The sequence below is a fragment of the Nerophis lumbriciformis genome, linkage group LG38, assembly GCF_033978685.3.
Source record: "Nerophis lumbriciformis linkage group LG38, RoL_Nlum_v2.1, whole genome shotgun sequence".
In the NCBI taxonomy this organism is placed as follows: domain Eukaryota; kingdom Metazoa; phylum Chordata; class Actinopteri; order Syngnathiformes; family Syngnathidae; genus Nerophis; species Nerophis lumbriciformis.
Window position 1 is genome coordinate 2,085,992 of NC_084585.2, and position 288,358 is coordinate 2,374,349.

At 40.3% G+C, this 288,358-nt stretch overlaps 7 protein-coding genes across 14 annotated transcripts in view; 4 read left to right on the plus strand and 3 right to left on the minus strand.

Moving 5' to 3' along the window:
* rhobtb3 (Rho related BTB domain containing 3) overlaps positions 1–61,391 on the minus strand; it is a 118,213-nt gene extending 56,822 nt beyond the window's left edge. The window contains exons 1-5 of the mRNA XM_061932249.2: positions 61,056–61,391; positions 54,047–54,278; positions 30,811–31,003; positions 18,802–18,959; positions 14,857–14,965 (exon numbers count right to left, since the gene is read on the minus strand). Coding sequence (XP_061788233.2) covers positions 14,857–14,965; positions 18,802–18,959; positions 30,811–31,003; positions 54,047–54,278; positions 61,056–61,057 — 694 coding nt within the window. The 5' untranslated portion in view covers positions 61,058–61,391. The remainder of the gene's footprint in view (positions 1–14,856; positions 14,966–18,801; positions 18,960–30,810; positions 31,004–54,046; positions 54,279–61,055) is intronic.
* The window catches only part of nudt2 (nudix (nucleoside diphosphate linked moiety X)-type motif 2), a 298,883-nt gene extending 186,698 nt beyond the window's left edge, over positions 1–112,185 (plus strand). For 2 of the 4 annotated variants that reach the window (XM_072912642.1, XM_072912643.1), the window contains exons 2-3: positions 108,163–108,289; positions 111,455–112,185. In XM_072912642.1, the coding sequence (XP_072768743.1) occupies positions 108,163–108,289; positions 111,455–111,765 (438 nt within the window). In that variant the 3' untranslated portion in view covers positions 111,766–112,185. Of the gene's footprint in view, positions 1–100,810; positions 100,902–108,162; positions 108,290–111,454 lie in introns of those variants that run through there. The other 2 variants (XM_061932246.1, XM_061932247.1) reach the window with 2 other exon arrangements.
* On the minus strand, positions 74,623–95,761 carry rfesd (Rieske (Fe-S) domain containing). The gene is made up of 4 exons (XM_061932702.1): positions 95,726–95,761; positions 81,209–81,366; positions 75,133–75,167; positions 74,623–75,062 (listed from the first exon to the last, which is right to left on the minus strand). The coding sequence occupies exons 2-4, from the start codon at positions 81,360–81,362 to the stop codon at positions 74,772–74,774; spliced, it is 480 nt and encodes a 159-aa protein (XP_061788686.1). The 5' UTR covers positions 81,363–81,366; positions 95,726–95,761; the 3' UTR covers positions 74,623–74,771.
* Positions 112,186–139,277: 27,092 nt separating the features above from the next.
* ube2r2 (ubiquitin-conjugating enzyme E2R 2) lies at positions 139,278–177,817 on the minus strand. Its single transcript, XM_061932385.2, has 6 exons — positions 177,248–177,817; positions 170,325–170,514; positions 151,845–151,931; positions 151,601–151,698; positions 145,674–145,808; positions 139,278–139,713 (listed from the first exon to the last, which is right to left on the minus strand). Exons 2-6 carry the CDS (start codon positions 170,499–170,501, stop codon positions 139,428–139,430), a joined length of 783 nt encoding a protein of 260 aa, XP_061788369.1. The 5' UTR covers positions 170,502–170,514; positions 177,248–177,817; the 3' UTR covers positions 139,278–139,427.
* ubap1 (ubiquitin associated protein 1) lies at positions 177,757–207,851 on the plus strand. Of its 2 annotated transcripts, none has more exons than XM_061932384.2 (7): positions 177,757–177,892; positions 198,611–198,659; positions 198,761–198,885; positions 199,599–200,402; positions 200,481–200,639; positions 202,779–202,880; positions 206,372–207,851. In XM_061932384.2, the coding sequence occupies exons 2-7, from the start codon at positions 198,620–198,622 to the stop codon at positions 206,510–206,512; spliced, it is 1,371 nt and encodes a 456-aa protein (XP_061788368.1). In that variant the 5' UTR covers positions 177,757–177,892; positions 198,611–198,619; the 3' UTR covers positions 206,513–207,851. The 2 variants fall into 2 exon arrangements, with proteins under 2 accessions (XP_061788368.1, XP_061788367.1); XM_061932383.1 differs by lacking the exon at positions 177,757–177,892 and adding an exon at positions 184,244–184,408.
* Positions 207,852–219,237: 11,386 nt separating this feature from the next.
* dcaf12 (DDB1 and CUL4 associated factor 12) lies at positions 219,238–240,346 on the plus strand. Its single transcript, XM_061932373.1, has 9 exons — positions 219,238–219,622; positions 224,426–224,713; positions 228,482–228,748; positions 229,054–229,114; positions 233,172–233,365; positions 233,475–233,540; positions 238,972–239,134; positions 239,221–239,399; positions 239,474–240,346. The coding sequence occupies exons 1-9, from the start codon at positions 219,563–219,565 to the stop codon at positions 239,630–239,632; spliced, it is 1,437 nt and encodes a 478-aa protein (XP_061788357.1). The 5' UTR covers positions 219,238–219,562; the 3' UTR covers positions 239,633–240,346.
* A 3,948-nt stretch (positions 240,347–244,294) lies between these two features.
* ubap2a (ubiquitin associated protein 2a) overlaps positions 244,295–288,358 on the plus strand; it is a 79,240-nt gene continuing 35,176 nt past the window's right edge. For 2 of the 4 annotated variants that reach the window (XM_061932378.1, XM_061932379.1), the window contains exons 1-14: positions 244,295–244,438; positions 253,854–253,991; positions 256,987–257,064; positions 267,224–267,334; positions 268,675–268,837; positions 272,992–273,078; positions 273,149–273,212; positions 273,285–273,382; positions 275,195–275,253; positions 275,362–275,432; positions 281,690–281,882; positions 281,967–282,240; positions 282,317–282,621; positions 285,810–286,036. In XM_061932378.1, the coding sequence (XP_061788362.1) occupies positions 253,899–253,991; positions 256,987–257,064; positions 267,224–267,334; positions 268,675–268,837; positions 272,992–273,078; positions 273,149–273,212; positions 273,285–273,382; positions 275,195–275,253; positions 275,362–275,432; positions 281,690–281,882; positions 281,967–282,240; positions 282,317–282,621; positions 285,810–286,036 (1,823 nt within the window). In that variant the 5' untranslated portion in view covers positions 244,295–244,438; positions 253,854–253,898. The remainder of the gene's footprint in view (positions 244,439–253,853; positions 253,992–256,986; positions 257,065–267,223; positions 267,335–268,674; positions 268,838–272,991; positions 273,079–273,148; positions 273,213–273,284; positions 273,383–275,194; positions 275,254–275,361; positions 275,433–281,689; positions 281,883–281,966; positions 282,241–282,316; positions 282,622–285,809; positions 286,037–288,358) is intronic. The other 2 variants (XM_061932380.1, XM_061932382.1) reach the window with 2 other exon arrangements.

Genomic DNA, 288,358 nt, shown 5'->3' on the forward strand with positions numbered 1-288,358 from the left:
GTGACCCTGGACGTGCGTCGGGCCCTTCTCGCGGATCGCCTCAGCTACGGCTCCCGGTGGGGCCCTCTCGGGGGAAGGGGCCTCGGTCCCGGACCCCGGCGAGGCGTCACTTCTCCGCTCCGTAAAAGTGTCCATCTCTTTTCTTTTTTTTTCTTCTGTTGTGGCATATGCAGCAGGTGCCTGCTCGTTTTTCGTATGTGGGTAACAACATTTAACTATGTATATATATTTACCAATTGGTTTAACTGCCACCCGCCTGAATCTATTTAAAATCTAATTTGTTTTAATTTCATCCGCCCGATCCGCGGATAATTCGCGGACTCCGCGGTTGTGCCCGCAAACCGCGCATCTCTACTACACACCGTAGGAGGATACAATAGCTCACAATGTAAACAAATGCCATGGGTGGATCTACACCTGACATCCACTGTAATGATACCAAGTACAAGAGCGTATCTAGTCGATACTACTATGATTACATCAATATTTTTTATAATTGTTCCTTTTTTTCTTAATTCATATATTTATAAAGTCAGTAAATATGTCCCTGGACACATGAGAACTTAAATTATGACCAATGTATGATCCTGTAACTACTTGGTATCAGATCCATACCTAAATGTGTGGTATCATCCAAAACTAATGTCAAGTATCAAAGAAGAGAAGAATAAGTGATTATTACATTTTAACAGAAGTGTAGATAGAACATGTTAAAACAGATATTAACAGTAAATGAACAAGTAGATTAATCATTCATTTTTACAGTTTGTCCCTCATAATGTGTAGAAAATAATAGGTGTATAAATGACACAATATGTTACTGCATACGACTAATTAGGAGTCTTTGTTTGTTTACTTACTGCTAAAAGACAAGTTGTCTAGTATGTTCACTATTTTATTTAAGGACTAAATGACAATAATAAACATATGTTTCATGTACACTAACATTTTTTGTTCAAATAAAGCCAATAATGACATTTTTTTGTGGTCCCCTTTATTTAGAAAAGTATCGCAATACATTTTGGTACCGGTACCAAAACATTGGTATTGGGACAACCCTTGAATAATGGATAGTTGGTCAATCAGAGTCCCATTAGGTCACCATTCATTCATTCATTATGTCTGCTCACATTTTGGTCCAAACCGAGCGTTCCCTACAACCACACCATAAGTAGATTGCTTTTTTGTGTTCTTGCAGGCCTTTTTGGCAGCATTTCAAACAGTCGGTCATTATGTCATATTTACAAGCATAGCAGCAAAGCGCAGGGATGAATATACGACTATTGAGACGGTGAAGATGTTTATTTCAATGCAACATGCTGCTTGAAATGTCATCACATTTAAACCATCCATCCATCCATCTTCTTCCGCTTATCCGAGGTCGGGTCGCGGGGGCAGCAGCCTAAGCAGGGAAGCCCAGACTTCCCTCTCCCCAGCCACTTCGTCCAGCTCTTCCTGTGGGACCCCGAGGCGTTCCCAGGCCAGCCGGGAGACATAGTCTTCCCAACGTCTCCTGGGTCTTCCCCGCGGCCTCCTACCGGTGGGACGTGCCCTAAACACCTCCCTAGGGAGGCGTTCGGGTGGCATCCTGACCAGATGCCTGAACCACCTCATCTGGCTCCTCTCCATGTGGAGGAGCAGCGGCTTTACTTTGAGCTCCCCCCGGATGACAGAGCTTCTCACCCTATCTCTAAGGGAGAGCCCCGCCACCCGGCGGAGGAAACTCATTTGGGCCGCTTGTACCCGTGATCTTGTCCTTTCGGTCATAACCCAAAGCTCATGACCATAGGTGAGGATGGGAACGTAGATCGACCGGTAAATTGAGAGCTTTGCCTTCCGGCTCAGCTCCTTCTTCACCACAACGGATCGATACAGCGTCCGCATTACTGAAGACGCCGCACCGATCCGCCTGTCGATCTCACCATCCACTCTTCCCCCACTCGTGAACAAGACTCCGAGGTACTTGAACTCCTCCACTTGGGGCAAGATCTCCTCCCCAACCCGGAGATGGCACTCCACCCTTTTCCGGGCGAGAACCATGGACTCGGACTTGGAGGTGCTGATTCTCATCCCAGTTGCTTCACACTCGGCTGCGAACCGATCCAGTGAGAGCTGAAGATCCTGGCCAGATGAAGCCATCAGGACCACATCATCTGCAAAAAGCAGAGACCTAATCCTGCAGCCACCAAACCAGATCCCCTCAACGCCTTGACTGCGCCTAGAAATTCTGTCCATAAAAGTTATGAACAGAATCAGTGACAAAGGGCAGCCTTGGCGGAGTCCAACCCTCACTGGAAACGTGTCCGACTTACTACCGGCAATGCGGACCAAGCTCTGACACTGATCATACAGGGAGCGGACCGCCACAATCAGACAGTCCGATACCCCATACTCTCTGAGCACTCCCCACAGGACTTCCCGAGGGACACGGTCGAATGCCTTCTCCAAGTCCACAAAGCACATGTAGACTGGTTGGGCAAACTCCCATGCACCCTCAAGGACCCTGCCCAGAGTATAGAGCTGGTCCACAGTTCCACGACCAGGACGAAAACCACACTGTTCCTCCTGAATCCGAGGTTCGACTATCCGGCGTAGCCTCCTCTCCAGTACACCTGAATAGACCTTACCGGGAAGTCTGAGGAGTGTGATCGTGGGATCAAATTTAAACTTGGGAGTGAAAATATAAATTTGGTATGGAGGAAGGACTGTCAACAAATTGGCGGGGAAGGCTTTCACTGCAGACGATGTCTCTCGCTTGCTTATTTGGAGGCGATGCTGCCTTCACTGTTGTCTTCAGGAAGTGTAAAAGCATGCTTGGAATTTGGTCATTGAGGGCTATTTCATTTTTAGTCATTATCCATCTGCTGGCATCGGTTTTGTAGTCATTCAGTTTTAGGCCTTCTTCTCTTCTTCCTCTTCATTCGAGAAGAGGCCTTTCATACACTGTTCCAGCTATACAGGTAAAAGCCAGTAAATTAGAATATTTTCAAAAACTTGATTTATTTCAGTAATTGCATTCAAAAGGTGTAACTTGTACATTATATTTATTCATTGCACACAGACTGATGCATTCAAATGTTTATTTCATTTAATTTTGATGATTTGAAGTGGCAACAAATGAAAATCCAAAATTCCGTGTGTCACAAAATGAGAATATTACTTAAGGCTAATACAAAAAAGGGATTTTTAGAAATGTTGGCCAACTGAAAAGTATGAAAATGAAAAATATGAGCATGTACAATACTCAATACTTGGTTGGAGCTCCTTTTGCCTCAATTACTGCGTTAATGCGGCGTGGCATGGAGTCGATGAGTTTCTGGCACTGCTCAGGTGTTATGAGAGCCCAGGTTGCTCTGATAGTGGCCTTCAACTCTTCTGCGTTTTTGGGTGGTCTGGCATTCTGCATCTTCCTTTTCACAATACCCCACAGATTTTCTATGGGGCTAAGGTCAGGGGAGTTGGCGGGCCAATTTAGAACAGAAATACCATGGTCCGTAAACCAGGCACGGATAGATTTTGCGCTGTGTGCAGGCGCCAAGTCCTGTTGGAACTTGAAATCTCCATCTCCATAGAGCAGGTCAGCAGCAGGAAGCATGAAGTGCTCTAAAACTTGCTGGTAGACGGCTGCGTTGACCCTGGATCTCAGGAAACAGAGTGGACCGACACCAGCAGATGACATGGCACCCCAAACCATCACTGATGGTGGAAACTTTACACTAGACTTCAGGCAACGTGGATCCTGTGCCTCTCCTGTCTTCCTCCAGACTCTGGTACCTCGATTTCCAAAGGAAATGCAAAATTTGCATGGTTGGGTGATGGTTTGGGGTGCCATGTCATCTGCTGGTGTCGGTCCACTCTGTTTCCTGAGATCCAGGGTCAACGCAGCCGTCTACCAGCAAGTTTTAGAGCACTTCATGCTTCCTGCTGCTGACCTGCTCTATGGAGATGGAGATTTCAAGTTCCAACAGGACTTGGCGCTTGCACACAGCGCAAAATCTACCCGTGCCTGGTTTACGGACCATGGTATTTCTGTTCTAAATTGGCCCGCCAACTCCCCTGACCTTAGCCCCATAGAAAGAAAATCTGTGGGGTATTGTGAAAAGGAAGATGCAGAATGCCAGACCCAAAAACGCAGAAGAGTTGAAGGCCACTATCAGAGCAACCTGGGCTCTCATAACACCTGAGCAGTGCCAGAAACGCATCGACTCCATGCCACGCCGCATTAACGCAGTAATTGAGGCAAAAGGAGCTCCAACCAAGTATTGAGTATTGTACATGCTCATATTTTTCATTTTCATACTTTTCAGTTGGCCAACATTTCTAAAAATCCCTTTTTTGTATTAGCCTTAAGTAATATTCTAATTTTGTGACACACGGAATTTTGGATTTTCATTTGTTGCCACTTCAAATCATCAAAATTAAATGAAATAAACATTTGAATGCATCAGTCTGTGTGCAATGAATAAATATAATGTACAAGTTACACCTTTTGAATGCAATTACTGAAATAAATCAAGTTTTTCAAAATATTCTAATTTACTGGCTTTTACCTGTAAAGTAGCGTAAAGTTCTAACTTATATCTGTCAGTAGACTCACTATGGATGCACTAAAAACTACCGGTATAGTGAGTTTACATTATTCACCCAAGGAACTTTAGTTATTAGAGAGTTCCGGGCGTTGTTGTTGCACTAGTGAGCCACGGATGAGGAGATGCTGCTCCGTTATTGATTGAAGTAAAGTGTGAATGTCATTAAAACAGTTAGCGCCATCTTTTGACACTTCTTCCACTCCCGTCCTTGCACGCTACACCGCTACAACAGGGAGAAGACGCTGTCCAAGTGGAGGCACGTAAATAAGAGCGCCCACAAAACGGTGCATCCTGAAGTGAAAGTGAGTTGAAGATGATGTGTAAAACATCATCTATGCAACATTTTGAGCAAAGAAGCACCATTACATGTTATGTAGACCACAAGGAAGTCTTTTACATTTAGAAAATAATCCTAATAATATGACTCCTTTAATGTGCCTTATAATCCAATGCACCTTTTGTATGAAAATAGACCTGACTAGACCCGCTCATCGGCAGTGCGCCTTATAATCCGGTGCGCCCTATGGTCGGAAAGATACGGTACTTCATTTACGTTCCGTAGCCCGTATAATAACCAAGCTGTAGCGACATTGTTATTGTAAGAGCAAACACCGAGGAACTCTTTTTCTAGCGTAGTAACACATCGGAGTACTACGGTATTAGCCGTAAAAGCTCGCTACTAAAAGAGATAAGCTAGCTTCTACGACAACACGAAACGCGTTTGAGTTTGTAATGCGCAACACTGTGATAGGACAGCAAAAACATGAACAATTATATTACAGTATCTGTGAAGTATTATTTCTTGCTAGCCAGACAGCGTACTGTTGTGATCGATATAAAGTGCGACTTCATGACACGGTTTGGTCCAGCTGGCCAGGGACGTTTTTTCCGGTTTATTTGAGTAAGCCTTCCATTTATGTCGAAATAGCATGGCTTTAAGTTCCACATTCTGCAGCTTCGAGTCACTTTCACCTCACTCTCTCGACTTCCCTCTGCTCCAACGTCTCACCCTTCCTTCGTGCTGGCTTCCTGAAGGAGTAGTTCATCCTCAGTATACTCAGCTTCAAAAGTATAAGGTTGTGAATCCTCATTGGTCCAAAAATAGTCATCTTCGTTGTTTGTTACCGAATCTGCCATGATTAAGAGACACTCACGCTTTTGTTTCTGGAAGTAGGAACACACATTTGTTGCCAGAAGTCGGAAGTGCACTACTATGGAAACGGACATAAATGCGCCCAGGAATTAGTTCTGGCAATTAAGGCTGAAACAACGCGTCGACGTAGTCGACGTCATCGGTTACGTAAATACGTCGACGCCGTTTTTGTGCGTCGGCGCGTCGCATATTTATGTCACTCTACTTTACTGTCATGGCGGAGCGCAAAGCAGACGATGCGAGCGAGGGGAAAAAAGCACGCCAAAAGTTGTCAAAAGTGTGGGAGTATTTCAATAAACGGCCTAATAATGTTGTTGTATGCACACTGTGTCGAGCGGAAATGGCCTATCATAGCAGCACAACGGCTATGAACGAACATTTGAAAAGAAAACCCCCGACAGCGTTCTTGCCATCACCATCAACAAGTCAATCGTCCGCGTGCGTATACGTTGTCATTATTACACAAAAACATGAATGTGTCATTTGTATCTGCGTTGTAAATTCATAAACTAAAGCACCGTTTCGCTCTGAGAGGCGCGTTTGGCGTGCCTGTTCAGTGTTTACAAAGACGCGCTCCTCTTTAACGCTGTGGAGAGGCGGCGGCGGCGAGCGAGCGGCGAGGCGGGGCGCGCCGGGAGCGACGCCGCAATCGTGCCCAGGTGCGCGATCCGCGCAGTTGGAAGAGAAAAGACTTTGTGTAAAATTAAAAGATTGTAAACCTGGCAAAGCCGTCTGGCGTTCAGTCTGTCGGTCCTGAAAGAACCCCACGGCACAAGACGTGTCACAAACGCTAACGTTAATTAGTTGTGCAAATACCTTTTACAACATTAACAGTTACATATACTATGTACAAACCAACAATTAACTTTCACTTTAATCATACTATCATTGTTGTGTTATTAAGCAAAATAAGCAATACTTTTACTTTTGTTGAAATGTTTACACTGTACACTTTTTTGTATTGGATGTTTAGCTTTATTTTTGCACATTTTAGCAAATAAGCAATACTTTTACTTTTGTTGAAATGTTTACACTTGTTACAGAATATTTCCGTTTTGCACTTTTTTGTATTGGATGTTTATCTTTATTTTTGCACATTTTAAAGCAAAATAAGCAATACTTTTACTTTTGAAATGCTTATACTATTCCAGAATATTAAGATTTGCACTGGATGTTTACTTTTATATTTGCACATTAAAAAGCAAATAAGCTACTTTTAATTTTGTTAAATGTTAAAAGTTTTAAATGTTTACATTGTTACAGAATATTTTGTCATGTTGTTGTCAATGTTGACTGAGTGGCCATACTTTTTTTTTTGTAAATAAAAGCCATGCCTTTTGAAAAAACTGGCCTACATTTATTTTTTCCTCTTCATTTTAAATTAAAAAAAAAATCGGTAAAAGGAAAAATAATCTATAGATTAATCGAAAAAAATAATCTATAGATTAACCGATTAATCGAAAAAATAATCTATAGATTAACCGATTAATCGAAAAAATAATCTATAGATTAATCGATAGAAAAATAATCGTTAGCTGCAGCCCTACTGGCAATGATTAGGATGAGCAAAATCCGGTAATACAATGGTGACTCCCATCTTCCAAGCATTTATCATCTTTGAAATAAAAGGTGTGTTATTGTCGCTCATAATGATTGGGAACAATAGGCAAAATTCCCCTTTAAAAGACTTTTCCAGCCTTTTCTCAGTTGTTTGAACATAAAGGCCTGGACGGCTCTTAACTTTTACATTTTAATTAAAAAAATAACGAAGTGATGGTTTTTGGTGGAGCCAAGAGACCCTGCCTGTAGATCACAGTCCTTTATAACATCAACACATTTGGGGATAAAATGACAGTTCAATTTAAAGCTGGATAGTCTGTCGTAAAATGTAGCTTTTTTTAAATTGCCGCAGCTGGCCCCAATAAAGCACTTTGATAGGCTAATCCACGCCTTTATCGTCTCTCAGATGGATGGATGTAATGTGCTTTGGCTTTGGGTTAGCTGGACCTGCATCGTACGTTGTCAGCTGGCGCAAAAATGCTGTTGCGCATCTTTCAACGGGCCAGGGTTTCCCCGATATTGCCAAGATACCCGTGGCCGTGGGGGCGTGGTCACCATGACATCATCGTGTAATTTGCTGTGATGATGCGATTTTCTTTAAAAAGGCTAAAAAAATGTATACTAGGGTTGTCCCCATACCAATATTTTAGTACCGGTATCAAAATGTATTTCGATACTTTTTTAAATAAAGGGGACCACAAAAAATGTCATTATTGTTTTTATTTGAACAAAAAATCTTAGGGTACATGAAACATATGTTTATTATTGTCATTTAGTCCTTAAATAAAATAGTGAACATTCTAGACAACTTGTCTTTTAGTAGTAAGTAAACAAACAAAGACTCTATATATATATATATATATATATATATATATATATATATATATATATATATATATATATATATATATATATATATATATATGTATGTGTGGGAAAAAAATCACAAGACTATTTCATCTCTACAGGCCTGTTTCATGAGGGGGGGTACCCTCAATCATCAGGAGATTTTAATGGGAGCATTCGCATACCATGGTTTATATAGGGCACAGAGTGGGTGGGTACAGGCTGGCGTAGGGGCGTGGTGATTGGCTCATGTGTTACCTAGGAGGTGTTTCCGTCTATGGCGGCATGCTGTTACAATTTCGCTGCGCTTGTTGAGGGATGACAGGTCTGGACGGTAAATAATAAACAGTTTCTCTTTCAAGCATAGGTTGCATCTTTTATTACCACTATTGTAAGGTGTGCTGGATGCAAGAATTTGCCATGTTATTGAATATTCAACATTATTGTCTTTGAGGTCCCAAATGTGTTTGCTGAGTTCTGTGGTATTTCGCAGGTTTTGGTTCCTGAAAGAAGCCTTGTGATTGTTCCATCTGGTTTTGAATTCTCCCTCGGTTAATCCTACATATGTGTCGGATGTGTTAATGTCCTTGCGTGTTACCTTAGATTGGTAGACAACTGATGTTTGTAAGCACCCCCCGTTGAGAGGGAAATCAGGTTTCTTTCGACAGTTACAGCCTTTGTTGGTTTTGGAGTCGCTCTGTCCGGGGGCCGACAGCTCATTTGCAATTGTTTTGTTGTGGTTTGAGATGATTTGTCGTATATTGTTCATGCAGCTGTAGCTCAATTTAATGTTGTTCTTGTTGAATACTTTTCTTAGGGTGTTGTCTTTGGGAAAGTGTTTGTCAATCAGATTGAGGAATTTGTGTCCAATGTTAGTTGAGACGTTTTTGCTGTATGGGGGGTTGTACCAGATGATGAAAATAGATGAAATAGTCTTGTGATTTTTTTTTTCCCACACATACATATATATATATATATACAAACCCTGTTTCCATATGAGTTGGGAAATTGTGTTAGATGTAAATATAAACGGAATACAATGATTTGCAAATCATTTTCAAGCCATATTCAGTTGAATATGCTACAAAGACAACATATTTGATGTTCAAACTCATAAACTTTTTTTTTTTTTTGCAAATAATAATTAACTTAGAATTTCATGGCTGCAACACGTGCCAAAGTAGTTGGGAAAGGGCATGTTCACCACTGTGTTACATGGCCTTTCCTTTTAACAACACTCAGTAAAGGTTTGGGAACTGAGGAGACACATTTTTGAAGCTTCTCAGGTGGAATTCTTTCCCATTCTTGCTTGATGTACAGCATAAGTTGTTCAACAGTCCGGGGGTAACACGTGGCTTGGCATTGTCTTGCTGAAATAAGCAGGGGCGTCCACGGTAACGTTGCTTGGATGGCAACATATGTTGCTCCAAAACCTGTATGTACCTATCAGCATTAATGGCGCCTTCACAGATGTGTAAGTTACCCATGTCTTTGGCACTAATGCACCCCCATACCATCACACATGCTGGCTTTTCAATTTTGCGCCTATAACAATCCGGATGGTTCTTTTCCTCTTTGGTCCGGAGGACACGACATCCACAGTTTCCAAAAACAATTTGAAATGTGGACTCGTCAGACCACAGAACACTTTTCCACTTTGTATCAGTCCATCTTAGATGAGCTCAGGCCCAGCGAAGCCGACGGCATTTCTGGGTGTTGTTGATAAACGGTTTTCGCCTTGCATAGGAGAGTTTTAACTTGCACTTACAGATGTAGCGACCAACTGTAGTTACTGACAGTGGGTTTCTGAAGTGTTCCTGAGCCCATGTGGTGATATTCTTTACACACTGATGTCGCTTGTTGATGCAGTACAGCCTGAGGGATCGAAGGTCACGGGCTTAGCTGCTTATGTGCAGTGATTTCTCCACATTCTCTGAACCCTTTGATGATATTACGAAGCGTAGATGGTGAAATCCCTAAATTCCTTGCAATAGCTGCTTGAGAAAGGATTTTCTTAAACTGTTCAACAATTTGCTCAGGCATTTGTTGACAAAGTGGTGACCCTCGCCCCATCCTTGTTTGTGAATGACTGAGCATTTCATGGAATCTACTTTTATACCCAATCATGGCACCCACCTGTTCCCAATTAGCCTGCACACCTGTGGGATGTTCCAAATAAGTGTTTGATGAGCATTCCTCAACTTTATCAGTATTTATTGCCACCTTTCCCAACTTCTTTGTCACGTGTTGCTGGCATCAAATTCTAAAGTTAATGATTATTTGCAAAAAAAAAAAAACGTTTATGAGTTTGAACATCAAATATGTTGTCTTTGTAGCATATTCAACTGAATATGGCTTGAAAATAATTTGCAAATCATTGTATTCCGTTTATATTTACATCTAACACAATTTCCCAACTCATATAGAAATGGGGTTTGTATATATATATATATATATATATATATATATATATATATATATATATATATATATATATATTCATACTGTAACGACCTGCTGGTGGTAATGTTTTATGTTCGTGTGGTTTTGATTTTGTGTTCATTGTTCCCACGATTGTGAACACACCGTGGATGAGGGAAATGTTGTCTGGGGAAGCACGGAGACATAAGAGGGAATACCTGTTGGAATTGGGCCGGTTTTTAGCAAAAGATTGGCAATAAAAGTTAAAAATAGTGTCAGACTTTTGACTTCTTCTGGAAGCTAAAACACATAATATTATTTTAATTAATTTTTTAAGTATTGAAATCTTATTTTTAAGGTGTGACGGCTTCAATTTTGCGTCATGATCTGTTACATTGAGGGGAAACCCTGTTCATGCACTCGAAAATATTAGCACATTTTCCTCATTTTAGCTTGTCCCCACAGCCAATACATTTTAGGATGAATTTTAAAACTATTTCATTTGTTTTTAAATCCCTTTATCACCTGGCCCCACCCTACCTCTCTGAGCTGCTGCACCCGCTCATTCAGGTCAGGCTTTTAATGTGCCAAAGACAAAACACAAGCTCAAAGGTGACCGTGTATTCACTTTTGTGGGCCCCCCACACCCCCAGTGGAAGTATTTATTTTTGAATATCAGACGTGCCTCTTCGCTGTCTGTTCCTAAATGTCTTTGTCAATATGACACTTTGTTAGTTATTTTCCTGTTTTCTGCATCATTTCCTGTCCCGGTGCTCGTAGTTTGGTTGGACTCCTTGTTCTGCTGCACCTTCTCTTTCTGTTTATTTTCCCGCCCGCACACCTGTTTTCTATTTCTCATCAAGTCTGCTCAGGTTCACCTGGATTACTGCCCTTTTGTCAGCGAGCATGTGTTACACTGCTGCCTTTTTATTTCTGCTGTGCTTGCTCTCTGCATAACCACTTACATTTTTTGAACTGCACGCCACCTTCTCATACCTGCCAACTTTTGAAATCAGAAAAACCTAGTAGCCAGGGTCCAGGGGCCGCAGGCCCCGGTAGGTCCAGGACAAAGTCCTGGTGGGGGGTTCAGGCTTCGCCCCCCGACGCAAAATGATTATTAGCATTCAGACAGGTTAAAATGTTGCTAAAACCATCACTTTTCTATCAGTCACAGTGACTTTTCAAAACAAAAATATTACAGCAAAAATCATATGGGTTGATTGACATGTTTATTCTGTAAGCTAACTTCAATAGTTTGAAATTATTTTGACAGTTAATGCCAGTTATCCTGTCAACCTTTCACAAGACTTCAATTTGTTCATTGAAAGTATAAACACTTTTTACAGTAAACAAATGGTAAAACAGTACTAAACAATTCCATTAAAAAAAAAATTGGTGTCATTATTAACTTTCTGTCCAAGCTTGTATAATCTACTGCCTTGTTCAATTGTAAAAAATATTCTGTGCCTAAAATTCACATTTCTATCACAATTATCATACTGTAAACATGGTAAGCTAACTTCATTAAAATTAATAGTCCTGTCAATAGCATGGAATTACAATTCAAATGTCGTTTTTTTGTAAGCCTTTCAAAAGAATTCAAAATATGAAAAATTAATGACAATTAATTGAAGCCATCAGACACTTGAAAAGTGGCACATCACATCTCTAATGTAATCATTTGAACTTTTCAACAGAAATAGCACTGCAAAAATATTAAGGACATACTTCTGTATTTTGGTAGTTATGCTGTCAACATTTAACAAGATTTCTTCAACTTGGACTTGAAAGCATAAATAGTATAAACACTTTTAACAGTATAACAGTACTAAACAATTCCAATAGATAACATTGGTGTCATTACCTTTTTGTTTGCTCAATTATTGCCTCCGTAAATAAAACTTCGGCATTTATCACATCCAAAGAATCTGTTTGGGCGACGAAAAACGTTGAAAGTTTTCCACTTGTATCGCTAGCAACGGCATTAGACTTGTGGTTTTTTGTCCCAACGTGGTCTTTTACATCGCTAATTCCTCCGTGTCCGATCGAAAAATCTTGTCTGCACAAGGTGCAATTCACGTAGTTTTCACCCTTTTTGGAACGGATAATTATTCCCGGATAGGCTTTTGAATATTCTTCACGGAATGACTGCAGTTTTCTTTTCGGTTTAAGACTCGTTTGCGATTTTTCTCCGGCTGATTCCATGATCGTTCGCTCGTTTGGAAACAATGGCAACTGGTGCCTCGTGCTTGGCAGCGGTGCTATAAATAGCCTCGCGCATGGCATTCGGAATGGCTCGATTACGGGAAGCAGTGTCGATTGTGATTGTTGTTACGCGATTTCGTGAATAAAACTTAAAAAAAATATTTTTTTTTAATTAATGAAAAACCGTATTTTTTATCACTGCAACCGTAACCCGGAATAGGTTGATGAAAACCGTACTAATTACGGGAAAACCGGAGTAGTTGGCAGGTATGGACTTATACTCAGGAGCGACTTATGTGTGAAATTATTAACAGATTATATCAAATAATATTATGTATCTAATTCACGTAAGAGACTAGACGTATAAGATTTCTTGGGATTTAGCGATTAGGAGTGACAGATTGTATAGCATGTTCTATATGTTATAGTTATTTGAATGACTCTTACCATAATATGTTACGTTAACATACCAGTTGGTTATTTATGCCTCATAAAACGTACACTTATTCAGCCTGTTGTTCACTATTCTTGATTTATTTTAAATTGCCTTTCAAATGTCTATTCTTGCTGTTGGCTTTTATCAAATACATTTCCCCCCAAAAATGCGACTTATACTCCAGTGCGACTAATATATGTTTTTTTCCTTCTTTACCGTATTTTCCGCACTATTAGCCGCACCTAAAAACCACAAATTTACTCAAAAGCTGACAGTGCGGCTTTTAACCCGGTGCGCTTTATATATGGATTAATATTAAGATTCATTTTCATAAAGTTTCGGTCTCGCAACTTCGGTAAACAGCCGCCATCTTTTTTCCTGGTAGAACAGGAAGCGCTTCTTCTTCTACGCAAGCAACCGCCAAGGTAAGCACCCGCCCCCATAGAACAGGAAGCGCTTCTTCTTCTACTGTAAGCAACCACCCGCCCGCGTAGAAGAAGAAAAAGCGCGCGGATATCACCGTACGTTTCATTTCCTTTGTGTGTTTACATCTGTAAAGACCACAAAATGGCTCCTACTAAGCGTCAGGGATCCGGTTCATGAAAAGACGCAATCTCTCCATCCGCACACGGATTACTATTTCACAGCAACTGATATTCCTGTGAACCGCACTGTGGATACAACGGGAGCACGTACGGTGAATATTCGCACCACAGGGAATGAGAAGTCATCCTTCACTGTGGTTCTAGCTTGCCATGCTAATGGCCAGAAACTTCCACCCATGGTGATATTCAAAAGGAAGACCTTGCCAAAAGAGACCTTTTCAGTCGGCGTCATCATAAAAGCTAACTCGAAGGGATGGATGAAGAAAAGATGAGCGAGTGGTTAAGGTAAGTTTAAGTTTACGCGAAGAGGCCGGGTGGCTTTTTTCACGCAGCTCTGTCCATGTTGATATACGTATGTTTGTGATTGCACATTTGCGTACATTTTGGGAGTGAACAGAGTTGTTAGAACGCTGGTTTTTAATATATTATTAAAGTTTGACTGACCTATCTGACTGTTTTTTTGACATTCCTTTAGCGCAGTTAGATGCGGCTTACAACACGGGGCGGCTTATAGGTGGACAAAGTTTTGAAATATGCCGTTCATTGAAGGCGCGGCTTATAACCCAGGGCGCCTTATGGTGCGGAAAATACGGTACTCTGACATGGCTTACCTGTGGGTAGCAATGTTTCATTCTACAGTCCCTGTCAAATAAATACATAAAAAATTAAAAAAAAGTTTTACTGTGTTGCGCTGAGGTCAAATTCCAACACTGATTAAATTAGTTTGGTGAAAGATAAGATTAATAATAAGTAATCCTGACTAATCCCACTATAACTGCCAATTGTTGTTGCTCTGTCTGGTGGTAAAAAACAGTCCAGACTCAAATTGATTTAAACATTAGCTAAGCAAAGTAGTCGACTTTACACTTTGTTTCCCGTCTAAGGAAAAGGAAATATTGATCTGGACCAAACCTTTTTTACTATCTATTAAGTTCCGCCGGACGGAAAAGGCAAACGCTCGATGAAAACATTAAAGGACAAAACTCAAATGCCACTTCCATGAAAACACAATCATAAATAGTTTTGAAATAGTCCACTGACCTGGTTGTTCCAAGTGAGGCGGACGGAGCTCGTTGATTTTATTTCCTCGCCTCTTCTCTGGCTTCTCTTTGACTTTGTGTTTCAGACACTGAATCATGAAGTACTCCAGCTGAACAGTACACAAGGAGAGACACACACTTTTTCAAAGACAAGGTACAAAAATAAGTGTTGTTACGTATCGGTGCTTTACTTAGGGAACAAATGGCCCCCATCAAAAGCTGTACTATCTTAAAAATGAATAAGCCTGAGGTGAGAAGCAACTCAACAGTGGTGTGTGTGTGTGTGTGTGTGTGTTCTTGTATTTCTAACCTTCTTGAGACATGAAGAAGGAAAAGTATCTTCCATATGAGGAGGTGTGAACAAGTGATGACATAAATCATGGTCCCAATAACATTGCATGTAATAGAGAATGTCTCATTTGCACCCCTGCTGGTGACATCTATCAAAATGAGGGTGGTCCCAAAAAGGAGGGATTTTTCTAATTGACTGTGTGTCGCTTTTAAAAGTGCTCCCCCTCTGGTCAACATATGAAATAACAAGTGTGTGTAAGAAATTGAAATGCTCCCCCTTTGGCCAAAATTAATTTAAATAAATAAAGAAATATGCATGTAGAGACATACTATAGTAACTTAAAGTAAATAATGAAGATTAAAAACCAATTACAAACCAAAAAAAATTAAATAAAATAACTAAAAGCTTACATGTTGTATATTTGCATAGTATGCATATTTTATTAATGTTATAAATACAAATCTTTATATATCTCGAAAGGGTGGTCCTAAAGAGGTAATGCATTTTTCAGAGTTCTCAAGAAGGTAACAAACACAAGAATGTGCGTGTGTGTGTGTGTGTGTGTAGTTGTGTTCTTGTATTTCTACCCTTCTTGAGACATGAAGAAGGAAAAGTATCTTCCATATGAGGAGGTGTGAACAAGTGATGACATAAATCAATAACATTGCATGTAATAGACAATGTCTCATTTGCACCCCTGCTGGTGACATCCATCAAATTGAGGGTGGTCCCAAAAAGGAGGGATTTTTCAAATGGACTGTGTGTCGCTTTTAAAAGTGCTCCCCCTCTGGTCAACATATGAAATAACATGTGTGTGTAAAAATTTTAAGTGCTCCCCCTCTGGTCAACATATGAAATAACAAGTGTGTGTAAGAAATTGAAATGCTCCCCCTTTGGTCAAAATTAATTTAAATAAATAAATAAATATGCATGTAGAGACATACTATAATAACTTAAAGTAAATAATGAAGATTAAAAACCAATTACAAACCAAAAAAAATAAAATAAAATAACTAAAAGCTTACCTTTTGTATATTTGCATAGTATGTATATATTATTAATGTTATAAATACAAATCTTTATATATCTAGAAAGGGTGGTCCTAAAGAGGTAATGCATTTTTCAGAGGTCTCATAAAGGTAACAAACACAAGAATGTGCGTGTGTGTGTGGGTGTGGGTGTGTTCTTGTATTTCTACCCTTCTTGAGACATGAAGAAGGAAAAGTATCTTCCATATGAGGAGGTGTGAACAAGTGATGACATAAATCATGGTCCCAATAACATTGCATGTAATAGACAATGTCTCATTTGCACCCCTGCTGGTGACATCTATCAAATTGAGGGTGGTCCCAAAGAGGAGGGATTTTTCTAATTGACTGTGTGTCGCTTTTAAAAGTGCTCCCCCTCTGGGCAACATATGAAATAACAAGTGTGTGTAAAAATTTGAAGTGCTCCCCCTCTGGCCAGTATATGTAATAACAGGTGTGTGTAAGAAATTGAAATGCTCCCCCTTTGGTCAAAATGTATTTAAATAAATAAATAAATATGTATATACCATACTTGCCAACCCTCCCGGATTTTCCGGACAAATTATCTCCCGAAAATCTCCCGAAATTCAGGCCGACTCCGGTCCGCGGTGTGCCTGCCCAATGACGTTATAACTGTAGAATGATGGAGGGCGAGTTCTTAGTTCCTTATGTGGGTTTATTGTTAGGCAGTTTCATTAACGTCCTCCCAGCGCGGTAACAACACACAACAACAGCAGTCATGTTTTGGTCTGCCGTAAAGCAGTTGGTCTGCCGTAAACAGCAATGTTGTGACACTCTTAAACAGGACAATACTGCCATCTAGTGCATTTGATGAAAGCACTTTTGTGCGTGCCACACAGCAATGCATCATCAGAGAGGACGTTCAGCATGGCTAGAAAAATAGTGACAGAGAATAGAACAAGGATGGACAATTCAACCCTTAACTCAACAAGTATATGTGTAAATAAATGAACACTGATATTCAAGTATTTCTTTTATATATATATATATATATATATATATATATATATATATATATATATATATATATATATATATATATATATATATATATGTCTTAATAAGGTTATCCAAAAAATAGTGCTCGATACCGTAGTAGAGCGCAATATATGTATGTGTGGGAAAAAAAATCACAAGACTATTTCATCTCTACAGGCCTGTTTCATGAGGGGGTTCCCTCAATCATCAGGAGATTTTAATGGGAGCATTCACATACCATGGTTTATATAGGGCACAGAGTGGGTGGGTACAGGCTGGTGTAGGGGCGTGGTGATTGGCTCATGTGTTACCTAGGAGGTGTTTCCGTCTGTGGCGGCATGCTGATACAATTTCGCTGCGCTTGTTGAGGGATGACAGGTCTGGACGGTAAATAATAAACAGTTTCTCTTTCAAGCATAGGTTGCATCTTTTATTACCACTATTGTAAGGTGTGCTGGATGCAAGAATTTGCCATGTTATTGAATATTCAACATTATTGTCTTTGAGGTCCCAAATGTGTTTGCTGAGTTCTGTGGTATTCCGCAGGTTTTGGTTCCTGAAAGAAGCCTTGTGATTGTTCCATCTGGTTTTAAACTCTCCCTCGGTTAATCCTACATATGTGTCGGATGTGTTAATGTCCTTGCGTGTTACCTTAGATTGGTAGACAACTGATGTTTGTAAGCACCCCCCGTTGAGAGGGCAATCAGGTTTCTTGCGGCAGTTACAGCCTTTGTTGGTTTTGGGGTCGCTCTGTCCGGGGGCCGACGGCTCATTTGCAATTGTTTTGTTGTGGTTTGAGATAATTTGTCGTATATTGTTCATACAGCTGTAGCTCAATTTAATGTTGTTCTTGTTGAATACTTTTCTTAGGCTGTTGCCTTTGGGAAAGTGTTTGTCAATCAGAGTGAGGAATTTGTGGCCAATGTTAGTTGAGACGTTTTTGCTGTATGGGGGGTTGTACCAGATGATGTTGTTTCGTTTTCTGTTCTTTTTTGGTTGGTTTCCTGGCGTGGGTTCATAGGTGAGGGTGAAATTGTATCCGCTTTCATCAAGGGCTTTTTGGTACGGGGGGGTTGCTTGGTCAAATTCAGCTTTGCTAGATGACAGCATCGATAGCCTTTTATTAATTCCGGTAGGTATTCTTTTCGTGGTGGTGGGTGGGTGGTTGCTGTCATGGTGCACGTATTGGAGTGTTGTGTTGGATTTCGTGAATGGTTGGTAGCTGTTATTTCTCAGGTTGAAAGTGACGTCGAGGAAGTTGACGGTTTGCTTGTTGGCTTCAATCGTGATCCGTAGGCCGTTCTCAAATAACTTAAGTAAACAATGAAGATTAAAAACCAATTACAAACAAAATAATTAAAATAAAATAACTAAAAGCTTACCTTTTGTATATTTGCATAGTATGTATATATTATTATTGTTATAAATACAAATCTTTATATATCTAGAAAGGGTGGTCCTAAAGAGGTAATGCATTTTTCAGTGGTCTCAAGAAGGTAACAAACACAAGAAAGTGCGTGTGTGTGTGTGTGAGTGTGTGTTTTTGTGTGTGTGAGTGCGTGTCAGTGCGTGTGTGTGTGTGTGTGTGTGTGTGTGTGTGTGTGTGTGTGTGTGTGTGTGTGTGTACCACGCTGCCAAAGTAGCGACCCACGAACACATGGTTGAGCGAGGGTAACTCCAGGTAGGTGGCCCCCAGGTCCCGGGACAGCTGCAGACCTTCACTGTGAGGCACACAGCTGCTCCAGTCAGACGCACACAGCGGACACGTACAGGGAGGTCCCTCGTCTGAGTGCAGGCATGACAATTCATTATTTCACAACAATTATTATTTATAACAATTATTAGAGCAGTCAAATGATTCCTTTTTTTAATCAAATTAATCACACTTTTAAATTTGGAATAATCACAGGTCATTACTCGCCTGTAGGGCTGCACGATTAATCGACATCGATTTGACTTTGAGGTTTTTTTCTTTCGTATGCGGAAATAGATCGGATACATACGCGATGTTGTCCTCGATGTGAACTCTCCCGCGCTCATGTCGCATTCATCCAACTAAAACGTCATCAAAGAGCGATAAGCTTCATAATCATTCGCCAAAATAGTCGGTTACAAAATGTATAGCTGACAACGGAGCAGAAAACAGGTGGAAATAAAATGTTTTAGGAACTCACGTGAAAGTTCCACCACTCCTGTCTCCGACTGCCCCCCCACAGACACGCTCCTCAAGCAGACATCGGAGCAACTTATCCCGTACATCTGCCAGAGACAAAATACTTGTCCGCTTCCTTCTTCATACCTGCCAACTACTCCGGTTTTCCCGTAATTAGTACGGTTTTCATCAACCTATTCCGGGTTACGGTTGCAGTGATAAAAAATACGGTTTTTCATTCATTAAAAAAAAAATTTTTTTTTAAATGCGCGAGGCTATTTATAGCACCGCTGCCAAGCACGAGGCACCAGTTGCCATTGTTTCCAAACGAGCGAACGATCATGGAATCAGCCGGAGAAAAATCGCAAACGAGTCTTAAACCGAAAAGAAAACTGCAGTCATTCCGTGAAGAATATTCAAAAGCCTATCCGGGGAATAATTATCCGTTCCAAAAAGGGTGAAAACTACGCGAATTGCACCTTGTGCAGACAAGATTTTTCCATCGGACACGGAGGAATTAGCGATGTAAAAGACCACGTTGGGACAAAAAAACACAAGTCTAATGCCGTTGCTAGCGATACAAGTGGAAAACTTTCAACGTTTTTCGGATTTTAGCCACAAAAAGGTAATGACACCAATGTTATCTATTGGAATTGTTTAGTACTGTTATACTGTTAAAAGTGTTTATACTATTTATGCTTTCAAGTCCAAGTTGAAGAAATCTTGTTAAATGTTGACAGCATAACTACCAAAATACAGAAGTATGTCCTTAATATTTTTGCAGTGCTATTTCTGTTGAAAAGTTCAAATGATTACATTAGAGATGTGATGTGCCACTTTTCAAGTGTCTGATGGCTTCAATTAATTTTCATTCATTTTTCATATTTTGAATTCTTTTGAAAGGCTTACAAAAAAACTACATTTGAATTGTAATTCCATGCTATTGACAGGACTATTAATTTTAATGAAGTTAGCTTACCATGTTTACAGTATGATAATTGTGATAGAAATGTGAATTTTAGGCACAGAATATTTTTTACAATTGAACAAGGCAGTAGATTATACAAGCTTGGACAGAAAGTTAATCATGACACCAATTTTTTTTTAATGGAATTGTTTAGTACTGTTTTACCATTTGTTTACTGTAAAAAGTGTTTATACTGTTTATACTTTCAATGAACAAATTGAAGTCTTGTGAAAGGTTGACAGGATAACTGGCATTAACTGTCAGAATAATTTCAAACTATTGAAGTTAGCTTACAGAATAAACATGTCAATCAACCCATATGATTTTTGCTGTAATATTTTTGTTTTGAAAAGTCACTGTGACTGATAGAAAAGTGATGGTTTTAGCAACATTTTAACCTGTCTGAATGCTAATAATCATTTTGCGTCGGGGGGGCGAAGCCTGAACCCCCCACCAGGACTTTGTCCTGGACCTACCGGGGCCTGCGGCCCCTGGACCCTGGCTACTAGGCTTTTCTGATTTCAAAAGTTGGCAGGTATGCTTCTTCATTCTCTAAACGCAATAATTTGGTTGAGAAAATGTTGACTTTCACAAATGAGCGAGTACTGAGACCGACTCAAGCTGAAGCCATTTGTGTTTCTGTAAACACTGAAGTGCGACGTCAGGTCAGGTTGCATTCACACAAGAAATCGCTTCCTTTTTTTTTTATAATGTGGATATAAAGGGATATAAACGTTTATGTCTCATTACTGTATAATTGTTTAATATTGGAAGGTAAACAACTTTGTTATCCTAATTAAATAAACCAAAATTAAAATGGACTCTCATTTCTGTAAGCAGAAATTTTACTTAAATAAATATTGAACAGTGTGGTTTTCGTCCTGGTCGTGGAACTGTGGACCAGCTCTATACTCTCGGCAGGGTCCTTGAGGGTGCATGGGAGTTTGCCCAACCAGTCTACATGTGCTTTGTGGACTTGGAGAAGGCATTCGACCGTGTACCCCGAGAAGTCCTGTGGGGAGTGCTCAGAGAGTATGGGGTAACGGACTGTCTTATTGTGGCAGTTCGCTCCCTGTATGATCAGTGTCAGAGCTTGGTCCGCATTGCCGGCAGTAAGTCGGACACGTTTCCAGTGAGGGTTGGACTCCGCCAAAGCTGCCCTTTGTCATCGATTCTGTTCATAACCTTTATGGACAGAATTTCTAGACGCAGTCAGGGCGTTGAGGGGATCTGGTTTGGTGGCTGCAGGATTAGGTCTCTGCTATTTGCAGATGATGTGGTCCTGATGGCTTCCTCTGGCCAAGATCTTCAGCTCTCGCTGGATCGGTTCGCAGCCGAGTGTGAAGCGACTGGGATGGGAATCAGCACCTCCAAGTCCGAGTCCATGGTTCTCGCCCGGAAAAGGGTGGAGTGCCATCTCCGGGTTGGGGAGGAGATCTTGCCCCAAGTGGAGGACTTCAAGTACCTCGGAGTCTTGTTCACGAGTGAGGGAAGAGTGGATCGTGAGATCGACAGGCGGATCGGTGCGGCGTCTTCAGTAATGCGGACGCTGTATCGATCCGTTGTGGTGAAGAAGGAGCTGAGCCGGAAGGCAAAGCTCTCGATTTACCGGTCGATCTACGTTCCCATCCTCACCTATGGTCAGGAGCTTTGGGTCATGACCGAAAGGACAAGATCACGGGTACAAGCGGCCCAAATGAGTTTCCTCCGCCGAGTGGCGGGGCTCTCCCTTAGAGATAGGGTGAGAAGCTCTGTCATTCGGGGGGAGCTCAAAGTAAAGCCGCTGCTCCTCCACATGGAGAGGAGCCAGATGAGGTGGTTCGGGCATCTGGTCAGGATGCCACCCGAACGCCTCCCTAGGAAGGTGTTTCGGGCACGTCCGACCGGTAGGAGGCCACGGGGAAGACCCAGGACACGCTGGGAAGACTATCTCTCCCGGCTGGCCTGGGAACGCCTCGGGATCCCCCGGGAGGAGCTGGACGAAGTGGCTGGGGAGAGGGAAGTCTGGGCTTCCCTGCTTAAGCTGCTGCCCCCGCGACCCGACCTCGGATAAGCGGAAGAAGATGGATGGATGGATGGATGGATAAATATTGAACATCTTAAAGTGCATTTTTCCCCAGTTGGAAGAACTAAGTTGGACGTTGTCTTTTGTTTTCTTGCCATCACGTGATCAGAGCATTCTCCCTCGTTTGTTTTTGTTGATGGGCTCATATTGCCAATCCCATTTTGGATTCCCACAACGGGACATTTGGCTGTGTGATCGTATTTTTTCCCTCCTAATTTTTGTTATATTGTTGTATGTGCTTCCTGTGTGCGTAAAGACAAAGATTGTGGACGACTGAAAAGAGGGCTCACTGCGTTCAGTTTATTCTACCATTAAATGTCCAAATTTACACTCCTGAGCGCGCTCTGAGGTCCGAGAGCCAGCTCCAGTTCGTGGTGCCCAAGACCAGACTTAATTCCAGGGGAGACAGGGCCTTCTCTGTGGTCGGCCCTAAGCTCTGGAACACTCTGACCCTCCATGTTCAAACTGCTCCTACAGTGGACTGTTTTAAGTCTCGTCTTAAGACCCACTTTTATTCTTTGGCTTCTAATACTATGTGAGTTGTGTTGTCCTCTGTGTTTTTTGGGGGTTTTTTTGTGGTTTTTTTTTTTTAATAAACTTTGATTTCTATTTACTGTTTTAATTGGTTTTTCCCTTTAAAATCGTTTTTAATCATATTTATTTTTATATTGTTTTTATATTGGTTCTATATGTATTTATTTTTTGTTTTTATTCAGTCATTGGTGGAGCTAAGGATAATATTTGATTATTGTTTTTAATATTGTTTTTAATATTGTTATGCAGCACTTTGGAAACATTTTTGTTGTTTAAATGTGCTATATAAATAAAGTGGATTGGATTGGATTGGATTAAATAAAAGTGTTCAGGTGCTGAGAGTGCTACACAGAGTGAGACGCCTTTCTCCCCGTATGAAGCGAGACACAAATAAACGTGAGGCTACACAAGTCTGATTGGCGAACATGTCTGTTGGTGACGGCAGACAACATTGGTTATTAAATTCTCTCCATGAGCTTCAAGAGGTAGTCACCTGAAATGGTTTTTGTCATGACTTGGTCTTGGGTGTGTGCTTTTCCGGGATGCAACGGAAAGTTGGCTCGGGCGAGACGGGAATGAAGGTACATGATTTATTAATTATTATCAAAAAAAAAGGAATAAATGAAAGCGTGCACAAACTATGAAATCAAAAGACTATAGCAAAAAGTACAAATGAAAAACACGCACAATGGCGGAGAACAAACTATGAAACCAAAAAGACTATAAACATGGAACAAAAACTTACTTGGCTTGGACAAAAATAGTTGCATGGAGAATGGACATGGAAAGAAGTATCAGGCATGGACAGAGCATAAATGTGGTGTGTGAATACGGGGATGTCGTCAGGACGAACAACAGAAAATGAAAAGCTTAAATAACACAGACATGATTAACGAAAACAGGTGCGTGACTCAAAACGTGAAACAGGTGCGTGATGTGACAGGTGAAAACTAATGGGTAATCATGCAAACAAGACAAGGGAGTGAAAAGACAGAAACTAAACAAAACATGACTTAAAACAAAACATGATTACACAGACATGACAGTTTTCACTTCACAGGTGTGCTTGAAGCTCATGGAGAGAATGCCAAGAGTGTGCAAAACAGTAATCAGAGCAAAGGGTGGCTATTTTGAAGAAACTAGAATATAAAACATGTTTTCGGTTATTTCACTTTTTTTTGTTAAATACATAACTCCTCATGTGTTCATTCATAGTTTTGATGTGACAATCTACAATGTAAATATTCCATCCATCCATCCATCTTCTTCCGCTTATCCGAGGTCGGGTCGCGGGGGCAGCAGCTTAAGCAGGGAAGCCCAGACTTCCCTCTCCCCAGCCACTTCGTCCAGCTCCTCCCGGGGGATCCCGAGGCGTTCCCAGGCCAGCCGGGAGACATAGTCTTCCCAGCGTGTCCTGGGTCTTCCCCGTGGCCTCCTACCGGTCGGACGTGCCCGAAACACCTTCCTAGGGAGGCGTTCGGGTGGCATCCTGACCAGATGCCCGAACCACCTCATCTGGCTCCTCTCCATGTGGAGGAGCAGCGGCTTTACTTTGAGCTCCCCCCGAATGACAGAGCTTCTCACCCTATCTCTAAGGGAGAGCCCCGCCACTCGGCGGAGGAAACTCATTTGGGCCGCTTGTACCCGTGATCTTGTCCTTTCGGTCATGACCCAAAGCTCATGACCATAGGTGAGGATGGGAACGTATATCGACCGGTAAATCGAGAGCTTTGCCTTCCGGCTCAGCTCCTTCTTCACTACAACGGATCGATACAGCGTCCGCATTACTGAAGATGCCGCACCGATCCGCCTGTCTATCTCACGATCCACTCTCCCCCCACTCGTGAACAAGACTCCGAGGTACTTGAACTCCTCCACTTGGGGCAAGATCTCCTCCCCAACCCGGAGATGGCACTCCACCCTTTTCCGGGAGAGAACCATGGACTTGGACTTGGAGGTGCTGATTCCCATCCCAGTCGCTTCACACTCGGCTGCGAACCGATCCAGTGAGAGCTGAAGATCTTGGCCGGAGGAAGCCATCAGGACCACATCATCTGCAAATAGCAGTGACCTAATCCTGCAGCCACCAAACCAGATCCCCTCAACGCCTTGACTGCGCCTAGAAATTCTGTCCATAAAGGTTATGAACAGAATCGGTGACAAAGGGCAGCCTTGGCGGAGTCCAACCCTCACTGGAAACGTGTCCGACTTACTGCCGGTAATGCGGACCAAGCTCTGGCACTGATCATACAGGGAGCGAACTGCCACAATAAGACAGTCCGTTACCCCATACTCTCTGAGCACTCCCCACAGGACTTCCCGGGGTACACGGTCGAATGCCTTCTCCAAGTCCACAAAGCACATGTAGACTGGTTGGGCAAACTCCCATGCACCCTCAAGGACCCTGCCGAGAGTATAGAGCTGGTCCACAGTTCCACGACCAGGACGAAAACCACACTGTTCCTCCTGAATCTGAGGTTCGACTATCCGGCGTAGCCTCCTCTCCAGTACACCTGAATAGACCTTACCGGGAAGGCTGAGGAGTGTGATCCCACGATAGTTGGAACACACCCTCCGGTTCCCCTTCTTAAAGAGAGGAACCACCACCCCGGTCTGCCAATCCAGAGGTACCGCCCCCGATGTCCACGCGATGTTGCAGAGTCTTGTCAACCAAGACAGCCCCACAACATCCAGAGCCTTAAGGAACTCCGGGCGGATCTCATCCACCCCCGGGGCCTTGCCACCGAGGAGCTTTTTAACTACCTCGGCAACCTCAGCCCCAGAAATAGGAGAGCCCACCACAGATTCCCCAGGCCCTGCTTCCTCATAGGAAGACTTGTATATGTTTTTTTCCTTTATTGTGCATTTTCGGCCGGTGCGACTTATACTCCGGAGCGACTTATACTCCGAAAAAGACGGTAACTACCGGCTCCCACCTACTGATGTGGAAGAATGTAACATGGTTACTCTGCTGAGCTCTAGACACAACAACGGCACATCATTTGCGGATTGTAATTACTGCTTTGCAAAAAAATATTTTTAACAAATAGGTGAAATGACATAATCTCCCACGGCACACCAGACTGTGCAGTGGTTGAAAAACACTGATCTAATGAATGAAGAAGACACTGATTTGCTATCATTTAAGAGGAGCTATGCTGAGCTACGTACACATGGGGAGCCAAGCGGCAGAATCAGACAGAAAATTAGTGGGATTATCTTGCAGGAGGAAAAGCGCCAGCAGAGAGAAAGAGAACAAAGAACAGAGGCAGAATGAATGAGCGGGACACAGCTAAGTGCTGAGGCATTTGATAAATCATACTGCTAATAACCTGCGGGCACTCAGCCAGAGCGACAGTGTGTGTGTGTGTGTGTGTGAGAGAAAATAAAAATGTGGGTGTATAAGCGTCTGTCAGGCTGTGACTTGGCACGCCAGTGTGGTGATTGCGTGCGCGCTGGCGTGCGTGTGCCCTTGGCTGAATCAGCGCGCTCGACGCCGGTTTAATGGCCGCTTTAATGCTCGTACTGCAGCACCGGGCGCCACAGCTGTGCCTTAAAGTCCAGCAGCGGGAAGCGCTCCCAGCTCAGCCGTGGCTCTCCGCAGTCACGTGGGGATAGTGTCAACACACTCACGGCAGCAGGCAGCAGGCAGAGAAATAAACCACCACAAACACAGCTCCCGGTGCAGCTCCACTTAAGTCTGCAACGCCGCTCTGACAGGATCTCAAAGAATGTCGAGCAGAAAAGCTAAAAATACAACTCTGTGCATTTCAGTGGCTTGTTTACACAGAGCGGAGTCAATGAGGGTCACGGCGTCTGCGAATATTCGCTCACTTGGCACGGTGGGAATGACACTCTCGTGAAAGCCGGCTCCATCAGCTGCAGCAGAAATGATTGAGTTTGTAATATCAGTCAAAGGTAACTAACACGTCACCTGCTGTAGGTCAGTGATGTGCCCATCGATACTGTAATATCACCCATACAGGATCTTTATGCTCTAATATGCATTCGCCAATCAAAATATCGATACTTTCAATACCGCCACCACCAATACTGAAAAGTCAAAGTCTGCAGGGGTCATGTTGAAAATGCTAAAAACAGATATCGTGTCAGCTTTGTATTTTCGGTGACTATAAGTATATTATTGTTAGTTAGATTGTCCTAATACACACCATCTATTTGACTTTTTTCTTACATTTTACTGTTGCATTTTTCCCCATATAAGAATAGAATAAAAAATATATAAAAATACCATGGTGTAATTGCATAACCCAATATGTCTGCCTATAGGAAAATATTAATGTTCAGTTACACATTCAACAGTTTATTATGATTATTGGATTTGTTCTAATCACTTCATAAATTAGTATTATTTCAGTTTTCATTTAACAAAGTAAACTTTGTTCATAATGTAGGTATATTTTATTTTTTATTTTGAGAGCCTCTAATATCTTAGTTTAGGAGTGTCTAAACATTTCCTACCAAGGGCCGCATATTGAAAAGTCAAGTGTGGGGGGGCTACTTTAATATGTATTTTAAATTTTTTCTTAAATGCTAAAAACATACACACACATACAGTATATATATATACACATATACATACACATTTATATAAATACATATATATACATATACATGTTTACATACATACACATATACATAGAAATATATATATATATATATACAGGTAAAAGCCAGTAAATTAGAATATTTTGAAAAACTTGATTTATTTCAGTAATTGCATTCAAAAGGTGTAACTTGTACATTATATTTATTCATTGCACACAGACTGATGCATTCAAATGTTTATTTCATTTAATTTTGATGATTTGAAGTGGCAACAAATGAAAATCCAAAATTCCGTGTGTCACAAAATTAGAATATTACTTAAGGCTAATACAAAAAAGGGATTTTTAGAAATGTTGGCCAACTGAAAAGTATGAAAATGAAAAATATGAGCATGTACAATACTCAATACTTGGTTGGAGCTCCTTTTGCCTCAATTACTGCGTTAATGCGGCGTGGCATGGAGTCGATGAGTTTCTGGCACTGCTCAGGTGTTATGAGAGCCCAGGTTGCTCTGATAGTGGCCTTCAACTCTTCTGCGTTTTTGGGTCTGGCATTCTGCATCTTCCTTTTCACAATACCCCACAGATTTTCTATGGGGCTAAGGTCAGGGGAGTTGGCGGGCCAATTTAGAACAGAAATACCATGGTCCGTAAACCAGGCACGGGTAGATTTTGCGCCAAGTCCTGTTGGAACTTGAAATCTCCATCTCCATAGAGCAGGTCAGCAGCAGGAAGCATGAAGTGCTCTAAAACTTGCTGGTAGACGGCTGTGTTGACCCTGGATCTCAGGAAACAGAGTGGACCGACACCAGCTGGACTGCTGCTGAGTGGTCCAAAGTCATGTTTTCTGACGAAAGCAAATTTTGCATTTCCTTTGGAAATCGAGGTCCCAGAGTCTGGAGGAAGACAGGAGAAGCACAGGATCCACGTTGCCTGAAGTCTAGTGTAAAGTTTCCACCATCAGTGATGGTTTGGGGTGCCATGTCATCTGCTGGTGTCGGTCCACTCTGTTTCCTGAGATCCAGGGTCAACGCAGCCATCTACCAGCAAGTTTTAGAGCACTTCATGCTTCCTGCTGCTGACCTGCTCTATGGAGATGGAGATTTCAAGTTCCAACAGGACTTGGCGCCTGCACACAGCGCAAAATCTACCCGTGCCTGGTTTACGGACCATGGTATTTCTGTTCTAAATTGGCCCGCCAACTCCCCTGACCTTAGCCCCATAGAAAATCTGTGGGGTATTGTGAAAAGGAAGATGCAGAATGCCAGACCCAAAAACGCAGAAGAGTTGAAGGCCACTATCAGAGCAACCTGGGCTCTCATAACACCTGAGCAGTGCCAGAAACTCATCGACTCCATGCCACGCCGCATTAACGCAGTAATTGAGACAAAAGGAGCTCCAACCAAGTATTGAGTATTGTACATGCTCATATTTTTCATTTTCATACTTTTCAGTTGGCCAACATTTCTAAAAATCCCTTTTTTGTATTAGCCTTAAGTAATATTCTAATTTTGTGACACACAGAATTTTGGATTTTCATTTGTTGCCACTTCAAATCATCAAAATTAAATGAAATAAACATTTGAATGCATCAGTCTGTGTGCAATGAATAAATATAATGTACAAGTTACACCTTTTGAATGCAATTACTGAAATAAATCAAGTTTTTCAAAATATTCTAATTTACTGGCTTTTACCTGTACATACATACATATATACCTACATACATATATATTAGGGCTGCAACTAACGATTCATTTGATAATCGATTAATCTGTCGATTATTACTTCGATCAATCGATTAATAATCGGATAAAGGAGACAAACTACATTTCTATCCTTTCCAGTATTTTATTGAAAAAAACCAGCATACTGGTGCCATGTTCTTTCAATTTGCCAAATAAAACAAGGAAAATGTTACAAAAATGCACACTTTTGACACCCCTGCTATAGATAATAACAAATTAAATCGTTAAATCTATGGATAAAAAGCGGAGCCTGACAACGCATGTGCGTTTAACACAACTCTCTCTCTCTCTCTGTCTCTGCCCCTCCCTCACCAATGCTGCTGCGCGCACAACTTATTGTGTTTTTAACCTTCTTAACCCTGAACGTACATTGAAAAGACACGCAACCCTAACTCAAAATGCCGGACATTTGAGGCATTTAAGAAACACCGCCCGACAGCCCCTCAAAAGAGGACATGTCCGGTGAAAAGAGGACGTATGGTCAGGACCGAGCTCCGTCGCTGCTAGCATGCCATCACCGGACATGTCCTCTTTTGCTAGCATGCTAGCAGCTAACGGGCTAGGATAGACTGACCATACGTCCTCTTTTCACCGGACATGTCCTCTTTTGCGGAGCTGTCAGGGCGGAGTCTCTTAAATGCCTCAAATGTCCGGCATTTTGAGTATTGTTTACTCAACGTGCGTTACGCTACTTAATATGTCCGTGTGGACACTCGTTCGGCACACCTCCGCACCGAAACGAAACCCCCGTACCGAAACGGTTCGATACAAATACACGTATCGTTACAACCCTATTATTTTGATTATTGTTTCTAAGCTGTTTGTAAATGTCGCAGTTTATAAATAAAAGTAAGGGGGGGGGGGGGGGGAAACGTAGCCTGTGCGCATGCGCATAGCATAGATCCAACGAATCGATGACTAAATTAACCGCCAACTATTTTTATAATCGATTTTAATCAATTTAATCGATTAGTTGTTGCAGCCCTAATACATATATATACATACATACATACATATATATATACATACATATATACATATATATATATATATACATACATATATACATGCATACATACATACATACATACATACACACATACATACATACATATATATGTGACTTAATATATTATTATTATTTGTTTAAAATGTTCAGCTTTTTCTCATTATATTCCGATTTTTTTCAAAAAATGTTTTACCTTTTACCCTATTTTTTTTTAGAAAGATATATTATTTGAAAATACACAATTTTACAGACACCTTAGGTATATTTGCACAATGTATCGGTATCGGATCGTTATGGCCAATACCAGCCTGAATTTTACTTGGTATCGGATCGGGGGAAAAAATCGGTGGTATGGCACATCACTACTGTAGACAATGTGTATATTGTATTGTCATTCAAAAGCACTTTAATGGCTTGCTCATCGGTCACATTTTCTTTTCAAGTCAAACCTGCAGTAAAATAGGAATATGCTAATTTATTTGAGGATGTGCTAGAGGCCACAAGGAGAACATACTCAGAAGGCTGACAAAGTCGATTTTTTTGCTGACATAAGCAGATTCAACAAAACTAAACAAAATAGCACTTATCCTCACCATTCAGCCGAGCGCCGACTGCAACCAGGATGACGGGCACGCCCCAGTGCCTCAAGAGTGGGCGGAGCCTCGGAGCGTAACCATTCCTGAGCTGTTGGAAGGTCAGCTTGTCCGTCACGGAATACTTAATGACCAGGATGTCCGCCTGCTCAAGAACTTTCCGCACGCTGGCCCACTCGCTGTCCAACAGGTCCTGGAGAGGAAGAAAGACACGTCCCCTCAATAGGTCTCATCTTAGTATGAATACAAGCCATAAAGCTGGGATGTTCAACCAAACTGTTTTGAGGGTCACTGCGGATTTCTCCCTTTATTTTGTATAATCCAGAGAACCAGCGTCTTTGATAGTAGACATTTGATGTCTGTCTAGTTTGTTAGAGTTACAGGAGCGCTTTGCTGCAGGACTTTCTTCAAAAAAGCTAGTCAAAGATCATTTATATGACAGCACTGTAGTGTTTTTAATCATCTCTCACAGGTTTGTTGAACTGAACTCGCAGGACTCCAGTTGAATAGCCCACATGATGAAAAAGAGAATGAAAAAGTAGAAGTGCCTCCTTAAAACTCATCTATTTACTCTTGCTTTTAAATAGACTTTTTTAGACCAGTTCTCCTTTCTGCCCCCCTCTCCTGCATGGAGAGGTTACCAGGTCGCTCTGCAGAGGTACCAGTCTGGAGAAGGCGCGAGTGGGGCTGGACAATATGGCTAAAAACTGTATCATACCTGCCAACTTTTGAAATCAGAAAAACCTAGTAGCCAGGGTCCAGGGGCCGCAGGCCCCGGTAGGTCCAGGACAAAGTCCTGGTGGGGGGTTCAGGCTTCGCCTCCCGACGCAAAATGATTATTAGCATTCAGACAGGTTAAAATGTTGCTAAAACCATCACTTTTCTATCAGTCACAGTGACTTTTCAAAACAAAAATATTACAGCAAAAATCATATGGGTTGACACTGAATAATGTTTGATGTTTTGGTTCGACCACATCCATATTTTTTGGCGATTTTCGAGTCGGGAAACATTTTCCGAAATAACTGTCCCATGTGATCAGCCAGTGCGATTGGAAGTCCATGCTCAATTATTGCCTGCGTAAAGAAAACTTCGGCATTCATCACATCCAAAGAATCTGTTTGGGCGACGAAAAACGTTGAAAGTTTTCCACTTGTATCGCTAGCAACGGCATTAGACTTGTGTTTTTTTGTCCCAACGTGGTCTTTTACATGGCTAATTCCTCCGTGTCCGATCGAAAAATCTTGTCTGCACAAGGTGCAATTCGCGTAGTTTTCACCCTTTTTGGAACGGATAATTATTCCCGGATAGGCTTTTGAATATTCTTCACGGAATGACTGCAGTTTTCTTTTCGGTTTAAGACTCGTTTGCCATTTTTCTCCGGCTGATTCCATGATCGTTCGCTCGTTTGGAAACAATGGCAACTGGTGCCTCGTGCTTGGCAGCGGTGCTATAAATAGCCTCGCGCATGGCATTCGGAATGGCTCGATAGGAAGTTACGGGAAGCAGTGTCGATTGTCATTGTTGTTACGTGATTTCGTGAATAAAACTTAAAAAAATATTTATTTTTTTTAATTAATGAAAAACCGTATTTTTTATCACTGCAACCGTAACCCGGAATAGGTTGATGAAAACCGTACTAATTACGGGAAAACCGGAGTAGTTGGCAGGTATGCTGTATCTCGATATACGTTTTTTATATTGATCAATAATTAGTGATATTTTTTATGACTTATTTAAGCCTGCCAATGAATACAGTAATACAATTTCCAACTTACCAAGGGTGCTATTTACCAGTGGAGAAGGTGTCTGGTAAAATAATTAAAGTAAATTTGAAGGTAGTTGCAATTTCCAGACACTAGATGGCAGTAGCATGTACGCTATTTAACACTGAGTAGTTTGGGAAGCTGCTCATTAAACCGACACGTTGCAAGAGTCAGGATGTTGCCGCACCATCTGCATTAAAACCAACCAAACTAAAGACAAATTTCTGTTATTGAGTTGACGTATCAATATATCACAGTTTCTCTTCTCACTCCATGCAGAGAATCCACAGCGAGGATCAAAAAATGGTAAATATTACCAAACTTCCAGAGCTTAACTTCCCGTGGTAAATTTCCGGAAAGTTTCCGGAAATTTACCGGAAACTCTCCACCAACGTTCCCTCTAAGGTGCGCGCCTGCGCAATTGCGCACTGCTCAAGCGTCCTCTGCGCACAGCAAATATATGCCGCGCACCAAATCAAACCCATCTGAATTCTAAACAAAATAAACACATTTATTGTGTGTAATTTTGCAATGCAACTCTGAGTGACAGTGACAACAAGCGGCCCTAACGGTGTTCGTCAACACCGTTCAATTGAACACTGTTCAATTATTGTAACGTCTATCGAGATGCTTCGAGGACAGGAATTGTATCGATCACTTTATTGAGCAAAACTGTTTATATTGGGCCATAACCACACCAAAAACATGAGTAAAACACTTCTATCTCGAAAAACTAGTCATTTTCTGCCGTATAAAGCAGGCCAAAAGCAACTTGTCATCTGTCACCAACACGCATACCACTAAGCCACTGGTGCGTTTATGGCCACACAAAAAGTCGGACAAGTCAAACACCACACAAAGTTACACTATGACTCCTCAGTCATACGTGTGCTTATTTTACTGTCATTTATTATTAATGTTAATTTATTGATATTAATCATGGAATGCTGTTACTAGAGAAAGTTACACACTTCATCCTATGCTTACATTTCATTGTGCAACATGAGGATGTTTAAATGTGATCTCTGAAAGGGGTACAAATGATTTCCAAAGCAGGACCCCCACCCAGACATATTGTACAATACTAATCCATAGCTTATGAAAAACAACATTTCTTTTATTTTCATTACAAGTGGGCCAAATCCCTAATATTACTAAATAATGTCATGAAAATGACTCCTCTCATTTGAGTGTTATTATAAAAGATTGGTTTGAGACAGGTGTGCTGCTGGTATTGCCAGGTGTGATGTTGCTCACATGTGCTCCACTCAATGCTCAGGGAGTTTTTGTGTTTGCTCACACACATGAACAATTAGAGGGAACATTGCTCTCCACCCCTTTGCAAACCTATTTACAATATTAACTATGAACAATAAAACACTGAATATTAACAACAAATGAACATCGCTCCTCTTTTACCTCTCAGACCAAGCAAAACATAAAAATGTAACAAACAGCAAAATATGACTGCAAAGTATAATAAACACCTACAATATGATTCATTATCACGTACAAATCTGCTTCCGCATCGGTTTCTGACACAGGCGTTTGGGGCTGGATGCTCTGAAAACAAACCCCGCCCACTCTGCTTTGTTCCTGGTCTGAGCTGCTGTGACCTAGATGACCCTAATAACTCCTATAACACTCAAAAGTGCAGATTTCAAAAATTGAAATACTTTCTATAGTTGAAGACTCACGGTCATTTAAAAACAGCACTGTACATCATAATGGCGGCGACAGTTTTGATGGTAAAGGTCTAAAAAAATAATGTAGAACGTCCGGTGGGCCGGATTGAAAGTCTTAATGGGCCGCATGTGGCCCGAGGGCCGTATTTTGCCCAGATCTGAGCTACAGCAACACCTCACAAAAATGTGCAACTACCAAAAAAGAGAGGACTTAAAAGAGTGCCTTGAGGAACGCCTCAGTCACGTAAATCCCAGGTTTGGACCCAAGTGTTCTATGTTTGCTAGCAGGGTTAAAATGTCAATGCAAGGATCTACCAATGCGTTTACAGTGGCCCAAGTTCTCTTACACAACAGTAAGGCTGAAACGACGCGTCGACGTAGTCGACGTCATCGGTTACGTAAATACGTCGACGCCATTTTTGTGCGTCGATGCGTCGCATATTTACGTCACACTACTGTCATGGCGGATCGCAAAGCAGACAGTGCGAGCGAGGGGGAAAAAGCACGGCAAAAGTCATCAAAAGTGTGGGAGTATTTCAATAAACGGCCTAATAATGTTGTTGTATGCACACTGTGTCGAGCGGAAATGGCCTATCATAGCAGCACAAATGCTATGAACGAACATTTGAAAAGAAAACCGACAGCGTTCTTGCCATCACCATCAACTAGTCAATCGTCCGCGTGAGTATACGTTGTCATCATTACACAAAAACATGAATGTGTCATTTGTATCTGCGTTGTAAATTCATAAACTAAAGCACCGTTTCGCTCTGAGAGGTGCGTTTGGCCTGCCTGTTCAGTGTTTACAAAGACGCGCTCCTCTTTAACGCTGTGGAGAGGCGGGGCCGGCGAGCGAGCGACGAGGTGGGGCGCGCCGGGAGCGACGCCGCAATCCGCGCACCTGGGCACGATCATCCAATCTCCTCTCGCTGAAGAAAAGGGGAGCAGCAGAGAGAGAGGGAAGAGAGACTGGAAGGAGCCAGAGTGAAGCTGACGTGGAGCGAGAGAGGAGGAGAGACAGAGACAGGGGACAACGAGCGAGCGAGGAAGAGGAGCTGAAAAGCGAGGAAAGAAAGAGAAAAGAGTTGGAAGAGAAAATACTTTGTGTAAAATTAAAAGATTGTAAACCTGGCAAAGCCGTCTGGCGTTCAGTCTGTCGGTCCTGAAAGAACCCCACGGCACAAGACGTGTCACAAACGCTAACGTTAATTAGTTGTGCAAATACCTTTTACAACATTAACAGTTACATATACTATGTACAAACCAACAATTAACTTTCACTTTAATCATACTATCATTGTTGTGTTATTAAGCAAAATAAGCAATACTTTTACTTTTGTTGAAATGTTTACACTGTTGTTACAGAATATTTCGTTTTGTACTTTTTTGTATTGGATGTTTATCATTATTTTTGCACATTTTAGCAAATAAGCAATACTTTTACTTTTGTTGAAATGTTTACACTGTTGTTACAGAATATTTCCATTTTGCACTTTTTGGTATTGGATGTTTATCTTTATTTTTGCACATTTTTAAGCAAAATAAGCAATACTTTTACTTTTGAAATGCTTATACTATTGCAGAATATTAAGATTTGCACTGGATGTTTCCTTTCATATTTGCACATTAAAAAGCAAATAAGCTACTTTTAATTTTGTTAAATGTTAAAAGTTTTAAATGTTTACATTGTTACAGAATATTTTGTCATGTTGTTGTCAATGTTGACTGAGTGGCCATACTTTTTTTTTTTGGTAAATAAAAGCCATGCCTTTTGAAAAAACTGGCCTACATTTATTTTTTCATCTTCATTTTAAATAAAAAAAAATAATCGGTAAAAGGAAAAATAATCTATAGATTAATCGAAAAAAATAATCTATAGATTAACCGATTAATCGGAAAAAAAAATCTATAGATTAATCGATAGAAAAATAATCGTTAACTGCAGCCTTACACAACAGGAACACTCTCGACTTTTTGGGAATTTTTTGCAAAAAAGTTTGTCTATCAAGTTTTGAACTGGACTCGGGCCTTTAAGGTGGCAATCCCCAGCCGGATTCGGCCCCCGGGCCACGAGTTGAATAGCTCTGTCCTGCAGTATGTGAGGCGAGCAGCCACCAATCAACTTGATTCTTCTCAAAGAGCAAGCAAATCCTGGAGAAGTCTTGAAAGTCATTTGAATAAAAACAAAGACGCTGGTTGGAGTGACAGCTCCACAATAGCGCACAAAAAAACATGTCTCTATTTCATATGCAGTTAGGAACAAAAGTCAATTTGTTCTTTTTTTAGTAAAGTGGGAACTGCAATCAACGCTTGGGAAGCAAGTGGCCATGGAATTAAAGCTGTTACAAGCAAGCAGTGTGCTAATAAGTAACTATATCAGTGTGGTGCGCCTTTTTATGGTGCTGGGATTACGTCCGCCAAGGTACGCTTTTTATCCTACTTTCTTTGTGAGCAGGGCTATGAAAAAAGACTTGCACAAAACATTTTAAATAAGATCGAGGAAACAAACGGGAATCATTTTTTGTGGCATATTTTTTTAACTTTGTAAGATTGAGTATTTTCCCTTTCGCTGAGAGTATTACATTTAAGCCATGAAATACAGACTGCCTTGAAAAAACCCTGCATATATCTAAGAAGGTTCTAAGCCATATTGGGATTGTTTAACCTTCTAAAAATGCTGTACTCCACAAGACCAGGTATCAGAATTTGTCGATGCATTCCCTACTGTTTTCTGAATTCAAACAGGAAAGCACCAACTTAAAGTGCTTTGAAGTAAGAGCTGTTTCTCGGCTAATTGTTATGTTTTAGGTTGCAGGCCTAAATTGAAGTTACAAACAGAGGTGGGTAGAGTAGCCAGAAATTGTACTCAAGTAAGAGTACTGTTACTTTAGAGATTTATTACTCAAGTAAAAGTAAGGTGTAGTCACCCAAATATTTACTTGAGTAAAAGTAAAAAGTATGTTGTGAAAAAACTACTCAAGTACTGAGTAACTGATGAGTAACATACACACTCATATATATATATATATATATATATATATATATATATATATATATATATATATACACACACATATATATATATATATATACCGTATTTTCCGCACTATTAGCCGCACCTAAAAATCACAAATTTACTCAAAAGCTGACAGTGCGGCTTTTAACCCGGTGCGCTTTATATATGGATTAATATTACGATTCATTTTCATAAAGTTTCGATCCCGCAACTTCGGTAAACAGCCGCCATCTTTTTTCCCGGTAGAACAGGAAGCGCTTCTTCTTCTACGCAAGCAACCGCCAAGGTAAGCACCCGCCCCCATAGAACAGGAAGCGCTTCTTCTTCTACTGTAAGCAACCACCCGCCCGCGTAGAAGAAGAAAAAGCGCGCGGATATACCGTACGTTTCATTTCCTTTGTGTGTTTACATCTGTAAAGACCACAAAATGGCTCCTACTAAGCGTCAGGGATCCGGTTCATGAAAAGACGCAATCTCTCCATCCGCACACGGATTACTATTTCACAGCAACTGATATTCCTGTGAACCGCACTGTGGATACAACGGGAGCACGTACGGTGAATATTCGCACCACAGGGAATGAGAAGTCATCCTTCACTGTGGTTCTAGCTTGCCATGCTAATGGCCAGAAACTTCCACCCATGGTGATATTCAAAAGGAAGACCTTGCCAAAAGAGACCTTTCCAGCCGGCGTCATCATAAAAGCTAACTCGAAGGGATGGATGAAGAAAAGATGAGCGAGTGGTTAAGGTAAGTTTAAGTTTACGCGAAGAGGCCGGGTGGCTTTTTTCACGCAGCTCTGTCCATGTTGATATACGTATGTTTGTGATTGCACATTTGCGTACATTTTGGGAGTGAACAGAGTTGTTAGAACGCTGGTTTTTAATATATTATTAAAGTTTGACTGACCTATCTGACTGTTTTTTTGACATTCCTTTAGCGCAGTTAGATGCGGCTTACAACACGGGGCGGCTTATAGGTGGACAAAGTTTTGAAATATGCCGTTCATTGAAGGCGCGGCTTTTAACCCAGGGCGCCTTATGGTGCGGAAAATACGGTATATATATATATATATATATATATATATATACACACACATATATATATGTATACATACATTGATATATACAGTATATAATTTATATTTATTTATTTTGCCGTTTTTGTTTACATGTTAAAGGTGTTTTAATGAATATACATGCATGTTTAACACATATATATTCCTTTCTTTCATGAAAACAAGAATATAAGTTGGTGTATTACCTGATTCTGATGACTTGCATTGATTGTAATCAGACAGTAGTGATGATAACGTCCACGTTTTCAAATGGAGGAGGAAAAAAGTTCCTCCTTTCTGTCTAATACCACATGAAAGTGGTTGGTTTTTGGCTTCTTATTTGTCCAGCTTCCATATTCGTTTTTATACACTTTACAAGAAATACATTGGCGGCAAACTCCGTAGCTTGCTAGCTTGCTAGCTTGTTTGCACTGGCTTTCGGAGACTCTTATTTTGAAAGCGTAGGCGTAGGCTTTTGACGGGATGTACGGTTAAAATAAAAAAGGGTCTTTTTTCCTTCACACTTTTGATTGATTGATTGGAACTTTTATTATTAGATTGCACAGTACAGTACATATTCCGTACGATTGACCACTAAATGGTAACACCCCAATACGTTTTTCAACTTGTTTAAGTCAGGTCATGTGACCGCCTGGCTCTGTTTGATTGGTCCAACGTCACCAGTGACTGCATCTGATTGGTGGAACGAAGTGAAACGTCACCAGTAAGGCAGGCACTTTGAAGGTCTGTCTGACAGACCAAAACAAACAAAGCGTGCATTAACAGATCGATAAAAATTAGTAGCGAGTAGCGAGCTGAATGTAGATAAAAGTAGCGGAGTAAAAGTAGCGTTTCTTCTCTATAAATATACTCAAGTAAAAGTAAAAGTATGTTGCATTAAAACTACTCTTAGAAGTACAATTTATCCCAAAAGTTACTCAAGTAGATGTAACGGAGTAAATGTAGCGCGTTACTACCCACCTCTGGTTACAAATAGCTAGAGGTTGACACACCATAGATTTCCAAGCATGGGAAGGAAGAATGTGAGTGTGAAGGACAGTGCTGAGAAGATATAGCGGGTGATCTTCATTGAATTAAAGAAAGAAATCATACAAAACACGACCAAGTGTGTAGTCCACTTGACGAAGCAGTACTAGGCTACGGTCACAATGCGGGGTGGGATGTCCAATTCAGATTTTTTTTGTCAAATCCGATTTTTTTTGTAGTCTTTTATATCAGTGGTCCCCAACCACCAGGCAGCAGCTGGGTACCAATCGATCCACGGACCGGTACCGGGCCAGACAAGAATTAAAAATAAATAAAATAAATACATTTTATTAAATCAACATAAAAAACACAAGATACACTTACAATTAGTACACCAACCCAAAAAAAACTCCCTCCCCCATTTACACTCATTCACACTCAATCGCACTGTTATTAATATTTCTGGTTCCTAAATTATATATCAATATGGATCATTACAGTCTGCAGGAATACAGTCCGTAAGCACACATGATTGTATTTTTTTATGACAAGAAACCCCCCCGTGGGACAAATATTCAAGTGTTGACCGGTCCGCAGTCACAAAAAGGTTGGGGACCACTGGTTTGTATTACAAAAAATGTCTAATGTAAACACACAATCTCCCAGCAGGCACAAATCAAATCAACTTTATTTATAAAGCACATTTAAAATTTACCACAGGGGTAGCCAAAGTGCTGTACAATGGACAGGTTAAAAGCTAAAACGAGTACCGAGCAAACACAACACAACACAAACAGAACACGATAAAAAATAAATAAATAAAATAGAATAAATAAAAACATAAAAATATAAAAACAGGTTCACAGCAGGTGTATTATGGGGCGCCATTGCAGGATGGATATCACTCAGTGTTAAAAGCCATGGAATAAAAGTATGTTTTTAAGAGAGATTTAAAAACAGGAAGAGAGGAGGCTTGTCTAACACTCAGGGGTAGGTCGTTCCAGAGCTTGGGAGCAGCAACGGCGAAAGCTCTGTCACCTCTAGCTCTGTCACAAGACATTGAAACAACGTTGAGAACTTGTTGAATTAGGACATGGCGTTGAGCAACTCAAACGTTGAAACAACATGCTTTTTGACGACGTTTAATCAATGTTGGGCCCTGACATTGATTTGACCATTGAAATTTGGTCACTTCCCAACTAATATACTACAACACAAATGCAACGTGGAAAAACATGCTTTTTGACAACGTTTAATCAATGTTTGATTCTGACGTTGATTTGATCATTGAATTTTGGTCATTTTACAACTAATATTTTACAACACAAATACAACGTGGAAACAACATACTTTTTGTCGAGGTTTAATCAATTTTGGACTCTGACGTTGATTTGACCATTGAAATTTGGTCATTTCCCAACCAACAAGGTGTATCCAACAGTAGACATCAACGTTGTCTCAATTTACAAATACAACTATTTTGCAAGGTTGTTTAGGAGTCAGTTTTAAGAAACACGAACGTATAATCAAGGTTGTATCAATGTCTTGTGCCTGCTGGGCTGACCCGCATGACGTCATAACGCAGTGGTTCTCAAACTTTTTTTGTCATCCCCCACTTTGGACAAGGGGGAGTTTTCAAGCCCCACCTGCCCCCATCGCCCCAACAGAGCGCTAATGCCAAGCTTTAACATTTTCAAATTTATTGAACATCAAGTTGTATACATTCAAACTCAATAACATAAAATAACATCAAGTTCAATAATAAATAAAATAACCGTGCAGCAAAAAAAGTGTTATAACTTGCATCAAGTTCAATAATAAATTAAAAAAACTGTTATAACTTGCATCAAGTTCAATAATAAATCAAAAAAAGTGTTATAACTTGCATCACGTTTAATAATAAATCAAAAAAAGTGTTATAACTTGCATCAAGTTCAATAATAAATCAAATAAAAGTGTTATAACTTGCATCAAGTTCAATAATAAATCAAAAAAAGTGTTATAACTTGCATCAAGTTCAATAATAAATCAAATAAAAGTGTTATAACTTGCATCAAGTTCAATAATAAATCAAAAAAAGTGTTATAACTTGCATCACGTTCAATAATAAATCAAAAAAGTGTTATAACTTGCATCAAGTTCAATAATAAATCAAATAACTTGCATCAAGTTCAATAATAAATCAAAAAAAGTGTTATAACTTGCATCAAGTTCAATAATAAATAAAACAAAAATGTTATAACTTGCATCAAGTTCAATAATAAATTTAAAAAAGTGTTATAACTTGCATCAAGTTCAATAATACATCAAATAACTTGCATCAAGTTCAATAATAAATAAAATAAAAGTGCCACTTTGCAATCTTTGCAAAAAAAAAAAGGAGGAGCTATGCATTTGGCAAGACAGGGCAAGTGACAGCACTTTTCCCCGGGAGAGCCACCTTGCTTGACTGTGAAACAGCACGGCTGTATGATCAGCTCCCATTTCCTCACACAGTGCAGAGAACAGTCGCGCTTTCAGTGGTCGTGTTTTGATCAAATTGACCGCGCTCACAACATCTGTTAAAACCTCATTGAGTTCGGGGCTGAGCTGCCTTGACGTGAGTGCTTCCCGGTGAATGACACAGTGTGTGCCCGTCACATTTTTGTTTCTCTGCAGGCGCTGGCTCTGGCTCGACGCCCTTTGAAGTGCGAGTCACAAAAGTATATATTTGTGTAATTGTGGTCCACACATTAGCCTGCTACCAGTGTATAGAAAATGAAAGTATAGTAAAAAAAAAATAATCTAAGAATATAATAATAAAAAAAAAAATTTAAAGTGAAATTTCCTCCCGTTCCTCGCGCCCCACCTGTCATGTCTCTATTCCCCACCAGTGGAGCGCGCCCCACACTTTGAGAAACGCTGTCATAACGTCTCAAGTGCTGTAGTGTGTAAGGAAGTAAACATGGCTTTAATTCTCGTCGGTCTCAGTCTTGGCGCATTTGTGGCAATTTAACGGATTTTGTGCAACATTTTCTGAGCTGAATTCCTGCGCGGAGAAGATTAAGAAGGAAGAGGGCGAGCATTTTGGCTCAGATTGCGGGAGATTTTACTTTCACGTCTGCTTTGAAGAGAGCGTCGGCAGAGACAGAAGTGGTGGAACTATGACGTGAGTTCCTAAAACATTATTTTTACCAGTTGTCTCCTATTTATTTTGTAACCGTCTATTTTGGCGAGGGATTAGGACGTTTATCGCTTTTTAAAGTCGTTCTGAGGCCAAATGTTTGGACACATCTTCTCATTCACAACACAACTGATGGTCCCAACCTCATTGATAAAGCAAGAAGTTCCACTAATCAACCCTGATACAGCACACCTGTGAAGTAAAAACTGTCCGAAGAATTGTATGTAAGTTATCACACAACTTGTTTTCCCATGAGTTCAGGTTGCCCTGCGAGAAGACAAAAGCTGTCTTTGATCTTATCAAGCAAAAAGGCCTACCACTTGTAAACCTCCACTGTGTGCGATGGGATGCGACGTGGAGGTGTCGGTTTCTTTGATCTATTGGACAGCCACAGGAAGACCTAATCATGACCTGAAATCTACAAAGCAGAGAGGGGGCAAACCTGACACCGCTCCAAGCACCTTTTCTTTGAACTGTTTATGACCGAGTGCAGCAGCTGTTTATGACCCCTCCCCTTAGAAGCAGCCGCAGCTATGTAATCAGAAAATGCCCAAATAAATGAGGAGGCGTGTGGAACCCTTTCCTCAGAGCGTGGGGCGACATTGTACGAGGGTGCAAGTGCACGCGCTCTCCTCATGAGCTAAATTGAATCCTGTCTTTGTTTGATTCCTTGCCTCTTGTCTTATTTAATAGATAGTTCGGTGTTTGAACCTGACAAAAAAAACATTTCAGGTGACTACCTCTTTAAGCTCATGGAGAGAATGCCAAGAGTGTGCAAAGCAGTAATCAGAGCAAAGGGTGGCTATTTTGAAGAAACTAGAATATAAAACATGTTTTCAGTTATTTCCCCTTTTTTTGTTAAGTACATAACTCCACGTGTTCATTCATAGTTTTGATGTGACAATCTACAATGTAAATAGTCATGAACATAAAGAAAACACATTGAATGAGGAGAAGGTGTGTCCAAACTTTTGGCCTGTACTGCGTATCCGATTCATATCCACATACTAAAGAGGTCTGGGTCGGATATGAAAAATTTGGAATTACATTGTTCACATTGACACTGACTCCCACCTCCAAAGACATGCACCTGGGGATAGGCCCCTCCCACCTCCAAAGACATGCACCTGGGGATAGGCCCCTCCCACCTCCAAAGACATGCACCTGGGGATAGGTTGATTGGCAACACTAAATTGGCCCTAGTGTGTGAATGTTGTCTGTCTATCTGTGTTGGCCCTGCGATGAGGTGGCGACTTGTCCAGGGTGTACCCCGCCTTCCGCCCGATTGTAGCTGAGCGACCCCGAGGGGAATAAGCGGTAGGAAATGGATGGATGGACATTGACATGAAAAAGTCCGATAAAGGTCACATATGGTTAAAAAAAAATCAGACTTGGCCTGCGGTTTGAAAGAGGGTATAACTGCTGGTCTGTACCATATGGAAGCAGAACGAGTCTAATCCTTATCAAATGTGTTTTTCTTTGAATAAAGGCAAGTTACAGGTTTAAATTGTGGTGTGTTTTGGGGGGTAAATCATTGATTTCAATTCATTTCAATGGGAAACGTTGGTTTGAGATACAAGTGGTCTGAGTTAAGAGCTCCATCCATTAGGGGCGATGGACAGCTGAGTAGTGCTTATACAGCTGCAGCCGGCCACCGTAGCTCCCACTCCCTCCCCTCTGTTGCAAGTTTTGTTGATTCTATGTAACTTGTTTATGTGTGCTATGGGTATGAGGTTTTTTCCTTGGCCTCATTCTAGTCTCCCTCCCTGGAGTCCAGCCTTTGACTGAATATCTTTTTTACCCCCCCCAACGTTTACCTATTTCTCACCTTTTTTTTTTGTAAGGGGCACCGGAAGTTGGCAGACCAGTCAGCGATCCTGTTCTGGCTCCCTGTAATGTTTGTATGATCTTAAATGGGATTGTGCTGAAAATATTACTTACCGTATTTTCCGCACTATTAGCCGCACCTAAAAACCACAAATTTACTCAAAAGCTGACAGTGCGCCTTATAACCCGGTGCGCTTTATATATGGATTAATATTAAGATTCATTTTCATAAAGTTTCGGTCTCGCAACTACGGTAAACAGCCGCCATCTTTTTTCCCCGTAGAAGAGGAAGTGCTTCTTCTTCTACGCAAGCAACCGCCAAGGTAAGCACCCGCCCCCATAGAACAGGAAGCGCTTCTTCTTCTACTGTAAGCAACCACCCGCCCGCGTAGAAGAAGAAGAAGCGCGCGGATATTACCGTACGTTTCATTTCCTTTGCGTGTTTACATCTGTAAAGACCACAAAATGGCTCCTACTAAGCGACAGGTTTCCGGTTCATGAAAAGACGCAATCTCTCCATCCGCACACGGACTACTATTTCACAGCAACTGCCTAAAGACTTTCAAGAAAAGCTGGCTACTTTCCGTGCATATTGTAAAAACAAGATAGCTGAAAAAAAGATCCGGCCAGAGAACATTATCAACATGGACGAGGTTCCACTGACTTTTGATATTCCTGTGAACCGCACTGTGGATACAACGGGAGCACGTACGGTGAATATTCGCACCACAGGGAATGAGAAGTCATCCTTCACTGTGGTTCTAGCTTGCCATGCTAATGGCCAGAAACTTCCACCCATGGTGATATTCAAAAGGAAGACCTTGCCAAAAGAGACCTTTCCAGCCGGCGTCATCATAAAAGCTAACTCGAAGGGATGGATGGATGAAGAAAAGATGAGCGAGTGGTTAAGGTAAGTTTACGCGAAGAGGCCGGGTGGCTTTTTTCACGCAGCTCCGTCCATGTTGATATACGACTCCATGCGCGCCCACATCACGCTGGTTTTTAATATATTATTAAAGTTTGACTGACCTATCTGACTGTTTTTTTGACATTCCTTTAGCGCAGTTAGATGCGGCTTATAACACGGGGCGGCTTATAGGTGGACAAAGTTTTGAAATATGCCGTTCATTGAAGGCGCGGCTTATAACCCAGGGCGCCTTATGGTGCGGAAAATACGGTAAGTACTTCTGATTCTGATTCTGATTAAGCCCGTAAATTGAGGTACTACTGTATATTAAATACTCTATTATGGGGTGTCCAAACAGGCCAAACGCCGCGTTTTTTTGCATACAGCAGCAACAGGAGTGAGGAGTTTAGCCCATACTGCCATATACAAGGTAGTGGAAAAGAAATCAGCACGTTCAATAGATGGCAACTTGTTAGTATTTTGAATAGAATAGAAGAATAGAATAGAATGGACTTTATTGTCATTATATTTGCATATAACGAGATTAAGGACTCCAATTTAAGGTGCGGTAGTGGGAACAAATATGGGGTAAAAATAAATTAAATTACACAACAGGTAATAAAGAAACACCTAACAATTGAAATAAACAGACTAATATCCAATAAAAATAATAAGCAATCCTGTACAATATACAAAACACTATAGAAATACAAAATACTGTACAATATACAGAACAAGTCAGGAGTACCGGAGTAATAAATAACAATGTCGGACGTATTGCACTCGAAGGGTAATATTGCACAGTAGGGTAATAGGGTAGGATATTGTATAGGGGTGAATTATTATTATAAGTTAAGAGTTCAAGATGGTGACAGCTCTGGGAAAGAAGCTCTCTCTGAGTCTGTTTGTTCTGGCTCTGATGCACCTATAGCGCCTGCCCAATGGTAGCAGGTGGAAGCCAGGGTGTGTGCTGTCCTTGGTGATGCTTTTTGCTCTGTTGAGGCAGCGGGAGTTGTGTCACGGGACATGCCACAAATGACTGTTTTAGCTTAAATATGTGTTAAATTAATTAAAGCCACCCTTTGCTAGGCCAAATTTAGCACCCCTGCTCTGTGACTTTTCTAAAGTCGCACAAAGTTCCCCAAAAAATGAATTAGGCTTAGCCATGAGACAAACAGGGTCTTCATCGTGTCACGTAAGAGCTCGATGTGAGCCTGGAAGGAAAGAAAGTAAAGCAGTAAACAGGTTCCTCTCCTGGCTGCTCACTACATCGTGGCTGAAAATAGCATAGGAAGAAAGAGCTTGGTCTTTATGTAAAGCACAGGTGTCAAACTCAAGGCCTGGAGGCAGGGCCGGCCCGTGGCATAGGCCGTATAGGCAAATGCTAAGGGCGCCACGCCAGTGCCACAAATGTTGGAGAAAAAAAAAAAAAAAAAAAGTTGGTACTATTATTTCTAAATACAAAAAATAATCCCACGTTAATTAAAATGCAAAGTAAAGCCTATTTAATAGAAATATTATTTGTTACAACATTACTCCCTAACCACCCCCCCCCCCCCCCCGCCCCTCCCCCCGCGCGGTGCGCCCCCTCCCTTCCCGTATCATGACTCTTTTTGGACGTCACCACATCAAAAAATCAACACAAGATGTCAAAACGGCCAAAACTGTCAGGTGCCCAGGGAAGAAAAAAGAGAAAAGAAGAGGAGGAGAAACAAAAAAAGACAGAGGTAGCAGGTCGGTAACGTTAGCCTACATGAAATTATTTGTCTGTTACAGAATGTGATAGTAGCTGGCTTTTTAGCATTAAGCTAATGTTACATGATTCGGCAATTGCTAATCAATAAATAGCTAGTTTTGTTTTAACGTCGGGTTAATATTGTTGGAGGGGGCTAAATTGTTATGGAAAATAATAATGTAACGTTAGGTAATTACAGTACTCCCACCTTACATTCCTCAGGGACATTTGTATTAGATCTTTTAAGCAGGTGTTTTTTGTTTACATTGTTTTTGCCTTCTGGTTAGCTAATGTTTGCCCTGCAGGTAATAGTCACTTTTCCACCCCTTTATATATTAGGTATAGTTGTAAGTAAAAAAAAAAAGGTCAAAGACAAAGCTATTCAGTTTCTTGTGAGTATCACTTCACTGCCGATGTGGGGGGGCGCCACCTAAAATCTTGCCTAGGGCGTCAGATTGGTGAGGGCCGGGCCTGCCTGGAGGCCAAATCTGGCCCGTCACATGATTTAAAGTGTCCCGCCACTTCATTTTATGTTTTATTTTACAGGGTCTCTGCAGGTTTCAACATGTCAAATTTAAGACTTTTTAAGACCATCTTGAAAATAATTTAAGACCATTTCACATTAATACGGATAAAAAATACAAGGACAAAGTCAAATCAGAGGTCCAGAATGAATTTTAAGTCATTCATTCACTGCTCTTTCACATTGTAAACCAAATGGTTCAATCAATCATTCAATGTTTATTTATATAGCCCTAAATCACAAGTGTCTCAAAGGGCTGCACAAGCCACAACAACATCCTCGGTTCAGATCCCACATCAGGGCAAGGAAAAACTCAACCCAATGGGACAATGAGAAACCTTGGGCGACCGGTGCAATGGACGTCAAGTTCGAATAACTAAATACACCAAGAGCTTCACTAGTGTAAACTCATTGTAAACTCATTGAAAAAAATATTAGCAAACATCGTGACAGCCAATTTTCAGATTTGCCATATAAGTGTTTTCTGTTTAAAAGGTGTTTTCATGTAACATCAACGTCAGCAATGGTAGAGGAAAGCACAACAATATATTGTCTGTGAAAGGGACAGTTAGCATCTGTGCTAAAGCTAAATGTACTACTGTATCTGCTAGAGATGCGCGGTTTGCGGGCACAACCGCGGAGTCCGCGGATTATCCGCGGATCGGGCGGATGAAATAAAAAAAAATTAGATTTTATCCGCGGGTCGGGTCGGGTCGGGTCGGGTCGGGCGGTTGAAATTAAAAAAAATTAGATTTTATCCGCGGGTCGGGTCGGGTCGGGCGGTTGAAATTTAAAAAAATTAGATTTTAAATAGATTCAGGCGGGTGGCAGTTAAACCAATTAGGAAATATATATACATAGTTAAATGTTGTTACCCACATACGAAAAACGAGCAGGCACCTGCAGCATATGCCACAACAGAAGGAAAAAAAAAAAAAAGAGATGGACACTTTTACGGAGCGGAAAAGGGATGCCTCGCCGGGGTCCGGGACCGAGGCCCCTTCCCCCGAGAGGGCCCCACCGGGAGCCGTAGCTGAGGCGATCCGCGAGAAGGGCCCGACGCACGTCCAGGGTCACCCACCGCACCGACAACCCGCCTCGTCCGCCTTCGCCGCGGCCGGCGTCACGCACAGCAGGTAAGCAGCTTACCTGCCCGCCACCCCCGTGGCCGGGGGCTCGTAACAGGGGTCACTCCGCGCGCTCCGCCCGCGCTGCTTACCTGCCCGCCACCCCTGTTGCCGGGGGTGCGTAACAGGGGTGCGTAACAGGGGTCACTCCGCGCGCAGTTCGCTCACGAAAGGGGTGGGGCTCACCCTGGTTGATATAGACAGCAGGACGGTGGCCATGGAAGTCGGAACCCGCTAAGGAGTGTGTAACAACCCACCTGCCGAATCAACTAGCCCTGAAAATGGATGGCGCTGGAGCGTCGGGCCCATACCCGGCCGTCGCCGGCAGCGAGACGCGCTTGGAGGTGCGCTCAGCGCGGCTCCCATATGATTGCGCACTGGTGTGCGTCTGGGTCGTGACAGCGTGGCACGCGAATGTCTGTGCTGCATTGGATCAGTCTCCTTTCTTTAACAGGCAAAAGCTTTATAACCTCACTAATGCCTTGCATCGTCTATATTAGATATATAACAACGGGCGGGTGCGGGCGGGTGCGGTTCTGATCAAATGTTACATCGGGTGGATGGCGGATGGTTGACGACTTTCTGATGCGGTTGCGGATGAAATAATTGCCTATCCGCGCATCTCTAGTATCTGCACAAAGTTGAGAAAAACAGTGTGAGAATTTTAGACATTTTAAGGCCTTAAATTCAAATTATTGGATTTAGGACTATTTTTGACTTTATAAACCCCGCAGATACCCTGTTTTAAGTCATATGCTGCGTTATGTTGTATCATTTATGTGGCCTGCAGAAAAAGGTTTATAATAAAGCGATGCACTTTCTGACAAAATGCATGTATTGTTTTTTTCAATTTTGACAGAAAAATGCACTGCATCCAATTGCATGTGATTATCTGATGCTGCAACAAGCAAAGCAATGTATCTATCGATCTGTTAGTAAAAAAGGGTTTCCGATGCAAAAAGTGTACCAAGGCTATTTTACATTTATATTTATAAATATTCACGGTTACATGCGGCCCTCTCAGGGCAGCCATAATTGCTATGTGGCACACCTGATAAAGAGACTTGTAGAAGAAGTCTTGCATTTTATTACATACACATTGCATTGCTTATATGCAGTGAGCTTCTTTTTAACACAGTTAAGAATGCAGCGGTTTATGTCGCCAGGTGACCTTGGCGTTGTTGGCGACTTGGCGTGACCTCAGGATGTAGAAACGAGAGGCGGCGTGCAGGTAAAATAATATTTCAATGATGAAAAATAAGGTAGCGCAAGCGTGGACGCAGCCAGGGTCCACCAGTCAGTCAAAAAAAGTCAACTAACAGTGTTTTTCAACCTTTTTTGAGCCAAAGCACATTTTTTGCAATGAAAAAATGCTGGAGGCACAACACCAGCAGAAATCTTTAAAAAACTAAACTCAGTTGACAGTAAAAAGTCGTTGTCGCAATTGTTGGATATGACTTTAAAGCATAACCAAGCATGCATCACTATAGCTCTTGTCTCAAAGTAGGTGTACTGTCACCACCTGTCACATCACACCATGACTTATTTGGACTTTTTTGCTGTTTTCCTGTGTGTAGTGTTTTCATTCTTGTCTTGCGCTCCTATTTTGGTGGCTTTTTCTCTTTTTTTGGTATTTTCCTGTAGCAGTTTCATGTCTTCCTTTGAGCGATATTTCCCACATCTACTTTGTTTTAGCAATCAAGAATATTTCACTTGTTTTTATCCTTCTTTGTGGGGACATTGTTGATTGTCATGTCATGTTCGGATGTACTTTGTGGACGCCGTCTTTGCTCCACAGTAAGTCTTTGCTGTTGTCCAGCATTCTGTTTTTGTTTACTTTGTAGCCAGTTCAGTTTTAGTTTCGTTCTGCATAGCCTTCCCTAAGCTTCAATGCCTTTTCTTAGCGGCACTCACCTTTTGTTTATTTTTGGTTTAAGCATTAGATACCTTTTTACCTGCACACTGCCTCCTGCTGTTTCCCACATCTACAAAGCAATTAGCAACCGGCTGCCACTGACTGATATGGAAGAGTATTACACGGTTACTCTGCCGAGCTCTAGACAGCACCGACACTCAACAACAACACATCATTTGCAGACTATAATTACTGCTTTGCAAAAAATATTTTTAAGCCAAATAGGTGAAATGACAATCTCCCACGGCACACCGGACTGTATGTCACGGCACACTAGTGTGCCACGGCACAGTGGTTGACAAACACTGAACTCACAGAACGCCAATAAGAGGCAAAACATTTCTAAGTATAGAACAACGTGAGGAACAAGAATACAATGAGCCAGTGCCATCTGTCTGAACAAAGCCACCTGATTAGCAACCTGGTACAGTTGTGTCTCCTAATTGCCAATAGAGAAACAAGAAAGGGAAACGGAGGTAAAATAACAGAGTGGAGACAAACAGGAAAAGAAATGAAAAAGAAGAGCACTGGACAGGAACTAAATACCCACACAATAAACCTTCTGTGGCTATTTAACCTGCAATTATGCATTTTAGTGTTGCAGTGGTAACTTTTCTTTAGATAAGAGCCGTCTCTGGGATAATTGTTATGCTTCAAGTTTGAGTTAGAAGCAATCCTCGCCATTAGTTGGCCTAGCAAATGCTCTACCATGAATTGTTTAACGTGGACCCCGACTTAAACAAGTTGAAAAACGTATTGGGGTGTTACCATTTAGTGGTCAATTGTACGGAATATGTACTGTACTGTGCAATCTACTAATAAAAGTTTCAATCAATCATTGTTCATAGTTAAGATTATAAATCCCACTTTCTTTACTTCAATGTACATTTTGAGTGTGCCATTCAGTAAAAAACTGTAAAATTCCATTCTGTTTTTTTGAGGTGGTCTGTCATAACTTTTTTAGAATTCAGTGTTCCTGAAAAAAGGAGCCAAACACACATACTGTACAGCAGAATGTGTATATATCATTTATACACACATACACATTGCCCCCCCCAGACACATTTATTCTCTTAATGTGGCCCCCGCGTCAAAATATTTGCCCAGCTTTGTTCTACTGTATGGTTTTATACAATATTTCTAATCTTAAAACAGGCATGTTCCAGTTATAATTGTGTCAAGAACAGATGCAGAAGCACATTTTTACAACAAATTTCTGCATAAAAGTGATAATATATCATATTGTAGTTGTTTATTACCCTTTGCATTCATATGTTGCTGTTTTTTACATTTTTGTTGTGTTTTGCTTGATCGTAAAAGATACACAACTAACGAGGAGCTGGTCTGAGAAGTAAAAGATTAGCGACGTTCATAAGTTGTTAATATTCAGTGTTTTATAGTTCATAGTTAATATTTGTGTATGGTGAGGATGGTGTTCTGCTGACCTCGACTGCAGATGTTGTGGATCGGTGGAGGGAATACTTTGAAGACCTCCTCAATCCCACCAACACGTCTTCCTATGAGGAAGCAGTGCCTGGGGAATCTGTGGTGGGCTCTTCTATTTCTGGGGCTGAGGTTGCTGAGGTAGTTAAAAAGCTCCTCGGTGGCAAGGCCCCGGGGGTAGATGAGATCCGCCCGGAGTTCCTTAAGGCTCTGGATGCTGTGGGGCTGTCTTGGTTGACAAGACTCTGCAGCATCGCGTGGACATCGGGGGCGGTACCTCTGGATTGGCAGACTGGGGTGGTGGTTCCTCTCTTTAAGAAGGGGAACCGGAGGGTGTGTTCTAACTATCGTGGCATCACACTCCTCAGCCTTCCCGGTAAGGTCTATTCAGGTGTACTGGAGAGGAGGCTACGCCGGATAGTCGAACCTCGGATTCAGGAGGAACAGTGTGGTTTTCGTCCTGGTCGTGGAACTGTGGACCAGCTCTATACTCTCGGCAGGGTCCTTGAGGGTGCATGGGAGTTTGCCCAACCAGTCTACATGTGTTTTGTGGACTTGGAGAAGGCATTCGACCGTGTCCCTCGGGAAGTCCTGTGGGGAGTGCTCAGAGAGTATGGGGTATCAGACTGTCTGATTGTGGCGGTCCGCTCCCTGTATGATCAGTGTCAGAGCTTGGTCCGCATTGCCGGCAGTAAGTCGGACACGTTTCCGGTGAGGGTTGGACTCCGCCAAGGCTGCCCTTTGTCACCCATTCTGTTCATAACTTTTATGGACAGAATTTCTAGGCGCAGTCAAGGCGTTGAGGGGATCTGGTTTGGTGGCTGCAGGATTAGGTCTCTGCTTTTTGCAGATGATGTGGTCCTGATGGCTTCATCTGGCCAGGATCTTCAGCTCTCGCTGGATCGGTTCGCAGCCGAGTGTGAAGCGACTGGGATGAGAATCAGCACCTCCAAGTCCGAGTCCATGGTTCTCACCCGGAAAAGGGTGGAATGCCATCTTCGGGTTGGGGGGGAGACCCTGCCCCAAGTGGAGGAGTTCAAGTACCTCGGAGTCTTGTTCACGAGTGAGGGAAGAGTGGATCGTGAGATCGACAGGCGGATCGGTGCGGCGTCTTCAGTAATGCGGACGCTGTATCGATCTGTTGTGGTGAAGAAGGAGCTGAGCCAGAAGGCAAAGCTCTCAATTTACCGGTCGATCTACGTTCCCATCCTCACCTATGGTCATGAGCTTTGGGTTATGACCGAAAGGACAAGATCACGGGTACAAGCGGCCGAAATGAGTTTCCTCCGCCGGGTGGCGGGGCTCTCCCTTAGAGATAGGGTGAGAAGCTCTGTCATCCGGGGGGAGCTCAAAGTAAAGCCGCTGCTCCTCCACATGGAGAGGAGCCAGATGAGGTGGTTCGGGCATCTGGTCAGGATGCCACCCGATCGCCTCCCTCGGGAGGTGTTTAGGGCACGTCCGACCGGTAGGAGGCCACGGGGAAGACCCAGGACACGCTGGGAAGACTATGTCTCTCGGCTGGCCTGGGAACGCCTCGGGATCCCCCGGGAGGAGCTGGACGAAGTGGCTGGGAAGAGGGAAGTCTGGGCTTCCCTGGTTAGGCTGCTGCCCCCGCGACCCGACCTCGTATAAGCGGAAGAAGATGGATGGATGGATAGTTAATATTGTAAATCAGTAAAAAACTAAAAATCCATTTCGTTTTTTTCCAGGTGGTCTGTCATAACGTTTTTAGAACTCTATTGGACATTGTGACTTTTGGTATTAGTGTTCCTGAAAAAAAGGGAGCCAAACACACATACTGTACAGCACATTTTTACAGCTAAATGTGTATATATCATTTATACACACATAGGCCACCCAGACACATTTTTATCTCTTAATGTGGCCCCCTGAGTCGAAATATTTTCTCAGCTCTGTTCTATTGTATGTATTGTTTTGTAAGATATTTCTAATCTAAAAAGGCATGTTGCATGTTATAATTGTGCTGTTTTTTGAAATAAATAAGTGTACGATGTTGATTTGAGACTCAAGTGTTTTGAGGTTGCGCCTCTCGATTATTACCCAAGTCCGAAAGAGATGGCTTACCCAGCTGGGACAGTCTTGGACCACCACAGTGACATCCCCGAAGACCTGCGAGGTGTACTCCATGAAGGCCGGGTTGTGGAGGCTACTCTCCAGATCACTGGGACCCACCAGGGCCCCGTGACCCAGGTAGCTCCACAGCAGCCCTCCTTGTAGCTGGCCCTGGCCCATGATCTCTTCCCCTTGGCCGACTCCGCCGGGACACTCGCTCCCCAGAGCCACGATGTGAATGGACCTGTGAGGCGTGAGCACAAGACGGTAGTGACCCAGAGGAGAGCACTTGAGGAACGGAAGGCGCCATTGACTCCTCATTCATGTTTACGGTGGAGCGACCGAGACACGAGAGGCTTGGCGGGGCCCCCTCGTTACACCTGACGTACAAATGTTTTATCTTGTCAAAATGGACATGGAAGCACAAAAGCAGAGCTAAGGAAAATAAGGACAAGATATACAGGTAAAAGCCAGTAAATTAGAATATTTTGAAAAACTTGATTTATTTCAGTAATTGCATTCAAAAGGTGTAACTTGTACATTATATTTATTCATTGCACACAGACTGATGCATTCAAATGTTTATTTCATTTAATTTTGATGATTTGAAGTGGCAACAAATGAAAATCCAAAATTCCGTGTGTCACAAAATTAGAATATTACTTAAGGCTAATACAAAAAAGGGATTTTTAGAAATGTTGGCCAACTGAAAAGTATGAAAATGAAAAATATGAGCATGTACAATACTCAATACTTGGTTGGAGCTCCTTTTGCCTCAATTACTGCGTTAATGCGGCGTGGCATGGAGTCGATGAGTTTCTGGCACTGCTCAGGTGTTATGAGAGCCCAGGTTGCTCTGATAGTGGCCTTCAACTCTTCTGCATTTTTGGGTCTGGCATTCTGCATCTTCCTTTTCACAATACCCCACAAATTTTCTATGGGGCTAAGGTCAGGGGAGTTGGCGGGCCAATTTAGAACAGAAATACCATGGTCCGTAAACCAGGCACGGGTAGATTTTGCGCTGTGTGCAGGCGCCAAGTCCTGTTGGAACTTGAAATCTCCATCTCCATAGAGCAGGTCAGCAGCAGGAAGCATGAAGTGCTCTAAAACTTGCTGGTAGACGGCTGCGTTGACCCTGGATCTCAGGAAACAGAGTGGACCGACACCAGCAGATGACATGGCACCCCAAACCATCACTGATGGTGGAAACTTTACACTAGACTTCAGGCAACGTGGATCCTGTGCCTCTCCTGTCTTCCTCCAGACTCTGGGACCTCGATTTCCAAAGGAAATGCAAAATTTGCATGGTTGGGTGATGGTTTGGGGTGCCATGTCATCTGCTGGTGTCGGTCCACTCTGTTTGCTGAGATCCAGGGTCAACGCAGCCGTCTACCAGCAAGTTTTAGAGCACTTCATGCTTCCTGCTGCTGACCTGCTCTATGGAGATGGAGATTTCAAGTTCCAACAGGACTTGGCGCCTGCACACAGCGCAAAATCTACCCGTGCCTGGTTTACGGACCATGGTATTTCTGTTCTAAATTGGCCCGCCAACTCCCCTGACCTTAGCCCCATAGAAAATCTGTGGGGTATTGTGAAAAGGAAGATGCAGAATGCCAGACCCAAAAACGCAGAAGAGTTGAAGGCCACTATCAGAGCAACCTGGGCTCTCATAACACCTGAGCAGTGCCAGAAACTCATCGACTCCATGCCACGCCGCATTAACGCAGTAATTGAGGCAAAAGGAGCTCCAACCAAGTATTGAGTATTGTACATGCTCATATTTTTCATTTTCATACTTTTCAGTTGGCCAACATTTCTAAAAATCCCTTTTTTGTATTAGCCTTAAGTAATATTCTAATTTTGTGACACACGGAATTTTGGATTTTCATTTGTTGCCACTTCAAATCATCAAAATTAAATGAAATAAACATTTGAATGCATCAGTCTGTGTGCAATGAATAAATATAATGTACAAGTTACACCTTTTGAATGCAATTACTGAAATAAATCAAGTTTTTCAAAATATTCTAATTTACTGGCTTTTACCTGTATTACATACCCAATTCTTCCCAAAATTAAAGAAATACAATTTAAAATTATTATTGGAATATACCCTTCAAAGGCTTTTTGAAACTTAAATTTATCATGGAGGTTGACGGCTGTTATACAGTATATGTGGAGCTGTAGAGGATGTCAATCATCTGTGTGTGGAATGTGAGAGTGCACATGTGTTTGTGTGATACCGTACATGTGTTTGTGTGATACTGTACATGTGTGTGTGATACTGTACATATGTGTGTGTGATACTGTACATGTGTTTGTGTGATGCTGTACATATGTGTGTGTGATACTGTACATGTGTTTGTGTGATACTGTACATATGTTTGTGGAATGTGAGAGTGTACATGTCTTTTGGGAGGAGATCAGAGATTGGCAAGGCAGTCACAGGGGTTAGTGCATGTGCCTCACAATACAAAGGTCCTGAGTTCGATCCCGGAGTGTGTGGAGTTTGCATGTTCTCCCCGTGACTGCGTGGGTTCCCTTTGGGTACTCCGGCTTCCTCCCACCTCCAAAGACATGCACCTAGGGATAGGTTGATTGGCTACACCAGGGGTCGGCAACCCGCGGCTCCGGAGCCGCATGCGGCTCTTTGATCACTCTGATGCGGCTCAGCAGCTTACTTGCTGAACCCCCCCAATTTTCCCGTGAGACTTCCGGATTTCGGTGCCTCTCGCAGAAAACTCCCGGGATTAATATTCACACTCTTATGGCTATAGTAAGGGCGTGCCATGATGGTACAACATTTGGCGCCCTCTACAATCTGCATTAACAGCGTGCCAGCCCAACACTTGTCATGCAATATACATTTTCTGCTTGCTCACGTAGGTGACAGCAAGGCATACTTGGTCAACAGCCACACAGGTTACACTGACGGTGGTCATACAAAACAACTTTAACACTCTTACTAATAATGCGCCACACTTTGAACCAAAACCAAACAAGAATGACAAACACATTTCGGGAGAACATCTGCACCTTAACACAACATAAACACAACAGAACAAACACCCAGAATCCCATGCAGCCCTGACTCTTCCGGGCTACATTATACACCACTGCTACCACCAAACCCCGCCCCCACCCCAACCCTGCTCCCTCACACATCAACCCCCCCCCCCCCCCCCCCCCCTTTCTGTGCGTCGGTTGAGGTGGGCGGGGTTTGGTGGGGGGGGGGGGGGGGGGGGGTGTATAATGTATCCCGAAAGAGTTAGGGCTGCATGGGATTCTGGGTATTTGTCCTGTTGTGTTTATGTTGTGTTACGGTGCAGATGTTCTCCCGAAATATGTTTGTCATTCTTGTTTGGTGTGCCTTCACAGTGTGGCGCATTATTAGTAAGAGTGTTAAAGTTTGTTTTTTTATACCGCCACCGTCAGTGTGACCTGTGTGGTTGTTGACCAAGTATGCCTTGCTGTCACCTACGTGAGCAAGCGGAAACACCATACAACGTGTGGCTGATCAGGCACGCTGGCTGCAGCGGGTGCTATATGCTGTACCATCACGGCACGCATGACGCTGACAAGCGCCATTCATTTAAAACCCGCGTACCGCACCAGCTTTCAAATACCACATAAAGGTGTGGGCAGCGTGTCTGAGACCCATGGTTTATACTAGTGATGGGTTGATGAGGCGTCATGAAGCGTTTCGACACATTGCAAAACTGTATTGATACTGTGTCGATACTGTGTCACTAAATACTGACATCTGCTGGACATTAAAAATCCCTACAGGCAACCTATGGACCGACTCAACTGACACTGATTTGATGCCCTAGTACAGGGGTCACCAACCTTTTTGAAACCAAAAACTACTTCTTGGGTACTGATTAATGCGAAGGGCTACCAGTTTGATACACGCTTAAATAAATAAATATATTGTCATTTGTAAGTTACACGTAAGTGTGATTTAAACAAGAATAGCTAAATAAATACATTTATATATATAAAAAAATGGGTATTTCTGTCTGTCATTCCGTCGTACATTTTTTTTTCCTTTTACGGAAGGTTTTTTGTAGAGAATAAATGATGAAAAAAACACTTAATTGTACGGTTTAAAAGAGGAGAAAACATGAAAAAAAATTAAAATACAATTTTGAAACATAGTTTATCTTCAATTTCGACTCTTTAAAATTCAAAATTCAACTGACAAAAAGAAGAGGAAAAACTAGCTAGTTTGAATCTTTTTGAAAAGATTAAAACAATAATTTATGGAACATCATTAGTAATTTTTCCTGATTAAGATACATTTTAGAATTTTGATGACATGTTTTAAATTGGTTAAAATCCAATCTGCACTTTGTTAGAATATTTATCAAATTGGACCAAGCTATATTTCTAACAAAGACAAATCAGTATTTCTTCTAGATTTTCCAGAACAAAAATTTTAAAAGAAATTAAAAATACTTTGAAATAAGATTTAAATTTGATTCTACAGATTTTCTAGATTTGCCAGAATAATTTTTTTGAATTTTAATCATAGTAAGTTTGAAGAAATATTTCACAAATATTCTTCGTCGAAAAAACAGAAACTAAAATTATTATTCTTTACAATAAATAAATAAAAAAAATTTACTTGAACATTGACTTAAATTGTCAGGAAAGAAGAGGCAGAAATTTAAAAGGTAAAAAGGTATATTTGTTTAAAAATCCTAAAATCATTTTTAAGGTTGTGTTTTTTCTCTAAAATTGTATTTCTAAAAGTAATAAGAAGCAAAGTAAAAAATAAATGAATGTATTTAAACAAGTGAAGACCCATCCATCCATCCATTTTCTACCGCTTATTCCAAGTGAAGACCAAGTCTTTAAAATATTTTCTTGGATTTTCAAATTCTATTTGAGTTTTGTCTCTTTTAGAATTAAAAATGTCGAGCAAAGCGAGACCAGCTTGCTAGTAAATAAATACAATTTAAAAAATAGAGGCAGCTCACTGGTAAGTGCTGCTCTTTGAGCTATTTTTAGAACAGGCCAGCGGGCGACTGATCTGGTCCTTACGGGCTACCTGGTGACCGCGGGCACCGCGTTGGTGACCCCTGCCCTAGTATATACAATAATATAAACCAAGTCATTGTATTTCATTTAGGATTATTACATATCTTCATTTAAATAAAAATATATTTTTATCTTTTTTAGATACAGTCAATAAATAATGTGAACATGTATCATAACATGGAAATCTAAGAGAACGTGTTGTGGATGATTGTGGACTGGGAATTGTTTTAATTTTATTTTTTTACACATTTTTATAAAAAAAAAAAAAAAAAGTTTTTCCGACGTATTACATTTTAGACGCTTTCTCTTCTTAGTTATTATTTCTCCGGCTGTAGAAAAGAGCCGCTCACAGGGCACAGAGGAGGCGACACAGTTGGCGTATCGGTCACGTGACCAAAACAGCTCATGATCGGTCACGTGACTTTCTAAAAGCGGTACGCGCACCGACACAGGGTTTTGCTCTATGAGCTCGACGCATGCGCCGATGCATCGGTGTTGCCGGACCCATCACTAGTTTATACATAGCACAAAGCAAAAAAAAAAATTGAATGCAGTGTTATTTCATTTAAAATTTCAAAAAAATTTTGCGGCTCCCATTGTTTTCTATAATTTGTGAAACTGGTCAAAATGGCTCTTTGACTGGCAAAGGTTGCCGACCCCTGGGCTACACTAAATGGTCCCTAGTGTGTGAATGTGAGTGTGAATGTTGTCGTTCTATCTGTGTTGGCCCTGTGATGAGGTGGTGACTTGTCCAGGGTGTACAAGTGTACACCCTGGACATAGAATCCAGCATCCCACACCCCCCGCGACCCTGAAAGGGACAAGCGGTAGACAATGGATGGATCAGAGATTGGCTGAGAGACAATGGTGTGCCCCAAGTGGAGGAGTTCAAGTACCTCGGAGTCTTGTTCACGAGTGAGGGAAGAGTGGATGGTGAGATCGACAGGCGGATCGGTGCGGCGTCTTCAGTAATGCGGACGCTGTATCGATCCGTTGTGGTGAAGAAGGAGCTGAGCCGGAAGGCAAAGCTCTCAATTTACCGGTCGATCTACGTTCCCATCCTCACCTATGGTCATGAGCTTTGGGTCATGACCGAAAGGACAAGATCACGGGTACAAGCGGCTGAAATGAGTTTCCTCCGCCGGGTGGCGGGGCTCTCCCTTAGAGATAGGGTGAGAAGCTCTGCCATCCGGGAGGAGCTCAAACTAAAGCCGCTGCTCCTCCACATGGAGAGGAGCCAGATGAGGTGGTTCGGGCATCTGGTCAGGATGCCACCCAAACGCCTCCCTAGGGAGGTGTTTAGGGCACGTCCGACCGGTAGGAGGCCGCGGGGAAAACCCAGGACACGTTGGGAAGACTATGTCTCCCGGCTGGCCTGGGAACGCCTCGGGGTCCCACAGGAAGAGCTGGACGAAGTGGCTGGGGAGAGGGAAGTCTGGGCTTCCCTGCTTAGGCTGCTGCCCCCGCGACCCGACCTCGGATAAGCGGAAGAAGATGGATGGATGGATGGACAATGGTGTGGAAATGTCCCCATTCTCTATAGAAGAGATCAAATTTGGTATTTTCATAAAGGACTGTAACACAGAAATGTTTGTCAACATTATTATGTTCCAGGCAAAATGTTTTATACATAAATGTTGATATATGAAAGTAAGGCCTACATTTTCTAATTGGCTTAATGGTGTACAATTATCAATCAAATCTTGGAGAATGATTAAGAGTACAAAAGCGTGATATCTTTGTTAAAAACATTTAAAGTGATTTAGGTAGCCCTTTTTGCCTTTTTTTTTGTATGTATTTATTTATTTTTTTCCTATTTTTTGGTATTGTTACTCTGTCAGTGTTTGCTTTTGTTTTCTTTCCTCGGTGTTGGAAGGGCCTTGACGTGTGTGTGATATGTTTGTTGTTCAATAAAAGATGAAAATGGCCATGTAAGCGTCCCTCTAATGACTTGTATCGGCAGACAACAACTTACATGGCGGTCACGTCACGGTGCTGTCCTTCCTCTACGCCACGGAGCGTGTCCTCCTCGCCGCGCGTGTGCCCGCCAGTCTGCGGCAGTCAGGCTCGCCTTTTTCCGCAGTCAGCCTGCCGCGGCTCCGCTCCGCCGTCAATGTCGCTCTCATCGGCGGCTGGTCGCCGTGGAGCCGGCTCGCGATAACTGGCGTCCCCGCCGCATCGTTACTCATTCACGGGAGCGGAGTTGGGACAAGTCGACGACCCCCGCGGCGCGTAAATTTGGCCAACAGCGACACCTAAATGTGATAAACACCGACAAGTCGGCAGCGGGGAAGAGACATCATCAAACACCGCTCACTACCCGCCGCGGGAGAACCACATTTGTGACGTAGCACCGTACAACTAAGTCTTATTGGCAACACGTCCCAGACAGAGGGGGGAGAGAGAGAGAGAGAGAGAGAGGGGGGGAGAGAGAGAGAGAGAGAGAGAGAGAAGGGGGGGAGAGGGAGAGAGAGAGAGAGAGAGAGAGAGAGAGAGAGAGAGAGAGAGAGAGAGAGAGAGAGAGAGAGAGAGAAGGGGGGGAGAGGGAGAGAGAGAGAGAGAGAGAGAGAGAGAGAGGGAGAGAGAGAGAGGGAGAGAGAGAGAGGGGGGGAGAGAGACAGAGAGAGAGAGAGGGAGAGAGAGAGAGAGAGAGAGAGAGAGAGAGAGAGAGAGAGAGAAGGGGGGGAGAGAGAGAGAGAGGGGGGGGGGGGGGGGGGAGAGAGAGAGAGAGAGGGGGGGGAGAGAAAGGGAGAGAGAGAGAGAGAGTAGAATGAAGCAAGAGTCTGACTCAGCAGGTATCTATCACGCACGTGCTGAACGTGCAGGCCTTTAGTTCAGTGATGGTTTCAACCAACTAACCAGACATGTCCAGGGTGTACCCCGCCTTCCGCCCCAATGCAACTGAGATAGGCTCCAGCACCCCCCCGCCACCCCGAAAAGGGACAAGCGGTAGGAAATGGATGGATGGATCTATGAATTGAGACAGAGAACCACACTGAATGACAACATTAAATGATAGAATAGAGTTTATTGTCATTATTACAGTGAACAGGTTCAAAGAACAACGAAATTGGAGCAGATCCCCTAAGGTGCATACTAGAGATGCGCGGATAGGCAATTATTTCATCCGCAACCGCATGACAAAAGTCGTCAACCATCCGCATCCACCCGAATTAACATTTAATCAACACCGCACCCGCCCGTTGTTATATATCTAAAATAGACGATGCAAGGCATTAGTGAGGTTATAAAGCTTTTGCCTGTTAAAGAAAGGAGACTGATCCAATGCAGCACAGACATTCGCGTGCCACGCTGTCACGACCCAGACGCACACCAGTGCGCAATCATATGGGAGCCGCGCTGAGCGCACCTCCAAGCGCGTGGAGGTGCGATGTCCCTCGCACCCGGGCTCGCGCCCGAGGCTTCAGCGCCATCCATTTTCAGGGCTAGTTGATTCGGCAGGTGGGTTGTTACACACTCCTTAGCGGGTTCCGACTTCCATGGCCACCGTCCTGCTGTCTATATCAACCAACACCTTTTCTGGGGTCTGATGAGCGTCGGCATCAGGCGCCTTAACCCGGCGTTCGGTTCATCCCGCAGCGCCAGTTCTGCTTGCCCCACCCCTTTCGTGAGCGCACTGCGCGCGGAGTGACCCCTGTTACGCGCCCCCGGCAACGGGGGTGGCGGGCAGGTAAGCTGCGCGGGCGGAGCGCGCGGAGTGACCCCTGTTACGAGCCCCCGGCCACGGGGGTGGCGGGCAGGTAAGCTGCTTACCTGCTGCGCGTGACGCCGGCCGCGGCGAAGGCGGACGAGGCGGGGTGTCGGTGCGGTGGGCGCGGTGGTGACCCTGGACGTGCGTCGGGCCCTTCTCGCGGATCGCCTCAGCTACGGCTCCCGGTGGGGCCCTCTCGGGGGAAGGGGCCTCGGTCCCGGACCCCAGCGAGGCGTCCCTTCTCCGCTCCGTAAAAGTGTCCATCTCTTTTTCTTTTTTTCTTCTGTTGTGGCATATGCTGCAGGTGCCTGCTCGTTTTTCGTATGTGGGTAACAACATTTAACTATGTATATATATTTACCAATTGGTTTAACTGCCACCTGCCTGAATCTATTTAAAATCTAATTGTTTTTTATTTCAACCGCCCGACCCGACCCGACCCGACCAGCGGATAAAATCTAATTTTTTAAAATTTCATCCGCCCGATCCGCGGATAATCCGCGGACTCCGCGGTTGTGCCCGCAAACCGCGCATCTCTAGTGCATACACAATCATTTAGTAATATAAATAATAAAATAAGATAAAAAGGAAGATATGTATCTATAGTAGCGGTGTAACGGTACACAAATTTCGGTTCGGTACGTACCTCGGTTTAGAGGTCACAATTCGGTTCATTTTCGATACAGTAAGAAAACAACAAAATATACATTTTTTGGTTATTTATTTACCAAATTTGTAAACAATGGCTTTATCATTTTAACATTGGGAACACTAAAATAATTCTGTCCACGTTAATCAACATTAAACTGCCTCAAGTTGTTGCTCAGATTAAATAAAATGACAAAACTGTTCTTCTACGTATAAAAAGTGCAACATTAAACAGTTTCAAGTCAACTCATCATGCTTCATTTATTACAGCATTTGGGAAACCTGTAGTTGATTTTTATGATGTAAATGTTATATTTGTATCAACATGTGATAGCAGGGACCCTGCCATTCAAAACTAGGCTGCTGCATTACTAATGATTCATGTAACTATAGCTGAAAAAATAGTACAATAGCAATAGGAGAGACTATTCATCCCTGAACACCATGGAGTTCATGTAGGCTTAATGATGCACTTACATTATTATATCAACTATCAGAGACAGAAACTCTTCCTTTAACATAATGTCCTTTTTTGCTGCTTCAACACAGCTCAATCAACACAGAAAAAGGTAAAGTGAAATAACAGACAGACAGGGCTTTGCTGTCCGTAACACACACACACACACACACACACACACACGCCGCAAAATGAGCTAACGTTACGCTAAAAGTGAATTAGCCTTCACCTCAAGCCAGGACTGCGAGCGAGCTGAGCTGCCTCTTATGTTTCCAGAAGGTCAACGGACCACATTAAATGAGATAGCGGACCACTTTAAATGATGTGACAGACCACATTAAATGATGTGACTGACCACATTAAATGATGTGACAGACCACATTAAATGATGTGACTGATCACATTAAATGAGATAGCGGACCACTTTAAATGATGTGACAGACCACATTAAATGAGATAGCGGACCACTTTAAATGATGTGACAGACCACATTAAATGAGATGGCGGACCACATTAACTGATGTGACAGACCACATTAAATGATGTGACAGACCACATTAAATGATGTGACTGACCACATTAAATGAGATAGCGGACCACTTTAAATGATGTGACAGACCACATTAAATGAGATGGCGGACCACATTAACTGATGTGACAGACCACATTAAATGATGTGACAGACCACATTAAATGATGTGACAGACCACATTAAATGATGTGACAGACCACATTAAATGATGTGACATACCACATTAAATGATGTGACAGACCACATTAAATGATGTGACAGACCACATTAAATGATGTGACAGACCACATTAAATGATGTGACAGACCACATTAAATGAGATGGCAGACCACATTAAATGATGTGACAGACCACATTAAATGATGTGACAGACCACATTAAATGAGATGGCAGACCACATTAAATGATGTGACAGACCACATTAAATGATGTGACAGACCACATTAAATGATGTGACAGACCACATTAAATGAGATGGCAGACCACATTAAATGATGTGACAGACCACATTAAATGAGATGGCAGACCACATTAAATGGTGTGACAGACCACATTAAATGATGTGACAGACCACATTGAATGATGTGACAAACCACATTAAATGAAGTGACAGACCACATTAAATGATGTGACAGACCACATTAAATGATGTGACAGACCACATTAAATGAGATGGCAGACCACATTAAATGATGTGACAGACCACATTAAATGATGTGACAGACCACATTAAATGATGTGACAGACCACATTAAATGAGATGGCAGACCACATTAAATGGTGTGACAGACCACATTAAATGATGTGACAGACCACATTGAATGATGTGACAAACCACATTAAATGATGTGACAGACCACATTAAATGATGTGACAGACCACATTAAATTATGTGACAGACCACATTGAATGATGTGACAAACCACATTAAATGATGTGACAGACCACATTAAATGATGTGACAGACCACATTAAATGATGTGACAGACCACATTAAATGATATGGCAGACCACATTAAATGATGTGACAGACCACATTAAATGATATGACAGACCACATTAAATGATGTGACAGACCACATTAAATGATGTGACAAACCACATTAAATGATGTGACAGACCACATTAACTGATGTGACAGACCATGTTAAATGATGTGACAGACCACATTAAATGATGTGACAGACCACATTAAATGATATGGCAGACCACATTAAATGATGTGACAGACCACATTAAATGATATGACAGACCACATTAAATGATGTGACAGACCACATTAAATGATGTGACAGACCACATTAAATGATGTGACAGACCACATTAAATGATGTGACAGACCACATTAAATGATGTGACAGACCACATTAAATGATGTGACGGACCACATTGAATGATGTGACAGACCACATTAAATGATGTGACAGACCACATTAAATGATGTGACAGACCACATTAAATGATGTGACAGACCACATTAAATGATGTGACAGACCACATTAAATGATGTGACAGACCACATTAAATGATGTGACAGACCACATTAAATGAGATGGCAGACCACATTAAATGATGTGACACACCACATTAAATGATGTGACAGACCACATTAAATGAGATGGCGCACTACAAAAAGTCAGTGTTCAAAAACAAGAAAAAAACAAACAAAAATGAGGGGTATTTTACTTGAACTAAACAAAATGATCTGCCAATAGAACAAGAACATTCGGCTTGTCAAGACTTTCCAAAACAAGTCAAATGAGCTAACCTCAATGAACCCAAAAATAGCTTCAAATAAGTATATTCTCACTAATAACAAGTGCACTTTTCTTGGTAGAAAAAAAAATATGAGACCTTTTTTCTCAATATGTTGAAAAATATTCTTAAATGAAGTACAGGTAAAAACCAGTAAATTAGAATATTTTGGAAAAACGTGATTTATTTCAGTAATTGCATTCAAAAGGTGTAACTTGTACATTATATTTATTCATTGCACACAGACTGATGCATTCAAATGTTTATTTCATTTCATTTTGATGATTTGAAGTGGCAACAAATGAAAATCCAAAATTCCGTGTGTCACAAAATTAGAATATTACTTAAGGCTAATACAAAAAAGGGATTTTTAGAAATGTTGGCCAACTGAAAAGTATGAAAATGAAAAATATGAGCATGTACAATACTCAATACTTGGTTGGAGCTCCTTTTGCCTCAATTACTGCGTTAATGCGGCGTGGCATGGAGTCGATGAGTTTCTGGCACTGCTCAGGTGTTATGAGAGCCCAGGTTGCTCTGATAGTGGCCTTCAACTCTTCTGCGTTTTTGGGTCTGGCATTCTGCATCTTCCTTTTCACAATACCCCACAGATTTTCTATGGGGCTAAGGTCAGGGGAGTTGGCGGGCCAATTTAGAACAGAAATACCATGGTCCGTAAACCAGGCACGGGTAGATTTTGCGCTGTGTGCAGGCGCCAAGTCCTGTTGGAACTTGAAATCTCCATCTCCATAGAGCAGGTCAGCAGCAGGAAGCATGAAGTGCTCTAAAACTTGCTGGTAGACGGCTGCGTTGACCCTGGATCTCAGGAAACAGAGTGGACCGACACCAGCAGATGACATGGCACCCCAAACCATCACCCAACCATGCAAATTTTGCATTTCCTTTGGAAATCGAGGTCCCAGAGTCTGGAGGAAGACAGGAGAGGCACAGGATCCACGTTGCCTGAAGTCTAGTGTAAAGTTTCCACCATCAGTGATGGTTTGGGGTGCCATGTCATCTGCTGGTGTCGGTCCACTCTGTTTCCTGAGATCCAGGGTCAACGCAGCCGTCTACCAGCAAGTTTTAGAGCACTTCATGCTTCCTGCTGCTGACCTGCTCTATGGAGATGGAGATTTCAAGTTCCAACAGGACTTGGCGCCTGCACACAGCGCAAAATCTACCCGTGCCTGGTTTACGGACCATGGTATTTCTGTTCTAAATTGGCCCGCCAACTCCCCTGACCTTAGCCCCATAGAAAATCTGTGGGGTATTGTGAAAAGGAAGATGCAGAATGCCAGACCCAAAAACGCAGAAGAGTTGAAGGCCACTATCAGAGCAACCTGGGCTCTCATAACACCTGAGCAGTGCCAGAAACTCATCGACTCCATGCCACGCCGCATTAACGCAGTAATTGAGGCAAAAGGAGCTCCAACCAAGTATTGAGTATTGTACATGCTCATATTTTTCATTTTCATACTTTTCAGTTGGCCAACATTTCTAAAAATCCTTTTTTTGTATTAGCCTTAAGTAATATTCTAATTTTGTGACACACGGAATTTTGGATTTTCATTTGTTGCCACTTCAAATCATCAAAATTAAATGAAATAAACATTTGAATGCATCAGTCTGTGTGCAATGAATAAATATAATGTACAAGTTACACCTTTTGAATGCAATTACTGAAATAAATCAAGTTTTTCAAAATATTCTAATTTACTGGCTTTTACCTGTAAATGCTAGTGGCATTATCTTGACATCATGATATGCAATAGGCAATACATTTCTTGAAACCAGCAAACTAATACTAAAAACTAGTTTATTTTTTCTCAACATATTAAGAACATTTCTCAATATGTAAAAAAATATTCTTAAATTAAGTACACGCTAGTGCCATTATCTTGACATAATGATATACGCTCGGCCTTACATTTCTTGAAACCAGCAAACTTATACTAAAAACTAGTTTATTTTTCTTAATGGAAAGGCAACAGTCAAGAATATATTTCTCATTATGTAGGATCATTTTCTTAAAATGCCACATGCTGTGGAATTCATAAATCATATTAATGCTTGCAATCAGTAATCCTGACTAACAGAACAGTAAATGACACTTGCTTGGATATGAATCCAATTTCTTTTCACCGCTTTATTATATCCACGGTGCATAGTAACAGAAAAAAATGACAATTATTGGCCATCATCGAAATGCTGAAAGACTGCATGAAAAAATCAGGAGAATGTGGAGCCCCCCTGGCACTTGGCTTTCTAAAAATGTTGCCCCTTAACAACACAGTTGAATAGCCCTGCTGTGAAGTCCAGGAATAAATGTCATACAACGTTTTTTTACCTGAAGGAGGCGAAGCATGGCCTCACTTGCATGCCCAGACTTCTTTGGTGGAGCAATAGGGGATGGAATGATGTCTTTATCATCGCAAACGCTTGCTTTACTGTAAAACAAAACAATTATTTTACAAACGTGTACATTCAGCTCGCTACTCGCTACTGATTTTTATCCATCTGTTAATGCACGCTTTGTTTGTTTTGGTTCGTCAGACAGACCTTCAAAGTAGGATCTATCGCATGCCTGCGTTTCACCAATCAAATGCAGTCACTGGTGACGTTTGACTCCGTTTCACCAATCAAACAGAGCCAGGCGGTCACGTGATTAACTGCACAAGCTTAAGCTTACATGAACTCAACGTCAAATTTGAGGAAGCACATGGCGGTAAGCAGGCCCGGCCCTAACCAATCTGGCGCCCTAGGCAAGATTTTAGGTGGCGCCCCCCCCACATCGGCAGTGAAGTGTATATACTCACAAGAACCCGAATAGCTTTGTCTTTGACCTTTTTTTTTTACTTACAACTATACCTAATATATAAAGGGGTGGAAAAGTGACTATTACCTGCAGGGCAAACATTAGCTAACCACAAGGCAATAACAACGTAAACAAAAAACACCTGCTTAAAAGATCTAATACAAATGCCCCTGAGGAATGTAAGGTGGGAGTACTGTAATTACCTAACGTTACATTATTATTTTCCATAACAATTTAGCCCCCTCCACAATATTAACCCGACGTTAAAACAGAACTAGCTATTTATTGATTAGCAATTGCCGAATCATGTAGCATTAGCTTAATGCTAAAAAGCCAGGTTACTATCACATTCTGTAACAGACAAATAATTTCATGTAGGCTAACGTTACCTACCTGCTACCTCTGTCTTTTCTCGTTTCTCCTCCTCTTCTTTTCTCTTTTTTCTTCCCTGGGCACCTGACAGTTTTGGCCGTTTTGACATCTTGTGTTGATTTTTTGATGTGGTGACGTCCAAAAAGAGTCATGATACGGGAAGGGAGGGGGCGCACCGTGCGGGGGGGTAATGTTGTAACAAATAATATTTCTATTAAATAGGCTTTACTTTGCATTTTAATTAACGTGGGATTATTTTTTTGTATTTAGAAATAATAGTACCAACTTTTTTTTTTTTTTTCTCCAACATTTGTGGCACTGGCGTGGCGCCCCCTGATGGACGGCGCCCTTAGCATTTGCCTATACGGCCTATGCCACGGACCGGCCCTGCCCACACCTATCAGTTTATGGTTTGCGTAAAGGCTAACTTGTTATTTTCCTTTGTAATCTCTGCCTACTGAGCCTATGGTGCTGTTAAGTTATTGTGGCTCAATTTGCTTTAATTTTTTTATGTCAATGTATTAATATTTAATATATCTATTTTTTTTTAGTTGCTTAAGAGATATTCCTGGCTCTGAATTTGCTCATTGCTATTTTTATGCTTTTGTGCATTATTTGTTGCCGTCATCATTAACCGAACAGGTTACTCATCAGTTACTCAGTACTTGAGTAGTTTTTTCACAACATACTTTTTACTTTTACTCAAGTTGTCATGATCCGTGATCCGGATCATGTTTTGTTTAGTTGACCCAATCGTGACACAAGTAAATATTTGAGTGACTACTCCTTACTTTTACTTGAGTAATAAATCTCTAAAGTAACAGTACTCTTACTTGAGTACAATTTCTGGCTACTCTACCCACCTCTGCACACAACTCTACCATGTCTGCAGATTCATGCTACACAAGCGTAGACAGAAGAATATCTTAGCATCTCCAAAGTGTGTTGCCTAGCAATATTGTGTCCGCGCTGCTTTCACACTGAGCAACATGTACAAACCCTGTTTCCATATGAGTTGGGAAATTGTGTTAGATGTAAATATAAACTGAATACAATGATTTTCAAATCCTTTTCAACACATATTCTATTGAATGCACCACAAAGACAACATATTTGATGTTCAAACTCATAAACTTTATTTTTTTGTTTTGCAAATAATAATTAATTTAGAATTTCATGGCTGCAACACGTGCCAAAGTAGTTGGGAAAGGGCATGTTCACCACTGTGTTACATGGCCTTTCCTTTTAACAACACTCAATAAACGATTGGGAACTGAGGAAACTAATTGTTGAAGCTTTGAAAGTGGAATTCTTTCCCATTCTTGTTTTATGTAGAGCTTCAGTCGTTCAACAGTCCGGGGTCTCCGCTGTCGTATTTTACGCTTCATAATGCGCCACACATTTTTGATGGGAGACAGGTCTGGACTGCAGGCGGGCCAGGAAAGTACCCGCACTCTTTTTTTACGAAGCCACGCTGTTGTAACACGTGCTGAATGTGGCTTGGCATTGTCTTGCTGAAATAAGCAGGGGCGTCCATGAAAAAGACTGCGCTTAGATGGCAGCATATGTTGCTCCAAAACCTGTATGTACCTTTCAGCATTAATGGTGCCTTCACAGATGTGTAAGTTACCCATGCCTTGGGCACTAATACACCCCCATACCATCACACATGCTGGCTTTTGAACTTTGCGTCGATAACAGTCTGGATGGTTCGCTTCCCCTTTGGTCCGGATGACACAATGTTGAATATTTCCAAAAACAATTTGAAATGTGGACTCGTCAGATCGCAGAACACTTTTCCACTTTGCATCAGTTCATCTTAGATGATTTCGGGCCCAGAGAAGCCGGCGGCGTTTCTGGGTGTTGTTGATAAATGGCTTTGGCTTTGCATAGTAGAGCTTTAACTTGCACTTACAGATGTAGCGACCAACTGTATATAGTGACAGTGGTTTTCTGAAGTGTTCCTGAGCACATGTGGTGATATCCTTTAGAGATTGATGTCGCTTTTTGATGCAGTGCCGTCTGAGGGATGGAAGGTCACGGTCATTCAATGTTGGTTTCCGGCCATGCCGCTTACGTGAAGTGATTTCTCCAGATTCTCTGAACATTTTGATGATATTATGGAGCGTAGATGTTGAAATCCCTACATTTCTTGCAATTGCACTTTGAGAAACGTTGTTCTTAAACTGTTTGACTATTTGCTCACGCAGTTGTGGACAAAGGGGTGTACCTAGCCCCATCCTTTCTTGTGAAAGACTGAGCATTTTTTGGGTAGCTGTTTTTATACCCAATCATGGCACCCACCTGTTCCCAATTAGCCTGCACACCTGTGGGATGTTCCAAATAAGTGTTTGATGAGCATTCCTCAACTTTATCGGTATTTATTGCCACCTTTCCCAACTTCTTTGTCACGTGTTGCTGCCATCAAATTCTAAAGTTAATGATTATTTGCAAAAAAAATATTTACATCCAACACAATTTCCCAACTCATATGGAAACGGGGTTTGTACATTAGCGGAGATCCTTAGCCTCACAAACAGCCTTCCTCTTGGCCAACCTCAACAGACCACGCCAACTGTCAATTTGACAACATAATTACATTTAAATATTTAACAAGCAATAACATTGCACTGGTGTTCGCCACACGCTCTCCGCAAGCTCTTGATTGGATTCCAAATGTCACATGAGCTGAATTGCAGTGCTTGAAGTTGTTTGCAGCTGAACACACACTTTGTTAATTGCAACACTTGACCGCGTCCTTGATTGTAGAAATGGTTGATTTAATGACGATACAGATGTTAACGAGGAGAATACGCTCCTTGATGACATCATCAATTTGGAGCCAATATCAAGCAGCGTAGGGAGTAACTCAATGCAGTAAGTAGTAATCTGCAATCAGCGCACCTGGACCTGATGAGAGGGAGCTGAATAAAGGACCAGTTGTCACGGCCAGGGCGCATTCCAATGCGTCCTCATCTGTGCGTCCTGACGAGCGCACCGCGGGCCACGCCCACATGCGCTCTCTCTCCGCTGACACCGCTCTCGGACACGCCCCTGCTCGCGCTGAGAGCAGCATGCCCACGCAGCTACAAGCCTGCAGACGATTTGCAATCTACACACCTGGAATTGATGAGGGCGAGCTGCTTAAAGGACCAGTGGACCCAGGGATCCTTGCGGGAACTTAGTTTTCTATGGTGTACCTACCCTCCGTCGCCTGGAAAGTGAGCTCTGTGCGTCTCACCTTTCCCCGGATCTCCCTCTGGACTTACTGCCTCCTTCGTTCCTCGACTCCTCGCTCGCCCCTGGATTCTGACGCCTCTCTCTCTCGCCCCGGATCACCTGCCTGCCCCATGGACTGCCTTGCTCACTCTCGTCAACACTTGGTAACACACACTTCAGTTAAATACTACACATAGTCTTACACCATACACACTCTTGGATCTAGTTCACACTCCATTTCCCTAGTTTATATTATTATCCATCCATCCATCCATCTTCTTCCGCTTATCCGAGGTCGGGTCGCGGGGGCAGCAGCCTAAGCAGGGAAGCCCAGACTTCCCTCTCCCCAGCCATTTCGTCCAGCTCTTCCTGTGGGACCCCGAGGCGTTCCCAGGCCAGCCGGGAGACATAGTCTTCCCAACGTGTCCTGGGTCTTCCCCGCGGCCTCCTACCGGTCGGACGTGCCCTAAACACCTCCCTAGGGAGGCGTTCGGGTGGCATCCTGACCAGATGCCCGAACCACCTCATCTGGCTCCTCTCGATGTGGAGGAGCAGCGGCTTTACTTTGAGCTCCCCCCGGATGGCAGAGCTTCTCACCCTATCTCTAAGGGAGAGCCCCGCCACCCGGCGGAGGAAACTCATTTCGGCCACTTGTACCCGTGATCTTGTCCTTTCGGTCATAACCCAAAGCTCATGACCATAAGTGAGGATGGGAACGTAGATCGACCGGTAAATCGAGAGCTTTGCCTTCCGGCTCAGCTCCTTCTTCACCACAACGGATCGATACAGCGTCCGCATTACTGAAGACGCCGCACCGATCCGCCTGTCGATCTCACGATCCACTCTTCCCTCACTCGTGAACAAGACTCCGAGGTACTTGAACTCCTCCACTTGGGGCAAGATCTCCTCCCCAACCCGGAGATGGCACTCCACCCTTTTCCGGGCGAGAACCATGGACTCGGACTTGGAGGTGCTGATTCTCATCCCAGTCGCTTCACACTCGGCTGCGAACCGATCCAGTGAGAGCTGAAGATCCTGGCCAGATGAAGGCATCAGGACCACATCATCTGCAAAAAGCAGAGACCTAATCCTTCAGCCACCAAACCAGATCCCCTCAACGCCTTGACTGCGCCTAGAAATTCTGTCCATAAAAGTTATGAACAGAATGGGTGACAAAGGGCAGCCTTGGCGGAGTCCAACCCTCACTGGAAACGTGTCCGACTTACTACCGGCAATGCGGACCAAGCTCTGACACTGATCATACAGGGAGCGGACAGCCACAATCAGACAGTCCGATACCCCATACTCTCTGAGCACTCCCCACAGGACCTCCCGAGGGACACGGTCAAATGCCTTCTCCAAGTCCACAAAGCACATGTAGACTGGTTGGGCAAACTCCCATGCACCCTCAAGGACCCTGCCGAGAGTATAGAGCTGGTCCACAGTTCCACGACCAGGACGAAAACCACACTGTTCCTCCTGAATCCGAGGTTCGACTATCCGGCGTAGCCTCCTCTCCAGTACACCTGAATATATATATATATATTATTAATGTTTTATTATTATATATACGGTCTATACATATAATAAATCTTTGAACAATACTGCCCTCTGGTGTCAGTTGCCGTCATCTTCCCCTCAGTAACCATAACACCAGTGGACCCAAGGATCCTGGCGGGAACTTAGTTTCTCAATGGTGTACCGTAAGCCTACTCTAGCTTGATGCTCTCTGTTTTCCCTCTGTGTCTGACTTCCTTGTTTGTCCTCCCTCAGTGCCCTCCCAAGTTTTGCCCTTGGTGATTCTTCCGTTGATTTCCCCTGTGGACTTTGGACTGTCTTCCTCGATCTTTGACCCTCGCCCGGACTTATCATAAGACTTTTCATTTTTTGCGGCTCCAGACAGATTTCTTTTTTGTATTTTTGATCCAATATTCAAACCCAACGTTTTTGGTTGCGGAACCCTGGTATAGACGAACTACACTCATTGGACAGTTTGTATTGAAATGTATGCAACATAATACAACAACTCCTCTTCACTTCTGGAGGTTTATAATGAACAGAACATGATCATATTTGGTAAAGCACACAGCTCCAACATGGGTATATACTAAAGGTCTAACATGCGCTACTGTACTTACAGTCTTTATGTAAACATAGCGCGACAGAAGTGTGCATCCTCCATTAGTGCGATGTCATCTTCTCAAGGGCCTCAGCTCTGGCCCTTTCCACTTTGCCCTCCTCTCCCTGGAAATAGTCCGAGTCGATCCACCCCGGCTCCCCAGACAGTTTTACGTAGACGTCCCCGTCGGTCTCCGTTACCGTGTGGACTCGCTGCTTCACTCCTTTGGAGAACCATCTGGGCCCGGGGGTTTTCTGGGTGGGGTCAGTGGCTTTGTAGAAACCTTCACCTTTGGCCAGGGAAATCTTGTACTTGTGGCGGGGACACACGATGCACAGCTTGCCATCGATGTCCTGCCATGTTGGAGAAGAGCGTCAACCAATGACTGGAGCGCATGCCTGATGTTGATGATGCAAACCTCACCTCGATGTCCCCGTTGTGCAGCATCCCACCAGCGTCTGTTGAAAGGAGTAAATAATCATCACTATATTGCAGAAGGCTCGGACTGATATCCTCTGGGAAGCGCTACAGGTGCATTAAAACCAAAACAAACAGGCTAAAGAACAGCTTCTTCCCCAGGGCCATAACCATCCTGAACGGACTGCCCCATTGTCCCTCATAACTGCCTTCTCTTCGGTGCAATAACCCATTCCACCAACCACCCTGTTTTTGTTTTGTTTTTTTTCATGTATATATTCATTTCACACCATATTCATTGCACTTCTACATTTTTTATATTTTTATATATTTGCACATTGTTTTTCTAGCATGCACACATCGCACTGTATGGAATGGCCTCAATCTCGTTACCTTGCGTAATGACAATAAAGCTGATTCTGATTCTGATTCTGAAAATGTTATCACCCTCTGGTCCTACTGCGGGGCCCTTCAAGCCCGTGTTCAGTTCAAAACTTGGGAGGCAAACATTTTTGCGGCCAATTCTTAAAAACAGTAGAGGTCTCTTGTTTATAGCACAGTGTTTTTCAACCTTTTTTGAGCCAAGGCACATGCTTTGCGTTGAAAAAATCCAGAGGCACACCACCAGCAGAAATCATTAAAAAAGGAAACTCGGTTGACAGTAAAAAGTCGTCGTCGCAATTGTTGGATGTGACTTTAAAGCATAACCAAGCATGCATGACTATAGCTCTTGTCTCAAAGTAGGTGTACTGTCACCACCTGTCACATCACACCACGACTTATTTGGACTTTTTTTTGCTGTTTTCCTGTGTGTAGTGTTTTACTTCTTGTCTTACACTCCTATTTTGGTGGCTTATCCTCTTTTTTTGGTATTTTCCTGTAGCAGTTTCATGTCTTCCTTTGAGCGATATTTCCCGCATCTACTTTGTTTTAGCAATCAAGAATATTTCAGTTGTTTTTATCCTTCTTTGTGGGGACATTGTTGATTGTCATGTTATGTTATGGTAAACTACCGGCCGGTGTCCCACCTTCCCTTTATTTCGAAAATCCTCGAAAAAATTGTCGCACAGCAGCTAAATGAACACTTAGTGTCTAACAATCTCTGTGAACCTTTTCAATCCGGTTTCAGGGCAAATCACTCTACGGAGACAGCCCTCGCAAAAATGACTAATGATCTACTGCTAACGATGGATTCTGATGCGTCATCTATGTTGCTGCTTCTTGATCTTAGCGCTGCTTTCCATACCGTCGATCATAATATTTTATTAGAGCGTATCAAAACACGTATTGGTATGTCAGACTTAGCTTTGTCGTGGTTTAACTCTTATCTTACTGACAGGATGCAATGCGTCTCCCATAATAATGTGACCTCGGACTATGTTAAGGTAACGTGCGGAGTTCCTCAGGGTTCGGTTCTTGGCCCTGCACTCTTTAGTATTTACATGCTGCCGCTAGGCGACATCATACGCAAATACGGTGTTAGCTTTCATTGTTATGCTGATGACAGCCAACTCTACATGCCCCTAAAGCTGACCAACACGCCGGATTGTAGTCAGCTGGAGGCGTGTCTTAATGAAATTAAACAATGGATGTCCGCTAACTTCTTGCAACTCAACGCCAAGAAAACGGAAATGCTGATTATCGGTCCTGCTAAACACCGACATTTATTTAATAATACCACCTTAACATTTGACAACCAAACAATTACACAAGGCGAATCAGTAAAGAATCTGGGTATTATCTTCCACCCAACTCTCTCCTTTGAGTCACACATTAAGAGTGTTACTAAAACGGCCTTCTTTCATCTCCGTAATATCGCTAAAATTCGTTCTATTTTATCCACTAGCGACGCTGAGATCATTATTCATGCGTTCGTTACGTCTCGTCTCGACTACTGTAACGTATTATTTTGGGGTCTCCCTATGTCTAGCATTAAAAGACTACAATTGGTACAAAATGCGGCTGCTAGACTTTTGACAAGAACAAGAAAGTTTGATCATATTACGCCTATACTGTACAAACCTTTATATACATATATACATACATATATACCTATACTGGCTCACCTGCACTGGCTTCCTGTGCACTTAAGATGTGACTTTAAGGTTTTACTACTTACGTATAAAATACTACACGGTCTAGCTCCGTCCTATCTTGTCGATTGCATTGTACCATATGTCCCGGCAAGAAATCTGCTTTCAAAGAACTCCGGCTTATTAGTGATTCCCAGAGCCCAAAAAAAGTCTGCGGGCTATAGAGCGTTTTCTATTGGGGCTCAATATTTTTTTTTTCAAAACTCAACAGTGCGCCTAATTTACGGAATAATTCTGGTTGTGCTTACCGACCACGAAACAATTTTATTTGGTACATGTTGCAATGATAAGTGTGACCAGTAGATGGCAGTCACACATAAGAGATACGTGTAGACTGCAATATGACGCTAGTAAACAACACCAAAACTTTAAATGTTCCATTGAAACTAAACAACATTACACACGGCACTCAAAAATCTGTCCAAATGTTTTAGTAGGACTTTGAAGCCTCATTGCTTGATGGATTGTCGGCGCATTACGGCAACCATAGTCAGAGATACAAGTATTAACGTGCTGTGTGTATAAGTACTGCAAAATGGCACCCATTAGCAGACATATTATTTGGCGTTTTGTTTCACAATATTATGCAAAAGCAACTTGTCTTACCTTCTGGTACCTGCTGATCTGTATTTGGGATCTACATAAGTCCTGAAAATTTGCGCACATTCACCTTTGTAGTCCGTGTCGACACCGTAGTCGATAAGCTTCTTATTTTTCTCTATCTTCTTGTTATGTGACATTCATCCTCCACTGTTGCCATTTCTAATATAAAGTAGTGTAAAGTTCTTACTTATATCTGTCAGTAAACTCACCATGAAAGCACTAAAACATACCGGTGTAGTGACTTTACATTATTCACCCAAGGAACTTTAGTTATTAGAGACACATTTCGGGCGTTGTTGTTGCACTACACTCTTAGAAATAAAAGTGCTATGTAGAACCATATATGGTTCTTCGGCTCGTCCTCATAGGAGAACCCTTTTTGGCTCCAGGTAGAACCTTTTTATAAAGGTTCCACCTGGAACCCTTTTGGAGGGTTCTACCTAGGACTGTGTGTGTAAGGTTCCACCCAGAACCCCCCATGAGAGGTTTTACAAAGAACCCACGCAGGGAGTTCCACTAAGAACCCTTTCGTATTTCAAGGGTTTCATCTAGAACCCACGCAGGGAGTTCCACTAAGAACCCTTTTGTATTTCAAGACTTTCATCTAGAACCCACGCAGGGAGTTCCACTAAGAAACCTTTGGTATTTCAAGGGTTTCATCTAGAACCCACACAGGGAGTTCCACTAAGAACCCTTTCGTTTGTCAAGGGTTTCATCTAGAACCTATGCAGGGAGTTCCACTAAGAACCCTTTCATGTTTGAAGGGTTTCATCTAGAACTCACACAGGGAGTTCCACAAAGAACTCTTTCATGTTTCAAGGGTTTCACCTAGATCTGACACAGGGGGTTCTAAAAACATCCCTTTTCAAAGGTTTTCACCGATAACCGTCTTGTCTTCTGAGGGTTCTATAAAGAACCATATTGTATTCTACAGATCAGTTTAGTTCATATTATATTGTGATCATTTATCATGTTGACATTGAACAAACATTCAAAACATTTGAATGAGAAAAACATTTATTTAAAGATAGGCACCATTATTGGCAAATGTTATCAGGAAGTATGTCCCTGGTGACACAGGATCTTACCCATGCTTTCAACAATCCCTGAAGAACTCTTTCTTCCAAAAACGGTTCTCTGGATCAAAATAGTTCTTACTGGAACCCTTAGTGTTAGTGAGAACCCTTTTAAAACCAATTATTCAGAAAAGGGGTTTTAAAGGGTTCTCTGGATCAAAATGGTTCTTACTGGAACCATTAGCGTTACCAAGAACCCTTGAAAAACCCTTTCTTCGGGAAAGGGTTTTTCAGAAGCAAATGGTTCCAGTTAGAACCTTGTAGAAAAACCCTTTTAGAACCCTTATTTCTAAGAGTGTAGTGAGCCACGGATGAGGAGATGCTGCTCCAGTTATTGATTGAAGTAAAGTGTGAATGTCAGTAAAACAGTTAGCGCCATCTTTTGACACTTCTTCCACTCCCGTCCTTGCACGCTACACCGCTACAACAAGGAGAAGACGCTGTCCAAGTGGAGGCACGTAAATAAGAGCGCCAGAGGTGGGTAGTAACGCGCTACATTTACTTCGTTACATCTACTTGAGTAACTTTTGGGATAAATTGTACTTCTAAGAGTAGTTTTAATGCAACATACTTTTACTTTTACTTGAGTATATTTATAGAGAAGAAACGCTACTTTTACTCCGCTACTTTTATCTACATTCAGCTCGCTACTCGCTACTAATTTTTATCGATCTGTTAATGCACGCTTTGTTTGTTTTGGTCTGTCAGACAGACCTTCATAGTGTCTGTGTTTCAACAAATGAAGTCACTGGTGACGTTCACTCCGTTCCACCAATCAGATGCAGTCACTGGTGACGTTGGACCAATCAAACAGAGCCAGGGGTCACATGACCTGACTTAAACAAGGGTGGGGTGTTACCATTTAGTGGTCAATTGTACGGAATATGTACTGTACTGTGCAATCTACTAATACAAGTTCCAATCAATCAATCAAAAGTGTGAAGGAAAAAAGACCATTTTTTATTTCAAAAGCCTAAAGACTGACTGCACAGTTCCTGTCTTCACAATAAAAGTGCCGCTCCATCGCGCCTGCGCTTTCAAAATAAGAGTCTCCGAAAGCCTGCGCAAACAAGCTAGCAAGCTACGGAGTTTGCCACCAATGTATTTCTTGTAAAGTGTATAAAAACGAATATGGAAGCTGGACATATAAGATGCCAAAAACCAACCACTTTCATGTGGTATTAGACAGAAAGGAGGAACTTTTTTTCTCCTCCATTTGAAAATGTGGACGTTATCAATTACAATCAATGCAAGTCATCAGAATCAGGTAATACACCAACTTATATTCTAGACTTCATGAAAGAAAGGAATCTATATGTGTTAAACATGCATGTAAATTCATTAAAACACTATTAACATGTAAACAAAAACGGCAAAAAATATATATATATAAATTATATACTGTATATATCAATGTATGTATATATATATATATATATATATATATATATATATATGTGTGTATATATATATGTATATATGTGTGTGTGTGTATATATATATATATATATATATATATATATATATATATATATATGATATGAGTGTGTATGTTACTCATCAGTTACTCAGTACTTGAGTAGTTTTTTTACAACATACTTTTTACTTTTACTCAAGTAAATATTTGGGTGACTACTCCTTACTTTTACTTGAGTAATAAATCTCTAAAGTAACAGTACTCTTACTTGAGTACAATTTCTGGCTACTCTACCCACCTCTGAAGAGCGCCCACAAAACTGAAGAGACTGTCAGAAAGCGACTTGAAGATGATGTGTAAAACATCATCTATGCAACATTTTGAGCAAAGAACCATCATTACATGTTATGTAGACCACAAGGAAGTCTTTTACATTTAGAAAATAATCATAATATGACTCCTTTAATGCGCCTTTTGTATGAAAATAGACCTGAATAGACCCGCTCATCGGCAGTGCGCCTTATAATCCGGTTCGCCCTATGGTCCGGAAAATACGATAATCGTTTGGAGTTCAGTTAAAAAAAAACTGTCAGAGACTCCAGAAAGAGAGCTGTCAAAGAGATGATCTTTGACTGGCATTGTTGCAGTAGGTCCTTCAAAACCACAGAGGGGTTCTGTCACTGTGACAAAATAAAAAGACCAAAGTCAGACGTCCGCTGTAGAGGACGCTGGTTCTCCACAATAAGATTTTGCCTTGTGGGCCACAGAACAATTGAGTTAATGGATGTGTGTTTGTACCGCTGAAGTGAAAGCAAGATGGCACAGGAATATCCGTTAATGTGCCAAATATTATCTGATTGTCGCTCAGAGCAGTTTGCACAAACACAACTCACGATAACAGTAAGAGTCCAGAGCATAGAAGCCTCCCTGGTGGTAGATGATCAGTACATCTCGACCTTCCAATGTTCTGAAAGTGCGCTTTGCTTCGATCAATTCTTCTTTCTTCCCCACCAAATGCTGCTCTCCTGCTGGCCCTTTCTGCTCCATAGCACTGTGGAATTCACCAAAGATGTTATTTCTGTCTTCAAGGGACATTTCTCCAAGTCCATGCCTATTTTTGCTTGCTATTCTCTCTAAAGCAGCGTTTCTCAAAGTGTGGGTCGCGCCCCACTGGTGGGGAATAGAGACATGGCAGGTGGGGCGCGAGGAACGGGAGGAAATTTCACTTTAAATTTTTTTTTTAATTATTATATTCTTAGATTATTTTTTTTACTATGCTTTCATTTTCTATACACACTGTAAATCACTTTGTGATTCTGTCTGTGAAATCCGCTATATAAATAAATGGAAATTACCGGTACTTATTTTTACTGTAGGCTTTAAATTTCTCGGTACGAGCAAAAGTTTGACAGACATAGCAACAGTAACTAATGGGGGCGGGGCTAAGCGGAACAAACTTTCGCGCGGATGGGTAGCAGGCTAATGTGTGGATCACAATTACACAAATATATACATTTGTGACTCGCACCTCAAAGGTCGTCGAGCCAGAGCCAGCCCCTGCAGAGAAACAAAAATGTGACGGGCACACACTGTGTCATTCACCGGGAAGCACTCGCTTCAAGGCAGCTCAGCCCCGAACTCAATGAGGTTTTAACAGATGTTGTGAGCGCGGTAAATTTGATCAAAACACGACCACTGAAAGTGCGACTGTTCTCTGCACTGTGTGAGGAAATGGGAGCTGATCATACAGCCGTGCTGTTTCACAGTGAAGCAAGGTGGCTCTCCTGGGGGAAAGTGCTGTCACTTGCCCTGTCTTGCCAAATGCATAGCTCCTCCTTTTTTTTTTTTGCAAAGATTGCACTGTGTGGCACTTTTATTGTATTTATTATTGAACTTGATGCAAGTTATTTGATTTATTATTGAACTTGATGCAAGTTATAACACTTTTTTTGATTTATTATTGAACTTGATTCAAGTTATAACACTTTTGTTTTATTTATTATTGAACTTGATGCAAGTTATAACACTTTTTTTTATTTATTATTGAACTTGATGCAAGTTATAACACTTTTTTTGATTTATTATTTAACTTGATGCAAGTTATAACACTTTTGTTTTATTTATTATTGAACTTGATGCAAGTTATAACACTTTTTTTGATTTATTATTGAACTTGATGCAAGTTATTTGATTTATTATTGAACTTGATGCAAGTTATAACACTTTTATTTGATTTATTATTGAACTTGATGCAAGTTATAACACCTTTTTTTTATTATTGAACTTGATGCAAGTTATAACACTTTTGTTTTATTTATTATTGAACTTGATGCAAGTTATAACACTTTTTTTGATTTATTATTGAACTTGATGCAAGTTATTTGATTTATTATTGAACTTGATGCAAGTTATAACACTTTTTTTGATTTATTATTGAACGTGATGCAAGTTATAACACTTTTTGATTTATTATTGAACTTGATGCAAGTTATAACACTTTTATTTGATTTATTATTGAACTTGATGCAAGTTATAACACTTTTTTTGATTTATTATTGAACATGATGCAAGTTATAACACTTTTTTTGATTTATTGTTGAACTTGATGCAAGTTATAACAGTTATTTTTATTTATTATTGAACTTGATGCAAGTTATAACACTTTTGTTTTATTTATTATTGAACTTGATGGAAGTTATTTTATTTATTATTGAACTTGATGCAAGTTATACCACAGCTGCACAGTTATTTTATTTATTATTGAACTTAATGTTATTTTATGTTATTGAGTTTGAATGTATACAACTTGATGTTCAATAAATTTGAAAATGTTAAAGCTTGGCATTAGCGCTCTGTTGGGGCGATGGGGGCAGGTGGGGCTTGAAAACTCCCCCTTGTCCAAAGTGGGGGATGACAAAAAAAAGTTTGAGAACCACTGCTCTAAAGAAACTGACATATTTGTCTTTTTTACAACCCTAAATCTGATAATACACATTTTAGGGTTGCCCTGATACCAATATTTCGGTACGGGTACCAAAATGTATTTCCATTCTTTTCGATACTTTTTTAAATAAAAGGGACCACAAAAAATAGCATTATTGTCTTTATTTGAACAACAAATGTTAGTGTACATGAAACATATGTTTATTATTGTCATTTAGTCCTTAAATAAAATGTTGAACATACTAGACAACTTGTCTTTGTCATGTCTGTGTAATCATGTGTTGTTTTAGTCACGTCATGTTTTGTTTTGTTTAGTTATAGGACTCTTTATTTTCTGGCTTTTCACTCCCTTGTCTTGTTTCCATGATTACCCCATTAGTTTCACCTGTCCCACGTTTGGACTCATTGTGCACTCTTGTTTGTCACCATAGCAACCATTAGTTTTCACCTGTCACGTCACGCACCTGTTTCACGTTTTGAGTCACGCACCTGCTTTCACTAATCATGTCCATAGTATTTAAGTTCATTCTTTTCAGTTTGTCGTTCTGACGACATCTCCACATTTATGCTTCTGTACACTCTTATGACCCTTGCTGCGCTTTTTCATGCCGTTTTTGTCCATGCCAAGTAAGTTTTGTTTATTATTGCCACAGTTAGTGTATTTTGTTGTTCATAGTTTTTGCCTTTGTGCAAGTGTTTGGTTTCATAGTTTGTTCTCCGCCATTGTGCGCGCTAGTGATGGGTTGATGAGGCGTCATGAAGCGTTTCGACACATTGCAAAACTGTATTGATACTGTGTCGATACTGTGTCACTAAATACTGACATCTGCTGGACATTAAAAATCCCTACAGGCAACCTATGGACCGACTCAACTGACACTGATTTGATGCCCTAGTACAGGGGTCACCAACCTTTTTGAAACCAAAAACTACTTCTTGGGTACTGATTAATGCGAAGGGCTACCAGTTTGATACACACTTAAATAAATAAATATATTGTCATTTGTAAGTTACACGTAAGTGTGATTTAAACAAAAATAGCTAAATAAATACATTTATATATATAAAAAAAATGGGTATTTCTGTCTGTCATTCCATTGTACATTTTTTTTCCCTTTTACGGAAGGTTTTTTGTAGAGAATAAATGATGAAAAAAAACACTTAATTGAACGGTTTAAAAGAGGAGAAAACAAGAAAAAATTTTAAATAAAATTTTGAAACATAGTTTATCTTCAATTTCGACTCTTTATAATTCAAAATTCAACCGACAAAAAGAAGAGAAAAACTAGCTTATTTGAATCTTTTTGAAAAAATTAAAAAAAGAATTTATGGAACATCATTAGTAATTTTTCTTGATTAAGATACATTTTAGAATTTTGATGACATGTTTTAAATTGGTTCAAATCCAATCTGCACTTTGTTAGAATATTTAACAAATTGGACCAAGCTATATTTCTAACAAAGACAAATCAGTATTTCTTCTAGATTTTCCAGAACAAAAATTTTAAAATAAATTCAAAATACTTTGAAATAAGATTTAAATTTGATTCTACAGATTTTCTAGATTTGCCAGAATAATTTTTTTGAATTTTAATCATAGTAAGTTTGAAGAAATATTTCACAAATATTCTTCGTCGAAAAAACAGAAGCTAAAATATTTATTATTTACAATAAAAAATAAATAAATTTACTTGAACATTGATTTAAATTGTCAGGAAAGAAGAGGAAGAAATTTAAAAGGCAAAAAGGTATATTTGTTTAAAAATCCTAAAATCATTTTTAAGGTTGTATTTTTTCTCTAAAATTGTATTTCTAAAAGTAATTAGAAGCAAAGTAAAAAAATAAATGAATTTATTTAAACAAGTGAAGACCCATCCATCCATCCATTTTCTACCGCTTATTCCAAGTGAAGACCAAGTCTTTAAAATATTTTCTTGGATTTTCAAATTCTATTTGAGTTTTGTCTCTTTTAGAATTAAAAATGTCGAGCAAAGCGAGACCAGCTTGCTAGTAAATAAATACAATTTAAAAAATGGAGGCAGCTCACTGGTAAGTGCTGCTCTTTGAGCTATTTTTAGAACAGGCTGATCTGGTCCTTACGGGCTACCTGGTGACCGCGGGCACCGCGTTGGTGACCCCTGCCCTAGTATATACAATAATATAAACCAAGTCATTGTATTTCATTTAGGATTATTTCACATCTTCATTTAAATAAAAATATATTTTTATCTTTTTTAGATACAGTCAATAAATAATGTGAACATGTATCATAACATGGAAATCTAAGAGAACGTGTTGTGGATGATTGTGGACTGGGAATTTTTTTAATTTTATTTTTTTACACATTTTTATAAAAAAAAAAAAAAAAAGTTTTTCCGACGTATTACATTTTAGACGATTTCTCTTCTTAGTTATTATTTCTCCGGCTGTAGAAAAGAGCCGCTCACAGGGCACAGAGGAGGCGTCAGTGTGACACAGTTGGCGTATCGGTCACGTGACCAAAACAGCTCATGATCGGTCACGTGACTTTCTAAAAGCGGTACGTGCACCGACACAGGGTTTTGCTCTATGAGCTCGACGCATGCGCCGATGCATCGGTGTTGCCGGACCCATCACTAGTGCGCGCCTTTTGTTTTACTTCCTTGTTTTGTATTTATAGTCTTTAAATAAAAAATGTACTCACATTCCCGTCTCGCCCGAGCCAATTTTCCGTTGCATCTCGGAAAAGCAAACACCCAAGACCATGTCCTGACAGTCTTTTAGTAGTAAGTAAACAAACAAAGACTCCTAATTAGTCGTATGCAGTAACATATTGTGTCATTTATACACCTATTATTTTCTACACATTATGAGGGACAAACTGTAAAAAGGGATTATTCATCTACTTGTTCATTTACTGTTAATATCTGCTTATTTTCTGTTTGAACATGTTCTATCTACACTTCTGTTCAAATGTAATAATCACTTATTCTTCTCTTCTTTGATACTTGACATTAGTTTTGGATGATACCACACATTTAGGTATGGATCCGATACCAAGTAGTTACAGGATCATACATTGGTCATATTCAAAGTCCTCATGTGTCCAGGGACATATTTACTGACTTTATAAACATAATATACATTTTTTAAAAAGGATAAAAGATTTTGTGACGATAAAAAATATTGATCTAATCATAGTAGTATCGACTATTGTACTTGGTATCATTACAGTGGATGCCAGGTGTAGATCCACCCATGGCGTTTGTTTACATTGTGACGGTGGTGAGCTATTGTATCCTCCTACGCTGTGTAGTGAAGCATGTTTAGCTATTCCTCGTCCTCCAGTGATAATGGTACTTGTAAGAAACTTACTTTATTTGTCGCCATGGAGGCGAGGATTAGTGATTTAGAAGTAGCTAAAACACTGTGGATGGATGTTAGCCATGTGTTAAAGCAGCTCTTCCTGAGGGTGTTTCAGTGTTATAACTTCACCTTTATCTTGACTTTTTACACCAAAATGCGTCCATTCTCCCTTTTCTGTCTACACACTGTGTCTGCTTGTAAGTACTCTGTGTGTGTGCGCTGCCCAACATGCTCCTCTGCTGGTAAAACCAGCAATGTCACCACGTAACGACGCGCCGTCATGTCCGTTAAAAAAAAGGGGCAGGGGATCGGTACTTTTTAGAGGTGGTATAGTACGGAATATGATTCATCAGTATCGCAGTTCTATACTAGTACCGGTATAGCGTCCAACCCTACAAACTAGACATAGAAACCTGAGCTGTGTGTGAAATAGTAACTGGCATGCTTTGAGTGGAGGATGTGTGAGCGACATGAAAGGACAAGTAGGCTAAAGCACATTAGCTGTCATCCTTCCACCCAGAAACTCAAACCCGACTTGTCTCCATGTGCAATCTTTGTGACAACATACTAAAAATATCTCCTCGCAGGACCCCCACAAGAATGAGTCACGGAGTGGAATAACGAGCACTTCGGTGCAGGCTGAGTAAACACGGTAGTAGCAGTGGAAGGAAGCCTCCAGCTCATTTATGGGATGCTTTCTATAGGATAAGGTCAGGGGGTCAGCAACCTGCGGCTCTTCGGTGCCGCCCTAGTGGAGCATTTTTGTATGTAGAACATAAAACACATATTCTGTGTTATATGCAGAGGTGGGTAGTAACGCGCTACATTTACTCCGTTACATCTACTTGAGTAACTTTTGGGATAAATTGTACTTCTAAGAGTAGTTTTAATGCAACTTACTTTTACTTTTACTTGAGTATATTTATAGAGAAGAAACGCTACTTTTACTCCGCTACTTTTATCTACATTCAGCTCGCTACTCGCTACTCATTTTTATCGATCTGTTAATGCACGCTTTGTTTGTTTTGGTCTGTCAGACAGACCTTCAAAGTGCCTGCCTTACTGGTGACGTTTCACTTCGTTCCACCAATCAGATGCAGTCACTGGTGACGTTGGACCAATCAAACAGAGCCAGGCGGTCACATGACCTGACTTAAACAAGTTGAAAAACTTATTGGGGTGTTACCATTTAGTGGTCAATTGTACGGAATATGTACTGTACTGTGCAATCTACTAATAAAAGTTCCAATCAATCAATCAAAAGTGTGAAGGAAAAAAGACACGTTTTTATTTCAACCGTACATCCCGTCAAAAGCCTAAAGACTGACTGCACAGTTCCTGTCTTCACAATAAAAGTGCCGCTCCATCGCGCCTGCGCTTACAAAATAAGAGTCTCCGAAAGCCAGCGCAAACAAGCTAGCAAGCTACGGAATTTGCCGCCAATGTATTTCTTGTAAAGTGTATAAAAACGAATATGGAAGCTGGACAAATAAAATGCCAAAAACCAACCACTTTCATGTGGTATTAGACGGAAAGGAGAAACTTTTCTTCTCCTCCATTTGAAAACGTGGACGTTATCATCACTACTGTCTGATTACAATCAATACAAGTCATCAGAATCAGACAATACACCAACTTATATTCTTGTCTTCATGAAAGAAAGGAATCTATATGTGTTAAACATGCATGTATATTCATTAAAACACCTTTAACATGTAAACAAAAACGGCAAAATAAATAATATAATATAATATAAATGTGTGTGTGTATATATATATATATATATATATATATATATATATATATATATATATATATATATATATATATATATATATATATATATACATATATATATATATATATATATATGTATATATATATATATATATATATATATATATATATATATATATATATACATATATGTCTTAATAAGGTTATCCAAAAAATAGTGCTCGATACCGTAGTAGAGCGCAATATATGTATGTGTGGGGAAAAAAATAAAATAAATAAAAAATAAAAAATAAAAATAAATAAAATAAAAATAAAAAATAAAAATAAAATAAATAAAAAAATAGTCTTGTGATTTTTTTCCCACACATACATATATATATATATACATATATATATAAATACATACATATATATATAAATATATATATATATATATATATATATATATATATATATATATATATATATATATATATATATATATATATATATATATATATATATATATATATATATATATATATATATATATATATATACATATATATATATATATATATGTGTGGGGGAAAAAAATCACAAGACTATTTCATCTCTACAGGCCTGTTTCATGAGGGGGGTACCCTCAATCGTCAGGAGATTTTAATGGGAGCATTCGCATACCATGGTTTATATAGGGCACAGAGTGGGTGGGTACAGGCTGGCCTAGGGGCGTGGTGATTGGTTCATGTGTTACCTAGGAGGTGTTTCCGTCTATGGCGGCATGCTGTTACAATTTCGCTGCGCTTGTTGAGGGATGACAGGTCTGGACGGTAGATAATAAACAGTTTCTCTTTCAAGCATAGGTTGCATCTTTTATTACCACTATTGTAAGGTGTGCTGGATGCAAGAATTTGCCATGTTATTGAATATTCAACATTATTGTCTTTGAGGTCCCAAATGTGTTTGCTGAGTTCTGTGGTATTTCGCAGGTTTTGGTTCCTGAAAGAAGCCTTGTGATTGTTCCATCTGGTTTTGAATTCACCCTCGGTTAATCCTACATATGTGTCGGATGTGTTAATGTCCTTGTATGCGAATGCTCCCATTAAAATCTCCTGACGATTGAGGGTACCCCCCTCATGAAACAGGCCTGTAGAGATGAAATAGTCTTGTGATTTTTTTTTCCCCACACATACATATATTGCGCTCTACTACGGTATCGAGCACTATTTTTTGGATAACCTTATTAAGACATATATATATATATATATATATATATATATATATATATATATATATATATATATATATATATATATATATATATATATATATATATATATATATATGATATGTGTGTGTATGTTACTCATCAGTTACTCAGTACTTGAGTAGTTTTTTCACAACATACTTTTTACTTTTACTCAAGTAAATATTTGGGTGACTACTCCTTACTTTTACTTGAGTAATAAATCTCTAAAGTAACAGTACTCTTACTTGAGTACAATTTCTGGCTACTCTACCCACCTCTGGTTATATGTGTTTTATGTTGCAACATTGCACCAAGTAAAATTCCTAGTTTGTGAATACGTTCTCAAACAATGGCAATAAAAACTCTTCTGATTCTAATTCTGATTTAAAAAAGGATTGAAAATGGAAAAAGTTGGGGGAAACTTTTTTTTTTTTTTTTTGCTTTTAGATGTTTTTTGTTTGAAGACAAACATGACACAAATGTTAGAACTACCACAGTTTAATATGTTTGTGTGTATGCTTCACTTATGGTCAACATCCTTTTGTCCTACTCATTTCGGCGGTTCTTGAACTCACCATAGTGTGGACTGGGACGCAACAGTTTGTTTACATGTCAAATTTTCCACGCCTCTGTCTCATTTTGTCCACCAAACGTTTTATGCTGTGCGTGAATGCACAAAGGTGAGCTTTGTTGATGTTATTGACTTGTTGGAGTGCTAATCAGGCATATTTGGTCAGTGCATGACTGCAAGCTAATCCATGCTAACATGCCATTTAGGCTAGCTGTATGTACATATTGCATCATCATGTCTCATTTGTAGCTATATTTGAGCTCATTTCATTTCCTTTACTTTTATCCTCTTTGTATATAATTTAGTTGTGCATGTCTCATGACACATTATCTGTATGTAATATTGGCTGCATGTCTGATAGTTGTTTGTGTGCCACGTTGTTCCAGACCACAGCAAAAGTTACCCAGCTTGCAAGGATAGTAAGAAATCCGTTAAAAGAAGACAGTTTCCTTTAAGTTGGACACACACATCTATACCTTTGGCCATTCTAAGACAGTCACTTCCAGGAGTTATCTCATCCTGTGAGAAGTTTTACTAATGTTTTCTTATGTTGTAAAAATGTCTAAAATAAATATTACATTTCAACATTTCTGTCGATGAAGATTTGCTTCAGACACATACACATTTTGATAGTAGGCTAATATAGACACTTTCATCATGTGTTGTCTTCATTATAACACTTATATAAGACTTTTAAAGTCATTTTGATAGTAGGCTAATATAGACACTTACATCATGTGTTGTCTTCATTATAACACTTATATAAGACTTTTAAAGTCATTTTGATAGTAGGCTAATATAGACACTTACATCATGTGTTGTCTTCATTATAACACTTATATAAGACTTTTAAAGTCATTTTGATAGTAGGCTAATATAGACACTTACATCATGTGTTGTCTTCATTATAACACTTATATAAGACTTTTAAAGCATACTTGCCAACCTTGAGACCTCCAATTTCGGGAGGTGGTGGGGGGGGCGTGGTTGGGGGCGTGGTTAAGAGGGGAGGAGTATATTGACAGCTAGAATTCACCAAGTCAAGTATTTCATACATATATACAGGTAAAAGCCAGTAAATTAGAATATTTTGAAAAACTTGATTTATTTCAGTAATTGCATTCAAAAGGTGTAACTTGTACATTATATTTATTCATTGCACACAGACTGATGCATTCAAATGTTTATTTCATTTAATTTTGATGATTTGAAGTGGCAACAAATGAAAATCCAAAATTCCGTGTGTCACAAAATTAGAATATTACTTAAGGCTAATACAAAAAAGGGATTTTTAGAAATGTTGGCCAACTGAAAAGTATGAAAATGAAAAATATGAGCATGTACAATACTCAATACTTGGTTGGAGCTCCTTTTGCCTCAATTACTGCGTTAATGCGGCGTGGCATGGAGTCGATGAGTTTCTGGCACTGCTCAGGTGTTATGAGAGCCCAGGTTGCTCTGATAGTGGCCTTCAACTCTTCTGCGTTTTTGGGTCTGGCATTCTGCATCTTCCTTTTCACAATAGCCCACAGATTTTCTATGGGGCTAAGGTCAGGGGAGTTGGCGGGCCAATTTAGAACAGAAATACCATGGTCCGTAAACCAGGCACGGGTAGATTTTGCGCTGTGTGCAGGCGCCAAGTCCTGTTGGAACTTGAAATCTCCATCTCCATAGAGCAGGTCAGCAGCAGGAAGCATGAAGTACTCTAAAACTTGCTGGTAGACGGCTGCGTTGACCCTGGATCTCAGGAAACAGAGTGGACCGACACCAGCAGATGACATGGCACCCCAAACCATCACCCAACCATGCAAATTTTGCATTTCCTTTGGAAATCGAGGTCCCAGAGTCTGGAGGAAGACAGGAGAGGCACAGGATCCACGTTGCCTGAAGTCTAGTGTAAAGTTTCCACCATCAGTGATGGTTTGGGGTGCCATGTCATCTGCTGGTGTCGGTCCACTCTGTTTCCTGAGATCCAGGGTCAACGCAGCCGTCTACCAGCAAGTTTTAGAGCACTTCATGCTTCCTGCTGCTGACCTGCTCTATGGAGATGGAGATTTCAAGTTCCAACAGGACTTGGCGCCTGCACACAGCGCAAAATCTACCCGTGCCTGGTTTACGGACCATGGTATTTCTGTTCTAAATTGGCCCGCCAACTCCCCTGACCTTAGCCCCATAGAAAATCTGTGGGCTATTGTGAAAAGGAAGATGCAGAATGCCAGACCCAAAAACGCAGAAGAGTTGAAGGCCACTATCAGAGCAACCTGGGCTCTCATAACACCTGAGCAGTGCCAGAAACTCATGGACTCCATGCCACGCCGCATTAACGCAGTAATTGAGGCAAAAGGAGCTCCAACCAAGTATTGAGTATTGTACATGCTCATATTTTTCATTTTCATACTTTTCAGTTGGCCAACATTTCTAAAAATCCCTTTTTTGTATTAGCCTTAAGTAATATTCTAATTTTGTGACACACGGAATTTTGGATTTTCATTTGTTGCCACTTCAAATCATCAAAATTAAATGAAATAAACATTTGAATGCATCAGTCTGTGTGCAATGAATAAATATAATGTACAAGTTACACCTTTTGAATGCAATTACTGAAATAAATCAAGTTTTTCAAAATATTCTAATTTACTGGCTTTTACCTGTATATATATATATATATATATATATATATATATATATATATATATACATCCTGAAAATATGCAAACAAAACTGTGTTTAGATAATTGATACTTCAAACTTGCATAAATAAATCTTAAGGAATATAACATAACTTGGCTTCTGAGAGCTTCAAAATGTAATGAATAAAATGCTAAAGTTGTTGATAAACAAGCAATTATTTTAATAATTAAATATGGTCATTTTAAATGAATTATTATGATAATTTAAAATTAATTATTATGATCATTTAAAATGTTTTATTTCAAATGTGTTTATTTTAATGCATAATTCTATGACTGGATGTAATAAAAAAAATACAAATAAAAATACAATTAATTTTGATGTTTTTAGCAAAATATAGTAAAAAAAAAAAAAAAAATTTTTTAATTAATAAATACATTTATTTTTAGGTAAGATAAACATAATTTAGATTTAGTTCTTGTCACCCTGTTGTCCTCCCGAAATCGGGAGATTTTCGGGAGAATATTTGCCCCGGGAGGTTTTCGGGAGAGGCGCCGAATTTCGGGAGTCTCCCGGAAAATTCGGGAGGGTTGGCAAGTATATTTTAAAGTCATTTTGATAGTAGGCTAATATAGACACTTACATCATGTGTTGCCTTCATTATAACACTTATATAAGACTTTTAAAGTCATTTTGATAGTAGGCTAATATAGACACTTACATCATGTGTTGTCTTCATTATAACACTTATATAAGACTTTTACAGTCATTTTGATAGTAGGCTAATATAGACACGTACATCATGTGTTGTCTTCATTATAACACTTATATAAGACTTTTAAAGTCATTTTGATAGTAGGCTAATATAGCTAATATAGACACTTACATCATGTGTTGTCTTCATTATAACACTTATATAAGACTTTTAAAGTCATTTTGATAGTAGGCTAATATAGACACTTACATCATGTGTTGCCTTCATTATAACACTTATATAAGACTTTTAAAGTCATTTTGATAGTAGGTTAATATAGACACTTACATCATGTGTTGCCTTCATTATAACACTTTTATAAGACTTTTAAAGTCATTTTGATAGTCGGCTAATATAGACACTTACATCATGTGTTGTCTTCATTATAACACTTATATAAGACTTTTAAAGTCATTTTGATAGTAGGCTAATATATCTAATATAGACACTTACATCATGTGTTGTCTTCATTATAACACTCATATAAGACTTTTAAAGTCATATTGATAGTAGGCTAATATAGACACTTACATAATGTGTTGTCTTTATTATAACACTTATATAAGACTTTTAAAGTCATTTTGATAGTAGGCTAATACATCTAATATAGACACTTACATCATGTGTTGTCTTCATTATAACACTTATATAAGACTTTTAAAGTCATTTTGATAGTAGGCTAATATAGACACTTACATCATGTGTTGTCTTCATTATAACACTTATATAAGACTTTTAAAGTCATTTTTGATAGTAGGCTAATATAGCTAATATAGACACTTACATCATGTGTTGTCTTCATTATAACACTTATATAAGACTTTTAAAGTCATTTTGATAGTAGGCTAATATAGACACTTACATCATGTGTTGTCTTCATTATAACACTTATATAAGACTTTTAAAGTCATTTTGATAGTAGGCTAATACAGACACTTACATCATGTGTTGTCTTCATTATAACACTTATATAAGACTTTTAAAGTCATTTTGATAGTAGGCTAATATAGACACTTACATCATGTGTTGTCTTCATTATAACACTTATATAAGACTTTTAAAGCATACTTGCCAACCTTGAGACCTCCAATTTCGGGAGGTGGTGGTGGGGGCGTGGTTGGGGGCGTGGTTAAGAGGGGAGGAGTATATTGACAGCTCGAATTCACCAAGTCAAGTATTTCATACATATATATATATATATATATATATATATATATATATATATATATATATATATATATATATATATACATCCTGAAAATATGCAAACAAAACTGTGTTTAGATAATTGATACTTCAAACTTGCATAAATAAATCTTAAGGAATATAACATAATTTGGCTTCTGAGAGCTTCAAAATGTAATGAATAAAATGCTAAAGTTGTTTATAAACAAGCAATTATTTTAATAATTAAATATGGTCATTTTAAATGAATTATTATGATAATTTAAAATTAATTATTATGATCATTTAAAATGTATTATTTCAAATGTGTTTATTTTAATGCATAATTCTATGACTGGATGTAATAAGGAGTCAGAAAAAATACAAATAAAAATACAATTAATTTTGATGTTTTTAGCAAAATATAGTAAAAAAAAAATTTTTTTTTTTTTTAAATTAATAAATACATTTATTTTTAGGTAAGATAAACATAATTTAGATTTAGTTCTTGTCACCCTGTTGTCCTCCCGTCAGGTCCGCATGGAGCTGGAGGGGGCGTGGCCTCCAGCTCCGGCTGAAAATCGGGAGATTTTCGGGAGAGGCGCCGAATTTCGGGAGTCTCCCGGAAAATTCGTGAGGGTTGGCAAGTATATTTTAAAGTCATTTTGATAGTAGGCTAATATAGGTAATATAGACACTTACATCATGTGTTGCCTTCATTATAACACTTATATAAGACTTTTAAAGTCATTTTGATAGTAGGCTAATATAGACACTTACATCATGTGTTGTCTTCATTATAACACTTATATAAGACTTTTAAAGTCATTTTGATAGTAGGCTAATATAGACACTTACATCATGTGTTGCCTTCATTATAACACTTATATAAGACTTTTCATTTTTTGCGGCTCCAGACTGATTAGTTTTTTGTATTTTTGGTTGCCCACCTCTGGGATAAGCGAAGGATGCATGATTTTTGGTCAATGCCTGCAAATGACACAATCCACTATGTCAAAATAAAAATGTTTTACCTTGAAGTTGAGTCGTCTCAGTGCGGCCCAGCCAATGTGTCGCTCTCAGCTGCACGCTGTGAGGGAATTTAAGGAGGCCTGCTGGTTGTTATCTGCACACACCAGAGCTTTTATTGACGTGACCGTGTTGCGCTCCTGTTTCCTACGTGCACAACAGATTTAGCTACCAAGATACTTGTTTTAGTTATTAACAAAACCAACAAGATGATTCGTATAATAATACGAACAGTTCCTAAAAAATATTTTAATTGACATTTTGACACAGTCCTCTCAGCCTAATCCTAGCAGGTCTGGGCTGTACTGTGGTGGAAATCCACCAAATACTCAGTCTTAATCACTTTGTACAGTACAGTAGGAAGCGGAATGATATGGCCCCATTCGTCACAGATGACCTGACACATGAAACGTGACGAATTGGGAAATATGGATATCATTTAATTTAATAAAAGGGACAAGCGGTAGAAAATGGATGGATGGATGGATGGATGGAAATCATTTGGAATAAGAACCTGCAATGAGGTGGCGACTTGTCCAGGGTGTACCCCGCCTTCCGCCTGATTGTAGCTGAGATAGGCTCCAGCGCCCCCCGCCATCCCAAAGGGAATAAGCGGTAGAAAATGGATGGATGGATGGATGGATGGATGGAATAAGAACATCAACCAAATCATTAAATAATTTCCTATATTGGCTCTGATTTAAATGATCCTTTGGTTTTTGTCCTTTATGCCCTCCTGTGCATACTTGCCAACCTTGAGAGCTCCGATTTCGGGGGGTGGGGGGTGGAGGGTGGGGGGCGTGGTTAAGAGGGGGGGAGTATATTGACAGCTAGAATTCACCAAGTCAAGTATTTCATACATACATATATATATATATATATATATATATATATATATATATATATATATATATATATATATATATATATATATATATATATATATATATATATATATATATATATGTATGTGTGGGGAAAAAAAATCACAAGACTATTTCATCTCTACAGGCCTGTTTCATGAGGGGGGTACCCTCAATCGTCAGGAGATTTTAATGGGAGCATTCGCATACCATGGTTTATATATGGCACAGAGTGGGTGGGTACAGGCTGGCCTAGGGGCGTGGTGATTGGTTCATGTGTTACCTAGGAGGTGTTTCCGTCTATGGCGGCATGTTGTTACAATTTCGCTGCGCTTGTTGAGGGATGACAGGTCTGGACGGTAGATAATAAACAGTTTCTCTTTCAAGCATAGGTTGCATCTTTTATTACCACTATTGTAAGGTGTGCTGGATGCAAGAATTTGCCATGATATTGAATATTCAACATTATTGTCTTTGAGGTCCCAAATGTGTTTGCTGAGTTCTGTGGTATTTCGCAGGTTTTTGTTCCTGAAAGAAGCCTTGTGATTGTTCCATCTGGTTTTGAACTCTCCCTCGGTTAATCCTACATATGTGTTGGATGTGTTAGCTCGCTAGCCTCAATCTGAACCTTGGTATTTACCGTGATGACGGACTGGCAGTGTGTCGCGCCTCGCCAAGGAGCAGCGAGAATACCAAGAAGCGCATATGCCAAATTTTCAAAGAGAACGGCCTACGGATCACGATTGAAGCCAACAAGCAAACCGTCAACTTCCTCGACGTCACTTTCAACCTGAGAAATAACAGCTACCGACCATTCACGAAATCCAACACAACACTCCAATACGTGCACCATGACAGCAACCACCCACCCACCACCACGAAAAGAATACCTACCGGAATTAATAAAAGGCTATCGATGCTGTCATCTAGCAAAGCTGAATTTGACCAAGCAACCCCTCCGTACCAAAAAGCCCTTGATGAAAGCGGATACAATTTCACCCTCACCTATGAACCCACGCCAGGAAACCAACCAAAAAAGAACAGAAAACGAAACAACATCATCTGGTACAACCCCCCATACAGCAAAAACGTCTCAACTAACATTGGCCACAAATTCCTCACTCTGATTGACAAACACTTTCCCAAAGACAACACCCTAAGAAAAGTATTCAACAAGAACAACATTAAATTGAGCTACAGCTGTATGAACAATATACGACAAATCATCTCAAACCACAACAAAACAATTGCAAATGAGCAGTCGGCCCCCGGACAGAGCGACCCCAAAACCAACAAAGGCTGTAACTGCCGCAAGAAACCTGATTGCCCTCTCAACGGGGGGTGCTTACAAACATCAGTTGTCTACCAATCTAAGGTAATACGCAAGGACATTAACACATCCGACACATATGTAGGATTAACCAAGGGAGAGTTTAAAACCAGATGGAACAATCACAAGGCTTCTTTCAGGAACCAAAACCTGCGAAATACCACAGAACTCAGCAAACACATTTGGGACCTCAAAGACAATAATGTTGAATATTCAATAACATGGCAAATTCTTGCATCCAGCACACCTTACAATAGTGGTAATAAAAGATGCAACCTATGCTTGAAAGAGAAACTGTTTATTATTTACCGTCCAGACCTGTCATCCCTCAACAAGCGCAGCGAAATTGTATCAGCATGCCGCCACAGACGGAAACACCTCCTAGGTAACACATGAGCCAATCACCACGCCCCTACGCCAGCCTGTACCCACCCACTCTGTGCCCTATATAAACCATGGTATGTGAATGCTCCCATTAAAATCTCCTGATGATTGAGGGAACCCCCTCATGAAACAGGCCTGTAGAGATGAAGTAGTCTTGTGATTTTTTCCCACACATACATATATATATATATATATATATATATATATATATATATATATATATATATACTTCAAACTTGCATAAATAAATCTTAAGGAATATAACATAACTTGGCTTCTGAGAGCTTCAAAATGTAATGAATAAAATGCTAAAGTTGTTTATAAACAAGCAATTATTTTAATAATTAAATATGGTCATTTTAAATGAATTATTATGATAATATAAAATTAATTATTTCAAATATGTTTATTTTAATTCTATGGCTGGATGTAATGAGGAGTCAGAAAAAAATACAAAAAAATACAATTAACTTTGATGTTTTTAGCAAAATATAGTAAAAATATATATTTATTTTTTTTTTAATTAATAAATGTATTTTAATTTAGGTAAGATAAACATAATATTACAATTTGTCTCTAGTCTGGATGATTTAGTTCTTGTCACCTTGTTGAAAAAAGGCTGTCCTCACTCAGGTCCGGCTGAAAATCGGGAGATTTTCGGGAGAATATTTGTCCCGGGAGGTTTTCGGGAGAGGCGGTGAATTTCGGGAGTCTCCCGGAAAATTCGGGAGGGTTGGCAAGTATGCTCCTGTGTCCAGGGACTTATTTCCTGAGTTTGTAAACAATGATAAAAACGACAAAATACTTCATTTTGGATGATAAAAAATATATATTTAACCACAGTAGTATTAACAATACACTGATCATTTACTTGGTATCGCTACTGTCGATATTTGTATCGACCTGCCCTCCTTTGTTTACACACATGGCTGGCCTTTTCTCGTATTTCCCAGAAGTTGTACAAAAAAGGTAAAGATGCTAGGCAATGGACTACTAGGAGCTCGCAGCTACACAACAGCTAAGCACACAATAGCACACAAGCTAGACATATGCAATAATTGTCCTTCGTTGAACATTATTGCTGTTTAAAATGCATTTGTCAATACAAACAAGTATTGAATAAATATAGCTTCATATTTTTTTACGCATACAAAGTCTCCAAAGCAGAAGTGCATTAGAAAGTAACCAGTAACAAAAGTGTTCGCATCATTCAACTTTCTGCGTCATGAGCTTAACTTCATGACTTATTTTGACCCCAGCACAAGTCCATTCCAGACGGTTAATAATTAGCATTGTCCTGATACCAATATTTTGGTAGCAGTACCAAAATGTATTTAGATACCTTTCCGTACTTTTCGATACTTTTATTAATGATGGGGACCCAAAAAAAAATGGCATTATTGGCTTTATTTGAACAAAACATCTTAGTGTACATGAAACATATGTTTATTATTGCAATTTAGTCCTTAAATAAAATAGTGAACATACTAGACAACTTGTCTTTTAGTAGTAAGTAAACAAACTTGCTTTTACTTTTTAGAGGCTGTATAGTACCGAATATTAGTATCGCGGTACTATACTAGTACCGGTTTGCCGTACAACCCCATTAATAATAAATAGGTTAGTGCTTTTCATCCCTACCATTGTTCTCTGTTTGAGTAATTTCACGTCATTAAACTTGTTATACCATTACACACTGACAAATAACACAAATATGTATGATTCTCGCTGATATTGTGTCGGATCTACATCTGTATCGACCAATACTCAAGGCTTCAATATCACTCGGTACTCTATTGGAAGTGAAAAACATTGCCCATTGTCACATTTTCACTTTGACCCTTGCAGGCAAAAGGCTTATAATAATAATAATAATGGATTAGATTTTATATAGCGCTTTTCTATTATTAGATACTTAAAGTGCTCACAGAGAAGTTTGGGCACTCTATGATTATTTAGTCGATAAAAAAGCAACATAAAAGTAAATTAATATTATAATAGTTATTATAAATAGTAGTCGAAGTCCATATCTATGGAAAATCAGGACATCAAACCACATTAATGTTCTTGTGGCGGGTCATTATGGTTGCCAGATGGGAAATGAAAAAATAACATACCAGTAGCTTAAAATTGTCGGGTGTTTTTAAGGAACGTTTTCGTACAAAAGAACCATCTGTTACAGTAAAACATTGAAGCAGAGTAAATCAGCTTTGTCTGCAGTTTTACATTTAAATGAATGAATAACTGTTGAAAAAAGTCCCTGTGGCAGAACACTGCCTCCACTTGGCTGTAAAGATCATTCCCAACATGCTGGACTATAACCATCCGTTCTGTTTGATAACTATTGTGTATGGAATGGGTCAAATTAAGGCACATTGTTGGGTTTTTGGTCATAGAGAGGGTAACGTTGCGGTGAAATCCAACACAAGACAGGGCTGTAACAGTCCTACGTCTGGCAACACTGTGTGGTACTAAGCGGAACTCTTTTTTTACGCTTCTCATTTCAGCCCGGACTCATTTGTCATCGTGCAACGGTGTTCTGCGTCTGCGCGCCGGTGAGAAACAAGCTACTAACAAAACAAGAAACACATCGTTAGTTAAACTGTAAGTTTCATTTTCCTTTTCTCCGGTCTCTCATAACTAATTACTCCTACATTTTAACTCGCTGGCGTGAATTAAAAGCATTGATTTAGTGCTCTATCTGTATTTTACGTTTAGCAAGTTCGCTAAAAGAACACTTGGTTAACTCAACCTGAAAGCTCTAATATGTTATTTTGTATTAGAATCAAACACATACTGCATTGTAAACATGTTTTAAAGGTTTGCCTTTTCATTAAACAACAACTAGTTGTCTTACAAGTTGTATCGTCGTAATGCAATTTGGCAATACTTTCATACAGGAATAGGGCAGGGCCGACATCCGGGCAACTGAGCTACATACGGGTTCTTCGAGCCATAGCAACCTGACTGGCGTTGAAAACAAACCGTCGTCATTATAAATGATAAATGGGTTGTACTCGTATAGCGCTTTTCTACCTTCAAGGTACTCAAAGCGCTTTGACACTACTTCCCAGAGGTGTGGACTCGAGTCACATGACTTGGACTCGAGTCAGACTCGAGTCATGAATTTGATGACTTTAGACTCGACTTGGGTTGTAAACTCACTGCTAAAGTTATAACGTTATTGCAAACACGGGAATCTGTTGCAGTTCACTACCTTATTCATACTTTTTGTTCAGTGATTTTTTTTAAGCAGGGTTACGTTAGTCAATATATCACACGTAACGTTAGACGGCGGTCAGCAGCACTGCGTATTTTAGCCACCTAAAAAAAGACAAAAATAGTCAAATAAAGGTCAGTTAAAATGTATACTATATTATGAATATGTGTACCGTTTTAGCTAGCTTTCTGACATACTGTTGGTTGTTTACCTCAGCGGTCCCCAACCACCGGGCCGCGGCCCGGTACTGGTCCGTGGATCGATTGGTATCGGGCCGCACAAGAAATAATTTTTTTTTTTTCTTTTTTTAATTAAATCAACATAAAAAACACAAGATACACTTACAAGTAGTGCACCAACCCAAAACAACTCTCTCCCCCCTTTTGTTCTGGGCATTGAACATGAAGACTCTTCCTTCACTGTTCCGAGTGGCCATGAGAGTCTTGGCAGTGCCTGCCTCCAGTGCTCCAGTGGAGCGAGTTTTCAGCCATGGTGGCATCATACTACGCCCCCATCGTGCACAAATGACTGACAGACTCTTGGCTAATTTGGTCTTTTGCAGATGCAATGCAGCATAGGGCCCTGACATATAAAAAGTACAACTTTTTTGTTATGTTCACGTATATGTCATGTTTTTTCAATGTTAACACTTTTGTACAAATAAGTACATTTGCACTTTATTTTTCAATGTGTTTGTTCTGTAAAGGAATGAGTTAATGTTTAAAATGACTGGTTAATAGTGCTATTATAAAGTGCAATGTCAGCACAATTTTCTTTCCTGCAATTTAAAATGCACTTGTTTTAATAAATAAATACAGCGTTTGAAAAGCATACACAATCTGTGTTAATATATTAGTCTGTGGTTAAAAGGACTTGAAAGGACTCGAAACTCAAAATGCAGGACTTAGGACTTGACTTGAGACTTTCCAGTCTTGACTTTGGACTTGACTCGGGGCTTGCCTGTCTTGACTCGGGACTTGACTCGGACTTGAGGGCAAAGACTTGAGACTTACTTGTGACTTGCAAAACAATGACTTGGTCCCACCTCTGCTAAAAGCCCACAGAGACGAGACAAATGGCTCGCAGCTTTACACCGGGAAAACGAGGACGGTTCTTACTGCAGTCCCCCAAAATCCCGGGTCGTGTGTTCGGATCACTTCGTTTCTGGTAAATATAAGGAACAAAAATCCACCTTCTTAACCACAACTTGGCTATACCGTCCATGCTAATGTTGAACCCGTTGAATTTTTACTGAATAACGTTCGACAGCTGAAGTTGTTGTTGTTGCACAACAATAACATACGGTATAAAGGCTATTTTCGAAAACCGGTTTCATTTAAATTTGCACTTAACGGTTGGGTTTTTAAAAACCAATAAACCCTATAATTTTCATGTTGCCATTTAATCAACTTTTCAAGACAGTCGTAAAATGCTGTCTGCAAGTCTCCTTTGTTGTAATCAAACATTACTTGTAGTTGTAGCCCTCAAATCTCTCAATATTTTTTCAAAAAGGAACAGTAATTCAGCAAATAATAAATCATAATACTGAATTTGAATGAGCTCTCTACAGATATAATAAATATACAGATACTGGTAGCCACCGTGTCATCCTTATTATCATTTATCAACATACCTTGGGTGATTTAACAATTTTTATGTGATTTATTCGTTATATAACAACCGAAGCTAACAACCGACCTGGTGCGCTTGTGAGGTAGACATAAAGATTTCCAAATTCCATGTCCGGCCATTGTGTAGGATTATCAGTCCACGCATCTGCTGGAAGGCGGTAAGGGCAGTCGTTTAATCCGACTACAGAACATTTTAACTCGTATCTTAACCTAGCCTCACTGGAAAGACTATTTACATAATCATACGCCATTTAGAACAGATTAAAATGCCGTGAAACCTCGTTAAATGCCTTTTCTGTCAATGCTGTGTTCGCTGTGAGCTGGTTTGTTTTCAACGAATTCAATATGGCGACCGGTTGCGAGGGGATTGGCAGGCGGAAGTGACGTAGGTCCGCCCGCGCCTATGGGCAAATGAAGGCCCAGGGGCCACATGGGGCCCGTTAATCTTTTCAATCTGGCCCGCCGGACATTTGATTAAATGATTGAAACTTTTATTAGTAGATTGCACAGTACAGTACATATTCCGTACACTTGACCACTAAATGGTCTAAGTTTTTCAACTTGTTTAAGTCGGGGTCCACGTTAATTCAATTCATGGTACAAATATATACTATCATCATAATACAGTCATCACACAAGTTCATCATCAGAGTATATACATTGAATTATTTACATTATTTACAATCCGGGGTGTGGGATGTGGAGGGGGGGTTAGGGTTGGTTGTTATCATCACTTCAGTCATCAACAATTATTGAAACAGTGTAGGTGTGACTTGGTAGGATATGTACAGCGAGCAGTGAACATAGTGAGATCAGAAAGCATAAGAACAAGTATATACATTTGATTATTTACAATCCGGGGAGGTGGGATGTGGAGGGGGGAGGGTGTTAGGCTAGGGTTTATTTGCCTGGAGGTGTTGTTTTAATGCAGTTTTGAAGGAGGATAGAGATGCACTTTCTTTTACACCTGTTGGGAGTGCATTCCATATTGATGTGGCATAGAAGGAGAATGAGTTAAGACCTTTGTTAGATGGGAATCTGGGTTTAACGTGGTTAGTGGAGCTCCCCCTGGTGTTGTGGTTATGGCGGTCATTTAGGTTAAGGAAGTAGTTTGACATGTACTTCGCATACCTGCCAACTACTCCGGTTTTCCCGTAATTAGTACGGTTTTCATCAACCTATTCCGGGTTACGGTTGCAGTGATAAAAAATACGACTTTTCATTAATTACATTTTTTTTTTTTTTTTTTAAGTTTTATTCACGAAATCGCGTAACAACAATGACAATCGACACTGCTTCCCGTAACTTCCTATCGAGCCATTCCGAATGCCATGCGCGAGGCTATTTATAGCACCGCTGCCAAGCACGAGGCACCTGTTGCCCATTGTTTTCAAACGAGCGAACGATCATGGAATCAACCGGAGAAAAATCGCAAACGAGTCTTAAACCGAAAAGAAAACTGCAGTCATTCCGTGAAGAATATTCAAAAGCCTATCCAGGAATAATTATCCGTTCCAAAAAGGGTGAAAACTACGCGAATTGCACCTTGTGCAGACAAGATTTTTCGATCGGACACGGAGGAATTAGCGATGTAAAAGACCACGTTGGGACAAAAAAACACAAGTCTAATGCCGTTGCTAAATTTGGATTTTAGCCACAAAAAGGTAATGACACCAATGTTATCTATTGGAATTGTTTAGTACTGTTATACTGTTAAAAGTGTTTATACTATTTATGCTTTCAAGTCCAAGTTGAAGAAATCTTGTTAAATGTTGACAGCATAACTACCAAAATACAGAAGTATGTCCTTAATATTTTTGCAGTGCTATTTCTGTTGAAAAGTTCAAATGATTACATTAGAGATGTGATGTGCCACTTTTCAAGTGTCTGATGGCTTCAATTAATTTTCATTCATTTTTCATATTTTGAATTATTTTGAAAGGCTTACAAAAAAACTACATTTGAATTGTAATTCCATGCTATTGACAGGACTATTAATTTTAATGAAGTTAGCTTACCATGTTTACAGTATGATAATTGTGATAGAAATGTGAATTTTAGGCACAGAATATTTTTTACAATTGAACAAGGCAGTAGATTATACAAGCTTGGACAGAAAGTTAATAATGACACCAATTTTTTTTTAATGGAATTGTTTAGTACTGTTTTACCATTTGTTTACTGTAAAAAGTGTTTATACTGTTTATACTTTCAATTAACAAATTGAAGTCTTGTGAAAGGTTGACAGGATAACTGGCATTAACTGTCAAAATAATTTCAAACTATTGAAGTTAGCTTACAGAATAAACATGTCAATCAACCCATATGATTTTTGCTGTAATATTTTTGTTTTGAAAAGTCACTGTGACTGATAGAAAAGTGATGGTTTTAGCAATATTTTAACCTGTCTGAATGCAATCAATCATTTTTATAGACTAGGCTCAGTGCAAGTTGTTTTACTCTGTCCTCCACCCTGAGCCAGCCCACTTTGGAGAAGTGGGTAGGAGTGAGGTGTGATCTGGGGTGGAGGTCTAGAAGTAATCTGACTAGCTTGTCCTGGGATGTTTGGAGTTTAGATTTGAGGGTTTTGGAGGTGCTAGGGTACCAGGAGGTGCATGCGTAATCGAAAAAATGTTGAATGAGAGTTCCCGCTAGAATCTTCATGGTGCTTTTGTTGACCAGAGAGGAGATTCCGTAGAGAAATCTTGTTCGTTGGTTGACCTATTTGATTCCCAAATATTTTTTTAGATGTTTAAGATGTAAAGTGTAGCTGCCATTATGATGTGCACTCATCTTTTCTAATGACCGTAAGTCTTCTACTATACTAAGTCTTTACATGCTTGGAATCTGCATGATATACTAGTTACTATGCTCATCTAATTAGTTACTATGGTAATCTAACTAGTTACTATGGTTGTATAATTAGTTACTATGGTCATCTAATTAGTTACTATGGTAATGTAATTAGTTACTATGGTCATGTAAGTCACAGCAGGTCAGACGAGGTACCAAGCAGTGTGGGTGGGGAGTGTTTCCACAGAGTGTTTCCAGAGTTAGAAATGTGGGTGTCAGGGACAGACGTGGAAGGAGATTTTCACAACAAAGTTTTAAAACTTAGTGATATGTCGCATATATCAGATTGTTGGTGGGGGGTTTTTACCCTTCGTGTTCATATTTCGCTGTTTGTTGCATTTTTGTTGCATTTCGCTTGATTGTAAAATATGTGGATGGAGAGGGGGTGTGACGTTCATATGATGTCAATATTCAGTGTTTTATCCTTCATAGTTAATATTGTAAATCCCACTTTCTTTATTTTCATGTACATTCTGGGTGTCTCGTTCAGTAAAAAAAATTTAAAATTCCATTCTGTTTTTTAAGGCGGTCTGTCATAATATTTACAGCATTCAATCAGACATTATTGTGAGGTTTTGTATTAGTGTTCCTAAAATATATATACCGGCCGCCAGACACATTTTTTCCTCAAAATTTGGGCCCCCGAGTGAAAATAATTGCCCAGGCCTGCTTTACAGTAACATAATTCTAGCTTTGTGCTTGCTAGTACTGTTAAGCATTTTAAAATATTTTGTTTACCATCTGATATTTGAAACTTGCAACTTGGGTTGCTTGAAATGTAAAATCAATACCTAATTAAAGCTGCAAGCAGCGATGGACGGGACCGACTTTGAGGGCTCATAAAATCCAAACCGGAGCAGTAATTAAAACTCTTTCATCAACTTTTAATCAGAAGGGTTCAATCTCTCTCCTGTGCTAATTTGAAGCCGACACGACAGAGGAGATAATGTTTGAAAAAAAGTGACTGTTTTTACACAACTTTTGTTTTGAAGGGGGAATTGCAAACTTCCTGTTGATTTTTGCTGGGGGTTGTCAATGTATGAAATATAGGTCTAAGTGAGACCTACGTAGAGGTTTTTGTTTCATGTCTCTATGACATTCCTACTGGGAGTTACAGGCAGTTTTGTCTGTGTTTTCTTCCTAGGGGGCGCTAGAGCGCAATTTTGAGTTTTGGGGTTTGGTTTTTTGATTAGATCGCAATTTTTGCCAGTCCTGATGTGTGTGTCCAATTTGGTGAGTTTTGAAGCATGTTAAGGGGGTCAAATTACAGCTCAAAGAGGCGGCGGTATAATAATAAAACGCTAGAAATACAATAGGGTCCTCTGTCCCAAAGGGACTCGGTCTCTAAATATATGTTTCTCTTGTATTTCTTCTTTTTTTCTAATCATAAAAAAACAAGACATAGGTTAACTTGGTTTCTGTCTTCGAAGATGGTTAAAATAAAAAAGTACATGTGTATGTTTGTTGTCATAACTCAACAATTATAACAGCAATTGGTGCGACTACAGGATAAATCAGCTAACTACTGTACTGCAAATGATCCTGAATTCTAGTGCTGACCCAAACTATGACGGTTAGGCCTTTTACAGGTCTGCAGGGTTTCATTAAAAAACTTTAAAAGCCATTAAATCAATTATGCGAAAATGAAGGCCTTAAATGGCAATAAAAACATGAAATACGATGTCCTGAGGCACTAAAACAAATTCCTACAATTGCAATTGGCAACAAAACACACCACTTTAGGATTTTTTTTGCCAACAAATGTTGAGTCCATTCTATTTTGATGTTTGTTTACCTATTCACCTTTTAATTACAATGGTTAAAAATACAAGAGTAATGAAAAATATGTTTATTGTGTTTTCAAATGGTTACTTGCATTATATAATTTATTATATATAATGATTTGGCCAAGAATAATGTAAACTTTTCAACTATTCCACATTATCATTGTCAAATTCTTACAATTGTGTCTGACAAATGTACGCTTTTGACTAAATATATCAAAGTGATCTGCACTAGGACATGGACATTACATTTGTTTAAAAATAAGTTGCATTATGAAGCAATAAATTAGATCTGCTAATACCTGCAGGTAGAAGTGTGGATCTTTAGTAAATATTCCCTTCCAAAGCCAACCCCTTTGTTCCCTCTCTCACACCAGATGGCGCTGCGTGCCTGTGGGTTCATCGTGTTTCGACGTCTGGCAAACTGTGCTTCGCCAGAAGACAACATCGAGTACCTCCTCTTGCAGACCTCCTACGGGCAGCACCACTGGACCCCACCTAAAGGTATAAAACTCTGCTTAACTCACAGGTGAGATCTGGCCCGCCACATCATTTCATCTGGCCCGCAAACACCTGGAAATGATACAGTGGGGCAAAAAAGTATTTAGTCAGCCACCGATTGTGCAAGTTCTCCCACTTAAAATGATGACAGAGGTCTGTAATTTTCATCATAGGTACACTTCAACTGTGAGAGACAGAATGTGGAAAAAAAATCCAAGAATTCACATTGTAGCAATTTTAAATAATTTATTTGTAAATTATGGTGGAAAATAAGTATTTGGTCACTTCAAACAAGGAAGATCTCTGGCTCTCACAGACCTGTAACTTCTTCTTTAAGAAGCTCTTCTGTCCTCCACTTGTTACCTGTATTAATGGCACCTGTTTGAACTGGTTATCTGTATAAAAGACACCTGTCCACAGCCTCAAACAGTCAGACTCCAAACTCCACTATGGCCAAGACCAAAGAGCTGTCGAAGGACACCAGGAAAAGAATTGTAGACCTGCACCAGACTGTGAAGAGTGAATCTACAATAGGCAAGCAGCTTGGTGTGAAAAAATCAACTGTGGGAGCAATTATCAGAAAATGGAAGACATACAAGACCACTGATAATCTCCCTCGATCTGGGGCTCCACGCAAGATCTCATCCCGTGGGGTCAAAATGATCATGAGAACGGTGAGCAAAAATCCCAGAACCACACGGGGGGACCTGGTGAATGACCTGCAGAGAGCTGGGACCAAAGTAACAAAGGTTACCATCAGTAACACACTACGCCGACAGGGAACCAAATCCTGCAGTGCCAGACGTGTCCCCCTGCTTAAGCCAGTGCATGTCCAGGCCCGTCTGAAGTTTGCCAGAGAGCACATGGATGATACAGCAGAGGATTGGGAGAATGTCATGTGGTCAGATGAAACCAAAATAGAACTTTTTGGTATAAACTCAACTCGTCGTGTTTGGAGGAAGAAGAATACTGAGTTGCATCCCAAGAACACCATACCTACTGTGAAGCATGGGGGTGGAAACATCATGCTTTGGGGCTGTTTTTCTGCGAAGGGGACAGGCCGACTGATCCGTGTTAAGGAAAGAATGAATGGAGCCATGTATCGTGAGATTTTGAGCCAAAACCTCCTTCCATCAGTGAGAGCTTTGAAGATGAAACGTGGCTGGGTCTTCCAGCATGGCAATGATCCCAAACACACTGCCCGGGCAACGAAGGAGTGGCTCCGTAAGAAGCATTTGAAAGTCCTGGAGTGGCCTAGCCAGTCTCCAGACCTTAACCCCATAGAAAATCTGTGGAGGGAGTTGAAATTCCGTATTGCTCGGCGACAGCCCCAAAACATCACTGCTCTCGAGAAGATCTGCATGGAGGAATGGGACAAAATACCAGCTACTGTGTGTGCAAACCTGGTAAAGACCTTTAGTAATCGTTTGACCTCTGTTATTGCCAACAAAGGTTATATTACAAAGTATTGAGTTGAATTTTTGTTATTGACCAAATACTTATTTTCCACCATAATTTACAAATAAATTCTTTAAAAATCCTACAATGTGAATTCCTGGATTTTTTTTCACATTCTGTCTCTCACAGTTGAAGTGTACCTATGATGAAAATTACAGACCTCTGTCATCATTTTAAGTGGGAGAACTTGCACAATCGTGGCTGACTAAATACTTTTTTGCCCCACTGTATGTGTCAATAAAGTACTTCATCTTTTCTCACCAAATGTAATGGATTTATTTCATTCAAACGCACAGCAGGGTGTACGTTTGACACCCTGCCGTAAATGGAAAGACGATACATTTGTTTTTACGGTAGAAAAACTGGCGACGAAGTTGCCAGAATAAAAAAATAACTTGTACATTTTTCCATGAACAATATAATGTTGTAAAAAAACAATGTCAATTTAATAGTACAATTCTGGCAACTAAGCTGCCAGCTTTTTCCGTAAACCCCCCGCCCCCAAAAACCCTGGTACTGTTTTTCCATTTACCGTAAAATAAACACTATATTTTACAGTTAAATTTTGTAAATGTAAATATTTTACTGTAAAATGGACAGTCTACCGTATTTTCCGCACCATAAGGCGCCCTGGGTTATAAGCCGCGCCTTCAATGAACGGCATATTTCAAAACTTTGTCCACCTATAAGCCGCCCCGTGTTATAAGCCGCATCTAACTGCGCTAAAGGAATGTCAAAAAAACAGTCAAATAGGTCAGTCAAACTTTAATAATATATTAAAACCAGCGTGATGTGGGCGCGCATGGAATCGTATATCAACATGGACGAAGCTGCGTGAAAAAAGCCACCCGGCCTCTTCGCGTAAACTTAAACTTACCTTAACCACTCGCTCATCTTTTCTTCATCCATCCCTTCGAGTTAGCTTTTATGATGACGCCGGCTGGAAAGGTCTCTTTTGGCAAGGTCTTCCTTTTGAATATCACCATGGGTGGAAGTTTCTGGCCAAGCTAGAACCACAGTGAAGGATGACTTCTCATTCCCTGTGGTGCGAATATTCACCGTACGTGCTCCCGTTGTATCCACAGTGCGGTTCACAGGAATATCAGTTGCTGTGAAATAGTAATCCGTGTGCGGATGGAGAGATTGCGTCTTTTCATGAACCGGATCCCTGTCGTTTAGTAGGAGCCATTTTGTGGTCTTTACAGATGTAAACACACAAAGGAAATGAAACGTACGGTAATATCCGCGCGCTTTTTCTTCTTCTACGCGGGCGGGTGGTTGCTTACAGTAGAAGAAGAAGCGCTTCCTGTTCTATGGGGGCGGGTGCTTACCTTGGCGGTTGCTTGCGTAGAAGAAGAAGCGCTTCCTGTTCTACCGGGAAAAAAGATGGCGGCTGTTTACCGTAGTTACGAGACCGAAACTTTATGAAAATGAATCTTAATATTTATCCATATATAAAGCGCACCGGGTTATAAGGCGCACTGTCAGCTTTTGAGAAAATGTGTGGTTTTTAGGTGCGCCTTATGGTGCGGAAAATACGGTACTTAAAACAATTTATATAATTAACAATGAAATCCAGAGGCAAATTCCTACATTACATCATACATGACTGCCATGTGGCCCTCCATGAAAACCAGTTTGACATCCCTGGCTTAGCTGATCCAACTATGAAACTGTTTTTTATTAAATGAAGAACCTGTTCACCATCAGGCCACGTGGACTCGGGTGAGGATGACCTCACCACAGCTCTCAGAGAGACCAAGGAGGAGGCGGGGCTTGGCGCTGAGGACCTTCAGGTGGTCGAAGGCTTTCTGAAGGAGCTGCATTATCAGGTGAGAGGTCGCCCCAAGGAGGTTCTGTACTGGCTGGCCGAGCTGAAAAACCCAGGCACCGAGGTCACTTTGTCCAGCGAGCATCAGAACTACCGCTGGGCCCCGCTGGAGGACGCCTGCGCTTATGCTCAGCACAAAGAGATGCAGGACGCTCTGAGAGCTGCACACAGACACTTAAACAAGAAGTGAGTGACACATGCTCAGTGCTGCAAACTTCTTCATGCAATTTGTGCCAAAGCCTGTGAACTCTCACCTCAATTATTATTCTGAAAATCAGAATTAGGCAAATATGATATAGTCTTAGAACAGGGGTGCCCAAAGTGCAACGTATTCTGAAAATAGGAAAAGATAAAAAGTGCAATGAAAGAGGTGTAATGTATCAAGCAAATGTTGCAATTGTGACTCTAAGAACAAAAGGCTGAAATGTAGGCTGTTTTTTTTTTTTTTACTTTAAAGTTGTCATTGCTCAAAAAATAATACAAACTTATAATCGATGGACAGATCTGAAGTTGATTTAGAGATTTCAGCATTGAGAGTAAAAATAATATACCGTATTTTCCGGACCATAGGGCGCTCCGGATTATAAGGCGCACTGCTGATGAGCGGGTCTAGTCATAAGGATTATAAGGCTCATTAAAGGGGTCATATTATTATTGTTTGTTTTTTTCTAAATGTAAAAGACTTCCTTGTGGTCTACATAACATGTAATGGTGGTTCTTTGCTCAAAATGTTGCATAGATGATGTTTTACACATCTTCTTCAAGTCACTTTCTGACAGTCTCTTCAGGATGCACCGTTTTGTGGGCGCTCTTATTTACGTGCCTCCACTTGGACAGCGTCTTCTCCCCCGTCATCTTTGTTGTAGCGTTGTAGCATGCAAGGACGGGAGTGGAAGAAGTGTCAAAAGATGGCGCCAACTGTTTTAATGACATTCACACTTTACTTCAATCAATAACGGAGCAGCATCTCCTCATCCGTGGCTCACTAGTGCAACAACAACGCCCGAAATGTGTCCCGTGACCAGAACTCTTTAATAACTAAAGTTCCTTGGGTGAATAATGTAAAGTCACTACACTGGTATGTTTTAGTGCTTTCATAGTGAGTTTACTGACAGATATAAGTAAGAACTTTACACTACTTTATATTACAAATGGCAACAGTGGAGGATGAATGTCACATAACAAGGAGATTGAGAAAAAGAAGAAGCTTATCGACTATGGAGTCGGCACGGACTACAAAGGCGGACTTGCGCATTTTCAGGACTTATGCAGATCCCAAATACAGATCAGCAGGTACCAGAAGTTAAGAAAAGTTGCTTTGGCATTATATTGTGAAACAAAACGCCAGATAATATGTCTTACCTTATACACACACCATAATAATACTCCTATGTTGAAGCCCAGTACAATCCATCAAGCGGTGTGGCTTCATAGCTTACCAAAGTCCTACTAAAACATTTTGATAGAATTTTGAGTGCCGTGTGTAATGTTCTATAGTCTCAATGGAACATATCAAATTTGGCGTTGTTTACTTGAGTCAGTCTACACGTATCTCTTATGTGTGACTGCCATCTACTGGTCACACTTATCATTTCACCATGTACCAAATAAAATAGCTTTGAGGTCGGTAAGCAAAACCAGAATTATGCCGTACATTAGGCGCACCGGGTTATCAGGCGCACTGTCGAGTTTTGAGGGGAAAAAAGGGATTTATGTGCGCCTTATAGTCCGAAAAATACACTTTCATGAGTGGGGGTCTTTTGGATCCTTGATATCCTCTTGTCATTGTTGAAAATAATAATGAATCAAAATCAATGTTGTTATGAATTATTTACCACTTTCATTACGTTGCATCAAATATTCCGTTTTGAAAAATGTTTTGGGGGAAATATTGCATATTTTGTGTTTTTGCCATAAAATAACTTGGGGAAAATGGCATACAACAAAACAAAACAAAAAACACCCACTTTATGGCAACAGATAGTCCTGAATTTGATATGTACATATTTAAGTGTTGGAAGTAAAACAAATGTTATAATGAGACTTATTTTGAACACTTTAATGACTGAGAGCCTTAACGTTCACCACAATTGAGGACAGCCCTAATGGTTACAATGCATGTTGTATTGGTTTTGAAAATGAAAACTCTCATAATGGCCCCCGCATGCTTTCATTGTTCAGTGTGCGGCCATCAGTGGAAACAATTTGGACACCCCTGTCTTAAAACGGTGCCTTCAAGGTGCTACCAACAACTGACAAAAATATTTTTTTTATAATTGCTGTTACTGTATTTCTGATTATTGATTACTGGACAACATCTCTGTTTTTAAATAGTCTCTGTTGTATGAAGTATGATTTCTCATTGCTCATATCCTTGCAATTATGATTGAAAATGAAATGGCAAATAAGTTCATGAGAAATAAAGGAATGTACTTTCAACCATAAAGTATTAAAATGACCATATTAGTTTATCTGTTTGCAGCTGTCAGTAATATGAATTATATTGGGGGAAATATAGTGTGTATTGCTGCAATAAGGAGATAAACAAAACGTTGAATCTGTCCACAAGAGGGAGACAAAAACAAGTAGAACATGCCACTGGTGTGTCACTCTTGTTAGACCTGCTCTTGTTAACTCTCCGTGGACTTTTTTTGTCCTTTCTATTCATTTCTGCTGTGTTTTTGCCAATCATTTTGTTGTTACTTCATTATATAGATGTTTTCTTGTTCATTTTTTTCTATTTCAATATCCAATTACCGTATTTTCCGCACCATAAGGCGCCCTGGGTTATAAGCCGCGCCTTCAATGAACGGCATATTTCAAAACTTTGTCCACCTATAAGCCGCCCCGTGTTGTAAGCCGCATCTAACTGCGCTAAAGGAATGTCAAAAAAACAGTCAGATAGGTCAGTCAAACTTTAATAATATATTAAAACCAGCGTGATGTGGGCGCGCATGGAGTCGTATATCAACATGGACAGAGCTGCGTGAAAAAAGCCACCCGGCCTCTTCGCGTAAACTTAAACTTACTTTAACCACTTGCTCATCTTTTCTTCATCCATCCCTTCGAGTTAGCTTTTATGATGACGCCGGCTGGAAAGGTCTCTTTTGGCAAGGTCTTCCTTTTGAATATCACCATGGGTGGAAGTTTCTGGCCATTAGCATGGCAAGCTAGAACCACAGTGAAGGATGACTTCTCATTCCCTGTGGTGCGAATATTCACCGTACGTGCTCCCGTTGTATCCACAGTGCGGTTCACAGGAATATCAGTTGCTGTGAAATAGTAATCCGTGTGCGGATGGAGAGATTGCGTCTTTTCATGAACCGGATACCTGTCGCTTAGTAGGAGCCATTTTGTGGTCTTTACAGATGTAAACACACAAAGGAAATGAAACGTACGGTTATTTCCGCGCGCTATTTCTTCTTCTACGCGGGCGGGTGGTTGCTTACAGTAGAAGAAGAAGCGCTTCCTGTTCTATGGGGGCGGGTGCTTACCTTGGCGGTTGCTTGCGTAGAAGAAGAAGCGCTTCCTGTTCTACCGGGAAAAAAGATGGCGGCTGTTTACCGAAGTTGCGAGACCGAAACTTTATGAAAATGAATCTTAATATTTATCCATATATAAAGCGCACCGGGTTATAAGGCGCACTGTCAGCTTTTGAGAAAATTTGTGGTTTTTAGGTGCGCCTTATAGTGCGGAAAATACGGTATTTCACATGCATTTACTCAATAACACAAATCCAAACAGGATAAATAACCATCATTATTTAAAGGGCATAAAACAATCAACTTCAGTCTTAAACTAAAATACCCAACATGTAATGTTGTTTTTGTTTGTTTTTTAAACCTTTGACGGCATTTCGATCAAATGATGTGTATATGTACATTTGCATAACAGTTATTTTACTGACTTGAACCTTTGACGTTATTTGATCAAAATAAAATAAAAAATGTGTCTTTGAAGATGAATCAAATTTAATTTGCATATAATGTGAACAAATAAACAATTGCAGGCCTCGAATTTTAACTTTTTAAGGTCAGGGCAAGTGTTGCCTCAAAGGAGGGCTCATATTTTAGGGCGACAAGGCAGGGGCTCCAAAGCGCATATATGTGAACATTTCTTATCACAGTTATTATTATCGCGGTAATCAGGCCCGGCCCTAACCAATCTGGCGCCCTAGGCAAGATTTTAGGTGGCGCCCCCCCCACATCAGTCTGTGTGCAATGAATAAATATAATGTACAAGTTACACCTTTTGAATGCAATTACTGAAATAAATCAAGTTTTTCAAAATATTCTAATTTACTGGCGTTTACCTGTATAATCAGCGGGCCAGCTTTAGTGTTAATTTGATATCACCTCAAGGGCCAAGTGAAATTACATGGCAGGCCAAATTTGGCCCGCGGGCCAGAGTTTGACACCCATACTTTAGGGGCTCCGTAGAAATCCTTTAACCGAATTTTTTTTTTTTTTTTTTAAACACACACATTCAAAATGTATATATTTACCTCCAAGTAGAAAGTTGAATGTGCATATGAAAGCAACACAAACATTATAAACAAAGTAATATGTCAGAAACAAAATAATACTATAAATGTGAAAAATTCGCAAGCTGGTATTTTATGGATATAAGACGTAACTGCACTTTTTGTCCATCCACTATGTGCCTCCCAAACGCCAGGTGGCGCTGTGCTCCTTTTGTCCTTTGAACCGCTTTCCTCTTCCGGTCGGCCTGTGACGTCACGTGAAAACAAAGCTAGCCGCTCAACAACAATGGACGCCGCGATGACCGAGGAGACCGCGCAGTACGTGTCGTGCGTGTTGTACGCGCTCATGATGCTCCACATTCGCTCCACCATGGCGCTGGTGACCATGGTGACCTTTCACAGCAGACAGCAGCAGAGAATGATCGTCGAGTGCGCCATGAACATGACTTCCGCCTCCAAGCAAACTTTAGCCAGCGTCCTCAGCAAGTCCTCGCGGAACTGCTGGATGCGCGTCAGGAGCAGAGAGTGGTGGGAGAGGGTCGTGTTGAAGGAATTCACCGACGCCCAATGGAGGGACACTTTTAGGATGTCGCGAACTTCCTTCCACAAGCTGTGCGGCTTGATGGAAGGAGTCCTGAGTCCGGAGGGCAAGACCGTCCGAGCGCCGATACCACTGCCGATGCGCGTCGCTATCGTCCTCTACAAGCTGGCCGGCTGCGCCAGGTACAAACTGGTCGCCAAGCAGTTCGGAGTCCACAAGTGCACCGTCATGAAGTTTGTCTACTCCTTCTGCAAGGGCATGACCTCCTCGGTCATACACGGCCTCATTACCGTGCCCACGGCGGAGGAGGCGATACGTATCGCGCATCGTTTCGAGCGGAAGTTCAACATTCCTCAGATCCTGGGCTGCATCGATGGCACGCACGTCCCGGTTTTACCTCCGAGCGACAGCTTCAAGGACTTTACCAACCGCAAAGGATGGCCTTCGTATGTGCTTCAAGCCGTGGTGGACGATACGTATCGGTAAGTCACACGTGTACGGTAGTACCTTAACTTACGTGGTGGACGATACGTATCGGTAAGTCACACATGTACGGTAGTACCTCAACTTACGTGGTGGATGATACGTATCGGTAAGTCACACTTGTACAGTAGTACCTCAACTTACGTGGTGGACGATACGTATCGGTAAGTCACACATGTACGGTAGTACCTCAACCTACGTGGTGGACGATACGTATCGGTAAGTCACACATGTACGGTAGTACCTCAACTTACGTGGTGGATGATACGTATCGGTAAGTCACACTTGTACAGTAGTACCTCAACTTACGTGGTGGACGATACGAATCGGTAAGTCACACATGTACAGTAGTACCTCAACTTACGTGGTGGACGATACGTATCGGTAAGTCACACGTGTACGGTAGTACCTCAACTTACGCGGTGGACGATACGTATCGGTAAGTCACACGTGTACGGTAGTACCTCAACTTACGCGGTGGACGATACGTATCGGTAAGTCACACGTGTACGGTAGTACCTTAACTTACGTGGTGGACGATACGTATCGGTAAGTCACACGTGTACGGTAGTACCTCAACTTACGCGGTGGACGATACGTATCGGTAAGTCACACATGTACGGTAGTACCTCAACTTACGAGGTTGACGTTACGTATCGGTAAGTCACACGTGTACGGTAGTACCTCAACTTACGTGGTGGACGATACGTATCGGTAAGTCACACATGTACGGTAGTACCTCAACTTACGTGGTGGACGATACGTATCGGTAAGTCACACGTGTACGGTAGTACTTCAACTTACGTAGTGGACGATACTTATCGGTAAGTCACACATGTACGGTAGTACTTCAACTTACGTGGTGGGCGATACGTATCGGTAAGTCACACATGTACAGTAGTACCTCAACTTACGTGGTGGACAATACGTATCGGTAAGTCACACTTGTACGGTAGTACCTCAACTTACGCGGTGGACGATACGTATCGGTAAGTCACACGTTTACGGTAGTACTTCAACTTACGTGGTGGACGATACGTATCGGTAAGTCATACGTGTACGGTAGTACCTCAACTTACGTGGTGGACGATACGTATCGGTATCACACGTATACGGTAGTACCTCAACTTACGTTGTGGACGATATGTATCGGTGAGTCACACATGTACGGTAGTACCTCAACTTACGTGGTGGACGATACGTATCGGTATCACACGTATACGGTGTACCTCAACTTACGTTGTGGACGATACATATCGGTAAGTCACACGTGTACGGTAGTACCTCAACTTACGTGGTGGACGATACATATCGGTAAGTCACACGTGTACAGTAGTACCTCAACTTACGTGGTGGACGATACGTATCGGTAAGTCACACATGTACGGTAGTACCTCAACTTACGTGGTGGACGATACGTATCGGTAAGTCACACATGTGCAGTAATACCTCAACTTACGCGGTGGACGATACGTATCGGTAAGTCACACATGTACAGTAGTACCTCAACTTACGCGGTGGATTATACGTATCGGTAAGTCACACATGTACAGTAGTACCTCAACTTACGTGGTGGACGATACGTATCGGTAAGTCACACATGTACGGTAGTACCTCAACTTACGTGGTGGATGATACGTATCGGTAAGTCACACGTGTACGGTAGTACCTCAACTTACGTGGTGGACGATACGTATCGGTAAGTCACACTTGTACAGTAGTACCTCAACTTACGAGCTTAATTGGGTCGGTGACGTAGCTCTATCAATCAATCAATCAAAGTTTATTTATATAGCCTTGAATCTCAAGTGTCTCAAAGGGCTGCACAAGCCACAATGTCATCCTGGGCTCAGGATCCTGGGCTTTACCATGAATTGATTAACAAGTTGAAAAACTTTTTGGGGTGTTACCATTTAGTGGTCAATTGTACGGAATATGTACTGTACTGTGCAATATACTAATAAAAGTTTCAATCAATCAATCAGATCCCACATCAGGGCAAGGAAAAACTCAAGCCAATGGGATACAATGAGAAACCTTGGAGGGGACCCCCTCACCCCACCAAAACACCATCGTTCTAACACGTATCTTAACATTTTAAAAAGAAAAACAATACAATGTACTAGTGTTGTCCCGATACCAATATTTTGGTACCGGTACCAACTTTTCGATACTTTTCTAATTAAAGGAGACCACAAAAAATGTAATTGTTGGCTTTATTTTAACAAAAAATCTTGCAGTTAAGTCCTTAAATAAAATGTTGAACATACTAGACAACTTGTCTTTTAGTAGTAAGTAAACAAACAAAGACTCCTAATTAGTCTGCAGTAACATATTGTGTCATTTATACACATTATTAAGTTAAAGTACCAATGATAGTCACACACACACACACACACACACACACTAGGTGTGGTGAAATTATTCTCTGCATTTGACCCACCCTTGATCACGCCCTGGGAGGTGAGGGGAGCAGTGAGCAGCAGCGCCCGGAAAATCATTTTTGGTGATTTAACCCCCAATTCCAACCCTTGATACTGAGTGCCAAGCAGGGAGGTAATGGCTCCCATTTGAGGGACAAACTGTAAAAATGGATTATTAATCTACTTGTTCATTTACTGTTAATATCTGCTTATTTTCTGTTTCAACATGTTCTATCTACACTTCTGTTAAAATGTAATAATCACTTATTCTTCTCTTCTTTGATACTTGACATTAGTTTTGGATGATACCACACATTTAGGTATCGAACTGATACCAAGTAGTTACAGGATCATACATTGGTCATATTCAAAGTCCTCATGTGTCCAGGGACGTATTTACGGACTTTATAAAGATAATATAAATTTTATATTTATATTTAGTAAAGATTTAGTGATGCTAAAAAATATCGATGTAATCATAGTAGTATCGACTAGATACGCTCCTCTACTTGGTATCATTACAGTGGATGTCAGGTGTAGAGCCACCCATGGCGTTTGTTTACATTGTGACGGCGGTGAGCTATTGTATCCTCCTACGGTGTGTAGTGAAGCATGTTTAGCTATTCCTCGTCCTCCAGTGATAATGCTACTTGTAAGAAACTTACTTTATTTGTCACCATGGAGGCCAGGATTAGTGATTTAGAAGTAGCTAAAACACTGTGGATGGCTGTTAGCTGCTAGCTAGCTAGCCATGTCTTAAAGCAGCTCTTCCTGAAGGTGTTTCAGTGTTATAACTTCACCTTTATCTTGACTTTTTACACCAAAATGCGTCCATTCTTCCTTTTCTGTCTACACACTGTGTCTGCTTGTAAGTACTCCGTGTGTGTGTGTGTGTGTGTGTGTGTGTGTGTGTGTGTGTGTGTGTGTGTGTGTGTGTGTGCACTGCCGAACATGCTCTTCTGCTCCTAAAACCAGCAATGTCATGACGTGGGGGACCGGTACTTTTTAGAGGCGGTATAGTACCGAATATGATTCATTAGTATACACATATTATATACTAGTACCGGTATACCATACAACTCTACAATGTAGTACTAGCAACTTCTTGAGTTTGATGAAGTAATGTATTAATTATGTACAGCATTTACCTTGGGGAATGGATTTCTCCGTCAAACACACCATCTGCTGCTTTTTCCATATTTTCATGGATACATGTCAGCTGTTTGGATATTATTGTAGCATTGTTGGCTGGTGTTACTCATCAGGCCAGCAGTGATGCACTCCAAATCATTCCGTTTGTGGACTTTGGTGCAAGCTGGCACTCACAGGATGACCACAGTTTCATACTGTGTTTTATGTCTATATCTTATTCTTTTCTTCATTGCAAATATCTGTGCAAAATTAACGGTACTATTTTGCGTGTATCGTTACTTGCAGGTTTTGGAACATCAACTGCAAGATGCCAGGAGGCGCACATGACGCAAAGGTCCTCAAACAATCAGCGTTATTTGCACTGGCACATCAGTTACCAAAGGTTAGTCAACAGGTGTTGATATTGGATTTATTGCATTAACTCGTGAGATTAATCGTGCAAAATCTTGCATGGATCATATACAGTACAGGCCAAACGTTTGGACACACCTCCTCATTCAATGTGTTTTCTTTATTTCCATGACTATTTACATTGTAGATTGTCACATCAAAACTATGAATGAACACATGTGGAGTTATGTACTTAACAAAAAAAAGGTGAAATAACATGTTTTATATTCTACTTTCTTCAAAATAGCCACCCTTTGCTCTGATTACTGCTTTGCACACTCTTGGCATTCTCTCCATGAGCTTCAAGAGGCAGTCACCTGAAATGGTTTTCACTTCACAGGTGTCATAGTTTTGATGTGACAATCTACAATGTAAACAGTCATGAAAATAAAGAAAACACATTGAAATGAGGAGGTGTGTCCAAACTTTTGGCCTGTACTGTAAAAAAAAATATATAAACAAAGTGTGGTTCATTTAAATAATACTAACATAAATTAACAGGAACAATTACAACAATCGTAATAAACACTGTTAAATATGTAACCTAACATTAATATTTTTGTACAGGAAGATTTTTTAACACACTTTTATGCAGTTACAGTCTTATTTTTATTCTATTCTTGCATGGGGGAAAAAGAGCAAAAAATAATCGGTATGTAATAAAAAAAAACCTCAAATGTTCCAACTAATAACTGTCGGAGGCAGATATTTACATATATCCGAATTTAAGTTGTACTTCTTTCATTTCTTAGTCATATTTGAAAACAGCTCGTGTTTTCCATTTCTTCTCTTGATGCTCTGTCAGCAAGTAAACTGTGTGTGTTAACCTTGAGTTCTTTGGAATGTATTATGACTAGGGAGACGTTGTGCTTGTATTATGGCTAGGGAGGGGGAAGGAAAGAGGGGGTTTTTGGCGTTGGGAAGACAGACCATTTTGGGAGGCGCAATAGAATGTTCTAGGGTTAGACTGGTCTCAAAATGTATATTGGCAAAGCTTTGAAAATATACAACAAAATACCTATTCTGTCTCTGGTGGTTTTTCAACTCAGCTTTAAGTGTCGTAAAGAGCTTGGGAGCGAATTGTGACTTGAATTCCCTGGGAGGAACAACTGGTCCAAAACGTCACCTATAATACAAATGTGACACAATATCTGTTTTTAGGGTTTATTCAATGAAAAAATGTCAAAAACGGCCCCCGCATACTTCGACTTTTCTTTTATGTACTTAACAAAAAAAGTGTGAAATAACTGAAAACATGTTTTATATTCTAGTTTCTTCAAAATAGCCACCCTTTGCTCTGATTACTGCTTTGCACACTCTTGGCATTCTCTCCATGAGCTTCAAGAGGCAGTCACCTGAAATGGTTTTCACTTCACAGGTGTCATAGTTTTGATGTGACAATCTACAATGTAAACAGTCATGAAAATGAAGAAAACACATTGAAATGAGAAGGTGTGTCCAAACTTTTGGCCTGTACTGTATTTAAAATATAAACAAAGTGTGGTTCATTTAAATAATACTAAAATAAATTAACAGGACAATTACAACAATCGTAATAAACACTGTTAAATATGTAACCTAACATTAATATTTTTGTACAGGAAGATTTTTTTAACACACTTTTATGCAGTTAGTCTTATTTTTATTCTATTCTTGCATGGGGGGAAAAGAGCAAAAAATAATCGGTATGTAATAAAAAAAAAACCTCAAATGTTCCAACTAATAACTGTCGGAGGCAGATATTTACATATATCCGAATTTAAGTTGTACTTCTTTCATTTCTTAGTCATATTTGAAAACAGCTCGTGTTTTCCATTTCTTCTCTTGATGCTCTGTCAGCAAGTAAACTGTGTGTGTTAACCTTGAGTTCTTTGGAATGTATTATGACTAGGGAGACGTTGTGCTTGTATTATGGCTAGGGAGGGGGAAGGAAAGAGGGTTTTTTGGCGTTGGGAAGACAGACCATTTTGGGAGGCGCAATAGAATGTTCTAGGGTTAGACTGGTCTCAAAATGTATATTGGCAAAGCTTTGAAAATATACAACAAAATACCTATTCTGTCTCTGGTGGTTTTTCAACTCAGCTTTAAGTGTCGTAAAGAGCTTGGGAGCGAATTGTGACTTGAATTCCCTGGGAGGAACAACTGGTCCAAAACGTCACCTATAATACAAATGTGACACAATATCTGTTTTTAGGGTTTATTCAATGAAAAAATGTCAAAAACGGCCCCCGCATACTTCGACTTTTCTTTTATGTACTTAACAAAAAAAGTGTGAAATAACTGAAAACATGTTTTATATTCTACTTTCTTCAAAATAGCCACCCTTTGCTCTGATTACTGCTTTGCACACTCTTGGCATTCTCTCCATGAGCTTCAAGAGGCAGTCACCTGAAATGGTTTTCACTTCACAGGTGTCATAGTTTTGATGTGACAATCTACAATGTAAATAGTCATGAAAATAAAGAAAACATTGAAATGAGGAGGTGTGTCCAAACTTTTGGCCATTACCGTATTTTACGCACTATTAGCCGCACCTAAAAACCACAAATTTACTCAAAAGCTGACAGTGCGGCTTATAACCCGGTGCGCTTTATATATGGATTAATATTAAGATTCATTTTCATAAAGTTTCGGTCTCGCAACTACGGTAAACAGCCGCCATCTTTTTTCCCCGTAGAAGAGGAAGTGCTTCTTCTTCTACGCAAGCAACCGCCAAGGTAAGCACCCGCCCCCATAGAACAGGAAGCGCTTCTTCTTCTACTGTAAGCAACCACCCGCCCGCGTAGAAGAAGAAGAAGCGCGCGGATATTACGTTTCATTTCCTTTGTGTGTTTACATCTGTAAAGACCACAAAATGGCTCCTACTAAGCGACAGGTTTCCGGTTCATGAAAAGACGCAATCTCTCCATCCGCACACGGACTACTATTTCACAGCAACTGCCTAAAGACTTTCAAGAAAAGCTGGCTACTTTCCGTGCATATTGTAAAAACAAGATAGCTGAAAAAAAGATCCGGCCAGAGAACATTATCAACATGGACGAGGTTCCACTGACTTTTGATATTCCTGTGAACCGCACTGTGGATACAACGGGAGCACGTACGGTGAATATTCGCACCACAGGGAATGAGAAGTCATCCTTCACTGTGGTTCTAGCTTGCCATGCTAATGGCCAGAAACTTCCACCCATGGTGATATTCAAAAGGAAGACCTTGCCAAAAGAGACCTTTCCAGCCGGCGTCATCATAAAAGCTAACTCGAAGGGATGGATGGATGAAGAAAAGATGAGCGAGTGGTTAAGGTAAGTTTACGCGAAGAGGCCGGGTGGCTTTTTTCACGCAGCTCCGTCCGTGTTGATATACGACTCCATGCGCGCCCACATCACGCTGGTTTTTAATATATTATTAAAGTTTGACTGACCTATCTGACTGTTTTTTTGACATTCCTTAAGCGCAGTTAGATGCGGCTTATAACACGGGGCGGCTTATAGGTGGACAAAGTTTTGAAATATGCCGTTCATTGAAGGCGCGGCTTATAACCCAGGGCGCCTTATGGTGCGGAAAATACGGTACATAGGTCTGGTGATAATGTTCCCCTTTAAAGTTCTGGGAACTCTGGATTTTCTTTAGTTTTAGTTTTAATAGGTCCACTTATTAAACAATTATTCGAAACAACATACTTTTTTTCTAATTGATTGATCGTTGCAGATCTAATATTTTTCCATATCCGTTTTTTTTTTTTTACACTTGATGGATCATGAAAAAAACCAAACCCTGGACTCTGTATAACACATAATTTTCTGTTTTTAGGAACCTCGAGAGATCAGCAAAACTCCCGTCAACCTTTTCCTCCTGGGTGATCCTGCCTACCCTCTTTTGGACTGGCTCATCAAGGGCTACATCCGTTCCCCAAATATGACTCCGGAACAGGAGTCCTTTAACGCTTACCTAAGTTCTGCCAGGACAACCGTGGAGATCGCCTTCGGCAGACTCAAATCCCGCTGGAAAGTCTTGCTCCAAAGAAGCGACTTTCACTACACGTTCACGCCCCACGTGGTGGCCACCTGTTGCGCCTTGCACAATTTTTGCGAAAGCGAAAACGAAACCATCAACCCGGCTTGGATAGACGAAGCGGCAGTTTTGGAACACGAGCTGCCCCAGCCTGGGATGCCTTCGTACCACGCAGCCGACTGTGCAGACGGTCAGACTGTGCGTCTGGCTTTAACGGAGTACTTGAAATCCAACTTTCCTCTGCGAAGGCACGAATAACCGTGTCTCAGTTCACACTGGCGAGGAATAAAGACATGAATGTTCCACATGTCTGGAGATTCTCAGTCATCCAGGTCATGGGAATCATACCAGTTCACCCAAAAGTTCTCTGCGAAGGCACGAATGACCATGTCTCAGTTCACACTCGCGAGGAATAAAGACATGTTGGATATGTCTGGAGATCATCCAGGTCATTGGAACCATACCAGTTCACCCAGAGGTTCTACCTTTTAGATGTGTAGTTTCCCCAATGAGCCCTGTGGAAGGTGTGGTCGCAATAGGTTCTATTCACCTGAGGTCACGTTCGGCTCATTAAATATGCGAGGCTTGAAGTGGTGGGCCAGCGAGAGATCTGGGAAAAATGCGCTAGGCTGGCACTGCCTATGAATGTTCTCATTCTACCAGGTCATTGTAACCTCAGGGCATTCAGTCGGTAGAAACTGGACTGTTTGGTTTCATTGGTCTATGAGCATGAACTGATGGAGCCTACTGAGGTATTGGCACCAGCCGCTAGACTAGACCTGACCAAACTAAGTCTAAGACTATATCTGACCAATCTAAGTCTATGAGCATAAACTGATGGAGCCTACTGAGGTATTGGCACCAGCCACTGGACTAGACCTGACCAATCTAAGTCTAAAACTAGATCTGATTATTCTAAGTCTATGAGCATAAACTGATGAAGCCTACTGAGGTATTGGCACCAGCCGCAAGACGACCTGACCAATCTAAGTCTAAGACTATATCTGACCAATCTAAGTCTATGAGCATGAGCTGATGAACCCTACTGAGGTATTGGCACCAGCCGCTAGACTAGATCTGACCAATCTAAGTCTCAGACTAGATCTGACCAATCTAAGTCTCAGAGTAGACCTGACCAATCTAAGTCTATGAGCATGAGCTGATGAACCCTACTGAGGTATTGGCACCAGCCGCTAGACTAGATCTGACCAATCTAAGTCTATGAGCATGAGCTGATTAACCCTACTGAGGTATTGGCACCAGCCGCTAGACTAGATCTGACCAATCTAAGTCTCAGACTAGATCTGACCAATCTAAGTCTATGAGCATGAGCTGATGAACCCTACTGAGGTATTGGCACCAGCCGCTAGACTAGATCTGACCAATCTAAGTCTAAGACTATATCTAACCAATCTAAGTCTCAGAGTAGACCTGACCAATCTAAGTCTAAGACTAGATCTGACCAATCTAAGTCTATGAGCATGAGCTGATGAACCCTACTGAGGTATTGGCACCAGCCGCTAGACTAGATCTGACCAATGTAAGTCTATGAGCATGAGCTGATTAACCCTACTGAGGTATTGGCACCAGCCGCTAGACTAGATCTGACCAATTTAAGTCTCAGACTAGATCTGACCAATCTAAGTCTATGAGCATGAGCTGATGAACCCTACTGAGGTATTGGCACCAGCCGCTAGACTAGATCTGACCAATCTAAGTCTAAGACTATATCTGACCAATCTAAGTCTCAGAGTAGACCTGACCAATCTAAGTCTAAGACTAGATCTGACCAATCTAAGTCTATGAGCATGAGCTGATGAACCCTACTGAGGTATTGGCACCAGCCGCTAGACTAGATCTGACCAATCTAAGTTTATGAGCATGAGCTGATGAACCCTACTGAGGTATTGGCACCAGCCGCTAGACTAGATCTGACCAATCTAAGTCTCAGACTAGACCTGACCAATCTAAGTCTCAGACTAGATCTGACCAATCTAAGTCTCAGAGTAGACCTGACCAATCTAAGTCTAAGACTAGATCTGACCAATCTAAGTCTCAGACTAGACCTGACCGATCTAAGTCTAAGACTAGATCTAAGTCTAAGACTAGATGTGACCAATCTAAGTCTATGATCATAAACTGATGAAGTCTAGTCAGATGAAGGGTGAAACGTCTCCTAAGACCAACCAAACAGTCCAGTTGTGATGGTTGAACGCCCTGAGACTAGACTCACGTTGTTCTAGGCTTTTGGAACCATTGAAAACGCAAAAAGGATCAAAGTTTTTTCAGAGTTCCTCGAAAGATCAATAAAAATATTCAACTATATTTGTTGAATGCTTGCTTCAGCTGCAGGTACCTGCTTTTCCTCTACTGTACCTCCACATGACTTTAGATAAAACTCTTACAAGTTTGGAGCAAATCAATAGAAATTGGAAAAAAACATTACTTTTTTTTTTTTTCTTACTTTGAAACATTCCAGCTAAATTGACAGAATTTTACTGTAAAATGTACAGGGTTTTACTATAGATGGAAAAACTGTACTGCTGTTTTTTACGGTACAATTCTCGCAACTGAGCGGCCCAAATTTAGGGTTGTTGTTTTTACGGTCTATTACTGTCAAAGGAAACTCAACTTTTTTTTTTTTTTACTGTAAAAAGCTGGCAGATCAGTTGCCGGAATTTTATCGTGAAAACTTTTTTCATTAAAACTGTAAAAACCCAGTAAATTTTACAATAACATTCTGGCGACCATTTCTTTACAGTAACATCAGTCAATTTTACAATACAATTCTGGCAACTCCGGTGCCAGTTCTTTACAATAAAAAAAAAAACTACTGTACCCCGGATAGTTAAAACAGTTTGGAGCAAAGAAATGGAATTGTAGAAACCGTACTACTGTTTTCTTTACCCTAAAAAACTTTCAGCTCAGTTACCAGAATTTTACTGTAAAATTTACAGACGTTTTTACAGGATTTTACTGTTAATGGAGAAACTGTACCAGTTTTTTTTATGGTCAAATTCTGGCAACTGAGCTGCTGGTTTTTGATTTTGTTTTACCAGAAAATCTATGGTTGTTGTTTTTACAGTATATTTTAAATGGAAAACACGTATTTTTACTGTAAAAAAAAATGGCAGATCAGTTGCCAGAATTTATTTCCATTTACAGTAATGTCAGTCAATTTTACAATACAATTCTGGCGACTCTGGTGCCAGTTCTTCATTATAAAACAAAAACCTACCGTACTCCGACATGACTTTAGATAAAACCGTTACCAATGATGAGCAAATAACTGTAGTGCATTCAAGTAACACACTTGAAAAAGTTGCTGGTTGACATTCTGACCATTTCTGTGCAAACACTGGCCTCTTTTTTAAAGGTGGTTTAAATTATGCAAGGGAGTAATAACGAGTGATTAATCAAATGAAAAGTACAGGATTGTACAATAGATGGAAAAACTTTGCGACTGTTTTTTTGCGGTAGTATTCTGGCAACTGAGCTGCCAATTTTTGTTCTTACAGTATTTTACTGTAAATGGAAAACACGGGTTTTATTTACTGTCAAAAACTGTCAAATCAGTTGCCAGAATTGTATTGCAAGAACTGTATTCATCTATACCAGGGGTGCTCACACTTTTTCTGCAGGCGAGCTACTTTTCAATTGATCAAGTCGTGGGGATCTACCTCATTCATATATATCATTTATATTTACTTATTTATGAAATATATGTTTTTGTTAACAAGTTAAAGGTGTTTAATGATAATACAAGCATGTTTAACACATATAGTTAATATTGTTAATACATTAAAGGTGTTTAATGATAATACAAGCATGTTTAATACATATAGTTAATATTGTTAACAAGTTAAAGGTGTTTAAAGATAATACAAGCATGTTTAACACAAATAGTTAATATTGTTAACAACTTAAAGGTGGTTAAAAATAATACAAGCATGTTTAACACAAATAGTTAATATTATTAACAACTTAAAGGTGGTTAAAGATAATACAAGCATGTTTAACACATATAGTTAATATTGTTAACAAGTTAAAGGTGGTTAAAGATAATACAAGCATGTTTAACACATATAGTTAATATTGTTAACAAGTTAAAGGTGTTTAAAGATAATACAAGCATGATTAACACATATAGTTAATATTGTTAATACATTAAAGGTGTTTAATGATAATACAAGTATGTTTAATACATATAGTTAATATTGTTAACAAGTTAAAGGTGTTTAAAGATAATGCAAGCATGTTTAATACATATAGTTAATATTGTTAACAAGTTAAAGGTGGTTAAAAATAATACAAGCATGTTTAACACAAATAGTTAATATTGTTAACTTAAAGGTGGTTAAAGATAATACAAGCATGTTTAACAAAAATAGTTAATATTGTTAACAACTTAAAGGTGGTTAAAGATAATACAAGCATGTTTAACACATATAGTTAATATTGTTAACAAGTTAAAGGTGTTTAAAGATAATACAAGCATGTTTAACACATATAGTTAATATTGTTAATAAGTTAAAGTGTTTAAAGATAATACAAGCATGTTTAACACATATACCGGTAGTTAATATTGTTAACAAGTTAAAGGTGTTTAAAGATAATACAAGCATGATTAACACATATAGTTAATATTGTTAATAAGTTAAAGGTGTTTAAAGATTATACAGGCATGTTTAACACATATAGATTCCTTTCTTTCATGAAGACAAGAATATAAGTTGGTGTATTACCTGATTGTGATGACTTGCATTGATTGGAATCAGACAGTAGTGCTAAAAACGTCCGTATTTTCGAATGGAGGAGAAAAAAAGGCCTCCTTTCTGTCCAATACCACATGAAAGTGGTTGGTTTTTGCCATCTTATTTGTCCAGCTTCCGTACTCCTTTGTATACACTTTACAAGAAATACATTGGCGGCAAACTCCGTAGCTTGCTAGCTTGTGCACGCAAGCTTCCTGAGACTCTTATTTTGGTAGCGCAGGCAGGATGAAGCAGAGCTTTTATTGTGCAACTGTGCAGTCGGTCTTTGGAGTTTTGACGACAGGCACGGCGCCAGAGTCTGTTGAAATAAAGTGTTTCTCGCCTTCCTGTCGGTAATTTTAACGATCTGGCAGCAGCCAGCGTCATCTCAGAAGACCCTCGGGTGCCGTGAATGTCAATCAAGTGACCAAAGTGACGTCATAGTGAAGATTTATGATCGCTCATTTTTAGGACTATTTTTTTAATGCCTGGCTGGTGATCGACTGACACACCCTCCGACATCGACCGGTAGATCGCGATCGACGTAATGAGCACCCCTGATCTATACTGTCATTTTTACGATAAAATTCTGCCGACTCAGTTGCCAGTTTTTTTACAGTAAAAAACAACTTTAGTACCCCGACATGACTTTAGATACAACTTACCAAGTTTTGAGCAAATAAATGGAAATGGAAAAACCGTACTACTGTTTTTTTATCTTAAAAAAACTTCCAGCTGAGTTGCCAGAATTGTAGAATTTACAAAGACTTTTACATGACTTTACTATAAAATGGAAAAACTGTACCAGATTTTTATGGAAAAATTCTGTCAGCTGAGCTGCCGGTTTTACGTCATAAAGTTGTTTTTACAGTATATTGGAAATGGAAAACAGTATTTTTTTTACTGTAAAAACTGGCAGATCCTTTGCCAGAATTTTATCGTAAAAAACTATTTTTATTTACAGTAAATTTTACAATACAATTCTGGCGACTCTGGTGCCAGTTCTTTACAGTAAAAACTACTGTACCCCGACATACCTTTTTAGATAAAAACTGTTACCAATGATGAGCAAATAACTGTAGTGCATTCAAGTAACACACTTGAAGTTTGTGGTCGACATTCTGACCATTTCTCTGCAAACACTGGCCTCTTTTTTTAAAGTGGTTCAAATTATGCAAGCAAGTAATCTGTAATTAATCTTGTGAATCCAAATTCAAAAGTGTAAATAATTAATGGTTAATCAGAAAAAGTGAGATCATCAGATTTAAAAGAAAATAATTTGACAGAACTAGTTATTGTTTAACATTTCTCACTCGGGGTGAATGAGATGTTTTTGTGTAAAAACCAGCATACTTGAAGAGAAAACCAAACAATTAACCAACATTCAGCCACTCAATTGTACAAACCCCGTTTCCATATGAGTTGGGAAATTGTGTTAGATGTAAATATAAACGGAATACAATGATTTGCAAATCATTTTCAAGCCATATTCAGTTGAATATGCTACAAAGACAACATATTTGATGTTCAAACTCATCAACTTTATTTTTTTTTGCAAACAATAATTAACTTAGAATTTCATGGCTGCAACACGTGACAAAGTAGTTGGGAAAGGGCATGTTCACCACTGTGTTACATCACCTTTTCTTTTAACAACACTCAATAAACGATTGGGAACTGAGGAAACTAATTGTTGAAGCTTTGAAAGTGGAATTCTTTCCCATTCTTGTTTTATGTAGAGCTTCAGTCGTTCAACAGTCCGGGGTCTCTGCTGTCGTATTTTACGCTTCATAATGCGCCACACATTTTCGATGGGAGACAGGTCTGGACTGCAGGCGGTCCATGGAAAGTACCCGCACTCTTTTTTTTTTTACGAAGCCACGATGATGTAACACGTGCTGAATGTGGCTTGGCATTGTCTTGCTGAAATAAGCAGGGGCGTCCATGAAAAAGACGGCGCTTAGATGGCAGCATATGTTGTTCCAAAAGCTGTATGTACCTTTCAGCATTAATGGTGCCTTCACAGATGTGTAAGTTACCCATGTCTTGGGCACTAATGCACCCCCATACCATCACACATGCTGCCTTTTGAACTTTGCGTGGATAACAGTCTGGATGGTTCGCTTCCCCTTTGGTCCGGATGACACGATGTTGGATATTTCCAAAAACAATTTGAAATGTGGACTCGTCAGACCACAAAACACTTTTCCACTTTGCATGAGTCCATCTTAGAGGATCTCGGGCCCAGAGAAGCCAGTGGCGTTTCTGGGTGTTGTTGATAAATGGCTTTGGCTTTGCATAGTAGAGCTTTAACTTGCACTTACAGATGTAGCGACTAACTGTATTTAGTGACAGTGGTTTTCTGAAGTGTTCCTGAGCCCATGTGGTGATATCCTTTAGAGATTGATGTCGCTTTTTGATACAGTGCCGTCTGAGGGATGGAAGGTCACGGTCATTCAATGTTGGTTTCCGGCCATGCCGCTTACGTGGAGTGATTTCTCCAGATTCTCTGAACCTTTTGATGATATTATGGAGCGTAGATGGTGAAATCCCTACATTTCTTGCAATTGCACTTTGAGAAACGTTGTTCTTAAACTGTTTGACTATTTGCTCACGCAGTTGTGAACAAAGTGGTGACCCTCGCCCCATCCTTTCTTGTGAAAGACTGAGCATTTTTTGGGAAGCTGTTTTTATAGCCAATCATGGCACCCACCTGTTCCCAATTAGCCTGCACACCTGTGGGATGTTCCAAATAAGTGTTTGATGAGCATTCCTCAACTTTATCAGTATTTATTGACACCTTTCCCAACTTCTTTGTCACGTGTTGCTGCCATCAAATTCTAAAGTTAATGATTATTTGCAAAATGTTTATGAGTTTGAACATCAAATATGTTGTCTTTGTAGCATATTCAACTGAATATGGCTTGAAAATGATTTGCAAATCATTGTATTCCGTTTATATTTACATCTAACACAATTTCTCAACTCATATGGAAATGGAGTTTGTATATTCTTAACAAACCAAAGCATTTTTCTCCTGATTCCATGAAATAATTGTTGTATTTCCATCTGGTTCATTAGCATACTGCTTTATTGATGAGTTCCAAACGTGACCACACCAACTGCTCCTCTCCACCCTTCCTGGAAAAAAACACCTTTTTCCACCACCTGCCGCCTTCACTCAAAGCTGTCTTGCAAAACAAAATCTAATGAAAGTCATTTTGTGTATCCGTAGAATTTTCAAAACAAAAAGGTGGAGAAAATAACGGAGAAACAAGGTACAGCATTTAACGTGTGACTTCCTCCAGAGAATTGTGTGGTGTTGGCTCAGGGGAAATGAAATCGCACTCTCAGCATAAACAACGCCAACGAATTTGTTGTCTTCATCCCTCGGAAGACAACCGACAAGTAAATGTTTGACTTCAGAACAAAAAGGAGATTGTCGGAGGACAGCGGTGATGGATCCATCAAAGACCGTCAAACACATTTCTGTGAAATTGGGAGGATGTTGACTTTATTACTGGCATGTGTCAAGAACTATTGCCTAAAGTCACTGGAACTAGATGGAGTCCATAGCCATGTCTGATCCTCATAGTCGTGTTTCTACCCAAGTGATGATGGTACAGATCCACATTCAACAGTCTTTCCTACAAAAAGTCCAGACCAAGTCCAGTCCAACAACTGGGGTTCATGATCCGCTTTGATTCTGTGTCAGTCAGTTCCCAACGCAAAGGACAAAACTTCTTTTGGTTTCATAATTCAAATGAAAACATGTCAAGAGTTTATTCAGCTTGTTGCTCCGCTTTCAAATGAAACGGTTCGGGTGTACTTTGACTTCCTTGGCATGCCCAGGTGACTCAATCATAGCTGTAGAAGACTACCGGGACTTGAAATGTCCTCGCAATCCAAACAACCAAACAAACCCAATGAAAGCCTCAGAAGACTACCGGTACTTGAAATGTCCTCACAATGCAAACAACTGAACAAACCCGATCAAGGCCTCAGAAGACTGCCGGTACTTAAATTGTCCTCACAATCCAAACAACCGAACAAACCTGATCACAGCCTCAGAAGACTACCGGTACTTAAAATGTTCTCGCAATGCAAACAACCGAACAAACCCAATCACAGCCTTTAGAAGAGTGCCGGTTCTTGAAATGTCCTCACAATCCAAACAACCGAACAAACACGATCACAGCTTTAGAAGACTACTGGTACCTAAAATGTCCTCGCAATGCAAACAACCGAACAAACCCAATCACAGTCTCAGAAGACTACCGCTACTAAAAATGTCCTCACAATCCAAACAACCGAACAAACCCAATCACAGCTTTAGAAGACTTGATATGTCCTCACAATCCAAACAACCAAACCAACCCAATCACAACCTCAGAAGACTACCAGTATTTAAAATGTCCTCACAATGCAAACAACCGAACAAACACGATCACAGCCTCAGAAGACTTGATATGTCCTCACAATCCAAACAACCAAACAAACCCAATCACAGCCTCAGAAGACTTGATATGTCCTCACAATCCAAACAACCAAACAAACCCAATCACAGCCTCAGAAGACTTGATATGTCCTCACAATCCAAACAACCAAACAAACCCAATCACAGCCTCAGAAGACTACCAGTATTTAAAATGTCCTCACAATGCAAACAACCGAACAAACACGATCACAGCTTTAGAAGACAACCGGTACTTAAAATGTCCTCACAATCCAAACAACCAAACAAACCCAATCAAAGCCTCAGAAGACTACCGGGACTTGAAATGTCCTCACAATCCAAACAACTGAACAAACCCAATCACAGCCTTAGAAGACTTGACATGTCCTCACAATCCAAACAACCGAACAAACCCAATCACAGCCTTTAGAAGAGTGCCGGTACTTGAAATGTCCTCACAATCCAAACAACCAAACAAACCCAATCACAGCCTCAGAAGACTACCAGTACTTAAAATGTCCTCACAATGCAAACAACCGAACAAACACGATCACAGCCTCAGAAGACTTGATATGTCCTCACAATCCAAACAACCAAACAAACCCAATCACAGCCTCAGAAGACTTGATATGTCCTCACAATCCAAACAACCAAACAAACCCAATCAAAGCCTCAGAAGACTACCGGTACTTAAAATGTCCTCACAATGCAAACAACCGAACAAACACGATCACACCTTTAGAAGACTACTGGTACTTGAAATGTCCTCACAATCCAAACAACCAAACAAACCTAATCACAGCCTTAGAAGACTACCGGTACTTATATTGTCCTCACAATCCAAACAACCGAACAAACCCAATCACAGCCTCAGAAGACTACCAGTACTTAAAATGTCCTCACAATCCAAACAACCGAACAAACCCAATCACAGCCTTAGAAAACTACCATTAGTTAAAATGTCCTCACAATCCAAACAACCCCAATCAAAGCCTCAGAAGACTACCAGTACTTAAAATGTCCTCACAATGCAAACAACCGAACAAACCCAATCACAGCCTCAGAAGACTACCGATATTTAAAATGTCCTCGCAATCCAAACAACCGAACAAACCCAAACACAGCCTCAGAATACTACCAGTACTTAAAATGTCCTCACAATCCAAACAACCAAACAAACCCAATCAAAGCCTCAGAAGACTACCGGTACTTAAAATGTCCTCACAATCCAAACAACCGGACAAACCCAATGAAAGCCTCAGAAGACTACCAGTACTTAAAATGTCCTCACAATCCAAACAACCAACCAAACCCGATCAAAGCCTCAGAAGACTACCAGTACTTAAAATGTCCTCACAATCCAAACAACCGAACAAACCCAATCACAGCCTTAGAAAACTACCGTTAGTTGAAATGTCCTCACAATCAAAACAAACAAACAAACCCAATCACAGCCTTAGAAGACTTGACATGTCCTCACAATCCAAACAACCCCGATCACAGCTTCAGAAGACTACCGGTATTTAAAATTTCCTCACAATGCAAACAACCGAACAAACACGATCACACCTTTAGAAGACTACTGGTACTTGAAATGTCCTCACAATCCAAACAACCAAACAAACCCAATCACAGCCTCAGAAGACTACCAGTACTTAAAATGTCCTCACAATCCAAATAGCCAAACAAACCCAATCAAAGCCTCAGAAGACTACCAGTACTTAAAATGTCCTCACAATCCAAACAACCGAACAAACCCGATCACAGCTTCAGAAGACTACCGGTACTTGAAATGTCCTCACAATCCAAACAAGCGAACAAACTCTATGGAAGTCTCCGCACTGAAACCCTGAACCTGTCCTGTCTATGTAACCTGACATAGAACACAGGCAACCCTTGGTGGACTGGATGTGGTATCAGCTCGGTACTGTGCCAGGATTCTTGTGAAGCAACACAACTGTAAACATTCCGGTGGTGGGATCGAATACTTTCAAGCCACTCTTTGCCCTCTAAAAAAACAACACACACCAGTGAAACAAAACTGAGAGAAGAAGAGGTGGCGATCAGTTTGTGTAGGTTCCTTCCCTCCTCTCTGGCGTAAGTCTTTAGAGGCCCTGAGCTTGAAGAGGCAGCGAGAGGTGTGGGGGTCTTCAACTCGGGACCACTGGAGCTTTTGTGCTGACACAAGTTTTGTAGAAACGGACGTGTTCGTTCGTCATCGTTCAGGGAAACAAAAATCCACGCAGGCTTGGGGGAGTGTGGGGGGCGGGGCTTACAAAAAGTGGGAGGGGAAGATGGCGTTTGAAGACGTAGAAGCAGACACACCGAAGACAACTAAAGTGTTTTCATCATTTATCAAATGCTAAGGCGTGACTTTGGGAGTTCTAACTTGGTACTGATCCAAAGTGTTCATCAGTGATAACACGTCGATCCAGGGTCGTGCACATGGTATCGCTCTGATACCGCCAATCAAAACTGTATTGCACAGGTGTCAAACCTATTCTCTACGTGGCCCACAAAAGCTGGAAGTAAAGCACAGGCATGGGAAATGTTTTTCAACATTCATTTCGCCTCAAAATATCACTTCCCGGTTTTTTGTTGAAATATTTTTCAAAAATACGTTCTGGGGAAAAAATATTTCCTTTTGCCTAAACGCTGCACTGAGTTGCAGGACGGGGAGATGATGGGAAACAAGCTCGCTAGTTAGCTAGCTGACTTGTTGTCGCTAGTTAGCTAACCATCTAGCTAGCTTACTTGTCGTCGCCCGCGTCGGCTCTCCCAGCTACAACGTTGCCGTTGCTGCTAATCATATTTGGATGATTACAATCCCAACACTTGTAGTTGTGGCGTATATTTTGGAGGTGACGGATGTAAACAGAGGTCACAACACAGGAAGTATATTAGTCAAGGGGGCGTGGCTACAGGATAGAGTTGCCAAATGGGAAATGTTTTCTGAGTTCTTTGCATGCACGTTGGAGCATTTGACATGACTTTTTCAATCATAATGTTAGTCCATTTTCTACTAAAAACAATTTAAATGATGTGGTACATCACATGGAACATGTGAGTGTCAAAAAGACAAAAAGGTTGGTAGATGAGAATAAATCTAAAGGTGAAATAACAATTGCAGGAAATGTAGTCTTGATTTTCTAAATGTTATTTCGGGGGCTTGTCTGGGAGAAAGTTGGTGCTGATGGGGGGGGAAAAAAATTATGTTTTTTTTTCTCAAAGGACGGTCACGTGCCTTATAGTAATTTTCTTAATAAATGTTATTTCCTTTTAGGCAGAAAAACAATTGTGTTCTGCATGGAATTGCACAATTTAAAAAACAAACGTAAATAATAATGGTAAGGGACAAGCGGTAGAAAATGGATGGGTAGCAAATATATTATCATACAATCAAAAAAGTTTTAATTTTTTTTAAATATCTGATTTATGATTTCAAAGGAAGTGAAGCATCCAATTGTCCACTAAAAATGACAATGTATTTTACGGTAACATTCTAGCAACTGAGCTGCCAGTTTGTGTAATTTTTGGTGTTTTTTTTACACTATATTACTGGAAATTGAATAAATGGTACCATTGTTTTTTTTTTTATGTGAAAAAACCCAAACCCAATCAGTTTCCATCATTTTACTGTACAAATATTGGTGGTATTTTCAGCATTTTACTGTTAATGGAAAAAGTGGTATAGAAGTTTTTAGGGTAAAAAAAATGTCAGCTTAGTTGCCAGAATTTTATTTTAAAAAACACTTGTATCCTAATACAACGTACACACAACTGTTTATTTTACAGTATAAAACTGACAGCTCATGTTGCCAGAATTTGTCCCGTAAAAAAAAAATTGGTAGTTTTTGTAGTTTTTCCATTTACAGTTAAAATGCTTTCAAAACACTGTCATTTTACAGAAAAATTCTGGCAATTAAGCTCGAGATTTTTTTTAACGTAAGTAGAAACTGTTAGTTTTTTTCCCATTTACAGTAATATTATGTAAAACAGAATTTTACGGAGAGATTTTGGCAACTTAGATGCCAGTTTTTTTTACTGTAAAATTTAGTGAGTTTTTTTACGACATATGTAAATGAAATAAACTGTAATGGTTTTTTTTACGTTAAAAACCCTTTAAATCAGTTGCCATCATTTTACTGTGAAATTGATTGTGTTTTTTACAGCATTTTACTGTGCGTGGGAAAAAAATTGTACGACAGCTTTTTTACGATAAAAAAATGGCAACTCAATTGCCAGAATTTAATCATTAAAAAAACAGATGAACCTTCCATTTACAGTAATACAACAACCATATATTTTACAGTATATAACTGCCAGCTCAGTTGACGGAATTTTACCGTAAAAAATGTAATGTTTTTTTTCCATTTTCAATAAAAACACTGTTAAAAAAAACACTGCAATTTTACAGAAAAATTCTAGCAATTGAGCTGGAGATTTCTGAACGTAATGTTATGTAAAAACACTATTTTACTGTAACATTTGTTATCAGTTTTCTGCCGTAAAATTCAGTGGTTTTACAGCATACTATTGTAGATGGAAAAATAACGTTCAACCATTTTTTGGGGGATAAAATTCTGCCATCTGTATTGCCAGTTTTTCCCCGTAAAAAACTGTTGCAGATTTGATGGTAGTCCTTAAAAAGTGCTGGTAGTTTTTGCATTTCCCCAAAAATGCTATAAGAAACAGTAAATGTTCTGGTAAAATGATGACAACTTAGTTTAGTAGGCTGTAAAAAACACTAAATGGTCAAATTCTGGCAATTAAGTTGCCAGATTTTTTCTGTAAAAACTAAAAATAATGTTAAAAAAATGCTTTTGCAAATGTGTAATAATATAATTGACTGTTGATGAAAACAACATTTCCCACCTGCTAAACCTAACAAAACCAAAACCACTTCCGGGCTGCTGCCATCTTTTTTGTGTGTGGAGCGCAAGCTGGAATTAAGGCAAATGGTGGAAAGTTTAAGTGAAGTATGGGAGAAACATTATTGGACTTATTTGTTTAATAAATGATGAAAAGGGTTGGTTTTTTTTTTTTGGCAGTAGACTTTTGACCCCACTGTATACACGCGCACACACACACACGCACACACACGCACACCGGAGAGTGGGCGGGGCTTAGGGGGAGTTGGCAAAGAGTAAATATCCAGAACATCACGAGTCTTCGTTGCCGGAGTCGTCCTGGTTGTCGTAACATCTGGTGGACGTCTGGCCGTCCTCCGCCGTGCTGGCGCCTCCGGCCTCGCCTATGGACTCCATGTCGCTCTCGTCGTCCTCGTCCTCGTCCTCCTCCATGTCGTCGTCGTAAAGGTCGTCGTAGAGCAGGTCCGAGCTGCTGTCCTGGGACGGCACCCTGGTCTGGACGCAGTACTCGGCCAATGTGGTCGGCACTTTGACGCCGTCCCGTTCGGCGTCCGCCGCCGTGGACGTCACCTGTTTCCTGCGGACCAATCAAAAGGTCGTGTTAGGTCCTGACTGACACCTTTTCTTTCTTTCTTTTTTTTTTTGTCCCACAGCTGACAAGTTAGCAGCTTACTATGTGTCTCCATACTAGAGATGCGCGGATAGGCAATTATTTAAACCGCAACCGCATCAGAAAGTCGTCAACCATCCGCCATCCACCCGATGTAACATTTGATCAGAACCGCACCCGCCCGTTGTTATATATCTAATATAGACGATGCAAGGCATTATGAGGTTATAAAGCTTTTGCCTGTTAAAGAAAGGAGACTGATCCAATGCAGCACAGACATTCGCGTGCCACGCTGTCACGACCCAGACGCACACCAGTGCGCAATCATATGGGAGCCGCGCTGAGCGCACCTCCAAGCGCGTCTCGCTGCCGGCGACGGCCGGGTATATGGGCCCGACGCTCCAGCGCCATCCATTTTCAGGGCTAGTTGATTCGGCAGGTGGGTTGTTACACACTCCTTAGCGGGTTCCGACTTCCATGGCCACCGTCCTGCTGTCTATATCAACCAGGGTGAGCCCCACCCCTTTCGTGAGCGCAGTGCGCGCGGAGTGACCCCTGTTACGCGCCCCCGGCAACAGGGGTGGCGGGCAGGTAAGCTGCGCGGGCGGAGCGCGCGGAGTGACCCCTGTTACGTACGAGCCCCCGGCCACGGGGGTGGCGGGCAGGTAAGCTGCTTACCTGCTGCGCGTGACGCCGGCCGCGGCGAAGGCGGACGAGGCGGGGTGTCGGTGCGGTGGGCGCGGTGGTGACCCTGGACGTGCGTCGGGCCCTTCTCGCGGATCGCCTCAGCTACGGCTCCCGGTGGGGCCCTCTCGGGGGAAGGGGCCTCGGTCCCAGACCCCGGCGAGGCGTCCCTTCTCCGCTCCGTAAAAGTGTCCATCTCTTTTCTTTTTTTTTCTTCTGTTGTGGCATATGCTGCAGGTGCCTGCTCGTTTTTCGTATGTGGGTAACAACATTTAACTATGTATATATATTTACCAATTGGTTTAACTGCCACCCGCCTGAATCTATTTAAAATCTAATTTTTTTTTATTTCATCCGCCCGATCTGCGGATAATCCGCGGACTCCGCGGTTGTGCCCGCAAACCGCGCATCTCTACTCCATACACAGTGTGGAGCCGCTCCTCTCAGTTAATAATAAATCACCTCCACTGCGGTAGACAAATTGCATTTCTTAATATCTGAAGTACTCACTGGAGGACGAGGCTAGCCGGTATAATAAAAGCTAAACTAGCCGCTAAGCTAGCTTGAGACAACACAATAAATACACCTTATTGCCAAAAGTATTTGTCCACCTGCCTTGACTCACATATGAAGTTGAAGTGCCATCCCATTCCTAACCCATAGGGTTCAATATGACAACTTTTGCAGCTTCAACTCTTCTGGGAAGGCTGTCCACAAGGTTGCGGAATGTGTTTATAGGAATTTTCCACCATTCTTCCAAAAGCGCATTGGTGAGGTCACACACTGATGTTGGTGGAGAAGGCCTGGCTCTAATTCATCCCAAAGGTGTTCTATCGGGTTCAGGTCAGGACTCTGTGCAGGCCAGTCAAGTTCATCCACACCAGACTCTGTCATCCATGTCTTTATGGACCTTGCTTTGTGCACTGGTGCACAGTCATGTTGGAAGACGCTGGAAATCACTGAGAGCGGCCCATTCTTTCACAAATGTTTGTAGAAACAGTCTCCATGCCTAAGTACTTGATTTTATACACCTGTGATTAAGACACCTGATTCTCATCATTTGGATGGGTGGCCAAACACTTTTGGCAATATAGTGTATCTGCAGCTTATGTTCGCATACGGCTAATAAATGTACACATTTTTTTTTCTTCTAAAATGTGGTAGGTGTGGCTTAAATACCGGTTCGCTCTATAGTCTGGAAAGTACGGTGGTCAATTTTATACAATTTTATAGTAGTTTACGGATTTAATCCATTGTAAGGTTTCCTCGAGAGGAATATTGCAAACATTTAAATACAAATAATTCCAAGCTCATCCACGTAGCTTACATCGTTTCTTACAGAAAGTATCAGAATGCTGCCTCTTCTTCTTTACTCGTATAATAATAAGTCTTCTATTTGTCAATATCTTTACACAAACTTGGATCTGGTCGCTTTATTTAAGGAAATCACGGAACGTGAAACTCGCTGCGCTTTTTGTTAATGAGACCACACTACGAGAAGCGAAAACAAACAAAACGGAACTGGTAAGACGCTGTGAAAGAAGGACAAAAACTGGATTTCCCGGCCAAAAGAATGTAAGTTTTGAAAGGTAAGATACTGAGTAGAAGCGACCAACGCTGCAAGAGGAAGGGAAAGGGAGGGGGCGTGTCCATGTGAGCGCTACACTGGAAAAAAGGCAACTTTTCTCATGCAGGGCAAACAAGCTGGTGCTTGAACACTAATTATTTCTATATTCTTTAAATACTACTTATCATATGTGTATATACTCATACCTGCCAACTTTTGAAATCAGAAAAACCTAGTAGCCAGGGTCCAGGGGCCGCAGGACAAAGTCCTGGTGGGGGGTTCAGGGTTCGCCCTCGACGCAAAATGATTGATTGCATTCAGACAGGTTAAAATGTTGCTAAAACCATCACTTTTCTATCAGTCACAGTGACTTTTCAAAACAAAAATATTACAGCAAAAATCATATGGGTTGATTGACATGTTTATTCTGTAAGCTAACTTCAATAGTTTGAAATTATTTTGACAGTTAATGCCAGTTATCCTGTCAACCTTTCACAAGACTTCAATTTGTTCATTGAAAGTATAAACACTTTTTACAGTAAACAAATGGTAAAACAGTACTAAACAATTCCATAAAAAAAAAAAATTGGTGTCATTATTAACTTTCTGTCCAAGCTTGTATAATCTACTGCCTTGTTCAATTGTAAAAAATATTCTGTGCCTAAAATTCACATTTCTATCACAATTATCATACTGTAAACATGGTAAGCTAACTTCATTAAAATTAATAGTCCTGTCAATAGCATGGAATTACAATTCAAATGTAGTTTTTTTGTAAGCCTTTCAAAAGAATTCAAAATATGAAAAATGAATGCAAATGAATTGAAGCCATCAGACACTTGAAAAGTGGCACATCACATCTCTAATGTAATCATTTGAACTTTTCAACAGAAATAGCACTGCAAAAATATTAAGGACATACTTCTGTATTTTGGTAGTTATGCTGTCAACATTTAACAAGATTTCTTCAACTTGGACTTGAAAGCATAAATAGTATAAACACTTTTAACAGTATAACAGTACTAAACAATTCCAATAGATAACATTGGTGTCATTACCTTTTTGTGGCTAAAATCCAAATTTAGCAACGGCATTAGACTTGTGTTTTTTTGTCCCAACGTGGTCTTTTACATGGCTAATTCCTCCGTGTCCGATCGAAAAATCTTGTCTGCACAAGGTGCAATTCGCGTAGTTTTCACCCTTTTTGGAACGGATAATTATTCCCGGATAGGCTTTTGAATATTCTTCACGGAATGACTGCAGTTTTCTTTTCGGTTTAAGACTCGTATGCGATTTTTCTCCGGCTGATTCCATGATCGTTCGCTCGTTTGGAAACAATGGCAACTGGTGCCTCGTGCTTGGCAGCGGTGCTATAAATAGCCTCGCGCATGGCATTCGGAATGGCTCGATAGGAAGTTACGGGAAGCAGTGTCGATTGTCATTGTTGTTACGCGATTTCGTGAATAAAACTTAAAAAAAAAATTTTTTTTTAATGAATGAAAAACCGTATTTTTTATCACTGCAACCGTAACCCGGAATAGGTTGATGAAAACCGTACTAATTACGGGAAAACCAGAGTAGTTGGCAGGTATGTATACTGGATCTGATGATGTAGTCCAGTTGTAGTTGAAGAAGAAGAAAAAAGGCTGATACCGATAAAAAGAAGTCAATATACAGTACAGGCCAAAAGTTTGGACACACCTTCTCCTCATGCAACTTTCTATTTACATTGTAGATTGTCACATCAAAACTAGGAATGAACACGTGTGGAGTTATGTACTTAACAAAAAAAGGGGAAATAACTGAAAACATAAACGGGACAAGCGGTAGCAAATAGATGGATGTTTTATATTCTAGTTTCTTCAAAATAGCCACCCTTTGCTCTGATTACTGCTTTGCACACTCTTGGCATTCTCTCCATGAGCTTCAAGCACACCTGTGAAGTGGAAACCATTTCAGGTGACTACCTCTTGAAGCTCATGGAGAGAATGCCAAGAGTTTGCAAAGCAGAAATCAGAGCAAAAGGGTGGCTATTTTCAGAGGTGGGTAGTAACGCGCTACATTTACTCCGTTACATCTACTTGAGTAACTTTTGGGATAAATTGTACTTCTAAGAGTAGTTTTAATGCAACATACTTATACTTTTACTTGAGTATATTTATAGAGAAGAAACGCTACTTTTACTCCGCTACTTTTATCTACATTCAGCTCGCTACTCGCTACTAATTTTTATCGATCTGTTAATGCACGCTTTGTTTGTTTTGGTCTGTCAGACAGACCTTCATAGTGCCTGCGTTTCAACAAATACAGTCACTGGTGACGTTCACTCCGTTCCACCAATCAGATGCAGTCACTGGTGACGTTGGACCAATCAAACAGAGCCAGGCGGTCACATGACCTGATTTAAACAAGTTGAAAAACTTATTGGGGTGTTACCATTTAGTGGTCAATTGTACGGAATATGTACTGTACTGTGCAATCTACTAATAAAAGTTCCAATCAATCAATCAAAAGTGTGAAGGAAAAAAGACCATTTTTTATTTCAACTGTACATCCCGTCAAAAGCCTAAAGACTGACTGCACAGTTCTTGTCTTCACAATAAAAGTGCCGCTCCATCGCGTCTGCGCTTTCAAAATAAGAGTCTCCGAAAGCCTGCACAAACAAGCTAGCAAGCTACGGAGTTTGCCGCCAATGTATTTCTTGTAAAGTGTATAAAAACGAATATGGAAGCTGGACAAATAAGATGCCAAAAACCAACCACTTTCATGTGGTATTAGACAGAAAGGAGGAACTTTTTTTCTCCTCCATTTGAAAACGTGGACGTTATCATCACTACTGTCTGATTACAATCAATGCAAGTCATCAGAATCAGGTAATACACCAACTTATATTCTTGTCTTCATGAAAGAAAGGAATCTATATGTGTTAAACATGCATGTATATTCATTAAAACACCTTTAACATGTAAACAAAAACGGCAAAAAAAAAATATATAAATTATATACTGTATATATCAATGTATGTATGTATATATATATATATATATATATATATATATATATATATATATATGTGTGTGTGTGTGTGTATATATATATATATGTATATATGTGTGTGTGTGTGTGTTACTCATCAGTTACTCAGTACTTGAGTAGTTTTTTTACAACATACTTTTTACTTTTACTCAAGTAAATATTTGGGTGACTACTCCTTACTTTTACTTGAGTAATAAATCTCTAAAGTAACAGTACTCTTACTTGAGTACAATTTCTGGCTACTCTACCCACCTCTGGCTATTTTGAAGAAACTAGAATATAAAACATGTTTTCAGTTACTTTTTTGTGAAGTACATAACTCCACATGTGTTCATTCATAGTTTTGATGTGACAATCTACAATGTAAATAGTCATGAAAATAAAGGAGTGTCCAAACTTTACTGCATGTGTATAAACTGGATCTGCTGATGTAGTTCAGTTGTAGTTAAATAAGAAAAAAAAGGCCAATCTACGTCAAAATGCCAAATATCAGCGACGATAATCTGTTGCTCACTAAACCGAACATGTTTTTGGGATGAGGAAAGCTAACTACGACTACATAAGATGAGTTCATATCTGTATTACGGTGGTAAAAAACAGCCAATAATAAATAGTACTGTATGCAGACAGTATTCATTACCTGATGATCTCAGCATACTCTTTGTCTTTGCCTTTGCTGTCCCTCCATCTGCGAAACATGACAGAGGCGTCCACATTTGCAGGCGAAAAGGTGTTTGGTTCGTTGAGGAGAGAGATGACACTCAGCAGAATTGTCCTGTCAAAAAGAAAAACATGCCAACATGAGCATGCGGTCCACAAATAAAGATTTTGTCGATGAAGAAGACTTCCATGCCTCTTGGCTGCAACAAAGGCAGTGCAACAACACAAACGGGCATTTGGAGCATTCCTGCTAAAATGCAGATTTGAAGTAGGACTGCCAAAGATGGTATTTAAGAAGTGTGCTAGACAAGAACACCACAACGAGTCATTTGTATTTCTTCTTCATTGGCATGAGTGGCACTCATGTGGTCTGCTGCAATAAACCATCTTCTTCAGAGTTCATCACATATTTATTCACTGGACATTTAGTTATATTTCTATAGCAACACACCTGTCTGACCACTGCCATCGTTGTACACCTTTACATTGATTTTCATACTTTTCGACCACAAAAAAATGGCTTTATTTTAACAAAAAATCTTAGGGTTCATTAAACACATGTTTCTTATTGCAATCGAAGAACAATTTAGTCCTTAAATAAAATAGTGAACATACTAGACAACTTGTCTTTTAGTAGTAAGTAAACAAACAAAGACTCCTAATTAGTCGTATGCAGTAACATATTGTGTCATTTATACACCTATTATTTTGTACACATTATGAGGGACAAACTGTAAAAATGGATTATTAATCTCCGTGTTAATTACTGTTAATATCTGCATTCGGGTGGTAGGCGGGGTACACCCTGGACAAGTCATCGCAGGGCCAACACAGACAAATAGCTAAATAGATAGGTCTTTATTGTCATTGCACAAGTACAGGTAAAAGCCAGTAAATTAGAATATTTTGAAAAACTTGATTTATTTCAGTAATTGCATTCAAAAGGTGTAACTTGTACATTATATTTATTCATTGCACACAGACTGATGCATTCAAATGTTTATTTCATTTAATTTTGATGATTTGAAGTGGCAACAAATGAAAATCCAAAATTCCGTGTGTCACAAAATTTGAATATTACTTAAGGCTAATACAAAAAAGGGATTTTTAGAAATGTTGGCCAACTGAAAAGTATGAAAATGAAAAATATGAGCATGTACAATACTCAATACTTGGTTGGAGCTCCTTTTGCCTCAATTACTGCGTTAATGCGGCGTGGCATGGAGTCGATGAGTTTCTGGCACTGCTCAGGTGTTATGAGAGCCCAGGTTGCTCTGATAGTGGCCTTCAACTCTTCTGCGTTTTTGGGTCTGGCATTCTGCATCTTCCTTTTCACAATACCCCACAGATTTTCTATGGGGCTAAGGTCAGGGGAGTTGGCGGGCCAATTTAGAACAGAAATACCATGGTCCGTAAACCAGGCACGGGTAGATTTTGCGCTGTGTGCAGGCGCCAAGTCCTGTTGGAACTTGAAATCTCCATCTCCATAGAGCAGGTCAGCAGCAGGAAGCATGAATTGCTCTAAAACTTGCTGGTAGACGGCTGCGTTGACCCTGGATCTCAGGAAACAGAGTGGACCGACACCAGCAGATGACATGGCACCCCAAACCATCACCCAACCATGCAAATTTTGCATTTCCTTTGGAAATCGAGGTCCCAGAGTCTGGAGGAAGACAGGAGAGGCACAGGATCCACGTTGCCTGAAGTCTAGTGTAAAGTTTCCACCATCAGTGATGGTTTGGGGTGCCATGTCATCTGCTGGTGTCGGTCCACTCTGTTTCCTGAGATCCAGGGTCAACGCAGCCGTCTACCAGCAAGTTTTAGAGCACTTCATGCTTCCTGCTGCTGACCTGCTCTATGGAGATGGAGATTTCAAGTTCCAACAGGACTTGGCGCCTGCACACAGCGCAAAATCTACCCGTGCCTGGTTTACGGACCATGGTATTTCTGTTCTAAATTGGCCCGCCAACTCCCCTGACCTTAGCCCCATAGAAAATCTGTGGGGTATTGTGAAAAGGAAGATGCAGAATGCCAGACCCAAAAACGCAGAAGAGTTGAAGGCCACTATCAGAGCAACCTGGGCTCTCATAACACCTGAGCAGTGCCAGAAACTCATCCACTCCATGCCACGCCGCATTAACGCAGTAATTGAGGCAAAAGGAGCTCCAACCAAGTATTGAGTATTGTACATGCTCATATTTTTCATTTTCATACTTTTCAGTTGGCCAACATTTCTAAAAATCCCTTTTTTGTATTAGCCTTAAGTAATATTCTAATTTTGTGACACACGGAATTTTGGATTTTCATTTGTTGCCACTTCAAATCATCAAAATTAAATAAAATAAACATTTGAATGCATCAGTCTGTGTGCAATGAATAAATATAATGTACAAGTTACACCTTTTCAATGCAATTACTGAAATAAATCAAGTTTTTCAAAATATTCTAATTTACTGGCTTTTACCTGTACAACGAAACTGTGTTTTCAGCACAAACCCGTTGAAGATGAGACACACAAACAGTGTACAGGGTTACAGAACAGGAACGCTGATGGGTCGCCACAAGGCGCCCCGTAAAAGGGGAAAAAGGTAAAACGCTGGGGAAGGATGAGTAAAGAAATACAATCTGGGCTCCTAAGGGGGCCCAGTCTGGAGTGGGAAAAAAACCCTCCATAGCAAAGCACATATACATATTACAACGTACATCTCCAGATATCTAGCAACAGAGGGAAGGGAGTGCGGGGTCATGGTGGCGGGCCGCAGCTCTCAGGCGCTGACCATCCTTTCATCGCCCCTATGGGATTTGCGTCGAAGGCGTTGGGTTGGAGGGGGTGGGGTGTGTATGTGTGGCGTATATTTTTTTGGATGCATGTTTGTGTGTAAGCCTGCAGTGTGTCTCTGTTCCGCGGACTTGATCTTGTGCAGTCGCTAGTCCAAAGTCAAAAACAACAGGTGTGTGTCCATGAGAGACAAGAAGGGAGTCTGTTGTGTCTTCGCTGCACTGTCCTTGGGGAGAGTCTCCAAGCCAGGGAAACAATCCAAGTTAGAATGTTTTGTATGCCAGTGAAAATAAAATTTGCTTTTCACTCTAAATTGTCTATGACTGGTGCTCAAAAATCCTGCGGGACAGACAGTCCGATGTTATCCAAATCACAAGATTTGGATAACAGACAGACAGAACCGGTACTTTTCAAACAGTGTATAGTACCGTTTTTGATTCATTAGTACTAGTGTGTGAATGTGAGTGGGAATGTTGTCTGTCTATCTGTGTTGGCCCTTTGGGAATAAGCGGTAGAAAATGGATGGATGGATGGATAGTACCGCCATACTATACTAGTACCGATATGCCACACAACCCTAATGCACGCACAATTGTAATTGTTTTTTTGTACAATGAGGATTAGCATACTTGCCAACCTTGAGACCTCCAAATTCGGGAGATTTGGGGGAGGGGGGGGGGGATTAAGGGGGGAGTGTATGTATATATATATATATATATATATATATATATATATATATATATATAGCTAGAATTCACGGAAATTCAAGTATTTATTTTATATATATATATATATATATATATATATATATATATATATATATATAAATAAAAATAAATACTTGAATTTCAGTGTTTATTTATTTACACATATACACACACATAACTTTGTTTTCATTTATATATATATATATATATAATTTATATTTATATATACATATAAATAAAATAAATACTTGAATTTCAGTGTTCATTTATTTACACATATACACACACAACACTCCTCTCTACTCATTGTTGTATTTGAAAGTGCAATGCTTTGCAGCCAGTAGCACAGCCTTTGAAGGAGCATAGGTATGGGCAGTGTAATATTCTGGGTTGGAGTCAATAACCAGGCGAGGTGACGAAGTTACGTCTCTTTACTTCATACTTCAGAACAGACTCCCACACTTGCCGTCAGTGTGCGCAATACAACGTAAACCGTTGGCCAAGCAAAAAGTAACCACAGAACACTACACGGTATAGTGTTCTGTGGTTACTTTTTGCTTGGCCAAGTGGATGTGACGACAGGCTGTCCTCACTCAGGTCCGCACGGACCTGGAGGGGGCGTGCCTTAAGTTCGGCTGGAAATCGGGAGAAATTCGAGAGAATGGTTGTCCCGGGAGATTTTCGGGAGAGGCACTGAAATTCGGGAATCTCCCGGAAAATTCGGGAGAGTTGGCAAGTATGGATACTGCTATCGGTATTTTTTGTTCTAGCTGACTGACAGCTTGACCAAGAGGACAAGTGTTCATTGTCTAAGTCACTATAATATTGATCGTTATCCATGCAGCACGTCATGCTTGTTATTACAATTACCCACACTGTCGAGCTCGCTGTGTACTAACAAAACATGAAATAATACTTTACAGACACTGCAATATGGATGTTCATGTTTTTCACTCAGTGTCCTATCACATTGTGTTGTGCATTACAAACTCAAAAGCCAGTCAGCTGCTGAATTGATTAACGTGGACCCTGACTTAAACAAATTGAAAAACTTATTGGGGTGTTACCATTTAGTGGTCAATTGTACGGAATATGTACTGTACTGTGCAATCTACTAATAAAAGTCTCAATCAATCAAAAAAGCTTACGGCTAACGCCATAGAATGTCGTTGCAAGGCGATGTTTTACTACGCTAGAAAAAGAGTTGGCTCTTACAATAACAATGTCGTTATAGCTTGGTTATTAAACTGGTTACGGAGCGTGAAATAAGTATTGTTGGCAGTTTTTGGATGCATTTTAGAGTGATTTAGAGGAAGAATGAATTGCTCCAATTAGCAGCTTTGCTAGCCACCTAGAACGAGATGATTATTATAAATGAGAATGCAAAAAACATGTGTTCTTGTCTCTCATAAGTATCGTGAACTATAAGCAAAATTATCGTATTTTCCGCACTATAAGGCGCACCTAAAAACCACAAATTTTCTCAAAAGCTGACAGTGCGCCTTATAACCCGGTGCGCTTTATATATGGATAAATATTAAGATTCATTTTCATAAAGTTTCGGTCTCGTAACTACGGTAAACAGCCGCCATCTTTTTTCCCGGTAGAACAGGAAGCGCTTCTTCTTCTACGCAAGCAACCGCCAAGGTAAGCACCCGCCCCCATAGAACAGGAAGCGCTTCTTCTTCTACTGTAAGCAACCACCCGCCCGCGTAGAAGAAGAAAAAGCGCGCGGATATTACCGTACGTTTCATTTCCTTTGTGTGTTTACATCTGTAAAGACCACAAAATGGCTCCTACTAAACGACAGGGATCCGGTTCATGAAAAGACGCAATCTCTCCATCCGCACACGGATTACTATTTCACAGCAACTGATATTCCTGTGAACCGCACTGTGGATACAACGGGAGCACGTACGGTGAATATTCGCACCACAGGGAATGAGAAGTCATCCTTCACTGTGGTTCTAGCTTGCCATGATAATGGCCAGAAACTGCCACCCATGGTGATATTCAAAAGGAAGACCTTGCCAAAAGAGACCTTTCCAGCCGGCGTCATCATAAAAGCTAACTCGAAGGGATGGATGAAGAAAAGATGAGCGAGTGGTTCAGGTAAGTTTAAGTTTACGCGAAGAGGCCGGGTGGCTTTTTTCACGCAGCTTCGTCCATGTTGATATACGACTCCATGCGCGCCCACATCACGCTGGTTTTTAATATATTATTAAAGTTTGACTGACCTATCTGACTGTTTTTTTGACATTCCTTTAGCGCAGTTAGATGCGGCTTACAACACGGGGCGGCTTATAGGTGGACAAAGTTTTGAAATATGCCGTTCATTGAAGGCGCGGCTTATAACCCAGGGCGCCTTATGGTGCGGAAAATACGGTACCCAAAAAAGTGCAGTCGTTAGAAAATGTTTACCTGACATTCTGGGTGGGATTCCATCTTTCAGAGGGCAGCTCACCGCTCTGAGGATCATCAACTGGGGGGTGCAGGATGGAGATGCAGACATCACCGTTCTGGTAAGGGGTGAGGGAGCATTATAGTTACCGCTTGGTGCAATTTAGCCCATACGGAGAAAGAGGCAAAACAACAAATGTCGTCATTAAAGACATTGGAAGTGCGGTCAGTAAACAGCCATATGAATACCAGGAAGGACAAATACCTCATAGATGTTTGGGTGCCACATCTTGGTGATGAAACGGAAGGTGGGTGGCGAGTACGGGTAGTCGACCGGGAACTTGATGTGAGCCTGGAAGAGTGAACACACAGTCAGTGCAGCCCGCTTGAGTCCACAACATGTGTGGAAAATAACACTGGCTGGATTTGTGCATTGGACACAGTGGAACCTCAATTTACGGACTTAATTGGTTCTTGTACGGGGTTCGTAAATCGGAAAGTTGGTATAGTATAAGAAACAATGCAAATATAAATATTGGGTTCCAGATCGACCATATTTTACTGAAGGTTTGTACACATTGAACACAATATAAAGTGCTGTAGGGTTTAGAAAATGATTTTAGAATGAATCGCATTTCTTATTGGAAACGATTCTTATTTCAAAATAATTAAATACTGATTAAAAAATATATACAGGTAAAAGCCAGTAAATTAGAATATTTTGAAAAACTTGATTTATTTCAGTAATTGCATTCAAAAGGTGTAACTTGTACATTATATTTATTCATTGCACACAGACTGATGCATTCAAATGTTTATTTCATTTAATTTTGATGCTTTGAAGTGGCAACAAATGAAAATCCCAAATTCCGTGTGTCACAAAATTAGAATATTACTTAAGGCTAATACAAAAAAGGGATTTTTAGAAATGTTGGCCAACTGAAAAGTATGAAAATGAAAAATATGAGCATGTACAATACTCAATACTTGGTTGGAGCTCCTTTTGCCTCAATTACTGCGTTAATGCGGCGTGGCATGGAGTCGATGAGTTTCTGGCACTGCTCAGGTGTTATGAGAGCCCAGGTTGCTCTGATAGTGGCCTTCAACTCTTCTGCGTTTTTGGGTCTGGCATTCTGCATCTTCCTTTTCACAATACCCCACAGATTTTCTATGGGGCTAAGGTCAGGGGAGTTGGCGGGCCAATTTAGAACAGAAATACCATGGTCCGTAAACCAGGCACGGGTAGATTTTGCGCTGTGTGCAGGCGCCAAGTCCTGTTGGAACTTGAAATCTCCATCTCCATAGAGCAGGTCAGCAGCAGGAAGCATGAAGTGCTCTAAAACTTGCTGGTAGACGGCTGCGTTGACCCTGGATCTCAGGAAACAGAGTGGACCGACACCAGCAGATGACATGGCACCCCAAACCATCACCCAACCATGCAAATTTTGCATTTCCTTTGGAAATCGAGGTCCCAGAGTCTGGAGGAAGACAGGAGAGGCACAGGATCGGCGTTGCCTGAAATCTAGTGTAAAGTTTCCACCATCAGTGATGGTTTGGGGTGCCATGTCATCTGCTGGTGTCGGTCCACTCTGTTTCCTGAGATCCAGGGTCAACGCAGCCGTCTACCAGCAAGTTTTAGAGCACTTCATGCTTCCTGCTGCTGACCTGCTCTATGGAGATGGAGATTTCAAGTTCCAACAGGACTTGGCGCCTGCACACAGCGCAAAATCTACCCGTGCCTGGTTTATGGACCATGGCATTTCTGTTCTAAATTGGCCCGCCAACTCCCCTGACCTTAGCCCCATAGAAAATCTGTGGGGTATTGTGAAAAGGAAGATGCAGAATGCCAGACCCAAAAACGCAGAAGAGTTGAAGGCCACTATCAGAGCAACCTGGGCTCTCATAACACCTGAGCAGTGCCAGAAACTCATCGACTCCATGACACACCGCATTAACGCAGTAATTGAGGCAAAAGGAGCTCCAACCTAGTATTGAGTATTGTACATGCTCATACTTTTCATTTTCATACTTTTCAGTTGGCCAACATTTCTAAAAATCCCTTTTTTGTATTAGCCTTAAGTAATATTCTAATTTTGTGACACACGGAATTTTGGATTTTCATTTGTTGCCACTTCAAATCATCAAAATTAAATGAAATAAACATTTGAATGCATCAGTCTGTGTGCAATGAATAAATATAATGTACAAGTTACACCTTTTGAATGCAATTACTGAAATAAATCAAGTTTTTCAAAATATTCTAATTTACTGGCTTTTACCTGTGTATACATATATTGTTTTAGAATCTGTCCTGTCCAGCCACTTTATTAAATGTTTGAGTATAATTTTATAAACAAAACCACAGTTTTGTTTTAAGTAATACCGAATATAATTATCTAGAGCTGTTTATTTTATATAGAAATGTAGTTAATCATAGAACTGGCGCCGAATGTTATTAAAAAAGTATTGATTTGGAATCGTTATGAATCGAGAATCGATTCTGAATGGAATGGTGTGGTGCCCAAAGATTCACAACCCTACAGTACTGTATATCAAACTAAGAAAACAAGGCGGTGATGGATAAACTTTCTATTTCATAACAAGCTGAACTGCGCTGTATTCGCTGCTGTGGCCACACGCTCAGAAGCCACTCACAAACTATCAGAAATCACACAAATCCTTAACTTTAACAATTATATTGCTACAATAGTGAACATTTAAGAATGTAAAATCCACCCAAGCGGAGGAGAAAGCAGCTGACAGGGAGTAAGGACAGATAAGTCTGCTCTGGCATGATTTTACAGAAAAGCCTGGTCTCATCACAATTAAAACTTGCTGGAGTACAAAGCCTGCTTCATAAATTCTTGCATACTAGTGAGCGCCATTAATGTACATCTCGCAAATAGTCTAACTCCACAGCGATTCCCTTCTTTCCACATTGGTCTATTGAGTTTTTGGACTAATAATGAGTTGGCAAAATGAACAAAAGTCGGAAAAAAGCCCACACACGCTGATCACTGAGTAGTGGTAGAGTCCTGCAATGTGCAGCGAGTGACGTGGAGGGCTCCGTCTCCTCACTAAAATACTGTGCCCTGCTTTTTGCTTGCAGGCGCAACACAAAATGAACGAATTAAGCGCTCGGACACAGACAGCACACAAAGGCACATTTGGCTCCATCTAAAAGTTTGTAAATCAAGGTTCCACTGAGATCGACTGATATGGTTTTTCCAGTTTATTAGCAGTTAACGAAGCCGATAACCGATATTTGGAGCCGATATTCATTTGCAGTAAAATTGAGCTAAACATGAATTGTTTTCGTGTTTTTTTTGCCTGGTGGTGCGGGCCCCTCTGGGACTCCACAACAAAGGGCGGCAGTTTTGTGACTTTGGCGCTGCTTTTTGGTGCTTTTGGATCGGCCGTGTTTGCACCAGGACGGAGTTGGCTCTCTTTGTTGCTTTGTTAGGTCTGTTCCTGTCCCTGGCCGTGATGCCCCCCACCCCAGAGACCCCTGCGGTGTTGAAATGGTGTTTTTGTTTTGTTTGCTCATTTTATGTTTTTTCGTTGTGTGTTACATTTGTAGCTGTATGTAGAAATGGCGCCGCTGGTCGCAGCAGCTCTGTACTCTTTAATGTCTTTAATGTCCTTTGTGTTTTTTATTGGTTTCTCTCTTGTTTTGTTTTTACCTTATTTCTGTGGACTTTTTGCATCTGCACTGCAACCACATAGCCATTTCCCCATTGTGGGATGAATAAAGTCTATCCTATCTTATCCTGGTATATAAACAGCTGGACATGGCTTAAAGTTTTTTGTCTTAACATTATTTTTTTAGGAAACGTCTGCATTTTCACAGTTTTCACTGCTGGACTCTAGAAAGAGGTTCCGCAGCCTCCGTAGCAGAACCTCCAGGTTCAGTAACAGCTTCTTCCCTCAGGCCATAAGACTCTTGAACGCATCATAATAATCCCCTAAATTCCCCCCAAAAATGGATTAACTGGCTGGAATATAAAAACATTATAACATACATCCATAAACGTGGATGCATATGCAAAAGTGCAATATACCGTGCTCCTAAGCCTTCTACACAAGGATACGGACCCCTCTGTGTACCAAGACGAGATAGACCTATTTATTAGGTGGTGTGACACTAACCATCTTATTTTAAATGTGACCAAGACACAGGAAATGGTTTTGGATCTGAGGAAAGTGACTGACCATGAGCCAGTGGTCATCAAAAATCAGGAAATCACCCAGGTATCCTCATATAAATATTTAGGGGTTCATATTGATAATCTTCTCTGCTGGAAGACACATATTGACAAACTGTGCAATAGACTGCAACAGAGGCTATATTTTTTGCGAAGATTAAGATTGTACGGCGTAAGCAGCCATATCATGATGATTTTCTACCGTGCCATTGTAGAGAGCATCATTAGATACGGGATCACCTCATGGTTTGGCAACCTAACCGTTAAGCTAAAAAGCAAACTGGCCGGCATGCATAAAACGGCAATGAAAATCGTAGGGAGGAAAGAATATGAGCCTATACAGAGCATCTATGAGCAGGCAGTTAGGAAAAAAGCTAAGAAAATTATTTCCAACTCACAACACCCACTCTTTCCTGAATATGGAACCCTGCCATCAGGGAGAAGACTCCGGGTCCCACTATGCAAATCTAACCGCCTTAAATTATCATTTGTTCCAGCCTCCATTAAGCTGACCAACAATGTGCAATAGAATTTTAATACATAGGTTAGCACTTTTTTAGCACATAGCACTTTAGCACATAGCACTTTAGAACTAAGCACTTTAGCACACAGCACTTTATCCATGAGCTCTAGTGCAATGCACATTGGTACTTTATCTTTATCTCCATACTGTAGATTTTATGCCTACATCAAAGTGCCACCTATGTCTATCAAGCTCCATGTTCTGATGTTTAAATGTTAGTTGTATGGTTGTGGTTGTGTCTGTGCTTGTGTTTTTGTTCTGTTGTTTTTGGGTATGTTAAGAAAGCAATGATGCACTGTGCCCAAGACAAATTTCCCCGCGGGGACAATAAAGTTGAACCTTGAACCTTGAACCTTGAATATATTTATCTGTACAGTAATCTATTTATTTATATCTGCACCTTATTGCTCTTTTATCCTGCACTACAAACAGCTAATGCAAAATTATTGATTATTGTTATTATGGCTCCAGACCTCTGTCTGCTGGGGTGGGGGTCACCACAGCCAGCCAGAGACAGGAACAGACCTAACAAAGCAACCAAGAGAGCCAACTCCGTCCCGGTGCAAACACGGCCAATCCAAAAGTCTATAAAAAAGCACCGCTAAAGTCACAAAACTGCCACCCTTTGTTGTGGAGTCCCAAAGGCAAATGAATATCGGCTCCAAATATCGGTTATCGGCTTCCTTAACTCCTAATAAACCTAAAATACCTACTCAGTGGCCTAGTGGTTAGAGTGTCCGCCCTGAGATGGGTAGGTTGTGAGTTCAAACCCCGGCCGAGTCATACCAAAGACTATAAAAATGGGAGCCATTACCTCCCTGCTTGGCACTCAGCATCAAGGCTTGGAATTGGGAGTTAAATCACCAAAAATGATTCCCGGGCACGGCCACCGCTGCTGCTCACTGCTCCCCTCACCTCCCAGGGGGTGATCAAGGGTGATGGGTCAAATGCAGAGAATAATTTCGCCATACCTAGTGTTTGTGTGTGACAATCATTGGTACTTTAACTTTTAACTTTAAAATTTCGTTCTTATCTGTACTGTAAAGTTCAAATTTGAATGACAATAAAAGGAAGTCTAAGTCTTTTATGCTGCGCTAATGTTCTAGCAAAAAACATCAGTGATTGATATCACCAACACCTTTATTACATGTGTCCGGGAGGCAGAGGTGGGTAGTAACGCGCTACATTTACTCCGTTACATCTACTTGAGTAACTTTTGGGATAAATTGTACTTCTAAGAGTAGTTTTAATGCAACATACTTTTACTTTTACTTAAGTATATTTATAGAGAAGGAACGCTACTTTTACTCCGCTACTTTTATCTACATTCAGCTCGCTACTCGCTACTAATTTTTATCGATCTGTTAATGCACGCTTTGTTTGTTTTGGTCTGTCAGACAGACCTTCATAGTGCCTGCCTTACTGGTGACGTTTCACTTCGTTCCACCAATCAGATGCAGTCACTGGTGACGTTTGACCAATCAAACAGAGCCAGGCGGTCACATGACCTGACTTAAACAAGTGTAAAAACTTATTGGGGTGTTACCATTTAGTGGTCAATTGTACGGAATATGTACTGTACTGTGCAATCTACTAATAAAAGTTCCAATTAATCAATCAAAAGTGTGAAGGAAAAAAGATACTTTTTTTATTTCAACCGTACATCCCGTCAAAAGCCTAAAGACTGACCGCACATGAGGACGTTCCTGTCTTCACAATAAAAGTGCTGCTCCGTCGCGCCTGCGCTTTCAACATAAGAGTCTCCGAAAGCCAGCGCAAACAAGCTAGCAAGCTACGGAGTTTGCCGCCAATATATTTCTTGTAAAGTGTATAAAAACGAATATGGAAGCTGGACAAAAAAGATGCCAAAAACCCACCACTTTCATGTGGTATTAGACAGAAAGGAGGAACTTTTTTTCTCCTCCATTTGAAAACGTGGACGTTATCATCACTACTGTCTGATTACAATCAATGCAAGTCATCAGAATCAGGTAATACACCAACTTATATTCTAGTCTTCATGAAAGAAAGGAATATATATGTTAAACATGCATGTATATTCATTAAAACACCTTTAACATATAAACAAAAACAGCAAAATAAATAAATATAAATGATATACTGTATATATCAATGTATGTATATATATATATATATATATATATATATATATATATATATATATATATATATATATATATATATATATATATATATATATATATATGATATGAGTGTGTATGTTACTCATCAGTTACTCAGTACTTGAGTAGTTTTTTCACAACATACTTTTTACTTAAGTAAATATTTGGGTGACTACTCCTTACTTTTACTTGAGTAATAAATCTCTAAAGTAACAGTACTCTTACTTGAGTACAATTTCTGGCTACTCTACCCACCTCTGCTTGTACTCAGGAGCAACTTATGTGTGAAATGATGAACACATTAGCGTAAAATATCAAATAATATTATTGATGTCATTCACGTAAGAGACTAGACGTATAAGATTTCATGGGATTTAGCGATTAGGAGTGACAGATTGTATAGCATGTTCTATATGTTATAGTTATTTGAATGACTCTTACCATAATATGTTACGTTAACATACCAGTTGGTTATTTATGCCTCATATAACGTACACTTATTCAGCCTGTTGTTCACTATTCTTGATTTATTTATTTCAAATGTCTATTCTTGCTGTTGGCTTTTATCAAATACATTCCCCCCAAAAATGCGACTTATACTCCAGTGCGACTTATATATGTTTTTTTCCTACTTTATTATGCATTTTCGGCCGGTGTGACTTATACTCCGAAAGATGCGGTATATATTGTATGTATTTATGTTGTAGTTGTAAAAAATATATACTGTATATATAATATCGGCAGGTACGTCAAAATGTCAAACAGATTATCGGCCGATCCATAATTTAAAACCCATTTTTACATTGCTGGTTGGTTTATCTGCCTTTTCTTCCTGTGTTACTCTTCTGTATGAACTGCACTGAAACTGAATCTGGGAGTGACGTTGTGCCAGCGGTAGTCTGACTTAGCAGGTTGAATGACGGCAGTATTAAAAGTGCTCTGTGACGCCAGCCCGTATCCTAGAACCTTGTGTTACGATGCAGGTCTTTGTGCTAAATCGTCAAGAGATATCGCCAATCTTTGTTTGTTATCGATGACTAGACTAAGATACTTCAGACATTTGCTTCATCTGTGATTAGACTTGAAAAAAAAAACAATTGTGTAGTGAATTGATGGTAGGTTTGTGTGACAATGTGGTGCAAGAAACAATGACAAGCTATGGATTGAGAGATATGCACCTATCTTATAATGAATAGCACCACAACCAAAGCATTCCTTGGGTTTAGTACCAACAAGATCCACATAAGCTAAGTTCTGAACTATTGGCACAAACCTGTTGTAACAAGAACTAAGCACCTGGGAATTCTACAACAGTCCTATTCAAGCCAGAGGCTGTGGGCCAAGTGCAGCCTGAAAGTCCATTGTTTTCACAATTACCAGTGATAACATTCGTGTACGCTGCATAGAAGATATAATATGACTAGATATCAGCATTACCAGTGATAACATTCGTGTACGCTGCATAGAAGATATAATATGACTAAATATCAGCATTACCAGTGATAACATTCACGTAAGGTGCATAGAAGATATAATATGACTAGATATCAGCATTGTGTTGAGAGAACAAATGACTCCTCAAAAAATGAGTCTGTGGGATATTTGTGCCTGTCTGACAATCTCTTACATTGTGTGTCAGATCCAGAATATGATATTCATTTAGCGATTGTATTCAAAATCCTCCAACTGATATTGTGTATTTTGTATTACTTTATTTATAATTGTTATGGTAATGCAGCTGAGATAGGCTCCAGCGACCCCCCCGCAACCCCGAAAGGGACAAGCGGTAGAAATTGGATGGATGGATGGATGACCTAAGGTTGAACGGTGGTATACCGGTTCGCCATATTTTTTTTTTACAGACATGATGGCGCGTCGTCGTCACGTGGTGACATTGCTGGTTTTACGAGCAGAGGAGCATGTTGGGCAGCGCACACACACCGAGTACTTACAAGCAGACACAGTGTGTAGACAGAAAGGGGAGAATGGACGCATTTTGGTGTAAAAAGTCAAGATAAAGATGAAGTTATAACACTGAAACACCCTCAGGAAGAGGTGCTTTAAGACATGGCTAGCTAGCTAGCAGCTAACATCCACCTGCAATCAGCAGTGTTTTAGCTACTTCTAAATGACTAATCCTTGTCTCCATGGTGACAAATAAAGTACGTTTCTTACAAGTATCATTATCACTGCAAGACGAGGAATAGCTAAACATGTCATACCAAAGACTATAAAAATGGGAGCCATTACCTCCCTGCTTGACACTCAGCATCAAGGGTTGGAATTGGGGGTTAAATCACCAAAATGATTCCCGAGCTCGGCCACAGCTGCTGCTCACTGCTCCCCTCATCTCCCAGGGGGTGGAACAAGGGGATGGATGGGTCATATGCAGAGGGTAATTTCACCATACCTAGTGTGTGTGTGACTATCAGTGGTACTTTAACTTTAACTACACACCCTAGGAGGATACAATAGCTCACCGGCGTCACAATGTAAACAAATGCCAAGGGTGAATCTACACCTGACATCCACTGTAATGATACTAACTACAATAATGTATCTAGTCGATATTACTTGATTACGTCAATATTTCTAGCATCACAAAATCTTTTTTCGTTTAAAAAAAATTCATATCATGTTTATAAACAAAGTCAAAACGTCCCTGGACACATGAGGACTTAAATTCTGACCAATGTATGATCCTGTAACTACTTGGTATCATGTGTGGTATCATCCAAAACTAATGTAAAGTATCAAAGAAGAGAAGTATAAGTGATTATTACATTTTAACAGAAGTGTAGATAGAACATGTTGAAACAGAAAATAAGCAGATACAACAGTAAATGAATAAATAGATTACCGTATTTTCCGCACTATTAGCCGCACATAAAAACCACAAATTTACTCAAAAGCTGACAGTGCGGCTTATAACCCGGTGCGCTTTATATATGGATTAATATTAAGATTCATTTTCATAAAGTTTCGGTCTCGCAACTACGGTAAACAGCCGCCATCTTTTTTCCCCGTAAAAGAGGAAGTGCTTCTTCTTCTACGGCAAGCAACCGCCAAGGTAAGCACCCGCCCCCATAGAACAGGAAGCGCTTCTTCTTCTACTGTAAGCAACCACCCGCCCCCGTAGAAGAAGAAGAAGGGCGCGGATATTACGTTTCATTTCCTTTGTGTGTTTACATCTCTAAAGACCACAAAATGGCTCCTACTAAGCGACAGGTTTCCGGTTCATGAAAAGACGCAATCTCTCCATCCGCACACGGACTACTATTTCACAGCAACTGCCTAAAGACTTTCAAGAAAAGCTGGCTACTTTCCGTGCATATTGTAAAAACAAGATAGCTGAAAAAAAGATCCGGCCAGAGAACATTATCAACATGGACGAGGTTCCACTGACTTTTGATATTCCTGTGAACCGCACTGTGGATACAACGGGAGCACGTACGGTGAATATTCGCACCACAGGGAATGAGAAGTCATCCTTCACTGTGGTTCTAGCTTGCCATGCTAATGGCCAGAAACTTCCACCCATGGTGATATTCAAAAGGAAGACCTTGCCAAAAGAGACCTTTCAAGCCGGCGTCATCATAAAAGCTAACTCGAAGGGATGGATGGATGAAGAAAAGATGAGCGAGTGGTTAAGGGAAGTTTACGCGAAGAGGCCGGGTGGCTTTTTTCACGCAGCTCCGTCCATGTTGATATACGACTCCATGCGCGCCCACATCACGCTGGTTTTTAATATATTATTAAAGTTTGACTGACCTATCTGACTGTTTTTTTGACATTCCCTTTAGCGCAGTTAGATGCGGCTTATAACACGGGGCGGCTTATAGGTGGACAAAGTTTTGAAATATGCCGTTCATTGAAGGCGCGGCTTATAACCCAGGGCGGCTTATGGTGCGGAAAATACGGTACTAATTTTTACAGCTTGTCCTTTATAACTTTGACAAAATAATATAATGGGGAATGACACAATTTGTTACTGCATACGTCAGCAGACTAATTAGGAGTCGTTGTTTGTTTACTTACTACTAAAAGACAAATTGTCTAGTATGTTCACTATTTTATATAAGGACTAAATGACAATAATAAACTTATGTTTCATGTACCCTAAGAATTTTTGTTCAAATAAAGCCAATAATGAAATTTTTTGTGGTGCCCTTTATTTAGAAAAGTATCGAAATACATTTTGGTACCGGTACCAACATATTGGTATCGAGACAACCCTAGTATGACCACATAAGGAGTTTGGTAAGAAAATTGTTTCTATATGCATATTGATAATAACAGTTGTTTGTTAGTTTAGATGGATAACATAGCCTGAGTGAGCTGCTCTTGTTGTTTAACTGTGAGGCCATGAATGTGTGCAGCAGGGCTCGCCTTCCCAGTAGCTCGCCGAGGGCTTCTAGAAATGTGACACGTTATTATGTGCGGTTATCTAAAACAAGCTTAGATGAGCCATTAAAAAAAACAGTTTTCTTGCGAACGTCACATCTCTAAACCACAGGTTGAACATGAGGCAACAATGGCGAGCGACACATGTGGCAAGAAATGAGCAAACAAGCCAAAATGTAACGCTGAAAGACATTCTCAAAACAAACCAGGGCTGCAAATGATTGATTAAATTGATTGATGTGATTACAAAAAAGCTTCAATTTACATTATGTTGCTTCGATTAATCGTTTAATGAGTGTATAAAGTAAAAACCGATGAAATTCAAGAATCATGGAGTGCCCGGAACCTAATATAGTTTCCGGACGGCCGTTTCAAATGAGTGCACATGAGAGCGGTGGTGTGTGGGTGCCATCATCCATGCTTTTTTTATTAATGCACACATTAAAAGTGCAATTCCAATGTTAATTATTTATTAGAAAAAGTCTTTCTCGGGCAAAAAAATTATTGTTTATTGCAACTATTTTCCCTAATATACGCATTTCAGTGTGCTTTATCTGATTACTAAATTATTCTAACAAACCAAGGATGTAAAGATATGAAAATTTATCATCAAGGTTATCATGACCAAAATTATAATTTGTTGAATGTGCTCTAAAAGTACTTAAACACACACTCAAATCTTTTGAGCAAGATATTAATGTTTTTAAAAACTAAAATAAATATGGCACACTGTTCAAAAACCCACAAATCTGCATGTTTTGTGTTTCTTATGCCTCACTGATTGTGTTTTGGTCTTAGTCTTTTATCTGCTTTAATGATTAAGCTTTTATTGTTTGAGATACTGGTTTGTACTGTAGCACTTCAAGTTTTATTTGAATGAAAATTGCTGCAGCCCGGAAACAATTTTATTATTTTTTTTAAGTAGTAATGTATTTCAAAGTAAGCCTACACTAAGGATGTGACAATTACCAATATGAATCATGAACTCCTGAGGATTAATACTGTTTCAATTTAAAATCTTTGTAAAATCGTAATTGATAATTGCACTTCAATTAAATTTAGGGACAGGCGATAGACTTAGACAAACTTTATTGATCCACAAGGGAAATTGTTCCACACAGTAGCTCAGTTACAAAGGATGGAAAGGGTAAGGATGGAAAGGATAATGCACACAAGGGCACAAAAAGAAGGCGAAAACAAAAAGGTACAGAGTAGACTAAAAATTTACCATAGTAGCAATATAAAATATAATATATATACATATATATATATATATATATATATATATATATATATATATATATATATACACACACACACACACAGGTAAAAGCCAGTAAATTAGAATATTTTGAAAAACTTGATTCATTTCAGTAATTGCATTCAAAAGGTGTAACTTGTACATTATATTTATTCATTGCACACAGACTGATGCATTCAAATGTTTATTTCATTTAATTTTGATGATTTGAAGTGGCAACAAATGAAAATCCAAAATTCCGTGTGTCACAAAATTAGAATATTACTTAAGGCTAATACAAAAAAGGGATTTTTAGAAATGTTGGCCAACTGAAAAGTATGAAAATGAAAAATATGAGCATGTACAATACTCAATACTTGGTTGGAGCTCCTTTTGCCTCAATTACTGCGTTAATGCGGCGTGGCATGGAGTCGATGAGTTTCTGGCACTGCTCAGGTGTTATGAGAGCCCAGGTTGCTCTGATAGTGGCCTTCAACTCTTCTGCGTTTTTGGGTCTGGCATTCTGCATCTTCCTTTTCAAATACCCCACAGATTTTCTATTGGGCTAACGTCAGGGGAGTTGGCGGGCCAATTTAGAACAGAAATACCATGGTCCGTAAACCAGGCACGGGTAGATTTTGCGCTGTGTGCAGGCGCCAAGTCCTGTTGGAACTTGAAATCTCCATCTCCATAGAGCAGGTCAGCAGCAGGAAGCATGAAGTGCTCTAAAACTTGCTGGTAGACGGCTGCGTTGACCCTGGATCTCAGGAAACAGAGTGGACCGACACCAGCAGATGACATGGCACCCCAAACCATCACTGATGGTGGAAACTTTACACTAGACTTCAGGCAACATGGATCCTGTGCCTCTCCTGTCTTCCTCCAGACTCTGGGACCTCGATTTCCAAAGGAAATGCAAAATTTGCATGGTTGGGTGATGGTTTGGGGTGCCATGTCATCTGCTGGTGTCGGTCCACTCTGTTTCCTGAGATCCAGGGTCAACGCAGCCGTCTACCAGCAAGTTTTAGAGCACTTCATGCTTCCTGCTGCTGACCTGCTCTATGGAGATGGAGATTTCAAGTTCCAACAGGACTTGGCGCCTGCACACAGCGCAAAATCTACCCGTGCCTGGTTTACGGACCATGGTATTTCTGTTCTAAATTGGCCCGCCAACTCCCCTGACCTTAGCCCCATAGAAAATCTGTGGGGTATTGTGAAAAGGAAGATGCAGAATGCCAGACCCAAAAACGCAGAAGAGTTGAAGGCCACTATCAGAGCAACCTGGGCTCTCATAACACCTGAGCAGTGCCAGAAACTCATCGACTCCATGCCACGCCGCATTAACGCAGTAATTGAGGCAAAAGGAGCTCCAACCAAGTATTGAGTATTGTACATGTTCATATTTTTCATTTTCATACTTTTCAGTTGGCCAACATTTCTAAAAATCCCTTTTTTGTATTAGCCTTAAGTAATATTCTAATTTTGTGACACACGGAATTTTGGATTTTCATTTGTTGCCACTTCAAATCATCAAAATTAAATGAAATAAACATTTGAATGCATCAGTCTGTGTGCAATGAATAAATATAATGTACAAGTTACACCTTTTGAATGCAATTACTGAAATAAATCAAGTTTTTCAAAATATTCTAATTTACTGGCTTTTACCTGTAGCTTCAATATAGTGGCAATTTGTTTTTCTACCCTATTGGTACGTTAAGAAGCCAGAACAATATTTGTCTTCTGTCAAGGAAAGAATATTGTGTGTTTATTATTCAAAAATAAATAAAAGATTTGTTGTACTTTTTGAGCACATTCAACAATACCATGATTATTGTAATTGTGATATGAAATGTTTATACAGTATTGTTACATCCCTAGCCTACACATGCACACAGCACTGTGTTGGGACAGTTCAAATGAAAAATAAAGCATTAACCTTTTTAAGTTTACAAGCTTAAGTTATGTTTTGCAGCGCCCGACAATTTTTCTTGGTTGTGGATGACGGCGCAAAATGGCTCATTTAATAATAAAGGTTGACGACGCCTGGGCTAGACAAATGATGAGCCTTAGCGGTCGCTAGTTTTAGTCCAATCCTGAAGTGTACTTTCACAAGTTTGTCTTTCATTTACACCGTTTTGTTTTTTGTTTTTATCTCAGAAGAACTTTGAAGCCCACTTTTCTCAAAGTTATCGCTGCCATAAAACATGAAAGAAAGAAAAAGAGAGAAGATGACAGCAACAACCACTCTGCATTATTTGTGTTGTCCCAACTTGAACACAATCTTGGTCTATCGGCTTTTCTTAAAAACAGTGAACGCTCCTCCGTACGGAGACACTACATCCTGTATATACAGTGGGGCAAAAATTTAGTATTTAGTCAGCCACCGATTGTGCAAGTTCTCCCACTTAAAATGATGACAGAGGTCTGTAATTTTCATCATAGGTACACTTCAACTGTGAGAGACAGAATGTGAAAAAAAAATCCAGGAATTCACATTGTAGGATTTTTAAAGAATTTATTTATAAATTATGGTGGAAAATAAGTATTTGGTCAATAACAAAAATTCAACTCAATACTTTGTTATTGCCAACAAAGGTTATATTACAGAGATCAAACGATTAATATAGGTCTTTACCAGGTTTGCACACACAGTAGCTGGTATTTTGGCCCATTCCTCCATGCAGATCTTCTCGAGAGCAGTGATGTTTTGGGGCTGTCGCCGAGCAACACGGACTTTCAACTCCCTTCACAGATTTTCTATGGGGTTGAGGTCTGGAGACTACAGGACTTTCAAATGCTTCTTACGGAGCCACTCCTTCGTTGCCCGGGCGGTGTGTTTGGGATCATTGTCATGCTGGAAGACCCAGCCACGTTTCATCTTCAAAGCTCTCACTGATGGAAGGAGGTTTTGGCTCAAAATCTCACGATACATGGCCCCATTCATTCTTTCCTTAACACGGATCAGTCGACCTGTCCCCTTAGCAGAAAAACAGCCCCAAAGCATGATGTTTCCACCCCCATGCTTCACAGTAGGTATGGTGTTCTTGGGATGCAACTCAGTATTCTTCTTCCTCCAAACACGACGAGTTGAGTTTATACCAAAAAGTTCTATTTTGGTTTCATCTGACCACATGACATTCTCCCAATCCTCTGCTGTATCATCCATGTGCTCTTTGGCAAACTTCAGACGGGCCTGGACATGCACTGGCTTAAGCAGGGCGACACGTCTGGCACTGCAGAATTTGATTCCCTGTCGGCGTAGTGTGTTACTGATGGTAACCTTTGTTACTTTGGTCCCAGCTCTCTGCAGGTCATTCACCAGGTCTCCCCGTGTGGTTCTGGGATTTTTGCTCACCGTTCTCATGATCATTTTGACCCCACGGGATGAGATCTTGCGTGGAGCCCCAGATCGAGGGAGATTATCAGTGGTCTTGTATGTCTTCCATTTTCTGATAATTGCTCCCACAGTTGATTTTTCACACCAAGCTGCTTGCCTATTGTAGATTCACTCTTCACAGTCTGGTGCAGGTCTACAATTCTTTTCCTGGTGTCCTTCGACAGCTCTTTGGTCTTGGCCATAGTGGAGTTTGGAGTCTGACTGTTTGAGGCTGTGGACATGTGTTTTTTATACAGATAACGAGTTCAAACAGGTCCCATTAATACAGGTAACAAGTGGAGAACAGAAGAGCTTCTTAAAGAAGAAGTTACAGGTCTGTGAGAGCCAGAGATCTTCCTTGTTTGAAGTGACCAAATACTTATTTTCCACCATAATTTACAAATAAATTCTTTAAAATTCCTACAATGTGAATTCCTGGATTTTTTTTCACATTCTGTCTCTCACAGTTGAAGTGTACCTATGATGAAAATTACAGACCTCTGTCATCATTTTAAGTGGGAGAACTTGCACAATCGGTGGCTGACTAAATACTTTTTTGCCCCACTGTAGTTATGGAGAAGTCCTCACTCTGTCTTTGCTGCAGGGACATTCCAGCAAACAGATACCTTAGCTACATGCACACAGAAACCAACACAAACTACTCTGGTGGCCTGTCAGTCACTTTAGTTATTTGACATGAACACACTTGACAAAGCGCATCCAACTAAAGGGTGCAATAAAAAAAAATGCAATCTAATGTGGTCTACAACAAAATATACCCAGGACTTGCCTTCTAGTAGCAATTTGACAGTTGTATCTTATTTATTGTATGTAGTCTTATTTAACATCAAGATTATAATAATTAAACAACTCATTATCAGCTATTAGCAAACAGCAAGTTCTTCCGTATCAGCAGTGTGTAGTCTTCTCCGTGAAGCCCAAGCACTCAAAGTTATCAACGACGTTTAAACGTCTTCCCACGTCATTTTGTCCTTATCTACCAAAGCCGCCGTGAGACAAGCAGCTGTGACTTATCTCTCAAATTGTGATGAGTGCATGTACAGTAACAGACAGGGAACACCTTGTGCGTTTTACAAACCCTGTTTCCATATGAGTTGGGAAATTGTGTTAAATATAAACGGAATACAATGATTTGCTAATCATTTTCAATCCATATTCAGTTAAATATGCAACAAAGACAACATATTTGATGTTCAAACTCATAAACATTTTTTTTTTTGCAAATAATCATTAACTTTAGAATTTGATGGCAGCAACACGTGACCAAGAAGTTGGGAAAGGTGGCAATAAATACTGATAAAGTTGAGGAATGCTCATCAAACACTTATTTGGAACATCCCACAGGTGTGCAGGCTAACTGGGAACAGGTTGGTGCCATGATTGGGTATAAAAACAGCTTCCCAAAAACTGCTCAGTCTTTCACAAGAAAGGATGGGGTGAGGTACACCCCTTTGTCCACAACTGCGTGAGCAAATAGTCAAACAGTTTAAGAACAACGTTTCTCAAAGTGCAATTGCAAGAAATTTTGGGATTTCAACATCTACGGTCCATAATATCATCAAAAGGTTCAGAGAATGTGGAGAAATCACTCCACGTAAGCGGCATGGCCGGAAACCAACATTGAATGACCGTGACCTTCCATCCCTCAGACGGCACTGTATCAAAAACCAACATCAATCTCTAAAGGATATCACCACATGGGCTCAGGAACACTTCAGAAAACCACTGTCACTAAATACAGTTGGTCGCTACATCTGTAAGTGCAAGTTAAAGCTCTACTATGCAAAGCCAAAGCCATTTATCAACAACACCCAGAAACGGCTTCTCTGGGCCCGAGATCATCTAAGATGGACTCATGCAAAGTGGAAAAGTGTTCTGTGGTCTGACGAGTCCACATTTCAAATTGTTTTTGGAAATATTCGACATCGTGTCATCCGGACCAAAGGGGAAGCGAACCATCCAGACTGTTATCGACGCAAAGTTCAAAAGCCAGCATGTGTGATGGTATGGGGGTGCATTAGTGCCCAAGGCATGGGTAACTTACACATATGTGAAGGCACTATTAATGCTGAAAGGTACATACAGGTTTTGGAACAACATATACTGCCATCTAAGCGCCGTCTTTTTCATGGACGCCCCTGCTTATTTTAGCAAGATAATGCCAAGCCACATTCAGCGTGGCTTCGTAAAAAAAGAGTGCGGGTACTTTCCTGGCCCGCCTGCAGTCCAGACCTGTCTCCCATCAAAAATGTGTGGCGCATTATGAAGCGTAAAATACGACAACGGAGACCCCGGACTGTTGAACAACTGAAGCTCTACATAAAACAACAATGGGAAAGAATTCCACTTTCAAAGCTTCAACAATTAGTTTCCTCAGTTTCCAATCGTTTATTGAGTGTTGTTAAAAGAAAAGGTGATGTAACACAGTGGTGAACATGCCCTTTCCCAACTACTTTGTCCCGTGTTGCAGCCATGAAATTCTAAGTTAATTATTATTTGCAAAAAAAAAAAGAAGGTTTATGAGTTTGAACATCAAATATCTTGTCTTTGTAGCATATTCAATTGAATATGGGTTGAAAATTATTTGCAAATCATTGTATTCCGTTTATATTTACATCTAACACAATTTCCCAACTCATATGGAAACAGGGTTTTTACTTTCTGAATACTGTACTTTGCATGTAGCAGGAAGAGTACATTTACAAAATACTGTTTTGGTATCCCCTTTTTGACTTGTGGATTGTAACTTTTCAGGATGGACTGGACCTTTAGCAAGAACATTCCCAATTGAATTAGGATTTTAAAAGCATTTGGATGAATATTTCGTACCTTAAAGTAGCCTCCTTCATACAGGGTGTTTGGGGGCCCAAATATGGCTACTTCCCAGTTGTAGAGATCAGACTCTTGCACAAGAGTTATGCGGAAGCCCTCCACCGGCTGCTCCTGCAGGGACTTCAACTCCATCATCAGGGCCTTCTGGGAACTAGGGGTTGCCTGGTGGGCCATGTCGATCCCACTTCTGACACCAAGAAAAATGACAAGAAACATTACTGACCAAATGGCACTTTTGGGATTCTCATACATGTCAAGATTATTGTTGATGTTGTCAAACAGTATGTGGAGAAGGAATGTATTCCTTAAACTTGACGCACTCCCCCCTTTTGTTTCTGAAAAAAAGTCACTTTCAGAAACATCCAAGAAAAAGGGCAGCTGATAGTCAAGCACAGCAAAAGCAGGAGCAGGGGCAGAGGACAGGTCATGTTTGAGGTCAATGAAAGCCTTTTCAGCCTCTGTGGACCACTGGAGGGCGGCATTAGGGTTGCGGACCCCATAGCGATATCGACTGACCCTTACAGCGATAGCGACCCCACATTTTATGCAAATTATTCGATATGGTGGCAGCCACAGAATATGCTTATACAGGTAAAAGCCAGTAAATTAGAATATTTTGAAAAACTTGATTTATTTCAGTAATTGCATTCAAAAGGTGTAACTTGTACATTATATTTATTCATTGCACACAGACTGATGCATTCAAATGTTTATTTCATTTAATTTTGATGATTTGAAGTGGCAACAAATGAAAATCCAAAATTCCGTGTGTCACAAAATTAGAATATTACTTAAGGCTAATACAAAAAAGGGATTTTTAGAAATGTTGGCCAACTGAAAAGTATGAAAATGAAAAATATGAGCATGTACAATACTCAATACTTGGTTGGAGCTCCTTTTGCCTCAATTACTGCGTTAATGCGACGTGGCATGGAGTCGATGAGTTTCTGGCACTGCTCAGGTGTTATGAGAGCCCAGGTTGCTCTGATAGTGGCCTTCAACTCTTCTGCGTTTTTGGGTCTGGCATTCTGCATCTTCCTTTTCACAATACCCCACAGATTTTCTATGGGGCTAAGGTCAGGGGAGTTGGCGGGCCAATTTAGAACAGAAATACCATGGTCCGTAAACCAGGCACGGGTAGATTTTGCGCTGTGTGCAGGCGCCAAGTCCTGTTGGACCTTGAAATCTCCATCTCCATAGAGCAGGTCAGCAGCAGGAAGCATGAAGTGCTCTAAAACTTGCTGGTAGACGGCTGCGTTGACCCTGGATCTCAGGAAACAGAGTGGACCGACACCAGCAGATGACATGGCACCCCAAACCATCACTGATGGTGGAAACTTTACACTAGACTTCAGGCAACGTGGATCCTGTGCCTCTCCTGTCTTCCTCCAGACTCTGGGACCTCGATTTCCAAAGGAAATGCAAAATTTGCTTTCGTCAGAAAACATGACTTTGGACCACTCAGCAGCAGTCCAGCTGGTGTCGGTCCACTCTGTTTCCTGAGATCCAGGGTCAACGCAGCCGTCTACCAGCAAGTTTTAGAGCACTTCATGCTTCCTGCTGCTGACCTGCTCTATGGAGATGGAGATTTCAAGTTCCAACAGGACTTGGCGCCTGCACACAGCGCAAAATCTACCCGTGCCTGGTTTACGGACCATGGTATTTCTGTTCTAAATTGGCCCGCCAACTCCCCTGACCTTAGCCCCATAGAAAATCTGTGGGGTATTGTGAAAAGGAAGATGCAGAATGCCAGACCCAAAAACGCAGAAGAGTTGAAGGCCACTATCAGAGCAACCTGGGCTCTCATAACACCTGAGCAGTGCTAGAAACTCATCGACTCCATGCCACGCCGCATTAACGCAGTAATTGAGGCAAAAGGAGCTCCAACCAAGTATTGAGTATTGGACATGCTCATATTTTTCATTTTCATACTTTTCAGTTGGCCAACATTTCTAAAAATCCCTTTTTTGTATTAGCCTTAATATTAGCCTTTTGGCGCGTTCTACCTCCCACATTTCCATCCTATTCAAAGCGTTCCATTTTCAAACTATTCCGCCTATTCAGGAATCGCGGGCTTTCCCTTGACAAATTCCAAAAATTCCCAGATTTCCCAGAATGATGCGGACTTGCGTCCGGATAGCCCTGTGTAAGTCGCCCGTGTTGAACGCTACTAGGGACAGATAGCCCTTAGACAAATTGTATTAGAATAAATAGGGAATAAATACTTCTGATTTTAAGTTTAGGCATCGTGTCCTCTTTAAACATCTTCTGACTACAGATTAAACAAATACGTCGACAGTATAAAATAAGCAAATAGATTAAATGACACAGCAATGTTGCTGTCGGTCCTTGTTACGTGTGAAGGCAGGAGACGTGAGATAGCGTTTAGTTTAGCCTACCACAGATGTCTCCACCTGCAAATGCTGCGGTCATGTTTGCTAACAGTCAATTAGAAGCAACGTCTCTTCTTCGCCGTAGTTCTTGTTGTTATTATTCTTCTCCAGATTTTGGCGCGTTCTACCTCCCACATTTCCATCCTACTCAAAGCGTTCCAACTTCAAACTGTTCCGCCTATTCAGGAATCGCGGGCTTTCCCTTGACAAATTCCAAAAATCCCCAGATTTCCCAGAATGATGCGGACTTGCGTCCGGATAGCCCTGTGTAAGTCGCCCGTGTTGAACGCTACTAGGGACAGATAGCGCTTAGACAAATTGTATTAGAATAAATAGGGAATAAATACTTCTGATTTTAAGTTTAGGCATCGTGTCCTCTTTAAACATCTTCTGGCTGCAGATTAAACAAATATGTTGACAGTATAAAATAAGCAAATAGATTAAATGACACAGCAATGTTGCTGTCGGTCCTTGTTACGTGTGAAGGCAGGAGGCGTGAGATAGCGTTTAGTTTAGCCTACCACAGATGTCTCCACCTGCAAATGCTGCGGTCATGTTTGCGAACAGTCAATTAGAAGCAACGTCTCTTCTTCGCCGTAGTTCTTGTTGTTATTATTCTTCTCCAGATTTTGGCGCGTTCTACCTCCCACATTTCCATCCTATTCAAAGCGTTCCATCTTCAAACTGTTCCGCCTATTCAGGAATCGCGGGCTTTCCCTTGACAAATTCCAAAAATTCCCAGATTTCCCAGAATGATGCGGACTTGCGTCCGATAGCCCTGTGTAAGTCGCCCGTGTTGAACGCTACTAGGGACAGATAGCGCTTAGACAAATTGTATTAGAATAAATAGGGAATAAATACTTCTGATTTTAAGTTTAGGCATCGTGTCCTCTTTAAACATCTTCTGGCTGCAGATTAAACGAATACGTCGACAGTATAAAATAAGCAAATAGATTAAATGACACAGCAATGTTGCTGTCGGTGTGAAGGCAGGAGACGTGAGATAGCGTTTAGTTTAGCCTACCACAGATGTCTCCACCTGCAAATGCTGCGGTCATGTTTGCTAACAGTCAATTAGAAGCAACGTCTCTTCTTCGCCGTAGTTCTTGTTGTTATTATTCTTCTCCAGATTTTGGCGCGTTCTACCTCCCACATTTCCATCCTATTCAAAGTGTTCCAACTTCAAACTGTTCCGCCTATTCAGGAATCGCGGGCTTTCCCTTGACAAATTCCAAAAATTCCCAGATTTCCCAGAATGATGCGGACTTGCGTCCGGATAGCCCTGTGTAAGTCGCCCGTGTTGAACGCTACTAGGGACAGATAGCGCTTAGACAAATTGTATTAGAATAAATGGGGAATAAATACTTCTGATTTTAAGTTTAGGCATCGTGTCCTCTTTAAACATCTTCTGGCTACAGATTAAACAAATACGTCGACAGTATAAAATAAGCAAATAGATTAAATGACACAGCAATGTTGCTGTCGGTCCTTGTTACGTGTGAAGGCAGGAGACGTGAGATAGCGTTTAGTTTAGCCTACCACAGATGTCTCCACCTGCAAATGCTGCGGTCATGTTTGCTATCAGTCAATTAGAAGCAACGTCTCTTCTTCGCCGTAGTTCTTGTTGTTATTATTCTTCTCCAGAATTTGGCGCGTTCTACCTCCCACATTTCCATCTTATTCAAAGCGTTCCAACTCCAAACTGCTTTCCCTTGACAAATTCCAAAAATTCCCAGATTTCCCAGAATGATGCGGACTTGCGTCCGGATAGCCCTGTGTAAGTCGCCCGTGTTGAACGCTACTAGGGACAGATAGCGCTTAGACAAATTGTATTAGAATAAATAGGGAATAAATACTTCTGATTTTAAGTTTAGGCATCGTGTCCTCTTTAAACATCTTCTGGCTGCAGATTAAACGAATACGTCGACAGTATAAAATAAGCAAATAGATTAAATGACACAGCAATGTTGCTGTCGGTCCTTGTTACGTGTGAAGGCAGGAGGCGTGAGATAGCGTTTAGTGTAGCCTACCACAGATGTCTCCACCTGCAAATGCTGCGGTCATGTTTGCTAACAGTCAATTAGAAGTAACGTCTCTTCTTCGCCGTAGTTCTTGTTGTTATTATTCTTCTCCAGATTTTGGCGCGTTCTACCTCCCACATTTCCATCCTATTCAAAGCGTTCCAACTTCAAACTGCTTTCCCTTGACAAATTCCAAAAATTCCCAGATTTCCCAGAATGATGCGGACTTGCGTCCGGATAGCCCTGTGTAAGTCGCCCGTGTTGAACGCTACTAGGGACAGATAGCGCTTAAACAAATTGTATTAGAATAAATACTTCTGATTTTAAGTTTAGGCATCGTGTCCTCTTTAAACATCTTCTGGCTACAGATTAAACAAATACGTCGACGGTATAAAATAAGCAAATAGATTAAATGACACAGCAATGTTGCTGTCGGTCCTTGTTACGTGTGAAGGCAGGAGACGTGAGATAGCGTTTAGTTTAGCCTACCACAGATGTCTCCACCTGCAAATGCTGCGGTCATGTTTGCTAACAGTCAATTAGAAGCAACGTCTCTTCTTCGCCGTAGTTGTTGTTGTTATTATTCTTCTCCAGATTTTGGCGCGTTCTACCTCCCACATTTCCATCCTACTCAAAGCGTTCCAACTTCAAACTGTTCCGCCTATTCAGGAATCGCGGGCTTTCCCTTGACAAATTCCAAAAATTCCCAGATTTCCCAGAATGATGCGGACTTGCGTCCGGATAGCCCTGTGTAAGTCGCCCGTGTTGAACGCTACTAGGGACAGATAGCGCTTAGACAAATTGTATTAGAATAAATGGGGAATAAATACTTCTGATTTTAAGTTTAGGCATCGTGTCCTCTTTAAACATCTTCTGGCTACAGATTAAACAAATACGTCGACAGTATAAAATAAGCAAATAGATTAAATGACACAGCAATGTTGCTGTCGGTCCTTGTTACGTGTGAAGGCAGGAGACGTGAGATAGCGTTTAGTTTAGCCTACCACAGATGTCTCCACCTGCAAATGCTGCGGTCATGTTTGCTATCAGTCAATTAGAAGCAACGTCTCTTCTTCGCCGTAGTTCTTGTTGTTATTATTCTTCTCCAGAATTTGGCGCGTTCTACCTCCCACATTTCCATCTTATTCAAAGCGTTCCAACTCCAAACTGCTTTCCCTTGACAAATTCCAAAAATTCCCAGATTTCCCAGAATGATGCGGACTTGCGTCCGGATAGCCCTGTGTAAGTCGCCCGTGTTGAACGCTACTAGGGACAGATAGCGCTTAGACAAATTGTATTAGAATAAATAGGGAATAAATACTTCTGATTTTAAGTTTAGGCATCGTGTCCTCTTTAAACATCTTCTGGCTGCAGATTAAACGAATACGTCGACAGTATAAAATAAGCAAATAGATTAAATGACACAGCAATGTTGCTGTCGGTCCTTGTTACGTGTGAAGGCAGGAGGCGTGAGATAGCGTTTAGTGTAGCCTACCACAGATGTCTCCACCTGCAAATGCTGCGGTCATGTTTGCTAACAGTCAATTAGAAGTAACGTCTCTTCTTCGCCGTAGTTCTTGTTGTTATTATTCTTCTCCAGATTTTGGCGCGTTCTACCTCCCACATTTCCATCCTATTCAAAGCGTTCCAACTTCAAACTGCTTTCCCTTGACAAATTCCAAAAATTCCCAGATTTCCCAGAATGATGCGGACTTGCGTCCGGATAGCCCTGTGTAAGTCGCCCGTGTTGAACGCTACTAGGGACAGATAGCGCTTAAACAAATTGTATTAGAATAAATACTTCTGATTTTAAGTTTAGGCATCGTGTCCTCTTTAAACATCTTCTGGCTACAGATTAAACAAATACGTCGACGGTATAAAATAAGCAAATAGATTAAATGACACAGCAATGTTGCTGTCGGTCCTTGTTACGTGTGAAGGCAGGAGACGTGAGATAGCGTTTAGTTTAGCCTACCACAGATGTCTCCACCTGCAAATGCTGCGGTCATGTTTGCTAACAGTCAATTAGAAGCAACGTCTCTTCTTCGCCGTAGTTGTTGTTGTTATTATTCTTCTCCAGATTTTGGCGCGTTCTACCTCCCACATTTCCATCCTACTCAAAGCGTTCCAACTTCAAACTGTTCCGCCTATTCAGGAATCGCGGGCTTTCCCTTGACAAATTCCAAAAATTCCCAGATTTCCCAGAATGATGCGGACTTGCGTCCGGATAGCCCTGTGTAAGTCGCCCGTGTCGAACGCTACTAGGGACAGATAGCGCTTAGACAAATTGTATTAGAATAAATACTTCTGATTTTAAGTTTAGGCATCGTGTCCTCTTTAAACATCTTCTGGCTGCAGATTAAACGAATATGTTGACAGTATAAATCACACAGCAGTAAGGATATAAGGAAGTCTACAAAGGCAGCCATTGCCAATGTCTTTGGTTTGCTTCTCTGGCCTTTTACTGAGGCTAGTGAAAAAAAGGCAAATGAAATCAAACATGTACCTGTATTGTTGCAACGTAATAAAGGTTAGTGGTGAAAAGTGGAGGACAAAGTCATTGGCAGACCATGTGTTTGTGGCCAAAGTGACAGAAGCCGTGGATGTTCCTCGTGTTGTGTAGCTGGGATTCTTTGTGTGCCAAGTGTTGACAGTCTACATGGAGCTACTTTCAGTGGAAGTCACCGTCTCCCGTGGATCATTCTCGGGCTCCGCGACATCTCCCCGGGCTGCCGCTGCTTGTGTTCGGACAGACGCTGAGCTGATCCCCGGCTTGTTTAGTCTGAGTCTGTCTGCTCTCTGCCAGTCTCAACTTCTCCACACGTCAGCTAAAACCAGTTAGCCAGCAACTTCGGGCAAACGAGGCAATTTTTTTTTTGTTTTTTTTTTTTGCTCTCCGCCGTCCCCCTCCGACAAGGCGCTAGTGTTTAAGGGCCAGCAGGTGCGAATCTTCGCCGTGGAAATGCCAGCAGGTGACAAGAGTTCCCCCTCAAGAATAACAAGGATTATGATCGATTTTTATTTTCCTCTCATCGATGCTTCCGGTTACCATTGCGCGTGTCTGCGGTGCGTCATCGACGTCCGGAACGTGCCTTGCGTGCGCGCACTCGATGCAGATCACGGAATGGAACCAAACTACCAACCATAGACGGTAAAACAATACAATTATTAAGTTTTTTTCTTTGGTAAATGTCAAACATGTGAGTTAGCTTGAATGTCACAATGAAACGGCACACCTTTTTTTTTCCCAAAAAAAAAAAAAACAGGAGTAATTGCAACACATTCATCGTGTATGTATGTTTGTATTCATTTTGTATTTGTTTGTTCATCACATACGTGTGCTTTTTATTTTCATTTAATGGCGTTTTGATTTAACGTATTCCCTCAATATTAGAGGTATGAGTCCGTATATGACTGACCAACCCGGAGTTCTGAAAAAAATGATCTGCTTCGAAGACAATACTACCAGTTGTGTAATCAGGTAGTTAAAACATAATTGTATTTTATGTATTTATTTTTATTGAACAATTGAACACACAAGGGAAAGCCCATTTACACTACTTAAAAAATACCCCAGTGGTAAGTCATAATTATGAAATAAAAAATCGAAATTCTAAGATTAAAAAATCATAATTATGAGATTAAAAAAAACGAGATTAAAAAAAATCTAATTATGCGATTAAAAGTATGTTTTTATCACATAATTATGTTTTTTATCTATATTTGTTATAAAATGAAAACGACTTTTTAAATCTCAAAATAATCACTTTTTATTTTCGAGTTTTTTACCTCATAATTTGGATTTTTTTTTTTTCAATCCAATCCAATCCACTTTATATATATACCACATTTAAACAACAAAAATGTTTCCAAAGTGCTGCACAACAATATTAAAAACAATATTCAAATATTATCCTTAGCTCCACCAATGACTGAATACAAACAAAAAATAAATAAATATAAAACCAATATAAAAATAAATATGATTAAAAACGATTTTAAAGGGTAAAACCAATTAAAACAGTAAATAGAAATCAAAATTTATTAAAAAAAACTAAAAAAAAAAAAACTACAGAGGACAACAGAGGACAGAGGACCACACAACTCGCGTAGTGTTAAAAGCCAGAGAATAAAAGTGGGTCTTAAGACGAGACTTAAAACAGTCCACTGTGGGAGCAGTTTGAACATGGAGGGGCAGAGTGTTCCAGAGCTTAGGGCCGACCACAGAGAAGGCCCTGTCTCCCCTGGATTTACAGGTAAAAGCCAGTAAATTTCTCTCAGGAAACAGAGTGGACCGACACCAGCAGATGACATGGCACCCCAAACCATCACTGATGGTGGAAACTTTACACTAGACTTCAGGCAACGTGGATCCTGTGCCTCTCCTGTCTTCCTCCAGACTCTGGGACCTCGATTTCCAAAGGAAATGCAAAATTTGCATGGTTGGGTGATGGTTTGGGGTGCCATGTCATCTGCTGGTGTCGGTCCACTCTGTTTCCTGAGATCCAGGGTCAACGCAGCCGTCTACCAGCAAGTTTTAGAGCACTTCATGCTTCCTGCTGCTGACCTGCTCTATGGAGATGGAGATTTCAAGTTCCAACAGGACTTGGCGCCTGCACACAGCGCAAAATCTACCCGTGCCTGGTTTACGGACCATGGTATTTCTGTTCTAAATTGGCCCGCCAACTCCCCTGACCTTAGCCCCATAGAAAATCTGTGGGGTATTGTGAAAAGGAAGATGCAGAATGCCAGACCCAAAAACGCAGAAGAGTTGAAGGCCACTATCAGAGCAACCTGGGCTCTCATAACACCTGAGCAGTGCCAGAAACTCATCGACTCCATGCCACGCCGCATTAACGCAGTAATTGAGGCAAAAGGAGCTCCAACCAAGTATTGAGTATTGTACATGCTCATATTTTTCATTTTCATACTTTTCAGTTGGCCAACATTTCTAAAAATCCCTTTTTTGTATTAGCCTTAAGTAATATTCTAATTTTGTGACACACGGAATTTTGGATTTTCATTTGTTGCCACTTCAAATCATCAAAATTAAATTAAATAAACATTTGAATGCATCAGTTTGTGTGCAATGAATAAATATAATGTACAAGTTACACCCTTTGAATGCAATTACTGAACTAAATCAAGTTTTTCAAAATATTCTAATTTACTGGCTTTTACCTGTAAGTCTGGTCTTGGGCACCACGAGCTGGAGCTGGCTCTCGGACCTAAGAGCACGCGCAGGAGTGTAAATTTGGATGAGGTCGGAGATGTACTGAGGTGCCAGTCCATGTAAAACAAACAGCAAGGTTTTAAAATCAATTCTAAAATGAACAGGGAGCCAGTGCAAACTCTGAAGAATTTGGGTTATATGCTGACGTCTCCTGGCCCCTGTTAAAAGTCCTGCTGCCGCCTTCTGGACTAACTGCAACCGGGAGAGAGCTTTTTGGCTAATGCCAGCATAAAGTGCATTGCAGTAATCCAGGCCACTTGAAATAAAAGCATGCACCACTTGTTCAAAAAGGTTAAAAGATAAAAACAGTTTTACCTTTACTAAAAGACGAAGATGATAAAAACACGATTTTAAAACGTCATTGACTTGTTTGTCAAGTTTAAAATTGCCGTCTATAGTGACGCCAAGGCTGGTGACTTTGGGACGCACATCATTTTGCAATGGTCCCAAGTCAGTGAGGGGCGCACCAAAAATTTAAATTTACGTTTTTCCCTCATTCATTATTAAAAAATTGTGGGCTAACCAAGCCTTGACGTCACATAGACAGTTGAGAAGGGGAGTCGGGGGGCCGTGGCCTTTTGAAATCGGCATATAAATTTGGCAGTCATCTGCACAAAAGTGATAAAACACTCCATGCCTCTTAAAAATCTCTCCAAGAGGGAGAAGGTAAAGTGCTGGGTGATTGGGCCTAGAATAGATCCCTGGGGGACACCACAGTAAAGCGGAGCAGAAGAAGAGGTGGCGTCCCCCAGCCTGACAGAGAGGGTTTTGACTTTTCAATCTTATAATTTAGATTTTCTCATCTCATAATTTCGATTGTATTTAAATCTCATAATTATGATTTAGCAATGGGGTATTTTCTTGTGGCCGAAACGGGCTTCCATACGAACAGTGTATGTTGACCAAATACAAACAAATTAAGGCACTTCCAATACATTAAAATATTCCAGACATTCTCAAGGTTGAGCTTTTAATATGACAAAAAATTCAGAGTACAGAAAGTAATTAAGGTAAGAGACAATATACAAATAGATAAAAAGAAGGAACCGTTGGGTTTCACTTAAAGGACAATAATTCAAGAGCTGTTTTTTATCTATAGTATAGTAGGATAGTATATATTTGTATCATGAATCAATTTAAGTGGACCCCGACTTTAACAAGTTGAAAAACGTATTGGGGTGTTACCATTCAGTGGTCAATTGTACGGAATATGTACTGTACTGTGCAGTCTACTAATACAAGTCTCAATCAATCAATCAATCTTTTACCATTTTCCAATATGTTATAACTAATTTGAAATCATTAAAGGAGAATTTGGGCTTCACTCTAAGAAATCGACATTTGTGTATAAAAAAAAATAACTTACAACATCAATATTAATTTGTAGGTTGTTTGTTATCTTTCACAAATAAAACACATGTAATCTATTTCAGAGTAAATTAGTTAGCAAACTAAGTAATGGACGGATTTTAAAGACATTTCAGAAAATTGTTGGAACAAACCTTTTCTACTTTTTATTATCTTGTCAAAACACTTATATTGTTGACATTCATTTGTCACCATAACAACCAGCCATGCATTTTAGATTAATCAAGGTTAACACCGATTTTGTTTTGGTTTGTTTCCTGGTATGTAAAATAATGCTCAAAATTATCACGATTGATCAGAATGTTTACTTAATTGCCATGGTTATGTTTTTTTTTTGTTTTTTTGTTGAACAACCAACATACATTTAATAATTCACTCAACAGTCAAGGCACTTTCAACAACAAGGAAAGAAAACACAAGCAAATACAGATATAGTATTAAATATGAATAAATAATAATAATACAAAAATATAAAAAATTAAAATAAAATAAAAACACAAAAAGGGCTACCTAAATCACTCTAAATGTTGGAACAAATATTTTAATTTAAGGACTTTTGTACTCTTAATCATTCTCCAAGATTTGATTGATCATTCAAATCCACTATACATGGAGTTAAAGGAACTTAAACCGCACGATGTGATCAATTTTAAAACTGCTCAAATTATGTTTAGGGCATCCCAAAACTCTCTACCATCCAATATACAGAACCTATTCCAGGATAGAGATGCTCACCATAGTTACAGTCTTAGAGGAGACAACAAATTATATTTGCCTAAATTTAGAACAACTTTAAAATCAATGTGCATTTCAGTGCGTGGAGTCACTCTGTGGAACAACTTAGGGGACAAGTTAAAAACGTGTTCCAACATGATTCAATTTAAAAGACTGTTTAAAAAGCCCTAATCATAAAAAATGTATCTCCGTGTTATATACCTCCTTAAGTTCAGTTGCTCCAAACTCTCTATCAGTGATAAGAGCCTCGTGGGAGAGCGATCTTAATACCAACATATCCGATCAACACTGGAACTCGGCCCTGAAACTGGTTCACTCCTCCTCAATATGTGCCCGTCATAGTCTCATCCAATGCAAAGTAATCCATAAAATTCACCACACTAATTCAAAACTATCCAAAATCTACCCCACTGTTAGCAATACCTGCAATAGATGCAAACAATCTCCGGCTGATCACGTCCATATGTTCTGGTCCTGCTCTAAACTATGTTCCTTTTGGGAGGACATTTTTGACACAATTGGAAAAGCATACGGTCAAAACTTTCCTCCCAACCCATTATCAGCCATTTTTGGCGTATGCCCCGATAACATGTGCCCGGTACCACTAAAACGAGCTGTTGCTTTTACGACCCTGCTGGCCAGGCGATTGATCTTGTTTAATTGGAAGCTGGCTCGCTCCCCATCACACGGCCGTTGGATTAGAGAGGTTCTCTACAACCTAAAACTGGAAAAACTTAGGTTTTCGCTAAAGGGCTCGGTTCAAGCATTTGAAAGCTCATGGAGCCCTTTTTTGCTGTATGTCAACTCTCTTGACCTATGCCCAGACGCAGATGAGGAATAATCTCCCTTTTATTTATTAGTATTATGTTATTCTATTTTTATTTTATTATATATTATTATTATTATTATTACAAATTTTTTTTTTATTTTATTATTATATATATATATTTTTTTTAATTTATATATATATCTGTCTGTCTCTGGCCGCGTATGTATGTGTGTGTGTGTGTGTGTGTGTGTGAGAATGTGTCTGTCTTTGTCGTCTTGTTACATAATTGCGCCATTTGTCCCTCGTTAGTGGGACCTGAGTGGGGTGGGAGGGTGGGTGGTTTGGGTTTTAAGGGAAAGGGTGTGAATCATGTACTAACTTTAAAATTGTACTGTTTTGACTTGCACTTTTTTCTGTCTGTTTGAAAATGCCAATAAAAAAAAGTTGGAAAAAAAAAAGACTGTTTAAAAAAGAAGTACTGAAGAAGTACGAGGAGGAAAGAGAGTGATGCCCTCAGCACAGAGCGATGGGAGAGAGGTGTATGGTCAGAGAGAGAGTGTGTGTGTGTGTGTGTGTGTGTGTGTGTGTGTGTGTGTGTGTGTGTGTGTGTGTGTGTGTGTGTGTGTGTGTGTGTGTGTGTGTGTGTGTGTGTGTGTGTGTTTGAGTGTGTGTGTGCGTGTGTGTGTGTGTGCGTGCGTGCGTGCGTGCGTGCGTGTGTGTGTGTGTGTGTGTGTGTGTGTGTGTGTGTGTGTGTGTGTGTGTGTTTTGTCTCGTCTTGTCTTGTACTAACAGTGGTACTATTATATTGTTAGTGTACAGGAGTTTTTCTTGTTTTTGTTTGTGTGGTATTGTTCTTGTATTATATGGTTTATGTTAAATGTGGAGTGAGTGTAAGCATCTGCTTCATCCAACCCCTTTTCAAGCCTTTCACAAATGTCTCTGCCAAAATGTAAAAAAAACGACAAAAAACGTTGTACTGTGCAAGTTTGAAATAAATACTTAAATTCAATTCAATTCAATAATTGTAAACCATTAAGCCAATTAGAAAATGTAGGCCTTACTTTCATAAAACGACATTTATATAAAAAAAAGTTGCCTGGAGCATAATAATGTTGACAAATTGCTATGGCTATGTTCTAGAAACATTTAGCCTTATTGCGCATGCGTGCGCATGCTCAGTAGCGTTGTATAGCAAACTTTTTCTTTTTTTTCAGGTCGTGCATTTTCTCAGAACACCGGCTTGTTAATGTCACATCCTTCTATTATATAAATTATCAATTATTATTTATTACTTCATCTAACTAATACACGTACTTTAAAAAAAAATCAAACATTATCTTACCGGAAAAGTACAATCCGGGCCGTTCATGAATGCAACGTCATACGGGTGAGTGACGTCACACAGGAACCAGCGAGCCTGACAAATCAAGATGGCGTCCCACGGCAGACCAGGAAAGAGATTCCATAATAAATAAAACATATTCGGCTCTAATTCGAATCGAAGCGGCGTACCAGTAGGAAACAGAGTCACATTTGTAAGAGCAAAAACGGAGCGGATACAGGTGAGAGAAATGTTGACATGTTTGGTTACGGGGCGGTGCCGTGGCAACAGAAGTCAGGCCACACCGCTTTACTTTCTTTACTTTGCCTAGAACATGTTCCACCACTCGCTACATTTGACCAATACCTTCTCCTACCGCCGACAAGATCATATTCGGCGGTGTTTGGGTTACATTGGCGAGGGTGGCCAACTCCAGTGTGTGATAGCCTAGCCTGTTGCTAATCAATAAGTTTGGTGTCTCACGCTAATGTTGCTGTCGGTCCTTGTTACATGTGAAGGCAGGAGACGTGAGAGAGTTTACTTTAGACTACCACAGATGTCTCCATGAGAGAGTTTACTTTAGCCTACCACAGATGTCTCCACCTGCAAACGCTGCTGTCATGTTTTGATAACAGTCAATTAAAAGCAACGTCTCTTCTTAGCCCTAGTTCTTGTTTTGCTACGACTATCTTATCTTTACCTTTACGTCAGCGAGCAAGATCTAGCAAATGACCGTTTTTGTTTCTATACAGTAATTTAGGCCCCGTTTACACTAAACCGGATAAGGTTATCCAGGGTTAGTGATGGGTCCGGCAACACCGATGCATCGGCGCATGCGTCGAGCTCATAGAGCAAAACCCTGTTTCGGTGCGCGTACCGCTTTTGGAAAGTCACGTGACCGATCATGAGCTGTTTTGGTCACGTGACCGATACGCCAACTGTGTCGCACTGACGCCTCCTCTGTGCCCTGTGAGCGGCTCTTTTCTACAGCCGGTGAAATAATAACTAAGAAGAGAAATCGTCTAAAATGTAATACGTTGGAAAAACTTTTTTTTTTTTAAATGTGTAAAAAATAGAATTAAAAAAATTCCCAGTCCACAATCATCCACAACACGTTCTCTTAGATTTCCATCTAATGATACATGTTCACATTATTTATTGACTGTATCTAAAAATGATAAAAATATATTTTTATTTAAATGAAGATATGAAATAATCCTAAATGAAATACAATGACTTGCTTTATATTATTGTATATACTAGGGCAGGGGTCACCAACGCGGTACCCGCGGTCACCAGGTAACCCGTAAGGACCAGATCAGTCGCCCGCTGTACTGTTCTAAAAATAGCTCAAAGAGCAGCACTTACCAGTGAACTGCCTCTATTTTTTAAATTTTATTTATTTACTAGCAAGCTGGTCTCGCTTTGCTCGACATTTTTAATTCTAAAAGAGACAAAACTCAAATAGAATTTGAAAATCCAAGAAAATATTTTAAAGACTTGGTCTTCACTTGGAATAAGCGGTAGAAAATGGATGGATGGATGGGTCTTCACTTGTTTAAATAAATTCATTTATTTTTGACTTTGCTTCTTATTACTTTTAGAAATACAATTTTAGAGAAAAAATACAACCTTAAAAATGATTTTAGGATTTTTAAACAAATATACCTTTTTACCTTTTAAATTTCTTCCTCTTCTTTCCTGACAATTGAAATCAATGTTCAAGTAAAAAATTTTTTTTTTTATTGTAAAGAATAATACATATTTTAGCTTCTGTTTTTTTCGACGAAGAATATTTGTGAAATATTTCTTCAAACTTGCTATGATTAAAATTTTAAAAAAAAAATTCTGGAAAATCTGTAGAATCAAATTTAAATCTTATTTCAAAGTATTTTGAATTTCTTTTCAAATTTTTGTTTTGGAAAATCTAGAAGAAATACTGATTTGTCTTTGTTAAATATTCTAACAAAGTGCAGATTGGATTTTAACCAATTTAAAACATGTCATCAAAATTCTAAAATTTATCTTAATCAGGAAAAATTACTAATGATGTTCCATAAATTCTTTTTTAAATTTTTTCCAAAAGATTCAAATAAGCTAGTTTTTCTCTTCTTTTTGTCGGTTGAATTTTGAATTATAAAGAGTCGAAATTGAAGATAAACTATGTTTCAAAATGTTATTTTAATTTTTTTCTTGTTTTCTCCTCTTTTAAACCGTTCAATTAAGTGTTTTTTTTCATCATTTATTCTCTACAAAAAAACCTTCCGTAAAAGGAAAAAAAAAAGTACGACGGAATGACAGACAGAAATACCCTTTTTTTTTATATATATATACATTTATTTATTTAGCTATTTTTGTTTAAATCACACTTACGTGTAACTTACAAATGACAATATATTTATTTATTTAAGTGTGTATCAAACTGGTAGCCCTTCGCATTAATCAGTACCCAAGAAGTAGTTTTTGGTTTCAAAAAGGTTGGTGACCCCTGTACTAGGGCATCAAATCAGTGTCAGTTGAGTCGGTCCATAGGTTGCCTGTAGGGATTTTTCATGTCCAGCAGATGTCAGTATTTAGTGACACAGTATCGACACAGTATCAATACAGTTTTGCAATGTGTCGAAACGCTTCATGATGCCTCATCAACCCATCACTATCCAGGGTAAATCCCACCTAACCTTATCCGTGTCCACACACAATAATGCCACCGTTTAAGACCCCCCCCGTCCGCCGGCGCAACGCGACCTAATACGCATGCGCGAAAAATGCGCACGTCATAATCACCTCCAGTGATGCTTTGTGCGCAAGTTCGTAAATATAACTTCCATCCATTTTCTACCGCTTATCCCTTTAGGGATGGCGGGGGGTGCTGGAGCCTAAATCTCTCAATTACACAAGGCCAAGTACCAAAAGATTTTAAGATAGCAAGAGTAACTCCCCTTGTTGGAGCCTATCTATATTATTTATTTATTAATTGTTTTGACAATGAAATCAAATAATGTCAATAATGATGTTGATGAATTATTGGATGTTTTAGATTTCATTGTGATTGACTGATTGTTTTCAGCTGCTCACGCTCCTACTGGTGAGCCACTTCCTCCTCCTATAATTAAGAAGACGGGACAGCTGGGTGCCCTTTGTCTGTCCATCATGTTGAAGGAGTGAGGAGTGAAACAGTTTGTTTACCGCTAAACTACCGTATTTTCCGCACCATAAGCCGCCCTGGGTTATAAGCCGCGCCTTCAATGAACGGCATATTTCAAAACTTTGTCCACCTATAAGCCGCCCCGTGTTATAAGCCGCATCTAACTGCGCTAAAAAAATTTCAAAAAAACAGTCAGATAGGTCAGTCAAACTTTAATAATATATTAAAAACCAGCGTGATGTGGGCGCGCATGGAGTCGTATATCAACATGGACGGAGCTGCGTGAAAAAAGCCACCCGGCCTCTTCGAGTAAACTTAAACTTACCTTAACCACTCGCTCATCTTTTCTTCATCCATCCATCCCTTCGAGTTAGCTTTTATGATGACGCCGGCTGGAAAGGTCTCTTTTGGCAAGGTCTTCCTTTTGAATATCACCATGGGTGGAAGTTTCTGGCCATTAGCATGGCAAGCTAGAACCACAGTGAAGGACGACTTCTCATTCCCTGTGGTGCGAATATTCACCGTACGTGCTCCCGTTGTATCCACAGTGCGGTTCACAGGAATATCAAAAGTCAGTGGAACCTCGTCCATGTTGATAATGTTCTCTGGCCGGATCTTTTTTTCAGCTATCTTGTTTTTACAATATGCACGGAAAGTAGCCAGCTTTTCTTGAAAGTCTTTAGGCAGTTGCTGTGAAATAGTAGTCCGTGTGCGGATGGAGAGATTGCGTCTTTTCATGAACCAGAAACCTGTCGCTTAGTAGGAGCCATTTTGTGGTCTTTACAGATGTAAACACACAAAGGAAATGAAACGTAATATCCGCGCGCTTCTTCTTCTTCTATGGGGGCGGGTGGTTGCTTACAGTAGAAGAAGAAGCGCTTCCTGTTCTATGGGGGCGGGTGCTTACCTTGGCGGTTGCTTGCGTAGAAGAAGAAGCACTTCCTCTTCTACGGGGAAAAAAGATGGCGGCTGTTTACCGTAGTTGCGAGACCGAAACTTTATGAAAATGAATCTTAATATTAATCCATATATAAAGCGCACCGGGTTATAAGCCGCACTGTCAGCTTTTGAGTAAATTTGTGGTTTTTAGGTGCGGCTAATAGTGCGGAAAATACGGTATTTGGAAGCCACGCTAAACTATTTGGAAGCCACGCTAAATTATATTGAAGCCACGCTAAATAAGTTATTTTGATTATTTCGAAAGTCAACCACGGAGAATATGTTTTGTTTGTGAAAATAAATTATGATCATTTGGAATCTCGACATATCTCCGCGAGTGCTTATTAAGGAATTTAGTGAGTCAAACACCTCCTCCTCAGGACTACTCTGCATTACTTTATTTTTATTTTTTCGAACTTTTTGAATGCAAGAGTAGCCGTAACACCCCTCTTTAAAAAAGGAAGCAAATTGGAACCTGGCAACTACCGACCTGTTCCTATTCTCAGTTCCATTTTTGAAAGTAATGGAAAAAATAGTTTATGAACAGGTCTATAGTTACCTTGCCACTAATAAACTCATGCACAAATTCCAATCCGGCTTCAGAACGAACCACTCCACTGACACATGCCATCTCTATCTGAGCGACCACATCAAACATGAGGTGGACGTGGGCATGGTCATGCTGGACCTTCAGAAGGCCTTTGACACCGTTAACCACTGTTGGATAAGCTCAGAGCAATCGGATTTGACAAAACCTCATCGAGCTGGATGCAGTCTTACTTGGAGGGGAGGGAACAGGTGGTAGAGGTGAACGGCATCGTGTCCCCCCCCCTCCCCCGTAAGCTGTGGAGTCCCCCAAGGCAGTATATTAGGGCCTTTACTGTTCCTAATGTATATAAACGACTTGTCATCAGCATGCGACTGTGAATTGTTCTTGTTTGCGGATGACTCGGCCCTGCTGGTATCAGACAAGGACAAGTCACAGGTGGAGAAAATCCTCAGTGCTGAACTCTGTAGAACTCGCACTTGGCTCGCTGACAACAAGCTATCCATACACTTGGGTAAAACTGAATCCATCCTGTTTGGGTCCCACATCAACCTTAAGAAAGTCAATGACTTCACTATAAAAGTGGGTGACATTGTTATCACCAGGAAAGATGAGGTCACCTATCTAGGTTCCATTCTAGAGGCTAATCTTTCCTGTGATAAAATGGCAACCATGGTAATCAAAAAGGTAAACCAACGAACGAGATTTCTCTATAGAATCTCCTCTCTGGTCAACAAAAGCACCATGAGGACTCTAGCGGGAACTCTCGTTCAACCCTTTTTCCATTACGCATGCACCTCCTGGTACCCTAGCACCTCCAAAACCCTCAAATCTAAACTCCAAACATCCCAGAACAAGCTAGTCAGATTACTTCTAGACCTCCACCCCAGATCACACCTCACTCCTACCCACTTCTCCAAAGTGGGCTGGCTCAGGGTGGAGGACAGAGTAAAACAACTTGCACTGAGCCTAGTCTATAAAATCCGCTACACCTCCCTGATACCGAAGTACATGTCAAACTACTTCCTTAACGTAAATGACCGCCATAACCACAACACCAGGGGGAGCTCCACTAACCACGTTAAACCCAGATTCCCATCTAACAAAGGTCTTAACTCATTCTCCTTCTATGCCACATCAATATGGAATGCACTCCCAACAGGTATAAAAGAAAGGGCATCTCTATCCTCCTTCAAAACCGCAATAAAAGTACACCTGAAGGGGACTTCAACCCTAAACTAACACCCTCCCCGGATTGTTAATAACCAAATGTAAATAATCAAATGTAGATATTTTTTCTTATGCCTTCTGATCTCTCTCTCTCTCTCTCTCTCTCTCTCTCTCTCTCTCTCTCTCTCTCTCTCTCTCTCTCTCTCTCTCTCTCTCTCTATCAATCTATCTATCCACTACTTGCTGTACATATCCTACCAAGTCAGACCTACACTGTTCCAATATATGCATTTCTCTGTTCTCAATTGTTGATGACTGAAGTGTTGATACCAACCAAACCTAACCCCCCACCCCCCCCCATCCACATCCCACATCCCGGATTGTAATTAATGTAAATAATTCAATGTATATACCCTGATGTGTGATGACAGTATTATGATGATGGTATACAGGTATATCTGATAGTATATATCTGTATCAGTGGACCCCGACTTAAACAAGTTGAAAAACGTATTGGGGTGTTACCATTTAGTGGTCAATTGTACGGAATATGTACTGTACTGTGCAATGTACTAATAAAAGTCTCAATCAATCAATCAGTCAATTCACACACTAGGGATAATTTAGTGTTGCCAATCAACCTAACCCCTATGTCTTTGGAGGTGGGAGGGGCCTATCCCTAGGTGCATGTCTTTGGAGGTGGGAGGGGCCTATCCCCAGGTGCATGTCTTTGGAGGTGGGAGGATTTTTGATTGATTGATTGAAACTTTTATTAGAAGATTGCACAGTACAGTACATATTCCATACAATTGACCACTAAATGGTAACACCCCAATAAGTTTTTCAACTTGTTTAAGTCAAGGTCCACGTTAATCAATCCATGGTACAGATATATACTATCATCATAATACAGTCATCACACAAGTTCATCATCAGAGTATATACATTGAATTATTTACATTATTTACAATCCGGGTGGTGGGATGTGGAGGGTTTGGTTGATATCAGCACTTCAGTCATCAACAATTGCGTCATCAGGTCCGTGCATGTCCTTCGTATTGTGAGGCAGACGCACCAACCCCTCTTCCACCGTGTTGTGGTATTTCAATGAACTGGAATCCAGTGTGCTGTGGGGCCGGCCCTATTGTAGTGAATCACACCTGAAACATCATAATTTAATCACATCTTTAATAAACACATGAAAGTACACAATGTGACAAAGAACATTTTACATCAATCAATCTCAGGATCTAGATATCTGGTCAGGACACTCCTCACTCTTTTGCCTTCACCTTCATTGTCCATTCCTTTTTGGTGACTTTATATACTCTGGACCTAGACGTCGAGTCCACGAAATACAATAACTGATACAGTCTGCTTTGCCAGTCCAAAAGCATTCGTCGTTTTCCGTAGTTAGTCTTCCCTCGACGGCCAGGTAATACAAAGCACACGCAACCTTTTTTATCACATCCACGGGAGCCCGCTTTCTCGTTGTCTGTCCTTCGACAACTGGAAGAAGTTTTTCGGTAAGTAGAATCACAGCTGACCTCGACATTGGAAAGTTCTCTTGCCGTCTGAGAAGTGTCGTATCCCAAATCGCTGCAATCCCTTTCTCCTAAGGTATTCATGTGTGATTTCCACAAGCGTCTGTACAGACGGAAGGAGAAACACGGCATGTCTGGATGATTCGCCTTCATATTTCCAGTGGTTAGCTCCGAGTTAGGAAACCGCTTTATTATGAAGCTGGCTGCGGCGCGTTCTTTCTGACGTCACTTCCTGTGTGGGTCGCGGTTTTTCTGGCGTCACTTCCTCTCCGAACTCTGTTTGTAAACGATCAATGAGTCCATACAAAGCTAAGAGCCGGAGATTCAAGAAATACACGGTGCACTTACCCGTGTAAAAAAAATTGTCCGAGGAGGGGAATCTTAAATGATAGTTTAGTGTGGCTGAAACGGGGGCTTAGGCTAAATAATTATTTGTTTAAGGGGTTAGAAAGTGATCCTGAAATTTATATTAAAAGCTGTTTTTGTTCTCCAAACAGCTACTGGTAACATTGACCAGTAGCTGACGACAGTGTTTTTTTATTCACAATCATCTTATTGCTCCTACATTACTGTAGTTAAAAATACTTGTCCACCAACCATATTTTTCCCTTATCCACACATGATCAACTGAGCAAGAGAATACAGCATCTTGTGACTTATCAGTGACTACGACTGTTTACACTGCAGGCCTAAGTGGCCTAAATCAGGTTTTTTCGAAATCTGTTTTTTTTTCCCAGTTGACTTGTTTTTTATACACTGCAAGTAAAATGTGATCTCTGTCAGACTCCAGTGTAAAAGCGCACAGGCCCCGATGTGGCCCCGACGTCACTTGCATGCACAGTTTGATAAAGTGAAAACAAAGGAAGTTGACCTGATTCAGTAAATAAACAAGGAAGTCGCTACTACTACTACAAAATAAAATAAAAGTTGCCCCCGTAGATATCAGAGGTGAGATCTTAGGGCACCTAATGATTTGATTACGATTCAGGAGCTACAATTCAATTATTGATGTATCTTTAATTCATGTATACTGATGCAGTTTTGGATTTGTTTTTGTTTCACTAAATAAGCATTTATCAATTGCAACTTTTAAAACCAGTGTATTTGTAATACCATCCATCCATCCATCCATCCATCCATCTTCTTCCGCTTATCCGAGGTCGGGTCGCGGGGGCAGCAGCTTAAGCAGGGAAGCCCAGACTTCCCTCTCCCCAGCCACTTCGTCCAGCTCCTCCCGGGGGATCCCGAGGCGTTCCCAGGCCAGCCGGGAGACATAGTCTTCCCAGCGTGTCCTGGGTCTTCCCCGTGGCCTTCTACCGGTCGGACGTGCCCGAAACACCTTCCTAGGGAGGCGTTCGGATGGCATCCTGACCAGATGCCCGAACCACCTCATCTGGCTCCTCTCGATGTGGAGGAGCAGCGGCTTTACTTTGAGCTCCCCCCGAATGACAGAGCTTCTCACCCTATCTCTAAGGGAGAGCCCCGCCACTCGGCGGAGGAAACTCATTTCGGCCGCTTGTACCCGTGATCTTGTCCTTTCGGTCATGACCCAAAGCTCATGACCATAGGTGAGGATGGGAACGTAGATCGACCGGTAAATCGAGAGCTTTGCCTTCCGGCTCAGCTCCTTCTTCACCACAACGGATCGATACAGCGTCCGCATTACTGAAGACGCCGCACCGATCCGCCTGTCGATCTCACGATCCACTCTTCCCCCACTCGTGAACAAGACTCCGAGGTACTTGAACTCCTCCACTTGGGGCAAGATCTCCTCCCCAACCCGGAGATGGCACTCCACCCTTTTCCGGGAGAGAACCATGGACTCGGACTTGGAGGTGCTGATTCCCATCCCAGTCGCTTCACACTTGGCTGCGAACCGATCCAGTGAGAGCTGAAGATCTTGGCCGGAGGAAGCCATCAGGACCACATCATCTGCAAATAGCAGAGACCTAATCCTGCAGCCACCAAACCAGATCCCCTCAACGCCTTGACTGCGCCTAGAAATTCTGTCCATAAAAGTTATGAACAGAATGGGTGACAAAGGGCAGCCTTGGCGGAGTCCAACCCTCACTGGAAACGTGTCCGACTTACTGCCGGCAATGCGGACCAAGCTCTGGCACTGATCATACAGGGAGCGGACTGCCACAATAAGACAGTCCGTTACCCCATACTCTCTGAGCACTCCCCACAGGACTTCCCGGGGTACACGGTCGAATGCCTTCTCCAAGTCCACAAAGCACATGTAGACTGGTTGGGCAAACTCCCATGCACCCTCAAGGACCCTGCCGAGAGTATAGAGCTGGTCCACAGTTATTTGTAGTACGAAACAGTTAAATTGTATTAATGTAATAAAGTTAAAGTACCACTGATAGTCTCACACACACACTAGGTGTGGTGAAGTTACCCTCTGCATTTGACCCATCCCCTTGTTCCACCCCCTGGGAGGTGAGGGGAGCAGTGAGCAGCAGCGGTGGTCACGCTCCGAAATCATGGTGAATTAACCCCCAATTGCAACCCTTGATGCTGAGTGGTAATGGCTCCCATTTGTATAGTCTTTTGTATGACTCGGCCAGGGTTTGAACTCACAACTTACCCATCTCAGGGCGGACGCTCTAACCACAAGCCTGCTCAGTGGCCTTGTGGTTAATAGTAGTTGCTAACAGTAAAGTGTGTGCAAAACTCGAACTTAAGTACCCTATAATACTGGATCTGGTCATATTTTTCGGTGAGGTGTGTAGTCAGCTAAAATTTTAGAACTGTCCGCATTACTGTATTTCCAAAAAATAATCCCAGCTGGACTCTTGTCCGGGTGATAATCAAGTTAATTTTCAACCATCCTTTTTCTGCCGCTTGTCCGTTTCGGGGTCGCGGGTGGTGCTGGAGCCTACTCTCAGCTGCATTCGGGCGGTAGGCGGGGTACACCCTGGACAAGTCGCCACCGCCCTGAGATGGGTAGGTTGTGAGTTCAAACCCCGGCCGAGTCATACCAAAGACTATAAAAATGGGAGCCATTACCTCCCTGCTTGGCACTCAGCATCAAGGCTTGGAATTGGGGGTTAAATCACCAAAAATGATTCCCGGGCCCCGCTGCTGCTTACTGCTCCCCTCACCTCCCAGGGGGTGATCAAGGGACAATCATTGGTACTTTAACTTGAACTTAACCTCATCGCAGGACCAACACAGATAGACAACACTCACATTGACACATGTTTATTTCCAGATTTGTAGACAATGTATTTCACGTTTTTTCTTTGACTGCAAATCCAAAATGCGTCCAAACGTCCAAATTAAACTTTGCAGGACTATCCACTAGCTTTAGCTTTCCGCTCTGATCCTTGGTGTTTCCTGCGCAGGGGATTGTGGGAAATGTGGTTTGCTTCTCAGACCGGCTCACTCAATAGTGCCACAAAAAAACTACAATGGCGAGTGTCCTCCCAGTCCTCATTTACCGTCACACGTAACAGCAATATTGTGACAATTTTGAAACCGCAAAACCGCAGTATTTACAATACCGTCACATCCCTAATGTCCTTTTAGATGACCTGCTTAAAATTATATATACTTTTTTAGCATACTTTTGGTCACTTCCTGAAAAGCATGTCATTGTATTATAACAGCATTTGTTAGAGTATACTTTTCAAAGAAAAGTATGTCTATAGAATGTTTCTGTAAGTGCATCAAATACATCTGCACACTGGTAAACAATGGTCTCTCTGTGTTGATAAAGTCGGACATTGTGCAGCATGACCCACTAATTGATTATGTGAACTCAGATTTGACGCAGCTAAATGAAAGGAGCTACAATATGAACAGTCAGACTCAAGTTGTCAATTCAAAACACTGGAGATGCTACACCACATGTAAAAATATGAAGATTGAATGCTACGGTTGTTGTAACTAAAATGATCACAAGTATGGTTATTACAGTAAATGTTGAGTGTTCTCCAAAAGTACTTATACAGGTAAAAGCCAGTAAATTAGAATATTTTGAAAAACTTGATTTATTTCAGTAATTGCATTCAAAAGGTGTAACTTGTACATTATATTTATTCATTGCACACAGACTGATGCATTCAAATGTTTATTTCATTTAATTTTGATTTGAAGTGGCAACAAATGAAAATCCAAAATTCCGTGTGTCACAAAATTAGAATATTACTTAAGGCTAATACAAAAAAGGGATTTTTAGAAATGTTGGCCAACTGAAAAGTATGAAAATGAAAAATATGAGCATGTACAATACTCAATACTTGGTTGGAGCTCCTTTTGCCTCCATTACTGCGTTAATGCGGCGTGGCATGGAGTCGATGAGTTTCTGGCACTGCTCAGGTGTTATGAGAGCCCAGGTTGCTCTGATAGTGGCCTTCAACTCTTCTGCGTTTTTGGGTCTGGCATTCTGCATCTTCCTTTTCACAATACCCCACAGATTTTCTATGGGGCTAAGGTCAGGGGAGTTGGCGGGCCAATTTAGAAGAGAAATACCATGGTCCGTAAACCAGGCACGGGTAGATTTTGCGCTGTGTGCAGGCGCCAAGTCCTGTTGGAACTTGAAATCTCCATCTCCATAGAGCAGGTCAGCAGCAGGAAGCATGAAGTGCTCTAAAACTTGCTGGTAGACGGCTGCGTTGACCCTGGATCTCAGGAAACAGAGTGGACCGACACCAGCAGATGACATGGCACCCCAAACCATCACCCAACCATGCAAATTTTGCATTTCCTTTGGAAATCGAGGTCCCAGAGTCTGGAGGAAGACAGGAGAGGCACAGGATCCACGTTGCCTGAAGTCTAGTGTACAGTTTCCACCATCAGTGATGGTTTGGGGTGCCATGTCATCTGCTGGTGTCGGTCCACTCTGTTTCCTGAGATCCAGGGTCAACGCAGCCGTCTACCAGCAAGTTTTAGAGCACTTCATGCTTCCTGCTGCTGACCTGCTCTATGGAGATGGAGATTTCAAGTTCCAACAGGACTTGGCGCCTGCACACAGCGCAAAATCTACCCGTGCCTGGTTTACGGACCATGGTATTTCTCTTCTAAATTGGCCCGCCAACTCCCCTGACCTTAGCCCCATAGAAAATCTGTGGGGTATTGTGAAAAGGAAGATGCAGAATGCCAGACCCAAAAACGCAGAAGAGTTGAAGGCCACTATCAGAGCAACCTGGGCTCTCATAACACCTGAGCAGTGCCAGAAACTCATCGACTCCATGCCACGCCGCATTAACGCAGTAATTGAGGCAAAAGGAGCTCCAACCAAGTATTGAGTATTGTACATGCTCATATTTTTCATTTTCATACTTTTCAGTTGGCCAACATTTCTAAAAATCCCTTTTTTGTATTAGCCTTACACAATATTCTAATTTTGTGACACACGGAATTTTGGATTTTCATTTGTTGCCACTTCAAATCATCAAAATTAAATGAAATAAACATTTGAATGCATCAGTCTGTGTGCAATGAATAAATATAATGTACAAGTTACACCTTTTGAATGCAATTACTGAAATAAATCAAGTTTTTCAAAATATTCTAATTTACTGGCTTTTACCTGTATGTGCACTGAAATCTTTTAACTAAGTTTAATTATATTAAATAAGTAAACACAATTAGGAATGTAACGAAAAACGGTAATTGTGATAAAACTCCTGACTGTTAGTATAACCGTCTTCAATTAAAATTATCGGAAAGATTGATTGATAACCACACTTTGATACACTTAGTTTGCTAGCTAGCTTAAATACTAACATGAAAAGAAGAGACATTAACGCCTTTCCCCATTTAGAAACATCATACCCGAATCTGAACCTATATAAACCCATTACTGTCTAAACAACTAAGATATTCACGCTGAACATAAAGGCTGGGCTGTCTTAGAACAAAGTGATCAGTCTAAAAGTGTCGAGTCAAAACCGACGTAGTCGTCTTCAACAGAAAGTGAAGTTGCGTGAACAAAGCAAAGTGAACATCCTATTTGCATTTACTAAAAAAAATCTGACATTTTTACAAATCAAAATGGAAGAACATAAACATATTTAAACACTCAAATTAATATAATATGGCTCTAGAAGACATGCACCTGGGGATAAGTTGATTGGCAACACTAAATTGGCCCTAGTGTGTGGATGTGAGTGTGAATGTTGTCTGTCTATCTGTGTTGGCCCTGTGATGAGGTGGCGACTTGTCCAGGGTGTACCCCGCCTTCCGCCCGATTGTAGCTGAGATAGGCTCCAGCGCCCCCCGCGACCCCAAAGGGAATAAGCGGTAGAAAATGGATGGATGGATGGATGGCTCTAGAAAGCCAAAGCTATATTTAATATGTATTCTGCAAATAAAGTATATTGTGTGTCTATTTATTTTACTTATTTAAAAAATACATTTTGGTTAAAATATTTCAAGTACTTTTTGGTCACATTCAACAATGATAAATTTGGTCACAAACGTGATATACATTTTTTTAGCGTTTCATATCAAGACACAATATACATTCTTGGCAAAAGAAACATTCAATATTTTAGTTCTGGCTTCTTAAGAGCCATATTATTTTTATTTAAATGTTTAAATATGCTTATCTTCTTCCATTTTAATTGGTAAAGGTCTTAGAGTGTTTCTTAATGATAAAGGCAAAATGAATGCTGCACGTCCGGTTCTTGTGACATCACACAGGATCACTTCCTGTTGTAGACGCGTCTTTGTCATATTCCTCCATGTATGTATCATCACTCTGTTCTAAGAAGGCACAGCCTGTAGGTTAAATGTGCACATTTTAATATGTTAGTTGCTCAGACAGCAATGCGGTTATACAAGTTTAGATCGGGGTAGGTCATTTGGAAGAAGGACGTTAATGTCTTTTGTATTCTTGTTAGCATTTAAGATAGCTAACGATCAGCGCGCCAATTTGCTTCTCCAGTAAATGAGCAGTATCAACGGCCCGTGGCTTTTATCGAAGCACTGTTATCACTGTTTTATGATTATTTTCATTCAAAACGATAATACTAACTGTTGAAAGTTCTACCATGGTTTGTCATTAATACGGTTTATCGTTAAATCTGTAGCCACAAGTTATTTCTATAACCGAGCAAATAATAAGATGTCTTTTTTTTCCAGTGTACCTAAATGGCTACAAGGAAGTCTGTATCGGATGCATACAACAATGGTAATGATTTGTTTGAACTGTCAGGCTTATTATTTCTGCTGATGCTATTGATTCCCATGTTAAAACTTACATGTATTGTCCTTTTCGTTTTTTTAATATAGGACCCATCAGCTACCTTGATGATGTTCCCTTCAAGGTCAATGAAAAGTTTCGCTGCCCTGCCAAAGTGGGTCTGCCTGTTGGCTTTTGTCCACCAGACTGCAGCTATTTGTTGGCAGACACAAAGGTAAGTCATTTACGGATGACGTGGCCCTATATATAATTATGTTGTCCCCTGTAACCCTGGTGATCTGAAATGTTATGCTAGAAATCAGGAAGGAAATAAAGTTTGGCTTAGTTTTATATATATATATATATATACCGGTGTATATATATATATAAACAATTGGCACATTACAAAAAAACAGCAACAATTGGGGAAAAAAGCAAGAAACACAGTGAGAAAAAGCCAAAATGTTGACATCAGCCAATAACAGAGTTGACGCAGGGGTAGATCTTGCTTTGGTTTTTGACTGAGACTAGGTATCTTGGGCTCGGAAAGGTTGGTGACCACGTCGCTAGAACAACAACACACAAATCTATTCCATGAAAACTGCTCATATGTAAGTATATGGAGAATAAGAAAAGTAAATAGATCAAAAACAGTACATTAAGTGGTCACTGCAAACTTGACTACGTCTGTCTTGCTACTTTCTTTCTTGTTTTCTTGTTGAGGAAATGAATACAATTTAGACAATGTAATCCCCTACGCAAAGCATGATGAAGAAGTGTCTCTGCCCGTGTTTGTGTACTCAAAAATAACTCAAGTTTCCCCAAAATTTAGTGGCTTAGAGTATACAATCTAGGACTTTTGTCAGTGTAAAGAAATACATGAAAGGAATACTGTATTATGATGTTCTGAATGACTCACATTTCCTGTCACACGTGTCATGTCAACAGTATGACTTTTCTCTGGAAAATCGGAGTGTACGGTGGGGGATTGAACTGGCTGAGGCCCGAGCAGCAGAGGCTCGAGCAGAAGAGGTCACAGCCCAACAGGAGGCCGAAGACTCGGCTCAAGCGCAGGACGTTAACGGCAGCGGAGGAAAGCCACAGTCTGCTCTAGACGACCAGGACCCTCCCCCGCCAGCAATGAACCCTGTTCTGGCAGGACTGAGCCACGGTGCTATCCTAACTCCTCTTCCTGCTCCAAGTCTTGGTCCGAGGAAAATCCAACCGAGCACTCCTCAGCCGCATAGCCTCAACCTTGCTGACTTTGAGCGGGAAGAGGACCCCTTTGACAAGCTAGAGCTTAAAACATTGGACGATAAAGAGGAGCTTAGAAACATTCTCCAAAGCCAGCCTCAACCTGCTCCTTCTGTATCTCCACCAGAAGTGTCCCAGCTGGGGCCCACGTCACGTGGAAACAGCCCATCTCCTCCCACCAACACCAGCCTCCCAGCCAAACCTGGCTTTGCCCATAAACCCAATGGCTTAGTTTCCCTACTCGATATGGACAAAGTTGGGCATCATGGGAGATCAGGATATGAAGCAGAAGATCGACCCTGCAACATACGCTCTCTGACTTTTCCCAAACTTTCGGATTCTGGTGATTCCGATCCAGTAAGATACAGCCCATTCCCTGCACCCATCCCTGCCCCCCGACACAACCTACCCAATGGCAGCCCCCCAATTCTACCCAAATCCCAAGTCATTGTTGCCCCTGAGCCGCTCAGCCTTGACAAGGGTGGCGGACCCAAACCGGTGAGAACAAAAACACAATATTCGATGATGAATATTTTCATCAGACTAACCTGATATTTTCTTTACATTTATTCCCAGGGAAACTCTGTGTCAGGCTCTGCTGGTTTGCCATGTGGAGGGGCCCTGCTTAGCATGACCCCCAGCGAGCGTCAATGTGTAGAAACCCTGGTCGGCATGGGGTATTCTTATGAGGGTGTTCTTCGGGCCATGCAGAGACAAGGGCAGAACGTGGAGCAGGTGAAATAACCCCACCTCTTTTATGTAAAACCTCACATTTCTCAGAATTTAGATGCTTAAGTTTTTGGAGAAATGTGCATTGACTGACAATATCCATCACCTTGAATAAGACAAATACAGGAATACCGTATTTTCCGCACCATAAGGCGCCTTGGGTTATAAGCCGCGCCTTCAATGAACGGCATATTTCAAAACTTTGTCCACCTATAAGACGCCCCGTGTTATAAGCCGCATCTAACTGCGCTAAAGGAATGTCAAAAAAACAGTCAGATAGGTCAGTCAAACTTTAATAATATATTAAAAACCAGCGTGATGTGGGCGCGCACGGAGTCGTATATCAACATGGACGGAGCTGCGTGAAAAAAGCCACCCGGCCTCTTCGCGTAAACTTACCTTAACCACTCGCTCATCTTTTCTTCATCCATCCATCCCTTCGAGTTAGCTTTTATGATGACGCCGGCTGGTCTCTTTTGGCAAGGTCTTCCTTTTGAATATCACCATGGGTGGAAGTTTCTGGTCATTAGCATGGCAAGCTAGAACCACAGTGAAGGATGACTTCTCATTCCCTGTGGTGCGAATATTCACCGTACGTGCTCCCGTTGTATCCACAGTGCGGTTCACAGGAATATCAAAAGTCAGTGGAACCTCGTCCATGTTGATAATGTTCTATGGCCGGATCTTTTTTTCAGCTATCTTGTTTTTACAATATGCACGGAAAGTAGCCAGCTTTTCTTGAAAGTCTTTAGGCAGTTGCTGTGAAATAGTAGTCCGTGTGCGGATGGAGAGATTGCGTCTTTTCATGAACCGGAAACCTGTCGCTTAGTAGGAGCCATTTTGTGGTCTTTACAGATGTAAACACACAAAGGAAATGAAACGTAATATCCGCGCGCTTCTTCTTCTTCTTCTTCTACGCGGGCGGGTGGTTGCTTTCAGTAGAAGAAGAAGCGCTTCCTGTTCTATGGGGGCGGGTGCTTACCTTGGCGGTTGCTTGCGTAGAAGAAGAAGCACTTCCTCTTCTACGGGGAAAAAAGATGGCGGCTGTTTACCGTAGTTGCGAGACCGAAACTTTATGAAAATGAATCTTAATATTAATCCATATATAAAGCGCACCGGGTTATAAGGCGCACTGTCAGCTTTTGAGAAAATTTGTGGTTTTTAGGTGCGCCTTATAGTGCGGAAAATATGGTACATGTATTTGTGTAGAAATCATCAGTGCACCTTGATCATCATGAATTGAAACACAAATTAAGCCAACACACATTTTTGTCATTCATTTTCCTTTATTTAACCAGATAAAAGCTCATCGAGATTAAAATCTCTTTTGCAAGAATGACTTGGCCAAGAGGGCAGCAAAAACAGGTTTTATAATTACATAGAACATAAAACAGGAGCAGTCAAACACTTTAGTTAGAAGTACTAATTACTTACAACATAAAAATAAAAAAAATCCATAAAAACAAACAAGTACAGTGCCCAAAATAAAGTTTCTTGATCCTTTGTGTCGTGTTACAAGTGGGCGTGCAACGTTAATGGCCAAGATGCTTGAGTTAGCTGGAATCATGTCATGTTAGCACTTTTTTCCTACTTCAATTCAATATATTGCAATGATCAATAACCCCCCTTAACTGTGCATTTCTAAAGAATTTGGTAGTTATAGCCATTTTATCGTAGTATCTGTAAAAGATGAAAACATTGTGCAAACGTATGTTACTGTAAATACAATACAGCCATTTTCCCACCAAATAGTACAGTTTGGTTCTGTCTGCTGCAGTACGATTCCGATCAGTAAATCCTCTTCATGTTTGCTCTGGTTGCGTCACCCGTGTAAACAGTGTGACATCATACCAGCCAAACATAAATTACTGACAACAACAAACTAAACTCTTTATGTCGTAATCTGCTGTACATTTTAAATGTTTAATTTCGGGTTTCTAGCTAAACCTTCAAGCAATCTGTAGGCTACAAGTTCAACTAGCGCCCTCTAGTGAATGGGTGCTAAAAACTGAAACAGTACGCCTTAGATAGGTTGAGCTATTGTAAATCCATAAAATGCATCCCTTACTAAACGTAATTGAATGTACTTCTTGGTGGAACCGGGGTTCATAGTGTCAAAGTTAAAACATGTTGTCATTGTGCAAGGTACTGGATTATCTCTTTGTCCATGGACGATTGTGTGAGCGAGGCTTCGATGCAAGCGCAGTGGAGGAATGTTTAGAGATGTACCAATGCTCAGAAGAAAAGGTAAGTGCTTTTGGGCCCTCAGTGGTCATGTCTACTAGATTACGCCTAAAACAAATCAAATGTTCAAACCCTATGTGTCATTTTAGTTGAACAAATGTCAATCTTTAAAATAGGGACGTGCTGACCGATCGGTCACTAATCAGTATCGGCCGATATTCTTTATGGCGATCACAAACCCCACCCCTTCTGGATGATATTGCATTTATTTTAGTCCCCTGTAGGGATGTATACCGAGTACCGGTTCCTAATTGGGTAGGTCCAAGAGGACGGTTAAAATTCTGGACTAATGATACAGCTAGCAGTACATTTTTAATCCAGACGACCGTCGTAATTGTTGTGACCGGTTACGCCAGGTCATTCCTTGTCTTGTTTTGTAGGTGTTTCTTCAGTTTTTTGTCTAACTTCCTGTCCAGCACTCTTATTTTGGTGGCTTTTCCTGTTTTGTTGGTGTTTTCCTGTAACCCTGAGCACTTTTCCCCGCACCTGTTTTCTGTTGGCAATTAGGACTATTTAAGATGAGCCTATTCACTATTCTTTCCATGATGGTGTCAAGTACAAATCTGCTACATGCAATTGTACCGTGTTTTTCGGACTATAAGCCGCTCCGGAGTATAAGTCGCACCGGCCGAAAATGCATAATAAAGAAGGAAAAAAACATATAAGTCGCATTTTTGGGGGAAATGTATTGGTTAAAAGCCAACAGCAAGAATAGACATTTGAAAGGCAATTTAAAATAAATGAAGAATAGTGAACAACAGGCTGAATAAGTGTACGTTATATGAGGCATAAATAACCAACTGGTATGTTAACGTAACATATTATGGTAAGAGTCATTCAAATAACTATAACATATAGAACATGCTATACAATCTGTCACTCCTAATTGCTAAATCCCATGAAATCTTATACGTCTAGTCTCTTACGTGAATGAGATCAATAATATTATTTGATATTTTACGCTAATGTGTTCATCATTTCACACATAAGTCGCTCCTGAGTATAAGTCGCACCCCCGGCCAAACTATGAAAAAAACTGCGACTTGTAGTCCGAAAAATACGATAAGTTGTTTTGCTGTTATCCAGCCTTTCATTTGTCTTTTCTTTATAGTCTGTCCAGTTGAAATGTTGCATAGATTATGTTTTACTGACCGTTTTCAAGCCGCTTTATGAACGTCTCTTCAGGTCGCGTTGTTTTGTGGGCGATATTTTTTTACGTGCCTTCAATTCAACATTTTATTTTCCCCCCGTCAGCCATGTTGTATTTTTTTTAGTGCTACTGACAGATATAAGTTAGAACTCTATGCTACTTCGTATTGAAAATGGCAACAGCATAAGATGCACGTGCATGTACAAGCCAGTCTGCCCCACAACAAGAGGATAGAGAAAAAGGAGCTTATTGACTACAGTATCTTCTACAGCAAAGCACTTTTGGTAAATCTCTACTATACAGGTAAAAGCCAGTAAATTAGAATATTTTGAAAGACTTGATTTATTTCAGTAATTGCATTCAAAAGGTGTAACTTGTACATTATATTTATTCATTGCACACAGACTGATGCATTCAAATGTTTATTTCATTTAATTTTGATGATTTGAAGTGGCAACAAATGAAAATCCAAAATTCTGTGTGTCACAAAATTAGAATATTACTTAAGGCTAATACAAAAAAGGGATTTTTAGAAATGTTGGCCAACTGAAAAGTATGAAAATGAAAAATATGAGCATGTACAATACTCAATACTTGGTTGGAGCTCCTTTTGCCTCAATTACTGCGTTAATGCAGCGTGGCATGGAGTCGATGAGTTTCTGGCACTGCTCAGGTGTTATGAGAGCCCAGGTTGCTCTGATAGTGGCCTTCAACTCTTCTGCGTTTTTGGGTCTGGCATTCTGCATCTTCCTTTTCACAATACCCCACAGATTTTCTATGGGGCTAAGGTCAGGGGAGTTGGCGGGCCAATTTAGAACAGAAATACCATGGTCCGTAAACCAGGCACGGGTAGATTTTGCGCTGTGTGCAGGCGCCAAGTCCTGTTGGAACTTGAAATCTCCATCTCCATAGAGCAGGTCAGCAGCAGGAAGCATGAAGTGCTCTAAAACTTGCTGGTAGACGGCTGCGTTGACCCTGGATCTCAGGAAACAGAGTGGACCGACACCAGCAGATGACATGGCACCCCAAACCATCACTGATGGTGGAAACTTTACACTAGACTTCAGGCAACGTGGATCCTGTGCCTCTCCTGTCTTCCTCCAGACTCTGGGACCTCGATTTCCAAAGGAAATGCAAAATTTGCATGGTTGGGTGATGGTTTGGGGTGCCATGTCATCTGCTGGTGTCGGTCCACTCTGTTTCCTGAGATCCAGGGTCAACGCAGCCGTCTACCAGCAAGTTTTAGAGCACTTCATGCTTCCTGCTGCTGACCTGCTCTATGGAGATGGAGATTTCAAGTTCCAACAGGACTTGGCGCCTGCACACAGCGCAAAATCTACCCGTGCCTGGTTTACGGACCATGGTATTTCTGTTCTAAATTGGCCCGCCAACTCCCCTGACCTTAGCCCCATAGAAAATCTGTGGGGTATTGTGAAAAGGAAGATGCAGAATGCCAGACCCAAAAACGCAGAAGAGTTGAAGGCCACTATCAGAGCAACCTGGGCTCTCATAACACCTGAGCAGTGCCAGAAACTCATGGACTCCATGCCACGCCGCATTAACGCAGTAATTGAGGCAAAAGGAGCTCCAACCAAGTATTGAGTATTGTACATGCTCATATTTTTCATTTTCATACTTTTCAGTTGGCCAACATTTCTAAAAATCCCTTTTTTGTATTAGCCTTAAGTAATATTCTAATTTTGTGACACACGGAATTTTGGATTTTCATTTGTTGCCACTTCAAATCATCAAAATTAAATGAAATAAACATTTGAATGCATCAGTCTGTGTGCAATGAATAAATATAATGTACAAGTTACACCTTTTAAATGCAATTACTGAAATAAATCAAGTTTTTCAAAATATTCTAATTTACTGGCTTTTACCTGTATGTTCAACATTTTATTTAAGGACTAAATGACAATAATAAACATATGTTTCATGTACACTAAGATTTTTTGTTAAAATAAAGCCAATAATGCTATTTTTTGTGGTCCCCTTTTATTTAGAAACGTATCAAAATACATTTTGGTATCAGGACAACCCTAGTTTGGTTATTGTGTGCTATTTATTTAGTTTTGCCCAAACATGATGCACTAAAAGAAACAAAGGATGGAGTTGAAATACTGTTCAACTGTCAATAGCACTCACTATAAATAAGATGAACCATGCACAGTTATTACATGTGATTGATATTTGTGCCGGTCCATCTTACTTGTCGGTGATTAGTATCGGAATCAGCAGCACAAAACCCTGATCAGAACATCTCTACTTCAAAGTAATTGTTGGGGAAAAAAAGACCAATCAATTGTAAATGATGTCAAATGTTTCTTTTCATCATCAGGCATTGCAGTTTCTTGAGCTCATGTCAAGATTTGGCGAGATGGGATTCAAGCGGGAAGCCATCAAAGAAGTGCTACTGGTCCACAATAACGATCAGGACAAGGCACTCGAGGACCTGATGGCTCGGGCCGCAGCGAGCTGAGCAACGAGTGCTGGGCCTGACTCCTGTTAGTACCCTCCACAGCCCCCTTTCTTCCTGCCACACCATGCCCTGCCACATGTGCTGTGGGAGGGCCCGGCACTTCTTTAAGACTGTGCCAAGAGCATCAATACGTCACAGCAGTATTTTTTGTTGTCGTTGGAAATAAAGCCAACTGGTACTGCTCGGATAATAAGGAGTGGGGTGGAGAATTTGGGCTGTGGCAAGTTTATATTTGCTTCCACGTGGAAGTGTTGAGCAGGTAAAGCTGCAGGCCAGAGTTGTGATGAGGTAGTCACTCATAAAACTGCATAACAGCTGAGCTGCCATCTTCCACTGCTCAGTGCACATTTCCAGTCAGAAGTGGTGGAGGCTTTCTGGAAACAAAGCAGTCAAAAACCAGTCTTTTGAATTTGGATTGAGGATTTCCATCCTAGGTCTTCAAAAATAAGCGATGCTACCTGAACTAGTTCACTCTTCTACCTGCACTGGAAATAATAACCCCTCTTGATAACCTACACCCTGCTGGCATGGACCCACATTAAGATATTTAAAACCTACACTGACACTTTTATTTCAACACATAGTTTGATGTAATGTAAGCTATAATCATTTACTTTAAGCAGCATACTGGAAACATGTGAATGGCCGTGGGAAATACAGTACAGGCCACACCTTCTCCTCATTCGTCTTTATGTTCATGACTATTTACATTGTAGATTGTCACATCAGAACTATGAATGAACACATGTGGAGTTATGTACTTAACAAAAAAAATTGAAATAACTGAAAACATGTTTTATATTCTAGTTTCTTCAAAATAGCCACCATTTGCCCTGATTCCTGCTTTGCACACTCTTGGCATTCTCTCCATGAGCTTCAAGCACACTTGTGAAGTGAAAACCATTTCAGGTGACTACCTCTTGAAGCTCATGGAGAGAATGCTAAGAGTGTGCAAAGGGTGGCTATTTTGAAGAAATTAGAATGTTTTCAGTTATTTCACCTTCTTTTGTTAAGAACATAACTCCACATGTGTTCATTCATAGTTTTGATGTAAATAGTCATGAAAATGCATTGAATGAGAAGGTGTGTCCTGTACATATGTTCATGTTTTGTTTGTTTCCCAGCCACATTACAGTGCAATAGAGACACTTCATGTTCTATAACTTTGAGCCCCTCTAGTTGTTGGGAGATGAAATAGTCTTGCTGGAAATTTGGATGTAACTAAAACTGTTTTGATTTAAGTTCCTTATTGAATTCCATCATTGGATCCAAATAATCAAACATGGCTTTTGTTGGTTGGCATATTCATACATGTATTTTTTAAACAGGCAATGAGTAATCTTTTGTCTTAAGAGTTGATGTTTTCAGTTGTCTAAGCTACAAAAAGTTACAAAATCCCATATTTTGATTGATTTAATACACAGAAGTGAGCGGGCTGTGGATATATTAACTGCATTGTTTTCTTTTGCGTAGCCAATGTGTTTGTTGTTCAAATGAAGGGCTGATACTGTTTTAACAACAAGGGCCTATTTCTCAACTGATATTGTGTCCAACCCTATTTGCCTTGGAAAATAGCGACCATTTAAATGAGGCTCAAATTGGTTCAACCAGCTATGCGTTTAAAAAAAAGCTACATGAACCAGAATGGTCAACATAGCTAAGCTTCAAAAGTGCTTTATAGTTCTAGGAAGGAACAATTTTAAAGCATTCTTCCAATCAATATTCCTCACTTATCAGTGATTGCTAGGGCCACCATCTTCTGTGGCTCTATTGTACATCGTTTCCACACCTTAATCATCAGCTTTGATTAGACATGTTAATAGTGATGTTCCATACTGCTGATTTTCTTTCCAAGCTGGTACTTTTTGCAAATTTAGAGTACAGGCCAAAATTTTGGACACACCTTCTCATTCAATGTGTTCTCTTTATTTTCATGACTATTTACATTGTAGATTGTCACATCAAAATTATGAATGAACACATGTGGAGTTATGTACTTAAAAAAAAGGTGAAATAACTGAAAACATCTACGGTAGTTTCTTCAAAATAGCCACCCTTTGCTCTGATTACCGTATTTTCCGCACCATAAGGCGCCCTGGGTTATAAGCCGCGCCTTCAATGAACGGCATATTTCAAAACTTTGTCCACCTATAAGCCGCCCCGTGTTATAAGCCGCATCTAACTGCGCTAAAGGAATGTCAAAAAACAGTCAGATAGGTCAGTCAAACTTTAATAATATATTAAAAACCAGCGTGATGTGGGCGCACACGGAGTCGTATATCAACATGGACGGAGCTGCGTGAAAAAAGCCACCCGGCCTCTTCACGTAAACTTACCTTAACCACTCGCTCATCTTTTCTTCATCCATCCCTTCGAGTTAGCTTTTATGATGACGCCGGCTGGAAAGGTCTCTTTTGGCAAGGTCTTCCTTTTGAATATCACCATGGGTGGAAGTTTCTGGCCATTAGCATGGCAAGCTAGAACCACAGTGAAGGATGACTTCTCATTCCCTGTGGTGCGAATATTCACCGTACGTGCTCCCGTTGTATCCACAGTGCGGTTCACAGGAATATCAAAAGTCAGTGGAACCTCGTCCATGTTGATAATGTTCTCTGGCCGGATACTTTTTTCAGCTATCTTGTTTTTACAATATGCACGGAAAGTAGCCAGCTTTTCTTGAAAGTCTTTAGGCAGTTGCTGTGAAATAGTAATCCGTGTGCGGATGGAGAGATTGCGTCTTTTCATGAACCGGATCCCTGTCGCTTAGTAGGAGCCATTTTGTGGTCTTTACAGATGTAAACACACAAAGGAAATGAAACGTACGGTAATATCCGTGCCCTTCTTCTTCTTCTACGCGGGCGGGTGGTTGCTTACAGTAGAAGAAGAAGCACTTCCTGTTCTATGGGGGCGGGTGCTTACCTTGGCGGTTGCTTGCGTAGAAGAAGAAGCACTTCCTCTTCTACGGGGAAAAAAGATGGCGGCTGTTTACCGTAGTTGCGAGACCGAAACTTTATGAAAATGAATCTGAATATTAATCCATATATAAAGCGCACCGGGTTATAAGCCGCACTGTCAGCTTTTGAGAAAATTTGTGGTTTTTAGGTGCGCCTTATAGTGCGGAAAATACGGCACACTTGGCATTCTCTCCATGAGCTTCAAGAGGTAGTCATCTGAAATGGTTTTCACCTTATCAGGGTTGATGAGTGGAACTTCTTGCTTTATCAATGGGTTTGGGACCATTAGTTGTGTTGTGAATGAGAATGTGTGTCCAAACGTTTGGTCTGTACTGTACCTAATGTGTCTGCTAACATTTAAAGAGTTGTTTATTTTCATAACATGCCTATCTAAAAAAAAAACAAATCAGTAAAAATGTAATGTAATGAGAAGAAGCTGACATTTTTAAACTAATCGGTAATAATATTCACCTATAACACAAAGTTGTCTTTAAATATATACCGTATTTTTCGGAGTATAAGTCGCACTGGAGTATAAGTCTCATTTTTTGGGGGAAATGTATTTGATAAAAGCCAACAGCAAGAATAGACATTTGAAAGGCAATTTAAAATAAATGAAGAATAGTGAACAACAGGCTGAATAAGTGTACGTTATATGAGGCATAAATAACCAACTGGTATGTTAACGTAACATATTATGGTAAGAGTCATTCAAATAACTATAACATATAGAACATGCTATACAATCTGTCACTCCTAATCGCTAAATCCCATGAAATCTTATACGTCTAGTCTCTTACGTCAATGACATCAATAATATTAGTTGATATTTTACGCTAATGTGTTCATCATTTCACACATAAGTCGCTCCTGAGTATAAGTCGCACCCCCGGCCAAACTATGAAAAACAATGCCACTTATAATCCGAAAAATACAGTAAATGTTTTTTGCATTTTTTTCTAAATTAAAAAAATATCATAATGGCAGCCCCATACTTGACTTTTAAGTATGTGGCCCTTGGTGGAAAAAGTATAGACACCCCTGATTTAAAATGTTACAAAACTCTCAAAAAAAGTTTGGACACACCTTCTCATTCAATGTGTTTTCTTTATTTCCATGACTATTTACATTATAGATTGTCACATCAAAACTATGAATGAACACATGTGGAGTTATGTACTTAACAAAAAAAGGTGAAATAACCGAAAACATGTTTTATATTCTAGTTTCTTCAAAATAGCCACCCTTTGCTCTGATTACTGCTTTGCACACTCTTGGCATTCTCTCCATGAGCTTCAAGAGGCAGTCACCTGAAATGGTTTTCACTTCACAGGTGTCATAGTTTTGATGTGACAATCTACAATGTAAACAGTCATGAAAATAAAGAAAACACATTGAAATGAGGAGGTGTGTCCAAACTTTTGGCCTGTACTGTATTTAGTGTAGTTCATTAAAACAATACTAACATAAATTAACAGGAACAATTACAACAATCGTAATAAACACTGTTAAATATGTAACATAACATTAATATTTTTGTACAGGAAGATTTTTTTGACACACTGTTATGCAGTTAGTATTATTTTATTCTTACATGGGGAAAAAGCAAAAAATACCGGTAATCGGTATGTAATAAATAAATAAAAAGCTCAAATGTTCCAACTAATAACATACTTAGTCACCTATAATACAAATCTGTTTTTAGGGTTTTTTTCAATGAAAAAATGTCAACTAGGGCCCCTGCATACTTCGATTTTTCAGTGTGCGGCTTTTGGTTGAAAAAGTTTGGACGCCCATGAACTAAAGCATATCAAAAGTATCGCTATTGTGATCGAAGAATCGATATTTGAGAAGATCTGCACACCACAACATGTCACACAGTACCTGTACCACATACTCTGTGTTTCCATTTAGTCTACGCTGTTAAGTCCTTATACATTTGTTTCTTCACGCGTAAGAACTGAGTCTGCAGCAGCTGTTTAGTCTTACTACAACTTACACCACACAGGCCAATAATTAAAGATGAAGCCAGCTTGTTTACCATTGAATTAACACAATTTGGAATAAGCGGTAGAAAATGGATGGATGGATGTTGTCAAAGTTTTAGGGTTTGCATATACAGGTAAAAGCCAGTAAATTAGAATATTTTGAAAAACTTGATTTATTTCAGTAATTGCATTCAAAAGGTGTAACTTGTACATTATATTTATTCATTGCACACAGACTGATGCATTCAAATGTTTATTTCATTTAATTTTGATGATTTGAAGTGGCAACAAATGAAAATCCAAAATTCCGTGTGTCACAAAATTAGAATATTACTTAAGGCTAATACAAAAAAGGGATTTTTAGAAATGTTGGCCAACTGAAAAGTATGAAAATGAAAAATATGAGCATGTACAATACTCAATACTTGGTTGGAGCTCCTTTTGCCTCAATTACTGCGTTAATGCGGCGTGGCATGGAGTCGATGAGTTTCTGGCACTGCTCAGGTGTTATGAGAGCCCAGGTTGCTCTGATAGTGGCCTTCAACTCTTCTGCGTTTTTGGGTCTGGCATTCTGCATCTTCCTTCTCACAATACCCCACAGATTTTCTATGGGGCTAAGGTCAGGGGAGTTGGCGGGCCAATTTAGAACAGAAATACCATGGTCCGTAAACCAGGCACGGGTAGATTTTGCGCTGTGTGCAGGCGCCAAGTCCTGTTGGAACTTGAAATCTCCATCTCCATAGAGCAGGTCAGCAGCAGGAAGCATGAAGTGCTCTAAAACTTGCTGGTAGACGGCTGCGTTGACCCTGGATCTCAGGAAACAGAGTGGACCGACACCAGCAGATGACATGGCACCCCAAACCATCACCCAACCATGCAAATTTTGCATTTCCTTTGGAAATCGAGGTCCCAGAGTCTGGAGGAAGACAGGAGAGGCACAGGATCCACGTTGCCTGAAGTCTAGTGTAAAGTTTCCACCATCAGTGATGGTTTGGGGTGCCATGTCATCTGCTGGTGTCGGTCCACTCTGTTTCCTGAGATCCAGGGTCAACGCAGCCGTCTACCAGCAAGTTTTAGAGCACTTCATGCTTCCTGCTGCTGACCTGCTCTATGGAGATGGAGATTTCAAGTTCCAACAGGACTTGGCGCCTGCACACAGCGCAAAATCTACCCGTGCCTGGTTTACGGACCATGGTATTTCTGTTCTAAATTGGCCCGCCAACTCCCCTGACCTTAGCCCCATAGAAAATCTGTGGGGTATTGTGAAAAGGAAGATGCAGAATGCCAGACCCAAAAACGCAGAAGAGTTGAAGGCCACTATCAGAGCAACCTGGGCTCTCATAACACCTGAGCAGTGCCAGAAACTCATCGACTCCATGCCACGCCGCATTAACGCAGTAATTGAGGCAAAAGGAGCTCCAACCAAGTATTGAGTATTGTACATGCTCATATTTTTCATTTTCATACTTTTCAGTTGGCCAACATTTCTAAAAATCCCTTTTTTGTATTAGCCTTAAGTAATATTCTAATTTTGTGACACACGGAATTTTGGATTTTCATTTGTTGCCACTTCAAATCATCAAAATTAAATGAAATAAACATTTGAATGCATCAGTCTGTGTGCAATGAATAAATATAATGTACAAGTTACACCTTTTGAATGCAATTACTGAAATAAATCAAGTTTTTCAAAATATTCTAATTTACTGGCTTTTACCTGTAGTTCTTCTCGTTTGATCACCCCAAGGTCTGTGTGGGTTCCAACATATCTGCTGACTCGTCTTAACCACTTCCTTGATTGTGGCTTACAAATGTTCAACTTCTAAGGTCACAATGATCAAATAAGCAAATGGTTTCATCAATGGAAATTAAATTCAAGTAGTGAGAGTCTTACTGGTTTGATTTGTGATGAACACTCCTGTGCCTTCTTCTTCTTTTTCCCTCCACTGCACAGTCAATTTAGTCCAAGTGCAGCCAACACAAGATGATTGTCCATTCATGCCATTATTCCTTGCTATGAGGCACCGACTTGCCTTCTTCTCACATTAAAATATCATTATCCATTGTTTTGTTCTCATATTGAAATCATAACATTGAATTTGTCTCACATTTTGTTAAAAACTATGCTTTAGTAAGTGTTGCCTTTGCAAGACACTGATAATGGGAAACTTGAGAGGAAAACTTAGTAATGTTTTAACGACAATAGATGGTACTAATAAGTCAGTGGTACCTCACGTCAAAATGTGTCGCGGCGCTTTTTTTTTTTTTTTTTCCATGTTCTACATACAGTATCTTAAAATATTTTTCAAGCATTAGGAAAGAAAAATAACTTAAACATATTGTCACGTTCAAACACAGGACATCTATTAAACAAGACAAAAAGGCAAGGAATCAAACAGACAGAATTCAATTTAGACTCAATTGGTGAGAGACATGCGTCAACCTGTAACCTCTTACAGTGTCTTAGCACGCTCTGACGAAGAAGGTCTTCGTCTCCTCTTTTAATTCAGATGTTCAATGTTCACGCACCAACATATGTCACAGCAGGAATTGGGAGTATGTAAAACAGTCATTGTTTTCGGTCGCCTTGAAGTCCAAGAAGAGGACTTCTCGGGCTTGGGCTCTTCCTGGATCCAGCTGGGGCAGGTGTTGGAGGACAATGGATAACCCCTCCCGTCTCCTGTCCACAGCAACTTCAAGAGGGCAGCGGGTCGTAAATAGCCTTGACCAAATAGTTGGAAGAGAGTTTGGGAACCACTTCAAAGAGAGTTCCTCCGGGAGTTGAGCAGCTCCTGCCATCTGTCCGTGTTGAAATCACAGTGGCGTTTCACGAGCGTTCCTCCTCTTGTTAGGCCTCGAAATACAGCCTTCATCTTCTCATCAGGAACATAATGCAATATAATGTTTCTTTTGTGATAACTTACAATTATTCTAACACATATCACCACTACAGTAGAGTGTCAGCTAGATAAGAACAAACCAATCAGAGCATGCTGTTCAGTGTCGTGGCCACTGATTGGCTAAGCCTTAGTCAACGTTACTACAAAAACCCAAAAGCAGTCAGGTTGTGTAAATGGTAAATAAAAAGAGAATACAACAAATCATTTTCAACTTATATTCAATTGAATAGACTGCAAAGACAAGATATTTAACGTTCACACTGGAAAACGTTATTTTTTGCAAATATTAGCTCATTTGGAATTTTGATGATTGCAACATGTTTCAAAAAAGCTGGCACAAGTGGCAAAAAAGACTTAAAAAGTTGAGAAATGCTCATCTAAGACTTATTTGGAACATCCCACAGGTGAACAGGTGGGTGCCATGATTGGGTATAAAAGCAGCTTCCATGAAATGCTCAGTCATTCACAAACAAGGACGGGGGCGAGGGTCACCACTTTGTCAACAAATGCCTGAGCAAATTGTTTAAGAACAACATTTCTCAACAAGGAATTTAGGGATTTCACCATCGACGCTCTGTAATATCATCAAAAGGTTCAGAGAATGTGGAGAAATCACTGCACGTAAGCGGCAATGCCTTGACCTTCGATCCCTCAGGCGCTGCTGCGTCACAAAGCGACATCAGTGTGTAAAGGATATCACCACATGGGCTCAGGAGCACTTCAGAAAACCACTGTCAGTAACTACAGTTGGTCGGCACATCTGTAAGTGCAAGTTAAAACTCTACCATGCAAAGCCATTTAACAACACCCAGAAACGCTTCGCTGGGCCCGAGCTCATCTAAGATGGAAAGTGGAAAAGTGTTCTGAGGTCTGACAAGTCCACATTCATATTTTTGGACCAAAGAGGAAAAGAACCATGGGAACTGTTCTAGGGTGAAAGTGTAAAAGGCAGCATGTGTGATGGTATGGGGGTGTATTAGTGCCCAAGACATGGGTAACTTATACATCTGTGAAGGCACCATTAATGCTGAAAGGTACAGGTAAAAGCCAGTAAATTAGAATATTTTGAAAAACTTGATTTATTTCAGTAATTGCATTCAAAAGGTGTAACTTGTACATTATATTTATTCATTGCACACAGACTGATGCATTCAAATGTTTATTTCATTTAATTTTGATGATTTGAAGTGGCAACAAATGAAAATCCAAAATTCCGTGTGTCACAAAATTAGAATATTACTTAAGGCTAATACAAAAAAGGGATTTTTAGAAATGTTGGCCAACTGCAGCAGGAAGCATGAAGTGCTCTAAAACTTGCTGGTAGACGGCTGCGTTGACCCTGGATCTCAGGAAACAGAGTGGACCGACACCAGCAGATGACATGGCACCCCAAACCATCACTGATGGTGGAAACTTTACACTAGACTTCAGGCAACGTGGATCCTGTGCCTCTCCTGTCTTCCTCCAGACTCTGGGACCTCGATTTCCAAAGGAAATGCAACATTTGCATGGTTGGGTGATGGTTTGGGGTGCCATGTCATCTGCCGGTGTCGGTCCACTCTGTTTCCTGAGATCCAGGGTCAACGCAGCCGTCTACCAGCAAGTTTTAGAGCACTTCATGCTTCCTGCTGCTGACCTGCTCTATGGAGATGGAGATTTCAAGTTCCAACAGGACTTGGCGCCTGCACACAGCGCAAAATCTACCCGTGCCTGGTTTACGGACCATGGTATTTCTGTTCTAATTTGGCCCGCCAACTCCCCTGACCTTAGCCCCATAGAAAATCTGTGGGGTATTGTGAAAAGGAAGATGCAGAATGCCAGACCCAAAAACGCAGAAGAGTTGAAGGCCACTATCAGAGCAACCTGGGCTCTCATAACACCTGAGCAGTGCCAGAAACTCATCGACTCCATGCCACGCCGCATTAACGCAGTAATTGAGGCAAAAGGAGCTCCAACCAAGTATTGAGTATTGTACATGCTCATATTTTTCATTTTCATACTTTTCAGTTGGCCAACATTTCTAAAAATCCCTTTTTTGTATTAGCCTTAAGTAATATTCTAATTTTGTGACACACGGAATTTTGAATTTTCATTTGTTGCCACTTCAAATCATCAAAATTAAATGAAATAAACATTTGAATGCATCAGTCTGTGTGCAATGAATAAATATAATGTACAAGTTACACCTTTTGAATGCAATTACTGAAATAAATCAAGTTTTTCAAAATATTCTAATTTACTGGCTTTTACCTGTATATACAGGTTTTGGAACAACATGTGTTGCCATCCAAGCAACTTCTTTGTCATGGACGCCCCTGCTTATTTCAGTAAGACAATGCCAAGCCACGTGTTACATCAGCGTGGCTTCGTAGTAAAAGAGTGCGGGTACTAGACTGGCCTGCCTGTAGTCCAGACCTGTCTCCCATTGAAAATGTGTGGCGCAATATGAAGCGTAAAATAGCACAACAGAGACCCCAGACCGTTGAACAACTTAAGTTGTACATCAAGCAAGAATGGGAAAGAATTCCACTTCAAAAATGTGTCTCCTCAGTTCCCAAACCTTTACTGAGTGTTGATAAAAGGAAAGGCCATGTAACACAGTGGTAAAAACTTTTTTTGCAATGTGTTGCTACCATTAAATTGTAAGTTAATGATTATTTGCAAAAAAAAAATGAAGTTTCTGAGTGTGAACATGAAATATCTTGTCTTTGCAGTCTATTCAATTGAATATAAGTTGAAAAGGATTTGTTGTATTCTCTTTTTATTGACCATTTACACAACGTGACAACTTCACTGCTTTTGGCTTTTGTATTACATAGAGTAAAAGTGACTATGTGGGTGTTATTTCATGTCTAGAGGGCTCCAATAGTGTTAAAACTGCATTTAGAAGGTTGTGAAAACACATTTGTATGTTCTAACCCTGAAAAAAATCTGATTCATAATTAATTTTTGGCGGAAATTCAATAACAAGGCCGAGTCATACCAAAGACTATAAAAATGGGAGCCATTACCTCCCTGCTTGGCACTCAGCATCAAGGCTTGGAATTGGGGGTTAAATCGCCAAAAATGATTCCCGGGCGCGGCCACCGCTGCTGCTCACTGCTCCCCTCACCTCCCAGGGGGTGATCAAGGGTGATGGGTCGAATGCAGAGAATAATTCCGCCACACCTAGTGTGTGTGTGACAATCATTGGTACTTTAACTTTAACTTAATACATCTAAACAACTAAAAACTAATTCAATCTCTGCCATTGTTGGTGCGTTCAGTGACACTTGGGGAAATGAGGACTCTCGCTGACTTTCGACGTTTTTTGTAAACATTTTCGCCTGAAACCGACTCATATTAACACCAAGGCGTATAAAAACCGAGTTACCGCTGTATTTTTCTAAGAACTTGAGGTCCTGATTTGGATTACTTGGACACGGGCTGTGTGTTAAATATAATGTTACAAACCCCGTTTCCATATGAGTTGGGAAATTGTGTTAGATGTAAATATAAACGGAATACAATGATTTGCAAATCATTTTCAACCCATATTTAGTTGAATGCACTACAAAGACAAGATATTTGATGTTCAAACTCATAAACTTTATTTTTTTTTTGCAAACAATAATTAACTTAGAAGTTCATGGCTGCAACACGTGCCAAAGTAGTTGGGAAAGGGCATGTTCACCACTGTGTTACATGGCCTTTCCTTTTAACAACACTCAATAAACGATTGGGAACTGAGGAAACTAATTGTTGAAGCTTCGAAAGTGGAATTCTTTCCCATTCTTGTTTTATGTAGAGCTTCAGTCGTTCAACAGTCCGGGGTCTCCGCTGTCGTATTTTACGCTTCATAATGCGCCACACATTTTCGATGGGAGACAGGTCTGGACTGCAGGCGGACCAGGAAAGTACCCGCACTCTTTTTTTAAGAAGCCACGCTGTTGTAATACGTGCTGAATGTGGCTTGGCATTGTCTTGCTGAAATAAGCAGGGGCGTCCATGAAAAAGACGGCGCTTAGATGGCAGCATATGTTGTTCCAAAACCTGTATGTACCTTTCAGCATTAATGGTGCCTTCACAGATGTGTAAGTTACCCATGTCTTGGGCACTAATACACCCCCATACCATCACACATGCTGGCTTTTGAACTTTGCGTCGATAACAGTCTGGATGGTTCGCTTCCCCTTTGGTCCGGATGACACCATGTCGAATATTTAAAAAACAATTTGAAATGTGGACTCGTCAGACCACAGAACACTTTTCCACTTTGCATGAGTCCATCTTAGATGATCTCGGGCCCAGAGAAGCCGGCGGCGTTTCTGGGTGTTGTTGATAAATGGCTTTCGCTTTGCATAGTAGAGCTTTAACTTGCACTTACAGATGTAGCGACCAACTGTATTTAGTGACAGTGCTTTTCTGAAGTGTTCCTGAGCCCATGTGGTGATATCCTTTAGAGATTGATGTCGCTTTTTGATACAGTGCCGTCTGAGGGATGGAAGGTCACGGTCATTCAATGTTGGTTTCCGGCCATGCCGCTTACGTGGAGTGATTTCTCCACATTCTCTGAACCTTTTGATGATATTATGGAGCGTAGATGTTGAACAAGCATAATCATCTTCCATTATTTTGGACGGTTCGGTTCTCACCACATTGGGTTCTTAATATTTACTAGTTTTTAGCAATTTTATTAGATTTTAATATCCCACCACTCGGGTTCATCACATATGCATGTTTTATTTATTTTGTTCCTCAAGTTTGAGGACGGCAACGGTGGATAATCACGTTCTGAAGGAGGTGAAAGGTCATTGCCACTCGACAGGACACCAGGAAATATCAATGGCAGCGGGCGATCGTCGTGAACGAGCACGTTCGACGGGCGCGTTCACGTACGACCTTGTTGTTGTTGATGTTTTAACGAGTGCGGCTGCGCGGAGTCCCGATGATCTCGCTGCTGCTGACGCTACTTTTGAGGGGGGGGGAGAAGCTACAGACTTAAACTTTGTATCGTTTAATATCGTCTTTGACATTCATAGCCGGCCAACGCGAGTCATTTAGTGACCATCCCAGTCCCGCGACGCATCCCGCATGTGACCGTCCTTGCTCGTCATCGGAGCCGCTAGCAAAGGCCGAGGAACAACATCGTTTATCCACATTTTATGATCCGACGTCCAGAGTCGGGTGTCCCCTCCATGTGGGTGCGGGAGCTGTGTGTGTCAGACTATGGCGAGGAAGACAGTTAGCAGGAAAAGGAAGGCAGGAGAGCCCAAGGACCAACAACAGGTAGGCGGACACCAACTGTGCTGTTAGCATGTTAGCATGCTAACTAGCTTTGTGCTAAGCTAGCTCGGGGGTGCTTCCTAGCAGTGCCAAAAAGCCTTAAACATATTTTGATAATAAAATACTGCGCGGTTGATGTCAGATTCATTTAAAAGTGTTGATAAAGTGCAAGTGTGACGTTAGCGAGCTTTAGCCAAATTGTTAGCACCGTGACTGTAAATGTTAGCCGATCTTGTCGCTACTTTATCAGATTGGAAGGACTCAGTAAGTCGTTAAACCCTTCAGAATATGATAGTTTATATCGAAGATGTTTATAGAACCACTTAATTGACTTATTCTCATTTCTTTATAGTGTCCGAAAAGCAGTAGTAGAAGCACATTTTATTCAATTCTACCCCTTTTCCAATTCATACCAATTACTGATACATATATGGTCACTTCCTGTTTCCAATGCATACCAATTACCGATACAAATATGATCACTTCCTGTTTCCAATGCATACCAATTACCGATACAAATATGATCACTTCCTGTTTCCAATGCATACCAATTACCGATACAAATATGATCACTTCCTGTTTCCAATGCATACCAATTACTGATACATATATGGTCACTTCCTGTTTCCAATGCATACCAATTACTGATACATGTATGGTCAATTCCTGTTTCCAATTCATACCAATTACTGATACATATATGATCACTTCCTGTTTCCAATGCATACCAATTACCGATACATATATGGTCACTTCCTGTTTCCAATTCATACCAATTACTGATACATATATGGTCACTTCCTGTTTCCATCCATCCATCCATCCATCTTCTTCCGCTTATCCGAGGTCGGGTCGCGGGGGCAGCAGCCTAAGCAGGGAAGCCCAGACTTTCCTCTCCCCAGCCACTTCGTCCAGCTCTTCCTGTGGGACCCCGAGGCGTTCCCAGGCCAGCCGGGAGACATAGTCTTCCCAACGTGTCCTGGGTCTTCCCCGTGGCCTCCTACCGGTCGGACGTGCCCTAAACACCTCCCTAGGGAGGCGTTCGGGTGGCATCCTGACCAGATGCCCGAACCACCTCATCTGGCTCCTCTCCATGTGGAGGAGCAGCGGCTTTACTTTGAGCTCCTCCCGGATGGCAGAGCTTCTCACCCTATCTCTAAGGGAGAGCCCCGCCACCCGGCGGAGGAAACTCATTTCGGCCGCTTGTACCCGTGATCTTGTCCTTTCGGTCATAACCCAAAGCTCATGACCATAGGTGAGGATGGGAACGTAGATCGACCGGTAAATTGAGAGCTTTGCCTTCCGGCTCAGCTCCTTCTTCACCACAATGGATCGATACAGCGTCCGCATTACTGAAGACATATATGGTCACTTCCTGTTTCCAATGCATACCAATTACTGATACATATATGGTCACTTCCTGTTTGTCATCATTTACATACATTTTACGGTAAAAGCATATAACTGTAAATTGAAAATAACTCTACCACAGTTTTTACTGTAAAATTCTGGCGAGTAAACTGCCTTTTTTTTTAAACTGTAAAATCTGCGGTTTAATGATGTATTACTGTAAATGTTAAAACGGTTCTGCAGTTTTTTTTATGGTAAAAAAAAAAACTGACCGCTCGGTTGCCAGAAAAAAACAAAAAACAATGGTACAGTTTTTCCATTTACAGTATTTTACACCGTAAAATACTGGCAACTAAGCTGCCAGTATTTTACTGTAAAAACTGGGTACTGTTTTTCCATTTACTGTAATATATTGTAGAATAAATCTGTATGTTTTACAGTAAAAAACTGGCAAGGCATTTCCCAGAATTTTTGACAGTGTACATAAAAAATATATAATAAAATGTCTAAACAAATTCATATATTATTCACTGTTACCAGTGGCCCTCAGTGAAAGCGAGTTTGACACCCCTGGTATAGAGTAAAAGTGACTATGTGGCTGTTATTTCATGTCAAGTGTGCACCCTGACGTATTAGCCGATCGTGTAGCTACTTCATCAGATTTATTTATTTACTTTTTATTTTTATTTTGTTATTGAACAACAAACATACATTTATGATTCACACAAAAGTCGAGGCAATTTCAACATCAAGGAAAGAAAACAAAAGCAAATACAGAGTGATAATACAAAAAATATGAAAGAAAAAAAAAGACAAAAAGGGCTATCTGAATCACTTTAAATGTTTTTAACAAATATATCAATTTAAGGGCTTTTGTACTCTTAATTATTCTCCAAGATTTGATTGATAATTGTAAACCATTAAGCCAATTAGAAAATGTAGGCCTTACTTTCATATATCGACATTTATGTAGATACATTACACATTACACACAGTTTGAACAGTAACACTGTCTTTGAATATAGGAAAATAGAACACTGCACTTAAATAATGAATCAAATCTTTGGCGTGCCATGACAAGAAGGAGCCTCGTGGTACACATACCACAGTTTGACAATCACTGCTGTACATACTTTCTGTCAGAAGTTTACATATCAGTGGTCAATTATTAATTTAGTGTCTGTTTAGTTCATTGTCCAGTTTATGTAAAAAAAAAGCCACTTCATTTTATTTGGCCCTCAAAAGCCTGGAAATAATATGTATCAATAAAGTAATGTAACTTTTCTTACTAAATGTATTATTTCTATTTTGGGAGAAAAACAATGATATGTACTCCCATGTAATCGCAAATTATGTTAACTTAAATATTGTCTAATTATCCAAAAATATATGATCAAACATTCAAACAATTTTTTTAAATATAAATAAATACTAATAATAATGATTTCAAAGCAAGTTATCCATCAAATTGTACAATGTAAAAGTAGCAATAGATTTCGTAGTAAAATTGTGAAATTTACTGTGGTTTTTACATTTTTCTTGAAATGAAAAAAATACTACTTTTTTTACTGTAATAAACTGTGGTGCCGTTTTGGCATTTACAGTAATACACCAAAAAATCTACAGTTGTTGATTTGTGGTAAAAAACTAACAAACACGTAGCCCAGGTGCCAAAATGTAACTGTAAAATTGCAGTTTTTCTTATTTACAGTAAAAAAACAAATGTACATTTTACGGTAAAATTCTGGTAACTGGCCTGCCTTTTTAACCATAAAACAGCAGTACGGTTTTTCCATTTACAGTAGTATACACTATATTTTGAGGTGAAATTATGGCAATTTTACTTTTTTTTATTTTTACATTTTAGTTTTTAAAAACTCTACTGATAAAATGCATAAAACAATTGAGTAATAATAGTATTCACTGGGGCCAAACATACTGTAACTGCGATGTGGCCCTCAGTGAAAACGACTTTGACACTTCTGCCTTATGCATTTTATTCCCAATTGTGCATCTTTTTACATGCCCCCAAGTCAATGACGTAATCATACTAGATCTCGACTTTATTTTCGTTGATCTGGCTCATTTTAAACGTAGGTACATGTGTGTGTGTGTGTTTGTGTACGCACTGCTGTGGTTTGAATGTGTTTGGTTAATTCAAAACAGACCTACTTCTCCAAATATTAGAGAGTGGAATGATGAGGTTTACATTGATCCACATCATTTTCTATTTCTGCCTCGTTTTCAACTGAAATATATGGTTATCATTTTTAATGGTCTCAATTTGTTTACAAAACCTGTATATTTCTTTACCAACGTTCTTTAGTGTTCGATATAAATAAATAGGTCTTAAAAGGGTCATGTTTAGATTTTTTTTTCGACATTTAAAACCCTTCCCTGTGGTCTGCATCAGGTGGTATTAACCTTTCTGACCTCGAGGCCAAACTTTTCCACTACAGAGTGGCCCGGGGCCCACTCAAATATTAACACTGACTCAGTCATCTTACTCTTGATTTTAATCGTATTCATACATTATATTTTAAAGTAAGTACAGTTTTCAACCTTGTCAAGTAATATGAAAGCATGTGTTAATCACACAGATTATTATTTAACACATAAACCTAATTTAGGTTTAGGTCAGGCTGATTACAAAAATGAGTACTAACCAAATATAAGAAGGGACTTATAAATACCTGACGAAAAATACAATTATGTTGTGCAAAAATAAATAAATAAATTAATAATGAATATGTTTCTTAACTAAATTGCCAATAAGATTAAAGTGCAAATGAAAATACAGCTTTAACACTTGATTTATAATTTTTGCGCTTAAACTTCTTTATGACTTTACCCCAAACTTTGAGATTGTCCTTACTGCCTCAAGTGGTGGAAAACTGATTTACAAGTGAGATTAAGGAAAATCAGAAGGGTGAGCACTAGAACTGGGTGTAGTATGGACAAATGGGGCCAATTATTTTTATTTTGTACTTGTCTTAATCAACTTTTCTTTAGAAACTTAACCAGGGACGAGGGTTGCAAATTAGCCTGTGGCTAGAAGTCTTATGTACTCTGACGTCAGCTACTTTGGGTAGCAATGTGTAATTGTACTGTTCCTGTCAAATAAATAAGAATAAATCAGGAGTAAGTACCGCTGCAGCCCCTACGGACCACTGCTGAGAAACAGATATTTTCTGGTGGCTTAACTATTGGTTAAAAAACACTGGTCTACATAAGTTGTAATGGTGGTGCCTTGGTCCAAATGATGCATAGATTTTGCTCTACAGACCATTTTCAAGTCGCTTTCTGATTGTCTCTTCAGAATGTGCTGTTTTGTCTTATTTACGTGACGAAGTAGTCATTATAAGAGTGGTCTGTACCTGTTACAGTATATGTATCATTGTTTGTTAATCCAACTGGACCATATTTGTCCTCATTTCTATACCTTTCTTCCGTCAGCTGGGCTGGGGTCCGGCACCATACAAGCGGAGCCGTGTCTCTTGTTCATCCCGCCATGTGCAGTGGTGGTGCAGTCGCCACTCGGTGGTCTGTGCCCTCCGCGGGCGAGAGTTCAGACCTCAGCAGCAGCACGAGTTGCAGCTCCAGCGGAGCCTGCGAGGCTTTGCTGCCGGCAGGCTCCCTGGCATCCTGAAGGAGAGGGAGTTCTCTCTTGGGCGTCTCAACAAAGTATTTGCCTCCCAGTGGCTCAACCAACAGCAGGTTGTGTGCGGGACCAAATGCAACACGGTGAGTTTTTTCTCTCTTTTTTTTAACTTTGAATTTGTAACATCCATCGACGAAGGACAACATTTTGTCAAATGTTGTCTCTATCAGCGGCACACAGGCATAGAACACACTACCAGCTCATTAAAACTGTGTCAACTACTCAACAGGGTTTACCCTGATCGTGGTGGCTCGCCACGGCAAAATAAAAGCAGACACACCTTAAAAATGAGTTGGTTTTTTTAAGTACCGTATTTTCCGCACCATAAGGCGCCCTGGGTTAAAAGCCGCGCCTTCAATGAACGGCATATTTCAAAACTTTGTCCACCTATAAGCCGCCCCGTGTTGTAAGCCGCATCTAACTGCGCTAAAGGAATGTCAAAAAAACAGTCAGATAGGTCAGTCAAACTTTAATAATATATTAAAAACCAGCGTGATGTGGGCGCGCATGGAGTCGTATATCAACATGGACAGAGCTGCTTGAAAAAAGCCACCCGGCCTCTTCGCGTAAACTTAAACTTACCTTAACCACTCGCTCATCTTTTCTTCATCCATCCCTTCGAGTTAGCTTTTATGATGACGCCGGCTGGAAAGGTCTCTTTTGGCAAGGTCTTCCTTTTGAATATCACCATGGGTGGAAGTTTCTGGCCATTAGCATGGCAAGCTACAACCACAGTGAAGGATGACTTCTCATTCCCTGTGGTGCGAATATTCACCGTACGTGCTCCCGTTGTATCCACAGTGCGGTTCACAGGAATATCAGTTGCTGTGAAATAGTAATCCGTGTGCGGATGGAGAGATTGCGTCTTTTCATGAACCGGATACCTGTCGCTTAGTAGGAGCCATTTTGTGGTCTTTACAGATGTAAACACACAAAGGAAATTAAACGTACGGGAATATCCGCGCGCTTTTTCTTCTTCTACGCGGGCGGGTGGTTGCTTACAGTAGAAGAAGAAGCGCTTCCTGTTCTATGGGGGCGGGTGCTTACCTTGGCGGTTGCTTGCATAGAAGAAGAAGCGCTTCCTGTTCTACCAGGAAAAAAGATGGCGGCTGTTTACCGAAATTGCGAGACCGAAACTTTATGAAAATGAATCTTAATATTTATCCATATATAAAGCGCACCGGGTTATAAGGCGCACTGTCAGCTTTTGAGAACATTTGTGGTTTTTAGGTGCGCCTTATAGTGCGGAAAATACGGTACCATATTTTTTGGACTATAAGGCGCACTTAAAATCCTTTCATTTCCTCAAAAATCGACAGTGCGCCTTATAACCCGGTGCGCCTAATGTACAGAATAATTCTGGTTGTGTTGACCGACCTCGAAGCAATTTTATTTGGTACATGGTGTAATAAGTGTGACCAGTAGATGGAAGTCACACATAAGAGATACATGTAGACTGCAATATGACGCCTGTAAACAACACAACTTTAAATGTTCCATTGAAAATAAAGAGCATTACACACGGCACTCAAAAATCTGTCAAAATGTTTTAGTATGACTTTGAAGCCGCCCCGCTTGATGGATTGTCGGCCCATTACGGATACCATAGTCAGAGATACAAGTATTACTATGGTGTGTGTATAAGGACCGCAAAATGGCAGCCATATTATCTGGCATTTTGTTTCACAATATTGTGCAAAACCAACTTTTCTTACCTTCTGATATGTATTTGAGATCTGCATAAGCCCGGAAAATTTGCACACATCCGCTGCTGGAGTCTGTGTCGATACTGCAGTCGATAAGCTTCTTCTTTTTCTCTATCTTCTTGTTATGTGACATTCATCCTCCACGGTTGCCATTTCTAATATAAAGTAGTGTAAAGTTCTTACTTATATCTGTCAGTAAACTCACCATGTAAGCACTAAAACATACCGGTGTAGTGAGTTTACATTATTCACCCAAGGAACTTTAGTTATTAGAGAGTTCCGGTCGGACGGTTTTTCACGGGACACATTTCGGGCGTTGTTGTTGCACTAGTGAGCCACAGATGAGGAGATGGTGCTCCGTTATTGATTGAAGTAAAGTGTGAATGTCATTAAAACAGTTAGCTCCATCTTTTGACACTTCTTCCACTCCCGTCCTTGCACGCTACAACAAAGATGACGGGGAGAAGACGCTGTCCAAGTGGAGGCACGTAAATAAGAGCGCCCACAAAACGGTGCATCCTGAAGAGACTGTCAGAAAATGACTTGAAGATGATGTGTAAAACATCATCTATGCCAGTGTTTTTCAACCTTTTTAGAGCCAAGGCACATTTTTTGCGTTGAAAAAATGCGGAGGCACACCACCAGCAGAAATCATTAAAAAAACAAAACTCAGTTGACAGTAAAAAGTCGTTGTCGCAATTGTTGGATATGACTTTAAAGCATAACCAAGCATGCATCAATATAGCTCTTGTCTCAAAGTACTGTCACCACCTGTCACATCACGACGTGACTTATTTTGACTTTTTTGCCGTTTTCCTGTGTGTAGTGTTTTACTTCTTGTCTTGCGCTCCTATTTTGGTGACTTTTTCTCTTTTTTTGGTATTTTCCTGTAGCAGTTTCATGTCTTCTTTTGAGCGATATTCATCTACTTTGTTTTAGCAATCAAGAATATTTCAGTCGTTTTTATCCTTCTTTGTGGGGACATTGTTGATTGTCGTGTCATGTTCGGATGTACATTGTGGACGCCATCTTTGCTCCACAGTAAGTCTTTGCTGTCGTCCAGCATTCTGTTTTTGTTTACTTTGTAGCCAGTTCAGTTTTAGTTGAGTTCTGCATAGCCTTCCCTAAGCTTCAGTGCTTTTTCTTAGGGGCACTCACCTTTTGTTTATTTTTGGTTTAAGCATTACCTTTCTACCTTCACACTGCCTCCCGCTGTTTCCAACATCTGCAAAGCAATTAGCTACCGGCTGCCACCTACTGATATGGAAGAGTATTACACGGTTACTCTGCCGAGCTCTAGACAGCACCGACACTCAACAACAACACATTATTTGCAGACTATAGTTAATGGTTTTCAAAAAATATTTTTAACCCAAATAGGTGAAATTAGCTCATCTCCTACGACACACCGGACTGTATCTCACGGCACAGTGGTTGAAAAACACTGATCTATGCAACATTTTGAGCAAAGAACCATCATTACATGTTATGTAGACCACAAGGAAGTCTTTTACATTTGTGGCCGTGCGCAACCCGAGGGTCCCTGGTTCAATCCCCACCTAGTACCAACCTCGTCATGTCCGTTGTGTACTGAGCAAGACACTTCACCCTTGCTCCTGATGGGTGCTGGTTAGCGCCTTGCATGGCAGCTCCCTCCATCAGTGTGTGAATGTGTGTGTGAATGGGTAAATGTGGAAGTAGTGTCAAAGCGCTTTGAGTACCTTGAAGGTAGAAAAGCGCTATACAAGTACAACCCAGTGTCAAAGCGCTTTGAGTACCTTGAAGGTAGAAAAGCGCTATACAAGTACAACCCATTTATAATTTATTTATTTAATTTGACTCCTTTAATGCGCCTTATAATCCGGTGCACCTTTTGTATGAAAATAGACCTGAATAGACCCGCTCATCGGCAGTGCGCCTTATAATCCGGTGCGCCCTATGGTTCAGAAAATACGGTGTATCATTTTTATTTGCTGCGTAATTTTGAAGAATTTCGTAAATTACAGTAAATAGTTTGTTGTGCGGCCTTCCTACATTTTGTATGCTATATAGAGTTTCTTATTGTCTATTTGGACTTCTGGCTCTTTGTTTGCAAGCGGTGACTATAGTTATGTAACCCAAATTTATTGTGGGGCTTTCTTCCAGCTTTTCGTAACCAATGTGATGACTGGGCAGATAACTCGCATCCCCATGCTCAAGGACAGGGTATGTCATGGTGGAGGCTCCGTGGTCGGGGCAGTGCAGCATTACCACTCCACGGCGAGCTCTCATTCCCGGCTGGACCAGCAGGGTTGTGGGATCCATGCTATAGAGATCAACCCTTCTCGAACCCTCCTAGCGACTGGAGGAGACAACCCCAACAGCCTAGCCATCTACCAGCTGCCCACGCTGGACCCTGTCTGCGTTGGAGATGTGAGTTTTCACTTATAACATTTCATGTGGAATCCCCTTGCCTTTACCATGAATTGATTAACGTGGACCTCGACTTAAACAAGTTGAAAAACTTATTGGGGCGTTGCCATTTAGTGGTCAATTGTACGGAATATGTACTGTACTGTGCAATCTACTAATACAGTTTCAATCAAAAGGCCTTATATCCCCATGTTGTTACAGCCGTCAGGTCCTTTCTGCAGAATAAACATTTTTCAATAGGCCTCTCGATGCTAACGTCCTGCTGTGAGACTTGTTTTGCTTCATTGTGGTTATGTGTTTGCAAGGATGGCCACAATGACTGGATCTTCTCAATAGCATGGATCAGTGACAGGATGGCTGTTTCTGGTGAGTTCTCTGTATGAACCAATGTGTTTGTGTCACCACCATGTTGCTTTGTTATTTCCACTGCAAAGGCATGCACAACATCTCATTAAATTCAGTTATCACATATACAGGTAAAAGCCAGTAAATTAGAATATTTTGAAAAACTTGATTTATTTCAGTAATTGCATTCAAAAGGTGTAACTTGTACATTATATTTATTCATTGCACACAGACTGATGCATTCAAATGTTTATTTCATTTAATTTTGATGATTTGAAGTGGCAACAAATGAAAATCCAAAATTCCGTGTGTCACAAAATTAGAATATTACTTAAGGCTAATACAAAAAAGCGTTGACCCTGGATCTCAGGAAACAGAGTGGACCGACACCAGCAGATGACATGGCACCCCAAACCATCACTGATGGTGGAAACTTTACACTAGACTTCAGGCAACGTGGATCCTGTGCATCCTGTCTTCCTCCAGACTCTGGGACCTCGATTTCCAAAGGAAATGCAAAATTTGCATGGTTGGGTGATGGTTTGGGGTGCCATGTCATCTGCTGGTGTCGGTCCACTCTGTTTCCTGAGATCCAGGGTCAACACAGCCGTCTACCAGCAAGTTTTAGAGCACTTCATGCTTCCTGCTGCTGACCTGCTCTATGGAGATGGAGATTCCAAGTTCCAACAGGACTTGGCGCCTGCACACAGCGCAAAATCTACCCGTGCCTGGTTTACGGACCATGGTATTTCTGTTCTAAATTGGCCCGCCAACTCCCCTGACCTTAGCCCCATAGAAAATCTGTGGGGTATTGTGAAAAGGAAGATGCAGAATGCCAGACCCAAAAACGCAGAAGACTTGAAGGCCACTATCAGAGCAACCTGGGCTCTCATAACACCTGAGCAGTGCCAGAAACTCATCGACTCCATGCCACGCCGCATTAACGCAGTAATTGAGGCAAAAGGAGCTCCAACCAAGTATTGAGTATTGTACATGCTCATATTTTTCATTTTCATACTTTTCAGTTGGCCAACATTTCTAAAAATCCCTTTTTTGTATTAGCCTTAAGTAATATTCTAATTTTGTGACACACGGAATTTTGGATTTTCATTTGTTGCCACTTCAAATCATCAAAATTAAATGAAATAAACATTTGAATGCATCAGTCTGTGTGCAATGAATAAATATAATGTACAAGTTACACCTTTTGAATGCAATTACTGAAATAAATCAAGTTTTTCAAAATATTCTAATTTACTGGCTTTTACCTGTGTATATATATATTGCTTCATTCGTAGCCTTCAAAGACTCTGCGTTTGTGATGACGGCGGGTGTTTAGTGGTGTCCCGATACAACTTTTTCACTTCCCATACGATACCAATATTGGAGCTTTGGGTATTGGCCAATACGATAGCAGCACAAATTATAGTACATACTTTAATTATTTTACAATGTGGAATTATTAGAATAATTATATAAATAAAGGCTTGATCAAGTGAACAGAGAACAAGGTATGAAAACACTAACCTATTTATCATTTTTAATTGGACAGGACTTATGCTGTCCTTAAATTGAAGTGGGATGGTTATTTGTTTTTTGGCAACACATAGTGGCTGCAATAATTAAGCCAATTATGCAGTAAATCCTGACACGTTTGTTAGTGGATACTTTATAATACTGTAAACTTCTGCCTAAGAGACTTTGTTAATCTAAGTCAGGGGTGTCCAAACTTTTTGACTGGGGGGCCGCATTGGACTTTAAAAAAAAAAAAAAAAAAAAAAAAAAATATATATATATATATATATATATATTTTTTTTTTTTTTTGTGGTGCAGCATCATATTATTGTTTTGTGTAACTTTGTCTTTGTTGTGGCTTTTGCAATGGTGCTGTAGCTGAAAGGTTTTGTGCTATAATTTATGATGTATTCTTTTGGTGTTTACGTTTGGTACGACGATCTTGACCGTCGTAAGTATCCGCCATTTTTTTTTTTGGATGAAGCCACAGATGGGCAAACAGACTTAACATTTAAAATCGTTATTATTAAAAGCGCTCAACTTCATATAAAGTTTGCCGTTCTGAATTTCAATGTTTTCCTTTTTCCTAGTATCGATAAAATCAACCAATTCCTATTTAAAATGATCTTCTGGAAGGCAAACTTGCGGAGCATAAATCGATACACTTGAAAATTAGAAATATAAATAGTTTTATCGACATATATCGATCAATGGTTACTGACACCCCCAATGCTAGCCCATTTAAATAGAAGTTAGACTCAACCAACGTGTACCATTAGGATAGCTCACATTCTTATTTCTTTGTTTATTTCCGATACCAGACAGATATACAATTTTCAGACAGATGCCAAATAACAGACCGATAGGAAGTGTAAAGATCTGACAGAAGAGAATTAAAAATGTATTTGGTCTGTGGTGTCCTGACCTCGGTCTTAGATCGTAGTGTCTGTGCGCTTGAGGTCTCCCAGCACGTCCCCCTCAACAACATCTTATACTTTTTTGTTTTTTCTAGTCAGTTAGGTACAGAGGTGGGTAGTAACGCGCTACATTTACTCCGTTACATCTACTTGAGTAACTTTTGGGATAAATTGTACTTCTAAGAGTAGTTTTAATGCAACTTACTTTTACTTTTACTTGAGTATATTTATAGAGAAGAAACACTACTTTTACTCCGCTACTTTTATCTACATTCAACTCGCTACTAATTTTTATCGATCTGTTAATGCACGCTTTGTTTGTTTTGGTCTGTCAGACAGACCTTCAAAGTGCCTGCCTTACTGGTGACGTTTCACTCCGTTCCACCAATAAAATGCAGTCACTAGTGACGTTTGACTCCGTTCCACCAATCAGATGTAGTCACTGGTGACGTTGGACCAATCAAATAGAGCCAGGCGGTCACATGACCTGACTTAAACAAGTTGAAAAACTTATTGGGGTGTTACCATTTAGTGGTCAATTGTACGGAATATGTACTGTACTGTGCAATCTACTAATACAAGTTTCAATCAATCAATCAAAAGTGTGAAGGAAAAAAGACACTTTTATTTCAAACGTACATCCCGTCACAAGCCTAAAGACTGACTGCACAGTTCCTGTCTTCACAATAAAAGTGCCGCTCCATCGCGCCTGCGCTTTCAAAATAAGAGTCTCCGAAAGCCAGCGCAAACAAGCTAGCAAGCTACGGAATTTGCCGCCAATGTATTTCTTGTAAAGTGTGTGAAAACGAATATGGAAGCTGGACAAATAGGATGCCAAAAACCAACCACTTTCATGTGGTATTAGACAGAAAGGAGGAACTTTTTTTCTCCTGCATTTGAAAACGTGGACGTTAAGCACTGCTGTCTGATTACAATCAATGCAAGTCATCAGAATCAAGTAATACACCAACTTATATTCTTGTCAACATGAAAGAAAGGAATCTATATGTGTTAAACATGCATGTATATTCATTAAAACACCTTTAACATGTAAACAAAAACGGCAAAATAAATAAATATAAATGATATACTGTATATATCAATGTATGTGTATATATGTATATGTATATATATATATATATATATATATATATATATATATATATATATATATATATATATATATATATGATATGTGTGTGTATGTTACTCAGTACTTGAGTAGTTTTTTCACAACATACTTTTTACTTTTACTCAAGTAAATATTTGGGTGACTACTCCTTACTTTTACTTGAGTAATAAATCTCTAAAGTAACAGTACTCTTACTTGAGTACAATTTCTGGCTACTCTACCCACCTCTGGTTAGGTATAATAGGTACAATATTTTACCTTAATAAGAACACAACATCTTACAGCGCCAACTCTCCACAACAACATTGCTATTTCTAATCCACAATCACGCACGCTGGAGAAAACATGTAAAGGTACTGGCCCAAAGATGGCTACTTTTGCAGTTTCCCTTAAGTGGTCGCTATAGACAGGTTTGACCTTTCCTAAAGTCCTACACATATCCTGATGGCCATGCTTTGTTAGCCATTATGGATGCACTGAACACATATGCCTTGTTAATGTTTCAATGCACAGGTTCACGGGATGGCTCCATGGGTCTGTGGGAGGTGACGGAGGAAGTCATGAGCCAGGCTGAGCACAGTCAAAGCGAGGGGGATGTGCCCTCCTATGCCCATATCTCGCACCGTGCCCTCAAAGACATCCCAAAGGAATATACCAACCCCTACAACTGTAAAGTCCGCGCTTTGGCCTTCAATAACAACAATAAAGTGAGTGTTGACATCTCTTACAGTTGAACAGAAAGGAAATGTGATTGGGTTTTATTGACTTCACACCCTTTAGCTTCAATCAATTGCATCTTCTCTTCTTCTTGTCAAGGAACTGGGTGCTGTATCTTTGGATGGCTACTTCCACCTCTGGAACGCCGAACACACTTTGTGCAAGGCAAGTCTATTTAAGATGTTTTCTTAAAGGGGTCATAATATATGTTTTTGGACATTTTAAACATTCCCTTGTGGTCTACATAACATGTCATTCGGTCTTATTTACAAGCCTCCACTTTGACTGAGTCTTTCCCCCCCACCAGCTATGCTGTAGCTTTTAGCGCTCCCATAGCGAGTCTACTGACAGATAAATACACTGTACACTACTTTGTATTAGAAATGGCAACAGCGAAGGATGCATGTGTTTGTACGAGTCAGTCTGCCCCACAACAAGAGGAGAGAGGAAAAAATTAGCTTATTGACTACAGCGTCTGACTACAATGGCGGACTTCTATCATATATGGAAATATTCGCTGACGTCACAATTCTGAAAAAACGTCACAAGTTGGGCAAATGAATAAATATCTACGCCATGCCTCCATTGTTTGAACATTTTCAGGACTTTTGCAGACCCCAAATACACAACAACAGGTAGTATTCGGTGACAAAAGCTGGTTTTGCATAATAGGTCCCCTTTAAATCTAATTTTATTCTAAGATTAGACCTGACAAACATCTGAAGTCTTTAGACGTGATAATAGAGGTATTGTTGATAATAGAGGTAATTATTATTGTTATTCATTATCAGTGGTACTATTTCTATTGGTCAGAATCAGAATACCTTTATTTTCATTGTATGGAAACAACAAAATTGGACAGCAATCCAGCTCAGTGTTTTCAAAACAAACCTACATAAATTAGTCTTAAGACAACAACAATAATAAAACAATTTAAAATTTAAAAACACAATAAAATGTTAACAACATATTGCACAGCAGATCTCTATCATAGGTAAGCAAGTAATAAAGTGGTGAGTGTTCAGGTATGTGCGGCGTTTAGGGCAATAACAGGTCTAGAATAGAAACTGTTTTTCAGTCTATTTGTCCTTGCTTTGATGGTCTTATAGCGCCTCCCTGAGGGCAAAAGTTCAAGCCAGTGGTGACCTGGGTGGGATGAGTCCCTGAGGATGCTGTTGGTATTTCTATTGCTTCATTTGTGATGCAATAATGTTCATAGTCATTTCTGTTATCAATATTTACTTCACTAACTGCTTCTCTGCTATCACTTTTGGTTTCATATTTGTACATACAGTATCTTATTTGCTGATGTTGTCTCTCTGTCTTATCCCCCTCTTGTCCCCGCAATCTTATTTCTATCCCCTCCTGCTCCAGTCCGCTTGCGCCAAATAACAATATAAATCCATTTGATAAAGTCAAATACAAATAGGGCAATAAGAGAAGTATCCCACACTTCTCTTTTGTAAAGTTAATCTGTACAGCAGATATGAGCATGTACATCAACACATCCATTTGTTTAAATGCCTGAGTGGCTGGACTGGACAAAAAATTAAATACAAAAATAAAAGTCTGTGCTGCAGTTTGGATGCGAATACACTCATCGTATCAGGAAACTGGATATTAGTTAAAGTAACTATGTAAAACGGGTGGATTTAAAATGTTTATACTTCTTCCCGTTACCCTTTAAAGCAGGGGTGCTCACACTTTTTCTGCAGGCGAGCTACTTTTCAATTGATGAAGTCGTGGGGATCTACCTCATTCATATATATAATTTATATTTACTTATTTATGAAATATATGATTTTGTTAATAAGTTAAAGGTGTTTAATGATAATGCAAGCATGTTTAACACATATAGTTAATATTGTTAATAAATTAAAGGTGTTTAATGATAATACAATCATGTTTAACACATAGTTAATATTGTTAATAAATTAAAGGTGTTTAATGATAATGCAAGCATGTTTAATACATATAGTTAATATTGTTAACAAGTTAAAGGTGTTTAATGATAATACAAGCATGTTTAATACATATAGTTAATATTATTAATAAGTTAAAGGTGTTTAAAGATAATACAAGCATGTTTAACACATATAGTTAATATTGTTAATAAGTTAAAGGTGTTTAAAGATAATGCAAGCATGTTTAACACATATAGTTAATATTGTTAACAAGTTAAAGGTGTTTAAAGATAATACAAGCATGTTTAACACATATAGATTCCTTTCTTTCATGAAGACAAGAATATAAGTTGGTGTATTACTTGATTCTGATGACTTTTGCATTGATTAGAATCAGACAGTAGTGCTAAAAACGTCCGCATTTTCGAATGGAGGAGAAAAAAAGTCCTCCTTTCTGTCCAATACCACATGAAAGTAGTTGGTTTTTGGCATCTTATTTGTCCAGCTTCCGTACTCCTTTGTATACACTTTACAAGAAATACATTGTCGGCAAACTCCGTAGCTTGCTAGCTTGTGCACGCCAGCTTTCTGAGACTCCTATTTTGTTAGCGCAACTGTGCAGTCGGTCTTTGGAGTTTTGACGACAGGTACGGCGCCAGAGTCTGTTGAAATAAAGTGTTTCTCGCCTTCCAGTCGGTCATTTTAATGAGCTGGCAGCAGCCAGCGTCATCTCAGAAGACCCTCGGGTGCCGTGAATGTCAATCAAGTGACGAAAGTGACGTCATAGTGAAGATTTATGATCGCTCATTTTTAGGACTATTTTTTTAATGCCTGGCTGGTGATCGACTGACACACCCTCCGAGATCGACCGGTAGCTCGCGATCGACGTAATGAGCACCCCTGCTTTAGAGATGTGTTTAATTTAATTGTCTTTTCTTTTTTTGTGAAATAACAATATTGCCATTGAGCACAAGACTGTCTTATGAGATATGTACAGTATGTATATTATGTACACTGCAAAAAGTCAGTGTTCAAAAACAAGAAAAAAACATACAAAAATGGGGGGTGTTTTATTTGAACTAAGCAAAATGATCTGCCAATAGAACAAGAAAATTTGGCTTGTCAAGACTTTCCCAAACAAGTCAAATGAGCTAACCTCAATGAACCCAAAAATAGCTTAAAATAAGTATATTCTCACTAATAACAAGTGCACTTTTCTTGGTAGAAAAACAAATTAGACCTTTTTGCTCAATATGTTGAAAAATATTCTTAAATGAAGTAAATGCTAGTGCCATTATCTTGACATAATGATATGCGCTCGGCATCATGATTTTTTTTTCATGCTTGAGGTAAGAAATGATTACTTTAAAAAAGTAGTTTTAAACTTGCATCATGCTTTGCAACACTTGATATTCTAGTTTCAAGCATGTTTTACTCAATATAGGTCATCACATCTCAGCAACAAGCTGTAATATCTTACTGAGATCATTTAGGACCAGTGTTGGGTTAGTTACTGCAGAGCAGTAACTAGTTACAGTTACTAGTTACTTCATTTCAAAAGTAACTCAGTTACTAACTCAGTTACTTACACCAAAAAGTAATGCGTTACTGTGAAAAGTAACTATTTAGTTACTTATTTTTTTCTTCTTTTTTTTTTTTTAAAGCTCCCATTAATGCCCTTTTAGCCTTCATTTCAGTACTGTTATTGCACTGGAGAATAATACAATCTGTTGATCAACTTGACATGCATTTGCATCACTCAACTCTGCTAAGCAATGTGCTCTACATACAACACACAAAGACAAAGATATGTTACAAAGGCCAATTTGTTTCTGGCCAGAACAAATTGACAAAACTATTTTAAATAGCTGCAACATAACGTACATAAGTAACAAACAGCATAATAAGAGCATAGATGTAAACCAAGAAAGGCACACACTACATACACAAAGCCTAACCAGGCATTTTCTTTACTGAGCAAAACTCTTTATTGTCGGCCATAAACACATCACCAAAACATTAGTAAAAAAAATGATATCTAGCAAAAGTGGTCATTTTCTGCAGTACAAACCAGATTAAAAGCTACTTTGTTATATCAACAGCAGCCACTCGCTCTTTCTCACGTGCACCAACACATGCACATATGGCACTTAACCAGTGATGTGTTTACAGCCACACAAAAAGTCAGACAACTCCAACACCACACATAAAGTGTAATTCCAGGTCGTTACACTATGATTTACCAATCAAATGTGTGCTTATTCTAGTGTCATTTATTAGGAATCTTAATTTATAAATATTAATTATTAAATGCTGTTAGTATATTAAATAAATACTAATAAAAATATATTTTTTACAAACAGGAAGTTGCAGGAATGTACACATGATCCCCTGCTTACATCTCATTGTGCAACATGTGAATGTTTTAATGGGAACTAAATGAAAGGGGTACAAACTATTTCCAAAGCAGGACCTCCACCCAGACAAACAATACAAGTACACAGTTCATGAAAAACAATATTTGTTGTTATTGTCATTGTAAGTGGGCCTAAACACTTATATTAGAAATGACTGCTGTCATTTGATTATAATAATAAGAGAATGTTGTCTGTGTATCTGTGTTGGCCCTGTGATGAGGTGGGGACTTGTCCAGGGTGTACCCTGCCTTCCGCCCGAATGCAGCTGAGATAGGCTCCTGCGACCCCGAAAGAGACAAGCGGTAGTAAAAATGGATGGATGGATGGAGATTGAACTTGTTATTTAGTCATGTTTGGGACAGGTGTGCTGCTGGTGTAGCCACAGTGTGCACGTCTAAAGTTGCTCACATGGACTCCACTCAATGCTCAGGGAGTTTTTGCATTTGCTCGCACACATGAACAATGAGAGTGACAGAGTGTGTACCTTCAGCGGTGAATGATGAGAAGAGGCAAAGTTAATCCTTAAATGGTGGAGGTGAAGTGGCATCAGAGTCTCTATCTCTCTTTACTAGCTTCGTGGAAGCATGTTGCTATGTAGCTTGTTTCAGCAGATTTGAATTGCTGTTTTGGGCAGTAGATGGCATCTTTGATCCAAAGCACAATTTACATTTAACTAAAATGTTCTTTTCTTTGTGCTCGACAAAAGAAAAGTAGTGAAAATATCTCCATGTTAGCAAACTCGACTTCTGGCTCCGCCATGATCAGACACGCCCCCCCCCCCCTCCCTCCACACTCACCCACACAGAGCGCACGTCTCTCTTCTCCGGCTTGTGACACAAGAAGAATCAGAACGATGACACAGCAGCGCTCCGATAAAACACACTTTATACTACATAAAAAGTAACGTAAAATAACGCAGTAACGCATCATGTAGTAACGGTAACTGAGTTACTGAATATAAAAAATAACGCGTTAGATTACTAGTTACCGCCGAAACTAACAGCGTTACAGTAACGCGTTACTTTGTAACGCGTTAGTCCCAACACTGTTTAGGACCAAAACCCTTAAAACAAGTAAAACACTCTAACATAAAATCTGCTTAGTGAGAAGAATGATCTTATCAGACAGAAAATAAGCAAATATCAGCCTTATTTGAGATATTTCATCTTACTTAGATTTCACTTTTTGCAGTGTACTACGTGTATGATATGGAACTGACTATGACATACTCAATAAACACTAAATCAATAAATATTGTGTATGGCTTCTCTGCAGCTCCTGTCTACCAAGCTGCCTCACTGCAAAGAGAATGTGTGCCTGGCCTATGGGCAGGACTGGTCCGTGTACGCTGCAGGGTCTCAGGCCCATGTCTCTTTTTTGGATCCACGGCAACCGACACAAAATATAAAGTCAGTCAACTCCAGAGAGAGAGGAAGTGGTAAGTCACCTTTTCTTCTCCACAGCCCTTTTAAAACCAGTAGGTATAGAGAATCCAATTTGAAACGGGTGTGTATTTCTGCGCAGGGATCCGTTCTGTGAGTTTCTACGAGCACATTGTGACCGTGGGCACTGGTCAAGGTTCACTTCTCTTCTACGACATCAGGGCCCAGAGATTCCTAGAGAATCCTTTGATTCCAAACGGAGGGTACCGGAAGTGCTCCGGGGATGGCATTCTCAAGCTCACCACAGGGAAAGGCTGGCTGGTATGTAACCTGCGGACCATTTATTACATCTGACAATTGTCCAAACTGAGTCCACTCTTACTTCTGGGTTTCAGAATCACGATGAAACGTGGAGGAGTTACTTCTCAGACCTTCATTCTTTCCCCAACGCCGTGTACACGCACTGCTACGACGACTCCGGCACGAAACTGTTTGTAGCAGGCGGACCGCTCTGTTCCGGCCTCCACGGGAACTACGCGGGATTGTGGAGCTAGCTAGCCTTGTCATTGCTATACACCACCATTTTTTTAAATTAAACCAATTTCCCCCCAGCCCTTCTTCAGCAGCATCACTGTCTTTGATGGACTCAGGAGCACGATCTGGCACCGTCATATTCCATCTTTGATTTTGCTGCATCTGCCTGTCCACATTTCAGCATTCTGTCGCCACTGTACCTTCACTCCTTCCACCAAAGTCAAATCATTTTTTTTAAAGACAAATGTTCGAACCAGTCGTTTTAAGAACTGCAAAGTCTGCCACTGAAGAACCCAGAGGAGGCTTTAGAATCCCAACCAACATTTCATCAAACTTTATAGGCTTGGTTTAGTATGTAAAAAGTATGCGCTGCTTCCTATGTAAGATATAACAATGTTTATTGGGTTATTTTCACTTTCTCTTCGGAATGACTGGCAATACGAAGAGAGGACGAAGGACTAAAAAGACCGTTGTGAAGGACTTAACTGGTGTGCAGTTTGACTTTTAATAGGAAGTATTTACTGGTTGGAACAGTTTGTTTCTGTCCCAAAAACAATCAACTTGTCCTTAGCAGCAGCGAAATGAAGACGCTGGCCCATCCAAACAAAATGGAACTTTTTACCAATTTGTGGTTGAAATTATGTAAAGGAGAAATGTTCAGATAGTTCTGCTGTAACGCAATCCTCTCTACTTCCATCTCTGATTTGACTGACATACACCTGCTGATATTCTAATTTGCTTTATTTGTATTTATTTCCCCCCATACCAGTGGTTTGGGTCGATATGGAATTCTTGAGGGTGTATCGTCTTTTTCTTTTTGCCCACCTGCTATGTTTCTGTTCAATCTGATCAGAACGCTCTCTGCAGATTTGCACGCTGTCTCATATACGTACGTGTACGTCCGGTGTCACTAGAGGATTTATTTGACTGTCACATAACACACGAGATCTTTCTTTTTTTATTTGGTTGACAGCCCTGTGATTCCGAGACCCCTCTGGGACTTGGGCGATGAACTGTGGTAGCTTTGTACACCAACAGACCGAGAAGGATCCAACACACTTCACCCTGGATTTATACTTATTGTGCTCACAGTTCTAGAACTTTCTTTTTTCTAACAAGGCGTGGTCTTTCTCATGCCCTTGTTTGGTCAAAGCAGGGTAGGCTTGAGTTAAGCTTTTGCCTTGCTCAGGTCTTTCTGTGAAAGACCGCCATAGGCATTCGGTGTTGGGGTTTTCTTTCATTGAAAAGCGATTCCAATTACAAGCATAATTTCATTAAATAACCATCACTCTAAAGTGTATTTTGTAATATAAACGTGTATATGTATGTTTGAAGTACATAGGAACACTGTCATACATTTTGATGTATATTTCTGAGGATGTGTGTGGTTTGATGTATATGCCCTGTTTTTTTTTATACACACCTCATCATGAATGTTTATACTGAATTTGGGGGATCGGAGCAAAAACAATAGAAAGGAGTAAATAAAGAGAAAATGTACACTAAATTGCCAAAAGTATTTGGCCACCTGCCTTGACTCACATATGAACTGTCATCATTTTTGTTGTGGGTCCACCTTTTGCAGCTATTACAGCTTCAACTCTTCTGGGAAGGCTGTCCACAAGGTTGCAGAGTGTCATTCATAGGAATTTTCCACCATTCTTCCAAAAAGCGCATTGGTGAGGTCACACACTGATGTTGGTGGAGAAGGCCTGGCTCTCAGTCTCCGTTCTAATTCATCACAAAGGTGTCCTAGCGGGTTCAGGTCAGGACTCTGTGCAGGCCAGTCAAGTTCATCCACACCAGACTCTGTCATCCATGTCTTTATGGACCTTGCTTTGTGCACTGTTCATGTTAGAAGAACTGTTCCCACAAGGTTGGGAGCATGGAATTGTCCAAAATGTTTTGCTATCCTGGAGCATTCAAAGTTCCTTTCACTGGAACTGAGAAACCAAGCCCAACTCCTGAAAAACAACCCCACACCATAATTCCTCCTCCACCAAATTCCACACTCGGCACAATGTAGTCCGAAATGTAGCGTTCTCCTGGCAACCTCCAAACCCAGACTGGTCCATCAGATTGCCAGATGGAAAAGTGAGATTCATCAGTCCAGAGAAGGCGTCTCCACCGCTCTAGAGTCCAGTGGCGATGTCCTTTACACCAGTGTTTTTCAACCTTTTTTGAGGCAAGGCACATTTTTTTGCGTTGAAAAAAACCGGAGGCACGCCACCAGAAGAAATCATAAACTCGGTTGACAGAAAAAAGTCGTTGTTGCAATTGTTGGATATGACTTTAAAGCATAACCAAGCATGCATCACTATAGCTCTTGTCTCAAAGTAGGTGTACTGTCTGTCACCACCTGTCACATCACACCACGACTTACTTAAGAGTTTTTTTTTTTGCTGTTTTCCTGTGTGTAGTGTTTTACTTCTTGTCTCGCGCTCCTATTTTGGTGGCTTTTTCTCTTTTTTTGGGTATTTTCCTGTAGCAGTTTCATGTCTTCCTTTGAGCGATATTTCCCGCATCTACTTTGTTTTAGCAATCAAGAGTATTTCACTTGTTTTTATCCTTCTTTGTGGGGACATTGTTGATTGTCATGTCCGGATGTACATTGTGGACGCCGTCTTTGCTCCACAGTAAGTCTTTGCTGTCGTCCAGCATTCCGTTTTAGTTTACTTTGTAGCCAGTTCAGTTTTAGTTTCGTCCTGCATAGCCTTCCCTAAGCTTCAATGCCTTTTCTTAGGGCTACTCACTGTTTGTTTATTTTTGGTTTAAGCATTAGACACCTTTTTACCTGCACACTGCCTCCCGCTGTTCCCGACATCTACTAAGCAATTAGCTACCTGCTGCCACCTACTGATATGGAAGAGTATTACATGGTTACTCTGTCGAGCTCTAGACAGCAGTGACACTCAACAACACATCATTTGCAGACTATAATTACTGGTTTGCAAAAAATATTTTTAACCCAAATACAGGTAAAAGCCAGTAAATTAGAATATTTTGAAAAACTTGATTTATTTCAGTAATTGTATTCAAAAGGTGTAACTTGTACATTATATTTATTCATTGCACACAGACTGATGCATTCAAATGTTTATTTCATTTAATTTTGATGATTTGAAGTGGCAACAAATGAAAATCCAAAATTCCGTGTGTCACAAAATTAGAATATTACTTAAGGCTAATACAAAAAAGGGATTTTTAGAAATGTTGGCCAACTGAAAAGTATGAAAATGAAAAATATGAGCATGTACAATACTCAATACTTGGTTGGAGCTCCTTTTAAATTTGCTTTCGTCAGAAAACATGACTTTGGACCACTCAGCAGCAGTCCAGCTGGTGTCGGTCCACTCTGTTTCCTGAGATCCAGGGTCAACGCAGCCGTCTACCAGCAAGTTTTAGAGCACTTCATGCTTCCTGCTGCTGACCTGCTCTATGGAGATGGAGATTTCAAGTTCCAACAGGACTTGGCGCCTGCACACAGCGCAAAATCTACCCGTGCCTGGTTTACGGACCATGGTATTTCTGTTCTAAATTGGCCCGCCAACTCCCCTGACCTTAGCCCCATAGAAAATCTGTGGGGTATTGTGAAAAGGAAGATGCAGAATGCCAGACCCAAAAACGCAGAAGAGTTGAAGGCCACTATCAGAGCAACCTGGGCTCTCATAACACCTGAGCAGTGCCAGAAACTCATCGACTCCATGCCAGGCCGCATTAACGCAGTAATTGAGGCAAAAGGAGCTCCAACCAAGTATTGAGTATTGTACATGCTCATATTTTTCATTTTCATACTTTTCAGTTGGCCAACATTTCTAAAAATCCCTTTTTTGTATTAGCCTTAAGTAATATTCTAATTTTGTGACACACGGAATTTTGGATTTTCATTTGTTGCCACTTCAAATCATCAAAATTAAATGAAATAAACATTTGAATGCATCAGTCTGTGTGCAATGAATAAATATAATGTACAAGTTACACCTTTTGAATGCAATTACTGAAATAAATCAAGTTTTTCAAAATATTCTAATTTACTGGCTTTTACCTGTAGGTGAAATTAGATAATCTCCCACGGCGCACCAGACTGTATCTCACGGCACGCTAGTGTGCCGCGGCACAGCGGTTGAAAAAACACTGCATCCCACGCTTTGCATTGGACTTGGTGATGTACGTCTTGGATGCAGCTGCTCGGCCATGGAAACCCATTCCATGAAGCTCTCTGCGTACTGTACGTGGGCTAATTGGAAGGTCATGTCGTGCAGGCTGATATGTTAGTGGGCGCACAGGGCAAGGAATCAAGTAAAGGTGTCCAGAGAGGAATGAGGGGAAGTAAAAGTGTCCAGAGAGGAATGAATGAAGTAAAAGTGTCCAGAGAGGAATGAATGAAGTAAAAGTGTCCAGAGAGGAAGGAATGAAGTAAAAGTGTCCAGAGAGGAAGGAATGAAGTAAAAGTGTCCAGAGAGGAAGGAATGAAGTAAAAGTGTCCAGAGAGGAATGGGGGGGAAGGAATGAAGTAAAAGTGTCCAGAGAGGAAGGAATGAAGTAAAAGTGTCCAGAGAGGAATGAGGGGAAGTAAAAGTGTCCAGAGAGGAATGGGGGGGAAGGAATGAAGTAAAAGTGTCCAGAGAAGAATGAGGGGGAAGGAATGAAGTAAAAGTGTCCAGAGAGGAATGGGGGGGAAGGAATGAAGTAAAAGTGTCCAGAGAAGAATGAGGGGGAAGGAATGAAGTAAAAGTGTCCAGAGAGGAGAGCCGAGCATCCACCGCGGGTAGCCCTGATCACGTGACCACCCTGTCTGCTGCTGGCTGAGTGAAGCGTGTTAGCAGGTAATAAAAACATCATTTTACTCTTCTTTTCTCCCATTTGGCCTCCGTTCGCCGTCGTGTCCGGTGCGTGTTCACTCTCGTCCTGCACCTCAGCCACTTGACTCCGTCACTGCGAGCTTCTTTCTGTCTTTCGCTATTTTTCCTCTGTTGTTTGCCAGCAGCACGTCGTGATGGATTGTGTTGCCCCCAAAAGGCCTTCTTTTTGTTCCCATGCCGTCGAGGCGTCCGCTCGCCATGTTCGCCAAAGCCGCCGCCGCCCGTTCGTTCGTTTGTTCGTCGACTCCGTCTGCGTATTTTTGACTCGAACGAGCCGCTTAAAACGGCCAACTTGTGCCACATTTAGTTAGCATATTGTGCTAACGTTAGCATGTTAGCTAGCTAGCTAGGACAAAGCGGCCCACTTTTCGCCCTGATATAGTTGACTATTGTTAAGATTTCCCCGTGACACTACCATGTAAAGTGCCAATGCGAGACTTGGTGTGGATTCATAACCACGCACTTTCAATAAGGCTAACGTTAGAGTGCCTCCTAAGCAACATTCTGGCCCTGTCTTTGCAAATGAAAATGAGAATGACAAATGTCAGTCATGTTGTTGCGTATAATGATCATATTAGTCACTCTAAATCATCTTTATCTACAATAAATGTGTCGTTTTAGCCGAGTAAATCATCCCAATGAATGGACTTTATTGTCCCAATGAAGACCATCAAAATGTATGATTTGTAATCGTTTATAAATGTGTGATATGTCATGGGAAGTTGTTTATTTGTGCGTGTTTTATTCATTCTGCCAGTATTGAACTCTAATGAGGTTTGTTGGCATGAAGCTTTTGTTCAGTCCGGCAGCCAATGGCGTCAGTGCATTCGATGACGTCACGGGGCAATGTCAACTGCAACGCTATTGTTCTCGCAGGAAAACAACCGTGGCTGCATTTTTTTTTTAACTCTTACAGGCCTATAAACTTTGTTTGTGTCTGTCATTTATACTTGCACACTTTATGGAAGCTGCCATCGGAGGTTGGTAGAGTAGCATACCTGCCAACTACTCCGGTTTTCCCGTAATTAGTATGGTTTTCATCAACCTATTCCGGGTTACGGTTGCAGTGATAAAAAATACGTTTTTTCATTAATTAAAAAAAAAAATTTTTTTTAAAGTTTTATTCACGAAATCGCGTAACAACAATGACAATCGACACTGCTTCCCGTAACTTCCTATCGAGCCATTCCGAATGCCATGCGCGAGGCTATTTATAGCACCGCTGCCAAGCACGAGGCCATTGTTTCCAAACGAGCGAACGATCATGGAATCAGCCGGAGAAAAATCGCATACGAGTCTTAAACCGAAAAGAAAACTGCAGTCATTCCGTGAAGAATATTCAAAAGCCTATCCGGGAATAATTATCCGTTCCAAAAAGGGTGAAAACTGCGCGAATTGCACCTTGCGCAGACAAGATTTTTCGATCGGACACGGAGGAATTAGCGATGTAAAAGACCACGTTGGGACAAAAAAAACACAAGTCTAATGCCGTTGCTAGCGATACAAGTGGAACACTTTCAACGTTTTTCGTCGCCCAAGCAGATTCTTTGGATGTGATAAATGCCGAAGTTTTATTTACGGAGGCAATAATTGAGCAAACAAAAAGGTAATGACACCAATGTTATCTATTGGGATTGTTTAGTACTGTTATACTGTTAAAAGTGTTTATACTATTTATGCTTTCAAGTCCAAGTTGAAGAAATCTTGTTAAATGTTGACAGCATAACTACCAAAATACAGAAGTATGTCCTTAATATTTTTGCAGTGCTATTTCTGTTGAAAAGTTCAAATGATTACATTAGAGATGTGATGTGCCACTTTTCAAGTGTCTGATGGCTTCAATTAATTTTCATTAATTTTTCATATTTTGAATTCTTTTGAAAGGCTTACAAAAAAACTACATTTGAATTGTAATTCCATGTTATTGACAGGACTATTAATTTTAATGAAGTTAGCTTACCATGTTTACAGTATGATAATTGTGATAGAAATGTGAATATTAGGCACAGAATATTTTATACAATTGAACAAGGCAGTAGATTATACAAGCTTGGACAGAAAGTTAATAATGACACCAATTTTTTTTTTAATGGAATTGTTTAGTACTGTTTTACCATTTGTTTACTGTAAAAAGTGTTTATACTGTTTATACTTTCAATGAACAAATTGAAGTCTTGTGAAAGGTTGACAGGATAACTGGCATTAACTGTCAAAATAATTTCAAACTATTGAAGTTATCTTACAGAATAAACATGTCAATCAACCCATATGATTTTTGCTGTAATATTTTTGTTTTGAAAAGTCACTGTGACTGATAGAAAAGTGATGGTTTTAGCAACATTTTAACCTGTCTGAATGCTAATAATCATTTTGCGTCGGGGGGCGAAGCCTGAACCCCCCACCAGGACTTTGTCCTGGACCTACCGGGGATTGCAGCCCCTGGACCCTGGCTACTAGGTTTTTCTGATTTCAAAAGTTGGCAGGTATGGAGTAGCCAGAAATTGTGCTCAAGTAAGAGTACTGTTACGTTAGAGATTTATTACTCAAGTAAAAGTAAGGAGTAGTCACCCAAATATTTACTTGAGTAAAAGTAAAAAGTATGTTGTGAAAAAACTACTCAAGTACTGAGTAACTGATGAGTAACCTGTTCGTTTATTGATGACGGCAACAAATAATGCACAAAAGCATAAAAATAGCAATGAGCAAATTCAGAGCCAGGAATATCTCTTAAGCAACTAAAACAATAATATATATTAAATAATAATACATTAACATAACAAAAAATTAAGACAAATTGAGCCACAATAACTTAACAGCACCATAGGCTCAGTAGGCATTGATTGATTGATTGAAACTTGTATTAGTAGATTGTAGTGATGGGTTGATGAGGCGCCATGAAGCGTTTCGACACATTGCAAAACTGTATTGATACTGTGTCGATACTGTGTCACTAAATACTGACATCTGCTGGACATTAAAAATCCCTACAGGCAACCTATGGACCGACTCAACTGACACTGATTTGATGCCCTAGTACAGGGGTCACCAACCTTTTTGAAACCAAAAACTACTTCTTGGGTACTGATTAATGCGAAGGGCTACCAGTTTGATACACACTTAAATAAATAAATATATTGTCATTTGTAAGTTACACGTAAGTGTGATTTAAACAAGAATAGCTAAATAAATAAATTTATATATATAAAAAAATGGGTATTTCTGTCTGTCATTCCGTCGTACATTTTTTTTTTCCTTTTACGGAAGGTTTTTTGTAGAGAATAAATGATGAAAAAAACACTTAATTGAACGGTTTAAAAGAGGAGAAAACACGAAAAAAATTAAAATAACATTTTGAAACAGAGTTTATCTTCAATTTCGACTCTTTAAAATTCTAAATTCAACCGACAAAAAGAAGAGAAAAACTAGCTAATTTGAATCTTTTTGAAAAAATTAAAAAAAAGAATTTATGGAACATCATTAGTAATTTTTCCTGATTAAGATACATTTTAGAATTTTGATGACATGTTTTAAATTGGTTAAAATCCAATCTGCACTTTGTTAGAATATTTATCAAATTGGACCAAGCTATATTTCTAACAAAGACAAATCAGTATTTCTTCTAGATTTTCCAGAACAACAATTTTAAAAGAAATTCAAAATACTTTGAAATAAGATTTAAATTTGATTCTACAGATTTTCTAGATTTGCCAGAATATTTTTTTTGAATTTTAATCATAGTAAGTTTGAGGAAATATTTCACAAATATTCTTTGTCGAAAAACCAGAAGCTAAAATATTTATTATTCTTTACAATAAAAAATAAATAAATGTACTTGAACATTGATTTAAATTGTCAGGAAAGAAGAGGAAGAAATTTAAAAGGTAAAAAGGTATATTTGTTTAAAAATCCTAAAATCATTTTTATGGTTGTATTTTTTCTCTAAAATTGTATTTCTAAAAGTAATAAGAAGAAAAGTAAAAAATAAATGAATTTATTTAAACAAGTGAAGACCCATCCATCCATCCATTTTCTACCGCTTATTCCAAGTGAAGACCAAGTCTTTAAAATATTTTCTTGGATTTTCAAATTCTATTTGAGTTTTGTCTCTTTTAAAATTAAAAATGTCGAGCAAAGCGAGACCAGCTTGCTAGTAAATAAATAACATTTAAAAAATAGAGGCAGCTCACTGGTAAGTGCTGCTCTTTGAGCTATTTTTAGAAGAGGCGAGCGGGCGACTGATCTGGTCCTTACGGGCTACCTGGTGACCGCGGGCACCGCGTTGGTGACCCCTGCCCTAGTATATACAATAATATAAACCAAGTCATTGTATTTCATTTAGGATTATTTCATATCTTCATTTAAATAAAAATATATTTTTATCTTTTTTAGATACAGTCAATAAATAATGTGAACATGTATCATAACATGGAAATCTAAGAGAACGTGTTGTGGATGATTGTGGACTGGGAATTGTTTTAATTTTATTTTTTTACACATTTTTATTAAAAAAAAAAGTTTTTCCGACGTATTACATTTTAGACGATTTCTCTTAGTTATTATTACTCCGGCTGTAGAAAAGAGCCGCTCACAGGGCACAGAGGAGGCGACACAGTTGGCGTATCGGTCACGTGACCAAAACAGCTCATGATCGGTCACGTGACTTTCTAAAAGCGGTACGCGCACCGACACAGGGTTTCGCTCTATGAGCTCGACGCATGCGCCGATGCATCGGTGTTGCCGGACCCATCACTAGTATGTTGTGAAAAAACTACTCAAGTACTGAGTAACTGATGAGTAACCTGTTCGTTTATTGATGACGGCAACAAATAATGCACAAAAACATATAAATAGCAATGAACAAATTCAGAGCCAGGAATATCTCTTAAGCAACTAAAACAATAATATATATTAAATAATAATACATTAACATAACAAAAAATTAAGGCAAATTGAGCCACAATAACTTAACAGCACCATAGGCTCAGTAGGCATTCATTGATTGATTGATTGAAACTTGTATTAGTAGATTGCATAGTACAGTACATATTCCGTACAATTGACCACTAAATGGTAACACCCCAATAAGTTTTTACACTTGTTTAAGTCGGGGTCCACGTTAATCAATTCATGGTAAACAGGTGTTTCTATGCGTGCGTGTGAGTGCGTTAATAAATGTCCCCACACAATGTACATTTGACAGTGATTCATAGCAGGGAAGCTAACATCAGCCTACGACGACAGCCAAAATATCTACTAACGTTACTTACCGCCATGTGCTTCCTCAAATTTGATGTTGTTGTTGTTTTGCCGCTGAAACTTTGGTCACATGACCAGGCGGTCATGTGACCGCCTGGCTCTGTTTGATTGGTGAAACGGAGTCAAACGTCACCAGTGACTGCATTTGATTGGTGAAACGCAGGCATGAGATAGATCCTACTTTGAAGGTCTGTCTGACAAACAAAAACAAACAAAGCGTGCATTAACAGATGGATAAAAATCAGTAGCGAGTAGCGAGCTGAATGTAGATAATTGGAGAGGAGTAAAAATATCATTTCTTCTCTATAAATATACTCAAGTAAAAGTAAAATTATGTTGCATTAAAACTACTCTAAGAAGTACGATTTATCCCAAAAGTTACTCAAGTAGATGAAACGGAGTAAATGTAGCGCGTTACTACCCACCTCTGGCTGCCATTCTTATTGATCAAAGCAAACTCAGTTGTTTGCATCCATAATTACATGAGTCTAATTTGCAACAATGTAATAGGTCTGCGGAAGGCTCTCCCTGACCACCTGAGGGCACCGCAGACTGTGGATGCTTTTAAAAAGCTTAAAAACCCTTCTTATTAAAAAAGCCTTTTTTTTTTTAGATATATGCGTGCTAGTTCTAGCTATTAGGTTGTTCTAGTTTTTTATTTTTTTAATTTTTATCATCTTTTTATTTTTTAATACACTGTGACACTTTGAGGTTGTTTGCTCAATGTAAAGTGCTTTTACAAATAAAATCCATTATTATTATTATTAAAGGTTTGCATTTTTATTTACTGTTGGATGAATGCATAAGAGTGGTGTAACGATTCGTTTTAACGATTTGATTCAATTCAGAATACCGTATTTTTCGGAATATAAGTCGCAGTTTTTTTCATAGTTTGGCCGGGGGTGCGACTTATACTCAGGAGTGACTTATGTGTGAAATGATGAACACATTAGCGTAAAATATCAAATAATATTATTGATGTCATTCACGTAAGAGACTAGACGTATAAGATTTCATGGGATTTAGCGATTAGGAGTGACAGATTGTATAGCATGTTCTATATGTTATAGTTATTTGAATGACTCTTACCATAATATGTTACGTTAACATACCAGTTGGTTATTTATGCCTCATATAACGTACACTTATTCAGCCTGTTGTTCACTATTCTTCATTTATTTTAAATTGCCTTTCAAATGTCTATTCTTGCTGTTGGCTTTTATCAAATACATTTCCCCAAAAAATGCGACATATCTCCAGTGCAACTTATATATGTTTTTTTCCTTCTTTATTATGCATTTTCGGCCTGTGCGACTTATACTCCGGAGCGACTTATACTCCGAAAAATAGGGTACATGAATTTAGAGATGGCCTCTGTAATTTCTTGGTGTTTGCGAGACTGCTATGTAGTAGACGGTGGCTTCGGACAACGACTCTGTCAGGCTTGTTTAGTGCGTTTCTATTTTCATCACTTCATTGTTTTGAGGTACTTTGTCGCATTATAACACCGTACTTCATTTTAGTGATAGAAAATAATTGTCATGTTGCTAGTAACGACTTGTCTTTGCAGATTACCGTTGTTTGGTCGGTGTTTGATTTTTTTTAAATCCAAACTTTAGCCAAACAAAGTTTGTTCTTTCCTCTTATTGGCACCAATTCCTCTCTGATATTTGTAGGTTTAGCTTCTATTGGTCTCTCCATCTCTACATTGTTGACATCCATGCTCTGACCGTAATGTTCTTTCAAGTGATGTAAAAATACTACTGGAAACCTTACTGCACTTACATTAGCTGCAGACCAGACGTTTGATTCACGATAAAAGCAATAGAGACTTATATCAGACAGGCCAAAAGTTTGGACACACCTTCTCCTCATTCAATGTGTTTTCTTTATTTTCATGACTATTTACTTTGTAGATTGTCACATCAAAACAATGAATGAACACATGTGGAGTTATGTACTGATAACTGAAAACATATTTTATATTCTAGCTTCTTCTAAATAGCCTCCCTTTCCTCTGATTACTGCTTTTTGCACACTCTTGGCATTCTCTCCATGAGCTTCAAGAGGTAGTCACCTGAAATGGTTTTCATTTCACATGTGTCATAGTTTTGATGCCTTCAGTGACAATCTACAATGCAAATAGTCATGAAAATAAAGAAAACGCATTGAAATGAGAAGGTGTGTCCAAACTTTTGGCCTGTACTGTATGATTGACATTTTAATGTCGTACTACGATATATACAGGTAAAAGCCAGTAAATTAGAATATTTTGAAAAACTTGATTTATTTCAGTAATTGCATTCAAAAGGTGTAACTTGTACATTATATTTATTCATTGCACACAGACTGATGCATTCAAATGTTTATTTCATTTAATTTTGATGATTTGAAGTGGCAACAAATGAAAATCCAAAATTCCGTGTGTCACAAAATTAGAATATTACTTAAGGCTAATACAAAAAAGGGATTTTTAGAAATGTTGGCCAACTGAAAAGTATGAAAATGAAAAATATGAGCATGTACAATACTCAATACTTGGTTGGAGCTCCTTTTGCCTCAATTACTGCGTTAATGCGGCGTGGCATGGAGTCGATGAGTTTCTGGCACTGCTCAGGTGTTATGAGAGCCCAGGTTGCTCTGATAGTGGCCTTCAACTCTTCTGCGTTTTTGGGTCTGGCATTCTGCATCTTCCTTTTCACAATACCCCACAGATTTTCTATGGGGCTAAGGTCAGGGGAGTTGGCGGGCCAATTTAGAACAGAAATACCATGGTCCGTAAACCAGGCACGGGTAGATTTTGCGCTGTGTGCAGGCGCCAAGTCCTGTTGGAACTTGAAATCTCCATCTCCATAGAGCAGGTCAGCAGCAGGAAGCATGAAGTGCTCTAAAACTTGCTGGTAGACGGCTGCGTTGACCCTGGATCTCAGGAAACAGAGTGGACCGACACCAGCAGATGACACGGCACCCCAAACCATCACTGATGGTGGAAACTTTACACTAGACTTCAGGCAACGTGGATCCTGTGCCTCTCCTGTCTTCCTCCAGACTCTGGGACCTCGATTTCCAAAGGAAATGCAAAATTTGCATGGTTGGGTGATGGTTTGGGGTGCCATGTCATCTGCTGGTGTCGGTCCACTCTGTTTCCTGAGATCCAGGGTCAACGCAGCCGTCTACCAGCAAGTTTTAGAGCACTTCATGCTTCCTGCTGCTGACCTGCTCTATGGAGATGGAGATTTCAAGTTCCAACAGGACTTGGCGCCTGCACACAGCGCAAAATCTACCCGTGCCTGGTTTACGGACCATGGTATTTCTGTTCTAAATTGGCCCGCCAACTCCCCTGACCTTAGCCCCATAGAAAATCTGTGGGGTATTGTGAAAAGGAAGATGCAGAATGCCAGACCCAAAAACGCAGAAGAGTTGAAGGCCACTATCAGAGCAACCTGGGCTCTCATAACACCTGAGCAGTGCCAGAAACTCATCGACTCCATGCCACGCCGCATTAACGCAGTAATTGAGGCAAAAGGAGCTCCAACCAAGTATTGAGTATTGTACATGCTCATATTTTTCATTTTCATACTTTTCAGTTGGCCAACATTTCTAAGAATCCCTTTTTTGTATTAGCCTTAAGTAATATTCTAATTTTGTGACACACGGAATTTTGGATTTTCATTTGTTGCCACTTCAAATCATCAAAATTAAATGAAATAAACATTTGAATGCATCAGTCTGTGTGCAATGAATAAATATAATGTACAAGTTACACCTTTTGAATGCAATTACTGAAATAAATCAAGTTTTTCAAAATATTCTAATTTACTGGCTTTTACCTGTATATCCTTGTATCACACAGCACCAGTGTGTAGTGTTATTGTTTCCTGCTACACACACATCTTTGTTTGCATGTAAGCGGATACTAGGTCAACCTCCCTCCTCAACCTAGATTTTCATGAAAAAACGTTGAACCACCAGGAGAATTGTGACTACTAATAATATAACAATAACGCTACAATTTTGTTATTTAACATCTATTACCTACCAAGAGCAAACACAATAACATGTTGCAAGGCTTCGATGGAGCAGTGTGTGTATGACCTACATTTCTTTCTTGTTTCTTTGGCAGATTTTTTTATTTTGTACATACAGAGTTTTGTATATACTGTATAAGATGAGCTCGCTGGGCGGCGAGAAGGCCCGCGGCCCCCGTGAAAAAGTGCCGCCTGCTGCCACTCACACATCCCAACCACAAAAACAGATACAGGTGAGGCTCCACGGCAACGAAAACAGTTGAAGACCAAAACACCCATGCACACTTCACAGCTGCAAAGGTTTTGAAAGAAAACATCAGTGACCCAAATACCTTTGCCAATAAATCTAGGTTGCACAATGTCAGGAGTACTTCTATAAGCAGTGGAAAAAGTCTTTCATAATGTGTTTATTTACTTGACTACAGGCTTATAGTGTTTTTAGGCGGGTGCCAATGTTTTAGCTGCAGAAGTTTATTGATTTAACCACGTTTACTTACTAGTCCTAATTATTAGTTTTATTAAAAAAAAGTGCTGAGATAAAAATCTCATTTTTGTTTATGTCAGGTGTGTCAAACATACGAGATGAGTTGAGAAAGTAAAAAAAATTAGCTGACGTTTTTTTAATGAAAGATCTTGATGTCGCAATAGTAATTATTTTATCCCCTGAGGGGGCGGAGCTATATGTTGCGTTAAGACAGAGGTAACACTTGTGTGTTTGGATACTATGTACTTACGCTGCTTATTAGTGATAGGATACAAAATGTGGATTGTTACGTAAATGCCTTGATCCTCAAAGATGTTGATAGTAATGTAACCTTTGACATTTCTACAAAGTAAATGCTTTTGATCATCTGAACATTGTATAACTGGGGGACACATTTTCTGGGTGCACATAAATATGCTGAAATAAATATGGATCCCCTTCAAATTCACAAGTTTTGTTGTGGATATTGCTGCATATGTACATAATTAACATGATGTTAGTAATAGCACATCAATTGAGAAAAATAAGTAAATTAAATTAATAACATCTTGTAATTGGATTTTCATCCATCCATCCATCCATCCATCTTCTTCCGCTTATCCGAGGTCGGGTCGCGGGGGCAGCAGCTTAAGCAGGGAAGCCCAGACTTCCCTCTCCCCAGCCACTTCGTCCAGCTCCTCCCGGGGGATCCCGAGGCGTTCCCAGGCCAGCCGGGAGAGATAGTCTTCCCATCGTGTCCTGGGTCTTCCCCGTGGCCTCCTACCGGTCGGACGTGCCCGAAACACCTTCCTAGGGAGGCGTTCGGGTGGCATCCTGACCAGATGCCCGAACCACCTCATCTGGCTCCTCTCAATGTGGAGGAGCAGCGGCTTTACTTTGAGCTCCCCCCGAATGACAGAGCTTCTCGCCCTATCTCTAAGGGAGAGCCCTGCCACTCGGCGGAGGAAACTCATTTCGGCCGCTTGTACCCGTGATCTTGTCCTTTCGGTCATGACCCAAAGCTCATGACCGTAGGTGAGGATGGGAACGTAGATCGACCGGTAAATCGAGAGCTTTGCCTTCCGGCTCAGCTCCTTCTTCACCACAACGGATCGATACAGCGTCCGCATTACTGAAGACGCCGCACCGATCCGCCTGTCGATCTCACGATCCACTCCTCCCCCACTCGTGAACAAGACTCCGAGGTACTTGAACTCCTCCACTTGGGGCAAGATCTCCTCCCCAACCCGGAGATGGCACTCCACCCTTTTCCGGGAGAGAACCATGGACTCGGACTTGGAGGTGCTGATTCCCATCCCAGTCGCTTCACACTCGGCTGCGAACCGATCCAGTGAGAGCTGAAGATCTTGGCCGGAGGAAGCCATCAGGACCACATCATCTGCAAATAGCAGTGACCTAATCCTGCAGCCACCAAACCAGATCCCCTCAACGCCTTGACTGCGCCTAGAAATTCTGTCCATAAAGGTTATGAACAGAATGGGTGACAAAGGGCAGCCTTGGTGGAGTCCAACCCTCACTGGAAACGTGTCCGACTTACTACCGGCAATGCGGACCAAGCTCTGACACTGATCATACAGGGAGCGGACCACCACAATCAGACAGTCCGTTACCCCATACTCTCTGAGCACTCCCCACAGGACTTCCCGGGGTACACGGTCGAATGCCTTCTCCAAGTCCACAAAGCACATGTAGACTGGTTGGGCAAACTCCCATGCACCCTCAAGGACCCTGCCGAGAGTATAGAGCTGGTCCACAGTTCCACGACCAGGACGAAAACCACACTGTTCCTCCTGAATTGGATTTTGATATTTTTATTTATTTCATCTTCTGATAGATTAACAATTAACACCAAAACAACCAAAACTCTTCCAGACTCAATTCCACCTTTTTGACTGATGAACATTATCACATCATTTATTCAGAAAGTGTAAATAACGACAAATAAAGATATAATACTATTAACCGTACCATGTAAGTGTCAAAATAAAAAAAAACACTATGATTTGTAGATTTTCAGAATGTGCTTGGTCTATTTTTAAACAAAGTAAACAATCTGAAGTTGTCTTTATTTTTAAGTTATCGTGCCATGATCTTACCAGTTCGGCCCACTTGGGAGTCGATTTTTCACCATGCAGCCCCTGAGCTAAAATGAGTTTACCACCCCTGGTGTAAGTGTAATTCCACAGGGCATAAATGCATATGAACACATCTGAAAATGAGATATACCGGTAAACACTTTTTTGCAACAGGTTAGGCAAATGTTCCTCTCGCACAGGATTTGGACTTAAAATATCTTATCTTATTTTTGACATGTAAAGTAAATATGGCTATGTAGCTGCTTTCTTTATTGTTCACTTTTTCAATGTTATACCAATTTGCCTATCATCGCGGTAGAATGTACTAAAATCTTAGATATCCTTCCTCTGATGAGCAAAATAATCTGCTTTGTTAGCAGTTTTAAGTAATATAGCTTAGATTTACTATAAAGAACATGTAAACATATACTTTTTTATTTGTTTATAAAATAATTTCAATCTAAAATTAAATATCCATATTCAAGGTAATTTATGTGTTTAAATAAGATATTTTTTTTCTAAGTTAAACCAACAACACAACACCAAACACAAAGATGCTGACATTTTCTGCATAGTGTTCACTTAAAACCATTTCTTAGTCTGTTTAAATGCAGTTAGATGATCATTTGTGAGAACCGACATTCACAAATGAGTGTTTTTGTGTTGCAGGCTACTGCTGAGCAAATCCGGCTTGCACAGATGATCTATGACAAGAATGATGCTGACTTTGAAGACAAAGTGAATCAGGTACAGTACAGTCATGTGTTTCAGGATTCTTCCGCCAACACCGCTTCGTCGTTTGCATTCTACATGGACTAAGCCGTTTTGAGTCAATGATAACAAGGTTTTATGATCTCAATCAATCAATTACTTTTATTTAACCAGGTAAAAAAAACTCACTGAGATTAATATCTCTTTTCCAAGAGTGATCTGGCAAAGAGGGCAGCGAAACAAAGTTACAGAAATACTTACAACAACAACAAAAACAGCAGCAGTCACACACCACGTTAAAAAAACTAACAAATTACTTGCTTATATTAACATAAAAACACGTGATCGGTCAAAAAAGATCAAATGTTTCAGTAAAAACAAGTACCGTATTTTCCGCACCATAAGCCGCCCTGGGTTATAAGCCGCGCCTTCAATGAACGGCATATTTCAAAACTTTGTCCACCTATAAGCCGCCCCGTGTTATAAGCCGCATCTAACTGCGCTAAAGGGAATGTCAAAAAAACAGTCAGATAGGTCAGTCAAACTTTAATAATATATTAAAAACCAGCGTGATGTGGGCGCGCATGGAGTCGTATATCAACATGGACGGAGCTGCGTGAAAAAAGCCACCCGGCCTCTTCGCGTAAACTTCCCTTAACCACTCGCTCATCTTTTCTTCATCCATCCATCCCTTCGAGTTAGCTTTTATGATGACGCCGGCTGGAAAGGTCTCTTTTGGCAAGGTCTTCCTTTTGAATATCACCATGGGTGGAAGTTTCTGGCCATTAGAATGGCAAGCTAGAACCACAGTGAAGGATGACTTCTCATTCCCTGTGGTGCGAATATTCACCGTACGTGCTCCCGTTGTATCCACAGTGCGGTTCACAGGAATATCAAAAGTCAGTGGAACCTCGTCCATGTTGATAATGTTCTCTGGCCGGATCTTTTTTTCAGCTATCTTGTTTTTACAATATGCACGGAAAGTAGCCAGCTTTTCTTGAAAGTCTTTAGGCAGTTGCTGTGAAATAGTAGTCCGTGTGCGGATGGAGAGATTGCGTCTTTTCATGAACCGGAAACCTGTCGCTTAGTAGGAGCCATTTTGTGGTCTTTACAGATGTAAACACACAAAGGAAATGAAACGTAATATCCGCGCCCTTCTTCTTCTTCTACGGGGGCGGGTGGTTGCTTACAGTAGCAGAAGCGCTTCCTCTTCTATGGGGGCGGGTGCTTACCTTGGCGGTTGCTTGCCATAGAAGAAGACGCGCTTCCTCTTCTACGGGGAAAAAAGATGGCGGCTGTTTACCGTAGTTGCGAGACCTAAACTTTATGAAAATGAATCTTAATATTAATCCATATATAAAGCGCACCGGGTTATAAGCCGCACTGTCAGCTTTTGAGTAAATTTGTGGTTTTTAGGTGCGGCCAATAATATCGGCCTGCCGATATTATCGGCCGATTAATGCGTTAAAATGTAATATCGGAAATGATCGGTATCGTTTTTTTATTATCGGTATCGTTTTTTAAATTATTATTATAATTTTTTTTTATTAAATCAACATAAAAAAACACAAGATACACTTACAATTAGTGCACCAACCCAAACAACCTCCTTTCCCCATTCACACTCATTCACACAAAAGGGTTGTTTCTTTCTGTTATTAATATTCTGGTTCCTACATTATATATCAATATATATCAATACAGTCTGCAGGGATACAGTCCGTAAGCACACATGATTGTGCGTGCTGCTGCTCCACTAATAGTACTAACCGTTAACAGTTCATTTTACTCATTTTCATTCATTACTAGTTTCTATGTAACTGTTTTTATATTGTTTTACTTTCTTTCTTATTCAAGAAAATGTTTTTAATTTATTTATCTTATTTTATTAATTTTTTTTAAAAGTACCTTATCTTTACCATACCTGGTTGTCCAAATTAGACATAATAATGTGTTAATTCCACGACTGTATATATCGTTTGATATCGGTATCGGTAATTAAAGAGTTGGACAATATCGGAATATCGGATATCGGCAAAAAGCCATTATCGGACATCCCTACTTGCCTTATGTACGGTACTTTGTAATGCAACTTGTGTACCTTATTTGGTGATTGGTAGTACACGACTTAGTTGGCTATAGGAGGGTTGCATATGACGTCATGTCCGCTTGTCTTCTTCGCGGCTTAAGTCGCGCAGTGTCAAGCAGATTGAGCGTAGCATTAAAACAAGTGAGTGTTGAGTTTGAGCAGAAATACCGTCCCGAAAGAAGTGGTTCATAAAGGTATTAAAGTCGGGGGGAAAAAACGAAAGTGTGTCGAAGGAAATGGCTCTTAAACATATCACTTTCATCATCTTGTGGAATACAATCGGACCATGATCGTGTCTGCAGCGATCACTTTGTAAAATGTTTGTTTGAACATCTGTTTTTTTTTATAAACTTTCTGTGATGCAATCAAGTTTATTCTCTACTACATTAGTAGTGTCTGAGAGCAGCACTAAACGTAAAGAAAGGACTAGAAATCACATTAGTTGGTGTTCTTTTGTGGCTGCTATGCCTAAATATAACTGCGAAGACTAGGTTGAGCAAATAAACTAACGTCATGTTAAGTAAGTCCTAGTAATAAATATTGTGATTGTTGGTCCAATCAACTGTATTTTCATTGTTAATTTTCGAAACAGAAGCTAAAAGCTTAGTTGTTGTGCAGGAAAGACAAGTACTTTATTCAACACAGATGACCAAATTATAGCATCTTTAGTGATATGTGTTAGTATCAGAGGTGGGTAGTAACGCGCTACATTTACTCCGTTACATCTACTTGAGTAACTTTTGGGATAAATTGTACTTCTAAGAGTAGTTTTAATGCAACATACTTTTACTTTTACTTGAGTATATTTATTGAGAAGAAACGCTACTTTTACTCCGCTACTTTTATTTACATTCAGCTCGCTACTCGCTACTAATTTTGATCGATCTGTTAATGCACGCTTTGTTTGTTTTGGTCTGTCAGACAGACCTTCATAGTGCCTGCGTTTCAACAAATACAGTCACTGGTGACGTTCACTCCCTTCCACCAATCAGATGCAGTCACTGGTGACGTTGGACCAATCAAACAGAGCCAGGCGGTCACATGACCTGACTTAAACAAGTTGAAAAAGGTATTCGGGTGTTACCATTTAGTGGTCAATTGTACGGAATATGTACTGTACTGTGCAATCTACTAATAAAAGTTCCAATCAATCAATCAAAAGTGTGAAGGAAAAAAGATCCTTTTTTTATTTCAACCGTACATCCCGTCAAAAGTCTAAAGATTGGCTGCACAGTTCCTGTCTTCACAATAAAAGTGCCGCTCCATCGCGCCTGCGCTTTCAAAACAAGAGTCTCCGAAAGCCAGCGCAAACAAGCTAGCAAGCTACGGAGTTTGCCGCCAATGTATTTCTTGTAAAGTGTATAAAAACGAATATGGAAGCTGGACAAATAAGATGCCAAAAACCAACCACTTTCATGTGGTATTAGACAGAAAGGAGGAACTTTTTTTCTCCTCCATTTGAAAACGAGGACGTTATCATCACTACTGTCTGATTCCAATCAATGCAAGTCATCAGAATCAGGTAATACACCAACTTATATTCTTGTCTTCATGAAAGAAAGGAATCTATATGTGTTAAACATGCATGTATATTCATTAAAACACCTTTAACATGCAAACAAAAACGGCAAAATAAATACATATAAATTATATACTGTATATATCAATGTATGTATATATATATATATATATGTGTGTGTATATATATATATATATAATATATACATTATGTATATGTGTGTATATATATATATATATGTGTGTGTGTGTGTGTGTATATATATATGTGTGTGTATATATATATATATAAATATATATATATATATATATATATGATATGTGTGTGTATGTTACTCATCAGTTACTCAGTACTTGAGTAGTTTTTTCACAACATACTTTTTACTTTTACTCAAGTAAATATTTGGGTGACTACTCCTTACTTTTACTTGAGTAATAAATCTCTAAAGTAACAGTACTCTTACTTGAGTACAATTTCTGGCTACTCTACCCACCTCTGGTTAGTATTAATAAACTATATGAATAAATCTCTTGTAGGCTCAACAGCATATACCGTACTGAATTTTGATATTGCTAGCAAACATTTCTGAACAACAGGAACTTCACATCATAAAAAAACTGCAGACATGAATTGTAAATGAGACTAATATTAGTAGCAGGACATCAACTTCATACAAACTTTTTTTTTTCTCATTAGCGTCACAATCACAGCAGCACGGCACTCGTTATGTCAATCAAATACATGATTTAGCAATGCAGGAATAAGTCCAACTTTGTCTTTCACGGAATAATGCTTACATGATGGGCCTTCAATCTTTTCTTCTGTAAATACCGTGAGTGTCAAGTGAAGTGAGGTAGCAGTAATTTTGGTCATGATAAATGGTTTAAATCTTTCCTTTTAAATATCAAAAAATCCACTCCATTACATTTAAAATACTGTTTCATGATTATTTGTATATTTGCCTCTGAACCTTTCAAAAGACGCCTAAATCTGCGCTGGTTCAGGTAAATACACAGTAGCCTAATGGGGCTTAGACCATCATCGCCCGAAACCCTTTAGAAGTGCCTGGATGTGCCTCTCGGTCACGTGATTGAAACCACCTGTTTTCTTTGTTCCATAATTAAGCCACTGTGAAGTGGGATGCCAGAGGTACAGTGGCTTGAACGTTTGAAATGACTCACAGTTACAGTACTTCTCTCACAGTATGGTATAAAGCAGGGTTTCTTAACCTTTTTGACTTCGGGGCCCAACTTTCCCACCACAGAGGGGCCCACTCAAATATCATCACTGAATTAGTAATCTTACGCTTGATTTTAATTGTATTCAATAATTATATCTAAAGTAATTTACAATCTTGTGAAATGATATGAAACCATGTGTTTATCACAAAGATTATTATTTATTTAACACATGAACCTTAGGCTTAGGTTTGGTTGATTAGAAAAATAAGTACCGTATTTTCCGCACCATAAGGCGCCCTGGGTTATAAGCCGCGCCTTCAATGAACGGCATATTTCAAAACTTTGTCCACCTATAAGCCGCCCCGTGTTATAAGCCGCATCTAACTGCGCTAAAGGAATGTCAAAAAAACAGTCAGATAGGTCAGTCAAACTTTAATAATATATTAAAAACCAGCGTGATGTGGGCGCGCATGGAGTTGTATATCAACATGGACGGAGCTGCGTGAAAAAAGCCACCCGGCCTCTTCGCGTAAACTTACCTTAACCACTCGCTCATCTTTTCTTCATCCATCCCTTCGAGTTAGCTTTTATGATGACGCCGGCTGGAAAGGTCTCTTTTGGCAAGGTCTTCCTTTTGAATATCACCATGGGTGGAAGTTTCTGGCCATTAGCATGGCAAGCTAGAACCACAGTGAAGGATGACTTCTCATTCCCTGTGGTGCGAATATTCACCGTACGTGCTCCCGTTGTATCCACAGTGCGGTTCACAGGAATATCAAAAGTCAGTGGAACCTCGTCCATGTTGATAATGTTCTCTGGCCGGATCTTTTTTTCAGCTATCTTGTTTTTACAATATGCACGGAAAGTAGCCAGCTTTTCTTGAAAGTCTTTAGGCAGTTGCTGTGAAATAGTAGTCCGTGTGCGGATGGAGAGATTGCGTCTTTTCATGAACCGGATCCCTGTCGCTTAGTAGGAGCCATTTTGTGGTCTTTACAGATGTAAACACACAAAGGAAATGAAACGTAATATCCGCGCGCTTTTTCTTCTTCTACGCGGGCGGGTGGTTGCTTACAGTAGAAGAAGAAGCGCTTCCTGTTCTATGGGGGCGGGTGCTTACCTTGGCGGTTGCTTGCGTAGAAGAAGAAGCACTTCCTCTTCTACGGGGAAAAAAGATGGCGGCTGTTTACCGTAGTTGCGAGACCGAAACTTTATGAAAATGAATCTTAATATTAATCCATATATAAAGCGCACCGGGTTATAAGGCGCACTGTCAGCTTTTGAGAAAATTTGTGGTTTTTAGGTGCGCCTTATAGTGCGGAAAATACGGTACTAACCAAATATACTGCATAAGAAGGGACTCGTAAATAATGCTGAAAATGTTTTTTTTACATACAATTATCTTATGCCAAAATAAATAAACTAAATGAATCATGAATTTGTTTCTTAACCAATGTGTCAATAAATTAAAGTGTAAATGAAAATACAGCTTTACCACTTTAGTCATAATTTTTGCACTTAAGAAACTTCTTGATGTCTTTAGCGCCATACTCTCCTGTTTGTTTGATATTGTCATTACTGCCACTAGTGGTGGACACGTGTATTACAACATAGTACCACTGTGGCCCATATGGACCTCAGCTAAGAAACAGATATTTTTTTGGCGGTCCTCTATGGTTAAGAAAACTCTGGTACAAGGTATCCATGCAGGTGGCCGGACGTTCCCCCAAAAAGCGCAGGGTTTGTACGGTCAAAACCTGGAATAGTCATAAAAAATAATAAGGTTTGGAACAATCATGGAAATATATCTAAGGTTTCATTAATCCCAAAAAAAATCCATGTGTATACGCGCAGTAAATTGCTATGAACCGTCATGATATGACATGGTGGTGTTTTTAGTCTTGTGGGCTTGCAAGCGCCTACAGACTGCAGGCACGCCCACGAGCCACTTACTTCTGCTATTGAGTTAACATTGCTGGAAAAAATGCCCACAAAGTGCATCTTTAATAATATATAGCTTTTTTAGGTTCAATGCAATTTGTAGCTGGCAAGATACACTGGGATAGCGTAGGATAGGAGTGATGAAAACAAACTGTGCAGTGAAGCATTTGTCATTTTCAATAGAGGCGAGGCAGCGCTTCTTAGCCACTTGAAGAGGGAAAAAGCATTCAACTGTAGCCACACTACCTAGCAACACCATATGTGAGTTTATGATAGCTGATGCTGTGAAGACAGCCAACAACACTTATACAGTTTCCACAGCAACAAGGCAGAGCACTATGGACGTTTTTGAGAAGTCCTCAAATCCAAGATACCGTGGGCACTAAAATGCGTGAATTCATGCTACTCATTCAAGTCAGCTGAGGACACAAGCTGTCCTGGAAAGCCAGATTGCAGCCAAATGTAACTGTGGTGAGAACAAGTGTGCCGAGGTCTGTACTTTTGGGCTTGCTCTGCATGTTCAAAAACTGACAGTGTCATTAGTGTCCCAATAAAAGGCATATCTAGTGCTGTTTGACAAAAGCATACCTGCCAACTACTCCGGTTTCCCGTAATTAGTACGGTTTTCATCAACCTATTTCGGGTTACGGTTGCAGTGATAAAAAAATACGGTTTTTCATTAATTAAAAAAAATAAAAATGTTTTAAGTTTTATTCACGAAATCGCGTAACAACAATGACAATCGACACTGCTTCCCGTAACTTCCTATCGAGCCATTCCGAATGCCATGCGCGAGGCTATTTATAGCACCACTGCCAAGCACGAGGCACCAGTTGCCATTGTTTCCAAACGAGCGAACGATCATGGAATCAGCCGGAGAAAAATCGCAAAACGAGTCTTAAACCGAAAAGAAAACTGCAGTCATTCCGTGAAGAATATTCAAAAGCCTATCCGGGAATAATTATCCGTTCCAAAAAGGGTGAAAACTACGCGAATTGCACCTTGTGCAGACAAGATTTTTCGATCGGACACGGAGGAATTAGCCATGTAAAAGACCACGTTGGGACAAAAAAACACAAGTCTAATGCCGTTGCTAGCGATACAAGTGGAAAACTTTCAATGTTTTTCGGATATTAGCCACAAAAAGGTAATGACACCAATGTTATCTATTGGAATTGTTTAGTACTGTTATACTGTTAAAAGTGTTTATACTATTTATGCTTTCAAGTCCAAGTTGAAGAAATCTTGTTAAATGTTGACAGCATAACTACCAAAATACAGAAGTATGTCCTTAATATTTTTGCAGTGCTATTTCTGTTGAAAAGTTCAAATGATTACATTAGAGATGTGATGTGCCACTTTTCAAGTGTCTGATGGCTTCAATTAATTTTCATTCATTTTTCATATTTTGAATTCTTTTGAAAGGCTTACAAAAAAACTACATTTGAATTGTAATTCCATGCTATTGACAGGACTATTAATTTTAATGAAGTTAGCTTACCATGTTTACAGTATGATAATTGTGATAGAAATGTGAATTTTAGGCACAGAATATTTTTTACAATTGAACAAGGCAGTAGATTATACAAGCTTGGACAGAAAGTTAATAATGACACCAATTTTTTTTTTTAATGGAATTGTTTAGTACTGTTTTACCATTTGTTTACTGTAAAAAGTGTTTATACTGTTTATACTTTCAATGAACAAATTGAAGTCTTGTGAAAGGTTGACAGGATAACTGGCATTAACTGTCAAAATAATTTCAAACTATTGAAGTTAGTTTACAGAATAAACATGTCAATCAACCCATATGATTTTTGCTGTAATATTTTTGTTTTGAAAAGTCACTGTGACTGATGTTTTTGTGACTGTGATGGTTTTAGCAACATTTTAACCTGTCTGAATGCTAATACCGTATTTTCCGCACCATAAGCCGCCCTGGGTTATAAGCCGCGCCTTCAATGAACGGCATATTTCAAAACTTTGTCCACCTACAAGCCGCCCCGTGTTATAAGCCGCATCTAACTGCGCTAAAGGAATGTCAAAAAAACAGTCAGATAGGTCAGTCAAACTTTAATAATATATTAAAAACCAGCGTGATGTGGGCGCGCATGGAGTCGTATATCAACATGGACACGGAGCTGCGTGAAAAAAGCCACCCGGCCTCTTCGCGTAAACTTACCTTAACCACTCGCTCATCTTTTCTTCATCCATCCATCCCTTCGAGTTAGCTTTTATGATGACGCCGGCTGGAAAGGTCTCTTTTGGCAAGGTCTTCCTTTTGAATATCACCATGGGTGGAAGTTTCTGGCCATTAGCATGGCAAGCTAGAACCACAGTGAAGGATGACTTCTCATTCCCTGTGGTGCGAATATTCACCGTACGTGCTCCCGTTGTATCCACAGTGCGGTTCACAGGAATATCAAAAGTCAGTGGAACCTCGTCCATGTTGATAATGTTCTCTGGCCGGATCTTTTTTTCAGCTATCTTGTTTTTACAATATGCACGGAAAGTAGCCAGCTTTTCTTGAAAGTCTTTAGGCAGTTGCTGTGAAATAGTAGTCCGTGTGCGGATGGAGAGATTGCGTCTTTTCATGAACCGGAAACCTGTCGCCATTTTGTGGTCTTTACAGATGTAAACACACAAAGGAAATGAAACGTAATATCCGCGCGCTTCTTCTTCTTCTTCTACGCGGGCGGGTGGTTGCTTACAGTAGAAGAAGAAGCGCTTCCTGTTCTACGGGGAAAAAAGATGGCGGCTGTTTACCGTAGTTGCGAGACCAAAACTTTATGAAAATGAATCTTAATATTAATCCATATATAAAGCGCACCGGGTTATAAGCCGCACTGTCAGCTTTTGAGTAAATTTGTGGTTTTTAGGTGCGGCTAATAGTGCGGAAAATACGGTAATCATTTTGCTTCGGGGGGCGAACCTGAACCCCCCACCAGGACTTTGTCCTGGACCTACCAGGGCCTGCGGCCCCTGGACCCTGGCTACTAGGTTTTTCTGATTTCAAAAGTTGGCAGGTATGCAAACGCCTAAATCACCCTTTGTCCACCAAATGGATTTATTCATGAGGCTGTGGGATGAGAAGAATTAAAGACTAGATATGTTGGAACGGAAATGTGAGAAAATGTATCCAAGTGTGCCTGTCTGGTGTTTTTTTTTGGTTTTTGAGCTGCACCATACATTTCAGACATAAACTTAATTTGACTTAGTTTTAATTTGTTTTCTGCGGTCCCATTTAGATAAAATTATTTATTCGAAAAAGTCATGGAAAATCTTTGGTGAAAAAAGTGTAAGAACCTAGAGATCATTGTTTATGCAATTCACATGCTTATTATTTAGGAGTATCTACACTTCTGTTGCAGGGTGTGTGTGTTGAGCTTGTTTGGAGACGAGTATTCCTGTCAGTGTTGCGTGTCGTGCACATGCTCATCGAGTATGTCTGCTGCGTATTTCCCTCAGCTAATGGAGGTGACTGGCAAGAACCAGGATGAATGTATGGTCGCGCTCCATGACTGCAACGAGGACGTGAGCAGAGCCATCAACTTCCTCCTGGAGAGCACCTCGGACATGGTAGGTGTTGAGGAGTTAAGGGCGGGGGTCGACAACCCAAAGCGTTGAAAGAGCCATATTGGACCAAAAATACAAAAAACTAATCTGTCTGGAGCCGCAAAAAATGAAAAGCCGTATTTAAGTGTTATAATGAAGGCAACACATGATGTAAGTGTCTATATTAGATATATTAGCCTACTATCAAAATGACTTTAAAAGTCTTATATACAGGTAAAAGCCAGTAAATTAGAATATTTTGAAAAACTTGATTTATTTCAGTAATTGCATTCAAAAGGTGTAACTTGTACATTATATTTATTCATTGCACACAGACTGATGCATTCAAATGTTTATTTCATTTAATTTTGATGATTTGAAGTGGCAACAAATGAAAATCCAAAATTCCGTGTGTCCCAAAATTAGAATATTACTTAAGGCTAATACAAAAAAGGGATTTTTAGAAATGTTGGCCAACTGAAAAGTATGAAAATGAAAAATATGAGCATGTACAATACTCAATACTTGGTTGGAGCTCCTTTTGCCTCAATTACTGCGTTAATGCGGCGTGGCATGGAGTCGATGAGTTTCTGGCACTGCTCAGGTGTTATGAGAGCCCAGGTTGCTCTGATAGTGGCCTTCAACTCTTCTGCGTTTTTGGGTCTGGCATTCTGCATCTTCCTTTTCACAATACCCCACAGATTTTCTATGGGGCTAAGGTCAGGGGAGTTGGCGGGCCAATTTAGAACAGAAATACCATGGTCCGTAAACCAGGCACGGGTAGATTTTGCGCTGTGTGCAGGCGCCAAGTCCTGTTGGAACTTGAAATCTCCATCTCCATAGAGCAGGTCAGCAGCAGGAAGCATGAAGTGCTCTAAAACTTGCTGGTAGACGGCTGCGTTGACCCTGGATCTCAGGAAACAGAGTGGAAGCACTTCCCGTAAAAGGAAAGACAATGCAGTGAGCGCACATGTCCAAAAGATGGTGCCATACAACAAACAAAACTCATTCTCAGTGTATTTGCTTATTTTTTTATTTTGGAAACTTTTTATTATGTTCGTCACCAAAGAAAATTCCATAAATTAGCCGCAACATTTTATTAGCCGCAGGGTTCAAATCTTCGTCGCGGCTTATAATTAGACAATTTTAGGTAGTTTATTTTTAGACCGGCCAATGAAAAAGTGCCAGAAAAAAACGGACATTCATTAAGTTTTTGTTTCACACGTCACAGCGTTATTGTGGGGATCTTGAAACTGAAATACTGTGGTATCTACAATACTGTTATATCCATATCAATGAACATTGTGTATGAATCATGAAACCCTCATCCATTGTTGGCTCACTCTACTTTGTTCCGTGTGTAGACCTCATGGGAGACTGTAGGCAAGAAGAAGCCGCTGACAAAGGAGGGTGCCTCAGAAAGCAAGGAGAACAAGGAGAACCGGGAGAAGAAAGGCGAGAGAGAGGCCAGCAAAGGCCGTGCGGGTTCCAACCGCAGGGGCAAAGGGGCCAATCGAAGCCGGCAGGGTACAGTACTTCATCTTGATGAGATTCAAGTTGTGATCCATGGCATGATGTTGCCACCAGTCGCTACGTTTCCATGCACTAAATTTGTCTGATTTCTCAAATAGTTAGTTTTTTGTATTTTGACACCTTCGTGTGAAGTCCATGCACTTTCTCTAACGCAGGCCTGGGCAATTATTTTCACTCGTGGGGGGCAAATTTAGAGAAAAAGATGTGTCTGGGGGCCGGTATATCTATTTTAAGGAACACTAATACAAAAGCTCACAATAATAATTTCAATAATTTCAGACCGCCTGAAAAAACAGAATGGAATTTTAAATTTTTTTACTGAATGAGACACCCAGAATGTACATGAAAATAAAGAATGTTACAATATTAACTATGGAGGATAAAACACTGAATATTGACAACATATGAACGTCACACCCCCTCTCCATCCACATATTTTACAATAAAGCGAAACGCAACAAAAATGCAACAAACACAGCAAAATATGAACATGAGGGGTAAAAAACCCCCACCTACAATCTGATATATGTGATATATCACTAAACTTTACAACTTTGTTGTAAAAATCTCCTTCCACGTCTGTCCCTGACACCCACATTTCACACTCTGTGGAAACACTCCCCACCCACACTGCTTGGTGCCTCGTCTGAGCTGCTGTCACTTACATTACCATAGTAACTAATTACATTACCATAGTAACTAATTACATTACCATAGTAACTAATTAGATCAGAATCAGAATCAGAATCAGCTTTATTGTCATTACGCAAGGTAACGAGATTGAGGCCATTCCATACAGTGCGATGTGTGCATGCTAGAAAAACAATGTGCAAATATATAAAAATATAAAAAATGTAGAAGTGCAATGAATATGGTGTGAAATTAATATATACATGAAAAAAAACAAAACAAAAACAGGGTGGTTGGTGGAATGGGTTATTGCACCGAAGAGAAGGCAGTTATGAGGGACAATGGGGCAGTCCGTTCAGGATGGTTATGGCCCTGGGGAAGAAGCTGTTCTTTAGCCTGTTTGTTTTGGTTTTAATGCACCTGTAGCGCTTCCCAGAGGGCAGCAGGTGGAACAGGTCAGAGCCAGGGTGGGTGCTGTCCTTGATGATGGCACTGGCTCTGTTGAGGCAGCGGGAGGTGTAGATGTCCGTCAGAGAGGGGAAAGGGCGGCCGATGATCTTCTGAGCCGTCTTGACCACTCTTTGCAGCCTCTCCCTGTCTGCTGCAGTGCAGCTGCCGTACCATACCGTAATACAGTAGGTCAGCAGGCTCTCGATGGACGAGCGGTAGAAGGTCAGCAGCAGGTCAGGCTTCAGGTTGTACTTCCCGAGGACTCTAAGGAAGTGTAGCCGCTGCTGAGCCTTCTTGATGATTGATGTGGTGTTGACTGTCCAGGAGAAGTCATTAGAGATGTGGACTCCAAGGTACCTGAAGGTGTGGACCCTCTCTACACGCTCGCCGTTGTTGTAGAGGGGGGCAGGGTCGGTGCTGCTCCTCCTGAAGTCGACGATGATCTCTCTGGTCTTGCTGGTGTTGAGAGCGAGGTTGTTCTCCGAAGACCAGGCCGTCAGCTTCAGGACCACCATAGTAACTAATTAGATGACCATAGTAATTAGTATATCATGCAAAAGCGCAGATTCCAAGCATGTAAAGACTTAGTATAGTTGAAGACTTACGGTCATTAGGAAACATGAGTGCACATCATAATGGCAGCTACACTTTACATCTTAAAGATCTAAAAAAAATTATTTGGAAATGTCTGGGCCTTAATTTGCCCAGGTCTGCTCTAATGCCACTATTGGTCATACACTGGGCAGGGGGCACTTATTTCCGTTTAGCGCGGTTAATTAATTTATTTTCTGGTTGACCTACATGACGTCACACTGGGCATCTGTGGCTGTTGTGGACTGTCTTGCCAGTTGTGCGGAAAGTGAATCAGTTGGCTTGCACAAATGCAGCGTGAAGAGGTTTGTGTACTCTTTATTATTCCCCTTTAATATACTCGCTTCATTCTATTTCACATCATTCGTATTTTGTTCGGGAGTCCGAATTAAGCCGGCATTCTATATTTCCTTAGCTACGTTCCAAAATAAATCTTTCTTTTTTTCTACCTTCGATGCACTTCAAAATGTTCTGTTTTTTTAATTTGTGAAGCAAATAAACAATCTCCTCTTTATAACAATTGTTGCTAGGTTTTTATTGAATGCTATCTGCTTCCGGGTGGTTCCCCGCCCCTTGAGGCGCAATACCGTATTTTTCGGACTATAAGTCAGTTTTTTGTCCGGGGGTGCGACTTATACTCAGGAGTGACTTATGCGTGAAATTATTAACACATTACCGAAAAATATCAAATAATTTTATTGATCTCATTCACGTAAGAGACTAGACGTATAAGATTTCATGGGATTTAGCGATTAGATTGTTTGGTAAACGTATAGCATGTTCTATATGTTATAGTTATTTGAATGACTCTTACCATAATATGTTACGTTAACATACCAGTTGGTTATTTATGCCTCATATAACGTACACTTATTCAGCCTGTTGTTCACTATTCTTTATTTATTAGGGCCCGCATGGCCCATTGCAATAGGTCCTTATGCAATGGGACATAAGGACCTATTGAATTTTTAAAGGTTTTATTCTTTATTCTTTATTCTTCCGCCGCCACATTAAACTGTAATTTGACCCACTTAACATGCTTCAAAACTCACCATATTTGACCCACACATCAGGACCTGCAAAAATTACCTTTTTTAAAAAAAAACGAACCCCCAAAACTCCAAATTGCGCTCTAGCGCCCCCTAGGAAAAAAAAAAACTAGACTGCCTATATCTCCCACTAGGAAGATCGGAGAGACATGAAACAAAAACCTGTATGTAGGTCTGACTTAGACCTAGTTTTCATAATTGTATATCATCGGGCAGAAATCAACAGGAAGTTGGCAATTCCCTCTTCAAGACAAAAAAGTACTAAAAACAGTCACTTTTGCCTCTTTGAGCTGTAATTTGACCCCCTTAACATGCTTCAAAACTCACCGAACTGAACACACACATCAGGACTGGCACAAATTGCGATCTAATAAAAAAACCTAACCCCAAATCTCAAAATTGTGCTCTAGCGCAATTTTTTAATGAAACGCACAAAAAACTGCTCCTCGGATGAAAAAACTGACAAAACTGCCTGTAACTCCCACTGGGAAGGTCGGAGAGACATGAAACAAAAACCTCTATGTAGGTCTCACTTAGACCTACATTTCATAAATTGACAACCCCCAGCAAAAATGAACAGGAAGTTTGCTAATCCCCCTTCAAAACAAATTTTTTTGTAAAAACCAGTCACCTTCCTTCAAAAACTATCTCCTCTGAGCGCGTTTGTCGTTTCGGCTTCAAACTAACACAGGAGAGAGATTAAACCCTTGTGTATAAAATAACAGAACAGCGTTGTAATACCTGCTCCGGTTTTGATTTTATGACCCTTCAAAGACCCGCTGCGCTGATGCTGCTGCGCTGCTGTTTTTTTAAGATGGCTGCTTAAAAGCAGGAAGCACCAACGTGCCCACACAATGCAGACAAGGTAGGTACACTAGACAAAAGTCTTGGGACACTTCAGACTAAAAGTAGACAAAAGTATTGGGACACTTATGACTATCACTGGACAAAAGTATTGGGACATTTAGGACTAGCAACTGCCAAATATGCGGGCCCGACCAATGCTGCTTGCAGCTTTAATTTTAAATTGCCTTTCAAATGTCTATTCTTGCTGTTGGCTTTTATCAAATACATTTCCCCCAAAAATGCGACTTATACTCCAGTGCGACTTATATATGTTTTTTTTTTCATTCTTTATTATGCATTTTCGGCCGGTGCGACTTATACTCCGGAGCAACTTATACTCCGAAAAATACGGTACTAAGGGTCCTCGCCTGCCGCACCCCCTGCCCTCCTCGAGAGATCTTGTTTCCAATCGCATAATCGAGGTGTGTTAGTCTGACTTTTCAAAAAACCGAACACGATCGGTTTAAGGGTGTTTCTATGGGATGCCAACAGGCTGAATTAGAGCGATTTGAGTAGTGGGACTAATTTAGTGCATGGACACGTACTGAGTGCAACGTCTACATTTGTGTGTGTTCGCACCAGGCGCAGTTCGTTCAGAGGAAAATGGCGTAGAGGTGACCCCGGTGGACCGAAGTTCCGATCGAGGGCGGAGGACGAAAGGTGGCAGGGGTGAGATTGGTGTGAAAAAAAGTGTCTCATCCAATAAGTGGGTGTTGAAGTTTGTGTGAACTTCACACAGTGTCTGCTGGTCGAGGCAGAGGAAGAGCACCAACAGCGAGCAGATTTTCAGCCCAGGGAATGGGGTCTGTATTGTGGCTCATCCATCCACTGCAGTCGCATTCAGCCAGCTCTTTACCTGATTTTCTTTTTTCCAGGACCTTCAACCCTGCAGACTATACCTCAGAGGCAAGGACGGCGACCACACAGAGTGAGGCTTGGGACACAGCGGCTAACAACAATTCAGATGAAACGGGTTAGTTTTGTGTGCAGTAGGGTTGTACGGTATACCGGTACTAGTATAGTACCGCGATACTAATGAATCATATTCAGTACTATACTCTGTACCGTTTAAAAAAAAAAAGAAGAAAACAAATGCCTAGAGTGGATCGACACCTGACATCCACTGTAATGATACCAAGTACAGGAGCGTATCTAGTCGATACTACTATGATTACATCGATATATTTTTTTAGCATCACTAAATCTTTACTAAATATAAAACTAAAATGTATATTATGTTTATAAAGTCAGTAAATACGTCCCTGGACACATGAGGACTTTGAATATGACCAATGTATGATCCTGTAACTACCGTATTTTCCGCACCATAAGGCGCCCTGGGTTATAAGCCGCGCCTTCAATGAACGGCATATTTCAAAACTTTGTCCACCTATAAGACGCCCCGTGTTGTAAGCCGCATCTAACTGCGCTAAATGAATGTCAAAAAAACAGTCAAATAGGTCAGTCAAACTTTAATAATATATTAAAACCAGCGTGATGTGGGCGCGCATGGAGTCGTATATCAACATGGACGAAGCTGCGTGAAAAAAGCCACCCGGCCTCTTCGCGTAAACTTAAACTTACCTTAACCACTCGCTCATCTTTTCTTCATCCATCCCTTTGAGTTAGCTTTTATGATGACGCCGGCTGGAAAGGTCTCTTTTGGCAAGGTCTTCCTTTTGAATATCACCATGGGTGGAAGTTTCTGGCCATTAGCATGGCAAGCTAGAACCACAGTGAAGGATGACTTCTCATTCCCTGTGGTGCGAATATTCACCGTACGTGCTCCCGTTGTATCCACAGTGCGGTTCACAGGAATATCAGTTGCTGTGAAATAGTAATCCGTGTGCGGATGGAGAGATTGCGTCTTTTCATGAACCAGATCCCTGTCGCTTAGTAGGAGCCATTTTGTGGTCTTTACAGATGTAAACACACAAAGGAAATGAAACGTACGGTAATATCCGCACGCTTTTTCTTCTTCTACGCGGGCGGGTGGTTGCTTACAGTAGAAGAAGAAGAGCATCCTGTTCTATGGGGGCGGGTGCTTACCTTGGCGGTTGCTTGCGTAGAAGAAGAAGCGCTTCCTGTTCTACCGGGAAAAAAGATGGCGGCTGTTTACCGAAGTTGCGAGACCGAAACTTTATGAAAATGAATCTTAATATTAATCCATATATAAAGCGCACCGGGTTATAAGGCGCACTGTCAGCTTTTGAGAAAATTTGTGGTTTTTAGGTGCGCCTTATAGTGCGGAAAATACGGTACTTGGTATCACATCCATACCTAAATGTGTGGTATCATCCAAAACTAATGTCAAGTATCAAAGAAGAGCAGAATAAGTGATTATTACATTTTAACAGAAGTGTAGATAGAACATGTTGAAACAGAAAATAAGCAGATATTAACAGTAAATGAACAAGTAGATGAATAATCCATTTTTACAGTTTGTCCCTCATAATGTGTACAAAATAATAGGTGTATGAATGACACAATATGTTACTGCATACGTCAGCAGACTAATTAGGAGTCTTTGTTTGTTTACTTACTACTAAAAGACAAGTTGTCTAGTATGTTCACTATTTTATTCAAGGACTAAATTGCAATAAGAAACATATGTTTAATGTACCCTAAGATTGTTTTGTTAAATTAAATCCAATAATGCCATTTTTTTGTGGTCCCCTTTATTTAGAAAAGTATGGAAATACATTTTGGTACCGGGACAACCCTAGTGTGCATGATGCAAAAAGCGGAATTTTTTTTAATGCAAATGTGTGCAACTGTTCTTTAGCTAACTGGAAGAACCCCATTGAAGACTATGGATCTGAGGACTGGAGTGAGGATGTTAGTGTGAGTTGTGCCTTTCAAGCATGCAACTAAAAGGATAATGTTTGTGTGTGTGTGTGTGTGTACTTGTAACAGCACGTTGACCTTTTGTGTATTTGTTTTCTCGTGCAGCTCTCGGAGACCAAAGTGTTCACTTCTTCATGTGCGCCTACTGCTGAAAACCACATCACTCCTGGGCAGAGGTGAATGAAACACAGAAATGACACATTTGAATTGTCTTGAAAACTATTACAGTGGAACCTAGATTGACAAACGTAATTGTTCCTAAATAGAAACATTTGTATACTGATGCAAATTTCTCAACTAGAAACAGTATAAACATGAATGATGGCTTCCAGGCTCCATAAAAGTCCATATTTTGATGAAAGTTTGTATCGTGAAAGCAAATTTCTCCATAAAAAAAGAATGTAAACAAGAATAAAGGGTTCCAGGCGCTACAAAAGTCCATATTTTGATAACATTTTGTACACTTTGAACTCGGGCTGCACAATTAATGTAAATCGAATCGACATCAAGGTTTTAATTAGTGCAGTAAATAACAGCAAGAGGCTAAGTTTTTTTTTTCCTTCGTCGTCACCGGCATTTGAGTGACAGACATGTTCGTCTCACGTTTGTTTGTCTCTCGCTTCAAACAGGAAGAAAAATGTCTTACTTTGTGCTTCACTCTCAGCTGCTGAGCGCGTTTATTTACCTGTAGAATTAACTCCCCCTGTAATTGCAAGTGTTTCCATCATGCTTTTGCAACACATTTCTATACTTACTGTAACTCTTTGTATTGTATTGTATTGTATGTGCATATACAGGTAAAAGCCAGTAAATTAGAATATTTTGAAAAACTTGATTTATTTCAGTAATTGCATTCAAAAGGTGTAACTTGTACATTATATTTATTCATTGCACACAGACTGATGCATTCAAATGTTTATTTCATTTAATTTTGATGATTTGAAGTGGCAACAAATGAAAATCCAAAATTCCGTGTGTCACAAAATTAGAATATTACTTAAGGCTAATACAAAAAAGGGATTTTTAGAAATGTTGGCCAACTGAAAAGTATGAAAATGAAAAATATGAGCATGTACAATACTCAATAGTTGGTTGGAGCTCCTTTTGCCTCAATTACTGCGTTAATGCGGCGTGGCATGGAGTCGATGAGTTTCTGGCACTGCTCAGGTGTTATAAGAGCCCAGGTTGCTATGATAGTGGCCTTCAACTCTTCTGCGTTTTTGGGTCTGGCATTCTGCATCTTCCTTTTCACAATACCCCACAGATTTTCTATGGGGCTAAGGTCAGGGGAGTTGGCGGGCCAATTTAGAACAGAAATACCATGGTCCGTAAACCAGGCACGGGTAGATTTTGCGCTGTGTGCAGGCGCCAAGTCCTGTTGGAACTTGAAATCTCCATCTCCATAGAGCAGGTCAGCAGCAGGAAGCATGAAGTGCTCTAAAACTTGCTGGTAGACGGCTGCGTTGACCCTGGATCTCAGGAAACAGAGTGGACCGACACCAGCAGATGACATGGCACCCCAAACCATCACCCAACCATGCAAATTTTGCATTTCCTTTGGAAATCGAGGTCCCAGAGTCTGGAGGAAGACAGGAGAGGCACAGGATCCACGTTGCCTGAAGTCTAGTGTAAAGTTTCCACCATCAGTGATGGTTTGGGGTGCCATGTCATCTGCTGGTGTCGGTCCACTCTGTTTCCTGAGATCCAGGGTCAACGCAGCCGTCTACCAGCAAGTTTTAGAGCACTTCATGCTTCCTGCTGCTGACCTGCTCTATGGAGATGGAGATTTCAAGTTCCAACAGGACTTGGCGCCTGCACACAGCGCAAAATCTACCCGTGCCTGGTTTACGGACCATGGTATTTCTGTTCTAAATTGGCCCGCCAACTCCCCTGACCTTAGCCCCATAGAAAATCTGTGGGGTATTGTGAAAAGGAAGATGCAGAATGCCAGACCCAAAAACGCAGAAGAGTTGAAGGCCACTATCAGAGCAACCTGGGCTCTCATAACACCTGAGCAGTGCCAGAAACTCATCGACTCCATGCCACGCCGCATTAACGCAGTAATTGAGGCAAAAGGAGCTCCAACCAAGTATTGAGTATTGTACATGCTCATATTTTTCATTTTCATACTTTTCAGTTGGCCAACATTTCTAAAAATCCCTTTTTTGTATTAGCCTTAAGTAATATTCTAATTTTGTGACACACGGAATTTTGGATTTTCATTTGTTGCCACTTCAAATCATCAAAATTAAATGAAATAAACATTTGAATGCATCAGTCTGTGTGCAATGAATAAATATAATGTACAAGTTACACCTTTTGAATGCAATTACTGAAATAAATCAAGTTTTTCAAAATATTCTAATTTACTGGCTTTTACCTGTACCGTATATGTATTTTACCTCTGTTTTAAATTATATATTTTAGTTTGTCCTTTGCTTGTATTTCTCTGCTTTTTGTGTGTTTACTTGTTTGTGGTGTACAGTCCTTTGTTTTTCAATTGTGGTTGTTTTCAAAGGGCATTATAAATAAAGTTGGTATGGTATGTATGGTACCTATAATACAGTGGTTCTTAACCTGGGTTCGATGGAACCCTAGGGGTTCGGTGAGTCAGGTTCAGGGGTTTGGCGGAGGTCAAGACACACCCGACTCATCGTGTAAATAAAAACTTCTCCCTATCGGCGTATTACGGATACGGCAACAGCAGAAGTCACACTGATTTGCAGGTGTGTAATTTGTTGTGAGTGTATGCACTGTGTAGGTTTTGTTGTTTGAACAAGGTGATGTTCATGCACGCTTCATTTTGTGCACCAGTAAAAAAACATGGTGACACTTTAGTGTGAGGAACATATTCACCATTAATTAGTTGCTTATTAACATGCAAATTAGTAACATATTGGCTCTTAACTAGTCATTATTAAGTACTTATTAATGCCTTATTCGGCATGGTTTTATTATAAGCCTGACCCGATAACCCTGGCCCTAACCCTCTAACCCTAACCAAATAACTCTAAATTAAGTATTTGTTACCGTATTTTCCGCACCATAAGGCGCCCTGGGTTATAAGCCGCGCCTTCAATGAACGGCATATTTCAAAACTTTGTCCACTTATAAGCCGCCCCGTGTTATAAGCCGCATCTAACTGCGCTAAAGGAATGTCAAAAAAACAGTCAGATAGGTCAGTCAAACTTTAATATTATATTAAAAACCAGCGTGATGTGGGCGCGCATGGAGTCGTATATCAACATGGACGGAGCTGCGTGAAAAAAGCCACCCGGCCTCTTCGCGTAAACTTCCCTTAACCACTCGCTCATCTTTTCTTCATCCATCCATCCCTTCGAGTTAGCTTTTATGATGACGCCGGCTGGAAAGGTCTCTTTTGGCAAGGTCTTCCTTTTGCATATCACCATGGGTGGAAGTTTCTGGCCATTAGCATGGCAAGCTAGAACCACAGTGAAGGATGACTTCTCATTCCCTGTGGTGCGAATATTCACCGTACGTGCTCCCGTTGTATCCACAGTGCGGTCCACAGGAATATCAAAAGTCAGTGGAACCTCGTCCATGTTGATAATGTTCTCTGGCCGGATCTTTTTTTCAGCTATCTTGTTTTTACAATATGCACGGAAAGTAGCCAGCTTTTCTTGAAAGTCTTTAGGCAGTTGCTGTGAAATAGTAGTCCGTGTGCGGATGGAGAGATTGCGTCTTTTCATGAACCGGATCCCTGTCGCTTAGTAGGAGCCATTTTGTGGTCTTTACAGATGTAAACACACAAAGGAAATGAAACGTAATATCCGCGCGCTTCTTCTTCTTCTACGCGGGCGGGTGGTTGCTTACAGTAGAAGAAGAAGCGCTTCCTGTTCTATGGGGGCGGGTGCTTACCTTGGCGGTTGCTTGCGTAGAAGAAGAAGCACTTCCTCTTCTACGGGGAAAAAAGATGGTGGCTGTTTACCGTAGTTGCGAGACCGAAACTTTATGAAAATGAATCTTAATATTAATCCATATATAAAGCGCACCGGGTTATAAGCCGCACTGTCAGCTTTTGAGTAAATTTGTGGTTTTTAGGTGCGGCTAATAGTGCGGAAAATACGGTACCGGTACTTAGAATATGTTCCTCTAGTGTCCAAATAACTCTAAATGAAGTCTTTGTTACTTAGAATATGTTCCCCATACTAAAGTGTTACCAAAAACATATAACTTTGTCTTGAATTTAAAGAACTTTCACTAAAGAAGGGTTCGGTGAATGCGCATATGAAACTGGTGGGGTTCGGTACCTCCAACAAGGTTAAGAACCACTGCTATAATATGTCTGGAAAATCCACCTCATGAGAGCGATATTTGAGAGGTTTTTCGAAATACGGGTGTTTCCATTACCATTTACTTACATACCTGCCAACTACTCCGGTTTTCCCGTAATTAGTACGGTTTTCATCAACCTATTCCGGGTTACGGTTGCAGTGATAAAAAATACGGTTTTTCATTAATTAAAAAAAAAAAAGGGTGAAAACTACGCGAATTGCACCTTGTGCAGACAAGATTTTTCGATCGGACACGGAGGAATTAGCGATGTAAAAGACCACGTTGGGACAAAAAAACACAAGTCTAATGCCGTTGCTAGCGATACAAGTGGAAAACTTTCAACGTTTTTCGTCGCCCAAACAGATTCTTTGGATGTGATAAATGCCGAAGTTTTATTTACGGAGGCAATAATTGAGCATGGACTTCCAATCGCACTGGCTGATCACATGGGACAGTTAAATGTTTGTAATGCAACCTTTAAAAATCATTACGCGGTGATCGCGGTCCCAAAAATAAACTTTTCTTGCATGATAATGTCCAGAAAAACTCACTTTATATTACTATAGAGTCCTTTTAACGAATGAGTTTGATGGTTTATCACAAACCTTAAATGAAAGAAGTCCTTTGTTCTCCTGCACCATGCATGCGCTTTGGCCTTGCTTCGTGTTTGGTGCGCAATCCTGTCGGCTGTATTTCACAGCACGTCTTTGACAACTTGAAGTGGCATAAAACATTTAAAACAAAGGGGTTATAGGAACAATCACTTTCAGTGTTTTATGCCACTTCAAATTGTCAAAGACGGTATGCTGGTGCCCGACTGCCACAAGTGGAACAAACATTTGAAACAAAGGGGTTATAGGAACAATCACTTTCAGTGTTTTATGCCACTTCAAGTAAAGTTATCATAAAGTTACCATATCATTTTTGCAGTATGATCAATCTGATAGAATAAATTTGGATTTTAGCCACAAAAAGGTAATGACACCAATGTTATCTATTGGAATTGTTTAGTACTGTTATACTGTTAAAAGTGTTTATACTATTTATGCTTTCAAGTCCAAGTTGAAGAAATCTTGTTAAATGTTGACAGCATAACCACCAAAATACAGAAGTATGTCCTTAATATTTTTGCAGTGCTATTTCTGTTGAAAAGTTCAAATGATTACATTAGAGATGTGATGTGCCACTTTTCAAGTGTCTGATGGCTTAAATTAATTTTCATTAATTTTTCATATTTTGAATTCTTTTGAAAGGCTTACAAAAAAACTACATTTGAATTGTAATTCCATGCTATTGACAGGACTATTAATTTTAATGAAGTTAGCTTACCATGTTTACAGTATGGTAATTGTGATAGAAATGTGAATTTTAGGCACAGAATATTTTTTACAATTGAACAAGGCAGTAGATTATACAAGCTTGGACAGAAAGTTAATAATGACACCAATTTTTTTTTAATGGAATTGTTTAGTACTGTTTTACCATTTGTTTACTGTAAAAAGTGTTTATACTGTTTATACTTTCAATTAACAAATTGAAGTCTTGTGAAAGGTTGACAGGATAACTGGCATTAACTGTCAAAATAATTTCAAACTATTGAAGTTAGCTTACAGAATAAACATGTCAATCAACCCATATGATTTTTGCTGTAATATTTTTGTTTTGAAAAGTCACTGTGACTGATAGAAAAGTGATGGTTTTAGCAACATTTTAACCTGTCTGAATGCTAATAATCATTTTGCGTCGGGGGGCGAAGCCCTGAACCCCCCACCAGGACTTTGTCCTGGACCTACCGGGGCCTGCGGCCCTTGGACCCTGGCTACTAGGTTTTTCTGATTTCAAAAGTTGGCAGGTATGTACTTATTGCGATATTTAGGTTCTGCGCATATTTAGTGGTCATGGAAACACCTAATGGATGAGCACTGAGAGCTATCAGCCTGCCCACAATGTCTGTGCTGCCGGGCACAAAATGGCTGCACTTCAAGGCACTCAATGGGTGGGTGAATTGTTCATACACTGAGCCAAGGTTTGCACAAACAAATATTGTTAATTTCTGTAGCTCGTTAAGTCAGAAAGTGTGTACAAAAAGGGTTCCTAATTTGAGGTTGTACTTGAATACATTGTTGTTGTTTTGCAGTCTGGACCTCGCCTCCCTGCTGCAGAAGCCTGTGGTCGGAGGCAGAGAAGCACCCGCCTCTTCCTCCTCCTCCTCCCCGCAGAGTCTGGTCTTCACTAACTCTCACCACCACCAGCCGCCCCAGCAGCAACATCAGCAGCCCCCTCCCAGCCGCAACACCACCAGTGGCACCAGCTATGCTCACGCTGCTTTGGTAAAATAATTACAAATGTCCTTCTTCTCTTATTGATAACTTTTAATGCAGATGATCAGAAAGATTGCTTCTTCTTCCTGCCAGTCGTCAGTCCTGGGAGCGGGATTCGGAGACCTGGGCCAAGCCAAGAGGTCCGCGCCAAGTGCCGGAGCTCAGATACTGGAACAGCTGAAGGGCCCTGGCTTGGGTCCTCTGCCATCATCCCAAGTGGCTCCTCTCGCCAGCACCCAGGGAGGAAACCATTCAAGTGGTCGTCTGCCAGCCCTGGGAGCACCTGTACCTCCGCCCTCCTCCTCCTCCAGCTGGGACATGAAGGTGCCCGAATCTAACACCACCTCACTGTCCTCACAGTTCAGCCGTAAGTATTCATTTCAGGCAGAAATAGACCAGTGTGTCTTCTACGTACATGCTCATGAGTTTTGGCATATGTGTAGGTGAGTTTGGCCTCCAGCCAGAACCTTCACTAGTGCTGAGCCAGCTCATTCAGAGGCACACGGGCCCCTCACTGCCTCTGGCACGTCAGCCCAGTCCCCAATCGCAACAACAAGCGCCCCCTGCATCCGTCTCCTCTGCTTCTCAGCACAGCGGCACGTCGACACAAGCGGGCCCGGTGACGGCGGCTGCTGGTGCCAAACATCCAGCCCCAGGTGCAGGGCTGGAAGCTCAGGGCTGCGGCACACCACAGCAGCAGCGAGCACAGCTAAAAGGCCAGAAACGAAGGATACCTCCAACTTCGAAGGTAGAGGCTGTTGTGCTGGTATTTCCACCATATCATTTTGGCTTTAATTAGGGTATTTGTATTGAACCGTTTCGGTACGGGGGTTTCGGTTCGGTTCGTAGGTGTACCGAATGAGTTTCCACATGGACATATTAAGTACCTTTCCGCACGTTGTGTAAACAATGCACACCGAGGCACAACACACGGCATGCTAGCAGCTAACGGGCTACGATAGACTGACCATACATCCTCTTTTCACCGGACATGTCCTCTTTTGCGGAGCTGTCAGGGCGGAGTTTCTTAAATGCCTCAAATGTCCGGCATTTTGAGTTAGGGTTGCGTGTATTTTCAATGTACGTTCAAGGTTAAGAAGGGGTTAAAAACAAAACAAATAGTGCGCGCAGCAGCATTGGTGAGGGAGGGGCAGAGACAGAGAGAGAGAGAGAGTTATGATAAACGCGCATGCGTCGCCAGGCTCTGCTTTTTATCCATAGAATTATCACATTTAATTTTTTATTATCTATAGCAGGGGTGTCAAAAGTGTGCCCCGGAGGCCATTTGTGGCCCACGGCTAATGTTTTAAAGGCCCACGGCACATTCTAAAAATACTATTAAAATAAACAAAAACATAACAAAAGTGAAATAAAAAAGCTTAAAGGTGAAATGTAATTTAGAAAAAGTTGTTAATAAAACAAAGCTGTTTTTTTTCTTTCAAACTGTCGTTGCTCAAAACATAATATTGAATCAAAATCAATGTTATTATGAATTATTGACCTATCCAAGGTTCCCATTACTTCACATCAAATATTACACTAAGAAAAATATTTTTGGTGGAAGATTTTGCAAATTTGGTAAATAAATAACCCAAAAACGTATATTTTGTTGTTTTCTTACTGCACCGAAAATGAACCGAACCGTGACCTCCAAACCGAGGTACGTACCGAACCGAAAATTTTGTGTACCGTTACACCCCTAGCTTTAATGGAATTGGTCACCCCCCAGAATGACATTTTCTTGCTAGAATTCTGCACTTTAGTGAGCTCCATTTTAGGTACATATGTTCATTATGCATCGCTAAAACAATAATCCCAATGGCGTTCTAAAACTTTTGCTCAGTGATCTACAATACCTCTTGTAGTTTCTCCATGAATTTCACAGACATAAGGTGTCCAGTTGGTTAGCATGTCGGCCTCACAGTCAGGAGTTGCTACCCTATATGTCAGGGGTGGCCACACTTTTTCTGTAGACGAGCTACTTTTCAATTGACCAAGTGGAGGGGATCTACTTCATTCATATTTATATTTATTTATTTATGAAAGAGACATTTTTGTTGACAAGTTAAAGGTGTTTAATGATAATACAAGCATGTTTAACACATATAGATTCCTTTCTTTCATGAAGACAAGAATATAAGTTGGTATGATTGTGATGACTTGCATTGATTGGAATCACACAGTAGTGATGATAACCTCCACATTTTACAATGGAGGAGAAAAAAAGTCCTCCTTTCTGTTCAATACCACATGAAAGTGGTTGTTTTTTGGCATCTTATTTGTCCAGCTTCCATACTCCTTTTTACTCACTTTACAAGAAATACATTGGCGGAAAACTCCGTACCTTGCTAGCTTGTGTGCGCCAGCATTCCGACACTCTTATTTTGTTAGCGCTTTTATTGTGAAGACAGGACCTGTGCGGTCGGTCTTTAGAGTTTTGACGGCAGGAACTGGGCGAGAGTCAGTTGAAATAAAAAGTGTTTCTCGCCTTCCTGGCGGTCATTTTTTCTTAATAATGATCTGGCAGCAGCCAGCGTCATCTCACAAGACCCTCGGGTGCCGTGAATGTCAATCAAGTGACGTCTTAGTAAAGATTGATGATCGCTCATTTTTAGGTTTATTTTTGAATGCCTGGCAGGCGATGGACTGACACACTCTCCACCATTGACCGCTAGCTCGCGATGGACGTAATGGGCACCCCTGAGTTGAATGTTTCAGATGTGTTTAACAAGTTACATTAAGGAATAGGGCTGCAGCTCTCAATTATTTTAATAATTGAGTAATCTATCGATTATTTTATTTGATTAATCAAGTAATGGAATACATCATTTAATAGCCAACAAGTGTATTTTAGGGAAAATATTTGAAAAACAAACATTTTTCTATTTGTTTGTTTTTGATAAATACACATCATCAGCATTGAAATTGCAGTTTTAACCCGTGTGCATTAATAAAATGGAATACAAATCCTGTGTTTGCTGCCACATAATGTAGATCATGACAACCACACACCACCACTCTCATCTTGCAGCTGGTGCTATGAAGGGTGCTGAAAAAAAAAACCGATTCATGTCCAAGTCGCGATTTTTATTCATTACGATTCTAAATTGATTCATAATTTTTGGGAATCAATTTGAAAAATAAAATTAATTTTAAAACTATACATAATTTTTTAGCGCATTTTTTTGTAACACATTTTTTTATTTAAAACATTAAACAACAATTTTCTGTATTGTTATTATTTTTGATACTGTTGCTTTTATGAATTTTTGTTTCTTTTTCTTTTTTTAAATTGTGTTTGTGTGCCTTCTCAATTGCTTTGTAAATGTCTATCCTAATTATTGTAAAGCTAGGATTGGGTTGGCGTTGCTCTATTTTATTCAATTCATCAACATTCTGTAATTTTTGTCAATAACATTTAGAAAGTAATTTTTTAAATACATTTTTGAGGCCCGCACTACACATACAAGTCATGTCAGCAGCCAACAGGAGCTTTTATAACCTGTAACCTGTTTTGAAAAGATTTTATTATTGTTTATATTACAAAAAATATCTGTACTAATTGTTACCCCAAGAATTGGAATCAAATCGTGAGATGCCCAAGGATTCCCACCTCTAGAATGTTCACATAAGTTTAGGTCTGGATTTTCTCAATTTTAAGATCTACAATCAAACTATAAATCGAAGCCTTTTTCTGATTGAATAGTCGCTGCAGCCCTATTGAAGAACTATACATTTGCACAAGTCAGTATATGTAGGAGCATCTCTGTGTAAGGTTAGCATTTTCTCCTTGTGTGTACATGACTTTTCCCTTTGGCTTCTTCTCACATCTAAAAAACATGCATGTACAGTTAATTGGAAAGTCCCCCGCCCTAATTAGAACAAGCAGTACAGAAAATGCGAGCCTTGTCCAAACACATTGTCCATGTGTGACAGATTCCCGCCACTGCGGTAGAGATGCCCGGCTCTACGGATCTCCCCGGTCTTAACCTTCAGTTTGGAGCGCTCGACTTTGGCTCTGAATCTGCTCTGCCTGAGTTCGGAGTTGTGGACGGCTCTGGCAGCGCACCATCCAGGGATTCCTCTTCGGCACCTGGCCTGGTGCCACCTGCATCAGGACCAGGGACGCAGAGCCAGACCAGCATGTACTCCAAACCGCTCAGGTACAGAAGGATCTCTTGACATTTATTGATTTTGAAATTTCAAAAATGATGAAAATTTCACTGGAAAAACTCTCAATCTCATCAAGTAATATATTTCTTATTTATAGTCAAAATATCCAAACAAACTTAATACAAGTCACAATCCCCTGAATAGTCATTTTTCAATGAGACATAAGAACTTGTTTTAGGAAAATTTGTTTTACTTTTAAGCATCACAAGTTTATTATTAGACACAAATAGGGCTGCAGCTAACGATTATTTTTCTATCGATTAATCTATAGATTATTTTTTTCGATTAATCGGTTAATCTATAGATTATTTTTTCGATTAATCTATAGATTATTTGTCCTTTTACCGATTTTTTTTTATTTATTTAAAATGAAGAGGAAAAATAAATGTAGGCCAGTTTTTTCAAAAGGCATGGCTTTTATTTACAAAAAAAAAAGTATGGCCACTCAGTCAACATTGACAACAACATGACAAAATATTCTGTAACAATGTAAACATTTAAAACTTTTAACATTTAACAAAATTAAAAGTAGCTTATTTGCTTTTTAATGTGCAAATATAAAAGTAAACATCCAGTGCAAATCTTAATATTCTGGAATAGTATAAGCATTTCAAAAGTAAAAGTATTGCTTATTTTGCTTTAAAATGTGCAAAAATAAAGATAAACATCCAATACAAAAAAGTGCAAAACGGAAATATTCTGTAACAAGTGTAAACATTTCAACAAAAGTAAAAGTATTGCTTATTTGCTAAAATGTGCAAAAATAAAGCTAAACATCCAATACAAAAAAGTGTACAGTGTAAACATTTCAACAAAAGTAAAAGTATTGCTTATTTTGCTTAATAAAACAACAATGATAGTATGATTAAAGTGAAAGTTAATTGTTCGTTTGTACATAGTATATGTAACTGTTAATGTTGTAAAAGGTATTTGCACAACTAATTAACGTTAGCGTTTGTGACACGTCTTGTGCCGTGGGGTTCTTTCAGGACCGACAGACTGAACGCCAGACGGCTTTGCCAGGTTTACAATCTTTTAATTTGACACAAAGTCTTTTCTCTTCCAACTGCGCGGATCGCGCGGATCGCGCACCTGGGCACGATTGCGGCGTCGCTCCCGGCGCGCCCCGCCTCGCCGCTCGCTCGCCGCCGCCGCCTCTCCACAGCGTTAAAGAGGAGCGCGTCTTTGTAAACACTGAACAGGCACGCCAAACGCGCCTCTCAGAGCGAAACGGTGCTTTAGTTTATGAATTTACAACGCAGATACAAATGACACATTCATGTTTTTGTGTAATAATGACAACGTAAACGCACGCGGACGATTGACTTGTTGATGGTGATGGCAAGAACGCTGTCGGGTGTTTTCTTTTCAAATGTTCGTTCATAGCCGTTGTGCTGCTATGATAGGCCATTTCCGCTCGACACAGTGTGCATACAACAACATTATTAGGCCGTTTATTGAAATACTCCCACACTTTTGACGACTTTTGGCGTGCTTTTTTCCCCTCGCTCGCATCGTCTGCTTTGCGCTCCGCCATGACAGTAAAGTAGAGTGACGTAAATATGCGACGCGCCGACGCACAAAAACGGCGTCGACGTATTTACGTAACCGATGACGTCGACTATGTCGACGCGTCGTTTCAGCCTTAGACACAAAGCTTCACAATACTAGTAAGTATAGCTTGTAATAAGTTTTAATTGTGAATTTCTTATTTCAAGAAATCTTACCAAGGCAATTTTGACTTGTTGTTTTTTGCTCATTTCAAGTTATTTTTGCTTGTACTACCGGTAGTTGGTTTTGCTTGTAATGAGCAAAATTGTCTTTGTAAGATTTCCTGAAATAAGACTTTAGCAATTAAAACTTATTATTACCTGTGCTTACTAGTATTGTGAAGTTTTGGGCTACTCCAAGGAACTTCAAACTTCCACTGCCTCTTACGAGGGGTTGAGGTGCTGGGACCATAATAGCTGAATAGACAAACGTTTTGTAAATAACAAATCTTTAACCAACACATTTTACACAGAATTTTGGCTGTTTTCAGGAGGAAGTGCATCATGCCTGCGTACAATATCACAACAAATGGCAATCATATGGTTATTGTCAATACTATCAGAAAACAAAGACTAAAACCAACTACAACCAACACTAGCAATGGTTATACTGGTGAAAATAAGTAGAGCATGTGTAGCCGTATCATCCCCTTGTCTCCCCAGCAACACACGCAATACACATACCTGCCAACTACTCCGGTTTTCCCGTAATTCGTATGGTTTTCATCAACCTATTCCGGGTTACGGTTGCAGTGATAAAAA

What these genes read in the sequence shown, in the direction of transcription:
- rfesd (XM_061932702.1), bottom strand. Translation starts at nt 81,362, where the DNA reads ATGGAGCAGAAAGGGCCAGCAGGAGAGCAGCATTTGGTGGGGAAGAAA. An exon ending in TCTGGACTCTTACTGTTATC is followed by an intron (nt 75,168 to 81,208) that starts GTGAGTTGTGTT and finishes TCCTTTCAACAG; the next exon opens with ACGCTGGTGGGATGCTGCAC. An exon ending in TGCACAACGGGGACATCGAG is followed by an intron (nt 75,063 to 75,132) that starts GTGAGGTTTGCA and finishes CCAACATGGCAG; the next exon opens with GACATCGATGGCAAGCTGTG.
- ube2r2 (XM_061932385.2), bottom strand. Translation starts at nt 170,501, where the DNA reads ATGGCCCACCAGGCAACCCCTAGTTCCCAGAAGGCCCTGATGATGGAG. An exon ending in GGCACCCAAACATCTATGAG is followed by an intron (nt 151,699 to 151,844) that starts GTATTTGTCCTT and finishes ACCCCTTACCAG; the next exon opens with AACGGTGATGTCTGCATCTC. An exon ending in GAGTATGCTGAGATCATCAG is followed by an intron (nt 139,714 to 145,673) that starts GTAATGAATACT and finishes ATTGGTCCGCAG; the next exon opens with GAAACAGGTGACGTCCACGG.
- ubap1 (XM_061932384.2), top strand. Translation starts at nt 198,620, where the DNA reads ATGGCTACAAGGAAGTCTGTATCGGATGCATACAACAATG. An exon ending in ATCGGATGCATACAACAATG is followed by an intron (nt 198,660 to 198,760) that starts GTAATGATTTGT and finishes TTTTTAATATAG; the next exon opens with GACCCATCAGCTACCTTGAT. An exon ending in ATTTGTTGGCAGACACAAAG is followed by an intron (nt 198,886 to 199,598) that starts GTAAGTCATTTA and finishes TCATGTCAACAG; the next exon opens with TATGACTTTTCTCTGGAAAA.
- dcaf12 (XM_061932373.1), top strand. Translation starts at nt 219,563, where the DNA reads ATGGCGAGGAAGACAGTTAGCAGGAAAAGGAAGGCAGGAGAGCCCAAG. An exon ending in GCGGGACCAAATGCAACACG is followed by an intron (nt 224,714 to 228,481) that starts GTGAGTTTTTTC and finishes GCTTTCTTCCAG; the next exon opens with CTTTTCGTAACCAATGTGAT. An exon ending in TGACAGGATGGCTGTTTCTG is followed by an intron (nt 229,115 to 233,171) that starts GTGAGTTCTCTG and finishes TTCAATGCACAG; the next exon opens with GTTCACGGGATGGCTCCATG.